This window comes from Manacus candei, unplaced genomic scaffold (assembly GCF_025592945.1).
Source record: "Manacus candei isolate 608988 ecotype Guabito, Panama unplaced genomic scaffold, ASM2559294v1 h1tg000013l, whole genome shotgun sequence".
NCBI classification, from domain to species: domain Eukaryota; kingdom Metazoa; phylum Chordata; class Aves; order Passeriformes; family Pipridae; genus Manacus; species Manacus candei.
This window is the reverse complement of record NW_026138061.1, coordinates 7,029,904-7,239,003: the sequence shown is the minus strand read 5'-3', so window position 1 is coordinate 7,239,003 and position 209,100 is coordinate 7,029,904. Positions and strand designations below refer to the sequence as shown.

The window sequence follows — 209,100 nt, the reverse complement described above, 5'->3', positions numbered from 1 at the left end:
TCTCAAGAGCTGAATGTAAATAAGGATGGGATACCTATGCAAGCCAGAGTTGGATTCCACATGTGAAGGACTGATAACTGTCAATCATGCTGTAGCTCTGGGTCAAATTCCTTGAAATTAAAATATATGTCAGGTTCTTCAATCCTTTGTGTAGCTGGAGTACAAGGATTTGACTAGATGACCTCCAGAGATCCCTTCCAACTTCAATCAGTCCTTGATTCTGTGATTCTATGAATATCTGAAGACTGCTTCCTATCCATCAGAGATGGTTCCAACTGAAGTTATCAGGAATCTGCTGGAATAGGACTATTGTTGTAAAGCAGACTGTGCCATGAGAACTTGACAGACAACATCTCCATTTCACGTTATGTGGTGCTTCATACAACCAGTTATGGTCCTACCCAGGCCTGGTGGTGAAGTTGTACCAGTTATTTAATCATCCTCATATTCTACCTTCAGTGATGGAATCCATGTCATGAAGAAACATAATTCTGGCACCCAAAACACCCAAAGCAAAGGCTTCTTCTCTCTTGCTCCACTAGAAGGAACTTGACTGAGGAGTTTGCAGTGGATCATAGCAATTATAAACTGGTATTCAAAGGTTTCTGCCATATGTAACCACCATTTCTCCCTCTTTTCTACTTCAAATTGTGCCACATGGACATTTCTGTTCTGCATAACATTAGAAGCACTGGATAAATATTTCTAGAAAATACCCAAAAGAGCTAAGCCAGGCTGCTGCCTTGTATAAAAATAGGCAGCATAAAGGAAACCAGTGGGTAAGTTCCCTGCAAGACAATTCTTTCAAGCGTGATTTCTTCAGGTCTAAAGGCAAAGAGGGAATTTGATGGGAGCCCTTTGTAAAATTAGTCACAGGCTGCACGTCCTAGTAACTCTGTACTAACTTTGTTTGATGTTGAATCTATAGCACAATCAGATTTCCACTACTGACATTCCAACTGATTATTCTGATGTTAAGGAAAAATATCCAGTTGACAGACTCACTTTGACAGGGGGAGACTGTATTATATTAGGAACATTATGGAACCTTAAAAATTACCTAAAAGAGAAAGGAGAAATCATTTCAGTCAGTAACAATTCCAATACATATTCCTTAGAGTTGCCAACTGTAGGAATAAGAGTTCAAATGTCAGTATTTTGGGTTGATCGTGTGATGTCCCAACACCTGGAAGGGAGACTCTCACCTTACTTTCACTCCCTTATAGTCAGGAGGGAAAGAGAGAAATTCCAAGAGGCTCAGAAAAAGTCGTAAAACATGAGACTAGGGGAGAGGAAGCAAAACACCCATGAAGACCCATCTTTATTTGCTTGCTTTTCTTCTGTGAAGAATTTTTTCGGGCAGCACTTTGACTTTTAATACTTTAGTGCTGCCTTGTCTTGTGTGCTAAACGGGCATGCCCCAAAATGAATCAAGGTAAGGCAGATCCAACCATGTGAAAGGGTTAAACTCAGTGGGCTGAGAAACAAAGAAGTTTAGGATTAATAGTTTTTTCAAGGAAGTCAAGGACTGGGATGGTTAGAGCTCAGCTGAGCTAGAACCCAAGGTTTGAAGGTACTGATACAATACATGAACCTTGCTGCTGAAATCCCTCCTCCTGTCTCAAAGACAGGGACTGTGCAAAATGACGGGACAAGATGATGGATGCACACATGCTTCCTGACTGTGACGTGGATTCAGTAAGGTGAGCATGAGTGAATTATGGATGCCCTTTTGATTGGTTTTCAACGATCTTTTAATGGCACTGAGACGGTGTGAAGTTACAGTGTATTGATTTTCTTTACCCATGCAGTAATTTGTAGTGGTGGAGATTTATTTTCCACTTCATGTTTTCCGTGAAGCTGGTACGTGTCAGTGCTGGACTTCGTACTTGCACTGTCTCATTTGGCATTTGGCAGCAGCAGCTTCCAAACCATGCTCAGTCACACTGGTAGGTTTTGTGGGCATCCAAGTAGTGAGTTTTAACTACGTGATTGAAAGTGATCTTGAGGTAGTTTTGTCTGTGGACGGAGTCCTCCTTCGGAGCTTCAGAGAAAAAAGCATGAGGGTGCTTAATGGAGCTTATACCAAAGGTTGAGTGGAGGTTGGTGTCAGATCCCCCAGCTAAAAACAAGATTAGATCTTTTCACCCTAAAGGAGAAGCCTTAAAGTACTGCAAAAATTTTGCTTGATGAAATAGAGGAGCCAGAAGAAGGATAGAAAGAGAAGGGCAACAAAATTCAGCATCAGTGCTTACACTGAAACTGAGATCCCACTTACTTCTATGGTTATATAGCTTCACCCTGCATGCACTGAGTCTTGCTATATATAAGACTCCTGGGTCAAGAGGTCCTCAAGCTTCAAATCTTTCATCCCAGGAAATGTTCCCTGTAGTTCTGCTCTTCAGCACCTTTTTCAAAGCATGCCCTACTAAAGTAGGACAAGACATTTTAATGAGTTTCACTCATACTGTAGACAGTGTTGCTTTCTGTTCCCGGTTCCTAGAGAGCTCCTGACTAGTTTTTCAAGTACCAAATCTCTCTTCCTCTGTCACTGAAGCTCATGAGCAGCTAATCTCACGACCATTTTGGTTCTGAAGTCTTTTGCACAGTAACTGACTTTCTGTTTGCCCTTTTCCTTCTTGTAAACGTGATCTAGATGTTCCAGCTGAATGTTCATGTGGCTCTACTAGAACACACTCTGTGCATTCGTGTGAGGTTTACCAACCACTCCTGTGCTTTGTCATTCACAAGAATCCAGATGATCTATGAAAAAGCCAAGATAAAGGTATATTATATTGACCAACAGATATATTCCCTTGCTGGTTTTCTCTGATTTTAGATATAAACTCTTTGAGTGAAGCAGTTTCCTGTTTGACGAGGGCCAGCACAACCTACTGGGAGATGCTTACCAGCAGTCCCTCTGCACACTCCCAGCAGAGCCTGTTACAACCTCCTGGCTGCAAGCTCCAGCTCGGCAGAAGCACTTGCTTTTGATTACAGAGATCTCCAGTGTCAGCCAAGGAGGTGGATATCAAACCTGTGCACGCTGGGTGCTGCCAGCAGCACATCATAAATAATAGTAATGGAGTGTAATTGCTCATTAAGCCAAATCATAGCCTGGAGCCCTCCATCTGGCCAAACTCCCTTCGACATCAGCGGGAGCTTTGCCAGCAGGTGTGCAATAGGATTGGGGTCCCAAACAGTGGTACTGCCAACCACGTACAGTAGCACTACTATTGGGTTTTGATTCAGATCCCCTTGAAACTGCTGTGTGGCTTTTGGATTGATCTAGAAGAATTTAGCTACCTCCCCTTGCGTTACACTGCTTCTCAGCCAGCACAGCTACATCTGTGCAACAGTTATCCCAGATGGAGTATGGAGGAGGAGAATTCCTGACACTGAGCTACGGGATTTTAATTTTAGAGAGGAGATGGAAACTCTTTCCTGTTGGGTCTCAAATGGTGTTTTGTACGGTTGTAATTTGAGGCTTGAAAATGTCCCAGAAGCCTGCAACTGAAAACCCCCAACATGTAATTGATATTGAAAAGTGTTGTGTCCCTGGTGCAAGGGCTATAAAAGGCACTCCTGGTGTGCCTGCCTATCAATCACCTATTGCTATTTGACATTGGTACAACCCTTTGCAAGTGAAAATAATTTACTGCCTTTCCCCATGAAAATTATTTACCATTCCCATTTTGGTTTGAACATTTACTGTTGTGGTTCAAAGCTGTGATGAATTGGTTAGCTATAAATTTTCTTTCCTCTCCCATTCTCCTCCCACCTCTTCCTAATGCAACACTGGGATGAAGGTTAAGGCATAGGGTGTTATCTGAAGGAAATGCTCCACTCTCAGTGCCCCATCCATCCTCGCTAATGCTTATAGCTCCCCTGTGGTATTGGGAAGTGTAATCGCTATTGTACTGAGGTAGAACAGGAGCTGGAGAGAGATAAATGGCCTAGTTATCAAAACTTCCTAGCCTCCCACAGCCCTCCTTGGGAATACAGCTATAAATGACATTCAAATGATGCTGATAGATGTGAGCTGAGCAGGCAGCAGAACGTGTGCGGTCCCGGTGCTGCGCCCAGGCCAGCCCCTCCTCGCTGAAAATGTCATGGAGATCTCAGCTATCCTGACACTGGCTGCAGACATTGGGGGATGTGTGTGAGATACGTTGCTGTCTGCTCTCAGCTGCTTGTAGACAAATCCCACGGGGTTGCAAAGGCTCAAAATCAAATGGTGACTGAGACATGTTAAAGCTGGAGCTTGCAGAGCTGAAGGCAGAGGTGGTTTTTCTTCTTTGGCACAGATTCTGCTCAAGAGAATTACCTCAGAGGTGAAATATGGTAGGGAAAACAGCCCTTCTTCCACCCGGCACTGCAATGGCAGAAGTGTCACTTTTGAGTGACTCGGGTCCAAAATAGTATGGCCTGTGGTGGGTCCAGGTATCACCTCCAGGAGCTCCCTTTCCATCTGTTGTCCTTCCTGGTGTGTGAAACAGGAGGACTGCACATCCCTCAGAAATGGAACAGGAGCAGCTAGAGTAGGTGGCAAATCTGCTTCTCTTATGAGTCTAGAAGGGCTCTTGGGTGTCTTGGCATCTCTTCAGGAGATACCAGGAAAATTCCCCCATCTGGAGGAGGAGAACCTCCCATGAAAACAACCAGCAATCTGTAAGGCTTTGAATCTTATTTTATTATTTTAATTGAATAATTTATTTAATGTTATTGCATTTTATTTTTAGACCCTTTGTTCCTCCTAAGGGGCAGATATGCGAACGCACTGCCCTGCAGACAGGTTTTTACTCAAGAGCAAGTCTCGGAGGGGTTGTTTCTAGTGTGTTGTGCCAGAAATCCCAGGGCACCAAGAGTGTAGGGCAAAAAAAAGCTTGTCGCTTCCCCTCTTTCTTGCAGCCCAGAAACTGAAAGGAAAAGGGTACAGGCTGTCAATCACATCCCGTCAGGTTTTAGGTCCGAAGTCTGGACCGGGGGGGGGTACACATAGCAAAGCGGACCGAGGGGAGTTCTTGGGTCCTACGGGTCGGGGCAGACCCCTGGGGTCTGCAGCCGGGCTCGGGACCGGCGCTGCTCCCTCCAGGAGCCACCTGGGAGGGGACAGAGGCAGCATCTCCCGCGAGAGCCCCGGGCAAAAAGGGGCTCCCCGGCGGGACTGGGGCTGCCCGGCTGTGCTGCCCCCGAAACCCCGCTCCGCGGGCGGAGGCTCCGGCTCGGCTCGGCTCGGCTCGAGCCGCAGCGGCAGCAGCGCCTCCAGCCACCCACCCGCCGCCTCTCCCGGCATCCTTCATCCCCATCCTCCGCTCCTTCCTGCGTCGGCGGTGGAAGCAGCCCCCCGCCGGGGGCCGGGGATGCCCTCCTCTCCCCCCTCCTCCTCCAGCCGCAACGGAGGAGGGGGGCTGTGATGCTGCAGGGGGATCCCCGGGTGTCGAGCGGGGTCTCCCCTTCCGTCGGCTGCCGGGATCTCCCCGCTCGGCGCCGGCGGCGGCTGCGGGGGGCTGTCGGTCCGGGGCTGGGGGGGCGTAGGGGGACTCCCGTGGGCAGGGGGCCGGGACCGGTGCCCCCCACACCGCAGATGACTCGACAGCCGGGGCTGGGGGAGCGGGGGGCGGGCGCCCGGCTATTTGCTGGCTGCATACAATGGGCCACTCCCTAACGTGAGGGTTGGGGGGAGGCAGGAGCTGGGAGGAGGAGGAGGAGGAAGGGAAGGCGCGGGGGGGGGGGGGTGGGGTGGGGGAGGAAGGGGCTCGGGCATCAGGCTGGTAAATAAACTCCGCGATGATTCCCCTCCCTCCCGCCGGCCCCAGGTGCGCGCCGAGCGCCTGCCTGCCCGCTGCCCGCCGGCGGGAATGACCTGACGGGGATGTGATCGACTCCCCCAGCCCACTGCCGCTTACCCCCCCCATATATATATATATATATATATATATACATACATACATAGATGAATATATATATATAGATACATAGAGAAATCGTTCTGGGGGGAGGGGCGGGGAGCTCGGATCATGGCCCTGGGGCTCCCGGGGCTGCCGCCGCCGCCGCCGATCCGCAGCTCGCCTCCGGGGCCCGACCATGGGGCTGAAGGCTCGGCGCGGCGCCGCGGGCGGTAGCGCGGCCGGCGGGGCGGCGGCGGCGGCGGGGCGGCGAGCGGCGAGCGGCGGCGACCCCGAGCAGGGCTCGCTGGCCCTGGGCGCCGGCGGCGACCGGGACGGGACGCTGCTGCTGGAGGGCGGCGGGAAGGAGGAGGGCGGCAAGCGGAGCCCGCCGGGGCTGGGGCTGCTGGCGAAGACCCCCCTGAGCCGCCCGGTGAAGCGGAACCACGCCAGGTACCGCCGCATCCAAACTTTGATCTACGACGCCCTGGAACGACCCCGCGGCTGGGCGCTGCTCTATCACGCCTTCGTGTGAGTACGCGGTGCTCCCCGGGGGGATGCCGGGGGCTGCCCCGGGGGGATGCGCCCGGGGACACCGTTTTGCTTTATCATTCTCTGCGTAAGGCGCTCCAGGGGCTCGCTCCGGCGCCGGGTGTGTGTGGGAGCAAGGGTCTGATACGAGGTGTGCTGCTGAGCGGCTTTATTTCTTTCTTTTCTGTCGTCGGGTTTTCCAAAAAGAGCAGCTGCTTTTAAGTCTGAGTTCCTGTCTTGTCCGTACCCCCACGTTGCCTTGGAGTGGCATTCCCGAGCCTCTGTGTCTGAGACGCTGGAAAAGGGATGCCAGAAAGACCAAGCTCTGAGCGGTTTTAAGGCTCGAAGTGCTTCAGGGGAACGCGGCCAGTTCAGCTCAGCCCAGAGCACCGCGTGTGGTTCAACTCACTGTTATAAACCCCGAGCGAACCGACGCCTTCAGCAGTTGAAAGTGTCAAATGAAAACCATCGGGTTTTGGTCCGATAAGCATCACCTCGCAGTGCATGAAACCTGAGCGTTGCAGTGCTGTCAGGTAGAAAGTTACACTGACCACAAGTGAACTGAGAGGAAACAAACTCGTTTTGTGACATTCACAAGTCAAGTGAATGGCGAACGGTTTGCACTCCTAAAAATTCTGTACCTTTAAGTTTTCATAGGAAAAAATAATTCTGTGTACAGCATAGAATGGAGTTCGTAGAGTCCTATTAAAATAAATGTGAGGTTTAATGTTTTGAATGTGTTTGAAAACCCAAGGGATTATCAGTGATCACGGTGGTACTGTTTTTCTTTGATGCTGTTAGGTGTGCAAAGCTCTATATGACAGAGGATTTAAGCAGTGATTTCTGAAACTGGTTTACTTGGCAAAGTCAAACAGAGCTCTCTAGGCTGCACGGGCTGTAGCCTAGAGCTGGATCTTGGGAAGTCCTAATCGTTGGCATAGTCTTTGCACCTGCAAATAAACACCTTGAGTGTAGGGCTGTGATTTTTACCTTCAGGCAAATTTTTCATGATGTTGGCAAGGATTTAGCCCTGGACAAAAATTAAAATGAAATGTTCACTACTGGTGTGCTTCTGCATGCCACTCACTCATTGCTGCTCCCCCCTTTTCAGTGTTTATTTATAAAGTACATCTTGGGACACAGGTCCTATTTTCCAGATTAATTTCTATGAATATGCGGATACTGGGTACTGTGACACTTTTTCAGTTCTTTCGCTCCTTTTTGCCACAGGAAAACTCGTGCTGGCAGGCAGGGAGCGACAGCACTTGGAGTGTGTTACACTGGGAAGGCTCTTTGGTCCAGAGCTTGCTGTTCAGGCGTGCTCAGTATTGCATAATGCTGCTTCTTGCTGGGGGGAGCCATGTCTGGACGGAGGGGCACCCCTTTCATCCCGCCTTGGTCAACCCACACACACACTGCATCAGTGAGGATTTGGCACATGGCAGAGCACTGTGAGCAGTTGGCATTCCTCTGTGGCAACTGGGTCAAATCTGTGCCCAGGCTTGTGTCTGGATATAGGCAATAGGACAGTGGATATGTGTGGAGGGGCTCAGGTGAGCTGAGAGATTCACGTTTATTTGCAGCGGTATAAGAATTTCCAAGTTACAACGTTTATTTTAGGTAGCTCTCCACATGTGTGGTTGACCTTAAGATCCTTATGCAATATGATTCACAGAACAGGAAAAAAATCAGGATATTTGGATGGTTCAATCCTTCTTAGAAGTGGACCTGACACTGTGTGGTCAACTTCCCTTTGGTGACTACTCAGTCCTGCAAAACTGAAATGTGAGTCTGACCTGCTCTCACAGAAGTCAATAACAGCTTTGTTAAAATCATTGATGCCAAGTTTAATATTAATGAAAATGAAACAAAACACTTTTAGAAGTCCTTATCCTTAAAGGAAGTAAAACACAGAAGTCTGTCAGCTGAGCACAAACACCCTGTCTCTTCCCAGGACACCCCAGGGGGCTCAGCAGTCCAAGTTGGCCCCACTGGGTTTCTGTTCAGTCTCAGCTCCTTCTGAACTCAGTTGAAGTTGTGCAGTCTCGCCTCAGTGTAGGATCAAACCCTACAAAAAGGAATCTGGTGAGAGTGATGGCAGAGTGTGCTGAGATCTTGCTGACAGACTTCAGAGCTTGTTCCTGCCACTGAAGAATGAAGACCTGCTCGAGAGCAGAAGTGCTGTGGGAAACAGCATCTAAGTTGGTATCCATAGTCTTTGTTCTTGCTTTCAAATGAATTGTCTTTTAACCTTTTTTCCTTCTCTAAAGGAGTCCCTCTCGTGTTGGAGGTGCTGCTGTGACAATGTGTAGTACCATCCCAGCAGTCCCCCAGTGATACTTTTCACACTAGAACGGTTTACACTTTTCCTTGGGAAGGCAAGAGATTGCCTATCTTTCCATAAAATAGACAAATTTGATCCTGTGTTACTCTTTAGTAAAAGTCCCATTTTTCTTATCTTAGTGGCATGTTACACTTTGTCTCATCTTCTGAGTAACTGCAATAAATGCCATGCACTCAAAACTACCAGTAAGATGGTTGCTCTCATATACAAATAACCAGACAATAAACAGCTGAGAGCCAAAAGGGATTGCAGCATGAATGGATGTGATTAATTCCTTATAGATCCAAGCATTCAGAGATATTTAATGAAAAAATTATACAAAGGACTCCAGTGCTGTGTATATCCCAGGGTTTGGGAAGCTGCTGATGGAAGAGGGTTGCAACCTTCAGGACATGCCAAGGATGTTGTATGGGGCTCAGGAAGGGGCTTTGCCAAGGTCTTTGTAAAAGCTTTGGGTGCTAGAACTTTTAAAAGGGTGGTACAGATGGGATCTTGTTAAATCATAGAGCGATGCACATATGGCTGCAAAGGGGTCATGATCCCCTGTGTATCTCACTCTTACAATGTGCACATAAATAAGACTTGAGCAGTGCCTGTTGTAAACTCTTGCTTTAGTTCAGGTGGTGTTAGATCTACTGAAATGATTCAGTCTATTGACATAATTCAAGGAGAATGCATGAACGTGATCAGGCCCTACCAAGCCCTAGGGACAAAGATGCAGGGGAGAAAGGGAAAGGTTCCTGATGGCAACTTTAACATTCAGCTTTCACTGGCAGTGATTTACAGAAAGTAGCATGAGATACTTTCTTTGTAATTCTTCCTTCTTTCTTGTTCTGCAAAAGTGAGTTTGTCCAAGCCTATCCTTGGGGAGTCGTTCCCTAAAGAAGCTGACTCTGTTTCCTTTCCTATCTGAAAACATTTATTCTCTGGCAGCTCTACTGGACAGGAGATTTATGTATCACCCATGAAGTTCCGCTTTGCTGGGACACCAGGGTTGATGGACTTCTTGGCAATGTGGCAATGTCTTAGTGGCATAGTTGGTAAGAGAAATTTGTTTTTCCTAAGAAGAATTTCACCTCTGTAAGGCTAAACTCCTCCTGAACATTTTCAATAAAATGAAATAAAATAAAAAAAATAAATCTCTTTTAACCTTTGAGGTATTTAATTTGGACATGTCTCTTGGGGGTTGCAGGTCAGGCTACAGTCTATCCCTGCTCTTTCCTGAGCTCCTGTTGCTGTAGGAATAACTGATGTTCCCATGAAGTACTGTATTTCCCTTTGTGTTAGGCAGCATAATATATTGTAGGAAACCCCTGCGGTTGTGCCTCGTGGGATGTGTACTTTGGACAGGGAGACAGACTCAAGACCTGTCCACCTCCACAAACCATCCAAATGCTTTATTTATGCACTGAAGCATTAATGAATAGAATGAAGAATTGAAAATAAGTAAGATTTTGATTTTTTCCAGTTTATTTTTAATTGTAAGCACGAAGTATTTGTTGGATAATGAACAGAGTCCAGAAAGATAACATAATACGGATCAAGTTGGGAGTTGCAATTTGTGAAAAATTTTTAATCTGACAAAGAAAATAGAGGCTGAAGGAGAGGTATCTAGGATATATTCTCGTTTTCATACCATCTTCTGAGACAACTGCAGCCTTTACTTTCACAGAAAAATAAGACCAGGAAAAGGTTTGGGATTAGATTTTTCTTTTTGGGAAAGTGTGCAATATCAGCTGCACTCTGCTGGTGCAGATCACCATGTGTACCTGCTGATGAGAGGGGGAAACCATGGGGAACATGAGAGAACCCTTCTCTGTCTGCCATTTAATCTTCTTTCAGTACTGCTTAATACCTGGAATAAAAAGAGGAGGCAGAGTCATGCGACCCATCAAATCATCAGCATTTCTGGGAAGCACCAGCGAGCACCTCCTGCATGACTGATCGTAGGTGTGTTGTTTGCAGAGAAGAGTGTCATGGGACTTGGGGAACAGGTTGAAGGTTTGGGGGCTTTCCATTATTTTCTTCTTCCCCCTTTGGGAGATGCTCTTTAAGATGTGCTCACCCACCTCCAGCCTGTGTGTGACATTTGGGGTGAGATGGGAACAGGTTTAGAATAAAAAGAAAGACAAATAGGAATCCTTCCTTGGCCTGTTTGGCAAGGACTTGTATCTAAGTGAGTCCCTGGAGCAGCAGAGCGAGCCTGGTCCATTAGTGAGTGCCCTTTGCTTATGTGTTTGCCAGTTTGAGTTCTGTTTTAATTATTTATGCTAATTCATCATAATGCACAGATAAATATTCTGCAGTATACTTTGTAAAAAATAATGAAGTCTTAGTCATTGGAGACCTTACCACACACCTCTGCTGTTGCAGCTCCAGACTTGCAGAGCTGCCCTGTGTTTGTGTGTGGTTTAAGGAGATGGGACTGTGCCTCAGTCACTGGGATCAGCCAACATGACAGGCTGTGGTCACCAGGGGTTTGCTGGGAGGAATGAGAAGGGGCATCAGAGCCTGGGGAAACCACTGTCTGGGTAATGTGAGTGGCTTGTGATTCCCAGCCATAGCTTTGGAGTCACTTCAGCAGCTTGCAGGTGCCCAACGCTTGTTTAAGCATCCAAACTACCTCTGAAATTACAGACCTTTGGTGAGAATAGGTGTGTTTTCATCTACAGCACACGATTCCATGTTGCACAGGGGTGTGCCTCAGTGTCCTCCAAACCCCTGGGGATGCAGGTCCCTCAGCACCCTTTTGGCAAGTCCAATCCCCAGCTCAAACTATGCAATGCAGCCTTGTCTGGATGGGTGTCAAGATCCACCGTGGTCAGCAATGCATGAGGGAGGGCTTGACATGTGGGAGAGCATCAGGACTGCCAGTGTCAGCAAACACTCAGCAGCTGGTCTTTCAGTGCTGTCAGCTCAGGCTAGGAATAATAGCTTCTCAAAAAGAAGTCATAGTCCCTGGTGTAATGTCTATAAAACTGAACAGTCCCAAATTTCATCCATTTGTTGAGCAGTGATACAGCAAAGCCCCTCCAGCAGCCAGCAAATCAAGTTTTTCTTCTCTTTTATGAACTTGGTGTGAGAAGCAGCACCATCTCAGTGCCACCCCTGCAGTTCTGGAGATACTGCCAGCAGTTAAGGCCAGGACTAGACTGACCGCAGTATCTCCAGCCTGGACTGTGGTTGGAAGCACCACTTTGTTCATCTCAGTTTCCTCATGTGCCTCTGTTTGTTCCTTGCAGCAAACATTAGATCATGACAGGACACAGCAGAGCCTGGGCTCCTCTGGAACAGCTGCTGGGTGGAGAGGGCACCTGGGTTTTACTTATTGTTTTAACCTGAGAGGGAGATTAGGAAAATGGTACAAAAAATGAACAGGGAGAAACTTTCCACGCCCATTTTGCTCATTTTGCTGTAAAATGTAGAAACACTCAAAACAAATTTAGTGGGAAAAATAGTAACTAAAGACTATTAACAGCTGTATTAGAAAACTAATACATTTATATAACACCAGTCATATGTCAAAGTGTGCTTGAACATGTGCAAGTGTGCTTGAAAGTATGCAAGTGAACATGAAGGTGCCCCAGCAATTCCTGCTTCTCCTGAAGGTCACCTCAGAAGCTACTCACCCTGCACATTTATGTTCTTTTTTTGGGACTCCCTGTCTTCAAATATCACTTGATTAAATCCTCTTTAATTATAGGTTACCCAGCATACAAACCTGTGCATGTATGTTGAACACGATTCTGTATCTCTTGGTCATCAGAAAGTCCTTTGTAGCATTGAGATGCATGTGCAATATTCGAGGACAAGGTCTGAACTAGAATAATTTGTATCTAATTTAACAACTGCAATAAACTTTCTGATCAAAATCAGTCAAGTGAGTGTTGAGATCATTTATATCTTTTTAAAAACATAATAGATTGTTGACCTTAGACATGGCCAGGTAGCTGAGTGGCTGGGTACTACCATGATCAGCCTTGCATGGTATAAATAAATTATAATGTTTATTCTTGTATTTAATAATGGTATATTCAATTCTTGTATTTAATAGTGCCATACTCTCTTCTTGTGCATGGAACTTTACAGAAGGAATGGAGCCATGGAGACATTGCATCTACTATTGCTTCTGGCAGATACTGTATTAAATAGAATAACTTAAATATTAATAGCTTTGGAGGGAATGTGGTCTGCAAGAGCTGTTAAGTGTATGCTGCCTTCTGTCTCAGGGTGGTAGCTGAGAAACTTAGTGTTTTCTGAGAAGAGAGGGACACGCCTTGGGATATTTGGATTCATGGTAACCTACTTTGGAAAAAGGCACTTTGGGAGAACTTCCAGGCTGAAAATCCGTAAATTGCCTTCCCCAGCCTTAAGTGAGCAAACTACTTAAAAGTCTGTTTGACTTGAAGCAAGTGATGTCAGGAGGAACCTATCCAAGGTGGCACTGAGGTAATCCAAAGCAGAACAGTGTGACTGAGACTTGGTGCAAAGCAGCACTGGGTATCATCATCTTCCTCTGCACAACCAGCTCGCTGCTCTGTTCAGGCCTGGTGAGATCCTTCTAAGCTCCACTTCTCTACAGGATCCATCACAGGTCTTCATCCCTTCTAGAGCTAAAACAGCCACCTCTAGTTGTAGTCACCAGGATAACACCTTGTCCTCCTCAGTGGTGCAAACCATGCTGAGGTGAAGGTTTAATATATCTAACACTGCTAAATCTCAGTTGGAGAGATGCTGCAACCCTGGCATGAGAAGCCTCCAGTGTCTCTTGAGATGCCCTGTGCTCTCCTTTCTCCTATGTGCATTAATCTTGCCAAAGTCTTTCCCAATTTACTTTTTCTTGGGTGCTGGTCCATGGTGGTGGAACAGTTCAGATCCATTGTATGCCAGCAGTGTAGGACTCCTCATCCTCTGGGTTGGCTCTTGTCTTTTACTTTGAGTCCACACACTTTGTTTTATGTTGTGGATACTTACACCTTGCTTGTCCCCCCAGTTTTCAGAGCTGTGGCTGGGAGCTGTATGAATGTGTTTTGCATTACTTTGCCAACTTGTGTTAATTCGTGATTGTCATGTTGTGCTGTGTTTTAATCTCAGGTGCTTTTTATATTTACTTTATTCTGTCCTCACTAGTGTCTTGGTCACCTCCTATATTAGTACCTTATAATTTTTTTGCTAACATTCAATTTTACTTCTTTTTCCACATCATTAAGGAAGCATTTAATAAGACCAGAACTAAGAAACTCCATTCAACATTTCACTAAATAAAAACTCCCCCCCCCCCCCCGTTAATGCAATATCATTTTTTAGGACTTTATTCATATCTCTGAACCCAGTTTTTAATGTTATGGTGTTTCTCATGGTCATCTGAATTAATAGTAAAACAAAGACTTTATGAGGTACTGTACCTGTGTCAAAATTGTCCGCATTTCTTTTTGTTCAAACCTGAGGTTTTTTTATCTATTTAGTTCTGTGATGTGCATTTAATTGTTGTCTTCTTATCTCAGATATGTCATGTTTTTGACATGGTATGTACCTTGTACAAGAAATTAATTCATTGTTCCTCGTACCATCCACCTCTAAAGCAGAGCTAAAGCAATGCTGAAAGCTTAAATGTCCTAATCCATCCAGGTCCTAGTTCTTCTACATTTTATAGAAGCCATTAGATTTGGGTTGTATCTAACTTTAGGTGAACGACAGAGATATTAATACTAAACCAGAAGACTCTTTACAGGGAATTCCCCACTGACTGTAAATTCAGAGTCTAAAATTTTCTGCTTTCAGTGGGGATGGAGGAGAAGCAAGTACAGCTGCTGAGGGACTGATAGTGAAATCCCCAAAGCGCCCTGTGGGGAGCTGCCCACCAGCTCTCAGCAGTGCAGCATCAGCTCTGCTTATCTTTGCTCCCCTCATGCCTCCCCATGCAGGGCTCAGAGCGTTTATGAGGAGGGATTACACCCTGAGGAGGGAATGTCAAGAGCAGCTGATTGAAATTGCAGGGGAATTAATTTAGGAAGGTAATTACACGAACTGGAATTTGCTCTTCTACCTTTGCTAACACTGCTGCTCTTGTGAGACGTGCTGGAAGAATTTCAATGCACACAACTGGCTGAGGCTCCCTGATCACACCTCAGGCACCGTCTGCGCCGTGCCACCAGATGCACAGGGCCACAGCTCAGGACCAGCCTTGCTCTGCAGCTATGACAGCAGCTTTCCTCATGCCTAGAGTAGGCATTAACTGCCTAGACTAATTGGCAGAGCCATACCAGGGATGTTCCCAAGCAGTGACACACACTGACTGATAACACTGCTGGATGACCTGTCCCATGGTTTTGTTCTGAGTGACTGAGCACAGATCAAGTGTTACCACAGACCTGGGACCAGTCCCAGTAGGAGTCTGAGTGGGGCTCCCTGCTTTGGAGACAGGTGAGGTCAATGATATGGACATTGGTCATGCCAGCTGGTCTCATGGACAGAGAGCAGGGCTGAGCATCTTTGGGTTACTAGAAAAGACGTAATTCTTATATATGAGATCTTACCAATTTGGGAATATCCTCCTGGGTCTATGCAAAAAGCCACTTTTTTGGGATAGAATCTTAAAATAATTTGGGATGGAAGGCACCTTTAAAGGTCATCTAGTCCAACCCCCCTGCCGTGGGCAGGGACACCTTCAACTCGAGCAGGTTGCTCAGAGCCTCATCCAACCTGACCTTGAATGTTTCCAGGGATGAGGCATCCACTACCTCTCTGGACAACCTATGCCAGTGTTTTATCACCCTCATTGTAAAAAAATTCTTCCTTATACCTAATATAAATGGACACTCTTTTAGTTTAAAACCATGACCCGTGGAATAAGACCCTTCACTTAGATAAAGACCCAAGAAATCCTAACCCACTGAAGTAATACAGGTTTCACCCTATGTGTGTGTCCAGTAACACATTTTATATTCTATATCTTTTCTTCTTCCTGTTCATGGGACTTTGCCATGGCTTTTCCCTTTTCTGTTTCAACATTCCTTGTGCTGATCAAACTCCCATGGAGGTTCAAACATTTCACCCCCACATCTTGGCATATTAACAAAAGAATACATTTTTGTGGTACAAATCCAGGAGGAAGAGCCCACTGATCATTCATTATCAAGCTTCTTACTTGTGTAAAACATAGAAGAAGATATTATTAGTTGTGTTGCTGCTGATATTTGGGTATTTCTCCTGAGTTCGTCTCACTCATTATTGTAGATGTTGCTCCATTACCTTGTCAGGTTCTGATGCAGAGGTGGGATCTGACAGAGGCAGTTCCTGCTCTCAGAGTATGGTGCTATCACATAGTACATTGTCAAATACACTGCTTTTTTCAGTGTTAAATTACTTAAACGAACTGCATTTCCCTGCTTTTCCTCAGGGCTCGAGCGTCAGTCTCTCCACAGTCACAATGAGATCCATCCATCTATCACATTATCTGAGGAAGCTGTCTGGAATCCTTTTATAGATGCTAAAGAAAAACAGGAAATGGAACTTTCTAGAGTGCAATTAATCTCATTCTAAAGACAGTTCTAAACTAGGTGAGATTAATCACCTCTTGCAGCGCCTGAAACCTTCTGCTGACTACAAAGGAGACCTCATGTGACTAACTTAAATTTGGGTATTTGCACTGAAAACACCTGGGGAATGGGAAACTTTTTGCCTGACCTGAGAGGCAAGGATCAAAGCCACATTGAGACAGCTGAATTTAGACATGTTCAGTAGGTATTTAACTTCTCTTTATAGTCAGTGGAGATTTAGTCAATACAGTCAATGGATTTTTTGGTGCAATTCGTCCAACCAGATGTGGAGGTCTGCTTTACATGAAGATAAATTACACCTTCATCTCTACTGAGCAACTCTCCGTTGCCTATAGCAGGAGCTGAGGTGACTTTATCTCTGGTAAATGTCTGTAGTAAAAGCCACAATCACACAGAAAAGTCAAACCTTTAAAGGCAAGAGGAATATGACTCATATTATTACATAGGCTTTTATTAATATTAGGCTCAGTTCTAATTCCCTTTCCTCAAGAGTTTTACATATGTGGCTACTTATTATCCCAGGCCATGACAAGCCTGCGGTCCTCCCTGACATGATGCCAAAGAACATATGATTTCAGTAGCTTTAATATCTTTCTCTAGTTGGGACTCTTGAGCTTACCTTTCCACTTTTTCCCTTTGTTCTTTGTTTTGCCATGGGCTTCATCTCCCTGAGCCCTCCCATAAATTTGCTATTGGTTTATGATCATAGTTGCAGTTGATCTTGAGGTCACACTCAAATCCAGACATAACTACCTTTTGTACTGAGCTTCAGATCCAAACCTGGGATTGACTCTGTTTTCCCTCCATCTTCTTGTGGCCATTCAGGATTTACCTGGGCACAGGTGTTACTGTGGTGGGAGTTTGCCAGCAACAGGCCAGCTTCCTCCTATTCCTGCATTTCTGTCCATTTACATTGCTTCTCTTGACTCTGTCTCTCAAAATTGCCTCACCAAATCAAAGACAGCACTGCTTTCTAGCAGGTGTCTTTTAGGGCCCAGAAAACACTTTGTGAGTGGTTTGGACATTGCCCTTCTGAAGCCTGTAACAAGTGTAAAAGGTCAATTTGAATGGCCTGTTGTGAATGAGGGTGATTGTGAGGGTCATTCATAAGCCCAGTGTTTTTTAAGTGCTACAGTTTTCTCTGTAAAGTTGGAGACTTTGAGATATGTAGGCACCACTCAGTATTTTCAAGGGCATGCTCACTTTCATACACCAGCTGAATCAGAAAACCAGCATAATTGAACCTAATACTGAAATCATCGGAGAACTGTACAAAATCTGGATGCATGCAAATGCCCTGACATAAAGAAGTGTTTTTGGGTGGTGGTGTGTTCCTTTTACAGCTGCTAGTTTGCGTTTTGCTTGTTTTTGCAGAAATACTGAGCCAGCAACCTCTTTTAGTCATGTCAGTGCAAATGTAGAGTAAATCTATTACAGTCAGAAGAACAATTGGATTTGGCTGCTGCACCACAAACTTGTTCTGGACTTACTACAAAATCTTTTCATTTTTTACTAATACTCTCTGCTCGTACCAGAGGCCAAGGTCAAGGTCCTGCACCTCTGGCAAGGTACTTCCCTTCTACAACAGACTTGTCCTCTCAGTAAGGTAAGCCAGCTTAAGGAATGAGATAAATAGGAGAGATGGAGATCCCCTGGCAAGAAAACAAGTGAACACCACCCTGTCCCAGAGCTGCCAGTATTCACACCATGGTGTTCGTCACGTTGGGAGCTGGTTTATATAAACACTTCCTTCCCTCTCTGCTCCTCAAAGATGAAAGCGGATTTTTCCTACCTCCTAAATCCAGTTATTTGGTTAACAAATCCAGTGCAGATAAGCTGGGGAAGTTAAGCAAGTGAAGCACTGTCTTTCTGCCCATTTCTTGGTGAAGGTTGTGTCTGATCTTGGAGTTGTAGGAGGGAGTTGACAATTACAACCATAAAACCTTTTAGTTTGTAGGATTTTAGAGGCCTCCAGTCCAGTCCCCAGAGCAGGGTTAACTTCACAGTCAAATCAGGTTGCTTCAGTCTGTATCCAGTTGAGTTTTGTGTATCTCCAAGAGCTGAACTACTTTATATTGTGAGGAGTGATAAATTTGGTTGCTCTTCACAGATATGTTGTTTAATGCATTTCTTATAACAGGTAGACTTCTAGGCCAGGAGTCTTCTTCCCACCCCACTCCATTCAATCCTGAGTATGCATGGGCAGAAGTGAGATGTAACATCTGGAAAGAGATGCTGGGCAGGTCAGCCCACTGTGGAGGAAAAAATGCTCCAAATTTTTAACTACGACGAGAGTTGTGTGCCACTAGGCTAACTAACACCAACACTGCCTATGTTTGCAGCACTGGCCCTGGGGGATGCTAGGAATAACCTTCGGTGTAATCAGTACAGGTAACGGAGAATAGGAAACCTTTCCCAATGACTTCTTTTTTTCTTTTTTTTTTTAAACTGTAATTTGACATTTCCACCAAATTTTCATTATTCAGAAGAATATAATTCAGTCTCAACTCTACAACTCCTTTGTACTTTCCCATCTCTTTCTCCTTGTCCCTCACTCAATCCCATATTCTCTCCTTCCCTTGGTGGCATTCATAGCCTGGTTACTGAAGAACAGCACCCATCACTGAATCATCCAGCTCTTCTTTGTGCCTTTCCTCAGCCTCTCCTACTTTGACTATGACAACAGAGTTCAGTTCGACTTAAAATCTGTGGACCTAAGTGCTGATATCAGGTTGACAGAGCCGACATGACAAATTGTCTCCTACTCAGATATAGCTGTATTTACCTTTTGGTCTTTTTTACACTTTTTTATTTAACTTATTGGATTTTAACATTGAGTTCACCCATGTCAGGATTAAAACTGTGCCTCAAATTCCCTCAGAGTAGGGACTCAACAAGAATTACTTTGTCCATATGGTGAAAGGTAGTTTAGGTGCAGGAATTATCTCTGAATCACCTTGTGTTTCATTAGTGTTTCTCTTTTGCTTGCACAGCTCCCTGATGTTAAATATGGCATTTGGTGCTAAGGTGCTTCTGCTGGGCCAGCCTGTGACTTTGACCACAGCCCAAAGTGAGAGTCCCTACATAAACAGCATCCTTGTAGGAGAAGAGTTGTTTTAATTCAGACCCACACACTTCTGAGTCACGGTTCCTGATCACTCTTTGCTCCAGGGGTGACGGTGGTGTTAGGGAAGGACTGATTTATTGATGACCTGTGTAGGTAACAGCTTTCTTGTGGTGACTCAGCTGTTCTCTCGAGAAAGAGGGAACATGAAGTGGAGGTGGACACCCATCTCTCTTCCCAGAAAGAGTACAAACTGAACTAATATCTGTTCCTGGTCTCAGTGGTAGGAGGAAGTGATTTAGGAGCATGACATACAGGCTAATCCATGATCTGCATGTTACTACATACACAGCTTGAGCTGTTGCTCCCAGAGTCAAGGTGATAACACAGTGTCCTAGTTTGAGATCCATTTGCAATCAGTGTTGATAACCAAGAAGTTAAAGATGGGAACTCTTGGTGTGACAATAAGTGAACAACAACTTTCTCTAGCAATTGAGCATATAGGCAGGGCTGAATTCCTGAATCACCACATTCTTCAGCAAATGGGATGAGAAAGAACATTGCTCCCAGAGATCAAAGCAGGACATAATCACCTCCGAAACAACATTTTGTTGGACACCATAGGGAAGCTCTTCTGTTACAGAATAATATTTTACAGTTTTCTGGAAACAGTAACTCTAAAGAAAACATCATTAGGATGAGTGAAGAAAAGAGATTTTGAGCAGATGGAAATCTGTCTTCATTGGCAGTGCTTGTTTTCACTTATTCTACCATGAGTTAATTTCCCAGCAACTTGAAGTAGATAATGTGTTTATAAGCCTTAATCTGAGTTCTCCATCAATGTTTGTTCCACTCTACGAAGATGGGGAGTTTCTGTTATACTAGAGGGCTTTTTGATTGCATAAATGATGATATAACACGGTTGGAAGATGATGCAAGATAAATTTAGGCTAATAGGGGAACAGATATCTGCTGGAAGAATTTGCACAAGAAATTATCAATTTTCCACTTGTCATTTTTAAACCAAACTTGGAGAATTTTCTAGAAGACAGCTGTAGGCTATAGCTTTGCTGCAAATTATGGGCTAAATCAATAATTCTGCATATTCTTGACTGATGATTAGGCAAGACTTAAAGTTATAACTAGGAATATTTTTTTTCTAATTTAGCAGCAATAAGATAAGTAAATGAGAAATGAAGTAACTCAGGAAAAAGATATTTACTTATATCTTAACTGTATTGTTAACATCATACTGTAACATAACAGAAGCAGTAGCAGTTATAGTGATTGGGCTGGAATTCTTAAGACTAAATGTAGTTATGTCTTCCCTGTAAATATCTAAATGTGTCATTTCAATCTCCTCAGATGCTGGTATAAACCACTGCTGCAGGAGCATTGCTGATGTTCAGCTCATCCTGAAGTAAATGACAACAGGGATATATCACATCCTGATTACCAGTGATGATACCAAATAAATAGGTATCACTTGACTGTAATGGGAGATTCAATACATGGCTTACATATAGACACCTACATTACAAGCACTAACTTTGTGAGATGAATCTTATCCTAATCACATTGTTGAAGGCCTTGTGGGGATAATAACTTCACAAAGTACTCAGGCAGGAGGGTAGAACAGAGCTGTCCTTTTTGGCCCGAAGATGACTGCCCCAAATACAAAAATCTCATGCAGTCTAAAGTCTGGAACACCTTTCTCAAAACATGAACCAAGATCACCAAATTTCTGCAGTGCTGAATTCTGATTCAGTCTTGTACCTAAATCTTGTTGTGGTGCCTCTTACTGTCACCTTGTGGTGACCTCTGCTGATGTCCCTCAGGCATGTGCATGCAGAAAGTAAAGCTCATGTAGCATAGCTTTGCAGGACTGGGGCCAGAAATTGTTGCTGTTTCTCTGGTCAATGTAGTCCTTACATTAATAGTGAAATAATAATTGCCAGAATGTGGTGTTTTGTTTTTGTTTGTTTTTTTTTTTCTGGAAAGGGCCCAATGCAATGTTATCCTATTCAGAACATAAATACCTAGCTGTATCTCTTGAGCTATTTAAAAAAGCAATTGCAATATGGTCATTCCTTTAGCTGTCAGCTCTGTTGAAGAGTGGGATGTAATTTTTAGGTGTCCACGCAGTCTCTTTGCCACTGATCCTGCAAGGAGAACAGATGGACCTGTCTGATGTCTACCTTGTCCAGAGGGAAAAAAGAATGGTTTTCAGCCCACTTGGTTAAAAAAAAAAAAAAAGGCAGAGGAAAAATAAGCGAGAAAGCCCATGTTTTTTTACAATGAGACGAGCAGTAATGGTGCAGGGAAGAAGGCAGCAGCTGTGAACACAGTTCCAGTGACAATGACAAAACAGCAGCTGAGCTGGAGAAGGAGGCAAGGGAGATGTTGGACATAAACTTGCAAAAGGAAGAAGGAAGAGGTGTGACCCCATTGTGAGATGTAAAACAGAAGAAGAAGGGGAATTAAGATTACTCTTGTAGGTGAACATGTTAAAAGCTACTTAATGAAGGTGCTGCTTGTATAGAAAAAACAACTTAATTGCCCTCCTGGTGCTTTGGTGCCTGTTTCAGGCAAGTTGCCTGTTTTCCTCTAATTGCAGTGTCTTCAGTGTGAAACCTGATGTTGCTGTTGATCTACAGGGAGACCCCGTGTGCTCTGAGTGGGTTGAGGACAAGCCCAAGACCGGGGCAGTAGTGAAGTGTCTTGGCCAGGTAGTGGTGGAAACCAACTGTTTTATTGCTTGAACTGCTCTGCTGAGAGCTAGGGGACTGTGATTTCTGAGGTGTATCCATTGTCTTTGTACATGTCACAGTTGTCACTGTCACTTGGCAGCGCAGGGCTGTGAGTTCCATCCTGACACCCAAACAGCAGGAGAGTTAAACTTCAACTGTAAATCCAGTGCAAAGCATAGCCCTCAGAGCTGAAATCCCAGGATATTGTGGAAATCTGGGGCTGACCCTGAAGCGGTGAACCTCTCTGTCTCCCCTACACGCTCATGGTTTCGCTGCAAAACCTGAAGAAAGTCCAAGGAATAAACAGAGGCACGAAAGGAGCAGCATATTTCAGGCACATTAAATGTAAAAGAAAATAGGAATAGCTTAGAATCGTGGAGTCATTAAGGTTGGAAAAGACCTTCAAGATCACCAAGTCCAACCTTCGATCAATACCACCATGCCCACTAAACCATATCATGAAGTGCCACATCTACCTGTTTTTTTGGACATTTTTAGGGATGGTGACTCCACCACTTCATTCTCAAACCTAAACTTTATTCTCAGCACTCAGTTCACAGCACTGGGAGAGGCACATAAGTGGGGTGAAGATTTTAGCTGTTCTCTCTTGTCTCATGGCCTGACAGCACTTCTCTTCAATAAGTTTCAGTAAGTTTCTTTACTTCTGCGACTCATATAATGCCTTACCCTGCAACATGATATCAAACTGCAAGACCTTTTGTAATTCTCCGTTTATGGTTTTATATCACTTACAGGACATTGCCTGCAGGTTGGTGGTTTGCTGGTTTTTTGGTTTTCTTTTTAAGATTAGGCAGAGGAAAGTCACTGGCCTTGTTCTGAGTCAGCAAATCTAGCATAAAATCAGGGGTTTAGTTGGAGATTAATCTTTGTGTCACGACACCCTTTTTAAGCCCTTGTATAATTTTCAGTGGAGATAAGAACATTTTTAGCAGTGTACAGTCGTGTGATAAACCCAAATGAATGGGAGGTGAATGTGATGGCAAAGGTTGTGTCTGATGTACCTGTGAATGTGTGTTTGAAACAGCATAGTACCACACAGTGACTGCAGCTATTCCTATTTGGATGTAGTAAGTGCTTTTTTACTAACCCAGAAATTATTTATAATGTATTTATACACACTATAGAAGCATGTTCAGGGACAAGCAGAGATGAAAGCCCTTTGGGCTGTGCATCCTTGTACCTCCCAGATTATCCCAGATTACTTCCAGCATTTTTAAGTCCTATCACATTGCTTCCATAAAAACATCCAACTTTTTCCTGAGAAGCTGATGAGGCAAAGACACACCTGACCTCCTCAGTGAGATGCAGTCCACCCTGCCCAGCTGAGTCCCTTGTGCTGTGCACTGTCCAGACAGAGCACAGAGGATCCTTAGCCAGGCTGGGTCCAAGTTTGTACACAACAAGACACAGAAATGACAGTGATTGATAGCTGGGGCAGGTATAATTTAACAAGAAGCCGGTTACAATTGCTGTAATAATCAGTAGTCTCAGTGCTCCAGTATTATTTTTGTTTTGCATGTGTGGCACAGAGACAAGCCTTCTGCAAGTGAAGACTGGAAGGAGCAAAGTGCTGGATTTGCTGATTCTTACAGACTGCTTAGGGGATGGAGAGTGAAAAGGAGAATGTGAAAAAGTGGATCAATAAGTAGGAGAAGATGGTATCACTGGTGGAAAAGAGAGTGGTGTCACTCCAGAACAAGCAATGATTCAATATTAGTAACTGTTCTTTGAGAACTGAGGATTCAGTCCATGGTTGTTCTGGGAAGACATTGGGAAATAAAGGTCATGGTCCACTGGAGAGACTGTTCCCTCTGACTGGCCTTGAAATGATATTCAAAAGCCATCCCCAAAGCTGACATCCTCACTGGCAGTGTTTTCACTTACGCCACAGATTAAATGATTGAAAGGTCTAGTGCAAAGGGCAGCTCTGCTTTGTCACTGTTCCTGAGAGCGTGGAATCCAAGCCCAGGTGGGGCTCAGTGGTAGTGCAAGATGTGGGCACACAAACTGTGGTTAATCATACTATTTTCACTCCCAGGGAGAGAAGACAAATCAACTGAAGGCTGTCGTGTTTCAGGGCTGCTAATTCAGCTTCTTTTATATCAATTCAGCTGACCAGGAATGAAGGAGCTACCAACTTTGGAACCTGGGGACTGTTCTGCTCATAGTGCTGGGGAGAGCAGAGTAAAAATTTGATGGCATTAATCCAAGAACATGTGTTGTTTTATGGCTGGGTTCTCACACATGATCATGCCACTGGCTGTACTCCCATGCAGCTGGCTGCTCATATAGAGCCTGTGAGGGGGTGCAGTATTTGTGTCTAATACACCTTGTTTGCTGGGGCCAGTGGGGTTTGTGTTTCTGACCAATATGGAGGTCCCATCCATCTTTATTCTCACAACCATGCTTTTCAACCACATTTCACTCAGATTCATATACAAGCTCCAGGTAGATTAGGTGGATTTGTTTAATTCACTTAACCTGAACTCTGCGGGTCTCTCTTATTTCCCCAGGCCTACTGACAATGGAGGAATGGAGAGTTTAAGACATGTAGCCTAATGTGCTTCCTCTGCCCCCACCTGTGGTCTGTCTCGTCTGTGTCCTTCTTGCACTTCCATCTTTGATGGAAATGCAGAGGATTTAGGGAGGTGATCAAGAAGATAGAATTGTATAATACTGAGGTTTTCTTGCTTTTCTAGGCCACTGTGAGCTGTTGAGCAATAGCATTTCATGGCAGCTGCTGCCATGGGCTCAATATGGGAGATATATGGGCTAAATCATATGCACAAATCTCAAGGTGGATTGTGATCCTTCTGCTGGCAAGTGCTCAGCTTCTATATGTTGTTTATGTTGTTGATTTATGCAGACAGGCTGCAGTTGGCTTTGTTTTGGGCAACTCTGGAAAGCAAAGCCTGTTCCTCTGTGTCTGGATCCTGTATGTGGTGCTGCTGGGGGCAGGGAATGGGGGCAGAGTTGACACAGGTGTTGGATGCTACTGACCTGTCCAACTCTTGTAGGCATCAATCTGCACCTTCTCATCAGGCGGGTCTGGTTGCAAGGTGTCTGGTTTAACTGGGGAGGACAGTGACAGGGAGGAGAGATGGGCTAGAAAGGCTGGAAAGGGAAAGCAGATTTTGTCATTCCATGGTCAAAACTTGTTACAGTGGCATGACACTGATAACTGCAATTTAGGGGGCAATGGCTGAACTTTGCTAATTTGCAGTAATTAGGGAAGAGGGAGCAAGCAAGGAAAGTGGAAGGCCAGTTCATATGAAGTAGTACTTTATATAAAATATTTGTGTTGCAGCATCAGCAAGAACCTAGTTATGGTCTGTGATCTCACTGTAAATGCAGATAACAAACTGGTCTTTGCGCAAAGACCTTACAATTTCAGTGTAAGAGGGGAATTTACAGGTGGATGCAGAGGAAAAGGGGTGAAACAAGAAACACTGGCGGTACTCCCAGTTTGTCCTCAGCATAAACTGTTGATAATGTTGTATATACGACAGGAATAGATTATTTGAAGAAGGCTATTAGTGAGGCAGCTTCATGCATCTCTGCCTCCTCCAGCTGGATACCAAAGCAACAAATACATATGGGGTAAATGCTATAAAGATCTGTCATGCAATCAATAAGGGCTGGCACAGATCTGTGAAAACTGCTATTCCCAATAAGAGGCAAGGGAAAGCACAGGAGGAACCATGACTCAGGGGTACATTGCTCTGTCAAGATGGTCTTGCAGTGTTTGGGCTGTACTCCAGTATCAGTGCTGAAGCCCAGCCCTTAGTGGTAAAGCTCTCCTAAGGGCAGTGTGCTGTGCTTTGAAAAACATGGTGGGTGCTCCTAGAGGAGCACCTCTGCTCCATATTAGCTCCTCAGTCTTAGATGCAAAATACCAGGAGATAAATCCTGGATGAACCTTGCAGGGTCCAAAGGGTGGTGAACAAATGACCACTTTCTGTTGGAAAGTGTTGTGCCCCAGGAAAAAAAATCCATGAGCCCAAGTACCTCTGTCAATTCAGCTGCAGAACAATTTTCTAGAAGGATCCTTATCTCTTAATGCATTGGAGGTTATCCCTGACAACATGAACGGTAAGAAAAATGAGTGAGCAGCTCTGAATAGTATGTGCTGGAGGCGCTCAGAGAAACAGTGTCATTGCCATGTATCATAAACTGAGCTGGAAGTTGGCTGAATGTTCTGGTGAAGATTAAGTTAACTAAGAAAGAAACTGGCTGCAGAGAGGCCTGTAGTGTATGAATGCCAAAAATATGTTTCTGGCAAAGCCGTAAGACATTCTGCCTATCTTCATGATCCAGTTTTGTGTCCTTTGGCTCTGTAGCCTGACTGTTCCAGGGAAGAGCAGAGGTGGGAAATCAGAATTATAATTGTGCAGCTAATTTTAGAAATGCCAATATGGCACACCACTGCTCACTGGTTTATTTAAATCTCTGGCTAGAAAATTGCTGGTTGTGGAGGAATGAGCTTATTCTGGAGACACGGTTGAAAAACATTAAAAGCGAGCTGGATAAAATGTCTTTCTGATTTCCATAATTTCTTGTAGTAGTCAGCTGTTAAAAAACCAAACAGGTCCCTTCAAAAAACCCCAAAAGATTTCCAAGGTATAGAAAGCTTTTATGCCACACTTCTGACTTGGCAAACTGAAGAGGTACCAGGAGAAGATGCTCAGTGTGTCTACGTACGGCTTTAACTTGGAAGTGTAACCATTTTAAATGTCACCACTGATTTCACAAATGACTCTATTGATGTTGAACACTTTGACTGGATAACACACGTTATAAACAACAAAAATCTGGGCTTTTTCCTCATTTTGCTGTGTTAAGGCAACGTCATTGAAGCAGCCATTATCCTCCACTACTAAACACAACGTAGATAGATGTTTCCAGAAGTACAGTACAATGATCCCTCTCCATGGATAGTAACTATCAAACTTATTTCCTGGTGTGTAATGTACTTGTACAAGCACGGTCACTGGTAGAAATTGGGACAATCCTGTAAACTCATAGACCTGCAAGGAGCAGACTCAGCCCTTCACATCTCAAAAGGAGAAGTTTCCAAGTTGTCATCTCCCCTTATACATTTCCTTCAATCCCCCTCAACCATTCATATGACTGCACCTCTCAGGCCCCTTTCTGGCTCTGGCAGGGACAGGAGATACGATGGCTGAGCCAAAGCAGGGACCTGGTCCCTCTCAGCAGTGCCACGTCCTTGGAGCCCCCCGCTGTGGCTCCGGTGCCTGCAGCCCTAGCTGTCCACCATGGGCCTCTGATGGACCCAGGGCAGTGCTTCCTTACAAGCCTCCTCTGTGTGACAAGATAGTGAACTTAATGCCATTGTTGCCATGGCGTGAAGAGCTGAATGGGTGGTTATGGGAATGGTGAGGCTTTGCTAGCTGTTTCCTTAGGTGATGTAAGTCTCCAGTGCAAAGAATATCTTACCCAGAATTTTTATTTTCTGCTTAAGGTTGTCAGTGCTTTTTCAAACATAACATTTTCTATAAATTGATTTTTTATCTGGGTACAATGATTTTTTTGGACATGAGGTATTTTGTTTGGGGGGGATGGGACTTTCTCCGTTGCTTTATACAGCACAAACCCTTTGATATATGAGCACCTAAATTCAATGTAAGGTAGACTATTGTTAGCAAAAGATATTCGAAATTTGCTGGACTACCTGGGTGATATGGTTTGAAGCTGGCTCCCTGCCAAGTCTCCAAACCTTACCACAAAAAGTACCCCCCCCAAACCTCAGGGAGAAGAGGGAAAAAAACAACCAAAAAAACCAAAACAAGAGAGAGACAGCTAAAGCAATATATATATATAAATATATTTACACTTATGTTACAGTTATATACAATTGAAATATATATACAATTTTACAAGGGAAAGGGAAAGGGAAGGGGGAAGGGAAAAAAAGGAACAAAACCAAAATAGAATATATATATATATATATATATATATATATATATATATATATATCTCCAAATCAGTAGACCAAGATCTAGCAACTAAAAGAGTTAGCAAAGAAATATCTCACTACTCTCCTGGGACAACCGAGGGCCGCTCCGGAACGATCGCCGGCAACCTCCGCCTCCCAAGGTCGACAAGGCCTTACCAGGCCTCGCTCCCCAACACGGCAGACTCAACAGCAGGAACCTGCACCTCCAAGCCGCTGGAAGGAAGGAGAGCGAAGGCCTTCCCTCCTTTCTTCTTACAGTCTGGCTTATGTAAAAATTGTAGGGAATACCGGGTAAATCTGGGCCCTTCCTTGGTTACAAACTGGTCACCAAGGAAGGCCTAGCCCAAACCACCACACTGGGGAACAATAGTGAGTGGTTACAAGAGAGGGAGAGGAGAGCCTGTAATGGAGCACACATCTTTCACTGCTGTGGTCTGAGTGATAACCAGGCAGGTAGAGGCTTGAAACAATAAACTGTAATTGATCTGTTGGGATTTTAATAAAACCTTTGAGGCAATAAAAATGCTTTTATGAAAAACAGGTCTGGGTATCTTTTCTAAGAAGGTCTTTACTGTAACTGCTGGTTTAAATGTTAATTATGGTTTTGTAAGGCATCTCTTCTCAGCAAGTGATAAACAGCAGAGGGGAGATTTGGTGTAGTCAGCCCTGTGCCTGTGAGATCATGTCCCTTTGGAAAACTCCATGCCCATGCCCATGTTCTTCTTGAAACTTGGACAGCTCAGGGACGATTTGTGAATCCTTGGGGTATCTACAGCATGTAGAGAAGCGAGGAATCTGTGGGAATGCTGTGTCATGCGAGCGAGGACTATTTATAGCCAAGGAAGCTGAAAAGGTAGATACTGAAAATAAGCAGATTGTATAAAGATCAGTCAAATATTGCAATTTCCCTTCAGATTATAAAAGAGCCTTTGTTAAAATAGAAAACCACAATCTTTAAGATATATCTGTATTTTTCTCCTTTGCCTGTATCTTCATGTTTGGAAAAAAAACAGGGATCTTTCTACACAAATAAGTTTCAAAGCTGTTGTTGCTAGCACCTGGTTAGGAGTTTAGAGTTTCAAAGCCATTTACAAAGAAATCTTATGTATTTGCTCCTAATTAGAAACAAACAAACAAACAACAAAATCTTAAAAAGAATAATCTTTAGACCTATATTGTCTCTCTTTTATCACAATTAGGTAGAAACATTTTAAAAGAAATTTAAACACATATGTTCATTGAATTTTGAATTACAGATGACCTGTCTCTTAAAAAATGTCTCTTAGTGGTTCTGACTCCCAGTTTGAGTACAGATCCCAAGATACTTTCAGAGTTTCTTGCAGTCCTAATCACCAGAGACCTTTTGTGATAATTATAGCAGCTTTTTACATATATGTTAATCTTCTTTATTTATTCCTTTCGCCTTTGGAAGGTTTATGTTACCAAGCAGTCACAGAGATCTATATGTATGTATAAGCTTTCCAAGATACAAACTGGGAAATGAATACTTCCAGCTTTCCCAAATTTGCTTTTTTAAAAAAAAACTTGGAAAAAATAGAAATCATAATCTTCTCATTTCTCCTGGGAACTCAGTTCTGATTTTGCCTGTGAAAAGCTGCAGCTATTGTAGCTTTCCAGAAGAGCAAAAAGGCAGTTTTTTGAAACATAATAGGTTCATAGTCAAAAAAAAAAAAAATGGTGTGGGTGAGATTAGGAGGGCAAAGGAGAAATAGCTGATACAGTGAAGTGGAAAAAGTGACAAGTCTTTTCAGTACACATTGTGTGAGACAATATCCCATTTACCTGTGTGTTATTACAGGTTCACCTGATAAATGGGGACTGCTTTGGGCTGCGCACTGTGCAGCCATGGGGTAAAATTGGTCCTTCCCTCATTGCTTGGGCACCTCTGCCTGGACATCAGAAGAGACTCTCAGACTCGCTTGGCAAGCTAATGACAAAAGTATGGGGATGCAGAAGATTTTGTTTCTCTGAAAAGAAGCAAGCACCAATAGAAGAAGCCAGGACAGGAAGGAAATCTTTGCAGGGACTGAGTTCTGTTCTCTTCTATCTGAGGCAGGAACATAATGTGGTCTTTTCCTTAAGTGAATAGTGTCTTTGTGAAAGCTAATTAGAATCTGTCCATACTGGGCTCAGAACAGGACTGCAGAGCACTACTGGACTGGCACTAGTTTGGAATGATGAGCTCAGGTGTCAGTAGCAGCTGAGAATGGAGCTCCACAGGGGCCATGGAGGAGGCTGAGAAGGAAGGAAAAAGGCTGGAATACTGAGCAAATTAACACAAAGTGAGGTCTAGGTTCTGTAGGCAGGCAGTTCCCAAGAGTGAACAGTGCTCGGAGAGCCTGGGCACATCTGCACATCACTGTCGGGTACATGGATCCTGCTGCTTCGCTCCCACGGCTGCTATTTGAAGACTGTTCAAGGCTTTTGCTATTTTAGTGGCTCAAAACCTTTCAATTCCATATCTATATTTATGCACAGCCTGTGTATATTCATTTCTGTCTTTTGCCAGTGCTGGTTTTCAGTTCAAACAGCTCTTCTGCTTCCCCCATTCCTCACTTTCCCAGCATAATTAAAGGGAACAGTCATCTTCTATCTTAGCAGCTTGCTGAAAAGATCATGTTTGTGGATCTAAGAGGAAAAAACCCCTAAAAACAACCTTGTGATCCCTTTTTGGAATCTGTTCACAATTTTTGCCACCTTGTTTTATAATATACGAGCCAAAAATTAACTCAGAGAGACTCTTAGTGTCTTGTGATTTATTGACATCAATGTTTTTAAGTTCTGAATCAAGACCAGGCTTCTAATTTTCCTAGGAACAAGGACTGTCTTTCCACCTGCCCCATTTATGATTATAACATATAAGAGACACAACAGAAATACAGAGCAGAAGAAACTCTGTTAATGGATGTGCTTACTCCTTTTAAATGTTTCTTGAAAATAGTTAGATTTAAAGTTGGGTTCTTTTTGTACCCTTATGATTTATTATAGGAAAAATAGTATAGGCAAGAAGATTGACTAAAAATATACAGATTGTTGTTTTTCTTACTTTATACCTTAGAATATTGGAAATGTCAAAGTTAATCTTTGCTACTATGGAGAAGTTCTCGGGCATGTGTTGGAGCCCAGCTGCTGGAAGCTCCTGAGATCTCAGTCCAGCTGTTACCTGAGTGCTGGGAAGCAGAGCCAGTGGCACTAGAGAGTCCCTTGGTGGCCAGTTCCTCACTGACACCTCACCTGCATCTGCAGCAAAGCCCACAGGTCTTGGCTCAGCTGCTTCACAAAAGCAGGCTACAACATTCATCCCTTGAGGCAGTGTCAGTGAATTTGCCTCTCTGATTAGCAGTTCCCTTTGAGCTTTTTATGAATTTGCATCATCTCCCTTATGATTTTCTCCAAACTGTTTAAAGATGCTCCAGGTATAATTCTGGTCATGTTTTGCTCTTTGCTTAATCAATTTCTTTTAACATCTCATCTTTAGGTACCTTTGTCCTTGATTCCCACTTTTCCATGTTCCTTAGAACAGATGAGTATTTCCTCTAGGTGATAACCTTAGTGGGAGAAATTAACTTTTAAAAATTATTTTATTTTATTTTATTTTATTTTATTTTATTTTATTTTATTTTATTTTATTTTATTTTATTTTATTTTATTTTATTTTATTTTATTTTATCTTATTTTATTTTAAATTAACTTCACATCTGAAGGATTCAATGCGTGGAATTGTTCAGTGAAGGTAAGCCCTGGCTTTAGAAAGGGATCAGTCAAAGAGATTATCTTTGTACAGATGTCAGATTTATAGTTTTCCTTTACCATAAACTGCAGAATTAATCACAGACATGGGCTAAGGTGTGACTGAGATCCACTGATGATTCATGGTCAGAGCAATCCAGGTTGTAACCGTGCTGCTCTGTCAGTCGTCACTGTGTTTGTGACAGGGCTGGGCACTGATTTTACAGCATTGATTTCAGACAGTGGAAATGCATTAATTACAGCCTCCTCTGTGATTTCTTGTTCTTGTCACAAGGTAGTTGCAGAGGTGGGGAAAATGCATAAATTATTTTGCAGGAATGCTGAAGACTCACGTCAGAGATTTAACAAGAGGAGTGCGACAGGTGATGGGAGCGATGCACAAAGGGGAAGCATCTGATGCTGCCTCGTACAGCTTTTGTTTTTGAAGCTGTGCAGAAAAATGATGACAAAGAGATCAGATAAAAATGGCTGTGATTGACTGGCCCTTTTGTGTTAAGTTTGGGGCCAATGATTTAATGGAGAAGGAGGAGGAAGAAACCCCAAGTAACTAATAGACATTCAAGATATTTTAATTTTTTTTCTGTAAGTAGCTTCTAAAATTTCATTAGAATCCAGTGGATGATTATCCTGTGTTATTAATGAGCTTCACTAGATGTCATGTGGAGTTTGGGAACATTAAAAAACCACTGTAGTGATGTAGGGCTGGGAAAAACATATGAAAAGTAACCTTTTCTCTCTCCTGGAGTCTGGTTTTATTAAACTATCTTGAGGGTTATTTTTCTACCTTGTAAGGGAGGAAGGAGGACTTTGAGAAGAAAACTTTGTGAAACCTCTTAGTGTTTTACCTTTTTAAAGCACTTCCTTGAACTCCTCCCATTCTTTTCATGTTCTTCTGAACACCAAGAGTAGATGTATTCAAGACCATACAGTCTCCCTTATATGCAGCATAACCTTAAAATGTAAGATTGGGTGGGACCTTAGCTGGTCACCTTGTGCACTGCTAAACCAGAAACCAAAGCACATTAGCATATCCCTGCAATTTGTGAAGGGTATTTGTCCAATATCTTTTTAAAATTCAGAATTCATGTTGAGTGAATAATGCCTTAGACCATCTACCTCCATTTCATTGCCTTTCCTGTTGGACAGTTTTCCCTAAGTCTATTTGGAACCAATTTCTTCCCACATTTGTGTCTCTACTCACTTTTGTTTGATATCGCTCTTATAAATCACACATCCCCCGCTCCTTTTTATTACTGCAGCAAGAATCCATGAAAAATTTCCATCTGAATCACCTTATCTGGGTTCATGGTTGATTTTGCAGCTGTGGCAGATGATGTATTTTGTAGCAGTGACTTGTTCTACTTTCTTTCTACCTACTGATCTGTGCAGAACTGCAGACTTCCCTGGTAAAAGCAATCTGTCAGTGACCACAGTGCTAGACCAAGGACCAGTTCTTGGGAACAACTTCTAAAAAATTATCTCTTATTGACATCTGTCTTCTGAGTACTGCCAGTAAGACAATTGTAACCCACTCACTGTATGTTACTGAAAGATTTTAAAGTCAAAATGCTACATGGTACTAATTCACATGCTTTTAAATACAAGCGTTATAATTAATTGATCAATTGTTCTTTAATACAAAAAAAGGGATAGTTTAAAAAAACCACTTGCTGTGAGATCGTGCTGAAGGGTTTAATTATATTTTTTCCTCAAAGTTTTGTTGATATAGTCCAGAATTCAGCATTATATTATCTACCCAGGATTAGCATCAGCTTGGTTGGTTTGTAATTCTCTAGTTCATCCCTTTTACACTTTTCAATATTCAAATGATGTTGATAGTCCTGCAGTCATTTTAAATTTTCTTTGTTTCTCAAGATTTAGTGAAATTAACTTTATGGGGAGAGTTCCTCATCCCTTAAAGGCTCTCGGTGGAAGATATGTGTCTGTTGTTTTTAAAAAATGTTTAATTTTAGCAAATGCTACCTCACATCCCCTTTTCATCACAGATGGCAATCTTTCTGTTCCACCCTCAGTATAAAATTCCTGCTCAGTTTGATATAAAGGCAAAAATATCTATCCTTTGAAAATTTCTACTTTTTCTACTTGCCTAAGAACAGTTTTTCTGTGTGCCTGTAAACAATAACTCACAGTTAAAAAAATGCTATAATTATTTTTATCTGTATTGGTCATTTTATTGTTCCCTTCATTTCCTCATCATCAATCAAGTGTTTTGTAAATTATAATTACCATTTCCTTCCTGACTCTACAAATATATAAAAATTTATGCCTTACTGCCATTTCCATATGCCTTTTCAATATTTAAGAAGTTGTTTTTTTTTCCCAACAGAGCACTACCATGACTGTGGGTTTCTGGCTTTCGGAGCCTCCAATAGGAAATTTGAGAATAATTCCCACTGGAGTCTTCTATTAGAATTTCTTCCTTTAAATTCCTGTCCCTGTCAGTGATGCTGACAATCTCACTAGTTTGGCAAACACTAGAGCTTTCAAAAATTCTTATGCTGCTGGTCACTGGTGTGTTCTGTTTGCACACAATAAATGTAAACAGATCATCATCATAATCTTAAGTACCTAAGCAACCACTCATTTTTAGGTCATCAATTGATTTTCCTTTGTCCATCAAAATGAGGTCCAGTATTAAGTTACGCTATGCTAGGTAGAAGATTTTCTCTTCCAAGAAATTACCTGTTATTTTTAGAATATCTGGGGAAGTTTAATTGTTGATTGCACTCTCCCAAAAAGGGGAGCTCAAGTGAGGTCACCTATAGTGAATATGAGGCCTAGGGATCAGGTCACTTAATTCTCCAGTGAGGTTTAGATACCTATAACAGGTAGTAGCCAGTTCACCTGAATCAGTGGAGTTACGATCCAAAGTGTCTTTTTTGTTGTCACTCAGAAAGTTGATGGCAGATTTAGGAGAGTTTACTCCTACTCTGTTATCGTGCTCCACCTGGGAAATATCACAGCACTGAAACCAAATGCTGTGGGTGCCTCTGGCTTCAGTGAGGTGACCTTCATCCATGCTCCCAAGTGAGGCTCAGCAGGCTGAAAGACTTTACCCTGGCTTTCAAAAGTTTTTAGGGGCCCATTCCTCATGGCAGCACATGGCTCTTTAGCTGATTTTCAGTGCCTGGGAAATCCTGAGAAGATGAACCCCATAAACTTCCAGTCTGAAAGTCCTCTTTTCAGCCTCCTGAACATCAAACAGCACTGCAGCATTGTGGTGATGCTTGTTTTCTTTGCATAGTGTTTCTGCAGCAGCAAATTAGAGCTATTGCAGGCACTGGAGGACCTGCTGAGCTATTTCGCTCTTGGGTGACTCTTCACATTTGATGTAATTTCTTGTGTGTTGGGTAAATATTCACCTGGGATGTGATTTTGAAGATGACACACTTCTCTGTAAGGTGACAGCAAACGGCCAAAGGTTTGAATGCCATGAGCTTTTGAGGCCTGAATTCTAAAGATAAAAGCTGGCACATAACATGAGATAAAGCTCCAGACCTGTTTTCTGATACATCTTGAGATTTTGTTTGAGGAAAACAGGAAAAATGGAACTCCAGACTTGGTTGCCTGTTGACAGCATCAGGAGCACCTGCATCTCTTGGTCCACATTGGCACAATATAACCCTGTAGTCTGTTTTGTACATCTTTTGTTTTGCTCTGCTCATAAAACTGTATCTGCTTGTACTTGAATATGCCAGTCTGTCTTATCCTTGGCACACCAGGGGTGGAAAAACATTTCTGCTCCTGAAACTCCAAATGAATATTTAAACACACATTTTTTTAGTAGATGCTAATTAATATTATGGATAAGGGATTCTAGGGGATTTGGGGAGGGGAATGCTTTTAAATAAGCAAATTATTTCATTTAGAAGTACATTTACTATAGATAATAATGGATAGCTTTCTTATGGTGCTTTGCAACTTCAAAGTACTTTGAAACTATTAATTAATTAACATGCGTGCTCTTTTGGAGGTAGGGAACTAATTATTAACAGCCCAGTCTTTCACACAGGGAACTGAATGATAAACATTCGTGTTATTTAAACAATTTAACCATTGTATTGCATGCCTAATTTGTCTCTGCAAGTACCACTTCTTCATACATAATGTGAATTAATGCATATGCAAATGAGTAGCTTAAACAGCTGCATTCATGCAACGCATGATGATCATCATGCATAATGATGTGCCCAGTGCCTTATACCTTAAAATGACAATGAGTCATCCTTCCTTGTGTTCCCTGGAAGTCATTTGAGATTCATATTTGTCCCCAAGTGGGAGAGGAAAGATGACATGGGCCAAGAGTTGTCTGGGAAGATGATCCTGTGGCAATGGATTTGCCATATGCAGGGTGGAAAAAATCCTGTCAGAGATGGACTGGTGAGGAAAACAGCTCAAACCTTATAGAAACAGAAGTTTTTACTGTGGTTTAAGCATGTTTCAAAATGGCTTTTTGTATTTTCTGCAGTGTCACTGTCTCCCTCTTCCCGACACCCCCTGTGAAGCTATTGTCTCACACAAGGTGACCTGGGAAGGTGTCCTGAGGTGTTTCTCATTGGTCCCTTGTTAACCCCTTCCTATTGGCTGTTGACCCTTTACCTGATGGTTTTTTCTGTATGACCCTGAACTTGTGGTTGGCCCCCTTTGACCCTCCTAAAAGCCTTATAAACCCCAACCCCACAATAAACTTCCTCTTTCGTCCGTCCCTCCCTGGTGGTCTGTGTGTGCTCCTTGCGGGGTCACCGGGCCATGTGTAGGGGTGGGGGGAAGGGCATTCACCTCACAGGTAATGGGGCAAGCATCCTAAGGCCTGGAGGTCTCCCCAGTCCCACTAATCTGCCGTATGGTCCTTGATGTAGCAGGTTCTGGAGTGAATCCTGTGGTGGGAAAACAAGCCTTAGACTGTCTGGAGCTAGTGCTGCCCGTAGCTTATATGGCGACACTCTTGTTCCAAAAAAGAACCCAACTCAGTCCCAGCTAAGACAAAGGGGTAAAGACCAGTAAAAAATTTAGCCTCACTTTGTTGGTGGCAGACCAGAGACACAGTGGCTTTAGCCAGTATGCTGTACCTAAGCTCCTGTCACCTGCACCTTGTGCTGCTGTTTGTGTGGGCAGCCTAAGCTAACCCTTATGTTAGCCTGTGTCCAAATCCTAGCAACCCTATGGGAGACAAATTTCAGGGTAATTTAGGGAGCCTTTGTGTCTGCCAGAAATCAGTCAAGAGGATGATGCTATAAAGATGGATGGGACAGATGATTCTGCTACAACAGGAGCTGAGCACCAGGCTTGTGCCTCAGCCAGGAAACTGCTCCTGTGGATCATTTGGGGAGGGTGAGCTTATATTTTTCCTTCAAGAATACCAGGTGGTCACCCAGGAGTATGTGCAAAGTGTGGACGGACAGCAGATCAAGATTGATGTTGCACTGTGCAGCAGCACTGGTAGAGCTGAAGAAACAAAGTGACCTCCTCAGGGTCCAGCACTTACACATTTTCACATGTTATTTAAGGCATGTCCATTTGGGGATTGAGATACTGATGGTGGGAGGTGCTTTGCATCACAGACAGGAGCAGACATCCAGCTTATCCTGCAGTTCTGTCAGGAGCAGAAGGCAACATTTGTAACTGGTGATGAACTTCCCACCTCCCTGTGATGAGAGGAGAAGCTGCACCATGAGATTTAGGACTCCCTGAACAAAACAGAAAGGACATAAGGAAAGCTGAGAAAAGCATCCTTGGGAAGGCACAAAAGGAGTGTGACAGCTGAAGGAGGAAAAGCAACTGCTAAATAAGCAGAAGTGTTACCAGGCTCAGACACATGGAGAGCTTAAAAAAGGCAACAGGAATGAAGCACCTGGGAGCGTGTGAGAGCCTGGGGGATCTTAACAGAAGTGAATCTGTGAAGACCCTCCTCAGCCTCCCAGGAGATCCAGTCTGTGGGCGGGTGAGAAATTGCCAGCATGGTCTTCTGATCTCTGCATGGTTCTGTGTGTTCCATAAGGCTTTGTGTGCTGGAACATGGACTGTCCTTATTGCAGCTCCTGACTGTTCCACTAACAGTTCACTTCAATTTTTCTATTTGCCAGTAATCCCATTTCCTTCCTCCTGGTCTTTTCTAACTCATCATTGCCCCTCTACCCTTTGGGCTCCCCTTTGCCTTCCCAGCAACTTCCACACTCTTTCTCTTCAAGCCACCCCTGTGCAAGTTTCGAGCTGGCTTCCCGCCAAGTCTCCAAAACTTGACAACAGGGTCTACTTCCCAGAGAGGGAAGAAAAAAAACCAAGCAACCAAAGCTATAGCAAAAATATATATTTTACGTATGAAACAGATATATACAGTGAGAATATTATATACCTATAACCCCAGAAACCCTAAATGGCTTCCTAAAGGGGAAAGGGGAAGGGAGAAAGGAAAAAGGACAAAATAGGACGGAAAGGGACAAAACCCAAACAAGTCTACACAATCTAAAAACCCGGTAACCAGCAAACTGAAGAACTGGCAAAATCTCACCACTTCCCTTGAGAGAAGCAGGACGGCTGGACACGGCCCAGCGCTCTCCCCTCACGCGTGGCAGATAACAGGAGTCACTGCAGGCCTCAGCTCCAGATAAGCCAGACCGAGACAGGGACCCACCGTTCTCGAACCTCACCGGAAAGAAAGAGAGCGAGGTCCCTCCCGTTGGCTTTATTTATATCTGAAGTTACATAAAGGAATAGCATGGAATACTTCCATGGTCATGTTCCTAGTTCCTTCCTGGTTACAAGCTGGTCTCCAGGAAGGCCTAGAGTGAAAACTATCACAACCCCTTAGAAAAACCCATGCATAGACAACCCTTGGATGACACTTGCATCTCTCCTTGCAGCTCTCCTGCTGCCTGCTGTTCATTCCCCATATTCTTATGTCTCTTCTGATATTTTCAACCTGTTCTGGTGTACATTGCCCTATTCTCTATTTTTACAGCTCCTGGCGTGCTCGTTTCCATTCCGAGATGATGTCTCTAGGCATTGCCTTCATACTATTAACAATAATGACCACATAGCTTTTTAATTTCTTGATGCATTTTTAAGAAAATCTATGTTTAGCTCTTAATTCTAATGTAGACAGTGTGTTCTTATCAATAATTGGCCTGTTAAGTTACGGGTACAGCTGAGTAAATTTCATGCTTATAAAACTGCTTGAGCAGGCAATGCATTTAGCTGACTGCAAACTGGTATTTATGTAGTTCCAGGAGAGTAAATAAAACCTAGTTGGGGGCCATCAATATAACATAATTTTACCTCCCTCCTTCCTTTGCCCTCGGTTTGATGCAAAAGCCCAATCTCATGTACAGAGTTGTGCCTTCCAGACAGTATTAAATTTCTTCAGCTTCTCCTGAAATGAACGGCACTGGGGACAGTCCCTGCCCTCCAAGACCAGGCTCTAATTCCCTGAATAAGCCTGAAAAGTTATGAGACTGTTTCTAATGTCCATTCCCGTCATGATTGATGATGTTCAGTGCAGGACTGATAGTACCTTTGCCTGTCCAGCTCCTGTTATGGACTACACTGTTCACACTCATTCTCTGAATAATAAATTAATATATACACCATGTAGGGGAGTGTTTTTGAATGCTGGGCTAAGTCAAAATTCCACATTTTTTTCTTCTAATATTTATGCTTGGAAAAACTTTACTGATTCTACTTTCCTTATCTTGTAAATCATTTGCAAAACAGCCTTCTACAGAAAATGCTTATTTTGAATTCATTAAAAAGATAGCTACAGACCCTGTATCCCCCAGGAGAAGTCTATGTGCTTGTTGATATTAGTGTTTGAGTGCCAGCTCTGGAAAACACTCAGCATGTGCATTGCTTTCTTTCGGTTTTAACAGCTTAAGAGAGTCAGATCATGTAATCATAGAATGGTTTGGATTGGAAGGGACCTTAAAGATTTTCTGATTCCAACCCCTTTTGTGGGCAAGGACACCTTCCACTCGACCAGGTTACTTCAACCCCATCTGACTGGGCCTTGAACGTTCCTAGAGATGAGGCATCCACAGCTTCTTTGGGCAACCTGTTCCAGTGCCTCTTCACCCTCACAGTGAAGAATTCCTTCCTAATATCTAGTCTAAACTTTCTTTCAGTTTGAAACCATTCCCCCTTTTCTTATCACTACCCTTGTAAATAGTTCCTCTCCAGATGATGTTCCTTTCCAGACAATCTTTCTCACATGCATGAGTAGACCTCTTCAAACTTATATGTAAGTTTAAAATTAAGCACACCCCGCTAATCAGTGTGTTCTAGGTCTGAGTCTCCAAAAAGATGTCCTACGCAAAAAAGTGATCAAGAGGTGGTTCCCCCAAAAAATTGAAATGTTTTAATCTATTTTTAAAAACCCACATTTTTTTATTATTTAGGACTTATCTGTCTTGATGCTCAAAATAAGCTGATATAGGCAGAGATGAAATCACATACATGTACTAAAATTCCTTAAAACCAGATTAATAATGGCACAATTACAAGAGACTGACACAGAGATGTGGAGGGTTTCTGAAGGTAACAAAACCCCAGTAGCTACTGGCACTTTGGAATGACCATTTGCATGTTCCCAATGGACATTAATAACTTACTGTCTTATACCAAAGCAGTTGCTCAGTTTAGAGCTGCCAAGTACCAAACTGCAGACATATCATTTCCTTGGACAAATAAATGGGAATTAAGTTGTTGTGTCACATAAGGTGCTTGTAAAAGAGTGTGTGGAGCCTGAGGAAAAATGAGAGAGTCAATCAGTCCCTCTGGAAAGAGAAGCACAGCTGGAAGGAAAGTGAGGCTGCAGATATAGCCAACAAACCAGACAAATACATGACAGCATGAACAGCATCTCTACTCTAGATTACAGACATTTGATTTTATGGCCCCAGTGTTTCCCAGCCCAGTACATCCTTTTATGAGAGTTTCCTCTGCCTTTTATCATGTTGAAACAAAAGTGTTTGTTGTTTTGGTTTTGATTTTTTTGGAGGGTTTGGTTTTTGTTTGTTTGTTTGTTTATTTGTTTGAATTAAAGATTTTTCTTCTGCCTTGCAACAGCTGGTACCATCTCTACCAGCCAGGGGAGAAGCACTGTGCTGGAGTAAAACCAGGATAGAAGTGGGGAGTGAGGCCCTTGAACACAGGGACAGGTAAAATCATGTCAACACAGTTTGGACTGAAGGAAAAGTCTGTGTATTCAGAGTGTTAGTGATTAGCTGCTAGAACCAAGGCTGTGAGCCCAAATGCTGTCTGCCAGCAAGTCTTTTCACTGAGAATGGCTTCCTTTCTGTCTTAACCAAAATAACACAAAGGATTCTGGAAAATTTGCACGCCAGTTTCTGCATTATGCCACAAAATCAGGGCAGATGATCCTAATGGCCCCTCAGAGATTTTCTTGTGTTCCCGCCATTATGATCAATCAACCTGACCTCATGTTGTTTGGATCAAGGATTTCACTGTGGAGATTTTCCAGCCCCAACCCCATCCCTTCTGATCTCCACATTGATGCCTCTGACTCTCCCAGGCTGACACACGGAGACAGTTGGTACTTGGAACAGAGTAATCCAGATCTCCCCACTCCCACACCCCTGCTGTGGTGCTGCCTTTGCTGTCCCTCATACAGAGCAGAGCCATAGGCAGCAGAGCAAATGCACGGATCAGCTCTTCTGGCTCCAGGGAGTTGGTGGTTCCTCTTTGGCTGCACAGGCTTGGAAAAGACAGGGAGAATTTTTCACGATGAATAATTTAAAATGAGCCTTTTTGACCTCATTTTCTATATGCATCTCCTAGCAGAAAGTTGAAGCTAAAGTCATTTGTCACGGCTGAGTGTAAATCCAAGGGGAGCAGATGGGGGTTTCCCTGCCACGTAGCCGTGCAGGCAGTGTGTGCATGAAAATGGACTGTCTGGAATGAGGCAGGAAAAATCTCCACAAAAGAAAATGGAGCTGCAGTTAAATTTTTCAGAATCAACCCTCTGAGTTTAGTGGTGGGGCTTTGTTCTGTGAACCTAGTCCAGGTTTTGGTCAGCTTGGAGGCAATGTCTTCCTCAATTAATTCAACTTCTTCACTTATTTTTTACACTTTGAAAAAAATTACTGTCCGGTAAACTGTTTTTCTCTCTGGGATCTGCTGGTAATGGCTTTGTTGCATACCGTGAAAAGGGTTGAGGAGGTTTCTGGGGCTTAGTAAGAGTGTGGAAGATTCTCTGTCATTTGAAATCTTTACACACAGTTTAGTGTCTCCTCGTGTTGTAGTAGTGCTTTTATGAAATTGGTGAAGAAATTATTATCATATTGTTAACAATCCTTTACCAGTGGGTTCCTGATGATGATAGAATAGCCTTCTATTTTCCAGGGAAGCCCCAGTTATCTTCTTTCAGCTTTCATTACTGTGCATAACTGCACAGCCTGCCTAAGAGCAGTATCGATTCCTGCGCATTGAGCAGATCAGGGCTGGGTTTGTTGTTCAAATAGCAACTCAGCAGCAGCACTGCAGACAGAGGAGCAAAATGAGACAACGCTCTGTCTCAGGCATTTGAATCTGTGCATTCTGCCTGGTGTTTGTGATGCAGTGTGATGAGCTACCTTGGTCTCGCTGCACGTTTTCCGTACGAGCTTGATGCACTGTGGGGACTTCTGGCTGTCAGCTGCAGGAGGCAGCTCCCGATGGAGCCTGCCCTTGGAAAGGCTGACATGAGCCCTTAAAAATGAATTATTTAGACAGCCTCACAAACGTCTTTGAGCCAAAGCTAAAGATACATCTGCTTGTGATAGGCAGCCATGAATCTGTGACGAGAGCAGAGGGGTTTCCCTGTGACACAGGCCAGCCTGTTGCTCGCTGCTGCAATGCTGCGCAGTGGAAGGAACAGCAAGGGGGAGAAAGGGAATGCTCTCCCCATAGGAGGGGTTTGCTTTTACAATAGGCTATATCACAACATGATCTTCAGCTGAATCAAAATGCTACAGAACTAGACATGGGTTTTGCTGAGATTCTGGCTGATCAAGCACAGGACTGGTCTGGTGTGGTTGGTACTGGGAGCTGTCACTTGTGCCACCCCTAAGGCAGTTTGCACATACAGATGATGTCTTTTAATCTGAAAATAGGCTCTAGTGGGGTTTGCAGCAGTTTAAGCCCTGCCCCAAGCCAATGCAGATGACTGCATTATAGATTTTTCACTGATGTGGTCACATTGTAGGGAGTTTCCTCGATGCAAACATCTAATGCCTTAGGCAAATCCTTTAGCATCCCTTTCTTTTTTAGCTGTCAGATTGACAAGGTGCTGCCTCTCTGCCATGGATGAGGAACAATGCCTTATCATTTTAGCTTTAGCTTCCAAGTAACACGGGGTTAGAAGAAGAATTTCCTTGAGGTTGGATTCCTCTGTTCTGGGTAGCTGTGAGATTTCTTGTACCTTCCTCTGAACTCTCCTGTGGGAAATGAGATGCTGTAACTACGGAGACCTAAGGCTGAGCTGAACTGGCAGTTCCTCCCCTCCTGCTGGTGTGGGAATTAATTAATATTTTTATGCTACATGCAATCATGCAATGGTAAAGCAAAATGTGATGGTTAAGTGGTTCATCACTATGCTTGTTTTAAAGTGTATTTCTTGGTGCAAAACCTCTTTTTTTACTGCTCAGTGCTGTATTGTGCAGGGCTATGAAGCCTATCTGGGGGACTTCTAGTAGTACTAGTAATAATAATGATAATAATAATTTCTAGCTCGTATATAACCCTGCTTTGCAAGGTTTCCCAAAGTGTTTTTCCAAGGAGAATAATGTGTTAAGAGAAAATTATTTTCTTTGGGTCCTTTGAAGCTCACGTGATGCAGGTAGGAGTGAAAGTGGATTTTTCAGGTTTGTATCCTTGCAGGCACCACCTCTCAGGGTATCAGCTACTGTAGGTTAGAAATTGAAATGAGGTATCTGAATTGCTTGTACAGGAGGTTTGGGCCAATTGTGTAGACTCCAGTTTGAAACTGGGAAAATGATTATAGATGCCTCACCTGTAGGACTATGGCTTTTGGGAAAAGAGCAGAAACCTTTCTTATGTCTCTTTGCACATCTCACTCTCTGTGCCCCAGTTTCCTTACTGCACAAGTACTTCCATAACTTGAGTAATTAACGTCCTGGGTGGGAGGCATTAAGTAGAGCAATAATGCCTGACTCAGTTTGACACTGAGTGTCAGGAAATGGTGTATTTTTATTGGGAAATAAGAAATTCTTAGTCACAGTCTAAATAGGATTAACTATGAGGCCACGTCCCCACCAGTGTAAGGACCCAGGGTTTAGCCCTGCCAGTGCTCCTGGACTGAAAAGGGCAGTAGATTTCAGGAATATTTTCAGACTAGCAAAATATCAGAGGAAGAATAAGGCCTAATCCTCAATCCAGGGATAGAAGCTTTAACACAAAGTACCTTCAAAGCAGAGACCCTGAGTGAAATAGCTCCATTCCTTGAGGTTTGAAAAAGGGACTTTGCCCAAAAACCGCTGGGAACCTTGAAACTATGAGTGTCATAGGCACTTAGGCAAAATTGCCTAAGTCATTTCTAGAGATGCCCCCTCCCAAGGGCTTGGATGGTCAACTGTGAGCTTCCAAAATGCACCCCATTTTGTTTTAATTTTAAAAGAGAAATCATCAGTTTCATTTGGGGACGTGACAGTTTTGCATTCGTTGTGGCCCAACAGAGATACATTGCTGGTGTGTGCTACAGGAAAAGAGGGTGGGAAAAGGAGCATCAGCCAAGGGAAGAGGGGGCATATATGGGCAAGTATAAGAGGAGCACTTGGACCCAGACTGGTGGCCCATACCTCACAGAGACTCTTACAATAGCCTAGTCTGGCGCAAAGGAGGATTGCCTGAGCTGATGGCTCTCTGGAAGAGAATCAGGACCTTCTGGACACAAATCAAAGTTAAACAGGAGGTTAATCTCCTGGAGAATTGTAATGCTGAAAAGAAATAGTACTGAATTGTCTTTGCTGGGACTGAAATACAGAAATACAGGTATTATTCTGGGTACATTTTGAGAAGAACATATGAATTCAGCTTTCAGTCATATTTTCTTGTTTTCACTTTTAAATATCAAATGCTATGTTCAAGCCTGCACAGTGGATTTTTTAGGTGAGATGCAGTATGTGCGAAACTGGACCCACCCTTTAATCCTAAGGTTCATCTGCCAGGGCCGAGCGAGCTTGGACGGTGGCAGCGAGATCCTCAGGATGTAGGTTTGATTAGAGTGACCTTCTCTTAGATGGATGGTCTTACAGGGCTAAGTGAGCTCCATCTGCCCAGGTTTGGAATTAGAGTTGTCCTTCTCTTAGGATGACTGCCAGAAGGCTAACGAGCTCATCCTGCCCATGGACATATTTATCTGACCCTTCGGTTTTGACCTGTCTGGCATGGGAGGCCCTACCAAAGGCATGTACCATCGCCAGCGTAGCTCACAACTGCATAGGGGCACACAGGCTTCTTTCCCACTAAAACGGTTAGGGCAAGCCTTTCACTCCCTACTTTTCTACCACCCAACTATACTCAATGCCAGGGAAATACCCAGGAACATCCCTTTGTCCTGACTACCCTTACAGGATGCAACAAATAAATCCAAAACAAACCGAACCTGGGCAGTAGCCACAGGTGAGCCAAAACCAGACTGTTCTGGCCCCTGCACCCACCTGGGGCTCGGGTACCTCCCATGGTCCCAGCCTGGCCAAAACGCCCCAACCCCCTAAAAGAACCCACTATCCACCCTGACCTTATCCTCCCCCACTGTGTTACCACAGATCCTCCCCTGTGCCACTCACCTGCGATATTCCATACAGGGCTGCCCCACCTGCCCTCCTGCCGGTCCGAGGACCCCCATGGCCTGCTCGACACCCCTCCCCTCACCCAAACAGGACTAGCAAACCTCTGTGTGCTCCGAAGCTCCCGCTCTCCTCTCCCCCGAGGGTGCAATCCCCGCCGGCATGCCTGTTGGCTGCATGGTGCGCCCGGTGAAATGCTATGTACATGGCTTGCAAATACATGATGAGTCAGCATTACCCAGAGATATGTTGCAGAATTCATGTGAAGCTCCCAGGTTTTTTAAGAGCTGTTTCCTCTTCCTTGAGTAGTGCATTCTGGGGAGATAGATTTCCTATCTGTTCACAGTTGTTTTCAAAACCATTTGGTTTTGATCTTTTGAGGAACGGGGAATGTACATTTGAGAAGGGTTTAATTTGTTATGTTTTTGTTTGTTTGATTTTGCTTTTTGTATTAGGTTATTCTGCAATCTTTTTTTATGCATTATTAAAACAGATAATGAGATACAATTCTTGCTCTAGGGAATTTTCTGTCCTTGCAAACAAAGACTTTACATCCAAAGAAACTACAATTAACAAGACAGACAAATGGTGGAAGGAAAACATTATGCCTCCAGTCTTGAGGTGGGGAGTGAATTACAAGGAGATTAAAGTTTTAGGTCAGCAAAACTCTTAAATGCATGTAACATGTGTCTAGATCTCGCCCACAAAGGAAATGAGGATGTCTTTAAGTCCTGTTGACCTTGTGTGGCTTCTTAAAAGAGCCATGGAATCCAGATAACACAAACAGTCAGACATGAATTTGTTAGTTAAAGAGATGCTTTTGGACGTTTGAACTTTAATATGTAGCCTACAATTAAACACCCACTGGAGCTGGGACTAGACTGGGTAAAAGACACTCAGGCAGGGATTAGATGGAAGTTGATGGAAGATTTCAAGTTCTGATGCTATTTCAGATCGTGACCTTGTAAGTGCTTCTTCTAGGACCTCATATTTTCCAGGCTCATCTGCCAATAAAACTGACGATTGCCCATCTCAGAAGTGTTTTTATACTGATCTAACATGTCCTGTTACTCCTTTGTCCATGGAAGGATGCAGTTTCATACTTTTGAGATTTGATTGATTGTGACTTTAAAATCACTATTGATACAGGTAGATAGTGCCCTTTTCAAAATGAAATAATCTCTTGTAGACTCTTCAAGCATGCAAAGTGTAGGTCAGGCTTACTGATCTCTTCACTTTGTCAATCCTAGATATGTATTCTATCTACTTTCCTCTTCCAAAGCCTTTAAATCTCCCTGAACATGGCTTAAAAAAATGGTGGATTATTGTTTTTTTGCATTCATCAAATGACAAAGTTTCTTCTGGATGTTTTCTTCTCTTACAGTCAGAGTGTGCATTGGATTTTGCCTTTGTTTTTAGGTCTGTAGACTTATTTTTAAAGCTTTTATCTTCTATGCAGAGGATATATCAGCTGCACAGTCTCTGCTGTGGCACTGGCTGAGTCATTCCTGCATTCACAAATAGTCCTGCTGTGCATTGATAATATCTGTGCTCATTGATGACCATTGCTGGAGCCCCTGGATCTGTCTCCTACCGGTGTTCTCTCGCTTCCCTTTCAGGCATTGCACGATATGTCTGAAATTTCATCTCCCTGTGCACTTTGGGGTCTGAGCTCTGAAGGATTTTCTTCTTCAGGGGATGGTACTGCAGTGGTCTCTGTGTGGGACCCATGTCTAGCCAGATGACATGAGAGTGTTGACACCTCTAAGCTGTCACTGGTGGTGATGTTGAAGTGGAGGAAATGGTCCACCCTAGAGGCATCTCCTGAACATCAGGTCTTGCACATGCCATGCTTCTCTCCTGCCAAAAATACCACTTCTGTTGGGGCCTTTTCCCTTGCATGCTGGAGACAGATGGCAGGCAGATTGGCAAAGCACTTCTGCTTATTCTGTGGTATTTGGGGGCATGAGAGAAGTCATAACTATGCACTGCAAGTGTGTAAGGTGCAGGCATTGATTGGAAAGGAGGAAGCAGTTGTGTGAACCCTGTGCTCAGGGTTTGACCTATAATGGGTCTGGGGGTGCTGTGGGACAAAAACGTTTCATTTTCTGCTCAACCCCTCAGACCTGTGGCATAAATGAGACCTGACCCAGCACAACAGTGCCCTGCTCGTGCCCTGCTCCCTTACAGTCCCTTCATGGTTCAGTTTGAGTGATGCAACTCTTGCTTGAGTTCCACAGTGGTGCATCCCTTGTTGTTGCCACCTCTGCTACTCTTGGTTAAAGTCCTGCTGCCAGTGACGGTTCCCAAATCTTGTTAGCCCAGAGAAATAAGCTCCCAAGGATATTGCCTCAGGAGAAACAGTCCAACAATCTTCCTGGCTTTACCATCTGAATATCTATCCTTCACCTTGATTTTTTACCCTATTGTGCAGCTTGAAACCTTCCATCATAGTATGTGGCTTGGGCTTGTAACCACTTCTTTAAGATCTTCTATGGTTTTCACAGGCTTTTATCTCCTTCTTTCTGGAACTATAATCAATTCCTGAAGATGGAGTAAGTAAGTGAAGAAAGTTAATTTCGATGTGTCCTTCCCAATAACCTCTTTTGCAAGAAAATAGCTCAGATATTGTCATTAATCATTCTTTTACGCAATCACTCTGCCAACTGACTTTCTTCTGTTTTCCCGGTCAACAAATTGTAACAGGACTGCTCAGTTGACCAAAGGGCTATTTTGCTTCAGACTGGGGCGGGGTGTGGAGGGCAGGGGCAGGGAGGGAGTTTGCCTTGTCACTGTATCACAGCTAAGTTGTCTTGAGCAGGATGATGAAGGGGATGATTAAAGCTCCTCCATCCTGCAGTACTCCAGTGAATGCTGTTTGCTTGATAATGAGACACTTGAAGAAATACTTGATACTCTTGGAGGATTTGATAGAATCATAGAATAGTTCGGGTTGGAAGTGACCTTAGAGATCACCTACTTCCAATCCCCCTGCCATGGGCAGGGACACCTTCTGCTATAGAATATCCTGGGTGGGGAGAGATGCACGAAGGTCATCAAAACCAACTCCTGATTCCACACAGGGGAGCCTAAAAGTTAAACCATATATCTAAGAGTATTGTCCAAATGCTTCTTGAGCACTGACAGGCTTGGAACCATGACCACCTCCCTAGGGAATTTGTTCCAATGCTTGACCACCACCTCATCTCAGCTCATACTTCAGAAGAACTGTGTGAGAATAAAAACATTGTTTTGAATTTTATGTTGCCAGCCACAGTGACAAAAAGGTTTCATAGGTCAGGGTTGGGAGAAAACAAACAAAGAAATGCACAGGCAGGGCTGCTTCATTTTTCCATGTAATTTTTAAATACCATCAAAGGGCTAACTAAGGTAATTAGATGCTGGCTGCTTTTTCGTAATGAAGCTTTTTGGTTGCAGGATCTTTTTTCCCAGAAATAAACACCTTTGGTTTGCTAAGGTATCCCAGTTTAGGTAAGTACAGTTGCTAATTTCACCCACAGTTAAATTGTATGTACAACAGGGCATCTTGCAGTTACTCTACAAAGGACAAAACTCTTTATCCAAATTTGTCCTACTCCTTGTCCCTCACCAGGATTTCACTCTTTCGGTATTAGAGGTGCCTTCACCTGTTTGGTCACTTTCTTCCCCATCAGTGTTTCAACAATGGTCAACCCAAATTCAGATCAGGTTGCTCAACACACTGTCCAACCTGGCCTTGAACACTTGCAGGGATGGGATTTCCTTCTCCAGCTGGAGGGACACCATTGCAATTAGTGATACTAACTTTGGGTAAACTGGATGTAAAGTGTGAAGAGAGCTGGGACAGAGCGGAGTCCTTGCACAGAGCATGTGAGGCCAGGGGAGCCGGCTGTAAATAGGCAGCTTTTTGTTATTTTCCCAAGCGCAAGCACAGAGGTCTGTTTTCTCTCACTTATTTACATAATTCCAGCATGTATTTTGACAAATGCCTTTCCCTCTTCCCCTCATTTTAATTAGCTTATTTGCGGGAAATGCGGAAGATTTCCCAGGGTGTTGTCAAATAACGTATGAACGGGATAACCTCTGTATCTCAGTTCTCCTGTTCCCATTTGAAGCTCCTTGCTGGTTTCCATTCAACCACAGATACAATTAATTTTTAGCATCTGGCTGTAAATAGTGTTATGTGTGGCTGTGGCAGGGAGCCCAATTAACACAGCCTTGAGTATCTGCTAGTTTGCTTTCTGGACCCATTTCTATTTTGTGTTAGAAGGCTTAAAGCTTAGAGGAAAGAGAGGAGAAAATGAAATTTTAAATACAGTATTGTCTCATTTAATATTAATTTCGTGAATACAGTATGATAAATACTGTTGAATTCATTAAACGACTTTCCCTCTCAGTTTTACAATGGTGGTAATTACATGTGCAGAATGTAGTGAAATACTTCCTCCAGTGAATTACTTTCAGTCATTTGCTGGGAATTCTTAATCAATCAATAGATAACAAGGAGAATAGGATCCTGACTGTAGAAGTAGGAGAATATTAAGGAGGCAGGGCAGCTTAATTTGGTGGGCACTGTACTGTGTCCAACTTTAAAAGAGGTTGTTGAAAAAAACAGGTTTTGGCAAAGTGTAGCAAGACATATTGGAGGTTTTCAGAATGTCTTTTTGAGAAAGACACCTCAGATGGAAATATTTAATTTATCCAGGAAAAGATTTTATTAAGCTCTTAATATTAAAGAGTAGTTTGTGGAAAACTACATGGGGAAGATATTGCTGAGACTTGACTGCTGTGGCAGAAAAAGCAAAAATGAGCCTGTGATTAGAAACTGAGTCAACTTCTATGAAAAAAAGACACAGTAAGGCTATTTTGTAATGAAAAATGTGATACTGGTAGGTTGTCCACTGGTTTTAAAGCTGGTTTAAAGGTATTTGTCTTCCACAATGATATGCATAATGTCAAATAGACACTGGTGATTGAAACCAGCTCTGTGGGAGGAGCCTGTGTGATGCAGGAGGTCAGAACGCCCTACGTGACCTTGTGGCTCCTTCAAGGCTTAAAAACTTCATGTATCTAAGATAAAACCTTGTTTCTTCCAGAGGGTGTGTTGTAACAGACCAAGACAACATTTTTGTTTGTGGTGCCCTCAAGAGAACATCTGTGGAAAGAGAAACTTCCCTTTTCCTACTTTATATGTTTTCCTGAATGAATCACACAGGTTTTGTGCTATAGTGTCTCCACTTCAACCACTTAAAACCCACCACTCTGTGGGGAAAAGGACATCCTTCTTGGCATACTTGTTTTGTGCTATTTTGGTTGTGTTAGCTCCTGTTTTCCAAGACTGATGCACAAACATAAGGATCAAAAAAAGGGTGGGATTCAGTTTAAATTTAAGACACTTGAGTGGAGATGCCTACTAGTCTCAGCTACCATTTTTGTCAGTAGTTGTCTGGGGCTCAATTACAATGCCTCTGTGTGGGCATATCAGAGTATGAGACATTCCCACAGAGTGGGCAGGTATAGGTTTTGAGACTGATGCAGGACCTCCAGGAAACCCAAAGCCTCTGGACTGGCCAGATGGGACACCAAGGCAGCTTGAAGGTCATTGAATGACCAGAGGTGAATACAGCTTAGTCAGTGAAATCCAGAGTGTGACTCAGCCCCCAGAAGGAGCCCACTGACCTTGGGAAAGGGCAGGGAGTGGGTTTGCTCAGCCTCTGAGCTTCTGTGTGTGATTATATGATCCGTGGATTTGTGTCATTCATGTACATACAGATGGAGGGACTTTAATCCTGGTGGGTTGTTGGGTCCAGGGACGAGGGTGTGATGAAGCCAGGAAACTTGTGGGATCCCTTTCAGCTGTGAGTCGTCATCAAAAAGCTGGAGTTGGAAAGGGCAGTTCAATACTCTGACTTTTCCTTTCCATCCCCAAAATTTCTAAGGATCCATGAGAGGAGAACACAGGTTGTCTGCTTTTCAGCCCTTCTCAAATATTATGCAAATATTCAAATAGATTCAATTATCATAAAAAAGATTGTTATTCCAATAGTCTCACTGACTTTTCTGAGGATGCTTTTTAGTATCTGGATCCAAAGGGCTCTAAGAAAATTCCTGCCACTCAAAATGAGGTCCTAGCAGAGTAAATGATGTCAGGACCACGATAAGGGCTCAGAAGGCACCTCTCAGGCTTTGAGGAGTCAGGTCCCAAGTGCACAAACATCATGAGATTTCCAAATGTCAGGAGAAAACAAAACGTGTGGCTGTTCTTTACCAGTCTCTTTGAGCCACCAGGCTGCTCTGGCTCCCTGTTTTTAAAGCTGTGACATAAGCAGCACAGTGCAGATTAATCTCAGAGCAAGGTTCATCCCCATATATTTTCCTTGCAATCAGAAATTATAAAGCGTAATGGAAGGTGCTAATGTCACATCTTTGGCATGGGTAAGAAACTACCTGTGCTGCAGGATCAGACTCTTTAATTGCAATTTTAAGTTACAGAGACATTTTTTTTCCATTTTGGACATGTATTGCACTTACAGCATGACCCTGAATACTCTCTGTTAAATTTTGTGACACTCACAGACCTAGTGGAGATACATCTGAAATGAGCAATTTTCACACAGCAGAAGGGATGTTTCATGGAGCATTTAATAGTGAAGGTCATTCTAGGAATCAAATCTGGTTTGAACCTTTCTCAGCTATAGGTGAAAACAGCAGCTTTCTGTACACTGCTTGCAGAGAAGTGGTCCATGCAGGAATAAAATAGTCTTACTGCAACATCTGCCCCACTCCCCATTCACTGTTTGAAAGCTTCTCATCAGAGATTGAGAACTGAGCCTTTTCTGGGTGACACTTCTTGGGAGAGGGGGTAAAGGCATCCTTAAACACAATTGAGCATCAGCAGTAGTGTTATGAGAAAAATAAAAGAAGTTTAAATTACAAATTGTTTTGTACGTTCTGAGATTGTTACATTCTCTATCATCTACTTCTCTACCAGTTACTAATTCTTTTTCTAGGCTTGTTATTCCTTGGTCAGTTAATAAAGTTCATTTATCTGAGCAAAAAAACCTGCATAATCCTCACTAGTCTTATACCAGATGATAGCAGCAGCTGAACTGAAGCAAAAAAACAACCAAAAACTTGTTCTTTATGACAAGTTTCATGTTTTTGTGTACTTGTCAATAACTGGAACTCGGAGTAAAAATTATATTCTTGGGTTTTTGGTTGTTTTGGTTTTGTGTTTGGGGTTTGTTTGTTGGTTGGTTGGTTTTGTGTTTGGTTTTTTTTTTGTTGTTTTTTTTTTTTTTTTTTAGTATTTGGAAGTGGTCAGGGAAATTTTGAATGGGAAACAGCAAAACAAGAACTATCAAGTTCTTGAACCAAACGGAAGAAGATGGTTGACTCCTCATTGAGCGTTTCAGATACTGATTTGCAAATGTTTTTTAGTTGGAACTGATGTTCTTGAATTTAAATTTCTTTGGATCACTTGAGGGAAGCACATTTGAGGGAAGCATAAAATGCTGCCACATCAGTCTTATTTTGCTTGTGTCAGTGTTCTCAAAGCAAAAGTTGTGTCTTAAATTTCCTCTTAAGACCTTAAAAGCAGATCATGAAGAATCCCATAAGTCCCCAGCTGAGATGTCTCAAAGATAACCAAACCACAACTGAAGGTAAAGTTGCCAGCTGATACATCACCACTGTTACTGGGTTTCAAGCTGTGGTCAAAAACTCTAAAATTTGATCTTTGTGTGGAAAAAAAAGAAAATAACTCAAACACCTTGACTGTGCTTTTTTTGCTGGCAGGAGGGAAACTTTCCCAATGTGAACCAGTCCACTGATGCTGCATTATTTCCATGTGGCTTGAGAGAGCCTGACAGAGATGTGCAGAGTGGAATGATTGCATTTACCTCTTCGTTTTTGCTCCCAATGCACTTTCATATCAATTACCTATGTCGACCTGTAATAATCAGCATCTAATATCTTATTTTGGCATCCCCAACTTCCTGCAGCTGAGAGAGTAGTACTAAATGTTGTTTTTGTGAGTGAAGAAGGAACCAGAGACAGGATGTAGAAGTTCTGCCCCAGAGAAACAAGTCCCTAAGAGCTCCTCAGAGATCAAAGTTGAGCCAATCTTAAGGGCTGCATCCAGACCGCTGTTCCAGGAAGTGATCCCCAGGGCATGAAGTGTGATACTAAGCTGTCTGACAATATAAATGTACTCAAAGTCTCCAACAGAACAAGAACATTTAATTTTTTGGCAGTATAAGCTGCATTTTCTATGTCAGTTGGGTGAAAGTAATGCCCAACTTCCCCCTCCAGTGCCTTCCTTTCCACTTCATGCAGTCATGAATAGGACATTCAGCAGATGCAAACAACTGCCTACACACACATCCTGTTCAAGGTTTACAATATAAAGGATTAACATATTTTAATAAATCAACAGATTAGACTTTTCTTCCCACCTCTTCCCAATCATTGACTCTTAGACCTAACAATTAGCTATGAGATGATGGAGATAAAACTTTAGTTTACAAAATGCAGGACTATGTCTGAGGTGTTGCACAGGCAACTTTTTTCCCCTCTCTGTCTGAATACCCTTCTCTCTTTATTACCTGTGAAAATCCCCAAACATAAATACAAATAGAGATTATAAGAGTAAACAGAAGGCTCTTGCTCATATGAACCAGAGTACAGTAGAGGCACATTGGAATCAAATAAAACCAAACAACTCTATTTTAAGTGAATCTCCTTCCACTGTATTATTTATCCCTTATTATCTAGGGAATGTTATTTCCCTGAATATTTTCCCATACTCTGCTAGAGCACACCACGTGCCTCCCCATGTGGAAGATGGGTGCGTAAGTGCAGAGGCACACCTTTGAAACATTAAGACTCAGAAAATTATAGTGCAAAGGGATCCACATGGGAATGACTTTTAATTCATGAGAGGTGAGAAGGATGTTCTTTGAAGACTGGGCACTGCACAAATTTGGCACAGGTTCATTCTTACAGAAGATATTCTGTTCAGCTGAATGTTGATGTTTAAGTACTCACACAAAGTAGCCCTTAATGCAAACCTAGACGTCCTCAGGCTCATTAACAAAAAAAACCAAAACACATAGTAAAATAATATTGCCAGCCAAGCACTGCAGCTGTACTTCGCAGTTCAGTGCCCTTGACTTCAGCCTGGAAGAGCAGCTTTCAGTGTTCAGCTCTGCCAATGCCCTGCTGCTTTGCCCAGAGAGTACCTTGGCTTCCCCCAGGCGTAGGTGGGATATGGAGCTTTCATTTCATGAATGCTTCAGATGTGCTGATGGAAAGAGCACTGTGAGAGCCTACAGAGGAAGCCTTGGCCCACTGCAGGAAGGTGGGAGTTGTTTGCTCAGCCCAAACCAACTGTGCAGCAGCCCTTGCTAATGCTCCCATCTCAGCAGGCTGCTCAGCTCGAATTTGGGGCTGTGTTGCTGCTACTCAGCTCCTGTTTGCCTCAGGGTGAGCAGAACAATGTTGTACCTAGCTGGGCAATCTACTGACAAACCCACACCTGCTTGGTTCACAGTCCTCTGCATGTTGCCTTTGCTTAGCATATTATGAATATACAGCATCCTACAAACAACCAAATACAAGTTTATCTAAACTCTTCACTGAAAGGGTTGTCAAGCATTGGAATAGGATACCCAGGGAAGGGATGGAATCACCATCCCTAGGAGTGTTCAAAAGATGTGTAGGTGTGACACTTAGGAACATGGTTTAATGGTGGACTTGGCAGTGCTGGATTGTGTTGGACTTGATGATCTTAGAAGTCTTTTCCAACCCTAATGATTCTATGATTTTCAGAGCAGGTGACTTTCATGAGTTACCTGACACTTCCAAACCCACAAGCAGATAACATTTTTCATGTATGTTACTGTTAGCTCTTCTGCAGTCCCTTTTTCTACTTGTTTTAAGGTGGTTGAGGACATGTCCTTCCTGAACCCAGCCCCATTTCCCTGCAAAACTGGGTAGAGAATCGCCTTTGACTGAAGTGGCAGCTGGAAGTGGTGCTACCGCTGTTAGTTAGTGAGCTGAGTCTTGACTACCTGAAAAGAAAGTCACGCATTCTATTTTGGGGTAATTGCATCAGCAGGAATGGTAGGAGCTGGCAGTGTCTGTGCACAGGGAGTGGGGATGCAGCGAGGCAGGAGTGGGGACATAGCCCTCTCAGTCTTGGTGCAAAATCCTCCTTAAGTCTCTGGTACGTTAAAACTTCAGATCTCAGCTGCTCTCCTGCCTCTTGGCAGGTATTAGGAGAAACAAGAGACTCAACGTACAGAGGGATCTGTTTAAAAAAAAAAAATTGCTGCACATCTGTATCCCCTAGTGACAGTAAGTGGGCAGGTCCTTCTGCATCCCATACAGGCAGGACTGGTACTGATGTCTGTCATTAATGCTAATTAGACACTACTGGCAAAAGTTTAACCATTGTCCCCACTCAAAAATCTGCCACCAGATCTTTTTCAATTTTCAACAAAAACAACAAGCCATTTCAGAAAATGAAATCTGAAGATATTTTTTGTGCATTGTAGAAAGGGATGCTACATCAAATTTACAGCATCTTTATGACTGTCGGTTTAGCACTGGTAAGAAGCATTGCCTTTATGTCTGGGATATTTAATTTGCTGTTCCTGTAGAAGTTTCCATATGGGAGAAACTGTGAGTTTTGGAAAATTCTGGTGTCTTACAAGAAACTCATTGAAATTTGGCAGCTGATTTCTTCACAGATTCTGTTGGCTCTGATTCTGCTTGAGATGGACGGTCTCTGCTGGACTTGCCCAGAGACAGTTTCTTCCCAGGGTGTTTCAGGAGGCTGGAAGAGGAGGGTTGCCTTACTTTCTCCTCCTTGATGCCCCAGGGAGGAGAAGGAGCATGTGTGCATGTGGGAGGAAATGGGACAGCACATCTGACTTGCAGAAGGGCTCATCGCTGCTAGCTGCAGCCAAAGTCAGAGAGAGCTGTGCTGTGGACTGATAAAAACCTTGAGAATAGAAAAATGAAATATGGTGTCCTTATTCTGAGATGTCAAAAATTAAATTGTTCTTTTGATCCAGTCCTCCCGGCCTCGGTTCTTCTCTCAAATAAAATAAATCCAGGACTGTTCTGATGTCACAGTAGATTTATGAAAAGAAATTTGTGCATCTTTGTGGAGCTTGCAGGAGTTTGTAGCATTGGGTGTGATGAAACCAACAGTCTTATTTTCTTAGCAGAGTTTTGAAGTATGCAGCAAGGTTATACACAGTGCAGATACAGTGTGCAGCTATGAGGAAATACTATTCAGAGGTTTACTCAGTGTACCTCATCCTCTGCATTGCCTTGTGAAACCTGTAAAAATAATAATATATGTTCACCTATAATTAAAGGCTTCATCATAATGCATGAGCACAGGGGAGGCAAATGAAGGTTTATGCATGTTTATTAGGTTTATGCAATTATTGAATATCTGTTTGAATTACAACATCTTACTAAATTAGAAAAGGTTCAGGCTAATGTAGGGAGTCATGGAAAAGGTCTGTAATACTGTTCAGTGCAGAAGTATTCTTAACCCCTCCAAAATGATTTTCTTTTCTTTACCAAGACTAGGTGTATTTACTTAATTTTTTATTTTCTGGATTCAGGAAAGGGAATGTGAAAATAATTATTAGTTTATTTTGCAGAGCAGAGACCACTAACTGCTTTGAATTTCTACACCACGTGACACCAGGGCCACCATTCTTGGTGGCTCTTTGGTCTTACCCGATCAAACATAATAAATAATGTTTTGAGCTCCAGATTGCAGTGTGATTGTATGTTTATGCATATATATAAACTCATGTGCTTTAAAAAGCCCTGTACTATAATTTATTGTAAAGTTCATCCATATTTGAACGAAAAATATCCTTACTTTTTTCTGTGGAAATTTCTAACAAACCTTTTCTTTGGACATCTGTACAAAATTTGATAGTGAGACCTTTCCAAAATGTCAGAAGCTGATATGTCTTCATATCAAATAAGGACCATTTGGATTTAATTTGTAGTCTTGTGTGAAGACACAGTATTGGAGAAAAGAAAAAGAGGTGAAATCTTGACTCCACATAAAATTAACTTTTCCACTGCTTTCAATGAAATGGGAATTTTGCCTTAAGTGTAGGAAAGCTGTAAACATGCTTTTGTTTGCTGCATTTCACTGTCTTGTAAAGGCTCATACAGATATTTTTTAGCCTCACCTGTATGTTTTTTACCTATGACTTCTGAAGTTGACGCTGTTATGCAAAAGCAGTATCTGCCTTCCACTTTTCATACACAGAAAGCTCTGTAAGGCTGAGATATGCCTGAAAGGATGACTTAAGTAAGAAAGATCCAAACACAATGGAGGGAGCTGGGCAGTTGATTCCCTCTAACTATAATCCCCATCTGTACAGGGCACACTGTAAAATCAGTTACTGCATTCCTGGACTCTCAGTGGACACTGGAGAAGTCAGGCTGTGCTCCCAGTGTGAGTATGAAACACTACTGTTTTTCTGGACCATTTGAGAGCCCTGGGCAAGGTTATGTCAGCATAAATAGTTTTGTGTTTGTCTGCAGTGACCTTTCCTGAGCCAAGAGGAAATCACTGTGCTGAACTCTCTGGTTCAGTGTAGGTGAATTGGGTGCAAATGCTCTGACCTCACAAAAGCATCTATTTGCTGCTACAGCAACTCAAATGCCCCATCCCTAGAAGTGTTCAAGGCTGGGTTGGGTGGGCATTTGAGCGACCTGTTCTAGCATAATGAATCCCTAACTATGGCTTGGGAAGTTGGAACTAGATGGTCTTTAAGGTCCCTTCCAACCCAAACCATTCTGTGATTCTGTGAAATCCATCATGGGCATCTGAGCACAGTGCTTTCAGTCTCTGTCGAGTTCTTTTCCAAACCAACCGACATGGAAACCTTAGAAAACCCTTGTGGGAAAAGGCAGTCATATGGACAAATTCTGGTGTGCCATAGTTTGGCATTCCCAATATAGCAACAAGGTCCACAAAGGAAAAGATATGGATATTCGGGTTCATCTTTCCAGGGCATGTAAGGCACATAACATGTTTCACACAGGTAATGGTATTACATTACCCTCTTTTCCTCTTTTCAAATTAGAGACAGGAAGAGCAGCCTGTGGCAAAGAGGAAAGTGACATTAGGATGCCTGGCAGTGCTGCTTGGATTCATGGCAGTAGTGCCCAGTGACCTTTCTCAAGGGCAAAGACCTTATCCACTGGGCACTGTGCAAACAGAATAAAATATACAGCACAGTCACTGCCCCAGGGAATCTGAGAAGCCAAACATGACCAATAGTCAAAGCAGGTACCTGAAAGGTGAAGACAAAATGAGAAAATAAGATAAGCAGAACTTTTCTCAGACAGCTATCCTAGCTTATAGGCCATTTCATAGAGGTAATGTTAAGAGCTTTATGTTATATTACTGGATGGTTGGTTTTTCTTAGTTGCAGGACGTGCAAAAACATTGAGTGAAGTTTGTTCCAAAGGTTCCTTTGCTTGGCTTAATAAACCATTAGAAAGATAAGAATTGTAACAATAACATAATTTTATTTTTTGAGTTCCAGAGGCCCAGAATCTAATAAGAGAGGAACACTGCATTGCATGTTATTTATTTATGTTGGACTTTTGCTCCAAAGTAACTCCAACAAATAACAACAGACCAGAATAAAAGCAGAAGAAACATCCTGCAGGAAAATAAATTGATGATCTGGGCACAAATCATATTTATTAGAATTATTAGGGTTATGGACTTTGAGAAAATACAATATCAAAAGCAAATTTTCAGTCTGTGCAACTGTGGATGGTGGTCTCATTAGAGAGAGCCTGACCTTAAATTGTGCAAATGGGCTTGATACAGATAAGAATTATTTTTTAGAAGCTAATTAAATGTATTAATGTTTCAACCATGAGATTATATTATGATGACAATTTAGACAGCAGGGTCTTCAAATGTCCACACATTCATAGCACTGCTGTGTTTATTAGGGAATCATCCAGAAGATTATTAGGACATCAGTGATCTGGAAAAGAACTGAAATCAAAAAACCTCGTTGTCATTGAGTCTTCCATTGATTTTCTAACTTATTTTTTACCTCTGGGCCCCAGTCAGGATGTGGAGGCTCATAGGAGTAGTTGTGGTGTAGACAAGATGACACTGTCACCAAAATCTCTGAAGTGCAGTGGCTCAGAGCGCTCTGTATTGTATGGACCCCAGCAGGATAGTGACTTCTACCAATCAAAAGAAGCTGTTTTTCTCCAAACCTGAAAATTTTACAATCCCAATGTGCCAAAAATTGAGACTTGAGTTTTCAAATGAAAAATCAGATTTTTCTCAAATCTCTTTTGCTTGGTTTGAACACCCAATTTGATATCAAAATGAGATGTTGACAGAAAACTGTTTACCAACTGTATCAGTCTCAGTGGCAGGTAGTTCCTGTGAACAGATGTAAAGGCAGGAAACAGTAATGAGCAGACAATGAACTGTGGACTTCATGTGTTGTGCTGCCTGAAGGAATTCTTGCCAGCTCTGTGCTCCTCTCCCTCTCCTGGATACCACACATATCCTGAGGCATGTTCCTGTACACTGAGACCAGAGAGACAAATCACTTCTAAGGTATCAGACTTCACAGGTTCTGTTGAGCTCACTCTCTGTAGTTTTTTAAAAAAAGATCTGATGAAATTGAAGTATTATTTGCATTACCATATTATCCTCTTTTGCATTAATAAATTCAAGGAGTTCTTAGGATATGTACATGGCTGAGAATGTTTTATTGGTTGTTTTATTTCCATGAATAAGATCCACTTGAACAGCAGCACAATATTTATTTTATCACAGGGAGATTAATATAGCATAATATAGTAAAGGTTTTGTCACATTGCTATATTCGCTGCCACTGTAACCTGATTTGGGATAACATATAGAAGTACAGCAGGGAACATCTAATTTTATAGCTTTTAAATTCAGTATAATATAAACTCAGCTCTGTTACTGAGATTTAAAGTCATTGCAGGGCAGAGGATTTTTGAACAAAGAACAAAGTCATTATTCATTATGCAGAGTTCCAGTCATGGTGTTTTTCTTCAGATTCATTGCCTCTGTGTAATGCTGCCTTTGTTTGAGAAAGTTTCAGTTTTTCTCATAGTATGAAAATAATTTCTCTGCAGTAGAGTTTTTTATCTTTCTTTTTTTTTAAACCAAGATGTTTCAAAGAGATTTATTGACCACGTAGTGTGATATCGAGAAGTCAGAAGGAGGAACAGGAGATCTGAGCTGCAAACTGTTTGCATGTTTGAGATAAATCACACATTATGGATGTGATTTCCAGGGTCAAAGGCAGTTCCACTATTTGCTATAAAAGCCCTTTATGTTACAACCAGACAGGGAGTGGCCATTAACAATGAGCAGTAAATACTAATAACCTGTGGATTAACTCATTCCTGAAAGAAGTGGAGGCCAAACATCCTTTAAGCCTGACTAAAGACCAGTTTTTCAAAACATTATCAGAAGAACTAAACATTTAGGAATAAATACTAAATGCAGTAAGACCAACAAGACCACTTCTGTTTGTGAGACCAAGGCTACAGAGCTCAGTAAAAGAAGTGGACACAGGTTCTGAAAACTTCAGCATATATTAGGTACAAAATACTTCTGCAAATCAATCACTTAGTTTCCTGTCTAGATCTGGATCTGGATCAAATAATTTTGATAATTGTGGTGCTGGTTTTGATTTCTTCTCTGGACCAAGGCCATGCTAGACCCCAAGAAGAAGCTATGGACCTTGCTCTCCACTCCTTAGCTGAGCAGTAGCCCTCCTCTCATCCAGCAGATGTTCATTTCTTCATTTCACCTTACCTAAAGGTATATCCTAACAATTTGTTTTTAAGTGGAACACAATGTTTTTCAATCTGCCTCATCATTCATTTTATTGCAAAGGGAAAACTAATGTCTCTGAGGAGAAATATGTGTGAAGGAATGTGGTGTTTTTTCTGACCAAACAAACAGTCAACAACTTCCTTTATATATTTCTTTCTTGACTTGTGTGTCTTGCTAATGGGATGTAACATCAGAATTTGTTTTGCCTTTTGCTGGTACACCCACATTCATTTTACATTGGGGTCCTCCTACATATGGGGTCTAGTAACTGCAGCGGTAGTGGATCAAGGGTTGGACTTGATGATCTCGAAGGTCCCTTCCAACCCTTCTATGATTCTATTTGGGAACTACCTGTTTAATGGCTGGCCCTCTCTGGTTTGCTGTTATGTGCATAAATACTAGTTGCAATAGAAAGGACTTCTGTAGCAAAAGGCGGAGCTGTGTTTGACACTGGAAGTCACATTTGGGTGGTTGGTACAGATCAGCTTTTCTAAATGTTGTTTTGGTTGAGCCTGGAAGTAGCTGAAAGCTTGTTAAAAAAATTATTTTCAAAAAGCAAGCAGACAGCTGAAATCACTGCTGTGAATTCAGTGGGTTCTGGAAGGAAACTTTTGTTGTTGTGATTGATCTAAAGAGTTTAGAAAAGCATTTGCTTTCCAGTTTTCCCTCCTCATTTTATCAGGCGCTTCTATGTTTTCTTTTGTGATCCTGCCGTCTGTTTCCTCTTTTAGTTTCCTTTTCATCACTGGAAAAGAAAGGAGGAGACAAAGAGAAAAGACATGACGAGTATAAAGAGACATTATTAATTTAACATTTTGTTAGAAACCTTTTTGATTTCTAATGATGGTATTTTTTTTAACACCCAAAGGAAATAGTTCATTTTTACCAACCTGTAGTGCACAGACTAGTGCTTTCAGCTTTTCCTGTGGAAAATAAATTAAGAGAGGCTCAACTACCCCCTTAATATGCAAATGCACATAACTAAATTCACAGTGCCTGACAGTAAAAGATGAAGGGACTCAAATCTCCCAAACAGACCAGTTCTGCAGCTGGTCTCAGTGCTGACTCCACTGACCAGTGATGCTGGGGACACCATTCAGCTCTCTGAGCCATCAGAGCTACCTAGGGGTATCCAGCCCAGCCTCCAGCTGCCTGTCCAGAGGATGTGGCTCACTTAAAGGTCCTCAGGCACTTCAGAGCATCTAGATGGCACTAGCAGCCTATATTTAGGCTGAGCCCCAGGAGTATGATTCAGCTTCAAAAGTGGACATTTGGATATCTACAGTGTGCTCTAGGTGTCTACACTCTCATACTGAATAGAGACTCAGGTCTGAATTTGTCTACCTACAAACATACAGTGGTGTGTGAAATGCCCTTGGATGTCAGAAGCATCTCTGTGGGGCTGGCAGATACTAGAGTGGGTGAGCTGAATTACTTCATAATCATTTTGTAATGTTGCTTCCAGACAGACATCTCTGCTGTAGATGTTTCCATGGAGGATTCAGTCTGGAGCTGGCAGCCCCCGGGGGGCATCCGAGCTCTCACACCCCGCACGCTCAGCCCGGAACAGATGGGGAAGTACTTGTGGTGCACTTAGTGCAAACCAGACCCTGACTGTCCAGGTGGCAACTCGGTAAAGTGACAGTCTTGTCCCCTTGTTTAGCAGTCGTTCTTGAGAAATCACAAGGGAGAAGAGCCAGGATGGCACAGGATGGCACAGGATGGGCTCACTGTGTTGCATGGAAGGAACATCACTATTCCCTTTAACCTGGTGGCTTGTAACAGCCGTGACTGGGTGACTCCCACTAGCTCTGACTACCTTCCAGCCCTGATGCTGATCTGAGTTTGGCAGGCAAATCGTTCATAAAATTGATTTATAAGGGAAGAGGTCACAGGAAATCCTTTTACAACACAGTTCATCTTCTATATAACTAGAAGACCAGGGCAAATTTTTGACACCTGCTCCTAGCCTACTTTTTGGAATGGTGAGTGGGTAAATCTGCATCGTTCTCTGAAATTTACTGGAAGGATGCACTGAACAATGATCTACTTGTTGAGATACTTACCTGACTCCCTGAACTGTATCAAGGCCAGTAGTATCAAGGACCACTCTTTCTAGAAACTGGAATCCCTTTAGGTGAAAAGTAGAGAAAAGTTGATCTGTAAGTGTCTCAGAAAATTATAATTATATTTGCAAGGTGAAAAAGAGTTACCTGGACATCCAGATGACACAAAACCTTGACAAGCCATGTTATTCAACCGTAGACCACAATTATTTTCTGTGTTTTCTCATACAGAAGGTAGGGAAACTGAGGCGTGGTACAATTGCAGGTTTTCCATGGAGACCCACAAACATGAGAGGCTGACGTAAGCCTCGCACGTGTATCTTTAAATCTGTGTCTCCTGCCCAGGAGTCAGGTTGAAGTGGGAGTGTGTTATGACTCTCTTCTCTAGTAAACTCTGAAATGCTCCAAGGGAGTGTGTGCAGTTAATTACTGAATTTCAGTTTAAACTTCTCCAACTAAATCTCCTTAGTGAGAGTGCAGAAGCACTTCAGACTAGGAGCACTAATGAAAAGAAATGCATTCCTTTACTCAGTGAGTGAAATGAAGCGGACACAACCTCGTCTCTCCACCAAATTCTTGATGAGGAAGACTCAAGACTAATTTTCTAAGTTCTCAACTGTGAAATATTACACACTTAATATTTTTACAACATTGTAGCCCTCCCACACAGGGGAGGAATAGATAATGACTCTCCTTCTCACACTATTCCTGATTTATACCCATCTGAGATGAGAGACTCCAGAGGTTCATCATAAAAGTGCTGACCCAGCCACTCGTGGGGCTGTGATAAATATTGCATGAGATATCCACACATGCAGAAATCTTTTATAGAACATTAATCACTGCTAACTTAATGCTGTGGGATGTTTTACTATTTTGTAAGTACTAAATGATTCATTTAAAAAGCTGATTTGCTCAGAACTTTGACCAAAACTTTTGGAAGGGTGAGAACACAGAGATTCAGGAACAGCAAAATTTTACTTTGCCTGTGATGTTTCCTCTCTTTTTTTTTCCTGTTCTTTTTTCCTTCCCATAAGCTTTCTCTGCATTTCCCACCCTAAGAAGTGTGGGTGAGCTCATGTAGCACTTAGAGCTACACAGTGTGAACACTCACCCCTTTAATTTATAATGCTGGACCTCAGGAACTCCAGCAGCACTTCTCATTTTCCATTAGTTGTGAATCTTTATTCTTCTTGGTACTTTTTTCTTGCCCCAGGCTTAGACCGAGCCTTAGGCAATATTCCTCTGAGCAAATGCAAAGGCCTGACTCATCTTAGCAAAGGCAACCATCTGCTCTGACATGTATGACACCCTGAACTTGTGGCTTCACAAGCTTTTCTTCAGCTAGAAGGGGGCCGTAGAGAGGAGCCTTCACCTTTTGTGGCCATCCCTGGCAAATACTGCTCAGATGACACTACGTGCTTGCAATTGAGAAATTCCACTTTTAGTTAGGCTACCCCACATCTGAGCTTCCCATCTAATCAATGAAGAGATACAGGTCTTTTGGGGAATATTTCTCTCACCCTAAAATAGGGCAGAGAAACTGTGAAAGCTGTGATCTACGTGCACCTGCTTCTCTTCACGGTGTATAAAAAAAAAACAAACCAAAGCAATTTGCTCAGATACAGACATTTATAGATAGAATGAGGTGATCTCATCCATCAGCATCAGGTTCAGCCACATGGGCCATGTGAGATGCTCTAGGGCATCGTGGCTGCCCCCAGTTGCCCTCTCTGGAAGGCTCTGGTCCTGTCCTTCATACCAGCCAATCCTGTGGATCCCTATTCCCTGCACATTTCCAGTGGCACCTGAAACCCCTATGTGGGTAAATGAATTGAGTCGTTGGTATCATTCATTTGTACTCCTCCATGCACCTTTCAGGGTTTCTATTTGAAATAGGAAACTAAGCCTCTTGTCCACATTTTAAGAACCTATTTTTACAAGAGCCTGCTGCAAATACAGGAAATTAGAGTTGAAGCTGAACTTCTGAACTGTGTTCTTCAAAAATATGGCTTCTTTTAACACTTACTGGCAAGCAGATCAGCAGCTCATGCAGTCCAGTTGCAGACCAGTTGCAGACTAGTTTATTTGCTTCACACAGTTTGATTTCCTTGGCAAATGTGGAAACTGGTCTAGGTTAGAAGGGTTTTGCCTGTGGCTGACTGGGTTTGTGATTCTACAGATAACAGACATTTTCAGCATCCTGTAGACCATGGCTGACCTTCATGTGCTTGTTCCTTTCCTTGGCTGACTCAGTTTATTTGCTTCATCCAGTTGGATTTCCTTGGCAAATGTGGAAACTTTTCCTTCCTTTCACAGCTGCCCCAGCAAGCAACATCTGGTGAGTTGTGGGCATCTGCCAGCTGTAGCTGCTGGCAGAGGTCTCTTCTGTGCACGTGTCTCATTGCACTCTCATGTTACAGCTGAACACCTGTGTGGCATGAGACATTCAAGGATTTATGGAAAGCAGGACAATATTTGTGTGGAAAAATGCTTTTGGTTTCAGAATTCTTTTTAATTCTTAATAGGAGAGCTTGAAACAGAGAATTTGGGTGTCTCATGTAGAGCATTTGAGTGGGGCTTTTCTTTTGTTCCAGAACACCCTTGCTAGCAAACTGTTTGCATAACTGAGACAACAGGAGTTTGTGACTGCACCACATAAGGAAACACACAGACCCGTAGGATGAACAGAGCAGATGGAATATGTTGTATATGTTTATAAAATGATCACTGTATTGCACAATTTAGACTTGATTCTTCATACTGAGTGTAACTGGACCACAGCAAACCTGTGACACAGACCAGAATGCACTGATGTTGTCTTATTTGATGGTGAGTAAACTAAGTTTAAAGATAGCAATCACTCCAGCTAATTGAGAGAGAAAAATACAGAGAACCTATGCTGCATTTTAGCAATGCTGGAAACTCTTTCTATTCCTTTTATTATGTCTTCCATTTTCCTGTCAATATATGTATTTTTGAATTCTTTTAATATCTAACTGCACAAACCCCTCATACATTAAGTTGCCTTAAAAGAAAAATAGTCTTGTAAACATTTTGCTGGAGGTTTCAAATGGTAATGAGCCAGAGTGAATTTCTTGCTGTGGTCAACCCACGCACCTCTGAGAAGTGTAAACAGCAAGAAGGAAGGGGAATTGTAGAGGATAGTACAGGGTGGTATAATTATCTGTAACAGGCTGGAATTGCTGAAGGGAAGGTGTAGGAAGGTTGTGAGGGCATTGTTGTGAGCACTGGTATGATGGGGCTATGGAGAAGTTCTCTGGCTTACTTGAACTAATGTTTTTTTGTTGCAATGGACAGCAGAGGACCTTGTTAAAGGGCAAGGAATTGTCTATTAAGGAAAAGTCATGCAGCAACAGATTACTGTGTTTATAGAGTGGTTCTGTCAATCCAGCTTTCTTTTTTGGTCCCATGCCTGCCATGTGATAGTTGTGTGTCTGGCAACACAGAAAAAGGAGAGCAAGGAGCTGGTTACCACCACTGAAACAGTTAATTTCTCTGTCTGCTGTCTGCCTCACTCCAAAATACTCTGAAGAGCAAGGTTCACTGGTCATTTTAGCTCCTGAGGTCAAAACAGAAGTACTGTTGCTTGTACAATACAATATTCATTGAATGTCCAGTAAATTCAGCTCTTCTAGGAAACCTTAGATTTACTGAAGGTATTCCCTGTGTTGTCCATACACCAGAGATCTGAGCTACTCATTAAAGGAGGAGCTATAACTTAGAGCAATTTCATGCCGATTGAACTTGATGAGCAGTCCTTCCCACATAAAAAACTGTAGCATCATTGATCAACAGTACAATTTCTGTAAGGAAAGTTCTTGTTCTTTGAGATGTTTTGCTATTATGAGGAGATAAGAAATCAAGAAACCATCTAAATTTCATCTAGGTTTGTTAAATAAAGAGAATTTGTGGCTATTACTAGAGTAAAACAAGTGGTTATGCTTGTGCAAAGTTATATAATATTGGAAAGGACATCTTCAATCTGAAGTCAGACTACACTGGAATCTAATTGCTAATGTAATTCTAGAAGAAATTAAAACTATTACAGAAGTGATTTCCCACTTGGAGAAGTCTGTGGGAAGCCAGACTTCCCTGCCTCTCATCAGAACTAATGAAACCTTTCAGAGGGAATCTTCTCAGGTGATGGGATAATGATAGGAGAGGAGACCTGAAACTCTGCTTTCTGTTCTGTCTGGTTGAAGTCATGGTTCTGACCTCCAAGTTTTACTTTCTTAGCTAAAATTAAAGAACCACAAAAGGAGGGTTAAAATAACCCTTATCTACATGTGGGAACTGTGGGACCATGTCACAGGTGGTGTGACAGCACCTGGGGTTGATGTGGAACAAAAGAGGCCGTGGTAGCAAATGCACAGCATCTCTCTCCCTCTCTTCTTTGGGTTAGCAATGATTATGTTTGCAAAGTGGAGCAATTCCCACAGGAAGCTGGAGAGACCCGGTAGAGCCTGGCTGCTGAAGGGGCTTATAGTCCAATCTCTTCGTGCTGTCTCTTTCTGCCTTTTCATTTTAATCAAATGTTTTGTTTCCGTTGAAATTGGTACAGGCATCCCTTAAAAATGGCTCCATTGTTAATGATTCTCATTTTCCTGCCAAAAGTCATTTTAGTGGGACATGCTGGAAAATCCTTTTGCTTGCTGGCAATCCCTCCTTATGGAAGACCAGCTGCTCATCTCTGGTAGCAGAGCAGGTATTAATTCCTCAAGGGGAATACACTGCAAGGACCAAGCCTGCCCAAATGCAAGCACAAACGCCTAGGAAAGCCACTGGGAAAGAAGACAAAGATTTAAAGATAAAGATGATTTTTGGCTGCAAGAGTGTCTGGCTTTGCCTAGGAAATGACTCATGACCTCTTGGCAGCATGCACAGCAATATCTCCTCTTGGTAATCGACCTGTGGTGATTCTTTGGGCTTTTGCCATTTCTCCTCCAAGTCAGGAGCTTCTGACTGACACCCAACTCACCCATTTCTCTAGAAGGGGCTGTGAGAAACACACCTGAGCAGACTGGCCTCACAGGGACGGAGATGGTTGATGTCTGTCAGGAAATCAGTCAATAATGTACAAAACTGTGAGTACTGCAGACTTACTGGGAGAAGTTTTAGATACAGACATCATACAAGCACCAATAAGCTTATGACATCTAATAAGCCAATTTTCTCACCAGGGGCTGTTTCAGTCCTTTCATCTAGTATCTCTATTCCTGGTTGCTCTTCATTTTCCTCTTCCCTCCCCTCTCTTTAGTCAAAATAACCAGACTTAATTTCTTTCCTTTAATATAGATAGTGCTTGTCTTGGGAAAAACCTATTTCATCTGTCTAGGTAATGAACCCTCTGTTAACAACTATGGTATTTTTAGGAGTTGCTTGCATATATAATCATGCTTTGCATTGCCAGGTATTTTATAGCACACCAGATTTTCCAGTGTTGTCTGACTCTTTTTATTTCTTTACTGATAAACAGGCATATATCTCATTGGCAGAGATGATAAGCTTAGCTGCAGGAGCTACAGGAGTAGAAATCAGAGACCAAACATGGCCTTTTTGTACCAGCAGTCCTATTCTCCATCATTCTGCTAATGCTGGTAGAGAGGCTCTAGACTTACACAGGGGAATTTGAAGAATATAGATTCTAAATGTGTCACAGACAACGGCAATAGCTACCCTACACTTAACTCAGTGAATGCTGGACTGCTTTGTTTCTGAGAGAAATTAGCTGAATGAATAAATAGCTGTCTACCCCTATGGAAATGAACTCTAATATGCAATTAAAATGAAAGATTTCCCTTCTAAGGCTGTGGGGAGCCGTTAGATAAAATTATAGGAGGACCAGATGCGAAAAGTACCATTATTTAACATACTTTAAAATGAGGATAATTAAAAGAAGTGAAACATATAGAGTTTGTCTTTAAAGGAGAATGCATTTGTAAGCCCCCCTGCTAGCATCTGTATCATTAGGGAGAGTGTAAGGACTAGTTATTATATATGGCAGATAGATGACTAATTACAGAATACACACACACACACTTGGATTTCCTTAATATAATAATGAGAATTTATTAAGTAGTGGCAGGTAACAGCAAGATCAGTGCTGCAGTATTATTATTATTTATTTCTATTAAAGTGCTGCACATAGGAAGGAAATTAAATGGGACTCCCCATTGTGCTGGGTGCTGCATGAGCACAAATTGGGTGATTGACTCCTGTGGTTTAAACATAACTCTCTGTAGCCATTTCCTGTGGGGATTAGAGTCCAGCTCTGACGATGTTTGAGCAGGTAGCCTTTTCACTTTAACTTGTGGGAATTAATTTTGCAATAGGTATGTCAAAGGTTTGACCAGTTGAGCACTAGCAGAGGGATCATGTAGAGCTGAGGATGTACATGAAAGGGCAGAAAGTGGAAGTTGCATTGGACAAGCAGAGTGGTAGCACAGGCAAATAAATCAAACTGGGTGAAGAGATTGGATTATTGCAAGAATTGCTTATTTCAGAAGGAAAAAGGGAAACTTATAAATTCAAAATTTTCTGTGTGTCTCTGAGACGATGAAATATGTAGCATCATGTCTCCATGGTTTAAGCAGTTCCTAATCCTCAACCATTTGTAGGGACAGGATATGTTTGTCCTCCTGGAAAAAAACGGGATTTGAATGAAGACGAGCTGTGGTAGGCAGGAGACTCACATGGCTTTACCCATCTCTGTCCTCTGCTTTTGGAGTACAAAGCCATGTTGTCCATGGTCTGTGGAAAGCCCTGCAGCAGGCAGACTGGGAAGATATTTCAGAGGAACCCCACTGGTTGATTCACATTCCCAGCTCCAGCTCTGTCCTATAATCCTTCTTCTGTCACCTGTGAAATGAGACAACATGTAGAATCTCAGCTGTGAGGTCAGAAAAATACCAAGAACCTTGTCTACATCTGAGACATCTATCAAGGGGAAAAATTTTTGTTTGGATGGTATTTCTTTACACTAGGAAGTCTTAAGTGTTTTGTAGTCATGCTGATTTGCACCCTATTACATAGAGCAATAATTAAGAAAGTCAGGAACATTTAGATTGCTTTTGTCAGCAATATTTCTTTCTTCCCAGTGAACACTTTCAGCATTTATTACACCTGCGTTTTGCTTATATAAGAGTCTTCATTATCAGAAAATATTTACAAGCTCAGGATCCTCTTCCCAATACTTACTTGAACTGGATGGAAAGAAAGAGATTAAGACTAAGATAAATATATCCTGACCTTTTTCCAGAATATTTTCCCAGTTTTTTCTAAGACTTTTGGCTCAGTATTTTCTGGTTTCTTTTCTTTGTAAAACCCACCTGATTTCTCTCCCATTATATAATGGATTCTACCTACAGTCACCTCTAAACATGGCATGTAATGAATGTTCTCATTTTTTCTTTGCCTTTTTTAACAGGAACTTGCTTGGTCTATGTTACTTCTTTTTTTTTTTGAAAAGACACCTGGAAGTTGTTCACCCTTTTGCTGTCTCCATCTGACTTTCAACATCACAGAGCTTTTTCACATCAGTTGTTTCATTTCCAGGCAAACAAATGAAGAAGTTCCTCAAATGAAGACTAAAGGTGTACTTTGGGAGGATATATATATACACTATGCTGGAATGAACCCTACTTGTTGGGGATGTTATAGATTTGCTTTGTCAGTAAGTGGAGTGTATATGTAATTGGTTTTACTTTTAAAAGTTTGTTTGCAGTAATCAATTTCTTTGGTCAGGAACCAATATTGACTCCCTAAAATGCCTGAGTGATCAGCATTGCCTGAAGATGCAGTGATGTTCAGTGGAAATGATTCAGTTGCTTAAACACTGTTATCTAGTGTGAGAAGCCCTGAGTTATCCAAGATAACTACACAGGGTGGCAAAAATGAGGTCTGAAGGGGACCTAGGCTTTTGGAATCCGCTCTGGACTTTCTCAAGGCCAGATCAGATAACCCAGGACATGTCAGGTGACATTTTCTGTCTCCTTTTAGCCAAGTGATTCTGCTCTACACCGCTGAAAGCTAACCCTTCTTTATGAAGCTGCACACATGAGGAATTAGGTGCTGGCTTTTAGATACTTCAGTTTAAGAAAGTTATTGCCATGATTTTCACTTACAGACAATGATAATTTTTATCCTTATCTATATGAATAAAAAAGGAGCTCCAGATGTGCTATAAGCAACTGTTTAACAAATCCACATTTGGTTAGCATTACTGGCATTTCTCTGGATGTTCTTGTGTGGCTTTATTTGTATGTTCTAATTAAAAAAACTTAGAAGCTTTTGGATGTCTTCTTTATTTATGCATTTTTTAATTAGAAAATTCAATAGTTAAGAATTGGGGCATGTGAAGATACAGCCATTTCATCTCCTGCTGTGATCTTTTTATATGTCCCAGATTAATTGATATCAAGCCAAGTTAGAACTTGGATAAAAATGCCATTAGGGATTAATCCCGAGTGTATTCTCAGGTCAGGCTGATGATTTAATATGTGTCAGCTGGATGAGACTGCTGAGTCTTGCATTTGTTCTTGTCTTGTGGTACCAGGCATCCTTAACCTGGAGATACACACTCACTAAATACCCTGTGATGCATTTTCCAAAAGAGGAAGTTTTGGGTTGGATGGTCTGGCCCATTTCCAAAGGCCTTGTGGCATCTGGAGTTACAGTCACACTTGTGTCAGTGGGGTGGTTGGACCCTCATTCGTCACTTCCAGGGCCAAATCCTCTGGGGCCAAGGGAACTCTTCTGCCTGAAATGGACACACAACCATCCAGTCTAGTTGGGTTCCACAAGTCTCTTCACAGGGGCCATAGTCAACTCCCTACAAATAAGTAATCATGTAAATCACTTGGATCCTTGGGAGAAGTTCTTTTTAAAACCACACATATGATGTCATTTTCTTACAGAAGATTCCTGTGCCCCAGTCTGTAGTTGTTGGAATGAGAAGCTGCTTGCAGCAGTGATTTGGACACTTGGATGAGTGAACGTTATGAATAGTTCTCTCCCTGTTGCAGTTTGTAACAAAGATGTGGACAAAAGACTTGGCTGGTTGAACACCCATTTACTGTCGGAAGTAAATGGGTGTTCAACCAGCTGTTTGGATGGTCAGAAGAGTAAAAAAGGGGAAAGGGCTGGGGACTCCCACAGGTTCCTAACCTGTTCAGTTTCTCAACCTTTTCTTTCACTTGCAGTCCGTGGAAAAGAAACACATGAAAGACAGCAGAACTCCACAGCAGTTTTCCTACAGAGAGCTGAAACAAAGTTTTTCACCTTTTCTCTGGTGCTACCTCTGAAAACAAGGACAAAAGCCGTTGTTTCTGGAGAAGCTGAGATTTTCATCTGCATTCTCCTGACAATGATTCTGGTTAGCACAAATCAGAAATTATGCAAGAGGAATGCTTTGATACTCTGCTATTTATATGTATGCAATGATAAATGAATTAGAAGCTATACGTAGATGATTATAAGGTGTCAGCATTTTGGAAATGAAAGAAGTAAATGACACCCTTGCTCACAGACACAATACAAAGACAAAGGCTTGAACATGCAAAAAACAAGTGGGGTCCCTATGTTCTCGTCAGGAAAAGAGACTCAGACTAAAGCCCATGGAGGCAAACCCTGCATCATGATTACTGCTGCTGTATTTCTCTGTTATAGAGCTGTGGAATTATGTGGAGGAGGACTTGATTGCAAATATTATTTACTGTCAGATTCTTGTTCCCTGGTATAATTCTGCTTTGAGTATTCTTCTGAGTTCTGCCTTTGGTCAGCTCTTCATGCTGTTAAATAAACAGTAAATCAAAATAATCTCCCCCTCATTGAAATACATGTAAAAATGAAAGCTGATCAGAAATTCACGGTCAGGTTCTCAGCTGTGTTACACCACCAGTTTGCTCCAGTTGAGAATCTGATCCTAGTGCTGGGTTGTTTTTTTTTGTCACCTACATTAGATTAGAAATACCTTTCTTAAAGCCTCTGTAAACATGTGCTCTTTAATTCTATTTTAAATTCTCAGTGGACTAAGAATGTGTCTAATTTACCCCTGCATAACGTACCTAAAAGAATGCTCTTCAGTGCTGAAACACTTTATAGACCATCTTTAAAACCCTTTATGGAGACACTAATGGAATTTTCCTGCTTTCTACCCAGCATCCTCCTTTCTAAAACTTCAAAAATATACCAGACAGCACAATGCGGAATATGAATTGTTTAAAATCAGGCATCTTTCCTCTCCTCCCCTTTCCCCATGTCAAGCAATTTTCTTTTTAAATGTTTCAAAATTTGCAGCTGTACAACTGTAACAGGATGTCCTTAGCTATGGGAAAGCATCTGTATGCTTTCTGACTCAAAATGTTTTAATTCAATTTTAGTGTACACTTGACGTGATGAATTCAAGCCATGTAACTATTGAATAAGCATTGGGGAAGATGGATGGAAAAGGGGAAAAGTAATGTGTCATCAAATGACACATTTTCTTCCACCCTATCTCAATGTCAAGGACATGAAAGGGAATGAATTAGTTTGAACAAATATACTTAGAGACTTGTATTCCATTATCTATTGCATTGGTCCCAGTTTGAAATCAGACTGTCAGGGATGCATTTGGGTACTGAACTGAAGATTTACAGGAAAGAGACATCAGCTAGGGGAGAACTATGAAAAATGGAGTTCTGGGTGACCTCTCCCCAGTGTTTTATATTCATTGGAGTTGCCAGTGTTGCATCTGTCCAGGTTTCCTTTGAGACAATTACAGATGAAGGATGATCCCAAGACAAGAATGCTGTCACCAACCAGGGAAGTCCTGCAGCCTGCTCTTTTTTCTGTCACAAAATTTCTGTGTGATCTTGGGCTAACCACACAACGAGGCTTGAGGCCCAGCCTTGGGAGAGGTGAGGAGTGAATTAGCACACAGCTTAACACATGCTGTGGTGGCTGGTCATGTTTGTGCTTTGGGCTGCCCCCAGCATGAATGTGTCAGCTCGAGCCCCAGGAGGTGGCTGGTAGAAGCAAAAACCATGTTTTGTGCACTGTCACCACTGAACAGTCATCTGTGATGCCATGGTAAACAGTAGCTGTGAATAGTCTGACAGTGCTGATTATAATATATTGTGAAAATAATTAACCATTGGTTTTAAAACAAAATTGCCAGAAATATAGTTAAATTCATCCTGATTTATTAATGATTCAACAGAACACTTCAGTAATAGTAAGTGAGGGTACAGACCACATATTTCATCCTTTGAGGGACTGGGGTCTAAATTCTGATTCGAGGAAGAGTCTGGTTGTTTAATATTCATCTTTAGAACTTAGTGCTGCTATAAATCCTTCCTATGCTGGTTAGTTAAATAGTATTTTATATTCCTGATGTATTGATTAAGAGACTAAATTAAATAGCTTCTGTTAGGTTAGCATTTTCTTCTGGGAGCAGTTAAGCAGTGAAGGCTGCATGACCTCTTCTGGAGATGTTGGGGACCCCCCATCAGTCTGCAAAGGGAGCCTTGTGGTTGTGATGGATGTGCAGTGAATGCAAGAGCCTGCCATATGTGCCTCACAAAGTTTGTATGGAAAAGCTTCATAAGAGGGGAAACATGGTACAGTAAAAGCATTAATCTGTACACAGTTCCTTCTTTCAGAGGGTTCAGGAAATCAGTCATGATATAGTAGAGAACTACTGATGGTAATGTATGACCACTGTCAAGATAATCTGAACAGTTTTTTCCTCTATGAATTGCACTGATTTCCTTTCTGAATATGATGAGGCTTTATCTGTGTTTTGCAAAGTGCTTTGCAGTCCTTCTCTGAGATGTACTAAATTCCTGATATTTGCAGGACATACTGTTGCTTAGTAAAGATCTGTCCTTTCACTGGCAACAGCTTTTGCTCATGGCCTCTATTCACCAATAGCAGAAGTGACCTGGTTCAAATCCATGCTTGGCTCAGACCCTGCTTTCTCAGGGATTGTTTTCCATACCGTGTCCAGCAATTGTTTTGAATGAGATGCCTCGTGACTTTCTGAATCTGTTGGGCTTTTTTGTGTTGTTCTGTTTTGTTTCATTAGCAGTGATGGACGGGAGTTTTGAACAAAGCTGTTCACAGCAAACACATCAAGTTTGGCTGCTGCTGTTCCTCAACTTACAGCCAGGAGACATTGTTGGGAAAGCACCTCTGCCAAGATGCACGTGGACATGCAAACAATATCCAAATAAAGGCGTCACCCCAAACAAAGCCTCTAAATGTAGCTGTCAGGAAATGTTTTTTTAATCATGTGAATAAAGGAGGCTGAGGGGAGACCTTATCACTGTCTACACCTCCCTGAAAGGAGGTTGTAGCCAGGTTGGTGTCGATCTCTTCTCCCAGGTAGCAATTAACAGGATGAGAGGAAATGTATTCAAGTTGCACCAGAGGAGGTTTTAGATTAGATATTAAGAAAAATTTCTTCACTGAAAAGGCAGTCACACACTGCACAAGCTGTCCAGGAAAGTGGTGGAATTACAGCCCCTGGAAATGTTCAAAAATATAAAGATGTGGTACTTGGAGACAGGGTGGGTTGTGGCAGCACGGCAGTGTAGAGTTAATTGTTGGACTCAATGATCTTGGAGGTCTTCTCCAACCTTAATGATTCTACAAATCTATGAATTGTGATATTACCTGGACTGAACATGTCATAAATTTCCCCTCCCTTTCTCTATACCTCAAGCTGCATCCCATGAGCCAAATTTGTCACTCCACATAATTCTTTCAAAGATATTCCCATAGGTAAACCCAAACCAACTTGTTCCCTGTCCAAAACTAATTGTTTTTCTTTTAAAAAAGATAAATATCTAATATCTCAGTATATCTTGTGTGCTAAGCAGATAACCACAGCAATAAGAAACTCTGCTTTTTGTCCAGAAGAAAATTACAGGCTTGTAACTGTGAAATACCATAATCCTGGCCAAAAATAATAAAAATATAAATAATAATAAAAAAGGCTGAGATCTCCAAAGCATCGTCAGATTTTAGGTATATGTTATATTCAATGGACAGGTATCTGAATCTTTGAGATTGCTTTGGAAATTTCATCCTCAGAATGTGTGCTATGCCTCTTACCTGCTTATGCAGCAGGCTCTCTTTCAGGGAGAGCCGTGTCTCAGGTGCTGCATCTTGTTGAAATATTTGATGCATATGTAAGAATAGGAGAAAACAGAAATCACTACAAAGGAGGAGTCCACAACAGACATGTGATGCTTTTGTAACCAATAATGTGGCTACAAAATGTGGTCACTTTGTGACCTGTTTTGCCTTAAACTACAACCCTTGCCCTTTGGTAACTCTCAGTGTGCGTTGGGTATAAGGTGAGGATGGAGAATGAGTCTCTAAACACAAATACAGCAGAGAATTCTTCAGAAGTTCACTATTAAGATGCAAATATGTAGGCAAGAGGGCTTTCTTGGGTCCTTATAATTGTAGTTATCTACTAAGTCAAAAAACAGGGACAAAGCATACCTGAGGAGAAGTTTGGTTACTTGAAGGCCATGTTTCGTCAAGTCAAAATGATTAAAACATTTTTATGTATTTAATTTTTTCCAATGTCTGGAAGGTAAAGACTGAAAAATGACATGTATTCATCCCGAAACACCCTATACTCTGCAAAGGCTGTAATTAACAGCTAACAATGTGGTAACTTCTCTCTTTCTCTCTCTCTCTTTCTCTCTTTCTGGACTAGTTATGCCATCAGATACCTTTCTATACCTCCCCTGATAGTGTCAGCATCTCTTACCTAGGGGAGCAGTTTTGTCAAAATAAAATATATGGCATTTTAGCAGCACCATTGTGTTCTAGAGAAGTTCATAGCACTGTCTTGGGTTCTCCCCCCAAGCAAATGGATGAATTTGCTGCTGCAGGGAAAACTACCAGAGCATCCAGCTGGGATTGCCTCTTCCCTGAGGCCCCATTCCCCTACCTCAGGCTCCCTCCTGTCTTTGACACCCAGAAGCTCTTGCTGCTTCCCATAGCACCGTCGCACCTCCATCTGTCCCATTAAACTCTATGTCTGCAAAGATTTATTTCCTTCTTTTTGCTCAGGTTCACTTTTCATGTGGACAGCTTAGTGTTTCCAGACTTTCATAGATGTCTACACTGGGGTGAAGTGCACTGAGAGTTCCCTTTTTTGCCCCATTATAACTTTCTGAGTTGCGAGAGGTAATTCAAAGTCTGTATTTCAACAATTTTTTCCTGTGTTGAGTTCTGTGTTATTCTGAGGACTGTCCCAAGACATCTGAGAAAGCAGTTTACCTCTATGCAGTTTTTATTGTGATGAATTGTCCCATGTGTTTCATGTCAGCTGTTATAAACTGTCTGAGGACTTTGCTGTTCCTGTTAGGGGCAAATGCTGAAAAGTTACCTCAGTGACATAACTTGATTTGCTGAGGAAGCTGGTGAGAATTGGAGTTGTGTCTATTACTGAGACCATCCATCCTCTTTAATTTTGTGAGGCAGTAGCATTTTGTTGTTAGCCTGTTATATAAAAATGTGCATGCCAAAGAGGTTGGCTTGTTATAGACCTCTTGAATTTTGTGGAAATAGAAACCAGACTTCAGGAACACCATATAGCTTCAAGTGAAAGCTGGTGACTTCAGAGGTTTTAGCCTTTCAGAGCTCTCTTCTTATGAGGAGGTTTTATTGTTTTTCTGCTGATTAGCAGTGGAAGTTAATCATAAAGAATAGCAGGAAATTATGGGAAAGCCTCCCTTTCATGGAATAGCAATAATAGGAGTGAATGTCCATCCCCACAATGAGGCGTTAATAGGCACGATGGTCCATCCCATCTCTAAAACTGTGGGAAAAAGGTTGAAATGCATTAGGACAAAAGGGTGGAGGGAATCAGACTAATATGAGGGGATGTGATAATGACAACGAAGAGGCTGATTTCATTGTATAAAATCTAAATATGGTTAAACATAGAAATAGATTTTAAAAATTGTCTAAGCAATAGTATTTTTTCTTTTCAATCTTGTATATGCTTGAAATCACCACAGCATTTTTATATTTATTTTTCTTTCTTCTTGCATTGTTCTTTTCCTCTAGTCCATTTACTTTTTAAGCTGAGCCAGTTTCTGGTGTCTGTGCTTTGCAGCAGTTGCATTTTTCCTTTATTTTATTAGAAAAGAGGCATACAAGTGCAGAGATTGGAACAAACATTTTAGCAGGGTATGTTACAATAGGCCAAGGGGTTTAAAACTGTAGGAGGATAGACTTAGCTTAGGTATAAGAAAGACAGTTTTTACGATGAGGGTGGTAAGATCCTCATCAGGTTGCCCAGAGAGGTGGTGGTTGCCTCATCCCTGGAAACAGTCAAGGTCAAGTTGGACAGGACACTGAGCAGCCTAGTCTAGTGGAACCCAACCATGGCAGGGGGTTGGAATAGATGACCTTTAAATGTCCCTTCCAACTAAAACTGTTCTGTAATTCTTAGATGCTTGAGATGGACAGCACTGGACTTTACCACAGACATGAGCACTGCTGCCTCCCTGGTCAGAAGCTAAAAGTCTGACTTTAAATACTGCAAAAGGAGGATGCAATGTGAATCCATGATCTGGTGAAAAAAAAAAAAAAGAAACCAAATCCCTGCAATCATATAAATCATCAATGCAGAACTCTAATGCCTTGGAAACCAAAGTTAACAATATTAACAAGCTCCAGCTGATGGCTTTTCTTCGACACGTACCCTGGGCTACACAAGGGAACCTTCTCTCCCCTACCCTGGTGAAAGTAAAGCTGAATGTCACCTTCTGCTTTCTCTTGCCTCTCCCTCTTCATAACTCTCCTTTCAGTGCAGGCCTAACCCAATTCTGCTTAGTTTGTAAAGCTGACAAGATCACCGCTCAAGGTGCTAGGTTTGTAAGGTGCATTCATTTTTCATTTCAAATTCTGCCTCTCAAGCTATCTATAGTTTGGCATTTAGGCGGCAAATAAAGCTGTAGCTGGTGAGCTGAGCAGAAAAAAGAGATGATAAATGAGTTAATACTGAGTTTGTCACAAGGCAATTTGCTGTATGAATTAAAACACAAATTGGCCCATGGGTTTAGGGTTTACCAGCCCTGCTACAAAATATGTTAGTGCAGAAATCTGTTGATAGTGTGTTTGAAGGTCTATTTTTCTTAAAGCTAGGCAACTTGGCTGTCCTCTCCCTCTGGCACAAACTCAAAAGAATAGAGAAGAACACTGTGCTTATTTGAGTAATGCTTTAAAAGGGGAGTGTCATACATGCATTAAATTAATCTCTTTGGGTCAGGGGAGCTATCTGCTTAGCAGCATGTGTCCATAAAGTATTATGTACTTGTGGCCCTATTTCCTGAGGTCTAATGTATTTTTATGTTAAATGGTGCTCTTAGCTGGCCTTCTCCCCTTTTGGCAGTCACAGTGACCATTGCTGTTAATTAAACTAATACCTGACTCCATGCTAGAGAGCAGGACACATGCCATAAGAACAGTACACTCTTATCACTCGAAACAGCTCCTATCATGAAAAACTGAGGACAACCTAGACCTGTAGGAGAAACGATTTAACATGGAAAAAGAGGAGGTCATGTAGTAAGTGCCACATTAATCTCCATTTTTATTTTAATTTGATATAGTGCAACCATATTGCCCTGGTCTAAGAGAGCAGCTCACCTTACACTCCCTCTCTTGCAGCCTGCAGACATCAGGTCTCGGTTTATGAGGTTCGTGTTCCATCACAGCGTCCCTCCTCCTCAGAGACTAGGCCTCTGTAGGGCTGCACTTTTCAGACATGGTCTGTCTTCACTTGGTGACTAAAAGTCCTTTTCTTCCTGTGGAATCCTTTTCAAAACAAATCATTTCCTTCTCACCCATGGCAAACTGAATAACAAGGAAAGGAGCACACAGCTGTGTGTATATTTGCCTAATGCAAATCATAAATGTCCTAATAAATTCTCATAAATCCCAGTCAGCCAAGTAACCTCCATCTCAATGCATGAGACTATGTAATGACATATTCTTTCTCTTTTACATGTCCTGTGGGTTCCATGTGCCTTCAGAGCATCCACCAACACTGAAGTCTTTTCACCACAGGGCAGCTGTGGTAAAAGATTCCCTAGATCCCTGCTGTAAGCTTGGGAGGAGCAGGCTGTGGAGGACAGCAAGTAGCTTTCCATGAACTACAACACCTTCGCCTCACTTTCCCCCCCTACCTTCTTTATTTTTTGTATTTGCATGGTTGTTCATTAATTTTACCATGCTACATTTCTTTTATTTTGGTTAAAATTTACCAGCCATCTTGGGCAGTAATGCATGCAGATAAATTAAAATGCTTTTAGGACTGACACAAATAATATGCAGAACTTCCCCAGTCTCCTGTCTGCCTGTGAGTTACTGAGCATGTTACTAGTTGTGGTTCATTTATCTTTTCCAACCTGCCATAAGCTCAGGGAATACTGCCTTTATCTCACAGAGGGGAAGCTGAAACAGAGTGGATAAAACCTGGATCTTCAAAGGTATGTAGGTGAAATGGGATCCAGAGGAAAGCAGGCATTTCAGCTGTGAGATTCTTAACTAAATTGGAAGTTCTGGGCTTATGGGACTTCCCAAAGTCATGAAAGGAAGTCTGCAGAAGAGCAGGGACCTTAGCCCAAGGTTCTGTGTGCTCAGACAAACACTTTGTAATGATCCCAGATTTCACTGTATGCAGTTATGCAAAGGGAAAGGTAAGCAGCTAAATACTCTTTTCTCCTGAGTGAGTTTGTGAGGAGCTTTGCCCTTGTCAGCTGCAAATGTGAAGATTAAGCCCACAGAAAGAGATGGTACTTTGTTATATGTCACCCTGAGAAGTTTCCTAAGAAGCAGATTATAGAAAGAGGCTTTCCTGCCTTGAAAGGCGGGTGTCAGCCATGGTTTTTACCTCCTGTTGGGGTGTTTCTGAAATCTCTGAAAAATTGCCTGGAACTGTCAAAGACCTGAGATCTTAATTTCTGTGATCCTCCTGGAGTCTGAGTTGAATTCTCCCACAGTTCTAACTATGCTAAGCTTTGTCGTTCCTCTGCTTCTTCTACTGTGTTATAGTGATTGGCATTCAGCCCATTCCCCATGCCACTGAACAAGTGCCAGAGCCCAGAAAGATTTGTCCCCTTGGTTCCTGATCTTTGACACTGCTATTTGTTTGCAAGTTCTCAAAGGCAGAAAGACAATTGTTAGTGTTCTCATAGCCTCTCATTTTCTTACCAACACAGTGTAGAGGAAGAGAGGAAGGATCTCTGCCTTTTTTCTGGAAGGGCTGGATATTAGGGCTGTGAATCCTGGCTCTTTAAAAAATAATTTGTATAACAACAAGATTACCTGGTTAGCTAGATTCTGATTGAGCCTTGAATCTTACCTTTGTTATAGAGAGGTAAATTGTACCTTGACCAAAGTGCTCTTCTTTCATGAAGTGTGTGACACTTGGGGCTTGGTATTCAGCAGGAAGAAGGTCAAGAACTGGGTTCTTCAGCTGAAATCTGTGGGAACTGGTGACGAGATTTATGGAGCTGAACTTACCGGTGAGTGAAAATGTATGAAAATCAAGCTTTTTAGTTATAATTGACTATGATTCTGTGATCCTGGTTAGAATGACCAGGCAGGAGATTCCTGGAAGTGATCAAATTGTGTTTAGATAACACACTTGTAAATAGAAATTATTTTTGCAGGTGCAGAATTGATTATATTGGACAGTCTTTTTAGTTTATTTATTTTGGAGGGTTTTTTAATGATATATAAGTAGTGATACATTATGTTTGCTGGGGTGTTCAGAAGAACCACAGGCCAGCTGGAATATAGGAACTGAGCAGAAGAGCCTTACCCAATCTGGATTAAGATGTCGTTGCAAGGATATTCACAACAGACTCCCATCATCGGTGGCAACAAGCAAGTACCTCTGTTTGAGAGATTTGATTCCTCACATGAGTGCTATCCTGTGCCAAGATCCCAATAAACTAGTTCTCCTCTTTGACAAACACTCTGTTCATGAGCGTCTGTGTAACAAACTGTGGACAGAAATGCCACAAAAATGTTAAGTATTCAGAAAGATCAGTCTGTGGGCATAACAAACTGGGCTCTCAAAGTTGACAGTGTGTCTAACAATATCTCCCTCAACCCTGGCTCCTCATATTTAAAATGGGGATATTAATGTTCTTGAAGTCTTATGAAAATAGGTCCCTCTTGGAGCACTTAAGGACAATCATGATGCACTCAGAAAAAAAGGTGAATAATGAATTCCAACTGTGCAGAATTTGAATGAGTCATGACAAAAATGATGCAGTTACCATTAAATAGTGGCATTAAACTGGAGTTTTGAACAGCTACCTGGTCAGTGCACATCATGTTTATGTGCAGTGAATGAGGTCGGGGCCCAGTGGGAAAACTAGTCTGTGATTATGTTGTTAAAGACTATCACAGTACCCATGAAATATGAATAAAAATGAATGGAAGGTTAAATGACTGTTACATTTTTTGGTATTTTCTTGACAGTTGAATAGTTTAGCCCTAAATCCTGCTATTGTGTCACATATATTTCTGGACATGAGTGGTAATAAATAACAGTTCATTAGGGCCAAAAGGCTCATTTACAATATCCCCTTAGAGCTTCTTGATGGAATAGTTTGTGTCCCATGAGACCAGCTTTATAAGAACTGGAACATTTCTTTTTTTTTTTCACAAAACTTTACCATGACACGTGCAATAACAAATACTGTGCTACAACAGTATATGTTTGTGTTTACTCTGCTTGAGACTCCCTATCAACCCTCACCACTGTTAATAATCCTGTCATCGAAGTTGAGATTGCCATGGGAAGCATATAGGCAAAGTTAAACAAACAGAGTGAGGGACTAAGGAAAAATAAGCAAATTGCATCATGGAAATCTGTGTCCCTGCTGTGTGCTAACAGCATACCATCATATGGAAGAATTGCCAAGAAAGGGATTAGGGAACTTTAGAGTTCCTTAGAGAGGAACCAGGGCAGGCAGACCTCACTAAAATAGAGATTGTTTTTTCTTGCAGATCAAGATCATTCCTTTCTCTGAACTCATTTCTAGCTTCTTTCATTCAGTGTGACTCTGAATGTCTTGATGTATTTCTGTCTGGCCCACCCCATGCTTTTAGAGTCACTTCAAGAGTATTTCATCTGAGCTGGTACCTCTGCAATGGCTGAGGTAAAAACAAACAAACAAAAACCCTCCAAACAATAAAAACCCAACACAGAAAGTGGTGCTAGTGTCAAGTTTGATTTAAGAATCAAGTGGAGATTGATCTTGAGCAGGCAAGAATCAATCCGTAGTCTGTAAGTTAACTGTTACTGTGAGAAAAGGTGGAAACATCTCACATATTAATGAGCATCTTGGAGTCATGGAGTTCAGGATTAACAATGAGATATTTGTAGGTGCCACTGTATTAGTGGTGAGTTACGGTTTACCTGTGTTTTACAATTAATCCTGGAAGACAGGAAGGGACGTATTGCTGTGTAATTACGTTACAGAGGTTCTTTCATTAAACTCTGTCCAATGGCAGCTGAGCAATTCTTGTCATGCAGCAGGTGCTGTGTGAAACGCAGCAGTGAACCTGCTTTTCAAGTACAGATCAGGGGACCAGCAGGAATGTGCATTCCTGTATGTCCAACACAGCCATAGCAGGAGTGAAGAACATCTCAGAGAAAGACACTTCTTTGCTTCAGGCTTTTTCTGACTCTGGTTTGCTCTCTGTTTACCCCAGAGAAGGAGGCTACAGAGAAATTAAAGAATGTCAGACATGTTAAAAGTGACGTGTCTTCATACAAGATATCTCTGAGACTGTTGATGCTATTTGCCGATCATCAGTCACATAATGGGAATGAGACCTTGCTGGGCACCACCTTTGACTCCACTGTTGTGTTTAGACCCAGCAGCTGGGTGCATTGCATGTGTGGTCATACTGTCTTCCAGAGAAGCCTGGCTAGAAGCAGGTTCACATTCTAAAGCTTCATGTTATTGTCTTGATAGAGGCAGTTTTCTGAGTGATATATCCAAGATTAATGTTGAAATGCCAGATAACACAGACAAGTACCTGACCCTCAGTCAGGTTGCTCCTGGTCTTTTCCACTGTCCTCTGTGAACACCAGTCATCGAATCATAGAATGGTTTGGATTGGAAGGGATCTTAAAGATCATCTAGTTCCAACCCCCCTAGCATGGGCAGGGACACCTTCCATTCGATCAGGTTGTTCAAAGCCCCATTCAGCCTTGCCTTGAGCACTTCCAGGGATGGGGCAACCACAGCTTTTTTGGGCAACCTGTGCCAGTGCCTCACACTCTCACAGTAAAGAATTTCTTCCTAATATCAAATCTAAGCCTACACTCTTTCAATTTGAAGCCATTTCCCCATGTCCTGTCACTACATGCCCTTGTAAATAGTACTTCTCTGGCTTTCTTGCATCACTAGAAATAAACTGATTTTCACTTATCTGAATTAGGTTTGCTTGTTAGGATGAGTGCTGTGGAACAGGAAGGCTGTTTGCTATCTAAAAAAAGAAAGACTGGGCAGCTACTGACTTTCGACCCTTCTTTGCATGTTGGCTCCTTATGGGTGCAGCAAAAGAAACAAAGCCGAGGAGAGCAAGCTGTCTGACATTGCATGTTCCCATCACCCTTTATCTGAGCAGGCTGAAACCTGCCAGTTATAGCCAGAAGTCAGAACAATCTTCCTAGTTGGAGCTGCGCATTTTAATTAGCTGCTGTGCACTTGGTGGCTGAGCAGTGACATAAAGCAGCTTTCTTATCTGGGTTTTAAAAAGATGACAGTTTACAGGGAGGAATCTCCCATTTTAGCAATTTTCTTTGTCTGAGCGCAGGTGCAGACTGTCTGCAGGCAAATATTTCTCACAACAGGAATATCAGATTTTGTATTTGCCAGATCTCGAGATACTGCTTACCAATACTGCTCTGTTGAAGCCAGGAATTGTTTTGATTTATCTCAGCAGCAGATACATATTGGCTCAGGAAAACGGGGGGGGGGGGGGGGAGGGAATTAAAAGAGACAACAAGGAAAGTGCAAAATAAAGGACAAACTTTGGCAGTTTGTTGTTTTAATTAACTTCACTTTTTAACCCACAGAACATTATTTTGGCCCCATTTGCACTGCTGTAGCTGGGCTGTGCCAGCTTACTGGAGGCCATTAAAAAATTTTGGCTAAGCTTGGTGAAGCTGAGGAAAAGGTTTGCCTTATTTTAGTGAGTCTGAGAGTAGACACATCACCACTGGATGTTTTCTAAGAAATAGAGACCCTTATCAATTTTTCCTCCTGCTGTGCAGGGGAGATGTCTTAGGGCTGTTGTTGCCTTTGTTCCATCGTGAAGCTCCTCTACCAGTCTCAGTGCTGTCAGAGCCTTCTTGCAGGGGAGGATTCCAGCTCCGGAAAGTGATTCCCATTTCTTTTATTTTTAGCATCAAGTTGTCTTTTATTCTGGCTGAAGGACAAAATCCCTTTTCACAGGGGCTGCTTGAACAGCAGAAATGAGTGGCTATTAAAAGAAGGCTTACTGTAAAATAGGATAATAACCTAGTTATTTTGCATTTCTAAGTCATTCTTGAATTGATATTTCCTTTCCTACAATGTACACCAATTAAAAGCAACTGAGCAATAAAAAAAGCAGTCTGTGCAATAATCTGACAAAGAATCATGAGCTGTGAAATGAATTATTTTGTTGCATTAATGTGAGGATCCATAGCAAATTATTACAAAGCAGATTTTGTCCTCGACTATTGCTACAAATGTCCTTTAAGTCTCAGAAATATCTTGTATATTTTAATGCCTTTTATGTACAAATAAACATGGGTGACCCTTTAGGTTTCAAGGACAACTGCTCTTCTTAACTGTCCCCTGAATGCTCCTTGAATGTCCTTCATATCTTTACTTGTGCACAGGTCCAAGGGCTGTGCAAGGCTCTCTTATCCCTGAGATATTTGATCAGATTATTGACAATATATGAATATTCCTCCAGAGGTGAGGGATGTTCTCTGAAGGACAAAAAATTGAATAGGAATGAAGGTAGTGTAATATTCTCCATCAATGCCTAATAGTTAAGAATGGTGTATTTCAGTGCCCCTGAGGTTAACAGGGAGGTTGGGACAACCCTCAGTCAAGCTGTTTAGCAAATATCGCCAAAACCCAGCCCTAACTGCACTGCAGATTTGGATGCAAGAATGGAAAAGGACAGATGAAGCTTGTAAACAGACAAGGCACTCATTATGCTAACTTGATTGTAGCTAATTAAAAAGGGATATTAGCTGATTGGATTACAGGGGATGGAGCAGAATGACCCTTTGTTCATGCCTGTGCTTGCATCAGTAGGATTCTCTGCTCTGTCCAAGAGCATGTCTGTATTATCCCCATTCTCCTTTCTTCTCTCCTGCTTTCAGGGGCAGATGCTCCCACTCAATCTGCTCTCCAGAGCTCTGTGCCAACCACCCCAGCAGCCGATGTGCCAGGCCAGCTCGTGCTCCTGCTGCTCTGCTGCCAGGCTGTGGCAGGGAGAAGCTGCCACAGCGCTGTTGTGCTCGCTGGGTGCTCAGTGGGTGTGCAGTCTGCTGGCTGCTCTCCATGGAGCTTGGAACAGAGAATCAGGGAACCACATCCAGCACCTACTGACACCATGCTAAGCAGGGCCCTTATTTCTTCCATGTTGCTTGACAACCTCAGTTTCCATGAACAGAATCTTATGCCCCATCCCTGGAAGTGTTCCAGGCCAGGTTGGATGGGGCTTGGAGCAACCTGGTCTAGTGAAAGGTGTCCATGCCCATGGCAGAGAGGTTGGAACTAGATGTTCTTTAAGGTCCCTTCCAGCCGAAACCATTCTATGATTCTATGAAGTTTCTCATGCAAACCTTAAAGAATAATTAGATAGAAATATTTTGTACCTATCAGATGTGAGACAACACAGACACTTATTGTCATTCAAGTAAGAAAAGTAGCAATAGCGGAATATAGATTTTGGAACTAAATATGACCAAGGCTGAAACAAAACTTCACATTTCTATTTTAGTCCTTCATACAAAATAAAGGATACCATTCCCTACTCTTTTTAGTTCTTGACCTGCAAAACCACAGCTCTTAGAAAGGCAATCTTAGCTGTGTACTAATTCTTTTACCTTTGGCAGGACTGAGGGTGTTATGATTTGTCATGATTGTCTTGTGTTTTAAATTCAGAGCAGAATGGCAGACAGGTAGAACTGCCAGAGCAGGCAGCAATGTTAAGAAGCCTGAAGAGAGACTTGCATATGTGCTGGACAAGGAGAGAGGAGTGTGAGGTGTTTTTCTGAAAAGAGATGAGCCAAGGGGGTCTCTTTCCAGATTTTCTAGCTGGCCATGGCCCTCTCATTCTGTTAAGAAGGAAGACATTGAATCACAGTGTTGACACTAGAAGGTGTTCTGTTCAATGATCATTTAAAAATAGGGTGACCACCAAACTTTCAAAGAAGGAAAGAGGTACTATATGAAAAAAAAATATGGCACAGCTTATTTATTGAGGAACCAGCATTTCCTGGACTGAAACCACACTGTGGCTGATTTGCTGTGCATAATCATTTGTTAAAAGCATTATTTTTACTGGATTTTGTGTCTGTGTCCATTAAAGTCCCAGAACATAACTGCAGATCTCATCTCACCTGTCTTTGATAGATAGGTCCCCAATCTCTTTGATAGGTAGGTCCCCAATCTGCACTGCTCATCTAGGCTCATGGAATAACCATGGACAAAACCCAGTACTTTTGGGGGGCTGTGATCTCAAGGCGGATGTCTAACACAGTTGAACATATCCTCTCATCATCAGCCTTTCTCCATAAGCTGAAACTTATGGCATATAAGGACACTTTTAGATATCCAGGGTATATTTGCCTGACAAAATCTTTAGGTATCTATGATGTTGATATCTGCATCTGAGATTTAATTGAGGCTTTTGTTATAGTTAATGCAGGTAAGGTGTGACAATCATCTGATCTCTTCTTGAGATCACCTCATCATGTATGATGATTATTCCTATAACTCATAGATTATATGAATAATAACATTCATTTAAGTTGAATCTCAGCCTAACTTCCATTGAACACCCTGGTTAGATCTCTGTTGACTACAGGGAAGCCTTTGGTAACTTGCTCAGATGCAGACATCTACATTTATAGATCTTCCTGTGGAGTAAGAGGAATGCTATCTCACAATTGATCTGAAGTTTCTTGTCAAGCAAACTGTTGATCACCCTGTAGGGAAAGAGGTTGGATTACCATTTTCCCATTGAGAGGCAGAATGGTTGTCAAAGTACATGCAAATATCAAGACTTGAGGATGCAGAACCATGAGTTCTCATTTTTAGATTAAAAATATAGTATTCATTACCACCTGATACTAAGGCTGTTGGTTATCTAATATGCCTCGGAAGTTTAATTTCATGCAGGGGTCTGGAAATGCAGAAGGAAAAAAGAATACCTTTCAATCCCAAAGGATCGGGACCTGCTTCTGAAAGAAAATCTTTGATACAGCAAGAATTTAAGGATGGCCCAAGAACTGTTAATGGAATCTCAGTCAGACTCTAGAGATGCTACTCGTGTTGTGGTTAGAAATGCAAGATGCTAATAACATCACTCCTTTTAGTCATGGTAGATTAGATTGATAACAGCATACCCTGATGTCACAAAGTAGGGCAGACACAGTAGGAACCAGGACTATTGAGCAGTAGACTTTTGGCTGCCCTAGGAGAGGTGAATAGTAGCAGATTTTGTAGTCAGAAAATAGGGCACTTGTGCTGCAGGGAGCCGTGTGGTGACCAAGAGCCATTTTGTTTGAAAGGAAATACGGTCACTGATGTTGATCCAAACAGCAATACAGAAAGAGGGAGACTATGGAAATCTGCACTGAAAAGAAGGAAATTTGTTTTAAAGCTGGTTTTGGTTTCTTTTTTTTTACTTTCTTCCTTCTTTTTTGTTTGCTTGGCTCTGAAGAAGATATCTTCAAGCTTTGTGTTTTGTGTGTATTGGTGCCCATTTCAGGCTAAAAATACCATTTAATTGCAAACCCAGTGAAGGCATACTCACTGCTTTGGTGCCTGGATAGTTTTTTTGTCTCATCTGCAAGGTCATAATGAAAATTGTTCCAGAAATCTGTCTCTCTTCAGTGAGAAAGTAAAGATAGTGATGAAAGTATTAATGTACAAAGCCTTGCTGCGCTGTTTCCTATTCTGCTCAAGCTCTCAGGCTCAGTAGTGCCAATAATGCTACTTTAGTTTCTCCCAGGTCCTCTCCAAGGTTTTTATTGTCTAGAGTTTTTACAGTCTGTCTAAAAGTGCGTTAGGTTCATGTCCTCTGTTCTGAAATGAGGAGAATTGAACATGTAAAAATATTTCCGTAAGATGTTTTAAATTCAGTAAATGTGTTGATTTTATATTTTAAAGTTCAACCGAAAGCAAGGACCTTGGGAGGATTACATTAGAAAAATAAAATAGTGTACCATGAGCAGCTGACACATCTAAATTACATATTTTACTGAATGCTGTAATTGGAAGAAGTTTGGATAAGAGTGAATTATAGTATATGAGTGTACACTTAATGACCCCCTAAAAGACCTTTCCAGTCCTATTTTTTATGATTCTCCCTGTAAAACAAATTGGAAAGTATGTAAGCAATTTGACTGAAGACACTTAAAAAAACCCCTGCTTTCTTAAGGTCATTTTCTTGACTGTGTCCATAGGCATATAAATTTGGATCATATAAAAAACCAGATTCGTCTGAATATGAGAGTGAGATAGATTGGATATAGACCAGTTTAGCTACCTAAATTCCAATGCCTGTTTTCCACAACTATAAAAATCATCAAGTATATGCCCTACATTACCTCTCTCAAACTTGAAAAAATAATTTCCTTCAGAAGCAATAATGGATGCCATTATTTTATAATATTCAGTGTGAGAATAAATCTTTGGTTTAGTTTTTTTTTGTTGTTGTTAGGTTTATTTAGTTGTTGGGTTTTCGTGATTATTTTTTCCTTTAGTTGAAATAGGTGAGATTAGTTTGTACACTGTATTTTATTCTCCTCGCTATGATGACCAACCTGTCCATCCTTATCTACCTGCCATCCGAACCCTGCCTGAGGTTTATTGATTTTGAGAAATGGTCCATGTTTTTTTCTGGAAGTGAAGTTATTGTCAAACCACAGTGAAAGGCCAGATACTTGACAGCTCTCAGAATTCTGTCTTTAGGATGCTGTGGCCTTCGAATCAATGCTAGAAACATCCTTTTTTTTTTTTTTTTTTTTTTTTCTGTGTTTGTGTCTGTGATTGAGAGTTGCAGGAAGAACTACAGCTTTCCACTTTCCTTGCAGACATTGTCTCACAGAGGGGTCAGTTGCTGCATTTTCCTTTAACTTTCTCTGAGTTATGTTCCATTCTTCCAATGACAGCAGAATCATGCCCCCAGATGTCTGTAGCTATGAATCAAGCACAGCTTCTCTACATTAATGGATTATTGACTAAAAGAGCCTGGAGTTGCTGTATGATTCATTTTGCCATTCTAGTGAATGCTGAGCTTCAGTGTGTCATTTGACCTACATACTAACCCAGGAAATTGCTCTATGAAAGACGTTCAAAGTCAGATTTTGCCTAGTTTATGTTAACAGAATTCCCCATAGGTTTTCATCATGCAGTTGATTAATTTATTATTAGAACACATTATAGGCAGCACTGACATCATACTTCTAATTTACTTCTTGTGACCCATTTTGCCCTCCTTTTATTCCAGTATATTTTTTTCTCTGTCTCTGATTAGTAGTTTCATCTTAGATTCATAGAGTCTGCATTTGAAAAATACCTGTTAGGTCATCTAGGACAACTTCTGCCATTACTAAAGCTGCTGTGTAGGTGATACATGGAGGCATCACCGTAGGCATTTCTGTAGAGAGGATATGTTGGAGTGTTCAGCAGTGAATTCACATAACAGAGCAAGGTTAATCAGACAGTTGTCTGTCTTCTGTGCTTTGCTAGGTGCCTTTGCCTTGAATCAGTCACACAGTGAAAACTCATCTGAGCCTCTAATTTGACCCATATTGCCTTTCTGAGCTATCTTGTAGTGGATTTAAACACAAATCCTACAATAAGTGGCTGTAAAAATAAAAGAAGAACCCAGGGGTCTGGGTAAAAATAGTATTTTGTGAGTCATTAGATCTGGCTTTTCTGTGTGATTCAGGCACATTTATCGTCTGCCACACTCTGAATCTGACTTTCACAGAGTGAACATGTCTCTAGATAAAGGAGATGATGATATTCTGCCTCATGCATCACTACCAAAAAAACCCCTCAAATCAGCTAAATTCTGATCACAAATATCTTTATTCCTGGTAAAGGGGAAGGAGGCAGAAAGGTCACAATTTGACTTTCAGATCTCCAGTTACATCTGCAAGGCTGGCATTTGGTGCATGTATGTGGGGATCATTTCACTTGCAAATTGAGCATATTTACTGACGGGTTCCCCTTATGTCTGCCTCTTTCATACATCTTCTTGTTCATCTCATTCAGACATTTTCAGAATAAGGACTATGTTTATGGACTGGAGACACCTAAGAGAGTTACCCAAGACCAATTCCAGTTGCTGCTATTTCATGCAACTCCTTACTCGCAGTTATCAAGCTCAATCTGAAAAGGTTTTAAATATTTCACTCTCATAACTCCAAAATGAATGTCAGTTATGGAGCTTCCTGTCTGATACTTGAAAACCTTTGTCTATATACTCTTTTATTCCCCCTACCTTTTGCTGATGTTGGCTTAGGGTTTGAATCCTTCATTTGGCTCCCTTCTATTTACTCTCCTGATGAATCAAAAAACTTTAATTTAGCTAAACCAACCAGATTATTACCTGGTACTCTCTTCTTAGATGAGCCTCTATTTTCCTCTGCATGTAATTTGTCTTTGACTTGCTTTAACATGGACTGCTTTTTCTGGAACATCAGTGACCCCACCTAGACATAGTGTTGCAGAGGCAACCATCCCAGTTAAGTATCAGTGTGCAATCAGAAAAGAATTGAGAACTAGTACCCAATATAATATATATTATTATAATACAATATTGAAAAAGCTTCCAGAGCAAGACTCTATACTCCTAAGGGAAGAAAATAAACACAGAGGAACTATTATTTTGAGAATCAGTGAAATTTTAGTAACCTGGGTTGTATAGTCTGTTGCCAATGCGTGACTAGAATTAAGCAGTAATACTGATGTGCCTTGGCACTTCCATCCTCAATAACCTTTGCTATCATTATATAATTGTTCCTCATTGCATATCTGAAAAGTAAATAAAGATGATTTCTTAACAGAGGCACCCTAATTATAGCATAAATGAGAAATTCTTATAATTAGGCTACTTAAAATAGAAATAATTCAGAAAAATGGGTAGTGACAAAACATAAAAGAAAATGCTATGCTAAAATTTATATCCCAAAATAAGAATGGGGAGCCTCTTCCCTGATTTTTTAATTCTTTTCTTACAACATTATTAAAATAAAGAAGAAAAAAAGATCTTAGACATTGTGAGAATTTTTTTCAAAGAAAAGATAATATTTCTCCTTAACATCGGTGAAATGCATTGATATTGAATATTGATGATGAGAGTAAGACCCCACTATAATGGAAACCTGCACTTGATTCCAGTGCACCTTTTGACTTGTCACCTCTGTGCCTTAAGACAGGCAGGAGTTTCAGCCATCCTGTGCCTGACCATGATTCCCCCCATCCTCTTTATGCTGGTCATGGATTTTATTGATCAGCTGACAGCAGAGACCAGGCATGCTGGGGATGGGGATTTACTTCCTGATGGTTGGGGTCAGTTGGTAGCTATTTTCTGTCAGGTGCTTAGGAGCAGCTTCCAGACCAAAAAGGTGCTGTATTTCTCATTTCAAAAGATCCAGCTCACCTCACCAACCCTGGATCTGAGAATTCTTGGGAAGAGCAAGTTCCTCTTTGATTAATTAAACAAAAAGATGTTTAAAAGTCAACCCCTGGCCCCACATTGGGTATGGGGTATGTTCTGGATCTTAAGAGTCCTCACTCACTGTTATGGTATGCAAACCATTCCCTACGATGATCATCTCAAAACAGCAAAGAAACAAGGAGGAATGCAGAGTTCACTGGGTCAAACAGGTTTTGCCAGTAGGTTTTTTTCAAGGCTAGTACAATGCTGTCCTAAATTAGATACCAAACTAGTCTAACTCAAGTTGATCAGGACTACAGCCAGGTTGTAAAACATCTGCTCCCTCATAAGAATGGATACTTTTGAAGAGATTTCAGCATACTCCTGGTATCACTTCTCTGATCATTAACAGAATTCCTAGAGCAGATGGGACTTTTGTGTATATTCCAAATTTTTCAGCTAGAAAATAATACTACAGGGTTCAGATGGTTTCCTAGACCATAGAGGAAGCTAGAGCAAAGAACATAACGCTACTGTAGAGGTCTAGCATTCACATCATCCAAAGTAATTAAACACTGATTCAGATTGATACTGAGGAATGTTCAAATATGTCAGCAAGAGCTAAAGATAGATTAGTTTTATCCAAATAGAAGGTCTATGGATGCCAATCAAGGACAGTGCTGAAATCTTGTTTTGTAAACAAGAGAAGTGTTGAGCTGGAAATCAACAGACTAAAACTGGTGTATTGGGAAGTAGGACTAACTGACAAAGAAGAAAATGAGCCAGTGGAACATATAACGTTTTTCATAGAATCATAGAATTATTTGGGTTGGAAGGAGCCATAAAGATCACTTAGTTCCAGCCACTCTACCATGGGCAGGGATGCCAGTCACTAAATCGGGTTGCCCAGGGTCCCATCCAGCTTGGCTTTGAACACTTCCAGGGATGGGGCGTCCACAACTTTGCTGGGAAGCCTGTTCCCGTGCGTCACCTAATAAGTTTTTTGGGGCTTATTTGTTTGAAATTATGGGAATGATAACTGGGGAAGAGGTAGAAAGGATGAGAGTCATTATTTCCTCCATCCGCCGAACTCCAAACATCATAGATGTTGCTGAACTTTCATATATTCATATTGAGACACAACCGGGCAAGTTGTATGTGAAGAAATCTGTTTAGCTTTTTTTCCTCCTTTGTCAATTGGCTTGAACAACTCAAGGAATAGCGATTATACTATCTCTCTTTATCTTATGTTTTCTTTCCCTTTCTACACTTACTTTTTCTCTTTCTCATCTTTTCTTGCCATGTGCTTAAAAAATGGATCATGCTCAGAGAACATTTGGCTGTGAACTCATCACCAAAAAGGCAGCTAAACAGCAATGTTCTAAAGAGCACCATAATGACATAAGTTTGCCAGGTCTCCAGGTGGCCTGAAAGTATGTTGTGTCTGTCTGTCTCCTACAGTGAGTATGTTTACAAGAGTTAGCACCACAATCAGAAATGGCAGGTTTTATCTTTGCTGTTCTTTTTTCTCCCCTATGTGTATCCTGTTGTTATTCTGTCCAAAGAAACTGCCTATGACCCAAATAAGAGCAATAGAGATCATTCCCATCTTCTCTTTTTCTTCCCTAAAGGCTGTTGTATTTGATGTCAAAGGCTCTGTGTAGCAATTACCTGCAGAGGAAAATGAGGGATGCTGGTTTCCAAAGACATTTCAAAATCTGACAATACTTTACTATGAAATGTTTGCACTGCTTTCCCCCTCTTGTTCATTCTCCCCTTACTCATTCTCCTGAGGGCCAGCATAGCTCTGATCCAAACTATCAGTTCTGTGACAGGGCATGTCTGAAAATCAAGCCATGTACCTTGCTCGGTGACAAGAGAGAGGACATGGCCATGAACATGGAGAGAAATGGTCATTTCTGTGAAACTCCCTTCCCTTTTACATCCCCCAGGGCACTGTGGCTCCAGCCAATGTGCAACTTCTCTTCTGATTTCCATCCCTCCAGACCAGCATCTCCAGGAAATCAGCTGGTCACTGTTCTGGCTCACCAGCTGCACGTGTCATAGGCGTTTTGGTAGTCAGTGATTGCCTCTCTCCTGCTCTCTTCTGTTTGAACAAGAGAAGTAATGACAGGAGTCAAGAACGTCCCAAAAATATTTAGTTTGGGGGCTGAGTAGGTTGACTTCGCAGCTCTTGTTTGTTATTTAATTCTTCATTTAATTCTTCTGCTGCTGTTGTTGTCTGTCAGACCCATTGAAACAGACCTTCCCAAACCTGAGATTTTCCAGCTTCAATCACCAGATCTCAAAGGAAAACAAGCTGCAAGCAGAAGCTAACCACATGAATAAACAAGAGTAATTTGCAATGTGAAAGGTTGCTGCTGACTTAGAATTAACAAAATTTCAGACCTCCTGAGCCCTCCTCCTGCTTTTTGCACCAATATTAATGTTTGTGACTAATGCATCACTGCCCAAGGCTTGTGTGTCCTAGTTGGGCTGTATAGAAGGGTGTCTCTGTCTCCTGGTTTCTGGGGTGAAAACATAATTTTAGATTGCAAAAACATGTTCAACTACCTCTAAAAGCAGAAAGGTAAAAGCAATGTGTTTTCAATTCAGGGGTAACCACCCTTTCAGGCTCTTCTCTCTCACTGCAAGTTTGAGTTTCACAAACCTGCTCCAGTGCCACTGGAAAGAAACAAAAGTCTGTCCTTGACTTCACTGCGCTTTGCATCAGGATCTGTGTGGGTCAGATGTAAATGGTTTGTGACATTGCATATATCTGCAGCCTCCCGATGTATTGAAGGCTGATGTCTTCTGGAAAAGATCAAGGTGAACAGCCTTAAAACACAAGCCCAGGAAGGGGCACAAATATGTCTAGAAGTGAGGGGATTTCATAGGGTTGTTTTTACCTGGTAGCTTTTCCTAGTGCATAAATCTGAGGCACAGTGTGATGTGCTGTTCCTGAATGGTGAATAACAGTGGTTCTTGAGTAGCCAGATGCACCTGTCTGCCTGCTCTCCTCTGACTCAACATGGGAATAAAACCCTGATCTGACACCTGAGCTGAGGCTGGAGCATTTCCCCTGGTTAAGCTAGAAGGAATCACTTCTACTGCTTTCTCTCATCTTTTTGTGACACATCGTATATGTTGGTTGTCCTGAGCATTTTTCACAAGTGTGGGCTGGGAACCTGATTCTCTGACACAAATAAGCCCTTAGTAAATTGACTTAAACCCTTCATATTGACTCTGTCATTCTCACTTTTGTTTTGAAGTCTTGAATGTAGTCCCTCATCTCATTAGCTGCATATGGCCATATGATGTTCCCTCTGCCCTTACCAAATCCAAATACAATATAAAGCTCTTGTTCACTGTTTACACACATGCTCTGAGCCAGTATGGCTGGTCTCTTATTACCTATTAAATTAAGAACTTGCTTGGCAACATCAGCCTCACAGAAGCTGTCTGTATTTGTGTGCTTGACAGTCAACCTCCATGGAAATTGCTGTTATTTTGGATGCACTCAGTGCATCACCACCATTTACAGCAAGGGGAATTTTCAGGAAGAAGCTGTAGATCTCAGAAATTTCCCATCAGGGTTTGAAAGATCTCTCTTGCACATAAACTTCTTGTCTCACCTCAAGTACTTATTGGTCATGCTCATATTTTCACTAACAGTATCAGAAATCCAATGAATACTGAATATTCAGAAAAACATTTGACTATTCTGGCAAATTTTATCACAGAGCAATGAAGAAATAACTTTCTCAATTTTACTAACACACAGAATGAAGCTTTCAAATACAGATGTGTCAGCATTTGAAAAACTTAAATTAAAAAATCTTGCGGGACATTTCTTTTGAAATAGAAATAGAAGAGAGCATTTAACCATGTCCTGCTGTATTCACTTGCACATCCCATAGTTATTTTTTGTGATCCATGTGCAGAATCACAACGACAGGTTGTGAAGGAGCACCTGTAGCCAAGAAGAAGAGGGACCGGCATTTCCTAATTCATTTTGCCCTGTTCTTCCCTCTCAGGGACCAGAAACAGAGTGAGAGAAGGCAATTGTTAAAGAAGTTTAAAACCTTGAGGTTTCCACCTGCTTGCAGTGTAAGGCAGCTCCTGTGTGGAGCCCAGCTGGGAGTGACTGCTCACAGGATGCTGCTCTGAAACATAGTTTGGTGCACTGCCCACAAGGTTTCATTTTGATATGCTGCTCTCAGAGATAACCAGGCTTAGTCTCCCCTCAGATAGACCTTAAAAGGAGCATTTGTCTTCTTACTGTTTGCATATACTCTCTCTTTGTTCTCTGTCTTGATATAGCAGTTCTGATATGCTTTAGGAACGTTATTTTAGCGAAAGATGCTATGTGCACATCAGCCCTGTAGTCCAAGCCAGTTTTCTTGTTGGAGACAATGTGTTGTATTTCTGAGCTGAGGGTAAGGCTCCTCTGTGTGGAGGTGACATGGCACACCATCTGCACAGAGAGGCTTAACCAATCTAGAGAGAAACAATGTCCAGCCAGAACTGAACATCACACAGGAAAGATAAGGAAACCAAACAAGATGAAGAACACACTTCAAATACCTTCTGTCCTAGCTTGCCTTCTTTCCCTGACTCAGGCTATTCTGGGCACATATATGGGCATTAGAGAGCTCAGAAATAACCCCTTTCAAATGTGAGCAATTTTAGGATTTTTTTCTGTCCAGGCTTTATTGCAGTTGGCAGAAGACAGTAGCACACTGGTCCATGCTCTTGGCTTAGGATTTGATTTGCATTTCTAGTACACAGGCATTAATTTTTAGCCATCACTGGATCCCTCAGGAACCTCTTCTTTCCCTATTTATTCAGAAAACACAAATCACGAGCACTTTCCTGGTACAAATATAACTCATTCTAAATCCCTGCTAATTCCACAAGACACCAGTTTTACTAATTGCCACCTTGATTAATTAAAGTGGAAATAATTTAAGATGGCATTTACTTCCAACTAGGAAGGTCATTTAAATTTGTTTGTTAATTGAGTTAGAAATACAAAATTTGATCAATCTTTTTCTATTAATCAAGCTCATATTGTATATTACCAAATTCCCTTTCTGATTACCTTTTCAATGTGGTCGTGTTTGTGATTGCAACAACGATGGAGGATGGAGTCTGCTACCTAAGGCCCATCCTCAGATTCAGCAAACTCAAATTATTATTCTGCTGTCTATTAGTGTAGGCTTTTAAAAGACCCCAGTCTCTTTAGTCTCTAGTTCAGCTCCAATGTGCTTAGGTCTTAAAAAAAATTTTAGATATCTAAAATAAGTGTTTACTTGAGGAGACAAGGAGGACTGTTACCATCACATTGCTTGTGCATATACCCACAGATACATTCAATGATGGGAACAGCAATTTAGGAGTCTTTCAAAGTTCATCTGTCCTGCAACTCAGGTCTGAAAAATGCTCTTATTCCCTGGAGGTGCTGGTACAAATTTACACTGTTGCCAACCCATTCTGGCTGCTCTGGAATTGTGTGTAGGCGATTCAACATGCCAGGAGTAATCTGTTCCCATCAATGGGACTAGTGACACATTCCTTCCCTGTAAAAATTTTAAATGAACGGCCCAATCAGGCCATAAGCAATCTGACCCACAGCCCCCCCTTATCAATTGGTCAGACTTCCACTGGTGTTTGTGGGGTTTGGGCCTCACCACTGTGCTTTGTACTGGTGAGAGGCTGGTGTTTTAAAGAAAGCAGTGCTTCAGTAGTTTCTCCAGTGGTGCACTGTGAGAGCTTTAGGGTAGCAGCACTATTTTGACAGCAAAATACTTCTGCTGAAGTATCTTTTATGTACTTTGATCACAGTACTCAAAGGATGTGTTGGCTTTGGTCTTATCTCTAATTCTCTTCCACACATCCCTTAAGTGAGGGGTTTAAAGCAGCCACCAGTGTCTGTTTAAGAGGAATATTTTCTAAACTGAGTTTTACAGGATTTTAAAAATTATTATTAAACACTTGGAGTGTCATATTTGACAGGTCAACAGATTATCGGGGTTTGGCTTAAATATCAAAAGCCACAATCCTTGACACATTTCAGCATGCTGGGGAAATTCTTGAAATTCACAGCAAATAAAATATTTAAAAGCTGATTACCTAATGTTCTAGAGGGAAACTGATGGGGAGGCATGCTACAACCTGGTACTGTTTTTCAGCTGGATTTGTAGCTTCTTACTTACTGATCCACTTTTTCAAAGTGTCTGTGGGAAGATTCTAATATCTTGGAGACTTCAGCAAATGTGAGGGTATCTCAGACCTCTCTATCTCTCTGTCTTCCTGCTTTTGTTGGAAGGGACCCTTAAGATCTTCTCTTGGCATTTCCATTTGCATGGAGTTTCCATTTCCATGGGAGTGTGTTCTGGTAAGGAAAATGCACAGAGATTGCTCCACCTGTCTCACTATTCCCAGGAACAGTCCCAACAGTCCACAGTCCAACTGTGGTCTCTGCCAACAGCCCCGTTAAGAAAACCATGACAGCCAACTCACAAAACAGTGAAAGAAATGGGGTGAGTCCCTGCTTGTTTCAGTTGTGCAAGATCCACTGACTTCTACAAGCCTGGAACAATTTACTTCAGCTGAGGAGTTGCCTTAACATTAGGGTTTAACAATAACAGTCTCTTGAAGCCTGTTCCACTGATCTTTATGGGAAGTTTGCCACTGCCTCTAGTCCTTGGCAGCTGGACTGGAGTTCAGGCACATTGGCCAAGATTCACAATAGCACCATTGCTCTGACCTCCCATGAATTTCAGTGAGATTCAGGCAGTAAAATACCTTCATGAATCTGGGCGTTCATTCCAAAAAAATCTGAAAATTTGAGGAAGCTTATTTAGCACACAGTATCCTCAGAGACTGTGGGTCATCGTATTTCTTTGTTAAAGCCAATCATTCTTTCACACTGCTAATGCACAAATTAATGGGATTAATGGGATACCTTTCTGCTGATATCAGCCAAAAGGGTATTTAACTACCATCAGTGACTCTCCTGTTAAAAGCACAGAACTTCACTTTTGGCATAAAATATAGGTCAAACCTCAGAAACAGCCAGGCAAAGCAAGGCAAGGTGACAGGTGAAGAGCCATCCAGGGAGAAGACTTACTTATGAACACATCTACTTCTGGAAGATGTTTTTTACAGGTTTTTCTTTCTTTTTTGAGCCTCTGATAAGTCATTTAGGTGAACTGATCAACGGGGTGAGGCTGAAGCTCTGGGCTCCTCAAAGTTAATTCCTATACAGCATCATTAGTTACCCTCATTCTACTAAGCCAGTGACTTCTGAGGAGTGCTATTTGCCTTACAGGGGGACAGAAGGGCCTCCATGGTTGACATATTCCTCAGACACACATTCCTATTAAATTTGATCATTTTTGCTGATGCATGACACATACAGAGTGTTTCTCTGTGCAGTTGTCCCCACTGTGTAGTAAAGCAAGACCAGTACACAGCAGGGTGATATCCTAAGGGATGCATCCAAGAAGGAAGCAGGCTTCTGGGTAAACTGCTAGGCAAGGATTCTGGGACCTGGCCATAACGTAGGGCTTTTCTCCAGGTTGTTACAACCAATTTAACAGGGAGAGGTGCAAGCAGGGTAGAGACCTCATGTTCATCACTGCATCAGCTCTTTCTGGCTTTCTGAGTCAATGTAGAAGTGTTACATATATGCTAGAGAAGGGCCACCGAAAATAGAGTTTTGTCTTCCCAGTTCAGCTATTCTAGCTTAGGTCTTCCAGACTAAAAAAGAGTGAAGAGCTTTTACCTTTACAGAACAGCATATGAAGAAGTGATGTATTAGCTTACTGCTGTATGGGACACCCCAGGAAGAAGCAAATGAATAATACCCTGGATCATCTCAAAGACACTGGGTAAAGGCCCACATGGACAATTGAAATGAGCCCATTTTGCCTAAGGATCCCACTCCTGTCCCTGGATATGCAGTCAGTGAAATCAGTGCAGCCCAGAGAGTAATACAGCTTACCCTGGGGTGAGCAGCTGGTGTCTGCATGACCAATTCCCTCCTCAGGCCCCACTGGCTGTATTGACTGAATGTCTGCTGCAAAAAGAGCTTAAGATATGCAGCATTCAGGAAGGCACCTGAGTGGATAGATATGTTTCTTTATTCTTGAACTGATTTCCACACAAGACAACACTGGCTTTTTCCCAGGATAAATGGTTGAGTTCTAAGCACAGGCAAAATTTCAACTATGGTGAAAACAAATCCATGCCAAGAAGTTAACTTTATTTGCAGGGTGGGTATCTTTCTTGCAGTATCCCACCTATAATATAAAAAAAGAACAAAAGTTCCCTCAATCAACACATTTTTGTGCTGGGTTCCCATTTGATTTTAGTGCAAACACTTTATTTGTGTGTGTAAGTCCTCTTTTGGAAGTCTTAAATCAAAGAATAAGGGCTTTCTAGTAGACTAGTTGAGTCAGTAACACCAATGAAAAGATGCACTCAAAAGACTTAACAGCCCACATCAAAGACAAACAACAGAAGGAAAAAAAGGTGTTGGAGAGTCAGTCTGACAAAATGGGAAACTTAGAGGTAGTGTTTCAGGAGAAATGTAGACAGGGAATGGATAATCAAGAGAACATTAAATGAACCTGGAGAGAAAGAAATGTTAAGGTTTTGATTTTGAAGACATGGCAAGGCACCTCTCTCAAGTTAGTGGTACAATAAATAATGCAAGATCTAGAGATACTTGGTTTAAGTAAAACTGCCTGAACACTTGTGTATAATAGCCTGAAAAACATACAAAAAATGGTTTATTATGAATGAAGGTCTGTAGTGAGTGAGATTAAAGAGCTGACTGACCTGTCTGGTCTATTATTATTTTCACTGATGCCCTGGAGGATGAAGTAGGGAACCTGCTTAGGTAGTTTGCAGGTACCACCAAGTGGGGATTGACCAAACGCAATGGTGGGTGGGAGTCACATTCAAAAGAAATTATCTGGTAACTTTTTTAAGAAAATGGTCAAATTACAGGGCAGCAAAGGTTGCAGATATAGCCCTTAGGCAGAGAGTCTCAACTATGCAAATAAAAGTGGGAGAAAATAAATCTACAGAAGTTCTGAAAATTGCAGTGGATGTGAATCTGACCTTGACTAAATAACCAAACTCATGCTCCTACAGCAAGGGCAGACACAGGAGGACAGTAACCATCCCATGCTATTAGTAGTAACAATCCCATTCACATATTACAGATTGCTGCAAAACTAGTTTACTCTCCATGTTCATTCCATGTGTGATAATATCTCAAAGAGAAGATTTGATTTAGAAATTAGAAAAACATTTTTACTTGTTTTTACTTTGTAGCATTTCCTGATGTACAGCTCTCCAAAGTAGATTGCCTTTATGTTCCATGCCAGTTAGCAACCTCACAGCCTGTCCCAACAGAGACCAGGGTTGCATATGCTGAATATCTCCTACTTAATTCAGAAAAATTATCCTTGAGGGAGTATAGCTAGAAGATAATGTAGGCAAATAAAGAGTAGCACCTGAGCTGGATCAGCTATAGAGATAGACACGGTCTTGTTCCCAAAAGTCGTTCCAGCATCTTTTGTATCCTGTCATCGAAAATAACTGTGGGTGCTCAATGCTGCATAAAACAAATAACAGTGGTACTTACCTAAACTTCAGTGTATAAATTAATACTTAGCAAACTGATAGATCTCTATATATGAATATATGAAATGAGAATCTACCTTGTAATGACTGTAATGAGTTAGGCAGCAAATTATAAAGCATTCATTCAACACGTAAGAGAATAAAGTATCTTTCATTTTGATAAAATCTGCCTGAAACACCCAGGTTTAGATTTGCAGACTTGAAAACTTAGAATGTAAAAAAATAAAGTTTTCCTGGGTTTTGTTGTTTTGTTTTTTTTTTTTCCTTTCTTCTATTTACTTGGTTGGCTTACAAATCTGTTATTTTTACAATGCTTACAAATGCATGTTTGTGAACAAGGGAAGCATGCTTTCCAAAAAAAGCAATGATTAGCTGTTCTACCACTTTCTCTTCCTTCTCCCTCAAATTTATATGCTGACCTATGGTATGGAACATCCCTTTGGTCAGCTGGGGTCAGCTGTCCAGTCTGTGTCTCCTTCCAACTCCTGGTGCACCCTCAGCCTCCTCACTGGTGGGGTGAGGAGCAGAAAGGTCCTTGACTCTGTGTAAGCCCTGCCCAGCAGTAACAAAAACATCTCTGCGTTATCAGCACTGTTTTCATCAGAAATCCAAACCACAGCCCCAAACTGGCTACTGTAGAGAATATTATCTCTATGACAGTCAAAAAAATCCGCAGCTGTTACTTTATATCTGATTTTCCCCAATGTATGCCATTTTTAATTCAGATACATTTTTAACTAGTGTAACTCCAGGGCAGCCAGGTTTCAGCTTGAACATTTAACATTTAGAGACAGAATTAAGGCTAAGTAGCTACAAAAGGGAAGAACAGAAACACAGGAAAGGGCTAAAAATGGATATATGGATGCCATGAAAAACAGATCACTTTTGTCTGAAATTTGATTATTCTTTAGAGGAAACTGCAGCTCTTGTTTGCTGGGCATTTTCTGTTGCTCACATCTTGCTAATGGTTGAATTTTAAGAGATGTAGTGATTACTGAATCTGGAATTAGTTAAAAAAAATAATTTGGCATATAAGTATACAGGCCGACAGCATGCAGGAAGAACAAAACAAAGGACTTGACGGGAAGCAAGACCTGGCATTTCAGGATCAGCACTCTTTAGCTCTGTAGGGTTCTGTAAAGGGTCTGCATGCAGTGGAACTAATCCTAAAGAGATATGCTCTCTGAATTTAAAGATAGGACTTTTAAACAATAACTTGTGCATTCTCTGAGGAGCCTTTATAGTTTACCTAAAACTAACAGAAGTTTGAGTATTGGCCAGTTTAACAACCTAAGGAACACAGAAAGTTTCTGTTCTAGCTCAAGTACAGCATGCAATTTAATTATCTTGCTATCTCTTTTCACAGCAGCAGTTTAGAAACTGTGTATGTGGATCTGCCTTTGATTCGCTTCCTAATGAGTAGAGACAGAAATCAAATAAGTACCTGAATCTGAAAAAATATGAATAATTTCCCCAGATCACCCCTATCCTCAGTTTGAACTGTGTTGAACAGACAGTCTCTGACTGTCAATCTTGAGTCAATCACACCCATAATCTTGAGTTAAGGCCAGTAATAGAACGTTTTAGTAATGGAATTCTTTTCCAGCAGGTATTAGCGTTACCTTTCAGGGATCCATTCAGCTCTCATTTGAAAAGCACGGTGTTGGGGTTCTCAAGGGTCAGGAACTGAGCTTGCACAGGTTTTCATGAGCTCCTGCTGTGTGTCTCAAGCCTAAATCACCCCAACTGAAGCACTGTATAGAGCAATCTGTGAGTCCATCTATGTTTTCTTTTTGGTCATCACCAGCGCGCGAAGGATGTTCTTGGAACTGAAACCAAACCAAATTGACAGTACAGGCTTATAATAGAGCCTAAAGTGACAATATCCTTATTTCACATAGGTAGGTGCTTAAAGCTGCCCACGTTGAGTCTGGGACCAGATCTGTTCAATTCCTAAGGCACTGGAATGAACCTTTCCTTCTCCAGAGTGAGAGTGTCCTGCAGCCCCCACCTATGCCCAGGATGTTTGACACTGCTGAGAATGCCACTCAAGTATTTTGGATCTCGAGAGAGACCAAGTGGAATCCCAAGTCATCCCAAGTGGGATCCTCAGGGAAATCAAGTCCTTGAGGAGGAACTGAGGACGTCAGACAACCCTGAGTTCAGAGGTTTCCTCCATGGTAGGGAGGTGGAGTCAGAAGCAGTGAATGTCTGGCCCAGATTTTCTCAACAATATCCTAGTAGAAGGGAAGCATTTCACCTCAAAGGAAGACTTTTCTTCTATGGGTAGAAAAGCTGCCTCCCCCATTCATGCAGAAAGAAGGATTATTGAAAGCCTGGATTGCTGTAGGACTGAGCCTTGCTCTCCTTCCTCCCTGTGAGCCTGACAGGCAGTGTAGACTTGACTATACACATGTTCTTCTTGCAGCCTCAGCTTTCACTTTTGGCTTTCCTGTACACAGCAGATAACACCAGAGTTTCTTGCAGGCAATACATTTCTTGAGCACCATGTAGGGGGAATTATGCACTAGAACATGAAATTGTTACATTTCCTGACTTATGGTCAGTTATTTGTGCAATTTTCATTCCAATGAAATAGCACAGGGTCTTTAACAAAGCAACATAGGTCAGTTGCCTCAATTTGTCAGAAGATTATTTGGAACTATCAAGTCTTGTCTGTGACCTGAAAGAGTAAAAGAAACAGATCATGTGTTTTAAAATTGGCATAGTTGGTTATTCAGCCAGGAGCTAAAGAAAATTTACTCCTGTTCCAGTCTTGCAGGACTGTCAGTGTATTTACTAGGTAAATTTGGAGTCACCCCATGAAGCTTATGCAGCTACATTAGTGACTAGATGGGAGAGAATATACATCTATCTATCCGGGCATCTAAGGAAAAGGGTTAACAACTGCAAGATTTGCTGATTGACTTTTGTCAATCAGTATCTTCCCTGCTGTGTAAAAAATTGAATCTTCCTAACAATATCTTGTCTTAGTTTTTGTTACAACAAGCAGCCTGGTTGCATAAAAAAAAAAAAAAAAAGCTGTGAAAAACCTTTGCTTTGGTATTTACAGGGCGGGGAAGGTATAAGACACTCACAAAACCACTGTCCAGTGTAGAGCTCATGAAACAACAGCATTTTATACAGCAGTGGGAGATTAAACCTCAGAAGTCAACATAGCCCTTCAAAGCAGGTTGAAATTGCAGTGGGAAATCTTGTTTCTCTTCCATCGGTAGTTAATAAACACGGGTGAAATTCGCTTGGGTAATGTGTTTATCTGCAACATGAACACCCAGATCTGAGCAACTGTCCCTGCCTACCCATTATATCCAGGGAAAGAGCTGGTCAGTGGCATCAGTAGAGTTTAGGATGCAATTTTCCTTATCCTAAAACAACATTTGGTCCCTGTTGACTCTGTTGTCTTGGGTTTTGATTCAGTGCTGAAGATCTGGACAATAGCTCGTGTGTAACAAAGCTGGGACACCTCAGTTGTGTCATCTATGTCTGTATTTCCCAGCAGTAGGGTAATAGGAATATTGAACATATTATGCAGGTGGCATCTGCATCCACCTGTCCTCAGAAATAAACCTGACATTGTCAGCCTATTCTAGAACAGTCTGTAGCTCCCACAGATGTGGGGAGGAGCTTTTGTGTGTATCAGCTCCATCATACAGTGACCACCCAGATCTGCCATAAGAGCAAAGACATTTTAGATATAATTAGAAAGTCCTGCAATGGGCTAAGGAGGGTTTATTTCCCTTCACACCAAAAGCTTATAGGCTTCAGGCTGAGCTGTGGGTGTAATTCTGAAAAGGTCAGCAGCATAGCAGGGAGAGTGAATCACATTTACAGCTAAATAAAGGCTGACAGTGACCGTGGAATGGTGCTTCCCAGCCATGAAGGAGTGTCCTCGATGTATTGCTTTGGTGGGGATGGATTCTGAATCCATCCCTGCAATCGTGGAGGGCAGCTGTGACTTTGCAGTGCAAGCAAGGAAGGTAGAATGTGCAGGGAGGAGAAAGTGGACTATAGAGAGGACCATAATGCTGCAGAGGCAGGTAGAATTCCCTCTTGGACTAACCTGGAGGGACCACAGATGTACAAAGGCCAATGCAAACTGAAAAAGCCATCAGAGAATAAATAACAAGTGTCTGCTTCAGCTGTCCTTCCTGACACACCAGACCAGTATGTCACTGGTGGGACTGACCTCTGGCCTTTGTCTGCAGCCGAAAGTGAATAGCAGGAGTTCAAAAACATTGTACCAACAGGACCCAATGATTTTTTTTTTTTAATAACGATTCAGTTCATCTTTATAAATAGTTGGAAAAGGTTAAAGAAAAATAAAGAGGTGTTAAAAGCATATTGCTAACAGGAGTAGCATGTACTTTTTATGTGGTATAATTCCATCGCATTAGTAAATCTGTGGACCTCTTAGATTCTTAACTGTCATAACCACTGACCAACCATTTATTGACAGTCATTAAGCATTTATTATCTCTGCCCGAATTGTTTCTAAATGTTCCAGTAATATAAATTGTTCTTTCAAAATTGAATAATGCAGCTGTGCTTTACCTTCAATTCTCTCTTTGCCCAGCATTTAATATGTTTAAAATCCCCTCTGAGTAAAAATTTCTGTAGAAAGTCATTAGAAGGAGAGTGTTCTTTACCACAGTAATCCCCCATGCATGTATCTCTGTTAATTGAGCTACTTTTCTAGACAACGCAGTAATTATAGCTCATTCAAGAGCATAAAAGAGCTTTGCTGTTATTTTACCCTGACATTTTCTCTGTCAGTGTGCGGTCTCACCAGCATAATAGGAGGCTTCTCCTTTGAATCACAGGGCACAGGTAGGAACTGTGTTGTTTTGTCAACTCTGGGAAACCACGCCATAGGCATAGACATTTTTTGCACAGGATGATTTTGCACAATCCCTTCCCTTCATGCAGGCTCAACCTAGGCAGAACACACTGATCTCTGTGGTTGTGAGGCACCTGCCTTGGACAGCAAATCTGTGTGTCAAAATAGTCTAATAAATGAAAAAAAAAAGTTCTTACTACTTTTATCTTCTGATTTTTTAAGATCTGAGACGTGTAACTGTAATTACAGGCCGGCACCTATTGTGTTGTGAGGCTGACTGTAAAGTTTGGGTTTGCTTTTCATGTAAGACAAATCCAACCAGGATGGCTTTGTTCCTGCTGAAGGCAGGGGTTGGATTCCTATCGTTTTTGCTGGTGACTGGGCAGGGAATCAGATTTAGCAAGTGCAGCATGTATGGCTTCCTGAGCTTGGAGATGTTCTGCTTTATAGCTCAAAGTTATCACAAATGAACATTAGAGAAACATGAAAATCAGCTTAGTCAGAGTACAGGAACAGGATATGGGAACAAGACTTCATGTTGAGCTTTCTGAAATGGTAAACAATTGAGTGGGATTCTGTTGTTTTCCAGACCTAATAACTTACTTGATCACTAAAGCTGTTTCTCTTCCTAAGTTCTGTCATTCTGGATATAACTTCTGGAGAAAAGCCATCTGTTTACTTATTAATCAACAGTCACCTCTTAACTTGTCAATATGTAATACTTGTTAAAACAGTTATTTGAGTAATGTACATACTCGAAGGGAGGTTTATCAGGTGTATACTGAATGAGAGTTTTGAGAGAGAGAACAGATAACTTCAAGTAATAACAAAATAATTTTCAAGGTGAATTAGGTAGGGATCACAAAAGTCATTGCTAATTACCAGCATTGCTTCAGAACACATATCCAGTAACCGATGCGTCTCCTGTTACCACAAAGAAAAGATTACAAAGAGGAACTCCAAACTTCAGCTGGGAACTGAAGCCTGGTTATGGACAGTGATGGCTAAAGGTTATTGTTTTCTAATGGACTATGGGGTACATGCTGAGCTGGATCCAAAATGCGAAGATTAAGCAGTAGACATAGTTGGCAGTGTTGGTGAACCATAAATTTGGATGCATGTAAGGAGAGATTTTTGGATCTGAATGTCAGCTTTGCACCATTGCGAATGCCTGGAAAAGCTCTCTGGTGATCCTCTCAGCAAATAAATGAAGGACTGAGCTCCACATTAGAGCTGATCTTTCTAATATCAGGTTTATGCTTAGCATGAGAAGGCTCTGCTTCTATTGCTCCCTACATACCCTGCTAGGGCCCATCCTGTTCCTTTCACTGATGTTTGCTTTGGTAGCAGTAACTGCAGATTCCTTGTCCTTGGAGAAATGCTGTTCCTCAAGGAGAACAAGGGAGAGACACAGCTGGGCCCCAGATACTATGGAGCCCCAGTGAATTGTTTTGTGATCAAGTGGGTAAGCTATTTGCTTGCAAAGGAGGCTGGAGAAGCTTTCAGAGCTATCATCCTGGGAGATGGGCTACATCTCATACAGCTGCTACTGCTCTGTAAAGTGGGACCTTTCAGCCCCACAGTAATTATATATTGCTTTAAATTACTTTGGAGTGGCTCTCAATATGTTGTCATCAAGGCTGTCATCTTAAGGGACAAACTCAGACACAAGAGAAAGAAGCTGAAATGAATCAGACAATGGTGGTGGCTGAGTTCATTTCATTGAGCTTGTGCAGTGATCCTGACCTCCATAAAAGTTCTCCATTTCAATTTCTGTCTTCTGAGGAAAAAGCTTTTGAACTTTTTTAAGTGGAGAAAAAGTAGGAAAGACTCTTTTCTCCTTTAGCCAGAAACAAGACAAGCCCATCAATGCTTTGGCAATAAAACCACACTTAGCATTTGTTGTTCTTACCTGCTAGGCCATAAATCAAATTTCAGCTTGTCACTCATTTCATCCCAGGGCTGACAACTTTTATCCACTGCAGTATTACACATCTGAAGAGTAGTGTAGAGATCTGAAATATAGTGCTGAAATTTTTAAGGTGGAAGTAGGCGTGATTTAATTTATTGCTCTGGGTACTGCCCTTTTAAGCTGCATCTTGGATATAATGCTGTTCAGATGCCCTTCTGGATTCTACTTTGTAACTCTTCACCTCTAAACAATAATGTGCTTATAAGTGAGATCTGTCAGGAAAGTTGTAATGGTGCACAGCAATGTTAAGCAGGCTTTAAAAATGTATTTTGTAATGACGTGCTAAGGAAAGGAACAAAAGTAGTACTCTGAATCTCTGATGGTCTTGTAATTGTAACATTTTAGCTCAGAAATTAGATAAAAATGAAATCGTTTTGCTTCATTATACTTGGTAATTTGGCTTTGCAATTAGGAAAATCTGGAGCAGTGTGTTTTGTATCTTTCTGGTATGAAAGATTATAAAAACTCCATGAACATGTATAAAAGTAGCACTGTAGTGAGTGAGTTTCTGCTGATGAGCATCTCCCTGTGTTCAATCTGACAACTGAAAATATGAGGGGCTCCGAAGCTGCCATTATGTTCCATCATCTCAATGATCCGTGGATTAGGAACTGGCACAACCACACTGAAGAGCTCTAAGGGAGCTGTAATAGCCTATCTTGTCAGCAGCCAGGCACTCTGGATTAAAGTAGGAGAGCACTGAACTACATACACTCCCTTCCTGTCAGGTGCTCTTCACCTCTTTTTAAGCTGGGAGGCTTGTCCACTTTCAGAAATATCATAATCAGCAACTTTTGGTAAAAACCAAAGGCCTTTTTGTCATAACAGTTTCTGTGGGCCAGCTAGGGAGAAAACTGTTGCTAAGCGTGGTGTTGGTTTGTCCATTGCAAATGAGTTTGGCTGTGATCCCTAAATCACTCCATTGCCATCATATGAGCAACTCCCCCTTCCTTGGTCAGGGCTGTTCACTAATGGGGTTGCCAATGACAGTCCCTGTTTGCCAGGTCCATTAGTCAGCCTGCCCAAGCACAGCCGTGCTCCTTGCAGGGTCTGCTGGAGGCACCTGCATATGTGATGAAGTTCAGGATGATCTCCAGTGCTTGATCCAAGCTGGGTTTGTACAGAGGCAGTTCAAGTGTTTCTGTGTGGAGCTGCTGCAATGAAAGCCTTAGCAAATGTCGAGCAGTGGTGGTTCTTCTGCACTGCATTCCCAGTGTTTTCTCTGGGAATGCAGCATGGCACTGCAAGGGAACAGGCTCTGTACATTTGTACAGTGGGACATATCCCCCTTCACTGTTCTTTGGGACTGCAGGGCACTGGAGTGACCGGTGGCTTTACAAGGACTAATCCAAATCTTGCAGGGCTGCAGCTGAAAGCTAATGAGTTCTGTGGGACCCAGACTGATGGATGTCTTTGCAACTTGCACGGGTATCACCAGTTCCTTCTGTTAACTCAATTGTCTGAACCCACTGTTATCCTGGATAACTGAGAGTTGGTCTTTAAGTTAATAACATCTATGTCATGATATTTTAAAGACATTTTTGGACTTAACATAAGAAATTGGGTGAAATAGTAATTGCTTATTTAAAGTTTTTAATGGGGTCCACTTTACATTTTAGTAACAAAATAACATTTACCTTTGACCACTATTGACCTGGAGCAGATCCAGCCCAGTGACCTACATGGGAAAATATCTATATGTGTTGCTGAGCATGTGAGCCAAGCATTCCCTAGTGCAATGGGTTTACAGTCCTTAATCCTGCAAATAAATTCAGAAAAACAGAGTTTTATGACCAGACTGGTACTTCTTGAAGTTTTTAAGGTTTCTATGAGAAAGAACAGGGACCACAGTCAGGGCTTTCAGGAAGAATAGCATATGTGTTTCAGGTAAATTCAGAATGCTACAGAACACTGTATGATCCAGATCTCAGGGTTTTCAGGCACACAAGGTCAGGACCATGCCCTGCTGTATCAAAGTTTAATCTTTGCCATTTATATCTTAGTGAAACCTTGAACCTGTCCTATTAATTTTGGTTTCTAGTCACATCTACTTGCTCCTTCTGCTCTTATGGAACAGGTAACTGAGCCATGATCTCTTTCCTCCCCTCCCGTCCCCTCCCCTCCCCTTCCCTTTTTTATCTTCTTCTCTTTTTCTCAAGTTCAGTGGGAAAACAAGCTCATTTCAGATTCACAGCAGTTACATTTGTAATCTCTTCTCTTTTTTACAAGGCACTATTAAATTAATTCTACCTCCATTAATCTTGCATCACTTAGGCTCTCTGTATTCCTTGGAGAAGACAAGAGAAAAATTTTAAATCAGAGTCACTCCATCATTACTATATTTTTCCTCATATGCACAGGCATGAACTTCAAGATCTGGAAGGATCCTCTGAAACCTACAACAGTGGGAGAGAGATTGATCTTTCTGCAGTGGGAAATCCAGTCCACCTACCTTAGTGATGTGTGCCACACCTTCATGTTAAGGAGTTTGTGTATTATTTCCAGTCAGTACTTTCTGACCAGATTTACAACCTCTTTTTCATTTTTTTAAATAGATTAACATTTCCCATTTCTTTTTCTTTTCGTTCTTATAGCCCTCAGTTTCAGTATGCCTTAGAAACCAATGCACATTTACTCCCCTTCGCTTCTCTCAATCACAATCATGTGGAAATTACATAAGAGAGGTAACTGTGGTTATAAAAAGTGCTTTATGCTGAAAGGAATCTTACAGTTTTCAGTACAATAGGATTGAGAGAGACCTTGTTTTTTATATCAAATCATTTGATGCTACACTTTATGGAATCCGAAACATAATCATACTTCATGTTTTTGTCTCCATCAATCCTTCTATAAGACTGAGTGAAAGCTACCACCGTAAAATTGTTATCAATTTTGTAGCCTAAAATTTTCATTGCCAATATTTGCCTTTTTTTTTTTTTAAATCATTGGGAGAAGATGATCTCTTAACCTAAACAGCTTCTTTTTCTCATTATTTCTACCTAAATCATTATTTTCATCTCTCTTGTCCAGGAGGACTGGTGGTTTCTGGTATCAAACAGTGCAGGTTCCATCATGTTGGCATGTATGAAACGCCAGGACTGCAGTGTCAGTGCAAGGAAATAGTTCTGAAATACAGTGATTTTCTGGTTTTGGTACACAACCCTGCCTCTGTGCAGGCAAAAAATTCACCGTTTTTAATGTCTTCATCCCCACACAGCCCCTATGTCCCCACTGTAGGCGACAAAGTGCACCATCCACATTTTGCAATGGGAAAGCAAGGTGAAGCCTTGAGTCACAGAGGGAGTTTCCCATGGACCAGGCAGCCTTGGCACACAAAAGCTCTGGCTGCTGGAATATCCTCCCTCCCATCTGAAGTTTTTGTAGTCGCTTAAGGGATTTGATTCTCAGGCCTCATTAAATTAAATGGGATGAGGGCATTCAGACATCTGAAGTTGCTCTGAAAATCTCAGCTGTAAAAGACAGCTTATTAGGCCATTTCCCCCATATCTTACAAGCAGAAAAAGCAGATCCATTGTGAGTGAAAGAGAGGGACCAGTACATCATAATAAATAAGAGAAATAGCTACTATTTTGTAATTCAATTGTAACTTCCCATTAAATTTAATAATGCATACACTTTAACTTCATTTTGTTCTTATTAAGAGAAAAGAAATTGGTCCAGGCAAGCAAGCAAATAATTAAATAGAAATATTAAAAAATGCATGAAAAGTATAGAGCTTAAATGTGTATCACTTTTACAGTGGCAGATATGATTTAGAAGCTGGGTCCCTAAAAATGAAACATTCTTCAAGCTTTGGAAAGCTCTCTAGGAATTCTAGCATCAGAAATGAGTTTTCATAGTGCCGGTATCACTAGAGACACAAGGTTGCTTATTTTTTCACAGTCCCCAGCACAGACTATATTAAATACAGGAACACTGAGGGAAAGTCCACGCTAAGTGATAGAAAAGGCCACGGCATAGGACTGGAAGTACCTGAGCTGCCTTTGAAGGCATATGCTGTGAGGTTTGGGGATGGTCCTGTGCAGCACTAAGGGCTGGACTCAATGATCCTTGTGAATTCCTTCCAACTCAGCATGTTCTGTGATTCTGTAATTAGCTACCTGGGATATTAGCACCCTGCTTCTTAATAGGCTGAGGGAAGACAAGCTGCTTTCCAACTGAAGTAGTAACTTTTAAACACAACAAAAATCACTATAGTGCCCTGCAGTGATTGCCCAGCCCTATCCACTCAGATTAGGACCAACATTTAGGTTCTGAAAATAGAGACATCACAAAAGCCACTAAGTGAAATTCCAGGGCTCTCTAAGGGTGTCCATGCTACAAGAAATTTGCCTGGAGAGCTTGAAGTGAAGCCAATGGAGATGCTTTCAGCCAATTTTATCTTTATAAACACATGCAAACCTGACCTCTTTGAGGCCTCTTCACATTCGTTGCCAGAGGATTTTCCAAATGTCACAGATCTCTTTTTCCACAGACACATTCCTTCTTCAGCCAGAAAGTTTTCTGTCACCACAGTGGATGGAGAGAGCAGACAAGAAAAGGACAGGCACGTTTAAATACAGAGAGAGAAATACCTACTTAATCTGACTGACCTCTCACTTATATGCCTGTTTAAAACTTTCTTATTCTTTCAACAAAATCCATTTGCGGTAGATAAACATTATCTGGATGTTCCAGATCAAATCACTGCAAAAAAAAAAAATTAAGTCTTGACATTGAAATGGCTAGAATTATCCTATTAAGGAGAACTGAACGTTAATTCTTTAACAGGCCTAAATCATCTTTTATATGCAGAGCACTAGAAATGCTGTTGCAAGGCCAGGCAGACATGGAAGTTATAGGAGAGGGAATCTTTGCCTCTTCAGTGCTATCACTTCAGTAACTGTTCACCTTCATGGCTGAAATAAACTTTACAGTTTCAATATTCCTCTTTATTTCCTTTACTCTGCAGGGGAACATTACATTACATTGTCATTCTACCTGTTTATTTCAAGCCCATGTGGGAAAGGACTAAAAACCGTAATTCTTTCTGCTTTAAAATAACTTCTGTTCTGCAGCCAGTGGCCCTGTATGGTAATGAGGCATTTGGACTGAGCTATGCAAGCTTTACCTCTGAGTCTTGTTTTCCTAAGGGGATTGTGGCAAGGTGGAGTTTGGCCTCTTCTTCCAGGCAACAAGCAACAGGACAAAAGGAAAGGGCCTCAAATTGCTCCAGGGAACGCTCAGATGGGATATTAGGAAAGTGTTTTTCACTGAAACAGTGGTTAAGCACCAGAACAGGGTGCTCAGGGAAGTGGTGGAGTCACCATCCCTGTAAGTGTTCAAAGAATGAGTAGACATGGCACTTCACAGTGCGGTTTAGTGGGCATGGGGGTATTGGTTGAAGGTGGGACTCAGTGATTTTGGAGATCTTTTCTATTTTTAATGGTTCTGTAATTATTTGTAGACATGTCTATTCTCACTTCTATCTGGAGGCATTCCTCTTCAGTATAGGAGACTTTATATTGGAGGTTTTATGTTAAATGCCAGGCAACAAGAGCACCAGAAATGAATAATTTCTACTGGCTTTTACTGTTGTTACAGAATTGGGTAAGATGGAGTAATTAAAGGCAGCCAATACAAGTACCAAAAGCAGGTCAGCAAAACCAAACATGCAAAAAGGCCAAACTTGCTTGATGCTTTTAGGGAACCTCCACAACAGACAGGAAAGAGTGAAAATATTGATCAAAATAAATGGTACACAAAAGAGAATAAAAATGGTGTGAGACCAGAGCATTGAAAGTGAGATATGTGGCTGTGTGAAAGACTTGCTTAGCAAGGACAGTGAGAGGGCTAGAAATGGTGGGGAGGTCTTTTAACAAGGAAGGAGCTGAGGAGCTGCAGCACTGCACAGGCTGATGCCAGAGCCAGGATGTGCTGTACCTTGCACTGTACAGCTGGAAGGTTTCTAAATTAAATACGTGTCATATCTGCTAAAGACAGCAAAGAGCAGCAGGTTGACCACTGACAAAGAGGGGAGTCTAATTTTGAAGTGTCAAGGCAGAAGTGACAAGATAGGCCAGAAAAATTATCTGTAAGATAGTTGTAACTATGGGTGAAGTTAAAAGCCTTCTCACCCCTTTGTTCTTCTAGGAAGGATGTTATTTCTCTTAGTGACATTGTGCTCTAATGCTTTAGAATGCTCAGTTTTTACTGGCTATTTTCTACTGAGCACAGAGTTCTGGGAATAAAATATAAACCTTGATTTAGTGCCAATCTCTACAGATCACTCTGAATTTCCAAACAGGTGAACATTATTCATGGAAATACATGACCTGACCCCGAAATAAGGTATGATATGACTTACATTTCTGTCTCGATCTTGCACTGGGGACAAACCACATGAGAATGACACAACCAAAGGTGAAAGAACAAACTGGTAAAGCCATGGCTCCAGCATTTCACAGCCTGGAAAGCAGATCATGGGGAAATCCTTTTTAGCCATCACAGCAGGAACAATAATTCCCTGTACTTTATCAGCCCAGTGAGAAAATCAGGACAACCTCTTTGCCTTGGCAACTTGCCTTGCTACCACCTAGGGCTGTTGGCTCAGAGTGTCAGGATGTTTGAAGCACTCTGCAGAAAAGCCAATATTTAAATAGACAAAGGGTCAGACTCAAACCTCCTTGGAACAAATGGGACTCCTACTACATGTTTATGTGGGTTTTAGATTAAGGCAGCAGGAGCTAATTTATCCCAGAGCCCCTGGAAACCTCTATTCAGAGATTTATGGAGGTCCATTGATAAAAAGGACCTGGAGAACTGGAATGCTGCTTCTTGAGGGATGCTTCTTTGTCACTGACAATAAGAGTTGAGTCTTCAGCTGTTGCTGACACATGTTATTTTGATACTCAACCTAACTTCTGGGATTTATTAATAGAAGTTTTTTATGGCCAATATAAATAGTGTGGGGTTTTGCCAGTGTCCATAACTGCTCAAACTATAACCCACAGGGACTTAGATGAACAATTGATCTGGGTACTTTGCTTTTAAAGTGAAGCAGATGGGAATGAGGCAGTGAACAGAAGTCAGGTAGGTGCATATAAACATAAGGAGCTAAAACTGTATGATTGAAATGTTTCCCAATTTATAGTTTTATCACTACAGATCCAAAGAAATGGCAGTTGAGTAAGTTATGCCTGGACTGTTGGTTGAATATAGTTCCTTATATACTGTGAAGCTGCTGGTAGAACAAAGTGTCGGATCTGGTCTTTTGAGTCCATATGCAGATATTTATTTAATAAAGAGACCGGCAGATTTACTATTAATGATTTTTTTTTTCCCTATAATTTGGGTCATTATGAATCCAACCTTCTCCCTGAACATTACCATATACATTTTTAATTAGGACAATATTTGAAAATATTAGTTTATTAACATTGAAGAATATTTTACTAAGAGACACAGATATCCTGATGGGAGAATTAAGGTTATAAATTTATATTGGTTTTGGCTATGTATTCTGGAGTTAGCATGAAGGACAAAAAAATTCCAGTTTCACCTGCAAAACCAGTACATCATCATGTAAGTTACTGTGCCCTGAAAAATGCATTCATATTAAAAAATACACTGAAAACCAAAGTTCGGGGGGGGTGGTTTGCAGACATTTGTTTTAATAAGAGCAACTTAAAATGGAATGTTTCTAAGATAGAAGTAACAACAATCACCTCATATGACTTAAAAAAAAGAGATTTTATTTTCATTATGCACAGAGAAGCCTGTGATGATGTTTGTTGCCTCTGCAGTTTTAGAAGCAGCAAGATCTGGTGTCAGTATGTCCGGTAGCATTGCCAGTTCATAAGGACATAGATCAACAGCTTGCTGAAGTCAAAACTGTCTGTCCTTTAGCCATTTCTAAGCTCTTCACAAATTTATTCTTTACCATATTTTGAATAGTCTACACTACCTGTTCTGAGTACACTGGTTAAATGTGGGTCTGATTCATGGCCCAGCATATCTTCTTTGTTTTCCTGATTTTCAGTCTGTATTTTTTATCTCTTAGATATTGGCTTTTCCTTCACTTGCCCTGCTGTTTGTTTTCACTGGTAACAAGAAGACAGATGCACTTTTATAAGATGCAGCTTTATATTTAAATCCTGTCTGGATTTCCACTGGATTTTGCCAGCACAAGCCGGCAGCATGACTGAGAGTCTGACCTACACAAGGATTTAACACTTTTTCCCTCTGAGTCTCTGCCCCATTGGTGTAAGACAGTAAACAACTACTTTTTAACAGTGAGCCCTGACCCTCCTGCTGTCTCAGTTTGTGCTTATCCAACAAGTACAGACTGATTTCCCAAGTGAAATGATGGGGTCAGCCTCTTTCACCCCTACAAACTCATGGGACTTCCATAGTCCTATTCCCACTTCTCTGCAATCAATTGTGCAGGTGGTCATGTTAGTTTTTTATTTTCAGCTATTTTAGTAACTTCCTTGATTTAAGACCTGGTTTAGTCTGGGGCTGACAGAAGAGATAGATCTGGAGGTCTTAGGTTGTTCTGTAACTTGCCTCCTTTCTATATGAAGAGTGAAAAAAGACAGCAGTACAGAGAGCAGAGTCCTTAAATAGTGCAAAGAATTATTTTAGATGTTAAAAGGAAATAGCATCATGGAACTACCTGTGATTCTGAAAAATTGGTTTAGCAGTTAATAAAAGACTGAGATTACAGCGTTTTTTGTTGTAATTTTCAGATAAACATCCTGTCTTCCTCCTCACACATCACTGAATCCACAGCCATTTTCACAGCCATAATACTGGGTAAGCTTTGTTAATCCTTACCATTGCTTCCAAGCAAGATTATAGTGAAAACTACCTGGCATTTTGATATTCAGGGAAAGCAAACCATGAATTGAATCCATAGCATTAATTGTATTTTTAATGAGGGATTTTATAAGGAAAGCTTGGTGATTGTGGAAATTGAAAACTCTGCTCCCAGCAATTATTAAATCTTTCATTACTTTGCTCTATTCAAGGTAAACTCAGAAAATGAATTATTCTATATATGAGTAGCTGGGTATTGTCTCACCCTTTCTATCAGGACGGGGTTACCAAGACAAAACACTACAGAGAGGTCTTAGTGGGGATCAGAAATACTGAGTATTAACATCTGTGCAGTTTTAAGAAGGTGAAAAGCATTTCAGGTCCAAGTGTGAGAGGAGTAAGGGGTGATCTAAAAATTGCAAACCTTAATGTTATATTCTTTGTCTTCTATAAAGCAGGAAAAACATTCAGAAGCATTTTGCATTCAACTGTATTAAACAAGTTCCACCACTTTCAGGTTTTGACAGCTTATGTTCCAGTGTAATGTAGTTTAGATTAAAACAGAAATGTTTGACAGGTTCATTCCAGTACTCAGGTACACAGTGAAAGGTCACTTATGCCTTTGCATACAGTGGGGTTTGGAAGAAATAATCTATACAGAAAGCAATTGAAACTGAAAATATCTGCATTAAGCTGGTAAATGAAATAAAGTCTGATACTGTCATCCAAAAGCAAGTAATTTGCAGGCTGTGGGAGTTATATTTCAGGATGACACGAAGGGAAGCTTTCTGGCACTTCACTTCTGTTACACAGTTGCATGTCTCTGTGGGAACTGTCCTGATGGACATCCTGCCTTCCATCCAGACCAGTGTATGCTCAAACCCAACATCTGTGGAGAAAAAGATTGGAAATCAATTACAGCACATTGTATCAGGGATATAGGATCTGCTCAGACTATTTTTCACTGCTTAAATATGCAGCACTGAGCAATTAAAGCAAAGTGTCAATTTAAATTTGCCATTTTATGGAGCTTTCAGGGGGGATTTAGGCTGGAAATGAACACACCAACAAACAAACACACACAAATAAACCCCACAGTGATAGTTGCAAAAATCTATCCTTGCTCCAACAATCATCCAAGTGGAAATCAAGACACTTAGAGAAACCAGTGGTGTCCCCTACCATGATATGATGTAAAATCCCAGCTGCAAATGTGAAGAGCTTTCTAAGACAGATGTTACAGTTTGATTTCTTAATAAGTTTCTGAAGTTCACCATTTGAAGGACAACAGATTTGTGCTTTAAAAACCTATTAGCGTGAGCCAACTTAGAAGTAAAAGCATATTCTTTCAAAACATAATTATTATGCGAAATAAAAAGAATGAGGAAAAAATGAATGTCAGAGCTTGTATGCAGTTGCATAAATATATTTCAATAGGTAGTAATCTAAAGGTGAAATATTACAGTCTTTTATCTATAATTTAAATGACCCTGCTATCACACTGACATCCTGCCACTTTAGTTCTAAAACTAAAATTTCAAAGCCAATATTAAGTAAAAGAAGATGAATCACTAGTCATTACCTCACAGATTTATTTATAATTGCATTCAGTTTTCCAAAACTGTGGCAGGTAAGAGGGCAAACCCCATCCTGGGGTGCATCAAACAGAGCATGACCAGACAGGCAACAGAGATGATTATCCCACTGTGTCCAGCATTGGTGCAGCCTCACATGGAGCCCTTTGTCCAGTGCTGGGACCCACCAGTTAAGAAGGATGTGAAGGTCCTTCAGTGTGTCCCAAGGAGGGTAAAGAAGCTGATGACAGGGCTGGAAGGCATGTTCTGTGAAAAGCAACTGAACGCTCTGTTTGTCTGGTTTGAAGAAGAGGAATTTGAGGAGTAATCTCATTGCTCTCTACAGGGAGAGGGAGGTGCCGAGCGCTTCTCCCTGGTATTCAGTGGTAGGTCACATGGGAATGGTTCAAAACTGCATCAAGGGAGGCTCAGTCTTGACATTAGAAAGCATTTCTTCACTGAGGGGGTGGTCAAACAGTGGAACAAACTTCCTAGAGATGTGGCCAACACTCCAAGACTGTCCGTGTTTAAGAGGCATTCGGACAATGCCCTTAACAACTTTTGGTCATCCCTGAAGTGGTCAGGCAGTTGGACTAGATGGTCATTGTGGGCCCCTTCTAACTGAACTATCCTATTCTATTCTATTTTATTCTACTCTATTTTGTTCCATTCTGTCACAAGTAATTGCTATTACACAAAAACACTTGACAACTAGACAGCCAAAGTGAACACTTTTCTTAAATTTCTAAGTTTGCTTCTGCTTTCAGTTGTTTTTCATATGAATGCCTTTCCAACTGGAAAGTGCTAACTTCAGGTTTGCAAGCTCCAAACCCACAGCAAGGACTTTTTTTTAAGGTGGAGCAGCATTTGAATTTAAATTGCTCACAGTCCCTGGAGTTAATAGCCTCATTCATCCTGTGACCATTTTGGCTGTGGTATCAGAGACATTAGAATGTGACGCATAACACTGAGTCTGCAATACTAATGGGCACTAATATACTGCCCAAGTCATATTTCTCTTTTGCAGCAATGTTAATAAAGCAACTATGGAAGCTATAAACTGCAAAGGGGGAAGTTACAACTGTGCAATATTCCAGGGAGGAATTTGAGATGACCATAACGGTTCCACAACCCATCAGTCATTTCTATAAACAGGACAAAGAAAAAATCAAAATCATGATGATATGTACTGAAGATTAAAACCACCCTATCAGTCTTGAGAGTGAGTGGTAGCCTTTGAATTACTAGTAATTTGTCTGCCTGGCAAGTTTTTCAACCTGGTGAGGTAGAAGACTGAAGAAAACAGATTTTTAGGAAAGGTTATAACATATTTTGAGTGTTCATTGTTTTATTGACAGAAAGTTCCTGCCTTTCTAGGGCAGAGCTGAGGCTCAGTTTGTGCACTAGGAGCTGCTGAGCTCTGGTTGGCGCTGCCTTTTTCTGCAGTAGTGTTGCTAGGCAGTTGCTAAGGCTGTTTTTGCTCCAAGCTAGATGATCTACCTGTTTACTGCTCTAAACTGTGGGATTTAGGCAGCCTGAGTAGTTAGCCCTGGCTACTCCTTATGGATATGCAGAATACCTAGTTGCTGTGCCATGGTAAAGGCCTGCATAGCTCCAGCACCTCAGATGGCAGCTTAAGTGAGAGCCAGGCTGTAGCAGGAGACTCCCAGGGCCACAAGGGAGGATTTTCCTTGTGGATTTGACTCCTCAGGATGAAGACTGGGATTTCTTCCTCTGAAAGTAGCTGTCACGGGTCATCATAGGAGTGCAAACAGTGGTGCCATGCAAGCAGGACAGATTGTTCTGCCTGAGTTTTCCTGAAAGTTATGGATGATTTTGTTGCTCTAATGATTTATCTAGTTCTATTCATACCCAAAGTATGGTTCTAGTCATACCCAAAGTTTTCCTCGAAATAAATAGAAGTCTTTTATGCCACCAACAGTAGCTCATATTCCTTTAATGATTAACAGTGTTTTCTGAAAAGAATTTAAAGCAAGGCCAGGTTGATCAGATCTATGTTCAACCACATTACTCACTTTTTCTGTTGCCAAGGCATCACCCTGAACTTGCATCTGCCTTAGAGGGAAACAAATAGAGTGTACATATCTCTAAGTCCTAAAGTCCCAGTAGCAGTTTTGATAAAATTTAACTTGGTAGATTGGATTAAAGAGATCTGAGATTAATTCTCAGTTCAATTTTTGCTGGATATCTATCAAATGAGCCTATCAGGCAACAGTTCTGTGCACTCTCAGGTAGCTCACTTAATCTACTTTATGGTTTGGTTCATCCTTAGTGAAATAAGGCTAATACCTTATTACTACCTTAGCAGAGGACCCAAAAAACATTGCTGAATATGAACTCTTCAGATGCTCGTAGAACTGTGAGACAGAGAGGAGGATATCAGTATCTTTTTTCTAATTTAGTAAGGTAATATTTTCTAAGGGAGTGTTCAGTTATCAAATTTCATTCTGGAAGAAATATTTCACATGGCCAAATCGTTATTTATCACCTCAATTCTTTATGAGCCCTTTCTAGGAAGTTTTATTTTACAGAGCTTTCTCTGTTCCATCTCTAAATGGAGTTGATGTCCTGCTGGTTGCTTCATCACTTCTCAACACTCCCAAGTTTTTGGAATGGCTTTCATTTTCCTATTGAATTACCATGATCTCTGGTGATAGCTGAGAACATGCAACAAAGCAGAAATGTTTCCTCTGTATCTCCAGCCACAAGTCTGCAATTTTTTCCTTTCTCTGTGAGTGCTACAAAAGTTGATTCACTTAAAAGTACAGAGACAGTAAGATCAAGCATCTGTGTGAAAGGAAGTTGAAATGAGGATTCACCAAATTAGTTCAGGTGCTTTTGACAGATTTGTGTAGGCTCTTTGCATCTGGGTATTGTCTACTTCAGTTTCAAAAATGTTTCTTTTACAGAACCCATTGCAATTACTTTACTGAGCTTTTTTAGGTTTGTGAAAAGAGCTGGCTGGCAGAGCTCCAGCTTGCATCCTCCTCTCCCAAAAACAGATATAAGATCAGCCCAGAAGGGATGTGGGGATGTTGCTGTGACAGTGTTTTGCCTGAAGGAAAGCTTAGCATCACAGAAATTATTTTTGATTGGTCCTTAACAGGCTTCAAGTGATGGTGATGGTCACTGGCACTAGTATATTCCTGGTATTGGACATCTCTGCTGATGTGCAGATGTATGTTTTCATTCTCTCTGTCTTAACATCATCCACATATCTCTACCAAAATAATTTTATGGTGTTATGCAGGCAAGAAATTTCACTTTTGGGAATAAGGCCATATGCTTTGACCACTAGGAATTAGTGAGGAGAGTAGTAGCCTTCATTTACAGGATTATTAGCCAGTAACAGCTTTTTAGCACTTGCTGTTCTCGGTGATGCCAAGCAATGGGACAAGAGGCAACGGGCAGAAACTGATGTAGAGGAAGTTCCACCTGAATATAAGGAAGAACTTCTTTACTCTGTGTCTGACCGAGCACTGGAACAGACTGCCCAGAGAGGCTGTGGAGTCTCCCTCACTGGAGATACCAAGAACTGTCTGGACACAACCCTGTGCCATGTGCTCTGGGATGACCTTGCTGGAGCAGGGAGGTTGGACCAGATGACCCACTGTGGTTCCTTCCAACCTTATCCATTCTGTGATTCTGTGAAACATCTAAGGGATATACCTTTGGGACATGTTGTATTGCTGGATACATACCTGGTAACCCTAATGCAGAACTGCTCCTGCTGTTAGACCCTGGATCACCACATGTGACAGATGTTTCTTTGCCTATGGCTTATAGGTGAGAGTTGTTCCTTCTGCCAGCTCCCTTTCTTCTTGAATGTTCCCCATAGACCTTACAAAGCTTTTTCTCAAATGGAAGTTTTCTCTTCTTGGTTTGTTGCCTGCAGCCCAGTGACATCTCTCTCAAAAGGTACACTGCATTTTTCTCTACCAGATTCCATGCTCATCCTACAGATACATTCTTGCCTAAGTTGTTTTTGTGGAGTTGGGTCTTTGGAGTAAACTACTTGCATTGAGATTGCTTTGGAAAGTGTAGGCTTATTACAGAAATTTGTCTGCAAAAGAGTTTCTGTTTTACTCAGTTGCAAAATTATGGGTAAATGAGGAGAAAGCTATGAAAATATATGTACGTATGAAAAGAAGAAAGGGAGTGATTTGGTGGGTGGAGGAGGGGGGAAATTAGGGAGTAATCAAGTGCCTCTGAGACATAAGGAATTTAAGCTGGCTGTTGATTACACTAGAGTAGTTCTACAAGAGAAGCAATAGAAAGACTGCTAATCATAAGCAGATCATATCTGACAAAAATGTGAGATAGTGAACAACTTTGTTTATTACCTTGCCTGTTCAGCCAGAATTTATTTTGTCTAAATTAAAGCATATAAGGTGGGTATGGCAAGAACTATTTTGCTTTAATCTCCTTATATTAGTCAGAGGAGAAGTAAAAACACTTCTAGAGTTTGCAAGAATGGGCAAAAAGAAGTTTCTCAATAAATGAGCAGAACATACCCCAGAAGGCACTTCTTGTCTCTTCATTCACTCTTAGGAAAATTAGGCATTTTGGGGGCAACCTAACAAATTAGGGCCAGTTTACTAGTATGACCCAGCACTGTTGCACCTCAAATCCTTACCCATCAAATGTGCCTTTTCCTCATGAGAGAGAAAAATTTTGTTAAAGCTCTTTTACAGCAAGGTGATTTGAACATGTTAAGGATGATTCAGCAAAGCACTTAATTGCATGTCTCATCCTATCTCTAATTAGCAGAAATATTAAATTCTTGTACAATCCTAAGCATATCCTTGAAGTTAACTAAGGCACATACCTAAACTGCCCAGTATGCCTGGTGCAAAGCAAGTAGGTTAAGCAAGTGTTTCCATAGCAGGCCATGGAACCTGCCAGCAGATACACCTATCATGGCTGGGCTTCGCAAACGAAGATTTGGGAAGGCTCTATCCACATTTATTACAGGAAACAGATACACCACATCTCTGGTAAAACCAACAGCTGAACCTACAGCAGCAGAATTTCTTCCTTATTCTAGAATCACAAAATTACCTTTCCTAAATATGTAAACTGTTCCCCCTTTCACTATTCTAATGCATGGATGTGAGTTTTCTCCATGTTCCCAATACGGGAGCATTGTTCTCTGTGTATTACTGTGTGTTTTGTGCTAAGGGATGTTTTGAAATATAGAAGCTTGAAATATTTTTGAGAATCTGTTTCTTTTCCCTGAACTTTATTGAACTTGACTTTCACTTGTGTTTCACTTATTGCTCTTGTGTTTCACTCTGAGAGTGGCTGACTCTTTTTTTTTTTCCCAGGCTTTTGGAATTCAATTTTCAAGTGTGGGGAGGTCACTAGCATTGGCTTTTTTCCACCTCAGTATGCCTGAATTTCTGCAGGAGAGAACAGAAAGTGTTAATAGTGAAAATTGCTCAATATCCTCTGGTGTTCTGATGGATGGCAGTATCCTTGCTCCATGTCTCTTGGTACAGCAAAACACTTCAGCTGAAGAGGTTTTAAAAAAAAAAAAATCTATTTTGGCTACTTGAATACACGAATTTTGTGGTAATGAACAGCCTTGATACCAAGGTCAAATCGGAATAATTGCCACTAAGCAGATTTGTTAGTGAAAACAAAGCTGTATTATTTGATAAGGGAGTAAGGATTGGGGTTATCCTGCACTCTTGCTAGTTTTGGTCTTTATTGAGAATTTGCAGGAAAATGGGAGATTTATTTGTTCTTCTTGTTTTGCCCTTCACATTTCCCAGTGTGGGGGGCACACTCTGCCTCTTGTAATGGGAAGGGTCCTGCCATCACCAGTATCCAGATATACATATCCTGGGACAGGATCCAACCCAGTGCTCTGAATAGTCCTCAGACAGCTGAGACTTGATCAGCTTTTATTTTATTTATGACATTTATTTTTTTCCAAACCCATACACTGACTGGTTGCCCATGACAAGTACCATGGATATCCTCCCCCCTTGGTCTCCCAAACCTGGCATGTCATTTCATTTCATAGGAAAAAATAATTGTCACCTTTATGTGAAACAGCAGAGATTGGCTGTGACAAGAGATGGGATGATGGCCAGAAGCACACTGGTGTTCCTGCAGGTGCTAGATGTCTTGTTCCAGAGTTTTATTCATTCAATGTGGGTTAAAATATATGGTTTTGAGGAATTTCTTTCCATTGTGGAGGATTAAAAGCTGGTGTGGTTTGTTGGTTTTTTTTCCTTTTTTATTGTTTCTGTAGTTTGGGGTATAATCCACCACCCTTGAAGAACAGGGTATTTTCACTTGAGTGCTTTTGCAATTGAAGGAATGAAGTCCTCAAGCTCTCCTCTTCTCCCTTGGTATATTATGTAGTTCTGGTTACTTTTGATCCTTTGTACATTTACAATATTGTGATCTGTAAAGGTGACTTGCAGAGCTGAGGTTTTGTGAGTACTTTCAGACGAAATGTCTCCATAATTACCTGCAATTGCAAAGACTGAGTACAGGCCCAGCTGGTCTCAGGAATCCTGTGTTCCCTTCCTTCCTACACATACTCCCCTACAAGCAAAGAAACAGAGTTATTTCAGAAGCTCCTCTGAGCATACTTGCTTAAACTCTGCCAATGCAGCCTCAGCCTTCAGTTCTGACTGGCAATGTCATTCTTGCATCCTGTTTTATATAAATAACTGTGTAGCATTGCTGTCATTGCCCTTCTTGATGTGTTGTACAAGGGAACTCCTTACAGATTTTTAAAGAGTACAGCCCTTTGACCTGGACAGGAAAATGAGTACAATCTAATCCTTAGAGTACTTGTAGTGAGTCACTACAAAATGCTAGTTGTCACAGCTTTGGTTCCTCAGCCAAGCTGTACAAGGTGAGTTATTTTAATAACAGAGTTTTAAGGCCTGGGATGTTTCCCAAATAATTGTATTATAATGCTTAATGAAATGAGCCAAACTGCTTAGAAAACAATCTGCTCTCCACTGCTCCCAATATCCATGTAGCATGAGGGAATTTGCACCTGGTGTGCCCAGAAAATGTTTATAACTCTGGCTTTCAGGTAAGAAATGTGATAGAAACTTCTTGGTAACTTCAAAATGTGCCCTCTCTTTTTGATCCATATGGAGGAGAGGCCAAAGAACAGTCAGAGGCTGTCCATTGGGACGTGGCTCCTTGTGGGTGACATGGTGAGGCTCCATGTGTTGGTGCCTTCACGCAGATCTAATGCAGGGTAACACACTGGTGATAATCTCTGCTGCTTTCTTTCCTTGAACTGTAGAGAGGCTCATGACAAGGAAAGTTATCTCAATATGCTCCTGTCTTTCCTGCCTTTCCTCACAGTTCTGAAGATGATTTTTACATAAAAAGGGTGTCCACCTTGAATAAGCCTGTGCTGCAGGCCTGTTCTCCCCTTTTGATTTTCTTTTTGTTTGTTTGTTTTATTGAGTAGAGATAATTCCAAACTGATTCAAAGCAGAACCAAACTCATAGGGGTAGGGTAGGGGGCTAGAAAGGCACAGTAAGAATTTATCCACAGTGAAAGACAGCAAATTAATTTCAGGGTCTACCTCAAATGAAGTAAATGAACCTCAGAAATACTATGAAATTAAGTTACTACAAAATTTCTTCAGGCTTAATCATTAAAGGTCTAATTAGAAGAACATTATGTGTCAGTATAGTGTCCCACTACCTTGTAAGATATATTAGGCTGGGATTTCTCTTGAATTTCTTCAGCCTCAATGCCCACCTTCCTTCCTTCCTTCCTTCCTTCCTTCCTTCCTTCCTTCCTTCCTTCCTTCCTTCCTTCCTTCCTTCCTTCCTTCCTTCCTTCCATCTTCCCTTCCCTTCCCTTCCCTTCCTTTCCCTTCCCTTCCTTTCCCTTCCCAAACCTTCCCAAACCTTCCCTTCCCAAATCTTCCCTTCCCAAACGTTTTCCTTCTCTTCTTCCTCTCTTCCTCCTTTTCCCCCCTTTCTCCTTCCCTCTGTCATTCACTCCCTTGGTGTCCCTCAGCAGCCTGTGCAGCAAAAAAATTTGTTTTATTTTTAACATGGAACTGCAGTTTCCAACCTGCAGTTTGCAGACCCTAGGGGTTACTTGTAAGAAGGGAAAAGTGTGAAAAAGAACTAGGAAAAGCAAATTGAGGTACTAAATCCCTGCATGATAGCTATGCCCCGAAAATAAAATTGGACCTTCACAAAGTAAAATAGTTGGAAGCTACCAGGAAAGAAGGAATTATAACAAGAAAAAAACATCAGGAGGTTCAGAAGGTCATTGTGGTCAAATATACAGGGGAGGTAAACTTCAGAGGAAATCTGTTCAGTGTTAATACCATTTCAGATCAAAAGAATAACATAGTACCTGAGCTGTAGACAGCTAGTGAAATTAAACTTCTGAACCTCTTTAAGACTTTCCTGTCACTTTATATAGCCATTACAAAAAAATCCTAGTTCATTCCCTGCAGTAAATTGACAGAAGTTCATTAACGAATTTGAACTCAAATATTAAAGCTCTAAAGCACTGTTGTTTTGTATATGTAGGAACTTTCATTCCAGTGGATCTCTGAGTGATTTATAGACATGCATTTCATAGGGCACAGGTGGCATCAGAAGCCACATTTCATACAGCTGTATCTGGCACAACCATAAATAACATTGCAGAAACATTTAGGTTGAATTTTTTTTAAGAGCTTTACAAAGAAGTGATTTATTTACAAAACACAGCAAAACTGCATGACTGTGCCAGGTCTAGAAGTGATGAATTCTTCATCAGGTAAAGGCAGAATATAAAGATGCAGAATAAAAAGTATTTGCAATTCAAGCACTGAAGTGTTATGTAATTAAAGCACACAGGTTTGAGTCAAGGGAATCTTTATATGCCTGTGCATACAAAAGTTTCCAGATCTTCTTGGATCAGGCCAGGAATGTCCCAACTGTTTGTCTCAGGCACTGCAATTTAATAGCATTTACTCCTGAGAAAAGATCTTAGGCTTATTGTATGGATAGGTTGAAAGGACCACCACCACTCCAGGAATTAAAACCCACCCCAAAATGTTTTCTACACCAAGGGATGGCAGAATCATTGCTTACTTCCTTTGTGTCCTTATCCTTAGGAATAGGTTCTGGCTGGCTAGCTTTGGGGCTAGAGATTCTTAATCCTGTTGGATTTAGAGCATATCAAAAGCAAACTCCTTACTGAGGTACATAGTGAGGAAACCTTACCTGGGAATGCTTTTTGGTGTCATTCCTTTGACTGAATTGGTTTGCATTAACACAGCCCTATCTGTGCACTCACTTCTGTTGAGAGCCTTCACACATTTTGTCTCATCCAACCTTGTTCCCCCCCCAGTGAACAGTGTTGCTGCATCTCATTATGATCAGACCTGCTTTCTTTAAAATGAAGGGCGCTGTGACAGAACTCATGGACAATTTGAACCACAGGTGAGCTAGAAAAGTCTCTGTCAAGCCTTTGGTCTCAGAGATGACTTTATAGCAGTTATATCTCTGGGACTCTTAGCAAGCGGAGTCAAATCCTGGCAGGGGGTGGTAGGAAGATGAGGTGGAGCTGAGTTGTGCTTTCCTAGTGCCCAGGAGTTGCAGGAGTTGGCTCCTCTGCAAGGGAGGTGGATTTGGGAGCATATGGTGATGGTGATTGCACAGACAAGAAGCACGGTTGCATTCCTCCATGCAATCATGTATAGTCCACTTTCTGCCCTGCTAGAGCCTTCAGTGCTCCTAGGAGAGATATTATGGTTTGTGCAGTGTTTGTGAGTTACTTAGCCAAGGCACAAGCCACAGCTTTTGGAGTGCATAATCCTCATTACCAAAATGCCAAGCATGAAGCTGCCCCAGGCTTGCAGGCATGACCCAGTGCTCTCTTTCAGAGAGCTAAAGATGCCTTTGTTCTTTTGCAAGCACATTTTGTAGCCCAGAGATTCTGGTTTCTGAGATACAGTGTAGAGATCTGCTTTATTCTTGTTATTTACTGTTTCTCCTGAACAATACTGATACATAAGAAGGTATGTTTTTTCATGGGCACTACAGTATGAACAACTGTTCTCTGGTAAGATTCCTGCCATTATTTGTCCACTACCCCAGTGGTGTTAATGAAATTATGATCCCAAAATAATAAAATATAAAATTTTAAAATCTAAACCCAAGCAAAGTTATCAGCTTTCTGAAGTTGGAGCCTTCGTATCTGATACTCTCAGACATTTCTGTATAGCTGTCACATCAACAGATCATTTTTTTCCTTTATTTTGCCAAGAGCAGAGATTCTTGTGTAATCATATAACTAAAGGAGCTGGGGCTTTAGAAAAATGCTGATTATGTTATACTGTTGGAATTTGCCAGAAGAATTGCTTTTCTGAGCAATTGAGATCTACAAGATGCAGCTTAGATTATCCAGAATAAATTGTGCCTTGACTGAGAATCCAAAAGAATAGCTCCATCATTATTATTCTGGGACAACCTCAAAGCAGGATTTTCTTCCCTGTGCCCCTGCCCCCGCATGCAGCCTCACTCAGCTCTCTCCAGCACTCAGTTAATTTCTTTGCAGGGATTCTCCCCAATGTGAGCTGGGTTTCACAGCTCCCAGGGGCTGCAGTGCATGGTTGCCTGCAGCAATTGAAATCTGAGCAATAAAACAAGTACTGTGTTTTCTGAAGCACATTCTCAGTGGTTTTACGGGCTGATCAGCACCTTTGGCTCCTTTCTATACCATGAATATCCGCATTAGGCACAACCTAAGTTTGGAATTGGGGAGCAGTTGCAGTGGGGTGTGTTGAAGCCAAACCTCTGACACTGCGGGGGGCTGTGCCAGGGAACATTTCACAGGATCGTTTCCACTCTGTGTTAATGATCGTCTGAAGCAGCTGAAATGATGTTGGAGCAGCTGAAAAACCCTTCATGCAATGGAGAATGAGCCTCTTTCCACCCATTTCCATCACTGTTTCCAGCTGCACAGCTGAAGACTTTGTCCACAGTCCCCACCCAGATCCCCAGTGAGCAGCCAGAGAGGCCCCTGTGGGTCCCTTCTGCCAACATGGGGAGCCTCATCAATCTGCAGACACTCATTTAATTGCCTGCCAGGGCCTCTGTGATTCCAAAGGGGCAAGATTTATGTCCAAAGAGTGCTCATATCACTACAGTGGGATCCAAGACTTGTCAAATCAGTTGCCAGCTGCTGCTGATTCGCAAGATGTCCAAGACAAGCAGCTTAACTTTCTTTTTTCCTCTGTTTCTGTTTTCAAAGAAACCACTTCTCAGCTGCACACCAGGGGGCTGTTGTGAGTTTGAATTAATTTGAGGCTTCCAAATTAAAATTGCTGCAATACAGCAATTCATTTCACCCTGTGAGGAATATCTCAGATCCGCTGACTCTTCCTGTGGAGGCACCTGTTTCCCTCCAAAGCCAGCTCAGCTAACTGTCTTAGGCACTTCACTGACTCTGATCTGAGTGTTAACTCTTCTCTTTGCAGGTCTTGGGAGCCCACAGGCAGGAAACAGCACCCTAGCTTGTGTCACATGGGAAGTTAACTGAATATTGTCAACAAACCCTATTTCCAGCAAACATGGGCATGCTGCTGTTATATTTATTCTCTGGCTTAAAACATTCAATTGAAAATGTCATTAGGGGGTTAATGGAAGCATTGTACTTAGAAAGTCTCTCTGAAAGCTAGGCTAGCCTCCTTACCTTACTGTGTGATCAAAGTCATTATTTTCCAGCTCCTGCTGTGATTGCAAACAGTCAGATTTGAGCAAATGAGCTGCGGATGTATTTATATCAGGACAATAACATGAGGGGGTTTACAGAATGGCATGCTATGACTAGCTCAAGAAATAATGTAATTAAATTATTGTTTACAGAAAGGAGACTGGTACTTCTGAGTAGATGGTATTTTTAAACTTTCTTGAAAAGAAACTATAGTCTGGAACATCCTTTACAAACAAAAATTAAAGGTCAAACACTAGATGAGAAAGCAAGAATGGGGGAATTTCAACTCCAGAACTTCATTAACAGCATGTACACATGCACAGACACACACACACATACACACACACACATATGTACAATTATACTCTTTTTTCATGCAGATCTTAGCATGAGAGCATCTATACTATCAAGGCATCATTAATTTAAGGTTGTGTGAGCAACTACTGAACCCATGGTTTCCCATCTTTCAGGACACTTGATGTAAAAAATGTGTGCAAGATATCAACATATTGTCTTCATCTTATGATGAGGGAATGCATTGTTGAAAGACTTTTTTGTTTTGTTTTTCTTTCATTTGGGGAGGACTGTAACAGGGCAGAGGCACACAGGACTGGGGAGGGGAAAAGAGTTACCATTTTGAACTCAGTTTATTGTCTATATATAAGCATCTAGTGACATTCGAGATGACCCAAAATATCAGTTTGGGATGGTAAGGACACAGAGAAAATTCCTCATGGCAGCACCATGTCAGTTCAAATAAACCAAGCCCTAGATCTCCACTAATAGGAAGGGTAAATATAGGCACCTTGCCTGCCTGTGGACTGAGCACATAGGTGTATACACCTGTGTTTAGTCTGAGAATTAAGTCTGCCTTGATGCTTATATTTTGTTTGGGATTATTATTTCAAAGAAGGAGCCATCATTTTCACACTTGCAATTCTCGTAACAGCTGGGTTACTACTGTGACCAGGTAAATAGTGCTGAGTGACTTTCATGGGCTGCTCTGAACAGGAGGAACTGCCAGTTCTTCTGTTATAGTGCTGTCATGACATTGGAGAGATGTGCTGGGACCACACTTGAACATTGTGCAACTGTTCAGTTTTCCTGTTTTAGCTTCTGTACAACATCATAGACAATCTCTGAAACTGTGGTTGCCAACCCCCAAACACTTGACAGCTTTATCCGATGACATTTAGACTGACTTGAAACATGTGCAAAGTTTGGCCTGTCTCCAGAGCCAAAGTAGAGAGCCACCTCCACCACCATAGCCTGTTTGCATCTTATTCCTGTTTCAGGAGAAACTTGGAGGGCCCAAAAATATGCAGTCTGCCATGCAGTCGCTGTGCTATAGCTTAAGCAGCCCAAACCATTCAGCGCTGTTGTGCCTGTAGCAGCTGGGATCTCAAGTCCTTGTTTTGTCTTCAGACTTCATCAGGACCATGGCCCAAAACATGAGTCTCTACTGTGGGTCACCTCCTGTCTCCCTTGACATTACAACATACCCCCCCAGCCATTATTTATTGACCTTTTGCTCTTCTCAACAAACATTTGGATGTGCCACTTTTTTAATTCCAATATCAGTTTTATCACCTCTCCAGTTTTCATGCTCAGATTATATTTTACATAAATATATAATAACATCAGTCTTGATGAGCTCTCAGGATAAACCTCTTGGAAGGAGTCATTATGAAAGTTGTGTTTTAGGTGGATACTGTCAGAGTGGAGAGATCCAACATTGCTAATACAGCAGCTGCAGATGTTGGAAGAGTGCAGAGAGTAGACTGGAAAATGTGTTGCACTCTTAGTATTGCTCCTACACAGCTTCTACTCCCGTTTCTGGAAAAAAACCACCTGAGTGGATCACAGGCCTGAGCTAGCAGGATACTTCTTTCATATCTCTTTTCCAGACTACTGTGTATTCAGCTAGGCCATGCAGTTCACCTGAAAAATGGTAAGGGGTTTTTGTCTTCTCAAACTGCAGACAAGTGCCTTGTATGGAGATATATCAGAGAAGAAGGTTACTGCCTTTTCCCCTACCTCAGCTGAATTCTCAGCTCCCACCTTGACCTGGGAATCACTCTCACAGGGCTGATGGAAAAGATGTGGGATGAACTCCTCCTGTCCTGTTTCTGTCAAAATGACCTACAATAGAAAAGACATTTCAGTTATCCTGAGCAATCTAATACCTTTCAGCTTTCCTTCCCAAAAGAAAAGTAGATGTCATCAATTGATCACAGGCTGCTGTGATTGAGAATAATGTGGGCAGGTTCAGAGGTGTGGCATGATCCTTAGGTCTGCACAGAAGCCTGTTCCCATTAAGGAAAGAGGTGGGAAGAAGCTTGTTTGGTGAAAATGATGAAATGCACCTGTGGAAGGTGTGTACAGTGCATTTCAAAGGTATGTCAACAAGTATAAAGCACTTTGGTTAAACAGAGCCATTTCATTCTTTAACTAGAACACAGCTGATGTCCTTTCAATACTAGGGAAGATGTGTAAAAATCAGATCTCAGATTTAGTATGTTTTGCTCTTTTTGAACACTACTAAGGAGGTTTCACAGACTGTTACTGAATATGCCAAAATGGAGTAATAGATTCCATTTGTTGTTCATTCTTCAAATGAAAACTCGTGTGTTCTCATACTTGAATACCTTCTTTTTTAAGTCAAGAAAGGATCCTGCTGAGCAATAGTCAAAACAACTCCTATAATGACAAGAAGGCTCACAATATCATTCTGTATTCATAAAAGAACTCTCTGAATTTTGCTTTTTCAGAGCATCTTGTTTAGAAAGAAATCAGATTTTAAGGTTTTTTTACAAAATTCTGTGAAGAAATATCCAACACAGTACTCCCAGGATAAAAGAAGCAAGCAGGAAATAAAGCTGTCTGTCCTTTATAACCAGAATGCAGTTAATAATCTGAGAACCTCAGATAATTTATTTTGCTTCAAAATTGATACTTTGGCCTCAATAAGTTTTCAGAGAATGCTTGATTCAGTATCAGAACTGAAACAGAATCCTCAAGTCCTGACTCTCAAACCCATATTAGACCCAAGGGAACCAGAACTGTCCCTGAGGAAAAGTTAAATTAAAATTAATTTTAACTCCAAAGACCACAGTTCTGTGGCTGTCTTCACCACTGGATTATTACTGATGATCTGTTCCAATTTGGAACAGAGACAAAACGACAATTATGCTTCCTAACATGTCTTGAAATAACCCATCAGCTTTGAGGTGCTACAAGAAATTTCTCTTTCCAGATATTATTATTGTCTGGGACAACGAGGCTCTAGTCCCATTTCTCTGCAGGTATCCCTTTGCACCAAACTCTGATTTCTTACTTAACTAATCAGTGAGCACAGAGAGAACAATCCAGAAAATTAAGCATATAAGAATATACTCCTCAACACCCACCAGACCAGCTCAATTCACCGGTTAGGTGAGGCCCTGTGACTACGGTAGAATATGTGAGGAGAATTAGGTACCCAAGGGTAAGGTCCCTGCAAGTACATGACCATGTGAATTAGTCAAGAAAAAGTAAAGAGTAGAAGAGTAAAGCCTAAATTCTGACATGCCCTTGGAGCTGGCTGTTTAGCACTGCAGTGGGGATACTGCCTTCATTTGAAATTCAGCTATGAACCCTGGGCAGGGGAGAGGCTCTGACAGAAAATCAATCCTGCTTTGTCCATAACACAGGAGGCTTCCCATGGCCACAGCTCTTTTCATTTAGAAGCCCTTGGTTAATGCTCATATCTGAATCTGTAAGAGTTAAGTCAAATCCATCCAGTCCTTTAAAAAGTGGCCATTGGGTAACTCAGAGCACTGCAAATCTGTTTAGTCTGAGTTAATCCTGAGCATGAATTGGCACCTGGAGTGTAATAAAAGAAGTGGACACTATGAAAGAAGGATAGAAGAGTTGAAAACCGCATTGAAACGCAGAAAATACAGATTGACAGAGGGGAAGTTTTAAGCAACAGCTTCTAAAAGACACAGGAGCTAGGAAAAAAAAGGAATCAAATGTAGTTCTGAAACTCTCAATACTTTTAAGTAGTTTCCAATTAGCGCTCTGGTGGAATGGGCAGCACATGAAATGGCGTTACAGAAACCTCCACTCACGGGAGAAACCAAGCACATGAGCAAGTGTGTTCTAAACAGACCACACAAAAAGGTGAACTCACAGGAAAGTTTGGTTTCTCAAGCCTGTAGACAGTGGGAAAAGAGTGGTGAGGGAGGCTAATCCTTTCAATGACCAGACTGGACTGATAGAGGGGTCTGGTGTGTAAAGTCAGCAAACCAATTCTCGAAAAAGCAAGAAGAATTTTCCCAGCAGGAAAAATCTTCCTGTACATCCTGAAGCTTACTAAAGGTGACAAAGGCTCTAAGAACATAACTATGGAAAAAAAATAATTTAAAATAAAGAAAGATACCTGAGGCAGAATGGCATTTGAAATTTCAGGTCAAAAGGTTTTGAAATATGTAAAATTATGGATTGTGGCAACTAAAACTCTTACTTGGACAAGGAAACCATTGGTGTAGCTTATCAGTTGGTTATTCCTGAAGTGAAACAAAACAGAGGCTGAAACACATAGAAGAACACAGAGAAAAGCTAATTCTACTAACACAGGCCCTGTTGAAAAATGATGCAACAACTCAGTCTTGATTATTTACCTGACAGCAAATGGACATTTCAAATTGGTCATAAATGTTTTAGGCAAAACAGTGTTATTGATAGGTTGATCCAGAAAGAATGAGAAGCCACTGAGACATTTGTTTATTGAACCAGGCAGTAGAAAGGAGGCACCAGAGCTGCTGATGGAGAACAGCATATCTACAATTATAGAAATAAAAATGTGCTGAAGTTGCTGTAGTAATTGATATACAGCTGATTGACTGAATTCAATCACCTGTCCAAGGAATACAGGTGTAAAAATAAAGGTAGTAGTAAAGATAGTAACCAAGGACTTATGCTTCTTTTTAATACTTTGAATCTCTGTTCTTTGATTAAAGCCATTGGCTACACTTGTCCACTTCTAGCTTGTAACCCTCAATGTAATGCTTCAGCTAGTGCATCTATAAGTCTGTTCAACAGAATCACTTACCTGAGCTATTCTGTTCCTTACCCTTCTCTTTTTACTTCTTACTGCATTGAACACAAAGAAATAATTGTTCAAATTGCCATTGCCTGCCATCATTCTGCTGATAGCTGTGTATAAGACTCCACAGTGATGGTGACACAGGAACGTGCCATGAGACACCTTGGGTAGGTCCATCTTAATTATATACACAGAACTCTGTGAAATTATTAGACAGGTGAAAACTGCTAAAACTCCTAAAGTCAATCAGTAAAGAAGATTTTAATATCCTCAGTGCAATGTGGAGAAGAGCTGCAGTTAAAACCGGCCAGTTCAGGCTACTCCTGCACATGTAGCTGACATATTTCTTCACCAAATAGTCACTGAATTAGTTGAAGGTAATGCCACTTTCAATTTCATTTTGTAAACAGTAAGGTCATTATTGAAGGCTATGGGGTTTGTTGTATTTTTTTTAATGCTATTGAATTAATTGACTTACAATGATTTAACTTGGAAAAAATGAAAAGAGATCTGTTCCTACAGATTTTTCCTCAAGAAAAGTGGAGGTTTAGTTACCGAAGCCATTCAGACTAGAGACCTCAGTGAACTGAATGTGGTATAAACTTCATATTTCTTTTGCCAAAGGTATAATTGGATATCGACAATTTGAACCCAAAGAATGTAAACAATCTGGAAAAAAACCCAAAAAGATAAAAAATTACTACCTATTTAAACTATCCACATTAAAAATATATTAATAGGGGAAAAACATTATGAAAGAAATAGAAAGCAAGCAGAGAAGGTTTTCTAGAAGTATAAATAAAAAGAGACTAAGAACAGAAGTGCAGGGGAAGTGAGGCCAAGAGCAAAGATTATTTGAGTACAAGCCAAAAAAAATACCAAGTAAATACATAATAAATCAGGTTATCAGATCCAATATGGAAACAAAACCCAAAGAAAATAAGGCTTTCTCACCAGAACACTCTTTGTCCCAGAATCCTGAAAAAACTGGCGTATTGATTGTCATGAGTGTTTTCAGTAAATCTATCAAACTGAGTGCAAGTACGTGCACAAGGAATAGTCAACATGTTACCTGTAGTCAAATGGTGAGAAGGGGATCTGTGCAGATACCAGTTGGCAGTCTGACTTCAGGAGCAGACAGGGCTGTAAGAGTTTCTTTCTTTTAAAAGACAGTGGTAAACAGAAAATATAACATGACTAAGAAAGAGCAAATGCAATTTGTGGGATGCAGCAGAAGTTTTTGTCACTGGGGAAGGGGAAGTATTGCTGAGATACTAAGATCTAAAATACTGCAAACCTGTGTTTTTTTATTTGAGGTCCATGGAGTATTTGTAGGAATTGAACAAAAGGCAGGTCAGAAAAACAGCTTTGTTTTCCATTGGCCTTCGGGCGCTTGGAAAGGATCCTCAACTTCATTCAAAAATTTCAGGAAAGATGGAGCCTGAGAAAGCTACAGCCCATATTTATACACAAATCTGGCCATCCATATTGAGAGCAGAGAAGTTCAAACTAGGTCAGGTGCAGAAGTGGGCCACCCTCCACCCTAATGACAAAACAGAGGGATTATCTTATGAGGAGAGACACACTGAGTCAGCTTGTTTAACTTCAGCAAAGTGGAGGCTGCAAAAATATATGCTGTCTGTCAATACATCAGTGTGTGATCACTGGGGAGGCAAACACAATTGTGAGCAGACAGGACAGTGCTGGCAGAAACAAATGAGAATGTACTTCTCATGATTAATTTAGGCTGAAAACAAGAAGGGTTATGACTAGTTGAGGAGTAAGATTATGTGACACTCTTGCATCAGAAACACCAGAGGAGAGACAAACACAGCCATGGAGATGCAGTCTGACCTGCTTTTGCACAGGATTATGTGACGTCCCATGGGAGCACGGACGTAATGACCTAAGGGATTGATTTCCTTCAGATGTTTTATTGTCCTGTAATTTGCCTCACTGCCCACTGGTCTTTTTATCCCATAAGCTGTCAGATTGAAAAATCCCAGCACCATCAAGGTTAAGGCAGATGTTTTGCTACTGTGAGATAACAATTGTTCCCTGTGTGTTTGAGTTTCAGTTTCATGCAAAGCTTCAGAATTTTATATCTCCACAAGACCCTGCACCTCCCTGAGATCCAAGAGAGAGCACAGTTTAACTGGCGCAGTTGCTTGGGTGGTAGTAGTTATGATGACATTTTACTGTAGCCTTACATGGCATTGTTCAGCTCAAAGGATTTCATATGGCTTTAAAAATTTATGACCTGATAAAACTATTCATAATGAGTTTTGTTTCACTTAATGGCTAGATCTACAGAGGGAGTAAGATCAGGTGAGAATGTGTCAGAATTCAGTTCTCAACAAAACAGTATGTGGTGTGGGCACCCTCCACATATGCGAATCCAATCTATAAGCAGCAAAATGCAAACTCCTGGGGAACAAAATATGCCAAAACTACATTGTGATTTGGGAAGACAGAAGTTTAAGGCAGGCCATCTATTATAAGGCCATCTATAATAAGACACCAGAATAAGTAAACTATGCTCTTCCTGACTGATCACAGCTGATAAGGAGTCCCTGCTCCTTAGAAAAATGCAAAATGTACATCCCAAAACTATGCTTGGAAGAAATTTCATAATCAGGTTAGAAACAGGGAGAACAGGGCTAAACCGTGTCACTCCACAACGCCTTGGACACTGGCAGATGTCAGAGACTGTGTAGGTGAGACCTTCCAAAACAGTTAGACATCCTAACTGTATACATTCAAAACACCAGAAATCCTAAAAAGATGTAGTTATTTAGCCAGACTACCAGACTTGCCTCCCAACCCAGAGAAGAAGTTATGTTTTGTGCAGGGGGCAAAATAAATAGCAAACTAGGGGATGGGCAGTTCACCAGTCCCCTTTCCTGCATATCTTTGTATTGCTGACAACATTGAGGATCCATTGTCATGGGTGTAGCAAAATCATAATATAAAAGCTCATTCCTGCACTAAGCTTTTATTAATGCAATGGGAAAAGTTAATACTAGAAAGATAACAATAACAGAAAAAATGACTTAGACAAATATGTGCCTTTGAGAACCTTTATAGCATCTCTTCACTTGAAAAATTCATTCATTAGAGCTGACAAACTTTGAAACATTAGTGAAAATCAGCGAGAACTTTACAAGCTTGCACGAGACAAACAACAATCTTTTGCTTGCCATGTTGTGACCTAGGCTGTTCATGAATCAAAAAGTGCTGTGTGGCTTCTTGTAATAAATGAAAGAACATTCTGCAATCCCTCACACTCCTCCTTTGTGTGGGGTGTGTGTTTTTAGGGCTATGATATGCAGCACAGTTATATGGTGACATATCACTTTGTTCATAAAATAGGTTCCCTACTTATTACCAGAAATTTGGGGATTTTTTTTTCTGGGATAAAAGCAGAGATTTGCTTGCTTTACAAGGTCCTCTAGTCTCATACAGAGGCAGGTAACTCTAGGTCAATAGTCTGCAGCTTTCCCATCTCTTGGGGTCAGCAGTAGAATTTATAACTAGGTTGTTATTTTGAAGCTATTAATTATTTCAACTCTTTTTCAATTGCCTCTTTTCATATTTTGTTGCCTTGCCCTTTCCTAATGCAGCCTCACACCATCCTTGTGGTTACCCAGCACAGAGCACTGAACAGATGTTTTCTTTGAGCTGTGCTCAGCCATATCTAGGCCCTTTCCCTCAGTAATTACAGTTAATTCTAGGAATCCTCAGTGAATATTAATAGTGGAAATTGTTCCATCAAATATCCATAACATTACACTTAATGCTCTTTCACAATGCAGTGCTCAATTGCGCAGATGCATTACATCATCCTGAAGTTGCATGTACTCTTCTTTATGCTTAATTAGATTGAAAAAGAGTGCCTGGGGGAGTGGGAGAATGGACTGTGGGTTCCCATAAATCCCTAAAGCACAGTATACCCCGGACTCAGAAATGTCTCTCTCCTTAATGTTTAATTTTGGGTATTTGCTAATAATTTTGGGTGTTTATCCTCTAGCATGATGGAAAGGAGCTACTTGCCTTGAAATTTATAAAGGCTTTCCATCCTGTACCCTGCTCAGTTTCTCCTGTTCAATCCTGCAGTAAAGACACAGATCTGTCATAGTTAGACCAAAACACTGCCTATAACTATGTCATTGACTGTCATCATTACAGGTTTAGTCTATGACTTCATCCCAGGGCCAGACAGGGGAGTGGAATGGGAGCAAAGGATAATGGCTGTGATTAAGTACAAATCACCAGAGCAATTACAGAATGTGACCAGACTGTAAAAAGCACAGGGAGATGTCTCTCTGTCCAACGAATTCCAGGGTTTTTTTTTCTAGTCATAAAGCTGGTTTTGATGTTTACCACCTTTTTTGCTCCTACTCTGTTTAAGGAAGGTTACCTGGGCAAAGAAAAGCTACAAAGGCAAATAACATGGTCTTTGTACCCAGCAGCTGTAGAACTGCACCCATGCTGGAGGGCAGAGAAACAATTCTCTAAAGCACATGATGCTCCCTGCAGCCAACAAGGAGCACAACTCTGTGTCTGCCCTCTGACTTGGACAAGCAACTCTCACTTACAGCTCTATTGGCTGATTTATTGAAAGAAATCTCTGAAGCATTTCTGTTGGCTTCTATTATCAAATCAGGCACTCAAGAAGATGTGGTTGTCTTGCAGTCATACAGAAATTTGCTCTATAAAGCTGGAATCATGATGTGTATAATTAGCCCTCTGTCCAGACCTAGCAGTCAGTCATTAAGCAGGTCTGAACACTGCAAAAAGTCTTAGGAAAATAGGACTGGTTAGCACAATAAAAATTTGACTAACGGTGTTTCATATCAAGGAAGGAAAGACTTGTTGTAAAGGATGTGAAAAAACTAAGGAATTATATATTGCAGAGGTGTCCTCAAACTGCCACACCTGTGAAACAGATCAAGAAAGACCATCTGACCATCACCTGCAGTCACATTTTCAAGGTTGTAGCCACAGCCCATAGTAACTGTCTTAGGGAGGTACTCCCTGATGTTGTCGTCCCCAGGAACCATGCAGACCATCTGACTGGAAGCCAAGACATCACTCAACCTCAGGTCCAATGTCCTGTGACACATAAGTGCAATCAAATGTGTTATCAAGTGATAGGAGCAACTTTATATGTTGGGAGACATGCTAATTGCTTCAAAATCTTATTTTGTGACAAGTTCTGAGCATATGACAGAGGATGCTCGCGTAGGGATTGTGGACTACACACAAGCCCTGTCACTCCAATGGACATCTACCCATACATAACCAAACTGCAGGTACCTCATTAGCATTTTATCACACAACAGAATATATCAGCTTTCTGGATGGGTATGGACATACATGATCTGAAGTGAAGGGCTTGAGGTTCATGGTGTTCAGGTGCCTCTGCAAAATGTTGTGTGTGTCAATCTGGGAAACGTTTGGGGTACCGTGGATATCAAGGTCATTATTTCTTTTTGTGACATGCAACTACTGCTAAATAAAGTCCTTGTTAAATGACATAACCACTCAAGGATGCAGTTGCAATCATGCTCTGTAAAAAGTGAACAGAAATAAACCCATTGGCCCAATGCTGTAAAACTGCCCAGCAAAGTGCTTGCAGCTGCATTCAACTTGTGTGCATTATACTATAGGTCTGGCTTTCTCATAAATATTATATTGATCCTTTAGCACCTTTGGTCTAAGGATCCCAAAGCAGCTGACAAGTATAAATTACCAAAGCTTTGCAACACCCAGAAGGAGAGGGTAAGTGCTGCATTCTTTTAACACAAGGCATAAAATGGCAAAATGAGGTTAACTGATTTGGCCAGGGTCAGGCAGTGAGTCAGACTGGGAGTTGGAAAGTGATACCCAGGAGTTACCATTCTGCTGCTGCTGAATGTACATAAGAAGAGGAAACTGGGGAGTTGCCTGAGCAATGTTTGCTACAGCTGGTGCTGAGTCTCACAGCCCCTTATTCTGTGCATAGTGCACTCAAGAGCTGAAGCACAAACACACTCTCAGCCCATATGCTCAGATGGTGGGAGCATCCCAGAGAGCTTCTACAGGTGCTGTGAAGAGGATTTCTCTGGGCTGATGAATGTAGAGAATGATTTTAAACAGTGTGTGAGTTCAGCATGAAAGGGGAGTAGGCAGTGTTGGACTCCTTTTTCTGCATTTCCAGCAACTTCTTTAGGGGAATTTCTCTGTTGCCATTATCATTCAGGTAGGAAAAGGTGTAAGGATTCTTTTTTAACTTTTTTTTTTGAGATATCCTGCATTGGTAGCAACAACAATAATATTGTTATGTTTCCTGATTTCAAGTTGCTAAAATTGCAAACATTTCATTGTTCTGAAATGTAGATAAATCATAAGGTTTTCTTTTCACAGATCAGTACGTGAAGGCTAAGGAAGCCCATCTGTAGCAGAACTAGGAACTGAAAATCTTTTAGAGACACTGGACAGCTTTCCTTTGTGGCTACAGGTTTTATATATGAACATGATAAAAATTTAAATTAATCTACTGGGACATTACCCTGTATACTGACACTAAAAACACTATCTAAAAGAGAGCACAATAAAGATCATTACCATAATTACCAGCCTAGCCAAAGCTATTACCAAAGCCAAAGCCATGGCTGAAATCACTAATAGTACCATGGTTCAGAAATTCCTGCTCTAAGCTAACATTTTTTGTCTCACAACTGTAGAGGGCTATGGATGTATGCATGGCCACTTACCATGCCCAGCTGATAGTTAATAACCTGTTACACAATGATGCATTGATTGCTTTGGCTTAAGCAATTGCTTAGACCTCTACTCTGAATTTTGGCTACATTAAAATAACCTTCATCTACCGTGTTTTTTTCTCAATGTAAGTGGAGATTTTTCCTGTCCCACATATGCACAAGGCAGTGGCTGCTTTCCTGCTGCTGTCAAACGGCCACTGGGAATGGATCATCCACTCTGTCATCCCAAAATAAATTCTACCCGAGTCAGCTATAAATCAGAGTTGATCTCTGAGGCACAGTGGCTCCATGTTGCTCAGCCTACACTGATACAATGTAGGGCACAGTGCCACAATCCAGCTGTTGAGATATGAATAAACTACCAGGAATAATTTACAGAGAAATTTAAATACTGCTGACTTAGGGAAAATAAAATCACTGAAGCACTGAGCGATGCTGGCAGGCTTGAAGCCAAAATCACATTTGCTTTTGTTCTGCTCTGACATGGGATGTAATTGGGTTACAGCGACAACACTGAAATAATCTTTCTTTAAGGTGAGGAACACAAAAACATTTCTGACAGTGGTCAATAGCATGTGAACAACACTAATTGTTCATCAAGAATCAGACAGAATCATAGAATATGCTGAATTGGAAAGGGCCCATCAGGATCATCGAGTCCAACTCCTGGCCCTGCTCATGACATCCCAAGAATCACACCATGTGCCTGAGAGCATTGTCCAAATGCTTCTTGAACTCTGTCAGGCTTGGTGCTGTGACCACTGCCCTGGGAGCCTGTTCCAGTGCCCAGGCACCCTCTGGTGAAAAACTTTTTCCTGATATCCAACCTAAACCTCCCCCAACTCAGTTTCATGCCATTTCCTTGAGTCCTGTCACTGGTTACGAGAGTAAAGAGAACGTGCCTCTGCTTCCCCTCATGAGGATGTTGTAGACCACTGTGAGGTCTCCCCTCAGTCTCCTCTTCTCTAGGCTGAACAAACTAAATGTCCTCAGCTGCTCCTTCTACGGCTTCCCCTCCAGACCTTTACCATCTTCACAGCCCTCCTTTGCTTACCTCTAATGGCTTAATGTCTTTTTTATGTTGTGGTGCCCAAAACTGCCACAATATCCAAGGTGAGGCTTCACCAGCACAGCGCAGAGCAGGACAATCCCCTCCCCTGACCGGCTGCTGATGCTTTGCCCGATGCCCCCCAGGACACAGTTGGCCCTCCTGGCTGCCAAGGCACTGCTGACTCATATTCAACTTGCCATTTACCAAAACCCCCAGCTCCCTTTCCGCAGTGCTGCTCTCCAGCCTCTCATTCCTCAGTCTATACACACATCCAGGGCTGCCCCTGACTGTGACTATGACTGGCCTTCCAGACACTCAGACAGGCAGTGGTCATTTCTGTTAACTCCAGAAAGTTAGTAACAAAAAACAAAAAAAAAATCCTCTAGAATGAGTGTCAAAATAATATTTTTTCTTTTTTCCCTTTTTTTTTTTTAATTTCGATTAAGTAATAAAGAAAATGTTAAAACATTCAGGATGTACAAACTGATATTTGGTTCACTGAGGGTAATGGGACCCACCAGTGTGATGGTTTTTCCAAACTTTCTGTGGAAATATGGACCAAAAGCACTTCCCCCCCACACTGAGTTGTGCATGGGTGGGGATGGGGCTGTGGTTGGCCCCTCACAGCCCCTCTGGACTACTCCTTCTGACCCCCCCATCTTCCTGCCCCAGCACAGGGCATTCCCTGGGCTGCAGCCCTTCAGTGGGGAGCTGTGCAGCACAGACAGCTGGCACAACTCCCTTGGGAAAGCAGGGGAGCAACAGATGGCTGAGACAGAAAATAGTGTTTAGACTGGAAACGAATTTCAGTTTTTCCAAGCCCTTGGCCTTTGCAGTGCTAGGAATGGATTTTGAGGATGGTTGCAAATTCTATTTTGGGTTGTCTGGTTTGGGGACTCTTGGTTTTGCCAATATAACATATCACCAGGCACTGTCTGCAGGAGCCAAGGCAGGTCCAGCTGTATCACCTCTTGGAGTCCATCCACCACTGCAAGTGACAACTTCCGAGGAGTTCTCTTTGACCTTTACTTGGCTCATGCTGTCTTACCACTAACACACTTCTGCTGCCTCCTTGAGAGAAACACGGGACACCAAAATGCCTTTAAATCACCTGTTTCAGCCATAAAAATTTATTAACAAAGAATGAATTTCTGTCATCGAGCAGCACTAGTTGTTTCTTCATGACCATACCATGCCCTTGGTTCTTCAGCCTATCAGACTGAGCAGCTCATTCTGGGGTGCCTGGGGGCACTGCTTTTACCCTTGCAAGTACTTGCAGAAGGTGTTGAATTCCTACCTTCTTCTGCACAGCTATTATTTATTAATGTATTAGACTTTTGCTCACCTTATATTCTTGGATTTAACTTGCAATGAGATATACAGACGTTCAGTCTGCTCAGCTAGCCACCAAAAGTCAATAAAATGCTGTAACCTGAGGAGGGAGAGAAGTTGCACGTTATAGGTTCTGAATCGGTTAACCCGAGACCAAAGCCAGTCTATCTTTCCCAGTAGGATTGGAATGGCAATTATCCCATGAGAACTGGTAGGTGAGGGCAGAATTCACCCTTTTAAGTATTTAATACCTCAGAGCCAGAAGGCTGTATTTTAAAATGAAAAGATTAAAGTAGACTAGGAAGGATTCATTTAGATGTTCATCCATTAAGGTGGTAGCAATGTTTTGCTAAGGTGAGAAAGGAGTTGATAGAAACATGTTGCTTTGTTTTTTCCTAGTAAAATGTTTTGGTTTGTGTTGATTTTTTTTCTAGGACAAATTCTGTATCTCTTTGTGTACTGCAAAGTACAGTGTGTCCTCAGGGTGGGAAAGAGCAAGCAACGAGATGGAAAAAAAGAGCAGTGGGCAGTTACAAGATGAATTTCAAGGTCTTTTGGCACTGGTAAGCCTTAGAGGCAAAAAAACCACTAAGCTGCCTTTTTTGTATATCCCAAGAGAATGTTTTCTCCTTTGGCATGTTGAATCTGTGTGTTTACTCATGTATTTAAATTGCTGCTTGGTCTGCAACGTAAAGATAACACAAAATGAATCCTAAATACCAGATATAGGTTTACAGCTGGAGATGCTCTCTAGAGCTGTCATCACTTCTGGGTTGTGGTTGTGCTGGGAGGTAATGTTTTGTGCTCTGCGGCTTCTGGACAATGCCAAGGCTAAAGGGATTTAGAGAAGTTGACCTGCATAACCAAAAGTAACACATCTTTCCTTGTGATGATATTACCTGTGAGATTTTTGCCAGTTTACGCACCCACAGCCTGGTTGCTCACAGCACCGCAGAAATGAACTTTTGCCCAGGGAGAGCTCTCTACCTAGTCTGACATGCCGTGTTGCATGTCCCAGAAATGATTTTTCCCCATTCCTCGGGAGTATAAGTGCTCCTGGAAGTGGTACAGTTGTGTTGACAGCAGCTGTGGGCATCAAAATGGGCTGTGCTGGCAGACACCACTTGGGCTGCATGGCATTTGGGAAGGGTGCAGGGAGGGTGATTGCTCTTACTGTGCGTAACCTCCTCCTTACCCCATGAGCCAGTGGCTGTCTTATGGCAGGGTTTCATTTGTGATTAATGAGCTATTATCAGCATTATTAGAAAATCCACCACAGTTGTTTGTCACCAGATAACATTAATCTCCTACTCAATTTCTGCTTTTTGCTGTCAGGCTTTGGCTGAAATCACACACTAACGTGGAAGCACTGGAAGGCAATGGATGATTTCAATTTAAGGTTATATAAAGAGACCAGTTGCTCTGCAAAAGCACACCTCTGTGTGTTTGGTATTGATAGCACCAGTGCAAGGTAATTCATATTCCAAGATTGTAAGCTGGCTCCAGGTTAAATAATATGTCCTGCAAAGGAAATTACCAAGCCACTGTTTCTTAATAAGACAGAACAGGCTTTTTTTTTTTTTTTTTTTTTTAATGAATTTTGAGTACAAGCCTCACACTTCAGGAGTGTCTCAACAAGGCTCCCTTAACCGAAGTTTTGTTAGCACAGTGGGTCCTGGAAATTTCCAGAAAATATTGACCCTGTAACCTTTGTAAATTTGCACTTCCTAAGGTCTCCTTCAGCAGAACTCTGGATTTGTTCTGCATGCTCCAGTTGCCTGTGTAACTCAGGGGAAGGCAGCATTAGGTATGGTCTGACATCACCCAGGAGAATTGTGAAGATAGCAGAATTAATTTATTGGGTTATTGTTAATACGGTTCTAAGAGAAACCTCCCATCAGAAATGTTACCTCTGTTGTTTTGGATCCTGCCTCTGTAGAGTGTTTCAAAATTGTGGGAATCATAAGAGCACTGCCAGACTGCACTGAGAGGCTGTATGTGAAGTTACCTTGTCTTCCTGTCTGCAAGAAGAAATTGGTGAGGTGTGTGCTTAAAGTATGCTTATGGTCAGATATCAGACTGACACCAGAAAGCAAAAAAAGCATAATTTTCAGAAATGTGATTAGAGTCAAGCAGCTTCTTTGAATTACCTTATCTTGAATTGTGTGGACAATATTTCATACTCACAAGACAGGGCTTCTGGCACGTATTTGTGTCGGATGACATTTTGTCTACAATTTCAGTTCCCACTTGAGGTTTCTCTCTTGTCACCAGCAAGCAAACATCAGGCAGATGAGCTAACCTTATGTCTCATATTTGTCAGTCTGTGGAAAGCAGCAGGACATGTAGCATACAAGGGTTCAGTAAGTCTTCATCAGCAGTAGGGTTTAAATAGTTTGAGCATGGGCATGTTGAATAAAGGCAATCATTTCATTTTGGCACCAGGCTCTATAGAAACCAGTGGCTCATTCTGTATGTGGGCTATACATCACTCTTCTGCTCTGTTCTTCCTCTCTTCTGTCATTACATGCGAGACTGTAGAGATCTTACTCAACTTAGGTGATACCTCTCACCCACAAATATTTGCATTAAATTAAGAGGATTACAGAAACACCATAACACTGAGCATGCATAAAGATGCCTGCCACTTTCTGGCTTTAAATAGTTGTCAGATCCTCTTAGCAACTGGTTTTTGCATATGCAACAAAGTGTTTTCCATGAGTGCCAACTGTCAGACATTGATGCCCATGCTGGAAAGTTAACATTGATGCCCTCTTTGTGCTGCAGCTGTTACTCAGAGATTTGTTCACATTATATAACTAGATCAAATGATCCTCTTACATGTCTCTTTTTAATATTTCCTTGAGGGTAAATAGAAGCATTTACTTAAGAAATAAATTTGTTATTTAATTTTCCCTTGGTTTGCTTTAGCTTTGAAAACAGATGTTTCAAATCAGCACTGATGCTGATGGAAAACTTTACTCCATTAGTTTGTGGTGGTATGTCATCCCACAAACCCATGAAATGATCCCCAATTTTGCTGTTTATTGAATCACTACATTTTAAATTAACATAAAGCCTCATCCAGTCATAAGCAGTTTTTTTCAGCAGCCTGTGGCATCATTTGTTCTTACGTCATGGTAAAGACCTCCATTCTGTTGCCAGACAATTTGATCCAGAGCTTGATTTTGCCAAAAATATCCAGAAACCTCTCATTTCCTTAAAGCTTTTCTCTCTCCATTTTAAGATAAAACATTCTTTCTTGTCTATAACTGTCAATTGCCTCCCAGAACAGCTGCAGATTTTGTTTAGAGTATTAGTGAATGAAGGCAAGGAGGAAAAAGTATGATGCTCTTTCATATTCTCATACTAAGGGGCAATGAAGCATCTGAAGTTTTCAACCTTGACTTTGAAATGGCTTTGTAATTATGCTTTCTTATGACAGTAGGTTTTAAAGTCTGCTTGTTGCTGACTGAGTGGGAGAAGGAATCTTGTCATTCATGATGGCTGATAACTCGCTTGCCAGATCAAAATTAAGAATAACCTTTCACCATCAGTTCTAGCACAACCCTCATCCTTTCTGCCTTCTCAGTGGGTACCAATGAGATTACAGTCAGTTTGCACATGACAAACCAAAAATAACCCCAGCAGTCTGTTAAAATTTAACTCCCCCAAAAGATTACATCCTCACAAGCTCTGCAGCCTAGTGTGGTTCAGCTGATCAATGGGAGGTGAATCATATGCTTTATTTTTCTCAAAGTTTTCAAAAATCTCAATCAGAAAAGAATTTGTGTTGTGAACAGGGAATGATGTATCATGGTGTAATATCCAGCACAGATTGCACAGTAAAGTCTTTGCACGATTAAAGCCCCAGGCCTTCAGAAGTGACATGGTAAAATTCAGAACTAACTCTTTCTCCTAATAAAACCTTAGCTAAATCCTGTCTACTTCCACTCCCTGAGCCTTCATTGCCTTAGCAGCTTTCTCCCATTCTGTACATATCTGTCTGCTGGTAAGCACATAAAACTATGATATTAGCTAGGGGCAGCTCAATTTGCCACCTGTACTCCAAGCTATTACAATGAAGAGGTTTTTTTTTACAGTTGAAAGATATCTCTTTAAATTGCTCTTTAAGGTGTCTCACATTCACCAGAGACACAGGTACTCAGAATTGGTGGGGTAAAAATTCTTAAGGTGACAAAAATTGGCTGGGGAAAAAAAAAAAAAAGAGAGAAAACATCAAAGAAAAATAATCAGCAACTTTGAACATCTTGAGTTCAGTGCACAGTGACAGTATGTTTGGGGCCATCTCCCCCAAAGAGGGAAATCACCAGACATCAGAAGTGCTTAGGTCACTGAAGCGTGGAGATTTTCACATGAAAGAGTTTGGCTATAGGCTTTGCTGCCTGACTGTCACCATTTCTCTCTGCCTACTGTCTTTCATCATTGCCCTGTTTCTTTTCTTCCCCTTTGGGTTCATGCTTTAAGCTCTGATCTTTCACTATTAAAGTCACTGACAGTTTTGCCAGTAATTTCTATAAGCATAAGATCAATCTCTGGCTTTCCTTTCATACTCTTTCTTAAGTTTCCAAATGTTTCTTTCTAGGCTTCGTTCCCCAAGGCACAGGTGTTCATTTTGTCTCTCTATTTCTTTTCTTTTTTTTTTTTTTTTTTTTTTTTTAGCTAAAGAGTAGAAACACTTCACAAAATCAATTAATAATTTGATTTGCCAGATTTGTTCAAGCATTTTGGGAAATCCTCTTTAGGATAGGGGTGATGATCAAGGTAGTTTAGATCTTTCAGCTCTCCTAGAAGTAGCAAACCAATATCTGTAGGACGTTTAGTTGCCAGCGAATAAATTCAGATACACATTCACATGCTCACTCCCACATACAAACCTGCCTCTAAGTAATTTGGTATTCATGTTAAAAATAATTAAATAATTTCTGGTTGCTCACATCTAAGCTCTGTGAACAATTCATGCAGTTAAAGTTGCTAAATTAAACCTTCCTGACTCCATAATGCTGGTATATCAAGCAGATGTGTTCCGGAGTACTACCCACTGCCTTGATATCTACTGAAAAGCTGCACAAAAAAAGGGAAGAACATTCATGTAACACTGTCTATAAATATAACAACCAGCATACGCTCTGGAGATGTTGTGAGGGCTCCAAAGTTAAGTTTAGTTTGAGGGTTTGAGCTCAAATCAGAACTAAAACTGCCGTAAAAGATGTTATAATGATAGAATATACTTTCCAGATTAAACATCTTCACAACCCTTTTTAATTTCCTGTAATATTTTTAGCTCACATGAAAAGATGTTCTCCCTATTCATCAAAAGTTATTTTAAACCTGACAGGGGGAAAATGAAGCTACTGATGTCTGCTTTCTTTATTTAGTACTTTTCACTTGACATCCTGTGCTGTCATGTCAGCTTCTTACAGCTGTTCTGGGAACCAGGGAGAAGAGCTGGTCAGTAAAATTGCAGGGAGTGTAGAAACATGGAATAAGGAGAAAGATAGGCATTTTGGACCAGAAGGTATATTAAGTTTGCTGCTGATGCTAAACTGTTCGCTCCCTCAAAGGCAGGGAGGCCCTGCAGAGTGACCTTGACAAATTCAAGGACTGGGCAAATTGCCAACCACATGAAGTTTAACAAGGGCAGGTGCTGGACTCTGCATATGAGACAGGGCAATCCTGGATGTTTGACCAGGCTGGGGAACCAGAAGCTGGAAAGCAGTGCTGGGAAAGGGACCTGCAGGTTCTGGTCGATGGCAAGTTGAATATGAGTCAGCAGTGCCCTGGCAACCAGGAGGGCCAACCCTGTCCTGGAAGGCATCAGGCAAAGCATCACCTGATGCTTTGCAAGGGCAAGGAAGGGGATTGTCCCGCTCTGCTCTGCACTGGGGCAGCCTCACTTTGAATATTGTGGCAGTTTTGGGCACTGCAATATAAAAAAGACATTAAGCCATTAGAGATTGTGCAAAGGAGGGCCATGAAGGTGGTAAAGGTCTGGAGGGGAAACCATAGAAGGAGCAGCTGAGGACACTTAGTTTGTTCAGCCTGGAGACTGAGGGGAGACCTCATTGTAGTTTACAACTTCCTCACAAGGGGAATCAGAGGGACAGGCATGATCTTTTCTCTCTGATGACAGTGACAGGACCCAAGGGAATGACATGAAGCTGTGTCAGGGGAGATTTAGGTTGGATATTAGGAAAGGGTTCTTCATTCAGAGTGGTCGGTCACTGGAACAGGCTCCCCAGGGCAGTGGTCACAGCACCAAGCCTGACAGAGTTCAAGAAGCATTTGGACAGTGCTCTCAGGCACATGGTGGAATTATTGGGATTGTCCTGTGCAGGACCAGGAGTTGTATTTGATGATCCTTATGGGTCCCTTCCAAGCCAAGATATTCTATGATTCTATGACCTTTCCATGTTCATTTCAGTGGTGTGTCCACTGCACGTGCAGGAGTTACAACCCCTCCAGCACCTCCATGCTGGATGGTCAGCCTCCAGAATCACTGGAAAAGGCTACAAGGACCAACAGCTTCAGTCATATGTAGTCACAGAAAATTAAGTGTTTTCTTCAGTTGATATCAGAAATGCAGTGCATTCACCAGGACAATGACAAAGTCATCTCTACAATGTGTCTGAATCATTTAAATAAAAAAGTCCTCTACTGAAGACCAAGCGTGTGAAGATTGAGACACTAATCATTTCTTGCTATAACAAAATAATTCCCAGATAAACCTAAGAAATAGGCAATGCCTTATGTTCCAGGGAAAAGAAAATAAAATATCTAGGCCTAAGCCAATACTCAATGCCAGAGTGAAGCACCTGATGCCAAATCTGGCTTAACTCAGACTGTGGAAGTAAGATATATAAAGTGTGTCATTCTGTGCATCAAAGACTTCCTGAATTTTATGCACTTCTGTTCAAGCTGTCATTACTTTCCTTCAGTGATGGCCTTTGCAGATGTACTGCTTTTAATAAACCAAAGACACAAGTATGGCACAGGATTCAGTGGGATGTAGAAATACCTGAGCCTGCTTTATCTACACTACAATGATAATGGAAGCAGATTAACTGTGAAAGCATAGGACTTTGTGCCCTCACATTAATTAATTCCTTCTTAGCATGAAAAATTAACCCATTCTACTTCAGCTACATTTGTCTTAATGCCCTTTATAGATTCATTAATTCTAGCACTTTCATACTAACACACCCTACAATTAAATTAGAGGTACTAATAAGTAACAGTAATAGTGTGGCCTGCTGTTTGACCAGATCTGGTTCTCCATCTTCGGGGTAAGGTTTAAGGGTGTGTGTAGAGAAACGTGTTCTCAGGGACCGCAGATAATATTTTTTTCTTATTAATCAGGATTGAAATCCCATCACAGAGTAACTAGAGGGATATCAATGTAAATTTGTGGTGCTTAGTGAAGACTGGGCAACAGATTCATGGGGTCTGAACTACCCCTAAGCCCAGTATTGCCAAGGTCCAGACTATAAGGCTGAGGGTAGGGTAGAATTAAGGTTATCTGAATCTGCCCAGGTTAATATTTCAGGTTTTCTGAGTTCCCACTGGGCACCAACGAATGAGTAACAGAGAAGAAGATACTCCTGAGAGGATCACCAGGAGACAGTTAACCCAGGATAACTTTGTCATGTCGTTACACTGGATGTTGGTTCTCCTGAATGCTGGCAGGTGGACTGCACAAGCTTGAGCCTTGCCATGTCTCCAGATCACTGAGGTGCTCTGTATCCTGTCTTATGCAACAGTGCTCAAGTGGTCTTTTAAATTCCTCAGCCAAGACACTTCTGCATCAACCTGTTCGTTATATCCACACTGTAGAGGTCCTGAGGCACCTAAGTCCATCAAACAGCATATAGGATTTGATTACCTGCTCTGCCTCCATTTTGGAATTTCCTCACCAGGCAAGCAAGCTGGTTCATGGCCTGGAGGAGTCTGAATTTCATCTTGCAGGAGGAGGAGAGGAGGACCTGAGGGCACAGGCAAAAGCATATAAACCATACCAATGCATGCTGACTCTAAAAAGTCATTAAGATATTAGAAGTGGTAGCTCCCAAAAGCATAGGCATGTATGTCATATATATCTATGAAATAAATTATATCCTAGAAAATGTGTCTATACTTAATTTGTTCCTAGCTGAATGAAGGAAAACATGCACGCAAAAGATTTCTGATCTGATGCATTGCTACTTTATCAATTAGGAACATTAGCTGAAGGAATTGTTAGTGTAACTCCAATCTAGCTAGGTTGCTGTACCATAAAAGCAAGTGGAGAGGAACCAGCAACCCCTGGATTCAGTCCTTTTTTAACTGTTATTTCTTGCTTCTTCCTTTATCAATCCAGCTCATGATGTTTGAATCTGTGGGACATCAACTAACTGATAGGGATTGTTGCTAAATCAGCCTATGAAGTCATTGCTGGATCTGATAGCTACAATGTAAACCCTGCTTTTGAGCTGAAAATGGAAAGATTAATGCTGTAACAAAAGATAAATAGACAGACATACAATTTATTCCATGCTCTGTAAATTAGGGCACTAATAAAAGCTGTGCTAGAAATAAATACAAAATCTGAAACAACTTTCAGAAGGTAAGAAAACTTTTATATGTGACAGTATCGTCCAACATAAAGAATTTCCACGTTAAATAATTACAGAAAGAGTAAAGCTGACATGAGCTTAAGCACTGGAGCAAGGCTGAAAGATGCAACACAATGTACAAGATGACCATTGTATTATTAATTTCTGCTGTGCTGGCCCAATGGAAAAGCTGCTCCTGCTTTTGTGCGCAGTGGGACATGTCTTGCATAAGGACAATGACTCAAAATTCCTGGCAAAAAAATATTTGTGTTTGAAGGATTTCACACACTTTTGTATTCTTCTGTCCTGTGAAGGAAAGAACATAGTGATCCATTCTGGAAGAAGGAGCACAAGTTCCCTCAAGAGTCTAAAGAATGAAATATTTCTTAGCCTGCCCCGTAACTCCAACAGTGGTGTGTGCAGAACTTAATTACATGCTTTCTGTTGTGGGCATGTTGAGTCACTTGTGTTAGATAAACAGCATCCGCAGCCACATTACATCTGTTTAGTGCACACTTAAAGCAGGCATCTTGAGACACATCTAATAACCTTGCAAGCAAGCTGAGTATAACCATGTACTTACTTTTAAAATGTCACAATGACCAAAATAGTGCCAGTAATTTAATGTGAAGTATTCACCATGAAATCCTTTCAAATTTTGTTCTTGTGAGTAATTAACTTTATCATTAAATTTACCACAGCACCCCCAGACTTCTAATAACTTGAAAACTAATAGTTTCAAGGTCTCTCCTCCCCACCCTCCACCTCCCCCTCCACTAACAAGCCACCTGGAACTGGCTCCTTTATTTCCTGTTTAAAAAAAATATGAACTACTGTGAGTATAGATCAGAATTCTGAACCTTTGTGGGACTACTGCTGCTGGTAAGCAATGGAAAAATCAATGCACAATCAGTCATGAGCATCTTGATCAAGACTACTCAGAAAACATCCCTGGAGCAGTTAGACCCTATGAGCTAAATAATTAATCAGTGTTGAGAACAACTTCAAACCATGTTATACCAGATAAAAATGTACAGCCAATGCTGTAGATAGCCAGGGCTAATATCCCTATGTAATCAGAGCATTGAGATACTGGAGGGATCATCTGATTCAGTGTTTTTCACCCAGGAAAGAGTTACAGCCTAGTGCTCACTGTTTTCTGTAGTCACATGGCAAGTGTGTCACCGATAGGGATGGTTGGATGTGGAGGGAGGGAAACCTGACTTTCCACACACTTTAGATGCCTGTGTCAACCATCACAATTGTCTGGGAGGTCAGTAAAAGCCTAGACCTGACATTTATCCCTCTGCATCAGTCCTAATTTGACAGGAAAAGGGCAAAGCTTTATATGTCAGATGCAATCCTTCCCCATCATCCCAGTATTCGGGACTAGCAGAGGCACTGGAAGTTGTAAGCAGAGCATCAGTATTGCTGCTTTCTGCTCCAGGCTTTCTGTTCTGTTCACCTGTATGAGATGAGATTCAATGGATGATTTAGATACTCAGTTCAGGCACCCAAATATCTGTGTGCACACATATGAGTTAAGTATCTGCTCTCCCACTAATCCAGCTGGTGCAGTCTGTGCAGCTCAGGGCTGTTCTGCTCTCTGAGTGAGCTTCGTTGCTGGCTGGTCAGATCTGTCGTGCTATACCTGAAAATGGATGTAACTCTCCACTCTTACAGATTCATTATTAGGCCACTCTCTGCATTGATGGCATAACAGAAGGAGGTGGCAAAGCTTGAATTAGGAATAGGAATTCCTGTTCCCATGGATGTCAAGTAAGAACAGGAAAGTTATGCCGAGGCTGTGCCCCATTGTGCCCAGCTCTCCTCTGTTACAGAGGAAAATCCTTCAGTAAAAACAGCTATTCCATTAAGGAGAGACCCACAGATTCATGTATTTTGAGGACACAAACGTGTGAGTCCCAACAGAGTTGTTAACAGAGATTAAACTGCTTTGCTAGATTGCATTCTGCAATAAAAACTTCTCATTCCTGCAAATTGGGCTTTATTTTTCTAAATGGACTTTACATATGCTGAATTCTGTGCCATTTCAGTTTACTTATTTGTCTCAATACAGCTCTTTCTTCAAAGAAAAACAAATAATAATATCCCCTTCCATATTGCCATTTTTTCCTGAAGGTTTGATAGAATTGTCTTTGTTTGAACCTGTCCGGTTGAACGGGGATAATGTAGTCTGAGATATTAACGAGTCAGTTGAGCAAAAGGGCCATCATACATTGTGTTGAGAAGCATTGTTGCAGATGCTGGTGAAACACTTCAGGAATAAAATTGGACAGGTCTGGAAAAGGCTGATAACCTCCTCCAATGACTTCAGAGTTCAAATGAAATATCACATGCTTACAGATGATTGTTCTGAATTCTGAATGCTGATTAATTGCTTATGGCAATGCAAAACAGCAGAAATACTTTAAAACAGCATCCAATTTACACAGGTACAAATACCGTGTGCTATTGTTACTGCCTGGTTGTGTAAATCAGACTTCTGAGGATACAATGACCTCCAAAGAGCTTATCCACAGTTCACCTTCAAGGGGGGTGTGATTCATTTGCCATGCTAACACAACTCATCAGTTACTAATGAATGTGAACTGGAGATGGAAAAGAAGCACAAATAAGTTATCTGTGCCACACACTTCGGCTGTTCCTGTGTTGGCCTCAGTGGCTCCATTAGCACTGTGGACCTGCATCTGCAGATCCTTCAGTGCTCTTTCCTGTGAGGTGCAGTTCTTACAGAAATTCCATATGACACAGCCTCTGTGAGCACCTTTGCTGAGTCACTTTAAAGTTATTGACATATTCTCATTAGTTTAAGGCAAAATATTGAAAAACCCCCACTATTATAAAGGTATTTACCTCTAAACAATTGATCATCACCCTCACATTTCTATCCAGATCACATATCTTGTTACATGTTAAACCATCAAAGCAGGAGTTGACATTTTAGGGTTGAAATCCACTTTCTGTCCCTCTTCTGTCTTCCCACCAAAATGTTTAAAAAAATTCCAATGTTCTTACGGAACTACCAGAGAAGAGAAACCCTCAAATACATTTTGAAAGGCAGGTAATAAACTGCATAAGACCTGTGGCAGTGGTTTGATTGGTGTGAGTCTGAGTTACAGGGAGTGGTTTCATTTCTGCACTGAGAGAAAGGACATGGCAGCGAGCATTGAGCCATCTGGGGAAGGTGTGATTAGGAGACTGTGCTGCCCAGGTAACATCCTAAAGGCATCCAAAAGTTGCACCAGGTAGTCCATCATTATCAGATAAAAGCCCATTCCTTGCAATCAGACTGAGATAAGACTCTTATATTGAGCTTAAAAATGGCTCATTTCACGTGGTATCTGAGATAATCCAGCGCCTCTGAGACATTCCCAGTTCTTTTCTAGAGAGATATTTTAGAATATTCTACATTCAGTGGCCTTTCCCTGGCCTCCAGTTAATGCCATTTTCTGGGGTACTGGAAATGGGCCAGAGCTGTGAATCCTTGTTGCCTGATCAATCATCAATGCCAAACTACAGACTGCTTATCTATGCAGCACAAAGGAAAAATGAAGAATCTGGTGTAAGAAAAGGTTTACAGGAACAGCATCAAGTCAAACTGGATTAAAAATCTGGTTTAATTTGCAGGGAAAGTGGGTCTATTAACACAGTATTCTGTCTGTCTCAATTTGTGTATTCCAAGAAAAAGCACTCCTCCACACCACCACTGTTCATTATATCCACAGCTTCTGTAATGTGGGTTTAGACCTTGCATCTTTTAGCACAAACCCTTTCTCCTCTTTTCCTCTTTCAGTGGATAAAGTGAGAGTAGCTCATCTGCTTTGCATTCTGCACAGTAAGAAATCCTTCCCTGACTGATTGGTGTGAGCTTGTTCTGCAGTACCACTGGGTCTGTGAATGGGTCATAGCCTACAGACCAGATTGTTAAGGAAAGCTGATGTGCAGTGTTGTAACAGAGGCTAAGATGCAGCAATGACTCTGCACTCTTCACTTATATAAAAATTAGAAACTTTTCAGAAAGTCCTCACGGATTTAAAAAAAACCTAACAACTGGATTGTTCAAAGCAAAGATCTGAGACCTTTGTCTGATTTTTCTCTTGTGCAGGTCGTGATTAAACACTGTGTGGGAAAGAACTCTCTTCCATTCTAGCTGTAATACTTCATGCTTTTAGCTGGAAAAGTCCTGAGTAAGGTGGCCTGTGTCACAGCCACATGTATGACCACCTCAGGTGCAAAATGATAGAGCTCTATGTGGAGTTAATGCCAGAAAATCTAGAGATCCTACTTAATCTGAGCGAATTGAGCCATACATTTGGCTCTGCAGGAGCTTTGTTATGAGGACGCCCTTCATTGCCCATAATGGAAACCCCACTAAACTGTTACCTGGACCTGGAGAGTACTGGCAGTGTTGTGGGGTGCAGGTCATGTGCAGCCACGCAGCTCTTCCTTACACAGCTGCAAATCTTTGACCATGCTACAATATCCATTGAGAGTGGATATTGCATGCAACTTTTCTTCTCAATGTCCCACTCCATTTGAAAACTGAGATCATTGCATGAAGTGCTCATGTTCACACATAAAGGTGAGTGTGTGATGGAGTTTGAGAAGGCACATGCAAAGAAGATACAGTCCCAACTGGAAATGATTTTATCACTTGGCAATCCCACCTGCTATGGCAGGTTGGAAGTATTGGAATTTTTAGAAGTATTTTTTTTTTTTCAGTGTAGGGTCAAAAATAGAAAAAACCTCACAACTATCAAAACTTCCAAACCGGTTGAAGTCTTGGATAAAGAGCAAAGACTCACTGTAAGAATCTGTCTGACCATCAAATTAATATTGTCAATTCCCTACCTAGAAACTCTGTATTAGAGACTACAGAGGCTATTTCTGGACAGTGCTGCCTTCACATTAGAAATTCACTTTCAGCTATATCACCTTTGGAGGACCTAAAATATTTGATGTGAGTGGTTGTGAAAAAAGGGAATTTGGTCAAGTCCTAGAAAGAGTGGGTGGGTGGGCTCTTTGACTGGGTTTTTTTCTGGTTGGTTGGTTTTTTTCTGTCTCCTACAGTCTTTTGATTTTCATTGATTTAAAATGGGAAGGTAGAAAATGTCAATGACAGTGTTTTCAGTCACGGCAAAAGGCACAACCGACATTTCAGAAGTTTCTCCCATTTGCATTTTTTGGAGCTTTCTAAAAATTTACTCAGAGTATATAACTCATTCCTCTCCTCCTTTCTAAAGAAATGTGAAGGGTTTGTGGGAAGATCAGTGTATGTCTGTGTGAAAGATTCAAATTCTTGTGTAGCCCTGAGATTTTGTCATGTTCGAAGTAGACTCCTTGATCTTTTTTCTCTCTGGACACAGCAGTGTTCATGATATTTAAAAAGGTACCTTCGTGGAAATTCTTCTCCAGATGTTTAGGCATTCGTATGGATGATTACCACACTTATCTTAGGCTCTTTATATAATGTAAATTCACTTCTTTACAGGGGTTGCTGAAGGCTGAGCTCAATTACAGGCTGACTGCTCAATTACAGGCTGACTTTCAAATGCCCTACACTTTTATTTTGCAAAAATTAGAAGAAACCAATGTATGAATCTTAAACTTTACCTTCAAATGGCTTCACACAAGTTTGTTGATGTTCTTTGGAGAATGTCCTGTCAGAAGCATTTCTGAAACTCCTTTGATTTGTGGGTTCTGCAGCTGGGGCTGCTGGGTGATGCAGCTGGGCTCTGTGCTCTCCCTGCTTTGCTGTGCTGCATGGCTTTCCGTGTTTCCTTGTCTATGTGTCTCAACTCAATTAGCAGCACACTGCCAGCCAGAGATAATCCCATGGATAAGCATACTGGTCATGGCAGATAAAAGCCCCAAACAATGGTTCAGTCCAATGCCCTTCACTTAATATAAAAATAGAATTTAAACCCCCTAACGAAGTAACTCAGAATATTTAGTTGCAATGGTCAGAAGCTTTTCTGTCTTTATTCAAGCTGCAGTAGGATAGAAGACAACTCCTTAGGAGCTAATTGTCATTGCCTCTCCTTTGCTCCTGCCATCTATCCCCCAGTCAGTCACCCATGTGATGAGATGTCTAGGTCTCTCCTAGTAACTTACATATGCCAGGCCTTTTGGAGCACTTTTAACACTTGTCTCAAGAGGGATATAGGATCTTGGTGGATGACTCTTGTCTTCCAAGCTGAGTAAAACCAGGAAGGGAAATGTAGTGTTCTGGGTTGTTTTGCAGTCTCATGCCAGCAAACCTGGGAAATGTGTCAGGCCATTCTCCTGAAATGTCCCCTGGAGCAGAAAATCCAGTTTGATGGTGTCTGTGCTATCTGACATTGCTGACCCAAAATACTTTGTACCAGCATGCCAGACTCCCTAAGAAAGCTGGCAATGGTGGTCAACAGGCACCAAAGAAAATGGTTTTTAGGATGGACCTGAGGAAAAAGCAACAAGACAAAGCAGCTTTAACGTGAGTCTTGGCTTATACACAGAGGAAAGGAAAGAGGAACCATCTGATATAAAAGCTGTTCTTCTGCACCCTGGGTGCCCTGCTGTGAAGCACAGCTTTCCTCTCCCAGATCTTGATTTTAAAAGCTTTCCAGACTTAAGGAAAGGGCAGTGAAGCTGATTCAGAGGTATTCCTGCCAATGGGAACACGAGATCATCAAAAACCTGGCATGAGTGAAGGTTTGGGCTTTTCTTGCTCAGCTTCCTACCATGCAAGGGACAATGTCTGTCACTTCTGTCACCAATGGACTAGTGTCATTCTGGGCTACCACCTCATCACCTGTCAGATGAGCTTGTATGACAGTGAGACTAGGGTACTTTTGGTGAACTTTCTTCTTAGAGTTTTCTTCTGCATCTTGTGGAGGACCTTGCTCTGCCTCTGCCACTGCAGCAGAGCAGGAGTGTAATTCATCTTACTGAGTGTGGCATTTCTACCCTGTCCTTGCTGTATGATGGCATAGAAACAGGGAGTCCTGCATGGAACCATATCTACTCAGTGGAATCTGTGAATCCAGAGAAAGAGGAACCTTTGAACATCCCTACCTGTAGGACTTGCTGCTTTTTCCCTTCTCCAGGACCTCCACTAAGTGTCTTGATGCTTTTCCCTGCACACCCTGCACTTTTGTAGCCTCACAAAGTGTTTGGATTTTTCCACATCACCTTATCTCAGTACTGATCTCTGTCCTATTGCTTGGAAGAGCAGAGATTCAAGAATCTGAATATTAAACAGTGAATATTCCCAAGTCTGTGGAAATCAGGCATGCATTCCCTTCTCTCTGAAGAGCTGTTCTCAAATATTTGGTAATGACATTTTTTTTTTTTAGTGTTAAAAATCCCAGCTCAAGCCTCTCATTAGCAACCATAAAACGATCAGTGCAAGATACTGCAGATGTTCTGTGAAAAATGAAGTTTGGATGAAGAGAAAAAGATGGTGGGTAGGAATATAGAGCAACTGAAAAAACTGTGAGAAAAGAGGCATTTTTAATCCTTATGGGTAAAAGCCAATAGTTGAAGAAAATAAGATTGTTCCAATATGAAATTTGGGAAAGTGTGTGGGAATCATGGTTTAGAACCATATTGCTTTGAGTACCCTAAACCAAAAATTTAGCAAAACATTGCCAGATTTTTCTTATATATCACAATCTTAGAGAATTCCATTAGCATTTACCAGGTGGCAGAACATAATGAAACCAGAGCACAAGCTTTAAGGGAAGATATGAAAGTTTGAAATGAAGCAAAGCAGAAAAATCTAAGATCCATATGAACATTTGGAGGCAGAAGAAATCCCAATGGCTTGCAAGAAATGGTATTGAAGAAGTGAGAGCAAGCAGAAGTCTGCACTGTCACACTGCAGGGGATTTCTTACTTATAACTGTTCAAGAGGCTTTCCTGCCCAGACCTTGGATTATTATTTTATAACCAGGATCCTTGACCACATGTAGATGTGATACCTGAATTTACAGCAAGGGAATTCAGAAAAACCTGGTCATGTAAGAAGTGGGCTGCTGTGGCCAGAAGGCAAATTCTTTTAGTAGTTGAAATACATGAACATTATTAAAAGGTGGTGCTTGTAATTATATCCAAACCAGGGCTGAACATAAGAAGTGGCATTCATCTAACTTACACAGGAAACATCCCCATAGGAACTGGTCACCAGAGTCTGTCCCTACATTTACAGAGGAGAAATGGTCTCTGTAGATACTTCTGACAAGCTTGAGCTCTCTACTTTGAGGCAGCAGGAGTTGAACACTAGAAGCACACATTACTGTCAGCTAAGTCTTGTTGAGATTTAAGATTTTGTCACACAGCCCAAAAATTTGCCAAAATGATGCCACATGCAAATATTTGGCCTGCCTATGATGTATGTAGTCCTCATAACAACTTCAAAAGCACTGCTATGGTTTGGAATAGATTACAGGCAAATTACAATGTGATCTGCCCCTACAATTTTGAAGAAAGGGATGGTGAAAAGAAAACATGATAAGCACCTGTATATAAAAAATACAAAGGTTTTCAGCTACATTCTGTTGGCTTCAAATGAAAGCTGATAGAGAAGAAAATCTCAAAAAATGGGAAATATTAAAATCAGTAAAAATTTACCAAACAAAACAGTCTGTGAAGCTCATCCAAGAAACATTAGATCCATGATCATGCATAGTCATAAATTACTTCTTCTCTTCTGGAAAATTATATATTGGTTTTGGAATGCTGTTTTTAATACACCAAAACATCATAATTAGAGAACATGAGTATTAAATACATGATTTTTAAAACTAAGAATATTTGCTAGAAAAACATATTAGTGTGACAGTGACAAAAGAGCACTGCCATTTGGTGATCTGCAACTTATGCATACAACAAAGTAATCAGATTTTAGGCATAATGCTGCAAACAGGGACAATGCAATATGTTGTGAAAAATTATGTAAAATAAAAGCAAGGATAATTTTAAAAAGCTGAAGAACCACATTCAGGTACTTATTTGGTATATGTGATTTACAGTCTTGAAGTCTGGACTGCCACCTGCTGAAACACTGTTTAACAGTAAGCTTCGGCTTAATAGGACTCAATTTTCATTTCAAACTTTGATTTTTACCCTATTTCTTTCTTCTAACCCTTGGTGCCTATGTCCCATGAATCCCACAGTATGGGCAGAAGCAGTAAGGGGAAGATGTACCTTGTTATCATCTTTGCTGAGCAAGGGAGACTATGAAGAAAAGATGACATCTGTGTAACATCTTCCAGAGAAAGAGGACACAAGACTTGCAGGCTTCACAAACACCAAGATCCAAAACATTAGAGGCTGGGCTGCATAGCATCAATGCAAAATAAAATTCACAGAGTGCTCTGAACCGCAGTTGCAATTGCAAACACTCAGGAAGGATTTCTGAGATGTGAGTTGATTAACTTGTGGGTGTTTGCAGTTGGTGTTTATCCTTTGGAAATGGTGCAGCAGGAGAACAGCTGACCCTTCCAAGATGGATTGCAGCTCTGTATACAAACACAGGCTTTTCATCCCTTCACACCCCGGATTACTGCAGGAAGGGGCAGGAGCCTGGCTCTGTGGTCTGTGTGGTTTTGGGGACTGCAAATTCAGCAATTGCTTCTCTGAGGTGCATTCATGCACTTCCTGCAACAAGGGTTTCAGACTACACTCCCTGCTCAGATTTGACCTTAAAATTATTCATTGTCAATTGTGATCTCCTATCACTCTCTCACCCGGTTTTTACTGAGCTTTTGTCCTGCATGATCTGTTGTTTTCATGGGTGGGCTCTCACTTGGTGCACTGGATCTTGCAGCATGAGCTGTGCCACAGGTAGCAATCAAACAAACAGCACCCCTTGTCCATTAATATCAACACTTAGGATTTTTAGCGAGCAAGAAAAAGCTCTTTCACCGCCGTGAGACTCCTTTTCTTGTATATCAAATACATGGGTGCGATCACCTGAACATCACCTGCCCTGAGCCTGTTTCACGGGGAAGGAAAACAAGAGCGAGCTTATCCCCTTGCTCTATGGAGCACCGGTACCCTCTAGTGGTAAAACCGCCGGCATTTTTAGGCAAAAGATGACGATTTCACTACTAACATCTTCTGTCTTCCTCTTGGGCAAAAATCTGTACATCTTTAATTGACAGTGGCGTTCTGTTGGATGATATGGGAAATTCACGCCTTTAGTTTAAGTAGCTAATGATGTAATGCAATGATGTAATTTCCTTGGACTGTTTTCAGTGTGTTTCATGTTTCATTAAATCATTTAAATGATGCTGTGAGCTGATGGGTGACTGAATTTTCACATGATATAAAGAAATGTCTGTAATGGAAAGTACCAAGAGGCAGCTGCTCAAGGCTTTAAGTGAAGTGTTAGTGATGGTACCACTGTAATGACTGTAATGTGGCAGATCAAGACTTTATAGATAATCAAAGGAATTGTTGTCTTGGTTGAGGTTTCACTAGTTTGCTCATGGAGTTGCAGAATAGCTGGATTAGGAGTCTTGACAAGCCAGAGAGCCACTGGTTTCATAACTTCAAAGTGGGGACAACAACGTATGGTGTGACAAATCAAGCTTGAGGACATAACAGGAGCATCACAGAATTGCTAAGTGAAGGCCAAATATCTTGAGCAGTGGGAGTGTGGTTATAGGTAGATGAAAAAAGACACATTCTGGACCCCACAGCTGTTTTCTACCAACTACATAACTCATGCTCCGGAGCGTGTCTGGTGAGTGGAAAAAGGCAAAACTTGTCAAAGAAATTAAAAATTATTTAGCATGAGAAAACACATTTATTTCTGTTCTAAACTTGCTCAGAATGGCTGATCTGAAATTTTCCTGGCATAAGAAACTTTAGTCTGAACAGCTAATTTTAGGAAAGCCACAGCAAAGTAATCCTTCAGGGTTTGCTGTGAAGTGTTTCACTGTTGTCTTTTCCTTGCATGGAGGTTGCTAGTGGATGGAAATTCCCCCCCAAAAGGCAGCAGGACTTATCTGGAGCTCAACTCTGTCATTTACTCCACCTGCAAAGAAGTTGCAAATTCTCAGAACACAGTTCTCTAGCCCTAGGTTTTTTCATACATGAAGGAAATGAAAACCTGAGGCAGGTTAGAGGACACGTGTCTCTGAGCTGAGCCCTCGCACGCTGCCTCCACACTGCAGGCTGTGCTCTGCTCATTTCACCCAGTGAAACAAAGTGGAGTTTTACTCAGCAAGAAATGAAATCACACTACAGGTATCAGATTGAAATTCAAAATAGGTAGTACAGACTAAACACAGCTTGATTCCTTACAAGTTTTTTCCCCTGGATGATTTCAGTACCTTATGCCTATCATTTCTTTGATGTACCCTAGCTATGAAAGCAGGGGATCCAGAGCTTTTATGGAGACATACTTCCAATTTATTTACTAAACTCAAAGTATTTCTATGGCCACCTGCCCCTCTGTTCCTGTGGATCAGATTTTGGAAGCACATTAAAATGCCCATGATCTGGGTACACAAAGTACCAGAATATGAGCTTTGCCCACTCTGCTTCACAGTAATCACTTATGAGACTCCCTTGATTTTTTTTTTACCTCTTTGTATATAAAGGATTTTGAATAGCTTGACCCTGGGAATAGCAGATCAACAAGGCTGAATTGGCTTTACCAGCAGTGGGAGTTAAATTTTCAGTCAAATCTCTGCATTCTGGAGCCTCACAGACAGACTGATTTATCATGCATTGTGTTTACTGGAGAGCAGAAATTTACCCTCTCCTATTCTCTTTCAAACCTTTTCGTCTTTTCATCTGCATAGAAATGAGTGCAAAAAGAAAAAGAAAAAAAAAACAAAAGAAATGCAGTGCAGTTTTCAAGGGAGGGTTTGTCCTGGTGCTGCATTGTAAAGAAGCGTTTACTGTTTCCCAGGTCTCAGGAAGTGCCAAGTAGATTCATTCCACTGTAACTGCAGTGCCATTCTGGGAAGCACACAGCACGTCAGCTTGGAACAGACATCCTGAGCAATATACTCCTCTGCCATATCATACAATTCATTCAAAAAATGCAGTATCACCCATTTTGTTCTCGAAGAATGCAAATGAGTTAATTAATGCATGTCTGTTCCAGGAATATTCTGATTTAGGATCTTGCCATCACTGCCAGTTTCCCCTGCTCCATCCTGGCTGAGAATCCTTGATCTTCATGAAAGCCCATGTGGTGGGGGGAAACAGTTTTCCCCCTGAAGCTATAAAATGGTAAATTCCCAGGGGGTGGTGACCCTTAAAGTTTGAGCCAATGAGCACTTTTGCAAAATATAAACATATCACAAGAGGACCGGAAGAGAAAGTAGTTGTAGTAGTTGTAGAAGAAGTAGCCATGTTGTAGAGCCACGAGGAGAAGGGGCAGGAGCCCCGTTGGGGGCTTGGCCCCCCCAGCCCCTGGCTGGGGGGGCTACAGGGACTTGGAACAGTGTAAGACTGGGCTAAGTGTCTGTAGCTGAAAGCTGAAGAAGTTTTCTCCACTGTGAGTGGGCAGACGGAGCGGTGGCAGAGCAGCAGTGGACGGAGAAATGGTGGCAGAGAGACAACAGATAAGAACTGAAGAAGCAGTAAACGAACATGCAGCTGAGCAGGAAGACACAGAGTTGTCTGAGAGAGAAAGCCAGCAGCAGAGAGAGAGCAGGACTAAACTCCACGGATAGAGACAGAGTTTTGGGGTAAGAACTGAACCAAAAGACCCCAAACCCCTCTGAGACCCCTCCTAGAGAGAGGAGGAGGAGGGACTCTTACTTGAGAAGAGTTCTGGAGTGCTGCAGCACGAGAGAGAAGAGCTGAAAAGCTCCGAGAAGGAATGTGGAGGGGGTGACCTTGCCCCAGCCCCCCCCCCCCCGCTGCCTTGAAACAGAGCACGGAGCTCTGCAAAGGGGGCTTGAATCCCCTGAAGATACAAACCGTCACAAAGACCTCTGTACTTCATTGATATCACTGTGGTGAAGTGACCCTTGTCCGGGTGAACACAGCCTACGGAAGAGAAGACCCTCACTTGGAGATGATGGGCCGAGGGGCTTGGATACCCCCTCATGTGTGCTGGCAGAGATCCAGCTACAGCTGCTGCATGGAACAAAAGAGATAGCCTGCTGCCCTAGAGACAATGCTGCTCTGAGAGTGGAAAGGATCTTTTCCTTCTTCCCTCCTGGACTTTTATTTGGAGGGGAGAAGAGATTTGATCCATTGTAAATACTTTTATGTCATGGTAGAGATAGTTAAGATTGTATATAATGTATTGTAGTATTTATTTTGTACAGTCATTGTAATATATAATCCCTTCCCCCCATTTTGAGTCTTGTGTGGTGTCTGGAAAACCCATCTCACACTGGGTTGAAATGCGGGAGGGGGGCTAGAACTAGGGATTTGGATTTTGGGGCTCTCAAACCATGACAGCCCTCCTCTCTGCTCACAAATAGGAAGGGGTCATCCCCTGATGGATTTTATAGGCAATATCTCCAATTCAAATACAGAGAGGGGTAACAATGCTGTGTTTTTTTCTTTTATTTCATTCCAGGTTTCTGATTGTCTTGGGGTGTTTGATTTTAGCTGTCCTGACAACTTTCAAGGAGTATGAAACTGTTTCTGGAGACTGGCTTCTCTTGCTGGTAAGTAGACTGTGGCTGGTGCTTCACTCCAGTAACGCCCTTGAATTGAAATCAGCCCCATCAGCAGGGATGGAAACTTACTCCCAGCTCTGCATGTCATAAGGTTTCTGCCATTGGTCCTGGAGCAGTGACTATACACTTACCTGCTGAAGAGTTCCCAGTCCATCGTCAACAACAACTGATTAATAAGAAAGTGAGGTTCCTGAGTAAAAAGAAAATGAGAGGAAAAATACCAGCCTGAGGCTTTTGAGCATTTGCCTGACAGTCCTTCCATCAAATTATCAGTAAATTTCCTATTAACCATGCCAGGCCTAAGCACATTTGAAAACTATTTTTTGGGCGGATCTTTCAAATATTTTGATTCTCTCTGTAGTAGTCTACTAATCCCAGTATTTCTTTCAAGGGAGGTCATCAGAATCAGACTCATGCTTGTGCCCAACAACAGCATAACTGAAATTGTTGCAGGCAGTGCCTCTGAGACAAAATGTATTTGCAGCAAATACATTCCTTTCTCTGTGTATTCCAGAACTCTGGTTCTATGAATGTTGAAGTTCATGCTCAAGACTTTATTTTGTAGGCCTCCCATTTGGCAGAAGAGTTAAAAAATAGAGAACACCCCCCCACACTAAGTATAAACATGTCATACTCAAAGTTTTATGAAAATGACCTTAACAGTGAACTTCCTTTTCTCCCATAGCTGTCATGAAATAGAGAGCACGACATCTCGCTTAACCAGTCCTTGTCTAAAGTATCCCCAGCAAAATTAATTTCGGGGTCTCAATTTGTCTTTCCCCTTGTACCCCCAGAGGCACGTATATCTGAGCAACAGCAAAATGCCAGAAGGAATGAAAAGTGAATTCCCCTTGCATGTTCCTTCTCAAAAAGTGCCTATATGAAAACACCCTCATCCCTTAGGGAATGTGAAACTTGCTTTTGGTCTCTGTTACCCTGCTTATAGCCCATCTTTCACCTTTGAAAAAGCCTGAGGTTATTTTTCTTCCTCCTGTGCTTGTTTGTATGTGGCTCTCAGCGTTTTTCAGAAGCATCCAGGAGCTGTGGGTTTGAGCATGAGGAAATGTGCCCCCTTCCTCCTTGCCAGCTCTTCACAGAGAGGAAGAGTAACCACGTGCCCAGGCTGCCCTTGGCCCATCTCTGCTGAGCACCTCAGAGAAGCCCTCTCCTCCCCATTCCCTCCCCATACTTAGAAAGGTTATTGAGCAAGGTGGAAAATCCCATTTTTTTGTCCACCAAAAATTTAGGGGAACAATACATGCCTTAAATTTGTCCTATATATGTCTTTATCATTGCCTTAAATTTATGACCCTATGAATATACTGTGTCCTGTCCTGTCTCTATAGATATGGCTGCATGAATGAGCTGCTGGTGGGTAATCCTGGGTTATGGGTATAGAGTGCACTGAGGACTTTGCAGTCACCACTCACATATATCTCCCCCTTTTGTGTGGAATGAGGTCTTTCTGTGAAGTAATTGCCCTTACATTAAGGCAGGGTGAGCACTTCACATTTACCCAACAGCAGGGGCAAATTCCTCCTGCAGGCTATTTAGAAGGCTGGAAAGGCATTTCCCACTTTGCCTTGCCTCTTTCATCAACCTGTATTCTTCCTCCACTTCTTTTCCTCTCTCTCTCGCACATATCCTAACACTTGTGCATCATTTCCTTCAGCTATTTCCTTCGGGACCTTCTGTCCAGAATTACTGCAAAACTTGTTATAAGACTAACAATGTAGTTTGTGTCTTGATACAGGAAACTTTTGCCATTTTCATCTTTGGAGCAGAGTTTGCCTTAAGAATCTGGGCTGCTGGCTGTTGCTGTCGCTACAAAGGATGGAGGGGGAGACTCAAATTTGCCAGGAAGCCTTTGTGCATGCTGGGTAGGCACAAGCTCTCTACTACTATTTTCTCTGTTATTGTCCTTTTTCTTCTAAGCCATTTTGGGGAATGTCGAAGAACTGGTGAATGGCAGTGCAAAGAGCACTGAAATCAGGTCTGCCCTTTATGCTAGGACCTGTGTCCTGCTTGGAGTAGTTTTTTGAAGTAGCCAGCAATAATTAATTTGAGAGACACTTGGGTATCTAGTCAGTGAGAAAAAAAATGAATCGTTCTACTCTTCAAACACATTGTCCTTGTCCTGAGTCCCACTGCATTTTTCTTAAACTCATCCCCAAAAAGACTCTCTCTGCCTTCAGTTTCAAATGACTTCAGATCCCAACCCCATCCCATCTTCCTCAGCCCTCATTCGTGTTTGTGTTGTGTTTTACCATTGTATTGTCAGTCTGCATTTGCAAACAAGTATCTTTGTGATCTTCCAAGTCTTTCAGGCTTGGAAGGCACTGCCTATTACTATCCATAAAACTACTCATTATTCATGTTTGAATCCCCTCCTGCAACTCCTCATCATAACCACAGACCAACCAGCCAGTATTTAGGGGCTCACTCCCAAGCACCTGTCTTGCACGTCCCCATTCATTCATTTGTACAGCACACAGCACTCTGGGGAGCTGTGGTGCCACATGAATACACACCTCTCTTCCCTCGCCCTCCTTTTGTTCACCTCTTGGGTCTAAATTGTAGACAAAATTGTAACAAATTTTGTTTGTGCATCTATGCTATCCTCAATTTGGTAGTGCTCCTTTATGTTCTACTGTTGTATAGATACATCTTATACTTCTAATAGGTTTGTGAAGTCAGCAGAGTGTGGTGTGAGCAAATGGGATTGACCCTGTCTCATGCTTTCTTGGTAAAATTGCCATCTCACTTCTGAGAATGGATCTTCATTGATATCTGGGTAAAGAACAGAAAATATTTTGGACTTATTAATATCATCTCTCATTTATCACTGCTGCAAATTTGTTTTGAGAATGATTGGAAGTGAATAAATCTGAAATTCCCTCTTTTTGGCTGGAAATAGAATACAAAGACAATTTATATTATTATAAATTTTATGTTATTCTAAATTATATATTATTATTTATACATGCCCAGAGCATGTTTGAAGCTGTTTGGTACCACTTTCTTCTTGTATGTGTATAGGACCAAAAAGCAAGAGGGAAACAAGGAAAAGAGAAAAAAACAAGAAGTGATGTGATTTTGCATTTCAAACCTCTTCAGTTGATCAGCAGACTGGTCCTGTGAGCACTTAACAAAAAAAATATTGCACTGGCTTGGAGATTTTAATGGGAAAACTCAGCCAAAAGAATCAAATACTAGATGTACCATCAAAACTGAATTTCTCGTCTGCTGACCTGTTCACTGTGGTGTTCCTGTGGTGCAGATGAATAAAAGTCTATTTTTCTGTCAGCCTTAGGACGCTGTTTCTGTGCATCCCTAAGCAGGCTCAGACAGAGTCTCAAGTCCAGTGCATCAATCTGCAAACAGATGGCGAGGCTCTCCGGTAGGTTTTGTTTGTGATGCTGCCTGTGTGGCAGGTGCAGATATCTGTTTAATTGGAAAGAGCAGGCATTTCCAGGCAGCTTCAAAATTTGCCATGGGAAATTTTCAGCACAACAGGATGGGATTAAGAAGCAGGTGATAGGGCCACTCTCGTTGGCAGGCTTTGTTCTTTTCACCTTGCAGATATCTTTGTGCTGATTGCTTCAGTGCCAGTGGTTGCTGTTGGGAACCAGGGCAATGTTCTGGCCACGTCTCTCAGAAGCCTCCGCTTCCTTCAGATCCTACGGATGCTCCGAATGGACAGGCGGGGCGGCACCTGGAAACTTTTAGGATCAGCTATTTGTGCACATAGCAAAGTAAGTGAGGAGCTTGCAGGGCTCAGGTGGGGCTTGGGGAGAAAGATTGAGGGAAAAGAGAAGGGATACACAGGTACAGCAATGCCTTGGGATTATGTTTAGTAGTTCCAAAAATAGTTTTGTTCTTTAAGTTTTATTCCCTCTTCCTTTCTCTGAACCATTTCTGACCCTTGTTTTACCCTTCTCCACTCAATAGTGGTGCTGGGAAGGGAGAGTATGTTCATTCCCACACATTACAACAGGAATTTTGCCTTTACACTGAATGAGGGGACAACCCTTTAATGGTGAAAGATGCTGAAATTTTTGACAGAAATGCCTGCGAAGCTGCAACGTGTTTGTAGTGGCTTCTCAGACTTGTCTGATCAACAGATGGAGCAGGACTCCAAAGGGATGGCAAGAGGCTGATTAGCAGAAATGTGGTTTCAGAGCGAGCTACTGGTAAAATTTTTCTGTGTAAGCATGGGTCAGACAATACAGAAATGCACACAGTGTGAACTGAGACAGGGAAAATTTCTAAAATCATCTTTCTTTGGTCTAACTTGATGCTGTAGTCAGACACACCCTGTCTCGCACCAGACAGATACTTGTGTTCTTGCATTTTCACAAAACATTATTACAAGTTAAAAACTATCTGCATAATAATCCTCTAGATAAGATTTCTCATCTGCAAAGGGTGTAAAAAAATTACATAGACTCTGTGCTACGTACTGCTATTTCTTATCCATGAGTGACATTCCTGACATTTTAGAGGGGTTTGAAAATTAAAATGCCAGCTGGTACAGCATAATTAGACTTTGCTTCTGCATGGTGGCTGATGGGGATACCCACCCTGCTTCATTGCTTACCAGCTTCTGTTTCTTCCCTGTATAAACTTGCTACAAGGCAGGTGGCACATAAACAGAGTCAAAAATGTTTCCTGGTAAACAGATCATGGAAGAAGTTTGTAGCAAAGACATTGTTTAGGAATTGTTTAAGGCTTCATTTTGTGGAATTTCATTCACATGCTGCTTGTTTGGTTGCCCACCACCACCCCTTGGATCTCAGCTGGCTCAGAGAGATAAGAAGGGGTTTAAGAACTTTGCTTTATTGGAGACAATGAAGAAACAATTTTGCTAACAGTTTTCTTCTATGATTGCACACCAGAAATTAGCTGAGAAAGTTCACTTATCTCAAGATTCAATTTTGAAGTTCTCAGCTTGAATGCTTTATTTTTTTTTCTTCCAATACAGTTCTCATCAAATTAAGTGGAATATTGATTTTTTTTACCCACTTTTGAAGAACTTCACCAGTTTTTTTTCTTCTTTGTTTCAGACATTGTTGGGATTTTAACTTGGGTAGCTTCATCTCCCACCTCAGTAGGATTAGACACATACTCCACTTCAGTCACTCTCCCTAAAAGAGGGAGGCTCAGGTTTTGTTTTCACACAGATGCTTTTCAAGGTCTGTTCTTATTGCATGAATTCATGTTGAAAACATCATTCATTCATGATGGAATCCACTTTGATATGGCTAAAGAGAAGGAACTGCATCCTGCTGTCGTGGAGTATCTGTCGATAGGTTTCGGTCCGTGAAGAAAAGAACACACACACACACACACACACACACACACACCCCACACACACAAACGAACAGAGTGATGAGACAAGGGGTGTCAGTCTGCTCAGTGTAGCAGGCAGCCTTTATTGAGCTCGCTCGCCTCTACTTTCTCACACACATAATATAAACATATTCTTGCAAAAACACTTAGGAATGTAACACCTGCACACAGTCAAACAGCTTTGTCCTTGTACTCCTTAAAACTCAAGGCTGTGTCCATGGGAACATCCAATTAGCCTTACTGTTCTCATGGGAAACGGCCTAACACTATCCAATATTTCAAACTCCTCAAGCTTCAGGGGTTTCGTGGAGCTGCCACTTCCACCCACATCCTGCAGCTGTGGCTCTCTGGAGGGAGGGAGAGGGCAGAGCTGTGATTTGCTGGCTAAGACTGACCAAGCCCAGGGGCAGAAGGGATGTGAAGAGCCAAGGTCAGGGACAGAGGCCTGCAGCAGCTGTGTCACGGGTGCAGCTACGTCCTTAGCCCAGCTTTATACGGAACTACAACTGCAGATTGCTCCGAGCTGTTCCCCAGGAAGATGCCATGTAAGGGATAATTCTTGTAAATCTCTGCATTATTTCCCACTGAGTGCTGAGCTGGGCTGGGCAGGGTCTGTGACCAAGCCAGCAGTGACAGCTCTGCTGATACCCTGTGTGCTTCTCTCTCCTCCTGATGTTTACTCTGCTACTGTGGGTATTGAGGATGTTTTCAGCCCCTTCATGTCCATCTGTTTCTTTTGCAGGAGCTCATCACTGCTTGGTACATCGGGTTCTTGACGCTCATCTTGTCCTCGTTTCTTGTTTATCTGGTTGAAAAAGATGTTCCTGAAAAAGATGCTAATGGAGTGGAGATGAAAGAAGAGTTTGAAACCTATGCAGATGCACTGTGGTGGGGGCTGGTAAGTGACTCCAAAAATACCTTATCCCCTTCTTAAAAACTTCATACCCAAGAAGAGATAAGATGTTGATGTTAGAGACTATAGTGCAAGGGCTGCTATAGTTGGGTAAAAGGCATGTTACCTGTGTAAAATTACCAAAGTAGGGGTGACCTTACAACCAAATAACAGAACTTACATCCCTGTTGATTTTCAGGTTGATTTTGAGTCAGACAAAGGCTCTTAGGTGCTTAAACCTCCTTCAGAAATCAGTCTGTGCTCCTGGCTTCTGGGAACCCTCTCTTTTAGAGGAGTATCTCTTCAGGTACAACTGCACTATGCCTGTGGAAGACCTGGCTCTCATGAAAGCAGTGTCCTGTCTGCGGGAGCTGCATCCCTCAGAAAATGGCAGAATCAGAGCTGCCAATGGATGGTTCTGTTGGACAAGCAAAGAGCACCACAAGTTTGGGCAGTTGAGGCAGACATTCATGGAAGTTTGGTTCTTAAGGAGCCAGTGATTGAAGATGTCTCTGGATTCAGATGCAGGAAGTAGAAAAATATTTCTGGAAAGGTTAACTCAACAATTCTCATGTCTTACATGTATTCCACAAAAATCAGGTAGTAGGATGCTGAACAAGAGGGACCTTTGATACATCTGTTCTTTTCTCTTCTGATGAAGTGAGGACTATTGGTTTACATCACTAACTTATTTGATCACAAGATATTCCTGTCATTCCAGCATTCATGTTGCTTTGCTACTGATAGTCAGAGAAGCCTATGTTATGCTGTAACTAAAATTCAGCAGCTTATTTTTTATTTAATGTAGTTCACTCATAAATGGCAAGATATTTCCCCACACCTCCCCAACCTCCCCATCATTAGTCAAAAGGTACTGTTGCATAGAACACCTGGATGTTTTCATATCCTTTCATATCCAGGACATTTAGACAGAGTCTCACTGGTGAGAAAAGGTACACAACTGGAAATTAACAACTGAGAAGGAAAGGAGTAAGTTTTCACAAAGTCGTCTTTGTTTTTAAAAGACCAGGAGCTCACACAGAGCTCGTCCTGACTAATTGTTAAAGGCCTGTAAGTTGTTAACTGGCAAGTCCCATTCCTAACTGTGCACTGATGGTGGGCGGGAAATTCACTGTACAGGCAATGTCCCATGAAGTTCCCTGGCAGCAAATGCATCCTAGAGAGGCAGCTGCTTCAGGACTAAATGCATTCTCTGTGCAATGCCTTGGGACTGTGACACCATTAAAGAAAATTGGTTGGCCCATCATCAAGATCCTATTCAAGGAGCTGTGCATGAGCACCCACAGAGCAAAGTGAGTTATGAAGGTTTTGTGGTGACATTTAAAGCAGAGCTGTTGGCTTTTTTTTCTCATGGGGAGTCCTGTTCATTCTGCCCACAGATCACCCTGGCTACGATTGGGTACGGCGACAAGACCCCCAAAACATGGGAGGGACGGCTGATTGCAGCTACCTTCTCTCTCATTGGAGTGTCTTTCTTTGCTCTTCCTGCAGTAAGTACCTTCCCCCTCCTTTCTTAGACACAGCCCAGTGCTGTGGACTTGCAAAAAAAACCATAAAGCGAACTTTCTGTAGAACCAAATCCCCTTTTAAGAATTAATTCAGAGACTTGAGGGTGTCTATATCAGTAAACTAAACCTGTTTCTTCCCAACTTTGCATAGAGCTTATTGGGAGTAATATACCACCCCCAGTACTCGTCAAATCATGGGTGGGCATTGTCTGACAGGGCTGGCTGGCACACAAACAGAATTAATCCAGCAAGTGAACAGTCTGGGAAATCACAAGATAGTTCATGAGACTGTACCCTGGCACATGTTAGTTTACTGGTATTGACATAGGCCCCACAAGACATATTTTTGAAGGATTTACAGCCTATTGTTTTGATAATTAGAATTGGGCCCATCTTACCCAGCCTTGTATTTCCCTTGCCAGCAAAGTCCTCAGGTGAGAATGAGACAAGATCTGAGTGAGATGGGCTGAATAGCAGCAGAAAGTGTCCCAAGCCCAGATTTTAGGATACTTTTCCTTTACATCGGGACCTGGAAAGAATTTCACAGAGGATGGCAAGTCCTGCACACCCAAATCCAGAGTATGGTTTAGCAGAGCTCTTGTATCACACAAACACAGTTTCACTCTGCCCTGAGCGTGAAGTAATACACCACATGGACACCTCCAGCTTGGAAAGGCAGTAGACATTGAAGAAGCCTGTCAAGGACCTTAAAATGGTCTGTGGTCCTTGAGAAGACCATGAACATCTCCTGTCTTATGAGTGGAGCAGCGGAAAAGACATGCTGTCTCAATCTCCCCCCACAGACCTGTTTCTTCTCATCATTAATCCATTTTTTTCTAAGAATTCTCTAAAATCTTGTATCACTCTCTGTTTTCAGGGCATTTTGGGCTCAGGGCTGGCACTGAAGGTCCAGGAGCAACATCGTCAAAAACATTTTGAGAAAAGAAGAAAGCCAGCAGCTGAACTCATTCAGGTTTGCAGCCACTTACGCTTTCCTTGAGAAAGTGTTGTGTATGAAGACTGCTCAATCATGTTAAAAAGGGCCACCACTTCTCCCCTGCCCAAATTCTCATTTCCCATTCCGGGATGTGGGAAGCTGTGTTTGTTAGTTTTTTCACACCGAGCTAGATAATCCAGAGGTCCTTGCAGTTTTTGAGGAATTGTTCAACTTCCAGAATATCTTTCAGAAAAACGTCTTTAAAGAAAGGGTCTCATCTGCTAGGTTCTGGAAACCAACTAACTTCTGCATCAGTGCCACAAAATCACAGAAAACAAGCTGTTGAAAACATATTCTTTCCAAAATACAGGTTTTGTTAGTTCCCTTGAGAGAGTGCTTTTATGTGCAAACAAAATTACGTTGGTATTGACGTGAAAACAGCAATAGAAGTAACACAATAGACAGCGACTTTCAATCAAGGCAAATAAATAGAATGTATGGTTTTAAAAAACTAAAACACACTCTGGATCTTCTGTTATGTCACTGAATGATCTGAGAATTCATTGGGAAGAGAGTCCTTAGCTCACTTGGATTTCAGTTACAGCCTTTATTATTAATTCAGAAAATTAAGCTTCAAATCACTAGTCTTGGTGCTGAGAAGTTTGACAGGACTTACTCTTACTAGATATGGAGCGCATCCTGATGGCAGTGAAGGAAATAGAAACATTTTTACAGAGGGATAGAGAAAGTTTCTGTGATATCAGATGAAAGTGTTGGTGCTCAGGACTGCCCAGGATCAAACCAGTCCTCAGGATAAACAGACTGAGTGGCATATTACACTGTTCTCATTAAAAACACTCTTTAGCAAACAGAAGGATCTGCAGTCATGAGTTGTGAATGGAATTCATCTTTTAAATCAAAGCATCTTCCCTTAGCAGGTAGTTTGCTTAGCTACAGTGGGTTTTAGGTATGTGCTTAAAGAATTTTCTTTGGAGAATTTTGATTGGAGCTAAATGTTGAAATAGAAAATCGCTCAGCAAAATTTCCTCTGATGATACATTAGGTAATAAACTATCTTAAGCACTTCCAGAATTACTGCACAAGTCCAGCAGCACTTGAAGCTCTTTAAGCTCTTTCTCTCTCAGAAAGGAGAATAAAACCAGTTTAGTCTAATGTAATTTCATGTTGATATTGGTGGTTCTCTCCATGTTCTGTCTCCTTTACAGCCCTCCTAGATCATAATCCAGTGTCAGTAGTTGTACCATATAGTGCTACTCATTTGGTATGGCTGATTAGTAATTAAATTCTAGATAGTCACTCAGGTGCATTGTTGTGTTCTTTGAAAGTCTGGCTGCAATCAGCCTGGGGAATAGCTTTACTTGACACTAATTATTTCCTCTCCCCTGTAATTCAGGCTGCTTGGAGATACTATGCTACTAACCCCAACAGGATTGATTTAGTTGCTACCTGGAGGTTTTATGAATCAATTGTATCATTTCCATTTTTCAGGTAAGTGCATTGTCCGCCTCTACGTCATCATTTCTGTGAAGTATCAGTCAGGACAGGAAACACAGACTTTACACATATCAATGAGACTTTTGTAGGTAACAAATATTTCCCAGAAAACTGTTCTGACGAAAAGGAAACTCTTCTGAGGTTGTGGTTTTATTTCATTCACCACTTCTGAGTTTATTGGAAAGCATTCCACACATAAAGACATTCAGATATAATGGATGCTCATGTGTTTATGGCCATGAGTCTGTCTGATTCTCGTTTTTCTTACCTGTCAAACAGGCACCTTTCTCACACTCAGGTCTTAAATTTTAAAATGTTGTTTAAAAACCTATATGGCCCTGTGAAAGCTGAGATTTTAGCAATAGACTATCAGTTGCTAATAATAGAAATTACTTATCCAAGTTAATGTTTTAAGCTTTCATTCTAGACTTGCTGTTGGGCCACATTCTGAAAAAAAAGTGCCCTTAAACAGAGCTCTCCACATGTAAGTTGTGTCTACTGCACTAATACTGCAGCTCCAGCTGTTGCTCAAAACTGACCTAAAAAGTTTCAGGCTCCTGCCTTCACAAAGTGCAAATTGCAAATACTAACTCTTTGTTTTATTTGCAATATATTTCTTTAGGATCAATTTCATATACTTCAAAGAGGAAATCTCTAAAAATAAACCCACCATAAGTGTTTAATTAAGGTTCAGTACATGTCTTTCCTTTTCTTTAACCTTTCTCACTATCTGTCTATTCTCACCTTTTCCATTATGGAGTAATTTCTAGAGGGTTTCTGGACCTCAGGCTTTTTTTAGAGGAGAATTCTCAGACTCCTGAAGAGTCCAGACTAATTACTGTGACTTCAAGCTTGTTCACTGTATGTAGGTTCCTCTGATTTGAACATAACCTGAAATTTAATAGGTGTTTTGCAAATAAGGCTCTGGGAGAGAGGGCAAAAGAGATCACCTCTCACCAAAGACTGGATTGCCAATCTAAGCAGCACAGATTGGTTTCAGGAATCTATATCACTTTCTTTGCTTTATGGCTAGTTGAAAATATCGCTTTTATTCTGCTGTCAGTTATGGTCACAGAACAAAAGATGTATAATCTATTAGCAGTAGATTAGTAATTTATATTTAAAAAATTGCTGAATTTATTATATGACTCCTTTTTCCTTGCTTTCTTGTAATGCTTCCTCTCTTCTATAAAAGGAAAGAGCAATTGGATGGTACTGCCAGGTATGTAGGTGCCATTATTTTATATATATGTTTTAATACAGTTATTGGAGGATGCAAGTTAAATAGTTCTTTGTGGATTCATGAGCTGTTAACCAAAACATGCTACTAACACCACAGGTAGCCATAAAAAATTATTAACCAATCCATTTTCTAACTGCTTGCTTTTTTCCAAATATAACAACACAGCTAAAATGCTAACTGTACAAAGGCAGTGTTGCTTGCTGATTGTCTGTAAACAGCTTTATTGTTTGTTATGATTAATCATGGTCTAGATTTCTTCTGATCCGTGCCATAGAGCCAGAGTTTAGGATCCAGGCTGGTCTGGGGGGAATTTAAAGTTCTGCTTCATGCTGTTGTTTCATAGTCTTGCATAGAGCAATGTTATGGTGTAAGGGATGAAGTCTCTGTTGATTTACCATGTGCAAAGATTTCTTAACAATATATATGGATGTCTCAGATGGAACAGCAGGATAGTCAATCTCTCTGGCAGTACTGTAAAAGCTACATTAAATTTGAGGCTTTGGTCCCACCCCTGCTGAAAAAAATGAGAAAGCTCCCCATTACCCTGGGGAATTTACAAGCAATGAAAATGAAGGAGTCATCAATCCTAATACTGGTCAGTCACTGAAGACTGCAGCAGAGCAGTCATTGTCAGTCAACCTGCAAGGTCTCAAATGGAAATGATATATTTATAATCCTCTTCAGCTAAGTAGAAGAGTCAAAGGCACATACAGTAATTCTGAGGCAAAATTTTAAGCTAGACTGCTATCAATGGATCATCCATAATGAAATTCAATAGCAATTAAAAGAAAAACAGCTCCACAGACTCCTGCTGAAGCTAGGTCTGTTTGTATCCCTATTTACAGTGTAGAGAAAAGGAACAAGAATTGTAGCAATATTTGAAAAATGTTAGTCAGAGGTCAGGCTTGAGTTCCAGTCCCTGGCCTGATGAAAAATTATCTTTTATTTGTTTGTTTTTCATGCAACACACAACAGCTTCAATAAAGGAAGTTGGAGAAAAAATATTAACACTTGCTGTTCTCTGAATTTTTGGGGTTCAGACCTCCTTTAACAGAAAGGGAAAACCTATACCAAGTTTTCTTACAATATAGGCAAGTGTTGTAGTGACAAATTATTGGGAAAGGTTGTCTTCCCCCTCTTGCCACCATAATCATGAGCTAACCTGCTCCTCCTCAAAGACTGCCTGGATGGGAGCTACCTAGTTTGGGAACCCTCAGGAATCTTATGTACTCCACATCCATGGCACTGCCCAGGCCAAGCAGTCACTAACATAGATGTCTGGAGATTTCAGCCGTCTGCAGTGTCAACAACAGCTGAATTCTGGTTTTTAATATGTAGGAGAGAGCTTAGGGGCTGAAATACTTTTGAGCATGTAATTCCATACCTTGAGTCAAAATGTTCTGACTCACATGCAGCAACAGATTAAAATTAGGTAAGTGAATGGCTGCTGCTGTTGACTGTTGGTCACAGCCCCCCAGAGAAGCTCCTGAACCTGCAGCAGCCAAACAGTTTGTGGAGTAGTTTCTGAGTTAGTGTAGCTTTCAGATGAGTAGAAATCATTTTATCTTGACAGACTGAATTGAAAATGGAAAAGTATGACTCACAACTCAAACTCTTTAAAACTATAATCCCAAGCCCCCTCATTCTAGCTGGATATATCTTGCTTTTATGTTGTTACATATGTAATAACCTCCAGCAAAATCATCAGTAAACCTGCCTTGGAGCCTTCCTGTTAGCAGGAATGTGTTTATGGAATGAAGCATTCAATTAAAGGCATTGGAAACCCTCCAGGTAAACAGACAAATGATGGTACTTGTGGGAGCATCCACTGACTTCAGCAGAACTGGGATTGAGCCATAAAATCTGGTTGTTTTGACAGTCCTACCTCCCATCTCTCATAAAACTCTTATTTACAGACCAGATAATAAAAAAAAAAAAGGGAAAAAAATCTTCTTCCTCCTACAGTGATTTAGTATAGAATGTATTACTCATACTCCACTGCAGTTTGTGCTTTGGCTGTACTGAAATAAATGAGCAATACAGGAACGTGGTACTACTGGGGAGAACAGCCCATAAATGCCGTCAGTCTCCAGGTTCTTCCATCAGTTAAGTACGTAATGGGAAAGTTGCTGTAGTAATAAATGGCATTGTCTAATCAGTGGTTGATAAAGAAGAGAGAAGAATTGGTCCAAAGCTTTCACTGAAGCTTTTAATAAAGGTAAAAATTACACCTGGCTGTTTCAAAATTTGAGGATTGGGAGCGCTTTAAGTGGCAGGGTTTCTACTGAGTGGAGTGAAAACTCTTTAGGAACTCCACAGTTCTAGAGTTAAACACTGTGACAGATCCTTCTATGATCACTCCTTGGAAGCAGGAGCTGGCATTATGAAAAAGACACAGCTACATACAGCTCCTTGTTCTTGGACCATTTGGGGAAAACATAGAGGACACAACAGAGTGGAAGAGTCCACTTCAGAAGTTGGAAACCAAGGCAAGGCTGCAAGAAAGGACTTGTCATAGTAGAAAACCAATTGAGGTTTGGCAGCAGCCCCTTAAAGGCTTTACTGAAGCTCCCTTTTAACTAAAACTGTGAAGATATGAGATATGATGAAGAGGACTGGGTCCTGTGAGCAATGAAGGGAAGAGGAACATGTGATGCAGCTCTGTTAAGAATAGCATTTTCCCTATAGTCTCTGTATAGTTCCCCAAACCAGGAAGAACTGGGGCTGTGCTATCCATGGCTCACTGGTGGGGAGTTTACTGATTTTATGCCAGAGGTACCTCCAGCTTCTTTTTTTTTTTTTTCCTTAATCAGTGCCTAAACTGATTAAAAGCCTACCAGCTTCATGAAATCTCAGGTAGCAATTGCTCTTCTGCCAGTATTGCAAAGCCTTTTCATCTGTTCAGCTCTCAAGAAGGAAGATTTATGAGAAAAAGATACTAATGCTCATTTCTGCTGGAGTGCAGCAAATCATTTAGCAAACATTTGGTAGCCTGACCTACATTTAAGATGGGCCTTTGCTTGATGGATATATTGTTTATTCTGAACCAACTTTTTATGTCTAAGTTTGGTAATGAATATTGGGCCTAATTTTTCAGTGCTGTTGTTAGCAGCTCTTCAACTGATTTTGACTAGTGTTGAAACTTCAGCACTTGAATAGACAGGCATTTCAATGAAGAGTTTTGAACTTTCTCCTAGGGTCCTGTTCCTAATCCTCATTTTCCAGCTGTAGAACTAGACATCAGGAGAGCATGTTCATTCCTAGATCTATTATTATGTGATTGCAGAAAAGTCATTTATTCCTGTTTCCTTATCTCTACAAGATAAATAATATTTCTCTGCCTTCGGAAAGTTGGTTTGGTTTTTTTAAGTTGCATAATCAGTACCAGTCCTTCCTATTATGTATGAAAGAATTCATAAATTGTGGTGCATTTTTGTATTGTCAGTGTTAGCAACAAAATGAAAATAAAGCCATACTTTGCAAGGTGTAAAATTTCACTGTCAGCATTTCATCTTAATACATCTGCCCAAAACAGGAAGGAGAAAAAAGCCACTCTGATCTCCACACTACATTAACTACAAATGAAAGGCTGTTCCCATTCTTTTTCATAGAGCTTTTCATGGGTAATCATTAACGTCTCATCTTAATAACTTTTCTTCACTTTACAGTAATGTCATGTTTAGTAGGGAGTCATTCTTTGGATCAAGCCTCTCAAGAAAACTTAGGTATATACATTCAAGTAACAGTTGAGCCTTATTCTTTTCATATTTCTTGCATGCCATTCCCTGCCTGCACTTTCTGTTTTTACTACAGTAGTTCACCTACTACCATCAAAAGTAAGGGGCAATAAGACTGAAAAGTTATTAAGCATAAAAAGGAAGTTGCATGACCTTGCAAATAGTTAATTGTTCTACTGTTCAGAAAATATGGAATATAATCCTGGCTCCCCCAATGATATGCTTAGAAAGAAGTGCTTTTCTCTGTTTTCATAGAATGGGAGTGATACTAACCTACTCTGGAAATCATTTTGAAATTTACTGTAAAAAAATATATACTGTAAGAGCTAAACACTGTTCCTTATGCAGTCCCAACCCTGCCAACACAAATTCATGCAAGTTACTTGGAATTTGAGTTCACTGGAAGAGCGTCTTTGCATGTGTATTTGCAGGTTTTGGTTCAGCAAATGGAAAAGAAGTGGATGCTTTTGATCACCTGAAAAAGTTAGTGACATGCTTGAATATCTTGCTGAACTGTGACCTAAGATGAGGGGCAAGAACTTTATCTTCCTTCAAAGAGTCATAGAAATAATCCTTCTCATTTCAGGAATAAGACAGAAATATCATTAGAAATAATATTTTGACTGAATTGTCAAACATTTTATCCTATCTCATACAAACACTTTGCTGTCATTCAACTTTAGCTCATTGTTCCCATTCCCACTTCATTCCACAAACATGAAATCATCAACACACAACTCAGCTTTTCTAGCTGAAGCTCTTCAACATTTGGAGAGCAGCTAGTGAAGCTCTTTGTTTCTTGATTTGGTGATTTGCCATACAAAATGATCAGAAGACACTGATTTTGCAGTTTGATTTGCTTTCTAGTGGTTGATACATTGAGATATGTTCACTTCAAAGCAACAAGTGGGTCAACATCCATATGTTTTCTACCTACAATGGCTGCATGCATTGGTGAAAAATATCCATCCTGTTTTGACAAAGAATTGGATTTGGATTATTCTTCCCATAGATTTATGTGACATTGTTTATTTTTACCCATTCCCAATCACTTTTGAAAGTGTGGATGAGAAAAGGGGCTAAGCAAAGGCCTTTAGTGTGCACAAGGTCTCTTTCTCTTTCTGAAGGGCATCAAAATTAAACCCAAGTTGGACTTGTTTCTGGGTAGATAATATGGGTGGTAGATGAGTTTGGATTTGGAGTCACACTCAGCCTTAAATACCAATGAGGTATTGAGTTAGAAGAGATGTTTCCTCCTCAGACATTAGAAACTTGTAAATTTAGACCTCAAGGTTCAGGATGCAAAGTGACAATTTTAGTTGTCAGGAAGTTGGGGTCAACTATTTTAAGATTAAACATTTTTGTGAGATCTTCTCTGCAGAAAAGAATGTTATTCAATAAAAGGGAAAGCTGATTGGCCAAAATTCAGAAGTACCTTGGAAGTGCAGAATGTTCTTTGTTTTATCTTAAGGAAACTCACAGACTCTCAGAGATCATTTGAACACGTTCACTGCAGGATTCATGTCTGTCTTCATAACATTAATTTTGTGCTAATTTCTATTAAGAAGAGTTGAAATCAGAATACTTCTGGAAATCTCATTCAGAATGGGTTTTTTTTTCCAAATCTAAGTTCACTCATATAAGTTCAGCTGATAAGGTATAAAAATATTGGAGTAAACATGACTGCTGTTTGCTTCTAGTTGCTTGAGACTAACTGAATCCAGTGATTAGCTAACCTGTGAAAAATATGGAAAAATTCCCTGATTATTTTTATTTCTTGTTAGGTGAAAGTGGTAAACACATGGCAGAGGGCTGTTTGATTCACTGTTAGCATTAATTTATTATTTTTCTCCTCATACATGTGCCATTTGTTTATGAAACTCCAATACTAGGCAGAGGACAGAGAGGAGAGTATCTGGCTTGCATGATGGGATGTAACTGCATTGTTTCTGTGCATGTCTGTTTCTGGAAAAGTATTTCTAGTTCAGTGGTTCCCACTCTTTATTCTGAGCAAGGGTAGAACATGTGCTGCAGAAGCCAGGCATCTCTTGTATATCCAGCCACCAAATTAATCCCTCAGGTGGTCCAAAATAATTCCCACTGCTCTTGGGGAAAAAGAATTTGAGAGCTGAATTTTTCTTTAGGAAGGAAGAAGCTGTCTGCACTGCTTGCACCTTCCTCCCTTTATGTATCTACCACAGAGTTAAGGAATTCTCATCCTGGGCCCCCATTTCAAACACATAGGTTTTGGAACACATGAGGGAGAGGATGCAATAGCACGCAAGACAAGCAATGGAAACATATCCAAGGTAGTCAGAGAAACTACCCTGCATTTTTAGCAGCATGTTTGGGATGCATTTGAATCTCCCCAGTTCCTGGAACTGTGTTGGAAGCTGGGAATCACATTTTATTGAATGTAAGAGAGACAAATGAAACAGGCCCACTGTTCCAAGGGGAGGAAGAGTAGCTAACACCAGCAGGAGGATTCTGGAGGAGACAGGCAGCAGTACATGAAGCTGTGGGTGGGAACCACTGTCCTAGCCATTCTCATGGAGGATGATGTGACCTGCGCATGCTTCATACCCCGGGACTGAGCCATGCGCATGCTGCCCTAATGAAGGAGGTTATGTCATGAGAACAAATGTTGCCTAAGTCTTTTCAAAAAAAGATCAACGAAAACAAAAACCCCAGCAGATCCAGATTTCATCCCTTGGAAATGAGAATAAAGTCCATTTCTTTTCCTGATGACAGCTAGTCATTATCTGGAAAGAAGCTTGGGTTTTGTTTTGGGTTCTTTTGTATACAACATACTGTTGTATTTTTGGATGTGAAGCTGATGATTCTACTGCTCTGGCTGCCTGGTTATGAACACAATTGTCGTATTTATTGCATAAACATACTGTTACGAGTCTGAATGTTACTTTAAGGGTTAATCATCAGGATTCAATTAACAAGGAGGGCTTCAGCTCAGGTAATTTTAACTTAGACTAGAGACCTGCTTTTTAAATGACCCCTCATCTAGATCTTTCTGTAATCAGTAAAAAAAGCCAAGTTCCCCAAGCGTAAAGTCTTCCCAAGCTGAACCACACTCTTCCCACTCACTGGTTAGGGTTGCTAACTTCCCACTGATTACAGAAATAAGTCTAAAGATTAATCTTAGACAGGAAGTTAAGCTTTTTTAACAGCTTAAGACAGATCAGATGAGTTCTAGCTCCTAAATTTAAGATGCTAGAGCAACAGTCTTGGGAGAATAGTTTGTTCCTAAACTGACATTTATCAATGAGGATAGCTGAGAAACTCCCTGGAAAGAGAGTTTGGGAATGCTTTTAGTTCATGTTATCTACTGTAAATCCCACCCCACAAAAAAAAAAAAAAAAAAAAAAAGAAGCACCCCACAAATGCATGTGCCTACATATCCACTAGAAAATGTCACTGTAAATAAGTAGAGTTTTGTGTTGAATGCAGAGGATTATTTTGATCTGTTTTGATCTATGAGAATGATATCAAATTTTGGTCAATCCTATTCTTGTATAGCTCCATGACAGAGCTTTCTGCATATGTTTCCTATTCCATTGGAAAAAAAAATTCACTAGAGTAATTTTTTGGATACTTTGCATCATCCACTGACCCTTTTCTTTCTGGTCTGATTCTTATAGAGCCTTGCAGTGCACTTTCTGGCTCCTTGTGTTTTTGTAAGGAAGGCAATTATAACAGGAGTTTTAAGGGGGAAATTTTGGGATATCTGGATATGCATTTTGAAGCACTAAGCAGGTTTCGGGGGAGAGAGTCAGAGACCACCTATAATGGCAAGTATTTTCTTCTTGTATAGTATTAAACTGCTTTTTATAAACAGTAGCAATCTTCTTTCTAATCTATTTTTCTGCTTCTTCATATTTCAGGTTCTGTGCCTTAAATGTATTCTCTTGAGATCTTCTCTGTAGTGTTACTAACTCAAATGTTGTCACATTTAATATGTTGCTCGAAGCCAGTATGTAGTATGTGACCTCTTCTTGCCTTTGAGGAAATTACCTCATCATCTGAAATCATCTGATTTTCACTGCTAGATTTAATCCTTCTCACCCTGTAAGGTCTCTCTAGAAGCTCTGAATCTTAAAATCCTGAAGAATAGGTGGACTACACTCTTCCTTTCATTTGAGATTCGACTATCAATTGTCTATCATTGGTGACCTGTTAATCCTCCCACCAGGAAAAAACTGATCTCCACAAAAAGCCTTTTGAATGTACCTTTTTTTTTCAGATCCAGGGATAAATTTCTTCATTTTATTATCATTGAACAGATCTCGTTCTAAAACTGCTTTGATTTCCTCCTTCTTGTAGCTTAGCTTATTTTAGTCTCCTTCTGTCTACAAAGATCACCACCATACCATGCTTGCCTAAGTGCTCTTTTTTCTTTGTATTAAAGAAATGCTCACTCTCACAAGCTCATTCTCTCTAACACCTTTTTAGGCTCATCAGTTTATATTGCCTGGCTGATTCTGTTATCACTCAGCTAGATTTTTGGTGCATTTCTTTGCATTAAAATTCTTTTCAGTGATATGCATGATTCCAGACTCTTCTTGACCATCCTTCTCAAAATTAACTCCTCCTTCAAACTTTGATTTTATTATTATTGAGACATGTGAATTTATTTTCCCTACTTTACCCTCCCAAAAAACCTCCACACAAATCATTCTGTTGACTTTTACTTCCTCACCTTTATTTTTTCATGCCCTTTCAAAATTGCTCAGTAGTTGCTATCTTCTCCTCTGTATATTTTTCCTGTGTGTGGTAGCCAAGTGCTTGAAGAAAGCAAATTTCACGGAAATGCCATGTAGTTAAGACATCTGTCTTGTACAGCAATACTGCTCCAAACATGGCCTCTGAAATAGAGAAGTGAAAGAAGAGAGATCACAGGATTCTTCCTGAGTAGAACACTTGTTGGCATTCTGCACTCACCATTTAGAGCACCTTGGTGGGTCAATCAGATCAAGATTCCAACCCAAAAGCAAGAACTATGGAAGTAGTTTTTAAAATGGGTTCCCAAAACATAGTTTGTAAAAAAATATGAGATGTTATTTGTTGACATCCATGACAAAGAAGTAATTAATCCATGATTTTTGCTAATTACATTTGTCTGCACTTTGTACCATGAATTCCTCAGGAAATGACAATAGGGCAAAGTCTGAGTAATACTGATATCATTCACTTAGACTGTTCTAATTCTTCACTCAGTCCAGGCTTTCATCTCCTGGAAATGCTGATATATCAGGACTAATTGTGTGTCTCCATACACAAGTTGTTCTTAGTTTCCAGTTCCATACTTGCACACACATATGCATGCAATGACAGGACAAGAGTCTGAATTTACTGGGCTGCATTCACAAGTATTGGCATATCAACAAGAAAATTCAGAAGGGCTGAAAAAACTTCCTACCCAAAGCTTAAGTGCTTTCATCTTTTTGTGACAGGGAAGCCCATATTTCATTACTTCCTGGGTCAAAGATATATTAATCAGAAATAGCTAGTAGAAATAAGGACCTCAGTAATTAATGTAGAAAAAACAACAAAAAAACTTGCAACAGCTGTGATGTTCAATGCTCAGATCAGGTGTGAATTTTGCATGCTGTAAATTACAGTATTTTTACTAGAGTTAGCACTCTTGTGAAAGCTGTGCTGCCATCAAGCATATCTTTAAGTCTTTCCTTTATCATTTTAAGAGGAATTTCCTAAGGACTTCCATTATGGCGGAATACTGCAACAGACAGAGCTCTCAGATAGAAATAGATGCTTTTTTCACATTTGCAAGGTCAGCAGCCAAGTCTTCATCTTTGTCTACTATGTCCTTGCATGGTGGACCCTCCCCAGACTTGCCTCTCCTGCCAGCAGGTTTAGTGGCTTCAGCTGATCCTACTGCACAGATCCCTTACTGGATACCTATTAACTCTTTCCTCTGGTAACCATGGCTGTTTGTCCTTCAGCTCTGCTCTCACCCGTGGCTCTCAGAAACCTGCCAGCTGTGATGGCTTCTTCCCTCCCTCTCTCCCCACACTCAACCTGCTTGACCTGGTATCCCACACAGAACTGCCTCTTGATCATGTGTGCACAATTCACCTCTCCTAGAGCTGTCCCATTCTTCAGCATCCAGGAATATGTTAAAAGGCAGGCTTTCTTCCCATGGCTTAGCCCTGATTTTTTTTTTTAAATAACAAATGTACAATTAACAAATGTTTGAGCAGCAAAGTGAACAAGCAAATCAAATACTTATACCATCTATCACCTAAAAAATGTTCAGAACATATATAAGCTTGTATACGCAGTAGCAGATTCCTTTTCTGCTACTCTTTTCAGTAGTATTAGTGATTACCTTTTAGATGGTTTCAGTCGTCAGGCTGTCAGGGTTAGTGATGCTGGTAAAATGGCAGATAGATGAAATTCTAGATGTATGTTGTCACTGAAGGACAAGTGTCTTTGGGCAGTAAATCTATAAGAGGACAGTGTAAGGAATCATCAGAGGAACAAAATATGTCACTTCACTACAACTCACATAGGTCACCTCAATTCTTGGGGTAGTGAGAGATGGCTGACAGCAAATGTTGGAGAGAACAGGGCAGCCTGCCCTGCCATGTACATAGTCATTGCTTGGCAATGCACTGCCAGAGTTTTTCTGGTAATTTACTTTGTTCACAGCACATCTGACTTTCTTTTACTCCTGACTATGCACAGCTCTTCTATGAATAAACAGCTGAGAGAGTTGGGGTTGTTGCATTTGGATAAGAGAAGGCTCTGGGGAGACCTCAGAGCACCTTCCAGTAACAAAGGGGGGACTGCAAGAAAGCAGGACAGGGACTTTTAGCAAGGATATGTAGTTACAGGACAAGGGGGAATGGGTTCTAACTGAAAGAGGGCAGATTTAGACTACATATTAGGGAGAAATTCTTCACTGTGAGGGAAGCAAGGCACTGGATCAGGTTGCTCAGAGAAGTTGTGGATGCCCCATCTCTGGAAGTGTTCAAGGCCAGGCTGGATGGGGCTTTGAGCAACCTGGTTTAGTGGAAGGTGTCCCTGCTCATGGCAGTAGTGGTGTTTTTGTCCTAATACTAAAACTAATGCTTCAGGCATGCTACATGAGCTGAAGCACTATGATACCTGCACGGAGAGGATAGCAAAACCCTCTGTTAAAATTTTCAACATTTATACAAAAGTGCTCATAAAAAGCATTTAATTATCTGTGGAGCTTAACTGTTACTTACAAAGACATTCATTTATTGTGGTAGCCCCAGCAGTGTCCTTGTATACAAAACATTTACTTAACCCATTATGTACTTAAAGCACCATGAAAACAAATTAATAGTGTACAAAGGAGGAAAATGTTTACTTTTGCTTATTTTGTAGCCAAAAGCTGGGTCTCTTGGATCGGGTTCGTGGTACCAATACTAAAGGAAAGCTATTTACCCCTCTGAATGTAGATGCCATTGAAGAAAGTCCTTCAAAAGAACCTAAGAATGTTGTCTTGAATAATAAGGAGCGTTTTCGCACTGCATTCCGAATGAAAGCGTACGCTTTTTGGCAAAGCTCAGAAGGTAGCCCATCTGTGTTGGTTTGTTTCTGTGCATCCCCTGTTCTCCCCATTTTACTTTGTTCCTCTGCATCTTCTGTTGAAGGTTTGTGACTTTCTGGGCTAAGCATGTCTGGTACCTGGTTTTACGTGGTACAATTGGGGAAGCCCAAGGAAATGAATCCTGGAGTCCAGGCAACACAGTGCTTGAAAAAAGACAGGAACCATCCATGAAAACAACAATTGATATGGGATAAAGCCAGTGTTGCAATCAGCCTATTTGACCTAGAAAAAGAGGGCACGCTGGGCGGTGAATGTATATCCCCTAAAATACGCATGCCATCGTGGCTCGGTTCATCAGCAGGGCTGCTATCCTGAGGTAGCTCCCTCCTAGACTGCATCCAGCCCTGCACTAGCCTGTGTCCAGGCATCTCAAATATCTCCTTATTGCCATCTCATAAAACCTTGTTTTATAGAGTCAAGGTATTCTTCCCCTCCTCTCTCCCCAGACCCTCTGCCCCTAAGCAGATTTCCATTGGGTGTCCACACATTTTTCCTCTCCACAGGACAAAAATGTCCACAGGACATTTTCCCTCTCAGCTTCCCTGACCACACATTTTCCTCTTCTTGCCTATAGCATCCAAATGGTCTTTAAATAACAGTTTCTCCTTTATTGAACCAGCTGGCATCAGTGCTGGACATACTACCATAGATATAGTCTGGGTGTCCACACTGGAAACTTGACTATTCTTCATGAGGGTACATGAGCTCCAAGCAGTGCAAGTGAAAGGAGACCTTTGCCTGTGGCTTCTAAACCTGTTTTAGCCTTTACGTAAAATATTCGGGCAAAGATCCACTGTAAAGGAAGATATGTTCCTAATATTTCAGAAATGCTGGAATCTGAGAGGAGATCCCTCAAATAATGTGACTTACAGATGTCCCAGAACTATTAAATCCCTTTCAAGAGCTGAACAGCGAAAGAGGAACATGTAAGAGATGGTCCTTTACTAAATTGCACTTACTTTAAGCAGCGCTTTAGTCAGACAGACATCCCTCTAATTACTGTGTGGTCAGATGTTCACACAGCTGGTTTTTGGCCTGCTTTGCAGATGCAGGAACAGGGGAACCCATGGCAGAAGACAGAGGCGACAGTAATGATTTTCTTATGGAAGATATGATCCCCACATTCAAGACAGCCATCCGAGCTGTCAGGTAAATATCTCCACTGATCCTCAATGCCTATTTTTTTTCCCCTCTCTTTTTTTTCCCCTTTTTTTTTTCCCAATGTTTATGCTTCAGGAAATCACTTTACCATATTGCTACATATTGATTCATTGTTGCTGTTATTGCTTTTTTAAAATGCAATAGAATAGATAATTCTGACTGCATTCAAAAGCACAAGACAGACCCTATTCAAAGGCTGTTGAAAAGATGCAGAAAGGAGACTGTTTTTCAATAACATTGACCATGTCATTTTTGCAAGATAATTATATTTATTATAAAGTAATATCGTATACAGTTCCTCATTAAAATACTATATAAATATGATATATTACTCAATTTTTGACTAATATTTGTATTAAACTGGAATTTTCACTAAACAAAAAATTCTGACCTGACTCTGTTCTTCTTTATTCACAATCATATGAGTGTGCAATATATTTTTCAGCTATCATCTTTTAATAGATGCTGAGGTCTCCATTTCAGCAGTTTTTGGCTTGTGACATGTGTCACCTCTATTTTCCTGTCACAAGAGATATTCTCTGGGGTTAGAAAACTCCTAGTAAGTCTCGATAATGTGCTTAGCACATCAAGCGAATAGAATTCATTCACTGATGCCCTGTTACTTCTCAATGTTATGTTTTCCCTTGAAAAATGCTCCCATATGAAAATACTCTGCTTTCATTGCAATTGCTGTTTATTTTATTCCAGAAGTAACTAAGTTTTGGGTCAGGGACTTATCACCTTCCAGGTGAAATACTGCAAGTCTGGAGTGCCCCAAAATCATCTAAGAAAAACTTCAAGGAAGATGGTTGTAAAAATATAACCATATATTATATCTATATAACCATAGTATATACTCTCCTGGTTCTCTTCCAGTTGGGTGCAGGAGAACCAGTCACTAAAAATCCCAAATTTTCTCAAGCCTGCTGAAAGCTTTATCCCACAGTCTTTGCTCGTGTTACCCATGACTGCTTCCCTCCCATTGGAAGTTTCTTCATCCCTATGTCCTCCATAGCTTTCCCTTTCTTTCCCTGATACCTGCTTGCTTTCTAACTCAGAGACATGCTACTTATTACTTTTGCAAAACTTCTTTCCCACATCCTGTCCAAATCTAATTGATTCATGCAATTTCCCTTTAAATTCAATCAGGAGCCAAGATTTTTTTTTTTCTTGTGTAGTTTATCCAGACCTTGAATGTTAATGGGAAGTAATTCTTTCAGACAACACCATTTAATGGATTTCAGGGTCATGACCAAGGAGATTTTAAATTGAAATTGCTAACAGTGTGATTCCTGTTTTTCATTTACGTCTTTTAATGTATAGTTTTGCTGTTATCATATATGATTTGGCTAAAATAGGCATAGATATAATTCTGAAATCTAGAAAGATTTATAAGCAAGAGAGCTGAAGAGTCAGCAGCCCTTAAAGAGTCATAATAGAATTATGTTTGCTAAATGAAAGTTTATGCAAATTTTAAAAACATTAAAAAACCCACCAACATTAAATAAAAAACAAGTCAGAATCTTAACAGATAACAGGAATTCCCCAATTCAGACCAACGAGAACATGAAGACTACTGAGAAAACAAACCCCCATAACCCAAGCCTAAAACATATGAAGATAAAGATTTCATTCTTTAAACATTTCTTCTATTTGTTTCATCTACCAAGACTTAACAGTTTAAAACAATGTATAAACAGAAAAGAATGAAGAAAAATAATGCAAAATATTTTTTAAGTGCTCTGGCCAGCAGTGGTCCTTATTATAAGAATTGTGTTACTAATTACTAAGTCATTTTATAATAATAGCAATAATAACAGCAATTATATTATTATCATTACAACAACAAGAAAAATGTTATACTGCTGATTCTTCAAGGACAGTTCAAACAGTTTTAATAATTTTTCTTCTCTTCACAACTTGAACTGCTACTAATTTCCTAACTTCCACAGTTATATCTAATTTGTGTTTCCAATCCAAAATTCTCCCAGGTGCAAAATGAAACCCAAGATTAAAATGATTCAGCATTACATATACTATAAATTAGCTTTGTAATGGGCCAAAGCATTAAAAAGCAACTTCAACTTCACAGCTTCAAAATCTCCCATGGCTTGTATTGTTCAAATTCAAACTCCAAATAAGATTCTGTAGCTTTTAACCATTTGTTTTATCCTATTAATTATGAAAAGCCAACTATTAAGTATTTCCAAATGTGATATGATGTTAGAGATTCTCTGCTTATATTTTATTGACTTGTTTGGAAATAACGTGCTCAATTTCCAAACACCCAGTGTATTTATCAATTATTTGATGAAGCTGGAAATTATCATTATGAAGTTTATATACTTAATATTTTTTCTGTTTATTATGCAGAATACTACAGTTTCGTCTCTATAAAAAAAAATTCAAGGAGACTTTGAGGCCTTATGATGTAAAGGATGTGATAGAGCAATACTCAGCAGGGCATCTTGATATGCTTTCCAGAATAAAATACCTTCAGGCAAGGTAAGAATCTTCTGGTTAATGGGGAAAATGTTTAGCTTTGCTGGCGAAATAAAGGCATACTCGGCCTATTTGTGTAAGGTCACGTGGAAGCTATGACTTTGCATAGTGTAGCTGGTCCATAAGAAAACTTTTTCTCCCAAAGAAAAAAGGCAAGTGAGTAGCTAGCAGGGATAACTGCAGCAAGAGGCCACTGGCTCAGATTTAGAACAAGGACATTAAAGTCTTGTGAATTGTCCTGACCATTGCCTTATTTGATCTGGATCAAGTTTCTCTCCTTTATCCATATATTATAGATGTTAAATAAAAGCAATAGCTGCTCTACACGAGCTTTTCTTTGGGCTGGATTCTCTGCTGACCTGTACCAAGTGAAACATCTCATAGAAGTGCAAAAATGCCTCAGCACAGAAGGTTTCACATCCCCTTCATTCAGGTGCAAATTGACATAACTGAAAAAAGAATGGCCTTTGTGACTGTTCAGGTCAATCTTCCCCCACAGTTGTTTCCTCACAGAATCAGTTCATCACAATGTGCTTTTGAGGCATGTCTACACAAATTTGTGCTGCTCACACCCTGAGCCATGAGCACAGGTCAGAGCTTGAGGCCCTGAGCTTGGCTGGTCCTGAGTGCACGTGTGTGCACGTGTGTAGCTCTTTAGCTAAGTCCCAGCACAGCACTGTCCAAGTTCCCTGAGGCCCCCAGTCACTCTGAGCAGCAAAATGCCACACAGACAATTCCTCTCATGAATGGGCTGAGGGAGAGCAACCCTTGCTGCACACTCAGACCTTGGCTTTGTAAGGCTGCTCTGGTCCTTTTGTTGGACATTGTAATTTCTTATTTCGAAGTGATTTTCTATGTACTGGGCTATCTCTTTTTCAAGTATATAACATGTCTGGTTCCTACCTCACTATTATTGCTCTAGAAAAACTTCTTTCTTTGTTTAATTATGTTCCACAAACCACCATTGTTACTCTGTAAAATGAGCTCTGCATCACATGAGCTTAGATTTTTTAGTGCAGTAATATCTTCTTGAACTCAGGAAGTTGAGGAGTGCTCATGATATTAGAAATCTGCACCATCTATGGCGGGTTCTATATGTCTTATACTAGAGATTCTTCCATTACCTCAGACTGAGGTGTTGCATGATTTTGGACAACAGCACTTCTCAGATACTCTCTTGACTCCTGGCAGCACTAAAAGTGCCTGATATGATTAGGTCCATCTCACACAGTGGTTATGTCATTGCTTTGGGGGATGGAGTCACATTCCAGGCAGTCAGGGCAAGAATCACAGCACAGCCTCAACCCTGGTGTTCAACTCAGCAACACCATAAAGAATCACCAGTGGCAGAACTGCAAAATTTCAACAGCCATGTTGCATCTATACAGACCTTTTTAGAGGTCTTTGAAGAAAAAACATAATCCTACAAAACCACATGAGATTCCTCTTATGGTTAACAGAGAGCTAGCCAGCACAATTGTGCTTTATGGCCCATCTAACCCCTGCTTAAACCAGATGTATTCATGTGATCAGCTGAATCTCCCTTACTGTCTCACAAATTTTCTTCACTGTGTTGGCTGGATCTCCACTGATTGCAACTGGACACAACCAGGGAGGTGCATCCTACTTGTTGAGTTTATGAATAGCAAGGGGCCATAGAAGTTTGAAGAGACATGGACTGATGTCTCAGCAGAGCTTGGGGGCCTGGCCAATATCTAGCTATCTTTGTGAGGCTTGCCTTGAGCTTTTTCAAGTTCCATTTTCAAAACTCCACGGGGCACTGTGAAGCCATGCAATGCATGGATTGTCTGATCATACAAGCAGCTGGTCTGTGCACTAGTGCTGACTGGTATCAGGTCAGTTTGGGATGTGGGCTGAAAGAACAGAGACTTGCTTGCACCTGAGCAGCTGGGTATGCCAAATGAAAGAACATTTTGATATAGTAAAAGAGTGTAATTAAATGTGCTGGAGCCTTCCAAACAATCCTTTTGCTTTTGTGCCAAATAAAAAGTCAAGTAGGATTCATTGTGAAACTTCATTTAAAGTTATGTTTTTTAAACTAAAAAAAAAAAATAAATAGTAAATACAAAAATATTACTGGACAATTAGATACAGCAACTGCCAGAATGTCTTTGGTTTATTAAGAATTTAAGGAGTTCTATCTTTCACCAAGTTCTGATTTTCATTATCCAGCACAGAACCCGATGGGTCTCCTGACATTTTTAAGAGCAGCTGCTATTGGGGATTTTTTGACAATCATGCTGTTTGGTTCCTTTGAAGGAAAAGAAGTCATGTGTTTCAAATGTTGAAATTTGGAAACTGTGAGCTAGACTATTACTTAATTGCCATTAAATTACCACGTAATTGCAATTCAGTATATTGGTTGTGGACCCAGAACAGAACAAACACACCATGACCCTCAACATATTACCAAATCAACACCTGCTTTCTTTTTGAATCTTTGCTTCAGACATGCATAGCATATTCTGTCACGTGTTAGCATTTGGAGATGGACTTATGTGGTTGCACTTTTCTTTTTTTTCAGAGTAGATATGATTTTTACACCTGGACCTCCATCTACTCCCAAGCATAAGAAATCCCAAAAAGGAGGAGCTTTTTCTTACCCTTCACAACAGTCTCCCAGGTGAATTTTTTTATGCCTAGCATTTAGCACAGCCCAATACAGAAATAAAAAGTTAATTCATACCAATAAGCATGACCTTTATTCATCCACAGTTATAGTGATGATACTGAGAGCATATGTTGCTGTAAGATATGCACGTAGGTAAATGTTGAGCCAGAAAGTCATTACCTTCCCTAAAAACAAAGTACGGTGGAAATCTAAGCAATGGCTTCTTATTTGTCTAGGTCAGCTTCTCCACAGTTGGGAAATATGATTTTAAATTAATTACACACATTTGGTTGCTGATGTGCTGAATTTCTAACATTCAACTAGTAAACTCACTTAAAAGCTTGACATTAACAATAGTTCGAAAGTAAACTAGTTGTCTTCCCAAAGTGAAAAAAGCTTCATTATGGCCCCTACCAAATGCCAAGCAAAGATTTTTAATGCTGCTGCTTTTAAAACAATGATTGCTGAGAGATGCTCAAAATAAATTGTAATACCAGGTTTCTGGGTGTGAAAGTTGCAGCATCTTATTGTATTGCTGCATTCCTGGTAGCAAGAATTCAATAATAAATGACATTTCTTCTGTTGTTTACAACTATCAATCTGTCAATAAATACCCATCAAGAACCACACAAGACCATCAACAATCTGTCCCCAAAGCTGTTGTAGTTGCTCAGAACAAAAGCAATCTTACAGAAAATAAATTATCCACCACAGAAAAAATCTGAACCCATGTAAATGGGAAGAGAGAGACATAAGCATATGGAAGAGACAGTGGTCATTTGGGAAACAAAGCAGATTGCAAAAATTGAATGAGCCCATATCACCAATAACTCAATGTGGAAAATCTGACATATTTTAGTTACAGTTTCTGCTCTGGTAAGATCACAGCTGTATTTTTAATTTTGTCAGAAGGCAAAGAACTGGACCTGTTAAAAGTTTTACAGTGTATTTGTTACAATTCATGTTAAAGAGCAAGTGCTTAGAAACTGTTTTCCTAAATTTTGGCATAAGTTATGGGAAGACACATATTCCTTTGAGGTTGGTTTAGAAACCATTTGATAAAGTTTTAACTTGATCATGAGCAGCCTAGCTCCCATGAAGTTATAAATCAAAGCTCTTTAGTTAGAGATCATCTTCTTACCTCCTGAAGTTTGTCCATATGGTGGACAGGAAGGAAGAAATTGAATAGATGAAAATTCACTCTGGAATCTGCTGCCAGACTGTCTCTTTTCAGCATTTCCAGTGTCTGCCACTTATTATTTGGTTTAATGAAATCGAGAAAAAAACCACACTCATCCTTGAAACTCAGATTCAGTCTCTAAATACACTAATTATAAAGAATTAGATTTGAAAACACATGGCCATCTGCAGGCCCACTAACTAGACTATCTCGATATTTGTCACAAACCTGAAATTATTCCACCAAGTCAGAGATTAATTTCAACATTATTTTGAAATTTTTTTTGCTTTTGTTTTTTCTTAATTTTTATCTTAATTGTGAACAAAAAATATTAAATTAAAAATCAAGAGTACAATTTTTAGAATTGAATTAGAATCACACAGAATTTTTACTCTTGTTTTTATGATAAATAACTAAATGGTCTCCGAGGGTCTATAAGAATGCATCACCAAGATGTGAATTGTTTCTGATAGAAATTGCTTACTGTGATGCAAAAATTGAGCACTAACTAGTGTTATTAATTCCTTGTAGAAATGATCCGTATGTAGCCAAAGCATCTACAGCAGACACTGAAGACCAAAGTATGATGGGCAAATTTGTCAAAGTTGAACGACAGGTATGTATTTCATGACAATGATGGAGACTGAGGTGCTTGTACAGAAATGGTAGAGCTGACATAAATTCTGTATGACTCTGGCTGACCCTGGAAGAATTCTACTGCTGGTTGGTAGTTTTTCATGATAGAATTTACTTACCTGGGATGTGTGCATTTTGAAACCTGTTGAATCAATATCATTATATATGGCAGAAGATCCTAACCATGACGTTTAAGTGGGACTTTTTCATTTCCCTAAACAACATATTCATCACACCTGATGTTCTGTTGTCAGCAACCCCTTCTTCTGCAGGGTCTGGCACTCAAAATGATTGCCCCCGAAGGTATTTTCGGGCCCTATCAAAAGAGAAAGGGAATGAGTCCTGAAATGCAACCCTGATGTTGTGGGACTGTTAAGAGTTACAGAATAGGTCTGTCTGCAGAGGTACTTCCATATGTTGTATTTTGGTAATGGCTATTTACCATATGGTATCAAGATTTTGTAATAATGTTGTAGACTGCTGGTGGATACTGGACTGTTAAATATCCAGCTACACTAAGAATTTTTTTGGCACAGTTCATAGGGACAGGTCTTCTTATTCTGAGGTAGTTAGAGGATAAGCTGTCATCCACTGCAGTCCAGCTTGTGAGGGAAGGTCATGATTATCCTGTAATTACCTTCATGATCAATAAAGAGCACACACCATTGCTGGAGGCAGTGCATGTATGGAAGCATGGATTTTCTTGTTGAACAACTGACTTGAGGCAATGTCATGACATTGGTATTTTTCAGGTAAATGACATGGGGAAGAAACTGGATTTTCTTGTTGATATGCATATGCATCATATGGAACAGCTGCAAATACAAGTCGCTGAGATAAGTCCATTGAAAGAAACTGCTTCTCCTGCAAGAGAGAAGAGAGAAGAAAACAAATATTCTGAATTAAAAACAATAATATATAAATACACTGAGCAGTGTGCTCGTGAAACTCCTTACAACTTCCAGCAGGTTCCAGTCAACAAAGTCAGTCCTTATGGTTTCTCAGCACGAGGTCATACGACTCATTCACAACCTTTATCAACAGGTGGGCAAAACTCTGGCAAACTGCAAGCCACACCTTCCTCAACTTCGTATGCAGAAAGGCCAACAGTTCTGCCTATATTCACACTGATGGACTCCCAGGTTAGCTACCACTCCCAAGGAGACCTACAAAGCCCTTACTCAGACAAGGTGTCTCCAAGGCAGAGAAGGAGCCTAACAAGAGACAGTGACACTCCATTGTCCCTTCTCTCAGTCAACCATGAGGAACTTGAGCGCTCCCCAAGTGGCTTCAGTATCTCCCAGGAGAGAGACGACTTCCCGTTTGGCCCCAACGGGGGATCGGCGTGGATGAGAGAGAAACGCTACCTAGCAGAGGGGGAGACAGACACAGACACAGACCCTTTCACACCAAGTGGCTCCATGCCTTTGTCTTCTACAGGAGATGGGATTTCAGATTCAATATGGACCCCTTCGAACAAGCCAGTCTAAAAGCGCGTGTGGGGGCAGTCACTGGTTGACTTCTCCGTGTAATGTAAGCATACTTTGTATATCTCACTTACTCTACACCCAAAGCTTACTAGTTCCAAACACCAATGGCTGCATAAGATGCATGTGATATTAGTGGTAGTCATTCTGCACCATTTCATACGATTTAATAATGCAGTTTTTTTCATGCTACCAAAACTAAGGAGCTTAGTTTTGAGCATGGTTTGCATGACTTTACCCTGTATAAATGGTACAGCTGATTTCTTCTATGATACATATCTATCTGATACTCTTCAATACAACAATGGTGAATTGATAACAGGCAAGATATGGTGGTCCTTGCTATATTTTGTAAACAGAGCAGCAAAGTAAAAATATTTTCAGGAGCAATATCCCTTTGTGGAAACATAACGTATTAATCATTTTTCAGTATAAATCAATATCTAACCAACCTAGCCAAGAACTTCTAATGTCAAAAGCACGGAAAAAGCTGAGACAAAGTATGACCTTATTGAAATGGGTTTCTGAACTGTGTTTCTCATGTGATTTCTTATATAATTACCCCTGAAATATAATGTTGAAATTAAGTTAAGGGTAGAATTTTAAATCATCAAAGCCACCTTCTGGGATTGATCATAGCTATTTATTTATTGTAAAATATAAATATAAATCCCTCAAACTACTTTGAAAGTCTTCACTAGTGTTTATAAAATTGCTCAAAGTGTGACTACAATGCTATTTTATAGAAAATCTTTCGCTAAGTCCATTTGTTACTTATGGGGCTAAATTTTCTTTCTGTTCCAAAAATAAGGTTATTCAGTGTAGGGAAGTCCAGGTTTATACACTCCACTCATTTACTGATTTGTGTGCTGCTAAGTAAGATGCATAATGTAACACTGCCTCAGTTTCCCAGTCTGTTAATTGGGAATTATACTTCCACATGTAAACGCAGGTTGTAAGGCTCAAGTCACCAATATTTACCAAGTGCTTTGAGCTCCTCAGATGTGCAGAACATCATTATTCTGTCTTCTGTGAGTCCCACAGTGTGAGATGCTGCCAGGATCTGTTTCTCTCTGTTTACTGCTTCTCTTGGAAATAGACTGCTCCAAATCCATGAATGTTTGCCATATTTAAAATCTATGTATGAATAAATAAACACCATTTTTGTCACTTGTCCCTGAGCAGCAGAGGGGTCAGGATGCTCCCTAAGCCTTGGCCAAATATTATTTTCACAGAAATTGGATATTGTATTGAGGGAGAGCAGGAAATTCATTCAACCCACTGAGAAGAAACAAATCAAAGATCTCACCAGCAGGAATGTAGTACCTAAAAAGCTAGTGAAACTAAGCCTATCTGAATATCCTATGCAGGTCTTACCTGTGTCAATCAAGGTGTCCATAAAATAACATCCATTTGATTTCAAGTTTGATGGCTGTACACTCTTTACATCTGGTGGGAAATTAAGCAGTGCAGTCAGTGAGCACAGGGTACAAGAACCAAGGCACACGTCAGCTTTAGGATGAGATTCATCTCACCTTTAACTCAATTATCTACAATGACCAAATTACTACCAGCTTCACAGGGAGCAGAGGGTGACTGACTTCGATGTCAAATGATCAGAGACACCCACAGTCAGTGGGAAGGCTCTCACCTCTACCCCACTGATCCAAGGTGCAACCTCTCTGTCATGGCTCCTGTCAAAACGACACCTGTCACTCCACACAATGGCCAGAGCACTGACCAACAAAGACACAAGCATTTGGTTCATGTAAGATGTTAGAAAGTGGTCTTTCTGTAGTGACTGCTGGTATTATACTGCAGCTGCATAACTGAGCATCCTTTGCACACCCAGTCAGAGCACAAGAACACGTTACTGGGCTTCCCAGTACTTACTGGGTATTGAACAGCCCTGGATAGAGTGCACTTGAATAGACAATATTTTGTTGGGTTTTGCCCACCATAGAAAAAGTTCATGTTCAATTCTTCAGCACTGTTGACATCTCCTAACAGTAATTCCATCCAGGGAGCTTCTATTCCTTTCCAGATGTAGGCATTGCCTTCATCTTCATTGTTTATTCTGTATTGGAAGAGACATCTAAAGGATTAGGATCTTCTTACTTCATCTGCTTCTTCTGCTAAATCGTGCTGCATCCTTTTGGGATGGATCTTCAGGGAGAACAAATTGCTGTTGTTAGTGGAGTAAATAATGCAGACCAGTTACAGCCTTTGAAGACTGGCCTGAGTCCATGGAGCTGTTCTGAGGCTGATAACTATGACGACATGAGGCACAATTTTGGTAATTACTTAATTGACAGAATAGCCATTGACGTGAAAGATAATCTCTGTTTGGTGCAATTTTTGTGGCTAAATTTGCAGAGAATAAAACTAACTCACAAACTCATTATAATTTGGTATATTGAGAAGAATTCTTTGGGCTTTGATGATTCTTGGAAATACCTGTTTTGCACCTGCTGCAGGCTTTTTGATATAGGAATAGACGCCTGTGGCAAATCGTGAGATTTAACCCTCACACAACAAGAGAATGAAAAAGAATGAAAAATGATTTTGACATTGCTACACTTCTGAAATTGGTGTAAGTGTATGCTAGACAAGCCTGCTTATTTGTCAAGGGCCTGTCATTCCTACTGATTTCATCTGAGTTTGGTCCTTCTTAAAATGCTTTCTAGATCGGAGCAATCAAAAATCAAGGCAGCCAAAAAGCAGGTACAATCTGAGAAATTTGTTTGTGACTGTCTTTGACAGTGTCTGTGCCATGCAGTTCCCTGCCCAATTCCCACTTAAATTCTTCAGTTCGAGTTTCTATTCTTTCTCATGCCAGGTGATATAAAAGGAATCTTCACTCACTATTAAATCTGGCTGAAAATCCATAAATAGCCTCATTGTAAAGGTATGTTCTTTCCAAGAGAAAATCCAAGCAAGGGTAGAGACTTGGATGAGTCTTCACCTGCACACAGAGTGCAGCCCCAGAGAAAGCAGGATCTTTTTCCACATACAATTCACAATTTCATTTGAGAGAGCTCTCTGGGTCAACAATAGTCTTCACAATAGGAATGAATTAGATTTATTCCTTCTGTTTCTGTGTGATGGTTCAGTTTAGGAGTTACCAATGCTCTTCGGGTCAGATCTTTCTAGCATATCAACTGACACTTTGTTTACATGTGGTTAATATAAAAGAGAACTGACCACTGGAATCCACTCTTTGATGACTCTTAATTCATTCCTTGAGATATTTTTCATAATCACAAAGCGTGGAGCTTTTCTCTGTTCTCCTTGAAGTCAGAAACCTTCTCAGACTGATGGTGTGGGAGCAAGGCTGAGTCCTAACCTGCCTTTATTTGTGAATTTCCGTATGATAGACAGCACTGATCTGGAAACATTTTTCTGGGCTACATTTTAGCCTGATTTTCAGTCCCTAGTGAATGCCACACATCTGAAAGTTTTCAAAAAGGTGAATTTGTGTTTACATTGTGTGCCTCTCTTTGCAGCATTATTATCAGTTGAGGTTCCTCACTTTAGATTCAAAGTGGGAATACTTGATTAAGACAGAAGGGAATGTTCAGTTGAAGTATGCAGGTATAGAAAGTGTGGTTTATGCTCTGTTTAAGGAGAACTTTAAAAAAAGGTCTAGTCAGGTAATGGCTGTTGTCACTGCCTTGGCTTTTCCCTGCACTGAATTAATCAGTTTGGTTCCCATCCAAATAAAAGGGAATTCAACATGTGGAGAGATTGATTAAAAAGTCCCTAAACTGACTTCGGCTATATTTGCTCTGTTTTTATCTGTAACTTTGCTGCATTGTTACGGTTCAGAGTGGAAGTAGTTTAAAATTTTTCTGCTCCAAGTTGTGGCCCAGGAGCACCACAAACTCAACCCAACCTGAACCCGCACTCAGTGGGGCTGCTGCCTTGTGGCCTTCAGGCGAGCACCGAGGTCCAACCAGTTTGCAAGATCACAGCCTAAAGCAGTCAGAAAATTCAGAGTAAGGAGCAAATTCGGCCTTGCTGGGAGCCCAGTTGCTGCAGAGGTGTCATATCTGCTTAGGTAAGAGCTGAATTCGTACTGCTTTACTGAAGAGCAGGTGAGAAAGAGCTGGATCTTGACTCCTTGCACCCCACAGCCCCCACCACCAAGCTTTAGGTGCCTAAGAGGGCAAACCTAAATTTTCTGAATTTGGTGGGATATCACTTTTTCAGGAGCCCAGCTGAATGTGGATGTTCACCCTGGAAGACTATTTTCAGAGGTACGGAGGAATAAGGGGCCATTTTCAAGTGTTTTTAGCTGGGCGCTGTGGGAATGAAGATCCTGGGTATCAGTTTTGCTTCTGATTATTTAGGCTGTAAGTATTGATTCTTCCAAATTCAGCTTTGAGTAGCTTCCCTCTGAAGTTGAAACAAAATACTGAAGGTGAAACAAAATACTGAAAGTGGGATCCTATTCCATCGTCAAGAACGTGCTGGGACTGAAGGTTACATAGCCAACTGCATTTTGTTTTCTAGTTATAGCATCTTATTATTACTAGTATTTGTGCCTTGCTCACTGAAATTTTCTCCATGCTACAAAGATGCTTTTTCGGATTCTGGCTGACAAGGGAACACAACTTTTATACAAGTGGCCTTTAGTGCTCTTTATAATATTATTTATTGTAATTTTTAAACAGTATGTGTAATTTCTATTCTGGCACTGTCCAATATTTGAACAACTTTAATATGTTTATTTCAATATATTATGCAAACAATACTTCTTAACTGATTTTTTTATGTTCTGTCTTTAAAAACTGCACCACTTATTAATAAATAGAAATTTCAATTATGATGTGGATGGATTTATTTTCATTTAAATCACAATATCTTCACCCATATTCAAAGAACACATTGTCAAATATACTCCCAGCAGAGACATTGACAAAGACCCTTTTGACTTCATCTAGGCAGGACTGAACTCACAGCTACAAGTAGGTTTTGTCTGGCTTCCACAGCTAGTCCTGTTTTAATACAGTACACAGTAGATCCCACTGTTTGTGACTTCTTTTGATTTAGTGTCCATGTGACTTATACTGCTTTGAGCATATGTCTGTGGGGAAATGAAAACTGGGGGAAAATACATTCATATTAGAGACAATAATATGCTAAAATATTGTGAAACTGCAAACAAAATATATAGAGAACAAAGTAATGGCACATGAGTGAACAGAATATCCTCTGCAGGGAAATTGCTTGAATTCTGCCCCTGGTTGTGTTGCAGCATTTCTATGTGGTCTTGTGTCTGAATGAGACAGGAAGGGAAACACATCAAAAGTCACCTCTTCACAAAACAGCTGGACTCAGTGAGGTCATTTCAAGGCATTCCCTGCGGCTTCCTGGCTGTCACCAAAGAACCTACTCTGCTCAACACTTGAAATACAGCCTAGAAAAGGTTTCTTATTTTTTTTGTTGTAAGTAAAAAATTATTCAGCATTTATTCTGTGTCTTATCCCACTTCTGTATCCCTGTAAAGTGAGGATAATTAAAAAATCCTTTAGTACTGCAACATTATGTTGTGGTGCTTTTTGAGTTAGTTTGTTAGTTTTAAATGGATTTATTTAAATAAAAATAATAAATCAATAAGAAACAGGATGAGTACCAGGCTCTCACAGCCAAGTTCTATCACTTTGTCCAAAGATTGACAGTCTGTTTTTTTTTTTTTAAACCAATGCACCAGAGCCTGGCATTCTGAATCTCTTGGGTTCGGTTTTCCACACGGCTCTGAAGACTATGTACAACACTAGCACTTTCTCTATTCCCTACATTTTTTTTGAGAAAAACACAAAGGTACTTCAAATAAATTTTATAGGCAACATTACCCCACATCATCATTGATGATTTAGCAGTGAATGTCCCAGCTTGAACTGAAGAGCAGCTGCTCAGCAGCCACAGCAATGACATTTAAATGAGTGTTTCACAGATGCAATGGGTGAACCACTCAGCTTTTGTTCACCTGCACTGAAATGTATTGCATTAACATTTCCCCTTGGCTGTCACCCAAATACAGAAGCCTGACAAATCACTAGATTTCAGTAAGGCACTGGGTCTGATCTTTTAAGAAACAGATTCTAAAATGGTAACAAGGTGTGATACCTATCCTCAGGCAAAGCCCTGATTATATCCAGGGAGTTTTTCCCTCCAACAAGCTATGCTTATGTTTATATGGGACTTCTGAGGTCTTATATAATTGTCCTCCTCCTAAGCAGAGTAAGACCTAGACTTAACAGTTTAGAAAGGGTAAATATTGATGCATCCAGTATAGCTTAAGCAACAGTGTCAGGACTGGAAGTTTCTCAGTGTATCCTTCTCTTTCTTCTCAAGATGCTTTGATTTTTAAGACTTACCAGAGTAAAATGGTCACTTGATTAACATAAAGCATCCTCTTCGAGCACAGAGAATGGATGGAATCAGGAATACCAAGTCCCATGGCACAGAGCAGCAGGAGAGTTAGACTGTCTTTAAAGAAATTGCCCTCTAAGATGATGGCTGATAGCCCGGTGTGCTTGAGACAGCACCACAGCTTTTATCCTCCTTCCTTGTGTCAGATGTAGATGGTCAGCAGAATCTGACAAAGAACCATGAAAAAAGATGTGAGATGTGCTATGAATGTTTTGGCAGATTTGATGGGATCAGTTATGTGTCTGGCACATATCCTAACAGAAATAAAATTGCTGGATAGGTCAATAAATATTTTTCTAAGTAAGTTCTGGATGGCTGCAACTTCTCTGTATCTTATCAAAGCTTTATGAGATTCTGTGTTTACAAATGCCAAATGCTTGATCACGAACTAACATCTTTGGAAGCCCCAAAGGAGCAGTACACACTAGTGTGTGGGTCTGTAAATATCTCGTGTGATGTATCTAACACACAGATAACAAAGAAGACCACTCGGACTTCATGCCTCTCATCCCTTCATGTTTTCACAATTTCCATGCCTCCTTTTTTTTCAGTTTTTCTCCTTTTTCTGCCCTAAGAATATGCTTGAATTCATACAAGTTTTACAATGTCAGAAACTTCAAAAGAAAGTATTGCCTGCTTTAGACAAACAAATATGCAAAATATTCTTACTGAAAACAGTAAAAGTGAATGCTTGTAAAGTTTAATGCTCATTCTTTTCAGGAAGTTTTGTGGTGTTAGTCCCAATCTTAGCAAAATATTGATAAGAAGAATTAAAGAAAGAATGTTATAAAGGGCAGGAATTATTTGCAATTCTAAATACATTTTCTGAAAGAAAGTTCTATGAATGGGAATAAATACATGTTTATATGTATAACCATACATTTAGGGTTCAGCAAAGCAATGTGCTGGGTCCTGCACTTGGGTCACAACAACCCCAGGGAGCACTACAGGCTGGTGAAGAGTGTCTGGAAAGGTGCCCAGAGGAAAAGGACCTGGGGATGCTGATCAACAGCCACTGAATATGAGCCAGAGTGTGCCCAGGTGGGCAAGAAGGCCAAGGGCATCCTGGCTTGTATCTCAGTGTGACCAGCAGGACCAAGGAAGTGATTTGTCCCCCTGTACTCAGCACTGGTGAGGCCACACCTTAAATCATGTGTCCAATTTTGGGCCCCTTGTGACAAGAAAGACATTGAGGTGCTGGAGCATGTCCAGAGAAGAGCAACAGAGCTGGGGAAGGGTCTGGAGCACAGGTCCTATAAGGAGAGGCTGAGGGACTTGGGGTTGTTCAGCCTGGAGAAAAGGAAGCTCAGGGGAGATCTTATCACTCTCTACAACTCCCTGAAAGGATGTTTGGAGCCAGGTGGGGTTTGGCCTCTTCCCCAGGCATCAAGTGACAGAACAAGATGGAAATGGCCTCAAGTTGCA

At 41.2% G+C, this 209,100-nt stretch overlaps 1 protein-coding gene and 2 long non-coding RNA genes across 5 annotated transcripts; 2 read left to right on the top strand and 1 right to left on the bottom strand.

Annotated features, from left to right (window-relative positions):
• The first annotated feature begins 5,756 nt into the window (after positions 1 to 5,756).
• KCNQ3 (potassium voltage-gated channel subfamily Q member 3) lies at positions 5,757 to 206,065 on the top strand. Of its 3 annotated transcripts, XM_051778439.1 has the most exons (16): positions 5,757 to 6,419; positions 168,714 to 168,804; positions 170,570 to 170,696; positions 172,399 to 172,571; positions 174,911 to 175,066; positions 176,461 to 176,571; positions 177,467 to 177,562; positions 178,941 to 179,035; positions 180,237 to 180,263; positions 183,953 to 184,009; positions 191,414 to 191,601; positions 192,686 to 192,788; positions 195,174 to 195,305; positions 197,848 to 197,946; positions 199,646 to 199,730; positions 200,503 to 206,065. In XM_051778439.1, the coding sequence occupies exons 1-16, from the start codon at positions 6,088 to 6,090 to the stop codon at positions 201,238 to 201,240; spliced, it is 2,610 nt and encodes an 869-aa protein (XP_051634399.1). In that variant the 5' UTR covers positions 5,757 to 6,087; the 3' UTR covers positions 201,241 to 206,065. The 3 variants fall into 3 exon arrangements, with proteins under 3 accessions (XP_051634399.1, XP_051634400.1, XP_051634402.1); XM_051778440.1 differs by lacking the exon at positions 183,953 to 184,009; XM_051778442.1 differs by lacking the exons at positions 180,237 to 180,263; positions 183,953 to 184,009.
• LOC127466989 (uncharacterized) lies at positions 9,787 to 11,436 on the bottom strand. The gene is made up of 3 exons (XR_007902924.1): positions 11,403 to 11,436; positions 10,533 to 10,618; positions 9,787 to 10,421 (listed from the first exon to the last, which is right to left on the bottom strand). It is a non-coding gene; the product is annotated as an uncharacterized LOC127466989 (long non-coding RNA).
• LOC127466990 (uncharacterized) lies at positions 14,337 to 22,117 on the top strand. The gene is made up of 3 exons (XR_007902925.1): positions 14,337 to 14,777; positions 16,163 to 16,322; positions 20,752 to 22,117. It is a non-coding gene; the product is annotated as an uncharacterized LOC127466990 (long non-coding RNA).
• Positions 206,066 to 209,100: the final 3,035 nt, after the last annotated feature.

Bases quoted from the DNA above. Each gene is read 5' to 3' on its own strand.
- KCNQ3 (XM_051778439.1), top strand. From the start codon at position 6,088: ATGGGGCTGAAGGCTCGGCGCGGCGCCGCGGGCGGTAGCGCGGCCGGC. The intron at 184,010-191,413 runs GTATATACATTC...CTTATTTTGTAG, and splicing joins AGCCTCTCAAGAAAACTTAG to CCAAAAGCTGGGTCTCTTGG. The intron at 195,306-197,847 runs GTAAGAATCTTC...CTTTTTTTTCAG, and splicing joins ATAAAATACCTTCAGGCAAG to AGTAGATATGATTTTTACAC.